Raw genomic sequence first — 288,358 nt, 5'->3', positions numbered from 1 at the left:
GTCACATGAAATACATAAATATTTTCATACTTTTAAATATTTTATTTTACCCAACACCATCCTTTTCTTCAAGGAAAAAAGTGAGAATAGCATCCAATTATGCTCAGATTAATCAGAATTTATTGTTTTTAAATGCAAGATAAATAAAAGCATTTAAAAACTTATAAAGTGATTAATGCTTACAGATCATATATGCATGTGGAAATTCAGACCTAGACAAAGTCACATATAGAACAAATTGTTCTGAACGATAATCCACATGTAGTTAAGTAGTAAAAAACACATAATTAAAAATAAATAAATTTTGAGTCAGTGGCAACATAAATCAATGGAGCTAATATAGTAAGCGTCTCCCCAAGGAACATTTTTTAACTCAGAAAGCTAGAGTTTTCATAAATGTTCATGTTATGAGCCGTACACTGTGCTACGTGCTTACTATGGATTGTTTTATTTAATTCTTCAAAGCCCGCATGGTAATATCCATAATATCTCCATTTTTTTACACAAGTGAAATGAGAAAACTAGTCTTAAACACAGGGTCCCAGTGTTTAAGACTTTACCTCAGCTACCTAACAACATCCGTATTGAAAATCATCCTTATCTATTCTTTCTGATAGCAATAGTCTACCTAGATGAATGTTTTGCTAATAACATTTTAGATATATGAAAATAAGGCATCAATAGGCATCATATTTTTACAGAAAAATTAATTAAATTCAATAAAAAGCATTATCAAAATTTTAATATAGAAGTTATAAAGGAAGAGAGGCAGAACATGGGCTTCTTTCTCTATGTATCTGAAAAGTAATTTGGACTTTCATGGTGGCTGTGGTTCTATGTTGGCTGACTAGAAATGTGACCTGAGGCCTGTATTGAATATATATGACTTTGTCCGTAACTGCTGTGTGTTTTCAAAGATTTTTGCTAATATATACGAGCTATACAAATATTGCAATTATTTTTGTGTTGTTTCTGAGATATTGTTATAATTAGTATAAATATTGTCTAAATAGTTGGATTGTTCCTCAAGTAGAATGTAGTTACAAGAAACCCAGGTTTGTATTTTGTAAAGAAGAAAACATAGTCTTGAAGTGGAATGTCCAGCAGAAAATTAATATATAGTGTATAGGATATAAATACTTCCCCTTTATTGGAATTAAGCAAACTATATTGTGAACCTACTTAGTTGTACTATACACACATTATTAATTAGGAGTTAAAATAACTTTTAAGACAGCATAACCTTGAATATTTCTATAGCAAGGAAACCTCTTGGTATTTTTTGTTTAATTTTACCTTTTTAAAAATGCAATTCTCTGTGGAGGAGCAGCGCTATAACAGAAGAGAAAGTCTTGATCCCACGGCAGTTTACTCTGTCTTCAAAAGCTAAGGAAATTGATCCATCCTGCCTCCAATTAGGATCTAGTTTCCATAGTGTTACTCATCAAACTTACGAGAAAGGGTACTATGTTCTCCAAACTACCTTTGTTTTATTCTAATTGACCAAATTCAGGACCTATACAGCTACTTTAACAAGACACTAAGGGGACTTCCTTTAAATTATGTTTTGCATGTTGCCTTACTAAGCAAAGAAGGAATTTTTGTTAAGTTTTATAGTCCTTGGTGAAAAAAGAAATTAAAATAGAGAAACCAAAAATATCAATATACAAACCAATTTTACTCTGTCAAAATCTATTAATAAAAAAAAAAAACATTTTTTTTGAAATGAGTAGAAAAAAGTTTTACTCTACTGGATGTTTCTCCAAATGTAAGAAACTATCAGGACTGAACAATATTCACATGTGTTTCTTTAAAACAGTCAACATGATTTTTAACTCAATTTATTAAGTTTAAGAACAGTAAATATGTTAAATCAATTGTATTTGAGTCTATTCTGGTTCCCATTAAAAATTATGCCTAGCCACATTGTGTTTATCAGAAGCTTTACAATGTAAGCTATTCCAATAATTAAATTCCAACAATACGATATTACCTCTATACCCCAAAAGAAAGTTTTGTGTCTCCATCTGTGATGGGGAGAAGGTTAAAATCTAAGATTTTAAAGTTTAGAGTTCCAAAGAAAGAAAAATAAAAAATTCTTAAGTTAAAGACCAATTTAATCAGTCTGAAATCAAATACTCTTGATCTTCTTAGTTGTTATAAAACATTGAAGTCTAAAATGCGTTATCCTGAAGGTATTACTGTGTTCAATATTAGCCAGAGGTTTTTTTTTTTTGTCTGGGGAGTCTTGGAGTTTATTCAATAACTATAGCCCAGTCCTGTAATGCCCATATTTATTTTGGAAACATACAATTTGAATGGATATTTCATGTGCCATATTTTGCAGAATTCCTGGAACACTGTAAATTATTATAGCACAACCCACACTGATAAAATTTAGAAAACATGCTAATCTTTACAGGGCTTGTATTGGGAAAATTTATGTTTGCAAAATCCCATTATTTGTGTACCCTAACATAATAGCAGAACTTCAAAGGACTCTAAGGGAATTACAGAAGACAAAGAAAATCTTGGTTTCTGTTTCATCAGGATACCAGACAGTCTGGGGGAATATAGCAGATTGATGACCCTGAAGACAGATTAAAAAAACAGTCTATTTCATATTAGTGCATAAATTTGAATGCCTTAAACTCTATTAAATAATTACTTAAAGTTAGATTGAGGAAATTTACCAATAAATTTTAAAGAATTCTTATTAAGCAAAAACAAAACAAAACAAAACAACAACAACAACAACGACAACCAAAAACTCAGCTATAGTTCTATGGCCAAGGATTAATCTTGGTGGCAGTACTTTTATTCCAATAAATTATATTTTGCTCCTTTTTAACACATTAGAGTGTTTTTCTGTGATAAGCATTTGCTTCTTATTCATACTTTCAGATCATCTTTTATTCTTTAATTGTTTTTAATACACTATGTATTCAGTAGATAATCTTTCCAATAGGAAGCAGCCTAGCATGGTGGTTACAAACAAGAAAGTCAGCATTTGATTACGTAGCTTGTATTTCATATGTGCAAAGAGGCAGTAGTTTAAACTTATCTGTTTCATTTCTCTCATACGGCAAATGGGAATATTGCCAATATCTTTTTGTATTTTTTGAGAATTAAATGTTAGTGCACTTTCAAACTGAGAATACTCTATGATACACAGAGCACACTGATCAAATGAGAGCTATCATATTAATAAATGAAATTTTAGAGGAAGCCTATTTAGGCTGTGTATTCATTTTGCTTTTTCTTGCTTATGGTAGCTTGCTGGGTTTTTGTTTGGTTGATTCAGTTATGTTGTATAGTTGATGATTTTTTTTTTAGTAGAGATCTCAATTAGGCAACACTCTATTGGTGGAAATCATCTGCAGTGTTTTGCATTTCCTTCTGCCATTCACTCCAGTGGAGCCACTTCTCCCCTCAATTACATAGACTATATTTCTTGGCCAATTACATAGACAATATTTCTTGGTTAAATTGTGTAAATTTACATCCCCAACTAGCAGTGTTTGTGTTGATGATTTTCATGTACAACTGTGTGTTTTCCATGTAAAGTTTAGGATAAGACAAAGGTTTCTCATTGTTTTCTCTTGATGAATGACATTTTTATTCTACTCTTCACTTTATTATGAAAGATGGAGTCTTCTTACATTGTGTATTTAAGTGAGTGTTGCAGTTCCAACCATGTGTTTTGTGCAGTCCCAAGATGTGATCTCCCTTCCCACAAGAAATTTAAATGTAAGCTTCTTGGTTATAGGAATAAATCACAAATTGATAAATGCCCTCTGAACAGCTAAGGATCAATGCAAGCTTACTTCTCTAGTTTCATGCTTCTCCTTTATGTTTTTGCCTTTGAATATTTACTTAACTTTCTTAAAATCTCACCTATATATTTTAAAGAAATTTTGCATTTAATTTGTCAAGCATTTTGACATATGTGGTGACAGAACTTTTATATTTATAAACAGATATATTGCAGTTAATAGAAATTATGATCTGATTTTCCCTTTAGAACAATGTTTCAGACTGGTGTACGAAAGTGATGGGGCAGGAGTAATGATAAGGTGACTGTTTTGGAAGCTATTGCAGTAGCATTAATGAAAGAGAATGCTGACTTGGACTGGTCTTCCAATAGGAATAAGAATAATTAAATGTGATCAAATCAGGGATACATTTTGGAAGTAGAACCTATAGGATTCACTGAAAGATTACGTGTTGATTGAGAAATAACAGAAAATAAAAGTAATTTCTAAGATTTCTTTAATGTTAATTTTATTGAGTACATTTAAAATACAATACATGTTGTTATGAGATACATATAAATAGTAAAAAGGTTTCTATACTGAAGCAAATTTACATGTCCATCATCTCACATAGTTACCCATTTTTTTTGTTTTTGTGGCAAGAGCGGCCAAAATACATTCTTTTAGCATGAATTCCATGTAGAGTACAATTTTATTACCTATAGTCCTCATGTTATACATTAGATCTCTAAACTTATCCATTCTACATATCTGCTACTTTGTATTCTCTGACCTATATTTCTTCATTTTCTCCCTCCTGTCTTCCCCACCCTCCACCTTGTAACAATCGCTTTGTTCTCTATCTTTGTATGTTAGTGTTGTTTGGGTTTTTTTTTTTTTTTTTTTTGGATTACATATATAAGCAAAGATAACAAAAGTAGGCCAGGATGTGGAAGAAAAAAGAAAAAAACTTGTACACTGTTGGTGGGAATGTAAATTGGTAACAGCTATTACAGAAAACAGTAGGGAGGTTTATAAAGAAATTAAAAATACAATAACCAATGACACAGCAACCCCTCTTCTGGGCATATACTCAATGGAAATGAAATCACCAACTCATAAAGATATCTGCACTCCCATGTTCACTGCAGCATTATTCATAATAACCAGGACATGGAAACAACTTAAGTGTACAGTGGTAAGCAAATAGATAAAGAAACCACAGTACATGCATACAGTGGAATATTATTCAGCACTAAAAAAGTATTCTATGAGTTTTACCTGAAGAACAGGTTAGAATTAAGTGTCATTGTCATTCAACTATTCTGGTAAAAATGAGTATGTCTCCAAAATCGGTGACAGTGGGATTAGAGATACACTAAAAATTTGCAGTAGAATTGTTCAAAATTGATGACAAAAGGGAGCAGTATATAGGACAGAGAGGAAAGTGATTTATATTTGATGTCCTCAGTTAATGAAGGTACCAATAATTAACATACTTAAAGTAGCAAAAGGAGAAAATCTTCAGAGAATGCTGACACTCAGTTTTAGGCATGCTGAGGTTAAGATGATCATGGGACAATCATGGTGATATTTCCAGGATCAATTTTTTAAAAAAGGATTGCATCCTCAGGGTAAAATGCTTACCTACAGATAATGATTTTGAAGGCATATTTGCAGTAATTATCTAAGTATCCAAAATATAACGATAAATGAATTTTCTGGGACTTATTAGATACACTTTACAAAATCAGTAGCACTTATAAATAAAGTTACAGCACAATGTCCATGAGATTCCAGGTCTATCCTCACATTTGAGGTTTGCTTCACCTGTACTTTTGCTTTATTTATAACTTTTATGCTTTGAAATAATGAATTCCATTAGTATGCATTTGAATTTTAAATCTTCCCTTCAAACATTATTCTCCTGTGGCAAATAAACTGATTAAAATTAAGACCCAGAAAATCCCTTTATTAATCTGTAGTTTAGATGCATACCTTCAATTTCTTGTATTACATAACATTGCTTCCAGGCTGAAATCTGCAAACAACTACAGAACCATAACTGAACTTTGGGCAAAGCACAAGAATTTATTTTAATGATCCCCATATTTTCAAATTCTTCACTTGAAGTATAGGGCACTCTCTAGAGAGCAGAACCAATAAAGCTTGAAGAATGCATATGGAACATTATTTAAACTAGGAGCTGAAGGGAAGCTAGCAGATGCTAAGGAGCACTGAGGGTGAACTGTAGAAATCTGCCAGGGACAACAAGCACATAAATGAAACATGTATCTACAGGATAGTAGCTGTGGTATAATGAGAGGAGTGAGAAGAGAAGGAACAGAGAAACCAGTTACCTGACAGAACAGTAAGGGCTCTATGTCAGTGCATTTCCACAGAAATGGTATTTTTATTCATTCATTTAACGAAATGATTGAGCTATCTGGTACTGTGTTTGCTTCTAGGGATACAGAGTTGAACAAGATTTTAAAAGAACTAATGACCATTGGATGTCATTTACATACTTATAATGGCACTAAGTGGTGCTATGGGAAGCCTAGAAAGAATATTTGATTCAAATCAATGAGTTAAGGAAGGCATCCACCAGGAGCTTAACCCTTCAAGGATATAGTGCATGTTGCAGTTAGCCAGAAATTAGAAAAAAGGAAAAAACAAAACAAAACAAAAGAGAACAAAAAAACGTACAGAGGCATGGAGTCAAAGAACAATAAGTATTCTTGGGGTTTGGCTTCTTGAATGTGTCTACAATATACAGATAAGCAGAACAGCAGAAAGAGATGAGGCTGGAGGGGTTTTTTGAAAAGCTGAGATTATGAATGACTTTATGTGATATGCTAAGAAGTTTCCATCTTAATTTGAAGATGATAGAGAGGCACTAAATTATTGTAAACCAAAGGATGAAATAAGATACACTCTTTGTCAGCAAAGTGAAGGATGTCATAGAGTGAGGCAAAACTCCTCATAAGATTTAATAAAAGACACCAGTATTTAAAAAGCAGTGATGAAAGAGGAAGTCTAGAGAAACTCTGCAAATAAAAAAACAATTAAACATTAAAATCCCTGGATGTTTGGAATTCACTCAAAGGTGTGTTCTATTAAGATGATTTTTCTAAGAAAAATGCATAAAAATTCTTTATAAAAATAAATAGAAAAAATAATAATATAAAAATGGGTACAAGTTTTTGGTTCTTTTTTTCAATGTATAGCTATAACAACAATGTTGCCTGAAAATTTAACTCTCCAGAAAAGATATATATCAAAAACTACTCCTCAGTTAACTGCTTGAAAGAAATGCCAGAATATAAACATGTTTTAGTAACTAAGAGGATTAATACAGACATTGCAAAACCTAACTTTACACATCCAGAAACCTAAAAATTTTTAAAACCACGTGATAATTCACCTTTACTTTTCAGGAAACTGTTAAGAGATGTGGCATGTTCACTAGCTTTTAAACTATCGCCTGATAAAAGTGACTATTACAAAATAGGCAACAGCAGCAAAATAAAGGCAGGAATTTGTTGTTATTATCTTTGTATGTCCAGTAATAGATAAAATTCCCTGTTCTATATTAGCCTCTATATTGATGACCAGAAAGACTTAGAATAAAGTTGAATATTTTATTATTTCATGTATTCAATCATTATATTAATAAATATTTCTTAAGGATTTCAATGATGTGCATTACTAAACTAGAAATCAGGGCTATGAAGATAAGTAATCCAGAGAATCGGGTAGATAATTAGTTAGCTATGAAGAGGTCATACAAACATAAACTTATAATAATATACAGTTAGCGCAACGGTATAATACAAATACACACAAAAACAGAATCATGAAAAGCCTTGTTATCAGGTAGGTGGGATAGCAGTCTTTCTGGCTATGGTTAGTGTATCTGTACTTAACCAAAGTAAAAATATAAATTAAATGATAAAAATTATGTAAAGAGAATATTTCATTGGAATATTTACCCAAATTTATCATGTAGACAGTTGGGACATGTTAGCCTCTTAAAAAGAGCAACTACATGTGTGTTTTACTTTTATCACTCTAATGGCTATGTGAAGAATGGATTTCGCGGTGACAAAGATAAAGTCAGAAAAGTTAAGAGAAGTCTTGTACAAGTCCAGACTAGAGAGAATGATAAGCTCCACTGGAAGAAGTGAAGAGGGCACAGTGGAAAGCTGGTACAGGAATTTGAAGAATCGGATTAGGGGAGTAAAGGAATGAAAGAGCCAGAAACAAAGGAATACACACAGATGGCAATTATGAACAACTACATGCCAATATATTTGAAAATTTGAAGTAGACAAATTTCTAGGAAAATACTATAACAAAAATGATACACGAAGACTCTGAATAGACTTACATGAATTCTAGGATTTGAATCCCTAACTTAAACATCTTTCCACAAATGAAACTTCAAGTATAGTTGGCTTCACCTATGAATTATAATAAATATTTAAGTGATAAATTCTGCCAATCTTACAAAAATCTTTTAGGGAATAAGAACATGGGAACATTGCACTACTCATTTAATGAGCCTCAAATAATATTGATACCAACATTTGATAAGGACATTAAAAGAAAATAAAATTACACACTAATATCACACATGGGCATGGAAACAAATATACTAAACAATGTATTAGCAATTCAAACCCAAGTATATAAAACTGATCTTTTATTAATGATAAAAGTGGTAAGCACAATCATTATTCATTTAAAATATTAAAACAATTTACTTGATAAAATTGAGGATTATTTTTCAGCAACATTCATCATAGAGAGTGAAAATGCAATTTACTCATTTTCAACCCCTATAACCTATAAAATCTAGTATTAAATTTATATAAAGTGTCCATTTAAAGCAATAAAAATATCAACAACCTAAGTTGTTAAGTTGATAAAAAGGCTGATAGCCATAGTCACTTCACACTCAGCATTTCTAAATAGCTTATAAAAATGGAAAGATACTCAACTTTTATCTAATAAAATTACATAGATTTCAAGCTAAACCAGCAATCAGGTACAAATGCATACTCAATAGAACAGACAATATTTTACAAAGAAAGAAAGAAAAGAAACATTCTAACGAAGTTGTGTTGAAGCTTTGGAGCAGTGGGTACTACCATATACTGCATGAATGAATACAAATTGTTAAAACCTTTATTTGAAAGTATTTGGCATTATCTGCTAAAGTTGAATATGCAGAAACTCCGTGAATCAAAAGTCCACTTCTAAGTATATATCCAACTAATATTCATGTGCATGCTCCAATATTCTTACAGCCAAATATTCATTAGAACACTGCAATAGGCCAGAAATCAAAAATAACCCAAATATCCACGAGGACTGGATTGGATAGATTGCTGTCAATGAACACAACAGAATATTATGCAGCAACGCAAACAAAAGGATCATGAGCAGCAGCAGTTCACACATACTTAGTAAGTAAAAGAAGCTTGTCAAGACCAGCCAGTTAGCTCTATTAGAGCACGGTGTTATATAACACCAAGGTCAAGAGTTTGGATCCCCATACCAGCCAGCCACCAAAAAACAAAAAAAGGAAAGGAAAGAAAAGAAAAAAAGAAAAAGCCTTACAGAAAATAATACGTATTTGTGCTGGATGATCACATTTATATAAGTTCCAAAACACAGGTCAGATTAAGCAATAGTGTTTACTATGTATAGTAAGGCATGCAAAATAGTTATTGCCATAAAATTTAGGATAATGTTTATATCCAGGGGAGGGGAGAAAGGAAGTAAAAGTTGAGAGTGAGAATAAAAGTCTTTGGGGGAGCTACAAATATTCTGTATCTTTATCTGGGTTCTGGTTATAAGGATTCACTTTTTGATAAATCATTGAGCTGTACCTTTTTGTTTTGTGTATTTTCTCTGTGCTATATTTCATAATAAAAAATATTAAAATCTATTCTTGACAGATAAATAAATTATTGCTGGTTTAGTTCTATCTTTTTCAAATAACATAATCCTATTCAAAAAATGACTCAAGTGTGGAGTTTTGCAGATCTCTGCTATTATGCAAGAATTTTGAACTCAGTTGTGAGGAAGTGATAACGTTTGTTAGGTGAGTGAAATTCAGGACACTTAATAGAAATTTTAGCAATGCATCTAAAAATTTACCCATAATATTTTGGGGGACTAAAGAGATATTGTATTGGAGGATGAGATAGTTTTTTTTATTTATAAATGGTTGAATGGTAGAACTTAAAAGACTCTATTTCATAGATTGCTGTCTCCCTAAGGAGGTCTTCAGAGGGCATAGGAGGATGTTCTGTGCTCAAACCTTCCTTATATTTATCATGTTTATCAATTTCTTAGAAAAAGGTAGAGTCAGTAGCCTGATCAAATTCCTTCATAAAACAAAATCAATAAAATTACAGACATGATAGATAATAGAGCTAGATTCTCAAATAAACTCTCGAGGCTAGAAAAAGGGCCAGAAATAAAATAATAAATGTTAATAGTGATAAATCTAAAAGCCTATTTTAATACCTTATCGTATGCCCATACTACACTCCAATGCCCCAAGTATGAATGCCCCAAATCTATATACTAAATATGCAATTTAAATACAAGATTGTGGGGAAAATACTTAAGGATATTGTTTATGTTGCATAATAGTTAAAAGATTAATTTGACTGCCAATAAAAGTTCATATGAATTTAGGCTATATAATTAGATGTACGGTGTCCAAAACAAGCTGGAGGATAGTCTAAGTCTTTAGACTAAGGGTGATATTTTAGAAATATAGTGACATCTCAGAGGAAAGTAACACGTGTAGTGAAGGGTCTGGGTGTCATAACTAATAAAGAACTGTTCAGAGAATTGAAAATTGTTAGCATAAAGAAAATAAATTTTAGACATTTTATTGTCTTTAAAAAAAGTGTTTAAGTGTTATTATACATTAAACTTAACTTATTTTGTATGAATTCTAATATTGCATATTTTGGCCAATTGATTGTAATTATAAATAACCCACTGAATTTATAATATTTATACAATAGAAATTGTCTTATGCTTGTAAGAATACTGAAAAGCAAAACAGTTAAAGAGACTCAGCCTAATGTGGGCTTTGCCATCTTCAGTGGGTGACTTCCAGGTTGCCTGTGGGTCCATATTCATCCAGCCAATAAGAAGGGGAAAACATCATGGAGAAGCACAGGTGAGCTGTTTACATTTCTCTGTCTAGCAATTGGTCCCAGGGCCATCCCTAACTGCTAATGAGGCTGGTGAATGTATCCAGATGCATGTCTGGGAAGTAAAGGATAACTAAGATTTGAATCAGAAGTCTTGTATGAAGATTGCTTTGATTTGAGAGAAAAAAAAATTTTTGAAAATTTTACTTAGGGCATTTATATATAGGAAGTTTATTGCCAGTGCTTTAGAACAGGTTACTAATTAGAGCAATAGCCTTATAATTGTTTTTTACATAGGTACTCACCTCTCCTGCCCCCAAGCTCCCCTGTTCCAGACACACCAGGTAGTCTACTGCAGCTTTCTTCAAAGAAAGACCTCTTAGTGTCACCCCTCAGCTTAAAACTTCACTATATATTTATTTTCATTTGAATAAAAAATGCTTAATATTTCCTAAACGTGTGGCATGATGGGATTTTCATGTCTCTCCATTGTCACCTAACTCCACTCTTTGAGTTGAATTCTTCTCACATACATGTGGGATTTCATTTAGTATTCAAATTACATAAACTTCAGAGCCATTGTCTGAAATACTTGCATTCTCTCTCTTTAGTTAGCTAACCCCCTCTTACCCTTATGCCTAGGTTTCTAAACCCTTCCTATTGCATGCTTTTCCAACCATTCTGCCATCCCAATCCTAATTAGATTCCCTTTATATAGGCTCACATAAATCCCCGTTCTTCATTTAAATCATATTGTGTATGAGCATTTTTAATTATTTAAATAATTGATTACAATTATTTTTAAGCATCTGTTTTCCCTAGTAAAAGCCTTAAATGTTATTTGCCAATCTCTAGCACAGTGACCCAAACATCCTAAGCTCTTAATATATATTTGTTAATTAATGGATGATCTTACTGGTTGATATATGTGGGTCTCTCTGTGTTCTTTATTATAGGAATAGTTATTTAAAATGCCTGAGAATGAATAAAGCAACCCAGTGAAAAGTTATTTCAGGAAAATTTTGTAAACCATATAGTAGCAAGCCTTCAGAAACAACACTCCCTGATATTACAAACCTGACCTCCCTTTCTCGTAGTTCCCACTTGTGTCTTAACTGAAGAATGGAAAGGAGAGAGGTGTAATTTGGTTTAGAAACAACAGATTCTAAGTTAGTATTCATTATTTGAGCTCTAAGTTTCTATCTTCATACAACAATTGCAAAAAAGAGCCATGGTGTTTCACTTACCCAGTTGTTATATTAATCATTTATTTTTAATTTTTATTGTATAAATTTAAGGTGTACAACATGTTTAGGTGTATACATAGTGAAATGATTATCACAGGTAAGCATTTGAACATATCTATCATCTTACACAGTTACTTTTTTTGTGTGTGGTAAGACCACCTAAAATCTGCTCTCTTAGAAAATTTCCAATATACAATACAATATTATTAACAATAATATTCTATATACACCATTGCCTTCCCTCACCCACACCATTTAAAAACCAGCAGTACAAGATAAGGACCAATTAATTATTAAAACTAAGAACAAAAAACAGAGTAGAAAATGCATGAAATTTTCAGAGTTTTGATTGGAATATACGGTCCATCTCAAAATTAATATCGTCTTCAATACACAGAACATTCATCAAAAAGGCAGCACTTAATTTAACCTTTTAAAATGTTGCACTTTAGGATGTATCAATTACAAACCATAAAAAGGAAATGCCTAGAATTTGAATGAAATATTATTCAAGTCACTAAGAAATGTTTAAAAAATTTCTTCATGAAAACTTCTAATGGGCTATTGTAAGTGATTTTACTTTATTTCTTTGTATTTAAAAAAAATTATATTTCAAATTTATGATAAAATATAGTAAATGAATAATTTTTCTTAAACAGATCAATTTTTATTTTTAGAGATTTAAGAAGAAAAGATAATATAGACTTTTGAATCATGAACATCTGGGCTTTAATTCCAATTTAATGACAGTATTTGTATGACTTTGGACAAGTAACTTGACTTTTATTGCCACTAATGGGAAAGAGTGTCACTGAGTTCTACTTGATAATTACTTTACAGTTTTATTATATGAAGTAAATGAGAAAATGTTTGCAAAAGAATCTAGGAAATTAAGAAGAAGCTAATTTATACCCTATTTGCAAGCTATTAAGTTAGTTTGTCATGGTTTCACACTTACTGGTAGAAGACATGAAACTTCTGGCACAGAGAGAAAGGACTTTATTACTCAGAGCACAGAAGGTATCATGAACTTCATATTCTCATCAGTTCTTCTTGCCCACTAAGTCCCATGGGAGTGATGTGGAAGCAAAAATTCCATCCACAGGTAAAAAGAGAAATAAATTGTGTTAAATTCATAAAATGGAAAATTACTCTGTGCCAAAAAGGCACTTATTTTGCATACATGTGACAACATAGATGAATCTTAAAAGCATAGTGCTAAGTGACAGAAGCCAGACACAAAATATTTTATAATATATGATTCCATTAACAGGATATGCTAAGATAGGTAAAACTATAGTGAGAAAAACAATTGTGATTCCTAAGTACTGGGGCTGGAGGTGGTGTATTGATTATAAAGTGTCAGGAGTGTTGGGGGTGAAGAAAATATCCCATATCATGAATTTCATGGTGTATACATGAATGTTTTTCTTTGGCAAAAGTTCAATTATAATTTTTATGATTGATGAATTTTTTTGCATTTATCTGTTGTCAGTTGAATTGTGTCCCCTCCCTACCAAATGTTGAAGTTTCAGCCCCTGGTACTTGTGAATGTGACATTATTTAGAAGTAAGGTATTTGCAGCTATAATCAAGTTAAAATTAGATCATACTGGCTTAAGGTATACCCTAAATCTTACGAATGGTGTCTTTATAAGAAGGGTATGGGAAGACACATGGATACAGAGACACCCAGAGAGAATGTCATGTTATAAGAGAGGCAGAGATTGGAGTGTCGCACCTGCAGCCAAGAAGTGCCAACGATTGCTTATGAACACCAGAAGCTAGGAAAGAAACATTAACGCATTTGTCCTCAGAACCTCCAGAGAGAACAAATCTTGCTGATACCTTGATTTGAAATTTCTAGCTTCCAGAAATGTAAGAGAATAAATTTCTTTCGTTAAGCCATGCAGTTGTAGTAATTTGTTACAGCAGTTCTAGGAAACTAACAATATATTATGTCCCAGTAAAGCTGACTTTTGAAAATGTTGTTAGGGCATATTTTGAACAGTATATAAACAGTATATAAACAGCATGGTGAAGTGTCTTGCCACTATAATTAATAAAGAACAGCTTAGACAACTGATCATTATTACCTTAGAAAAAACAAAAATTAGGTAATATGTGACCAACTAACTTCAACTATTTTTAAGTTGTTGTATAAAAATAAACTTATTTTTAAAATTCAACCCAAGGTGGTGTACAGGCATACCTCTGAGATATTAGCACTTCGGTTCCAGATCACTGAAATAAAGTGAATATAGCAATAAAGCAAGTCACACAATTTTTTTTGGTTTCCCAGTGTATATCAAAGTTATGTTTACACTATACTATACGGTTAACTGTTTACACTATTAAGTATGCAATAGTATTATATCTAAAAAACAATGTACATACCTTGATTAAAAAATATTTGATTACTAAAAGGTGCTAATGACTATCTGAGCCTTCAGTGAGTAATCTTTTTGCTTGTGGAGGATCTTGCCTCAATGTTGATGGCTGCTGACTGATCAGAGTAGTGGTTACTGAAGGGTGGGATGGCTGTGGCAGTTTCCTAAAATAAGATAACAATTAAGTTTTCTGTATGGATTGACTCTTTTTCAGAAAAGATTTCTCTATAGCATGCAATGTTGTCTGATAGCACTCTACTCACAGTAGAACTTTTTTTCAAAATTGAAATTAATCCTCTGAAACTCTGCTGCTCCTTTATCACCTATGTTTGTGTAATAGTCTACATTTTTGTTGTCACTTCAACAATATTCACAGTATCTGCACCAGGAATATATTCAATTTCAAGAAAGCAATACCTCATCCACTCAAATTTTATCATGATATTATAACAGTTTAGTCACATCTTCAGGCTCCCCTTCTAATTCTAGTTCTCTTGCTATTTCCACCATGTCTGCCTCACTGTTGTCTTGAGCCCCTCAAATTCATTTATGAGGGTTGGAATCAACTTCTTCCAAACTCCAGATAATGTTGGTATTTGATCTCCTTCCATGAATCACACATGCTCTCAATGACATATAGAATGGTGAATCCTTTCCAGAAGATTTTCAATTTACTATGCCCACATCCATCAGAGGAATCACTATCTATGGCAGCTATAGCCTTACCAAATGTATTTCTTAAATAATAAGACTTGAAAGTCAGAATTACTCCTTGATCCATGGGCTACGAAACAGAAGTTGTGTTAGTAGGCATGAAAACAACATTGATCTCTTTGTACATCTTCATCTGAGCACTTGGGTGACCAGGTGCATTGCCAAAGAGGAGAAATGTTTGGAAAGGAATCTTTTTTTCCTCAGCAACAGTTCTCAACAGTGGGCTTAAAATGTTCAGTAAACCGTGCTGTAACAGAAAGCTTTCATCCAGGCTTTGTTGTTCCATTGATAGAGCATAGGCAGAGTAGATTTAGCATAACTCTTAAGGGCCCTAGGATCTTCAGAATGGTACATGAGCATTGGCTTTCAGTGAAAGTCCTCACCTACATTAGCCACTAACAAGACAGTAAGCCTGTCCTTTGAAGCTTTGAAGCCAGGCATTGACTTTTTCTCTCTAGCTATGAAAGGCCTAGATGGCATCTTCTTTCAATATAAGGCTGTCTTATCTACATTGAAAAATCTTCTGTTTAGTACAGTCACTTTCATCAATTATGTCAACTAGATCTTCTGTATAGCTTGCTGCAGCTTCTACATCAGCACTTGCTGCTTCACTTAGCACTTACATGTTATGGAGATGGCTTTTTTCCTTAAACCTCATGAACCAGCCTCTGCTGGCTTCAAACTTTTCTTCTGCAGCCTTCTTACTTCTCTCAGCCTTCATGGAATTAAAAGAGCTAGGCCCTTGCTCTGGATTATGCTTTGGCTTAAGGGAATATTGTGGCTGGTTTGATCTTCTATCCAGACCATGAAAACTTTCTCCATATCAGCAATAAGGCTGTTTCACTTTCTTATCATTCGTGTGTTTACTGGAGCAGCACAACTAATTTCCTTCAAGAACTTTTCCTTTGTACTCACAACTTGGCTAAGTGCTTGGCACAGGAGGGCCAGATTTCAACCTGTTTTGGCTTTTACCATGCCTTCCCCACTAAGCCTAATGATTTCTAGCTTTTGATTCAAAGTGAGAGATGTATGACTCTTCCTTTCACTTGAACACTTGGATGCCATTGTAGTGCTATTAGTTGGCCTAATTTCAATATTGTTGTGTTTCAGGAAATAGGGAGGCACAAGGAGAGGGAGACAGATAGGCAGAAGGAGAATGGCTGGTTGTGGAGCACTTAGAACACACACGACATTTATCAATTAAGTTTGCCTCAATTAAGTTCACCATCTTATATGTGCACCATTCTTGGCACCCCAGAACAATTACAATAGTAACATCAAAGATAACTAAATACAAATCATCATAACAGATAAAATAATAATAGAAATTTTGAAATACTGTGAGTATTAGCAAAATGTGACAGAGACACCAAGTGAGTACACGCTGTTGGAAAAATGGTGCCAATAGACTTGCTTGACACAGGGTCGCTGCAAACCTTCAACTTATAAAAAATGCAGTATCTGTGAAGCACGATAAAGCAAAGTGCAATAAAATGAGGTGTGCATGTATTTGCATAACTTAACTGATGTAACAAGTAGGCCTGAAATGTGTAACACAGTAGAAAACTTCCTTCTCTCCTCTTGACACTGGATAGGTGAAAAAGTTCCCAGGAATCCAGCCTGATATGGGCTCTGCCATATTCAACAGTCTATTTGCTACATTTCCTGTGGAGAAGCACAGAGCAGCCCAAGTGGGATAGTTCTATGAGCCAAGGCTGGAATAGATGTCAGTCACTTTCCTATGTATTTCACTGGCTAGAGCAGTCACATGGCCATACATAACTGTCAAGGAGTCTGGTAATTTTATTTAGCTGTGCTCTAGCTCTGACTGAAATACTGCTTCAGTTTGAGATGAAGAAAATAGCATGTTTTCAGCTGGGGAATATCTGTGTAAGCTCACTATAGATCCAGCTGTAGTAGCAATATTATAATTGTCTTCACATAGCCCGTCTTTCCCTTCACCCCAATTCAATGTAGACTTCTTAAAACGTACGTCTCATCATGTCACCCCTCGGCTTTATACTCTGCAATAGGTACCCAGTGTTGATTTCAGTGAAAATCCTTAATCAACCCTAAAAATTCTTGTACATCCTGAGCTCCTATATTGCCAAGCTCATCTGGTCCCAGTCCTTCATTTATATTCTCTACTTGAGCCATGTTGGTCTTCCAACAATATCTGCAGCCCATCATGCTGTGCTCCCTTCGGTGTCTAAAACCCGTCGTGCTTTCTCTTACCTCTCAGCGTCCATGTGTCTGAAATTCCTGTCTTCCTTCTCTTTACCTAGTTATAATTCAGTCTAGTTTTGAAAAATATTTCCTTAAGAAACCTTTTATTTTTCAATGATGGTTACACCTCAATACTAAGTCAGTTTTCCTGAATATAGACTTGTACAAAACCCTGTGCATGCTCCTTTAAAGCACATGCATATAAATAATTATTTAATCAATTATTATAATTATGTTTATATATCTGGATTTTCCAGTAGCCATTTTAAGAGCAGCAACTATGGTTTTTTTTTTACCACTTCCTGTTTCAGAGATCATGATATAGTCGATTCTTGAAAAAGTGAATTGATGGAATGGTTTAGTATCTTATGGAAGTGTGCCTAGTTAAATATTTTCCAAAGTGGATATTTACTCGATTTAGAGAGACATAACAAGACAACTAAATAATAGGTAGCATACTGTTCATAATAGCACAGGATAGTGAACACCTAACCCTTACTTACCTCCTCCCCTTTTAATCAAGTGTATGATAAACTGCAGAATGGAAATGAGGGAAGCTAATAATTTGATATATCACCAAGAGATTTTTAAGAGGCTATTAACATTTTAAATTTCTTAATTCATATATTCTCATAAATTTTGCAATAAAGAACAACATGTTTCCCAGATACACAGCTGATTTCAAGCACACTTAAAACACTCCCTGCCTCCTATCACAAAGCAATAGCACCTGGTTAGGACTGAAGGAATAAATAAAACAACAAAAGTTTTAAATGCCCTAAATTACAAAATTGAGTACATTAAAAAAATGTTAACGTGTTAAATGTTCATAAATATAACATAATATATAAAGCAGAATATTTAGTAGGCATTTCTGTAATAGAATTTATTACTTTCAAATCATAATAAAAGTTCAGAATTTGCATGAATATATAATGCTTATCACTGATATAAAAAATAGAACATGAAAAATTCTGCTGAGATAGTAAGAAGGCTCACTATATGTTTTCTCATATTTCTAATTCATAAAAATATATTGAATAAATATTGTTTCAAGCATCTTAATTTATGTTTTTAGAGAGAGATGGGAAGAAAACAAAACTGGGCCTTTTATTACAATAATATTGCTTGAATTCCAAGTTACTCACTTAGTTGTGATATGACTTTGGAAAGTAGCTTGACAGCTCAGAAAGCCAGTTTTTCTTACAATAAAATAGGGCCATTAACAGCTAATTTACAAGATTATTAGAAGTGAATAAGGAAATATTTGTAAGAAGACCTGGAGTACTGTTAGAATAGTGTAGACACTCAGTATAGCTTAGATCCATTCTCTCAGCTCTTGACTTCTCTTTTAATGTTTATGTCTTTATGTTATCATATAAAGTTGAAGTTGTGCTCAATACTTTTACTGTTTTTTACTGGCTTTTGGTATTCAAAATGTCATCAGAAGTATTGCTTTACCTCCAAAAGTTTTCTTCATTCTCCCTTGATTTTCTTATTCCTTTTGTTATTTCAGTGTTGTAGGCAGACGTCCAATTGCATAATAGCAGATACTGAAAAGTAAAGGAATATATTCTACACCATTTCCTTCAAGTCCCTTAGTTCTGAAAGTAATAAATATAAAGCATTAAAGGCATTGGGGAAGAGATTCTAGATAAATTTTGTTTGTTTTTGTTTAATGTAAGAGAGGTTGAAGAATGTGTTATGGACATTTGGGACAGGCCCAGGGAAAAATGAGAAAATAAAAAGTAAAAAAAGTGAATAACCAATAATACAAAGATCAAGAGCAGATACAAAATTATCAGATCAAAATAGAATAGATGGAAGCATGATTTATGCTTTGAGGAAAGAATGGCATTGAGATTGATGGGTAGAAAAGAGAGGTTTAAAAACATGAAGAGAAGTTGTCTTCTGGATCAGATTGTATCCTCAATCTAATAGTAACTAAAATAATTACTTCCATATTATCTTTAGAAATAATCTTCATGAAGACAGAATTTGTTTTCACTTATTTAATTCATTGCTAAATTCCCAGTATTTGGCATGTATTGGCCACTTATGATTAATTAATAAATTAATATTATATACATATGATCTTTAGAAAAACTCAATATTATTTATTATTATTTTTAAGATAATTTATCATACATACATGTAGGGAAGAATGTTGATTTTTTAATAATTGTGTACAATGTGTGAAGGTTAGATCAGAATAGTTGGCTTATTCATCATTATGATACGCCTTGATTCTTTGTGTCCCTTAACCAATTCCTCATTAGTTCCACATGCCCCCTCCCCTCTCCTTTTCCACCTCCAGTAACTTCAGCTCTTTCCTCTCTTAATAAAAGTTCAACATATTACTGTGATGGTTGTTTCTTTCCTTCTGGCTCTTTGTCTCTCTTTATTATTTATTTGTTTATATATGGATTCAGCTCCTAGTTATGAGTAAGAACATGTGGTATTTCTCTTTCTGTACCTGGGTTGTTTCACTTAGGATAATTTTCTCCAGGCTCATCCATGTTGCTCCAAATGGTAGGATTTCATTCTTTTTTATGGCTGAGTAGTATTCCATTGTGTATATACACAACAATTTTCTTATCCAGTCATCCATTGATGAACATTTAGTTTGGTTCCATTGCCTGGCTATTGTAAATAGAGCTGCAATAAGCATGGGAATGCAGGTATCACTCTGACCTGATGATTTCCAGTCCTCTAGATATATCTCCAGTAGTGGGATTGCTGGATCATATGGTAGTTCTATCTGTAGTTATTTGAGGAACCTCCACACTGTTTTCCATAATGGCTGCACTAATTTATAGTCCCACCAACAATGCAGAAGTTTCTTCTTTCTCCACATTCTTGCCAGCATTTGTTACTCTCTGTCTTTTTTATTTTATTGTTTTTTATTTTTTTAAAATTTTTAAAATTTATTTTATTTATTGAATCAAAATCAATTATACATATTTTGGGGGTTGAACATTGAGATAGGTTGTTCAAATCAATATTACTAGCATATATATTGTTACAAATTGTAATTATTCTTTATGCCCCTTGTCCAATCTCTCCCCTTCCCCATTCCCTCCCCCCCCAATTGCCCTAGATTTTTTCTCTCCTTCTGAAAGAATAATGATTACTCTGCTAATTTGTTGTCTAGATGATCTGTCCAATGCTGAGAGGTATGATCAGGTCCCCCAATATTATCATAGAGCAGATGCTTCTTCTGTCATTCTGAAATGGGTTTTGTGGAAACAGACATCCTCTTCTTTTCTTTGTCTCTGCTGGTGACTCTTCTTGTGTGAATGCACTCCAGTTGTTGGCGGACCATCTGTGTGGTGGTCGTGGTGTCTAGCCACTTTTGCAGCAGCCATTGTTATTGTGGTGGCTGTGGTGGGGCACCCATGTGGAGGTGCTGTTTTTGGTATGCTTCTTGGCACTGGCGGTATGCCTGGTTGTGGGGTGTATTTGGTCCCCTTCTCCATGCCTCTGGTCCCTGGGCAGGCCCCAAGGCACTGGCGCCAAGTGCCTATTTGTGGGAGAGGGGTCCAGTCCCTTTCTCCATGTCCCTGGTCCCTGGGCGGGTCCCGAGGTGCTGGCACAGTGTGCCTGGTTGAGGGAGGGTGGTCTGGTCCCCTTCTCCATGCCCCAGGTCTCTGGGCAGGCCCCAAGGCGCTGGTGCCATGTGCCTGGTGTGGTAGGAAGGTCCAGTACCTGGGTCCATACCTCAAGTCACTGGGCGGGCCCCGAGGTGCTGATACATTGTCCCTGGTTGTGGGAGAGAGGTCCAGTCCCCTTCTCCTTGCCTCGGGTCTCTGGGCAGGGCCTGAGGCACTGGCATGGTGTACCTGGTTGTGGGAGAGAAATCCAGTGTCCTTCTCCACACCAAGGTTCCCCAGGTGGGCCCTGAAGCTCTGGTTCACAGTGCCTGGTTGTGGGAGAGAGGTCCGTTCCACTTCTCCTTGCCTTGGGTCCCTGGTCAGGCCCCAAGGTGCTAGAGTGGTGTGCCTGTTTGTGGGAGAGAGGACCATTCCCCTTCTCCTTGCCCCAGGTCCCTGGGTGGGCTCCAAGGTGCTGGCATATTGCGCCTGTTTGTTGGAGGGTGGTCTGGTCCCCAACTCCATATCCCAGGTCCCTGGGTGAGCTCCAAGGCACTGGTTCTGTGTGCCTGGTTGTGGGAGAGAGGTCTGGTCCTCTTCTCCTTGCCTCAGGTCTCTGGGCAGGCCCCAAGGTGCTGGCAAGGTGTGCCTAGTTGTGGGAGGGGGATCCAGTCCCCTTCTCCATGCTTCAGGTCCCCAGGCTGGCCCTGAGGAACTGGTGTGGTTTGCCTGGAAGTGGGAGTGGGGTCCAGTCCCCAGATTCAAGCCTCTGGTTCCCAGGCAGGCCCTAAGGTGCTGGTGGTGTGCCTGGGCCGGAACTAATTTTTTGTCCTTTGCTTCTAACATGGGGGAACTTCCTGTGGGAACCAGAACTTGACCTGTGTGGTTGTTTTAATTGCTACTTTGCTCCTTTTTCCCTAGGGAAGGCTTTTTGTGCAGCTCAGGGTTTAATGGTTGACCTTATAGGTACTTCTGGCTGTCCAGAGACCCGATAGATCTGTGTTCTGTAGAATCTCTGATCTGGGCCTGAGTTTTTTCATCAAACTGCACCCCATGCAATTCTGCATCACCGACCAGTCTCCTCTAAGTGGCCCTGCACTTATTGGGGGGCAGGTTGGCTGTCCTTGCTGTGCCCCAGTGTTCTCCTGGTGGGCACATCTCCCGCATTGCCCGTGCTCCAAACACTTTCCATGGGACGGGCCCTGTGCTGGTCCCTTGCGATGACTCTCTGGCCTCTGAGTGGCTCCCTTTTTTCAGTTGTTCTGGCTTCTCGCTCCTGCGTGGATCCACGTGAACCCTATTAGTGGTCTTGCTGTCCTGCGGGCTGCCAAGGCCCTCTTCTCTCCTACTGCCTCCAAGTAACTCCATCTGAAGGGCACAGCTGTGGCTTCTGCTGGCTCCTGCTCCATGCACTCATCAGCTCGAGTCTTAAACTAGGCCCGAAACGCTTAGAGCAGCTTTTTCTTTCTCTCATCGTAGTTTCTCCTGCCTTCATGAACTCTGTGGATCTCTCCTCCTCTTCCCCTGAGCTTGGCTGATGTTACATTTTTATAGTTGTAAATTTGGTTGATTTGTGGGAGAGAGTGACACTGTGGACCATCTATTCTGCCATCTTGATTTTGTGTCCTCTCTGTCTTTTTTATAATAGCCAGTCTGATTGGGGTGAGGTAATATCTCAAAGTGGTTTTGATTTCTATTTCCCTGATGATTAGTGATATTGAGCATTTTTTTATATACCTGTTGGTCATTTCTGTGTCTTCCCTTGAGAAATGTTTATTCAGCTCCTCTGCCCAGTTTTTAATTGCTTTATTTGGTTTTTTGCTGTAAAATTTTTTGAGCTCTTTATATATTCTGGATATTAATCCTTTAGGATGCGTGGTTTGCCAATATTTTCTCCCATTCTGTAGGTTGTCTTTTCATGCTATTGATGGTTTCCTCTGCTGTGCAGAAGCTTTTTAGTTTGATATAATCTCATTTGTTTATTTTTTCTTTCATTGCTTGTGCTTTTGGGGTGTTATTCATAAAATCTTTGCCAAGTCCTAAATCCTGCAGTGTTTCCATGTTTTTTTCTAGGAGTTTCAGGTCTTCTATTTAAGTATTTAAGCCATTTTTAGTTGATTTTGGTATATGATGGGAGTTATGGATCAAGTTTCATTCTTCTACATATGGATATCCAGTTATCCCAGCACCATTTATTGAAGAGGCAGTCTTTCCCCCAATATATGTTCTTTGTGCTCTTGTCAAAGATCAGTTGACTATAAATACATGGGTTGATTTCTGGGTTCTCTGTTCTGTTCCACTGGCCCATGTGTCTGTTTTTATGCCAGTACCATGCTGTTTTTGTTACTACAGTATTTGTAATAGTTTAAAGTCAGGAAATGTAATGCCTCTCACTTTGCGATTTTTGCTCAGGATTGCTTTGGCTATTCAAGGTCTTTCATTGTTCCAAAGGAATGTTAGGATTGCTTTTTATATTTCTGTAAAGAATGTCATTGGTATTTTTATGGGTATCACATTGAATTTGTAGATGGCATTGGGTAAACATAGTATTGGAAGTACTCACCAGAATAATTAGACAACAGAAAGAAATATAGGCATCCAAATAGGTAAAGATGAAATCAAATTGTCCCCACTCACAGATGACATGATTCTATATATAGCAAACCCAAGAGACTCTACCAAAAATCTCTTAGAGCCAATAAATCAATAAATGTCACTGAGTTCTACTCCTGGTTAAGATGTAAAAGGATAGGGATCCCTTTATTCCTGTTATAGCATCAAAAAAAAATCCCAATAAATTGAAAATCATAATTATTTGTGGCATTCTCTATGAAAAGTACATGGAAGAGATAGGAGAAGAACTAGCGAGAGGAAACCTTTGCATTTGAGGCGTGAGCCACAATAGCTTTTTGGAGACAAATGCCAGGTCTTGGTTAGGCAGGAACTTTGCTGAATTGAGGAAAGGTTAGGCGAGTTATTAGTGAGAGTGGGGCCAATACAGATAGAAATCAATCTACATGATTTCCAAACAAATCAGTAATAGCTCCAATTTAACCATCCCCTTTCCTGTGAACTGTGTTGAGGAAAGGACAATAAAAGCAGAGGTAAAATGCTCATAGAACAATTTCACATTTTTGTAGCTTCTTGAACCTGATGGCTTCATATTACTGCATCCAAAAATGAAAACTACATCGATCTCCCTCCTGGCACAAATACTGATAGAATCAAAGAAATTAGCCACTCAGGGTTGTTGCATATGATTGGGGTTGGGCTAACCAGAGGGAAAAATCAATCTTATTAAGGCACAGTTAAAATTAACTCAAACCTTGATGAAATTTGAGTGATCATTGTCTCAATTAGCTGATGGGTATATGAAAGAATTAGCAGTCTATATTATAAACAAAACAAAATTAAATTTTAAAATTTCACTTTTTTACATAAAAAGTATAAAATGCTTTTTTTAAAAAAAATAAAATACTTTTAAAAATGAAATACCTTAGAAAGTAAATAAATAGGACAAGTTTAAAAAAATCAATGGCAACAGATTTACCTATATATTTGCAACTAACAGAACAACATATAGGGAAAAAAATCATTTTTTCCTATCACTTATAGAAAAGATGCCAGGATGAATGATCTCAATGAGAAATGTAAAATATTTTTAAAAATCAAATAAATGTTTTAGAACTGAAAATAAAATACTGAAAGAAAAAAAATGGGGTGACTAAACAGGAAAATGGGCACTATGAAAGAAATAAACAACAAACTTGAAGAGTAGTAAAAAAAAAATCATTCAACTGAAGAACATAGAGAGGAAAAAAAGATGCTAAAAATAGAACAGATTTGGCAAGAAACAAGTCCTGTGCAATTGCCCTTCACTGGGGGAATCTCTGGCAGGTGTTGCTCCACGTGCTCACTGCTATAGGATTGCCAATCACACTCGCCAGACTGAACTTAAAGGACAGGCTTTTTATTTCAGGGGACAGACTGGGAGACAGAGGGTAAAGTCCCAATTGCCTCCCCTATCAACTGAAGGCTGGGGTTTATATAAGTAAATGTATCAGGGAGACAGGATTTCTTCAAGTGTGATGGACAGCTGCTTTTGACTTTGAGAGATGTATCATATGAGACAGGATGTCTGCTTTTGATACAATCTTAGTTAATCATTAAGGGCTAGCTATAAAGGGAAAACAAAGTTGGTTCTGTAATATATATACAAGTGTGGGGATTTTCTACATTTACAGATTTTTCTACATTTACAGATTTTTCAGTGACCTGTGGGACAGTATTGAATTGTCATATATGTTTTATTGAGAATCCCAGAAAGTAGATGATAATTTGGCAGAAATGAAATATTGTAAAACATAAATCTTTAAATCTTAAAAACTGCTGTTACCACAGCATGATTAATTTTTGTTTAAAAAGCCACAACAAGGACACTAAATGTCATAAAGCCCAAAACCAAAGATCAAAATAAAAATCATAAAACCAGCTAGACAAAAGAAATATTATGCACATATTATAAATATACATAGAGGGACAATAATAAGAACAATAATAAAGTAAGAGTGAGGGCTAATTTCCACGGAGAAACAGTTCTAAGCAAAAGATAATGAATTGTCTTTATAGTGCTGCAATAAAAAATAAACTACAATTCTATAATTCTTTATCCAATGGATATATATATACTTCAGAAATAAAGACAAAATATATTATAAGAAGTACAAAAATGCACAGAAACTGAGCCAGCAGAGAGAACAGTAATATAAATGCTATTTGAAAGAAAGAGATAAATGACTTTTTAACAAAGGTACAAAGTTAATTTAATAGAGAAATTATAAACTTTTTAACAAGTAGTGCCATAACCCTAGATACCTCCAGAAAAATAAGTAAATAAACCTCAATTTATGCCACATACCATACACAAAAATTTAATAATCGATAGCTCATAACTCACAAATCTAAAGATAAAAGTGTTTTAGTTTAAACATCATGCATTTAGCTAAATAAAACTCCCAGAAAAAAATACATGTGAATTACTTTTATCTTATTTCCATATCTAGATAGGTAAAGCTTTTCAGGTAGAAAAAGTACTACCATTTGTTAAAAATGATAAATTATACTTTATCAGTACTGAAACCTTTTTCACCCAATAACGCTAGTAAGAAAATTAAAAAATCAAGCCACTACTCAGAGAAAATATTCATAATTAATATATTTGACTTATACTAAGAATATATAAAAGATTTCTATACCTCTGTAAGGAAAATAAAAACAACCTAAATTGCTATGTAAAAAACCATCCTGAAACAAGGTGGCTTAAGACAGCAACTATGTTATAGATCTCATAACTGTGGGTTGATTGCAGTCAGATAGGCAGTTCTGACAGTGTAACAGCCACAGGGCTGGCAGTCACCATGCAATTCAATTGGACTAGAATGCCAAAAGGAAGAGCTCATGCTCAAGTCTGATGCTTAGTGCTCCTCCAGGTGACTTTTCTCTGCATGTGGAATGTTGACCTCCTGAACTGCCTTGCCAACAGGACAATCAGCCTTTGTAAATAGCAGTTCACATGCTAGAGCATCAAAGCAGAAGATTTCAGGCCTTCTTTCGGTTTAGACCTGGAACTGGTACAGCATTACTTCTACCACGTCCAGTTGGTTAAAATGAGTCACAGGGCCATCCAGGGCTCAGTGTAGGCAATGACTATCAGGGCATCAGGGGATGAATTCTGGGAAGGGTGTTTCATTACGAACAATTTTTTAAAATTTATTGAAATGTAATTGATTGAAATATATTTGTTTATACATACATAAGGGAACAGAGTTAACTATCAGTATTTGTGTGCAATGTGTTATGATTGAATCAATGTTATTAGCATGTTCATCATTACAACTTGTAATCATTCTTTTTGTCCCTTATCCAATTTATCCCTAACTCCTTCCCTCTCCCCCTTTCCCACTTCTAGTAACCATAAGTCTGTTCCCTCCTTGTGAAGGTTCAACGTATTACTCTAGCCTGCCTTCCTTCCTTCCTTCCTTCCTTCCTTCCTTCCTTCCTTCCTTCCTTCCTTCCTTCCTTCCTTCCTTCCTTCCTTCATTCCTTCCTTTGCCCACACTTATGAGGGAGGACATGTGGTGTTTCTCTTTCTGTGCTTGGTTTGTTTAACTTAACATTATTTCCTCTGAGCTTATCCATGTTGCCTGGAATGGCTGAATTTCATTCTTTCTTATGAGTAGTATTCCATTGTGTATATACACCACATTTTCTTTATCCAGTCATCCATCGATGAACTTTAGGTTGGTTCCATATCTTGGCTGTTGTAAATAGAGCTGCAATAAATGTGGGAGTTCAGGTATCCCTTTGACATGATGATCTCCATTCCTTTGGGTATATACCCAGTAGGGGAATTTCTGGATTATATGGTAGTTCTACCTGTAGTTGTTTGAGAAACCTCCATACTGTTTTCCATGACGACTATTTCCATGATGAATTTACAGTCCTACTAAGAGTGTAGAAGCATTCTCCTTTCTCCACATTTTCACCAGCATTTGTAATTCTCAGTGTTTTTGAAAATAGCAAGTCTAGCTGGGGTGAGCTGATATCTCAATGGGCATATCTGCATTTCCCTGAAGGCCTTTAGGCCATTCGTATGCCTTCCTTTGAAAAATGTCTGTTCAGCACCTTTGCCAATTTTTAAATGGGCTAATTTTTTTTTTTTTTTACTGTGTATTTGTTTGAATTACTTGTGTAATCTGGTTATTAATCCCTCAGAAATGTAGTTTGCAAATATTTTCTCCCATTTTGTGGGTTGTCTTCTCACTTTGTTGATTGTTTCCTTTGCTGTACAAAAGCATTTTAGTTAGATATAATCCCATTTATTTTTTCTTTTGTTCGTTGTACTTTTGGGGTCTTATTCATTAAAGTTTTTGCCCAACCCTACATCCTGAAGTGTTTCTTTATGTTTTCCTCTTGAAGTTTTATAGTTTAAGGTCTTAAACTTAAGTCTTTCATCCATTTTTAGTTGATTTTGGTATATGGTGAGAGATGCAGGTCTTCATTCTTCTACACATGTTTATCCAGTTTTCCCAGAACCATTTACTGAAGAGTCTGTCCTTTCCCCAATATATGTTCTTGGTGCCTTTCTCAAAGATCAGTTGGCTATAAGTACCTCCAGAGTAATCAGGAAAGAGAAAGAAATACAGGGTATCCAAATTGGAAAGGACAAAGTCAAATTTTCACTGTCTGCATATGACATGATCCTATATACAGAAAAACCAATAATCTCTACCAAAAAAGTCTGAGAGCTCATAAACAAATTCAGTAAAGTTTCAGAACACAAAATCAATACACAAAAATCAATTGCATTCTTAGACACCCACAACAAACAAGCATAAAAAGAAATTGAGAAAGCAAGCCCATTTACAATAACTAGCAAAAGAATAAAATACCAAAGAATAAATTTAAGCAAAGAGGTGAAAGTTCTCTACAATGAGAATTACAAATCACTGCTTAAAGAAATTAAAGAAGACACAAAAAGATGGAAAGATATTCCATATTCATGGATTGGAAAAATTAACATTATGAAAATGTTCATACTACCCAAAGTGATGTACATATTCTATGCAATCCCCATCAAAATACCAATGGCATTCTTCACAGAAATAATAAAAACAATCCTAAAATTTATATGGAGCAACAAAAGCAGTCCTGAGCAAATAAATAAATAAATAAATAAATAAATAAATAAAGGAATGAATAAAAACACTACTTGACTTCAAATCATACTACAGAGCTATGATAACAAATAGCATGGTACTGGCATAAAAACAGACACATGGATGAAGGGAACCATTTTAGGAAACTAAATGCTACACAATCCAATTCAAAAAAATATGGACAATGACTTAAGCAGGCCCTTTGCCAAAGAATGCATAAGGATGGCCAATATGCATATGAAATGTTGCTCAATATTATGGGTTAAAAACTAAAACCTCCATGAAATGTCATTCACATACACATAATTGGCTGAAACATTACCAGTCATTGGTAAAGATGTGGAGAAACTGGAATATTCATATATAGCTGGCTGGAGTTCAAAAAGGTAAAGACATTTTTAAAACAGTTTTCAATTTTTTATAATAAAGTCCTACATACACCTACCTTATGACCCAGAAATTCCATTTCCAGATATTTACCCATGAAAAATGAACACATTTCTTAATGTAAAGACTTGTAGAAAATATGTTTATTGCACATTTATGTCTAACGGCCAAAACATGAAACAGTTCAAATATCTATCAAGAGGTGAATGGATAAACTGACTGCGATTTACTCAAAACATGGAAAACTACTCAGTGATAAAAAATGAAAAACAACACATAACACACAGCAACATGGATGAGTCTTAAAACGTATTGAACAAATAAGACAAACACAAATAAATACCTACTGTATAGTTTAATTTATAGGAAGTTGTAGAATAGCAACATGCTAGATAGAAAGTGTGTCAGTGGTTTACTGGAGAGAACAGAGTGATGGATTGACAGCATAAGGGCTAAACAGAACTTTCTGGGGTGACTGGGGCATTGGTAACCATTTTCCATATGTTTCAAATCTTGATTAGAGTGATGCATACATTTTTCAGAATTTATCAAACTATTGGCTTAAAATGTGTCCCATTTATTTTATTTATAACATAGAAATAAATTAGATTTAAAATCTCATGGATGCTATAAGCTATGCAATAGATATTTAAATAGAATATGTTGAACTCAGATTATGTTTTTATTTGCAAATGTAACTATTTTCATGACGTCTTTTATTTTAATTCTACATGTCTCTTGCATATATCTTGACCAGACAAACATGACAACTAAAATTGTAATGAAGTCTCACATTTTTAGAAGATAAAACTGTAATACAAGTCTCAGGAAAGACAATGAAAACATAATAGCATATTCTTTTTCCCTTTGACTTAGGAAAAAGTATTTTCTATTTTATAAAGAAAATAATTGAATATACTTTTCAAATCCACTTGGAAAATTAAATGGCAGCAATACAGGATATACTAATCCTATATTAACTTACAGCTGAATATGAAAATACAAGGATTTATTAAAAAGTGGCATACAAAGAAAAGTGTTTCTAGTATCCTCATAGATCTCAGACTGTAAAAAATTCTGAAAATCTGGAATATGTTGTCTCTACCTGTGAAAATTTTTAAATTAATAGTTTATTAAGAATGTGACTGGACAAAAGACACTACTATCAAGCAGATAGAAATGATTACAATTATTTTTGAGATAATTCAAAAGTACATGGTAAACTTCCAGCTGACCCGAACAGCCCTAGCCTCATTATCAGTCTTTCCCTAGGTGTCCTTTCTGGTGGGTGAGCAAATGGCCCAGATTCCTCTTTCCCCTGTCCCCACTGAGAGGAGACGGAGGAAGAGAGCCGTGAAGAGAGGTGAGCACAGCCGCCGGCCCCAACCAGCCGTTAAAGGACACTCAGACGCGGTGGGGGTTCTGTCGAGCAGTTCCGTTTATTATCACACAAGCACTTGCTTTTAAAGGCAAATGGGGAAGGGAGGTTTTTACATCCTCCAATCAGCTTAAAGGTTACGAGAGCACGCATCCTGTCTCAATGCCTAGCTATTGCAATCACGCAGTGTCCATGAGTGGGGAAGTGCGTATTTGGTCAATAAGGGCTAAGGCAAGGTTCCCGTGGATACTCCCACCCTACTTCCTCCCGGCGCAGTCTTAGGCTGCCACATTGATACACTCTTGTGGGCCCATAATGGCGCCGCTTGTAATGTCACTTAAGGTGGCATTATTTTTTAAGGCCTGACACATCAGCAGTGTAAGAAGGATAGAAATATGCTAAGCAGCAGTATGCTAACAGTATAAAATAATATCCTGGGAATTACAAAGAGAGAACCTCAGTGTCCAAATGATCCTGAATCTATTTTAAAGATTTGTTCAGTCGCACTCTTTATCTTGTTTGTAGATATGAAGGCTTGAGTTTTCATGTCCGGATATCTATTTGCATCTTTTGAATTAAAATTTCAGCATCACTGTCAAGATTTTCTTGAAAATTTCCCTTTTGGGTTTTCATAAAAGTAAAAAATTAAAGCTTTGGAATGAATAAACAATAACTCTATGCTGGTAGAGAAACAGATTTTACTTCTGTTTAGAAAAAACTTGGAAAATATCTCTTCCAGACTTGCTTTTTATTTGTGTTTTTACCTAGAGATTTTTATTGTTCTAATACTGAAAGCTTCTAATAACCTTACTTTAAATACATTGTGAATTAATAGATGCCTCATTTGGGATTTTTTAATGTAAATGCTTTTCAATTCAGTTTGTAACATTCCACATTGCTATTGAGGCATGGAAAATGTGCTTGACTATTCTTGTGTTTATGTGTGGGATGTGTTTACACATATATGGCATTATGATGCATAATCAAATAACTTACAAATAGTGTATTTTTATAGATGTTCATTAATAGAACCAATACATTTAACAATTGTGAAGTCTTCAACAATTTTATCCACATATAGCAGATTCCACAACAGTGAAACATGTCATGTCCACACTGAAAGTCCATTCAGTCCAGCTTGACAGTGGACAGTATCTCTGACTGATGTTTTTCTTACAGAAAGATGAAAAGTTAAACATATTTTTATAATCATGAATGGTAAATGAGTAAAGCTAAATTATCAATAATTCAACTTGAAAAGAGAATAAAATATTTATTTAACTGTACTGTATCCAGCAGATAGAAATGATTACAATTGCATCATAGTGGTTTGCTTCATGCTTATTTTTTTTATTGGGTGAATTTATCTACATTGAGTAACATTGTCACAAATTTACCTGTCTCAGTCTTCAATTCATTCCAGCTCTGGAGATACTTAAACTTTTTACATGATTTTCATAGGAAAAGCTTCAAATGACTTTTATAAAAACTACTTAGCAAGATTTAGTTAAACAGGAAAACTTCATATTCACTAGTGCTGTTTTGCCAACTCCCTTCATAGTATACACATTATATAACTTTACTTACTTTATCTTCTCTTTCACACATCTCAGATACTTTGTTCCTGAGAATGAAATCTAAAGGCTCAATGAAGCTCGACATTTTATTTTTCCAAAGGTTACATGAAAATGTTCTATTTAGCCTGTATCCTACTTCCCTTACTTCTCACCAACCATTACTGAAAAAGATAAAATAATAACAACAAAATAACACCCCTTTTGATGAAGTAATATAGTCTAGTGATATTTGGTTAATGTAGAAGTCATGAAGGCTAAACTTTTTGCATCATTAAGGAAAAAATTTAGTAATAGATTGGAATTTGTAAAATGGAAACATCTGGCTCCACATAAATAACTGTGTGAATAAAGTGGGAGAAAAAAAAAACTTACTGGAACCTAGAATGTGGTCTGAAGTTTATAGATGTAACCTGGGGGAAGTTTGACAAGCATAAGAAGACTATCCAGAGAAATAAGCCACCCAAAGTTAGAACCTGGACAGGGATCTCTGATAAGGAAATACAAAATGAAACACTGTGCAGTGAAAATCTCTTCTTGGTAGTTCTTTAGAATGACATGACATGATAAGAAGCTGATCATTTTCTCTCTCTCTCTCTCTCTCTCTCACACACACACACACACACACACACACACACACACACACACACACACACACACACACACACACACACACACAGTTGGTGTGGCTGTGGGAGTTAAAGGAGTTGTGGTGGAAGTTAGGAAAAAAACCAGTATCTCACATTAATACTTTACTTATGGTGGGTAAACAAGAAACACCTAAGCCTAAAACAGTATTCTGGAGTGCTGTGGTTTGAATGTCCGCCAAGCTCATGTTGGGACTTAACCCCCAAGATGGTAGTGGAAGGTTGGGCCTTTAAGAGGTGATTAGATCACGAGAACTATGCCCTCGTGAATGGATTGATCCATTCATGGAGTAAAGAGTTGATGATTTAATGGCTTGGCATATGCATGGTTCTGATGGCTTTATAAGGAGAACAAGTGGGAAGGGTAGCGATCTTGCTCTTGCCATCCTTGCCAATACCTTGCCATACCCTGCATCTCCATGGGACCCTGTAGAAAGTTCCCACCCAGAAGGAACCTCAACAAATGCACTCCCTGGACCATGGATATGAAACTGTAACAAATAAATTTTGTTCTTTTATAAATTACCCAGTTTCAGATATTCTGTTATAAGTGGCGGCAAACAGACTAATACATGGATATAATAAAGGCTTATAAACTTCTAGTAACACATAAGTGCTTCACACAGAAGGATGAAGTGAACTTATGAATATCCCTGATGTCTCAGTAAACAGTAAGGCAGATACTTGAATACCTCTATTTTCCAGGCCTCAGATTCTTGTCTTCTGTTCATAAATAACGCTAGAAAAGTGATCAATTACCTGCCCCCCCCAAAAAAGGCAAGTTTTTCAGTTACGCCCTGGCTTCACCAAAACAAGGTAGCAACAACTCAAAATCATTTCCCTTTCATTGCTTCAGTTTACCATCTGAAAAATCTACAAAAATGAAATGATGACTTAGTCTTGAAAGATTAGAAGTCATTATTATAAATTCCTACACCTCACCTAAGAGCTCAAACGAAGTTCTCTTCTAATTTTAGAAATCCACACATGCCAAGTTTTACTGAAGATAGCTTACTTGGGGACATCTTACAAGAGTAAAGAGATATATTTTAAACTTGTACAATTGGCAAGGACAACATTATGTACTTCACATAAAAATGAAAATTTTGTTTTCCCCATTGTTTAATCTCCTTTTTCCTCTTTCTTGTTGACTTCTCTGATAAGATGAATTCCAGACTTTGATTTGCAGTAGGAAGGGGTCTGAAATAGGAGCGATAACATATATATTGCTTAGCAAAAGCAACATATTGCTTAAAGAAAGAACCCACGGTCTGTGAGACCTGCCAGTGTGTTTCATGAAGTGTAAATAATGAAATGAGCACTCTTATAGCTGAGGTGCTTAATTACAAAAGTGGAAGAGATAGGACAGCTATTAACAACTAGAACTTCTAAACTTCTGAACCAAAGAAACTAGAAGTTTATATGCATTTGCAACAACAATGAAAATAAATAGAAAAAGTTAGAGAGACTAACCAGAGGAAAATTATTTTTGAAGTCAGAACACCATACTGTGCTAAATTATCATTTCTGGTTGCTTTGAAATGAATTTTAAATCAATAGTTCTAGTATATACTTATATATAAAATTTTCAGTAAATGTATTTTACTTTTTAATACTGTGGATAAAGCTGTTGTAGCAGAAAATTGCAAATGATTTAAAAATGGAAAAGAACAGATGAGAAATTCTAAAACACCTGACAAAAATAGGATGGAAGGATTTGGGTAGGGAGGTCTCAAAATAACTTTTGTAAAGAGAAGCATTAATTTTGTGGCATGTGCATTATTTTTGATGGTGGTGTCTGAAGATATTTCTCTCTAAATTTTTGCTTTTTTTCCATTTACCATGTTGTTCTGCATACATTTTTCTCCAGAAAATCCAGATTTATGTAAGATCACTAGAAGTGAGACTCTTCCTCTCAAGATTTTCATTTGTATTCTCCACAAAGTGCTCCACTCTACAAGCTCCGTGGTCTCATAGCTTTTCCTTGCTTCTCTACAAGATTTGCTCTGAGCCTTCTCTTCCTTTCCATTATACTCATGCTACTCAGTGCTTTTCAGTGATGATTGAACAATGAGGAATTATTAAGGAAGAGCAAGGAAAACGCTCTTTTCCTATCTATGAAGCATTGAAGTTTCATACAGTTGTTTATTCTGTCATTTCTTTGCGAGCTGCATGGTATGTGTTTTTATTGCATGTAGGTGTGTGTATGAGTGCACGCATACATTTGTGTGTTCTATGGTTATAACCATATGTTATTAAATTCACAATCGGATGCACAGAAAATCTGCCAAATAAGTTTGCTCTATAATGCCTAGAGACCATATTTCTGTCTCTTGTCAAAGTGATGTCAATCAGTCAAATCAATTTTTATCTTCTCTCTGACCAATTGGCCTGTTGGGGCAGTGAAATTTATTTAAGAGCACTGCTGTTTTATCTCAAAGATCTGGTTAGAGAGTATTTTCTTTTTTTTCCTCTTAAAGCAGGATTAGCTTTCTTTGTCTGGAATCATTATATTTCACAAACACCCACATCCAATTTCCTTCAGTCTATTTATCTTAGAAACTGAGTCTTCAAAGCAGTCAGGTTGATTGATTTCTTCTTGGTTTAACCAGTGAGAACATGTATATGGATCTTTGCTCAAACTGATTCTTTTGTCTCTAGCCATGTCTTTGTATACATAAGAGCCAATTGGGAATAAAGCCTGAAGTTCACTTACAAGTAATATTGTTGCGTGACCACAACTTCAGACAATCTCCTAAATGCAAGATATATGTTGGCAATCATAACCATATGTTGAATATGCATAACTTCCTCATTGAAGATTTTACCAATGTTGGGAATTCAAGACTTGAACATGGCCTTTGAAACCCACAAATGATTTTTCATCAAAAAAAGAAAACCAAGGTTGCCATTTAAAATAGAAGATTAGAGAAAAAGACAAAGAGAGAAATGCATAATGATGAAAATTTTCAAAAAAAATTCATGGAGAGAAGAGATTGGAAAAAGAATAGTGCAAAATTAGAAAGTCTTTTGATTGGAATGTAATACACTGAATAGCTTTTATGTGATCAGCATTGTAGAAACCACTAACTCTAAAGATAATAGATAAGCTTAAGGCACATTTAATAACATTTGAAAAAAGTTTTGATTTTAAAAATTAGACAATCAGTTACAAGACTGTGAACTCAGGGCTAATGTGTGTGGCAAAAATAAGTGCTGTAGAATTTGGGAAATGAGATCAGTGAGGGCTGGTATGGCAGGAAAAAGTTTTTGGCAAATATTGCAGCCAAAATGAATGATTCTTGTGGAACAGATATTATCTGACCATGTTAAGGAGAAATAGGATCAGCTCCTAAGTGAGGGAAAACTGGAACAGTAGTGAGCATGTATATTTATTTCTTGTGGATGCTGTAACAAATCACCAGAAACCTGGTGGCTCAAAACAATAGAAATGTATTCTCTCACAGTTCCTGTGAACAGAGTCCAAAATTAGTACCAGGAGGCCAAAAGGTATCAGCAGGGCTGCCCTCCCTTTGGAGGCTCTAGGGGATAGTCAGTTTCTTGCACTTCCAGCTGTCAGTGCCATTGGCCTTTCTCGGCTTGTGGCTGAATCACTTACAATCTCTCCCTCCATGGTTACACTTGCTTCTCTTTTTCCACTTGTGTCAAATCTCTCTCTGCCCTTCTCTTATATAGACACTTGTGATTGCATTTAGGGCCCACCTTGATAATTCCGTGATAACTTCTCCATCCGGAGATTTTTAATTTAATCATATCTGCAAAGACCTTTTTTTTTTTTATTGTTAGGTAACATTTACAGGTTTCAGGTATTAGAAAACTAATCCCCAGGATTTGGGAGCCATTATTTAGTTTACCACAGTATGACAGCTCTGTGAGATAGCAATAAAGCTGAGCTAAATGGACAACCAAAGGGAGTTTACTGAGGAAAGAGAAGCAAAAAGTTGAAGAATTTGAGATTTTATAAATGACCTTGAAACACAGAATAATTTATACTTGATGACTTAATAGATGATCTCTCAAACTATTTTGTCTTGAAGACCCTTTTATAATAACACATCATTCCACAAATTTCCTTTAGAGATTTTTAACTTAATTTTTGAATGATTTAGTAAAAAAACATTTTGAGTTTTAATGTTCTTGAAAAAGCACATAATCTTATGTTGAAAATAATCCTTCATAAAACATTACATTCAATTGAAATGGTTAGAGTGTACCTAATAATTTATATGAAATTTCCAAATATATGTATCAATGATCAACATGCTTGACTTTAAGTATATCATTACTTCCAGTTTATTGTGTCTTAAGAAATAGTAACATTTAAAAGTTTAAAAATGATTATTTACTGTCTGCTCTCATTGCTAATGTCATAATGAACTGGAAAAAAGAAATATATGTTTCATTCTGACCACATAAATTTCAAGCTGCTTTGACCTTTTTAATTAAAAATTAAAATAAAGATGAATTTAAGAAAAGGAAGAAACTTTTTTTGTTGTTTTACTCCAGTATGACCATTTTTTTTTTCTCCTCTGTTACCAAAGGAGAGACTTAAAATATAACCTTTTATTGCCTCCTCATTTTGTGAATGATGTCTCAGAAAGGCTTGATACTTCCTGCTGACTTTACAACAAGTGATCTGGGAACTGTACTCCTGATTCTCCCGTTGAACTTCATGGTCCATTTATAAAGTTGTGTCTCTAAATAATGCATGTGTTTAGATATAATTAGATTCAATTCAAACTATAGAGCACATCACAGAAGCTCTCAAAATTCATTTTATTATCGTATATGAGTATTACCTGCTCTTTGTAATAAGTAGTTCATGAGAGGCTTTTTTTAATAGTCATCAAAAATTAGCAATATTTGTCACACTGATACACACGTGTAATTTATTTTTAAATATTTGATTTCTTTGTTAATATATATTGAATATTATTTTTTACTTTGTTTTCATGAGTGTTTCTACATTAGTAATTAAAATTAAAAAGACATGTTTTCTATAATACATTTTAGGCAATAAATGTTTCTCAATCCGTCAAAGTTTTGTTGGTGTAACAAAAGTTACTTGACCAATGTTGATAAATCAGAAAAAGTGTATCAAATGATTTTAACAGAAAAGCATTCCAGTTAAAATCATATCCATTCCAAGAGCAAAATTTCTCTATATTAGCAATAGCAACATATAGTTAACAGAAGAAAACTCCAAGCAATTTCAAACAAGACTCAACAATAAAACCTTTCTTATGATATCTTGCTCTAATCAAAGAAAATAATGGGATTAGATTATTTCCAGCAATTTGAAAAACCCTGGTGTTTAGTATCATATTTTACTATCAAAAAATTACATTACATATTGCATTTAAACTCTTTGCCATAAAAATAAAAGCTATTAACTACATAATTCAAGTCAAAAGATATTTTCAGTGAAAATAGTCTGGAGCAAAGAGCATAAGAATCAGCAGCTTGATGCAGTGAAAAAAGTCAGAGGTATTTTAATTCCAGCTGAAACACACACACATTTTGTGCTTTTGAGCAAGTTACTCTTTCAGAGCCCCATATTTGTATATAAAATACAGAGATGATTTGTTTAATTATTGGTTTAAACATTAAGTGTGACCTATTTCATAAGAATAGCTAATGATAATAATCTAACTCTTATTGAGTGACAGACACTATTTTAAAAACTAAGTATCAAATGTGTTTACTTATTTAATGTCACAATAACTCATTGAGTAAAATACTAATATAAAGCCTATTTTACAGAAGAGGCAACTGAGGCAAAAAGAGGCTAAGTAACTTGCCCCATGTCATACACTTATTAGGTGGAAGGGCCAGGATTAAGGTTTAAGTCTTGCTCCAGAGCCCTAGCTATTAAACAGAACAGTGAATTGTCTCCCTAAAAAGTATCTAATATGGTACCTGGAACATGGTATTAAATACTACATACCTCATTAAATAATAGCTAATTTTTTTAAACTTGCGGCTGTCATCCTTAGGGCGTATCTACTCTTGGACAATCAGTAAACTTTCCTAAGCTTCAATTTCCTTGTTAATGTAATTAAATGAATGAATCTCATTGTTTCCTCCTAAATCACAAATTCTGTGTTGCCAGTATACTATGCTTATGTATTTATGTGCAAAGAAGTATGTTTTTCAAGAAATTATTCTTTCTACCCTGTGTTAGAACATGTAATATATACATGCATTTTTATGGGGAATACTAAGACAGGAGTGAAACGCAAAGTAATTACATTGGGTTATTATATAAAATAACATATACTTCCTTAGGGCACACTATTTAGCACACTTAGTATTTGTTTCTGCCTGAGTAACTGTATTTTTCATATATAATTAATTCGGGAAGATGTTTCTACATGATAGAATCTTCACATATGAATAAACTGACATTTGCAAATTTTGTGTCTGAAAAAGTACACTTTGATACATACAATGAATTACATCAGCTTGAACATTGCTCCAAAATTTCGTCAAAACTGTTTGGTGTGATCTTTTTTTGCTGAAGTCTTCCCAATCTAATTATAATTAATTTTAACAAGCATGTTTTGGAATTTGCTCTGTCAGGTACTACAAAAACTATGCAGTAAAAAAATAATAATAATTAGGCCAAACACAGTACCCAGTCTCTAGATTCTCACAACTGCAAATACACATACATCTATCCACATACACATGTACGCATATGCACATACACATATAAGTATAAAGCAGATTGAGCTAAAATAATTATTTCTGTGTGTGAGGGTGTGTGTGTGTGTGTGCATGTGTATTTGGAGGTGTTGATTAGGAAAAGCAAAAAAAACAAAAACAAAAACAACAACAACAAAAGAACAGAGATTATAAATTGCTGACAGGTCCAAATAACTAAAGATGTAATTGAGATCAATGCAGCACATCACACAGAATTTTCACTGACAGCAACCACAGGGGAGTAGAATCATGCCCAATAACCTGGAATAATAGCATTACTTTTAGGAAGTTTTTAAACATTTTTAAAATGGATATTTTTTGAAGGTTCTTTTGACCCTGCTAAAACTTAAGAACATGCTTAAAAGATTAAAGGAGGAGAAAATAAAACAGCAATAAAGAACTCTTCTTTGATCAGAGATTTTGATCAAACTTAAAAAAAAAAAAAAAAACAGTTTTGAGTCAAACCAAAGTCAAGTCTCTGACACAATTACAAGTTTTAAATACACATCAGTGATGGAAAATGTATAACTGATTGGGTTCCATTTGTGTGTAGAGTTTCGACTTTGTAGACTAGAGGTCAATATATTCATCTAAATTTTTCTAAAAGTACAGAATGTATCTATATCTTCGAAAACTGAAAAGGCTTTTTATCTTGGAAAAATGATCTTGTAATACTAAGAATGCAGTAAATTTTTCTTAACCTGAATTTTAAAGTTGCAATAGTTTTCTGAGCCTCCCATACTTAACATCTGCTTGTCTATGGTAGCAGTTGTTTTTATTGAAAGAATGAATGCATTTATTAGAAATTCCACTGGTTTTAATTTTAAAGATATTTTAAATATGCTGCTCTAACAAAGATTCAAAGTAAAAGTGGCTTACATAAAATGCAAGTTTATTTTTCTCTCATGTAGTTGTGTAAGAGTAATCCATCCAAGACCATTGGGCTAGAGTCCTGATGCTGTAGACAAAGGCCCATGTATGTTGTGGTTCTGCCATCCCTATGGCTTGGTCCTCATTTATGTGGTCCCAGATGATTCACTGCTGTGCTTGCTCTCTTATAAGTAAGATGGAGGGCAAAGGGAAAGAATGGAGGGGCTACTCTTTTAGAAGTAAGATCTGAAATTTCCACTCACTGATAACCTGTTATATACCATTGCCCAGCACTTTATGTGGCTACACTTAGTTGGCCGAGGAATGTAGTCTTCATGTGCTTGTGCCATGTGCCAAACTATAATTTATATTTTCTATAGAAAAATGGGGAGACACATACTCTGTGACAACTATTTGTTTCTACCACAATAATTCTTTTCTTGTTGAAGGTGGTCTGTGATACTTAGGATCAGGTCTGTTTTGATTGATAATTAGACGACATCTTGACATTTTGTTAGTGACTCAGAACCAAGCCTTTAGGGAAACATTTAGTGTTCATTTTGCTGAGGGGAAAGGGTGCTGGCATGTGTGAGTTGGAAAGGAAGGGGTGTGAGTTTGATTCTTTTCTATGACTTATACCAGGATAGAGATTCTGAGCCATAGTAATACACAAAATAACTTACAACTCATTTTAGACTCTAATAAGTTTTCTGTCTATGAGTTTATAGAAACAAAACATAAACAAAATGATTTGCACTTGTGGTAATTTTTATAAAGACTTTTCAAATATTTCCTGGTTTCCCTCTCCAGTGTTCCTTAAATATAGGAGACAAAGATAACTCTTTTTCATACAATCAGGGGATTAAAGGCAAGTGTAATAAATGTGATTGTCAAGGGACTCTGGTTCCCTTGGGCTGTGGACTTTCCAAGGGTCTCCCATAACCAAAATCCAGAAAGGTAAGTGTGTTCCCACCTGAGAAGTGATCTGCTATGTGAATATGCAGAAATTGTAGTCCATGAAAATCTAACTAATGTTTCTCATGTTATCCAATTTAAAATCTTAAACTAAAAACCTAATTATAGAAATTAAAATAGAAATGACAAAGTAAATGGGAAAAATAAAATTCGTCAACCTAATCATGCCTGGTGATTTGTATTTTGTGCTATCTGACATGATCCTATGTACAAACCAAAACTAAAATTGATATTGTGATCCTCCTACTTGTAACAGAAGCCAGAGTAATCTTTAAAAACTTAAGTCTTCTCATATCACTTTGCTCAAAGCCTTCCAGTGGATTCCCGTATCCTTCAGTAAAAGCTGAAGTCTTCCCCTTGGCCACCAAGCACCCACATGATCTTGTTCTTTTTCTTCTGATTTCATCTCTTCTCGTTACTAGTTCACTACAGCCACCTGCTCGTCTTCCTGCTGTTCCTGGATCATACCAACTGTTCCTAGAATTCTGCCTCAGAGCCTTTGCAATTGTTTCTCTGCCTGAAATATTCTTCTCCCAGATTTGTATACAACTGACTCCCTCAGTTCAATTTATCTCTGTTCAAAATGTCACCAATTCAGAGAACATCCCCTGACTAGTCTATTTGAAATAATACACTTTTTTTTCACTCTCTGCCCACTTAGGCTGATCTATTTCTTTTATTAGCCACATGCATTTAATTCATTGTTTATTTTTTATTGTCTTCAGTCCCGCTAGGATGTGCTTCCTATGATAGCAGGGACTTCTATGTTCGTGTTCACTCTGAAACTCCAAGGCTTAGAAGAATACCTAATGATTCGTGGGCTCTCAATAAATGTCCATTGAATAAAAGGGTAAAATACATAATGTGACTGGTAGAATTTCTAATGGAAGGAAATAGGCAGTTGTTGGACAAAGCCTCCACTGATACTGAAGCTAACTAATGGATGTGGTGGATTTGTTAGAAATATTCATAACTTTACCCAGTCAACTAAAATTTTCAACTTTAACTTTGCTCCTTTATCCCATAGAAGGCTTCAACTATTATTATCTCAGCCTAACAGTGACACATGCCATCTGTAACAGTACTTTTTTCAAATATGATTTGAAGCTAACTAAATCTTTTCATTTTACACTGATAAAGAAATTTGTATCCAAGACCAGTACACCTACATAAAAATAGGTCAGAGTCATATACAGCTAGGGCAAAGCTATGATAAATGGAGCTCCCACAAGAAGTGGCTAGAACCACAATACATGCAAAAAGTTATCATGTGACAATGTCCCATTGATTAAAGAACAGACCCATTCTCCTGACTCTTCACATTTTAGCCCCATTAAATCTGAGCAGTAATGTGTAACCTTAAGGCATGAGATACAGAAAGCCAGTGCTTCAAGGTGTTAAAACTTTTTTGCAACAATGTATCTTCACTAACAGAGCAAAGGAAAATAGAGCTATTGTTGCAAAAATAGAATTCACAGGAATATCAGTTGCAGTTTCCCTGAGGACACACTAACAGAAAAATGCAAGATATCATTTCAGTAAGGGATAAAAGTAATTCCAGGAAGTTTGGAGAAGCCAGACAACCTTCTAATTCATTTGTCAAAGTGCCTGCAGCTCCCATTTCAAGTCAGGTGGAACAACAATAAATATTTGCAAAGTAAATTAATCCGTACCCAGAGATTTTAAAAAGTAAAAGGTCAAAAGAATACCGTACAGCTCTTTTAGCTCTTGCCAAATTCTGTAAGTGAAATTTGATTGTAATGGAGGAAAAAAATAACATCAAGGAAATAAAAATACACAGAAATGTTGAAAAGAAGCTAGTCTTATTCATTTTATATGCATTTTTAAAATTCAATTTGAATCATAAAATATCCACATAATGTAAATTGTACCAGGTAATTAGTAAGAAAAACATAGGCATGAAGTTTCCATTTTGATTAGTAGTGGAAATAAAAAAGGATTAAAAAATGCTTAAGACCAGAAGAGTTGAATGTTTATTTTACTGAATTGGAGTGGGGAGTTAGAGGAATTTTCAGTTGTAGAAAGAATTCTTCTAGGAGCAAACTAAAATAATTTCTCTATATCTGTGTTTCATCTGCCCCACATTGAACAGAATAAAAACACATTTCCTAAAATTTCACTGAACCATCTAATAATATTTATTCTAAAGTACCATTTGCATATTTTTGCTTTATTTATTTTCATTAAAAATCAAAAGAATTTCTATAATATAAATTAGAATTTGGTACCCATCATACTAACAATAACCGAAAAAAATACAATAGAATGTGCTCAGCCAGAGAAATTGCCTTTGTTGTAGCTCAAATTTTACATTTATAAGTTTAAGGAACCATGAAACAAAACCTGGAATTCTATGAATAGCTAAAAGCAAATATAGCTTCAGGATAGCATCTATTTTTCAAATTTGCACTGGACATCCTCATTTATGCTATATGCAGGAAGCTGGACTCTCCAGCCCATCACATATTAAATTGAATTTGATTCCTGTTGTGTCTTCTTTTTTTACATGATTGATTTTAGTCACTATTACTAAAAGCTTAAAAAAGTTCTTAATTTCTCTTTTTTTAATACCACACCAAAACATTCAAGCAAGTCTGTTTATATTTCTAAAATCTGCTCCCCCCCCCTTTTATCCATATTTAATTCCATTGCACAAATTTAAGTTGCAATCATTTCTCATCTGGACCATTACAGTAGCCCCTAAATATCACTGCCTTTGGTTGTGTAATATATTCAAAACAATTGTCTGTCCTCAGGGCAATGTATAAAAAACGTAAATTCTTCCAATGTCAGAACTTGAGCTCCTTCAGTGGTCTTTTATTACAATGCTTAAAGGTTTTTAGGGTAACGTTTGAGTCACTCTATGCCTTGGGTCTTTACTATCTTGCCTTTAGCCCTATTATCCCTATCTTTGCCCCTTTCACTGAATTTCTTGTGGCTGCATTTACGTACCATGTTGTCTCTTGCCTCCTGGATTTCATTCAAATGTTTTAGGATGTGTGTGCTATGTACTTAATGCATGTCATGTCTGGAATAATAATACCAACAATAAATAATAATAATAATATTAGAAACCACTTCTGAAGTTCTTGTTCTGTACCAAGCCCCGTTCAAAGTAATATGCATATGCAAATTTATTTAAATTTAACAACAAACCTATGAGAGATGTACCATTATTCCCATTTTACACATAGGGAAACCCAGTTAGTGAACTGGGGAACTAAAATATAAACCCGGGCAATCTGGCTCTAGATTTCACATTGTTAAACATTTTTAGTTGGTTATTTTTACTCATTCCTCAAAAACTGAACTAGGATCACTATTTCCAGAATAACCTCCATTATCCATTAGATAAAGTTAGGTGTGTGTTCTCTGTACTATAGCTGTTATATACTGAATTCTGTTTTTTACTGAAATTAGAGTAAGCTTTAAGAATATAGGCTCTATCGAAGAAGGTATCAAATCTGCTAGATCTCTGTAACATAAGTATCTACAAGTTTCCAAACACATAATAAAATTAATAAATATTTATTAAACTAAATATCCTTATTGTTTTATTGTTGTTATGAAAATCTTGAATATATATATACTCTTCTGGGTATACTTTGTAGTTTTATTTGGCTGGGCCAGTTTTCTGGTTAAAAAGTGAGGATGATACCTGCCTCACAACACTGTGTTGAGACAAAATTAGGCAGTGTATGTGTTTATCACAAGGTAAACACTAATAGTTGACTCTGCTTATTTTACCCTTTTCCTAAGCAATTTTTAGTCACTATTATCTATTGTGAATTTAAACCATTTAATTATGAAAATGTTCCAATATCAATTTCACTATATTCAATATATTTTTTTTGTATGTTTAATTTTTTAAAAAAATTCTCATCTTCACTTTCAAAAATGCATCTACCAAATCAATATTTTTAAATCATGGATACTAGTAATTTAGATTTGTCATATTTTAAGCCCTAGAAAAATTGCTAGTGAGTTCGGTTTTGTTTTGTTTTGTTTTCTCATGGTTGATAGCCTAATGTCCCTAATAAGAAAAGTGCAATGGATCCCCTTAAAATGGGGACATACCTAAAAAGAAAAGGCATTATCCTGAGGAGAAATTACTTATACTATTATTTTTTCAGATAAATCAGTTTCAAGCCTACTCCACTCCTGCTGGCAGCTACTCAGCGATTTTCTCCTTTAAGCATTTTATGCCTTCGTATATACTTCATAGCAACTTTGGTTGATTAAAGATTTTGAAAAAAGACTTTTATAAACATGTGCAAATAATTTAATCTTTACAAACACATGGGTACACATACACATACAAATACTTTAACAGCAGCTGTAGAATGAAGAGATGACTTGAACCAGTGTTCTTGGACTGAGTCCTGCTTTTGGCCTTTCCCATCTCTAGCTGTAACACGTCAGTGGCCTGCTCATCTGCTCAGTGCTTCTGGGCAGGTTCGTAGCCAAAGGATTAAACCGTAGACCCCTTTCATGGTATTGACAGCAATTTCCTGGTAAATATCACCTCTTTTCAGGTAATTGAGACTTGCTACTATTCAAAATCCTCGTGTCTACATTGTTTTCTGTTTCCTTAAATCAGAGAACCCATGATTACCAACGCCATCACAGTTGGGTATGTGTTTTGCTTATCTGGCTTGCCAGGTGGAAGAATTGCTCCCTGCTCTCCCCGAGTTTGTCTTGTTCTCTTTTATTCCTTTTGCTGCAGTCTTTTCTGGACCTCTACCAAGTAGACCTTGAACCTCAGACTATGACATCATATTGTATCATGTTATAGTGCCTCTCACATCTGTGCTCTCTCTCTCTGTACACACACAGACACACACACACACACACACACACACACAGTAATATAACAAACATTTAATTTATTTTTTTTTTTGTCTTTTTGTGACCAGTAAGGGGATCGCAACCCTTGGCTTGGTGTCGCCCCCACCGCGCTCAGCCAGTGAGCACACCGGCCATTCCTATATAGGATCCGAACCCGTGGCGGGAAGCCGCTGCTGCACTCCCAAGCGCCGCACTCTCCCGAGTGCGCCACAGGGCCGGCCCCAAACATTTAATTTTTGTTTCATACTATGATAGTCCCCAAATAGGAGGGATTCACAGAATTACATGAGATTACATTGGGTTTTTAATTTATTTTTTCACAGCAAATGTATTGTCATCATTTCTCTTGATATTTACTCATTCACTCAAAGTTTATCTTTCTTATACAATGTGCCTCCTAAAAAAAATTCTGATGTAGCACTCATTTTACATTTTATGTTCTATCTCTTATATATTCTTATGTATCAGAAGGTTTATATTAAGCAAATTATTTGCCTGGGATTCAAAATCTTAGCAGAAAACCAAAATAAAAGGAATGAAAAAATACATGTTATACTACTAATTCAAGGTTTGCCAAAAATTTTAGCACCCATTAAAACAGTCAAATATCCCAATTATGCCATATTTCCTTTTTGAGACATGAGGAGGAATATTTAATATGGTCTATTTGCTATTTCATTTTTCTGTAAAACACATTCATTTTCTATTAGAGAGAATTTTTATTGTTGCAAGAGTCACATTTTCAATGTTAGTATTTGCCACTGAGAAGGATTTTTCAAGTGACAGATATTTCCTTTTTGACAAAATAATAATGTGTGTGAGTGTGTGCAAATAAATCTCTAATTCCTTCACAAGCCATTTTACATTTATATTAAATAAAAATAATTTTTGTAATATTCTTTCAGCTGAAAACATTTCATTTTATTTTATTTATTTACTTATTTATTTACTTATTTATTTATTTATTTATTTATTTATTTATTTATTTATTTTTTGTCCGTTTTGTGACCGGTAAGGGGATCACAACCCTTGGCTTGGTGTCACCTGCACCGCGCTCAGCCAGTGAGCACACCGGCCATTCCTATGTAGGATCCGAACCTGCGCAGCAGGAGTGCCGCTGCACTCCCAGCGCCACACTCTCCCAAGTGCGCCATGCAGTCGTCCTGAAAACATTTTAAAGATAGACTTTCTGGAGACTTCTTCAAATAGACTATTGTACATTTAGGGAAAATGTAAATAGGACTTATATTCACTTAGTCACAAAAATATTTTCCTTTAATATGTAAAAACAAAAAACTTCAATTGAACTGAAAGTTTATGTAATATAGTCACTGTTAGATTGCTGTTATACAAAGGCTACCCCTATTGTTATGATGTGTAGAAACCTTCTAACATATGCTGGTCAGTCTTATTAAAGTGATATAATTTATCACAGATATACCTATGTAAGAACAGGAGTTCATGGTAAAATAGAATTGAAGGATAACACAAAGTTTTTCATGAGATTTTTGAAGTACCCTCACATGTGCATGCTTATGTGTGTGCACCCTTGTTTATTTTTTGATGTTTTGAGTGTTTTATTAAAAGTGACTTCAGTTCTCAATATATATGTAGAATTCATCCATATTCCTGTATATATTTTTAGTTTATTTTCAAATCTGTACAATATTCCATTGTTTGACTTCACAATATTTTATTTATTTTATTTTATTTTTTATCAAAATACTACTTATTGCAAATGGGCTTGTGCTCAAATAATAAGGCAAATATTAACAAAATTTAAGTTTTTGTATTGATTTTGCATATTCATGGGACACAAAGCTGACCATCACCACCTGTGTCTAAGATGGGATGGATCAGATCAATACTATCAGCATGCCCCTTATGATAAATTGCAATTATTCTCCATGTCCCCCACCCACCCACTTCCCAAACTCCTTCCCTTTTCCCAGCTCCACCCCACAACAACCCTAGGTCTTTTCTCTCCCTCTGAAAGTCTAATGCAACACACCACTGTGGTCTTTCTTTCCTTTCTCCTTTTTCTTTCAGCTTCCACTTATGAGTGAGGACATGCAGTATTTTTCCCTCTGTGCCTGGCTTATTTCACTTAACATGATTTTCTCCAATCTTGTCCATGTTGCTGTGAATGCAAAATTTCATTTTTTTCTTTTATGGCTGAGTAGTATTCCATAGTGTATATATACCATTTTCCTTATCCAGTCACCTGTTGATGGACATGTAGGTTGGTTCCATACCTTGGCTATTGTAAACAGAGCTGCAATGAACATGGGAATGCATGTATCTTTTCAACATGATAATTTCTATTCCTTTGGGTATATACCTAGAAGAGGGATTGCTGGATTGTGTGGTAGATCTCTCTGCAGTTATCTGAGAAACCTCCACAGTGTTTTCCATTGTGGCTACACTAATTTACAGTCCGCCAACAGTGTAGGAGATTCCCCGCCTCCTCCAGATCCTTGTCAGCATTTGTTATTCTCAGAATTTTTGATTATAGCCAATCTAACTGGGGTGAGATGATATCTTAATGTGGTTTTAATTTGCATCTCCCTGATGGTAAGTGATGCTGAAGTCAAACTGTCCCTGTTTGCAAAGGACATGATCCTATATAGAGAAAAACCTAAAGACTGAACCAAAAAGCTCTTTGAGCTAATTAATAACTTCGGTATTGTGCAGGATATAAATTTAATGCCCCCAGATCAGCCCCATTTATATTCTCCAATAATAAACTAACAGAAAGAGAAATCAAGAAAGTAAGCTCATTTACAATAGTCACCAAAAAGATAAAATATCTAGGAATCAATTTAACCAAAAAAGTAAAAGATCGCTACAACGAGAACTACAAATTACTACGGAAAGAAATTAAAGAAGACACAAAAAGACAGAAAGACATTCCATGCTCTTGGATTGGAAGAATCAAAATAGTGAAAATGTCCTCCCCTATTTTTGGAGCTAACTGCTGTTTTAGGACTATTCCAGACGTTGCAGGACATACACACGCATACACAAATCAACTATTTCCTCATATCATTGAGATGTGGAAGAAAGCAAGATCAATGAGCAAGGGAGTCTGAGCAGGGGACGGAGCTGTAGGATTGTCAAGATTTGTCTAAGTACAATAGACAGGTTAGAACATAGATCAACCAAGCAATGCATCTTTTGTTATTAAACAAAGTATATGTATCAAGGAGTCAGGTAAAATGAGTGTAGATAGATATGGATGAATAGATTTATTAAGCTTAAACGCTAGAGAAGATTTCAATGTGATAGGCAAATCAATAGTAAAAACACAACACTGAATAACTTTGATATTAACTTGCCAATATTCATGTTGAATAAAGGAATTTAGTTAAATGTTAGTGGTTGTTTTAGAATCCTGGTATCATTGCAATGTCTGTCATGAGCAAAAAGATTTCTACCTGTCCTACATTTCAACTAGATGGAGAAATAGGCCAACATACAAAATGAACATTTCTTTGTAAATGTAGGTTATATTCAGAAACTTTTTTCAGTAAACGCTTATCAAATTACCTTCAAGAAAACATACAAGTGGAAACAAGAAGCTCACCATTGTGCATGTTAGATGAAAGATCACTGAAAAATTATTTGACACATTCTGGGTTACTATATATCATTTATAAACCTTTTTTTCTCAAATCATTTAGTTTTACTATTTATTCCATCTAAGAAGAAATATATACACAGCACAATTATTCTGCCATCTGTAAAGAGCTTTACAGACAGTAATTTTATTTTTCTCAGGTACCGTTTGTACAAGAGAATAATTTTGTAATCTTCTTTTGTATTTCTCTCAATTCAATTATTGGTAAACCTTAAATTAGTAGCTCAAGTGTAACACTTATTTTTCCATTTTTTTATTTTGGTTTTCTGTTAAGATTTGCACTCCCAGGTAATTAATTTGATTAACATAAACTTTCTGATACATAAGAATAGTGAAAATGGCCTTTATTTATGAAAGTTCTTGGGACAAATGATTCTATTTAATAATCAGGTGCATTTCTTTTATAAATGTTGTTACAACAGCGTTTGTGGGAAATATCGAAATATCTTTTGAAATTGTGGGTTAGCTGATCCTGGTTTCTCTACAGACCTATTGGAAATACTTAAATTATTGATAAGCTTCTTATTGCCGACTGGTCTTCTTTCTCCTGAGTATTTTTCCTGTTCTCTCTCTTTCTCTGCTCACTTTATTTTCCCAAATCTTATGTTAAAAGATAAACAATAGTATTAAATTTATTTATGTATATACTCATTTGTTCACATTGGCCAGAGTATTCTTCCTTTATATACCGATTAACTGAGTCAGTTGATATTTTGCTTTTATTTAACAAACACATAGATTCAGAGCAAAAATGCTATAAAAATTATGACAAATAAACACATTCTGTTGAGATACCAAACCAGCTTATGATGAGCGAGAATCTGTGTTGCTCATTGACTCTGCAACAGAAAGGAAAGTATTGGGTCAGGATTAAAACTGTTGGCATCTTCGTTGGATAATACAATTTGGTAAGCAATTACAAAAGTTATCTGGGAAATCTTCAAAATCAGTAATGTAGAACAGCAAGGGCCTCACCTTGTGAATAATCAACTCAATAGTTATTTTATTGATCACAAGAGGAACCATGAAAGAGAATGTGAATAAATTAATTTAAAAATCTCACACTGATAAAAAAAAAAAGATAAACTTCAAAAGTATGACACTAGCTTTAGGCCACAAACTTAGTACTCATTTATAGATGAAAGGACATGTATTACATAACTGAACTATTCTGAAACCCTCAACGTTTGTGATTATCTTCAAGGCATCATTAGGCTTTGTCTCCACATTATTAAGTAATGATGTTAACTTTATAATGGCTTATACTTATTGCTAAATTTTAGCCTAAAGATTATACAAGACTTTTGGATTCAAGTATTTTGGATAATTACCTGTATGTTTATATCCACTCTTAATTTGGGAAACAGTTAAAACAAGTTCATAGGAATTCAATTTTAATGTCAATAATATTATACCAATTTATTTATTTATTTATTTTGACCGGTAAGGGGATCAAAACCCTTGACATGGTGTTGTCAGCACTGCACTCAGCCAGTGAGCGCATCGGCTATCCCTATATAGGATCTGAACGTGCGGCCTTGGCACTCCCAGCACTGCACTCTCCTGAGTGAGCCATGGGGCCGGCCCCCAATTTAAATTTATGCATGCATAATTTTGCCTAAATTAAAATTTTGAAGACTAAGGTATATTACTGAAGCTTGATGTGTGCATGTAATTGTCATTATATGATATTAATGCCTAGATTTTTAGCCACAGCTGAAGTGTAAAAAAGTCAGAAAATAAAAACTTGATTGTGCCTCTATACATAATTATAATTAACCACTAAGTTGGTCATCAATCAAAAGGGTGGTTTATTATCTCTTGGGGGACTTATATGACAGTGTGCAGATCAGTTCATAGCTATTAAAGATATTTCTGGTACTGGCACAGTATGAAATTGGTTATTAAATAAGTTTTCATGCCTCTTAGAATATATACACAATGCAGTAACAACATTATTCTAATAAAGAATTTTTGTGGTTTTCATTTGCTTTTTATTTAGTTGTTGGTTGGTTTATTTTATGTTAGATGCAGATTAGGCCTTAAAAAAAAGTGAAATCTGGCAAAGAAAAGGCTGGATTATTAAAGCTGAATGCTGAATGGACAATCTGAGAAAATAAAATGTGTAAAAAGACAGTAATAATATTAAAATAATTCAAGATTCATTATTGTTTTGACTATACTGATAGCAACAAAACTTACCCGCAGCCAATAATTTGCCAGTGGCTTCAAGAAAAAAAGTACAATTTTTACATTTTTATGGAATTACATCACAAAATCTACAACACATTTCAAAAGCAAGGCGGATAAAGTGTGTGAATCAGTTTTATGGATAAACATTTATGGTTGTAAAGTTTATTTATAAGAAGACTTTTGTTTGTTTTATTTTGCTTTGTTTTTAGTGCTGAGGCATTTGTGCCAGTTATATTGCCACTGAAGACTGCTTTCCATCTCCTTAGGAAAATGCTTACATTAACTTAAAATAAAAACTGTTAAAAATTGCAAGAAAGAAAACAGAAGCAGAAAAAGATAATAGGCTTGATGAAGTTGGCTGCTATATTTTTCTCTTGTGATTTTCAATGTTATTCCAGTTTTTTTAGATCGAAAGAAATTCTTTACTGTAGCTTTCATTAAGAAATAGAAACTTTGTCTAAAGATCTGTAAAGAATTTGAATATTTTAAAAAAATGTATTATAACTACTAAATATGACTTTTTGGATTTTTACGTAGAGCTGTACTACCCAAAATGGTAACCATGAGGTACATGACTATATATATTTATTTAAACTTAATAAATTAGATTCCATTAATGCATTTCCTTAGTCACAGTAGCCATATTTTAAGTGCTATATAGCCACATGTGGCTAGTGGCTACCATATTGGACCAAAGATATTAAAAGTTTCCATCTGGGCAGATCTAGGGAGTGACTTTAAACAACAATGCATTTAATTAAGAATTACTTTCTAGAAGAGTCTCCCATTTCTCATTTTTAAATATACCTGTTTTTTCTTACCACATATACTAGTTGGATAGGAGCACAATATAGGTGCTTTCTAGAGAAGAGATAACGTATACATGTATAATCTATTTATCATTCTTTTTAATTCTTAATGGCAATAATGCCATAAAACCACCTAGAATGATTAGTATACAAAACTCTTCTTTAAAACACTGTGAAATTTGTGAGCATGTTCATACTGATTTACACCTCTCCATGCATTGCTGGCACAGAGTTTTGCTCCCTCTTAAATCTCATTAAAATTATCGTAAAATGATTTCAAAAAGAAAAAACTTAGACCCACTGAAATTCGAAAGAAAATTCAGAGAGGTTGGTTGAAGGAGGAGCTTTACCTTTATTGAAGAGTAAACATATTGAAGCACTGATGAATAAAAAGAGAAATTTTCATTTATCCATTTAAAATTTATCACTGAAGTCCATGCCCTTAAATTTTATCCAGGTAATACGGCAATAATTGTATCACAGCTGTGATGTCCTGATAATACAAATTTATTACTGTTATCTTAAAATAAAAATTCTTCAAAATTAGATGTACTATGTTTCATACAAAAAAGAAAATGTTTCATAGGTAAAAGTAAAGCATTTTTATAAAAACATAATTGTTTATGTTTGGTAGAACAATGACTCCCAAGGATGTTCATCCCTTGATTCCCAGAACCTGTAAATATGTAAGCTTACATATCAAAAGGGATTTTGAAGACATGTTGAAGGGTATGGACCTTGACATGGGGAGATTACCCTGGATTAACTTTTGATACAGCTGAAAGGACAATATTAATTCTATGATTAACTGCATAATTCTGAAAAAGCAGTACTTTGGTAGCATCAAAATTTGATGAAACAGATCAGGAGGGAACCAAGCAAGATGGCTGACTAGAAGGAGACATGGCTTGTTTTTCCCACAAGACAGAGAATGCATCAAATGTGCAGCTACACTTGGACAAGAAAAACGAAAGCAGGGAGCTGGAACACACTGAGGGAATAGCGGAGATGCTGGTCAGTGCAAAAACACAGGATAATTACAAAGAGAACAGAAAATTCTCAGCCAGCACTGCCCCATCACCCACTCCAGAGTCCAGAGTGGTGGAAACTCTGTAGGAGTTTGTGAGGTTGGGAAGGTGAGCAAATATGCTACCCTACACACAGGGGAGTCTGTGTTGCTCCTGTGGTCGTGAACTCTGTGTCAGGAACTGATGGTCACTTGAGCAACTGCATTGGCCTGGAAAGGGACACATGCCCCAATCCCCAGGGCTCCAGACCACTGTGGTGAGTTTGGGACTAGGATTAGCCCTTGGCTTCAGCCCTGCACACTAGGAACAGACGGTTCAGTGCAGGGAGGATGCCATTCTCAGGACAGAGGGGCTTGGTGCATGCTCCCTGCAAGCCCAGAAATCATCGTATCCAGTCCTGGCTGTGGCCAGTGACCCTGCCTAATTTGATGAGATGTGCATACAATATTTATAGCCTCTGCAGCCAGACGCCTGGTGCTGGGAACTCTTGGTAGAACAAGTGACTGAATTGACCCAGGGAGGGTCACACACTAAATTGTCCTTGGTCCCCAGACTTCTGCAGTGTTTGCAGATTTAAGATTGGCCCCCAAACCTGAGACCATATCTTTCTGGCCCCTGCAGAGGTCTCACTCCCTTCTGTCCACAACATTGTGCCAGGTTGCCCAAACTCATGGCCACATATGGTCCTGCTCCTGGAGAACAGGCACCCAGTGCACTGAGGGTGCCACTCTCAGGATGGAGGGGGTCAATGCACAAACCTTGGGAAACTGCCTAATTGGAGCATCTAGCCACTGCTGGAAACTCCAGCTTCACTGGTGAGGTATCCTTGTGTTTCATGCAGCCACAAAGAGGTAGTGGGGGGCTTGTAACCCTCCTTGGGCAAAGACACATCTGCAGCACCAGTGAGCCCACTCTGGGCTGTCCACCCCAACAAAGGAGCTTCAGAAGGATCCAGCATCTCTCTTTGGGCACAGAAGCCCACCCAAAGCCCCAGTGAACCCATGTGGGACAGCATACCCCACCTGAGGAGATCCAGAGTGTCCCAGTAATGTTCTTAAGGTCACAGGGACCTGTCCACTACCACACTCTCCCAGAGTGGCCACTCCAACTGAACAGCTATGGTGGGCCCCAACAATTCTCTTGGGGACTAAGGGTTTCACCCAAAACTGCTAACTGGGTGAATGGGTTAAAAATTATACCCACCGATATGCTGCCTACAAGAAACTCACCTCATCTGTAAGTCACAAAGACTAATAGTGAAGAGATAGAAAAAGATATACCATGCAGAAGAAACCAAAAATAAGCAGGTGTAGTTATTCTTACATTGGATAAAATAGACTTTAAATCAAATCTATAAAAAGAGACCAAGAAAGTCATTGCATAATGATAAAGGAATCTATCCAGGAAGAGGATAAAATAATCATAAATATATACTCACCCAACATTGGAGAACCCAGATATATGAACCAAAAACTCTTTGACCTAAAGAGAGACATAGACCCCAAAATAATAATAGTTGGAGACCTCACCAGCACTCTCTTGACATTGGACAGATTATCTAGGCAACATATCAGCAGAGAAACACAGGATTTACACTATACTTTAGACCAATTGGACAGACATCTACAGAACATTTCATTCAACAGCTACAAAATATATATTCTTCTCATCAGAAGATGGAATGTTCTCTGGGATAGACGACATGTTAGGTCATAAATCAAATCTCAACAAATTAAAAAAAAAATTGAAATCGTTTAAAGTATATTTTCAGACCACAATGGATTAATACTAGAAATCAATAACAAACAAAACTCTGGAAACTATACAAATATATGGAAATGAAATAACATGCTCCTGAATGAACTATGGGTCCAATAAGAAATTAAACTGTAAATCCAAAGATTTCTTGAAACTGATGAAAATAAAGACACATCATGCAAAATTGTGGGATACTGCAGAAGCAGCACTAGGATGGAAGTTTATTGCAATAAACACTTATAGTAAAAGAATAGAAAGATTTCAAATAAACAACCTAACTCAACATCTCAAAGAACTAGAAAAACAAGAAAGATCAAACAACAAAATTAGTAGATGGAAATAAATAATTAAGATCAGAGCACAACTAAATGAAATAGAGACCGAAAAAAACTATACAAAAGGTCAATGAAACAAAAATTTGATTTTCTGAGAAGATAAACAAAATAGACAAACCATTAGTTAGTCTAAATTAAAAAAAAGGGAGACAAAAATAAAAATCAGAAATTAAAAAGGAAATATAACTGATACCACAGAAATTCAAAGACTCATTAGAGACTATTGAAAACCAGGAGGAAGTGGATAAATTTCCGGACACATGAAAACTACCAAGGATGAATCAAGAAGAAATAGAAAACCTGATTGGACCCATAATGAGCAACAAGATTGAAGTGGTAATCAGTAGTCTTCAAACAAAGAAAAGCCCAGGTCCAATAGCTTCACTGCTGAATTCTATCAAACATTTAAGGAAGAATTAATACCAATCATTTTCAAACTATTCCAAAAAAATGAAACAGCAGTCACTCTCCCAAACTCATTCTATAAGGCCAGCATCACCCTGATACCAAAACCAAAGACACATACACACGAAAAAAAAAAATCTACAGGAAAATATCTTTGATCAACATAGACACAAAAATCCTCAACAAAATATTAGCAAGCAGGATACAATGCCACATCAAAAAGATTATACATCATGATCAAGTGGGATTTATCACATGGACACAAGGATGGCTTGAAATGAACAAATCAATAAATGTGATATACCACATCAACAATATCAAGAAGAAAAATCATATGATCATCTCAATTGATGAAGAAAAAGCATTTGGCAGAATTCAACATCCCATCATGATAAAGGCTCTCAACAAATTAGGTATAGAAGGAAAGTACCTCCACACAATAAATGCCATGTAAACAAACCCACTGCCAATATCATCCTGAATGGGGGAAAATTGAAAGATTTTCCTTTAAGAAAAGGAATAAGACAAGGATTCATACTCCCACCACTCCTACTTAACATAATAATAGAAGTACTAGCCAGAGCAATTAGGCAAGAAAAGAAGTAAAGGGCATCCAAATTAGAAAAGACAAAGTCAGTACTTCCAACACTATGTTGAATAGGAGTGGTGAGAGTGGGCATCCTTGTCTAGTTCCTCCTATTCAACATAGTGTTGGAAGTACTAGCCAGAGCAATCAGAGAAGAGAAGGAAATAAAGGGCATCCAGATTGGAAAAGATGAAGTCAAACTGTCCCTGTTTGCAGATGACATGATCCTATATATCGAACAGCCTAAAACCTCTACAAAAAAACTCTTGGAATTGATAAATGATTTCAGCACAGTAGCAGGATACAAAATCAACACACAAAAATCAGTAGCATTTCTTTTCTCCAATAGTGAACATGCAGAAGGAGAAATCAAGAAAGCCTGCCCAATTACAATAGCCGCCAAAAAAATAAAATACTTAGGAATTGAGTTAACCAAGGAGGTGAAAAATCTCTATAATGAGAACTACAAACCACTGCTGAGAGAAATTAGAGAGGATACAAGAAGATGGAAAGATATTCCATGCTCTTGGATTGGAAGAATCAACATAGTGAAAATGTCCATACTACCCAAAGTGACATACAAATTCAATGCAATCCCCATCAAAATTCCAAAGACATTTTTCTCAGAAATGGAAAAAACTATTCAGACATTTATATGGAACAATAAAAGACCACGAATAGCCAAAGCAATGCTCAGCAAAAAAAATAAAGCTGGAGGCATAACACTACCTGACTTTAAGCTATACTACAAAGCTATAATAACCAAAACAGTATGGTACTGGCATAAAAACAGACACACTGACCAATGGAATAGAATAGAGAATCCAGAAATCAACCCACACACTTACTGCCATCTGATCTTTGACAAAGGCACCAAGCCTATTCACTGGGGAAGGGACTGCCTCTTCAGCAAGTGGTGCTGGGATAACTGGATATCGATATGCAGGAGAATGAAACTAGATCCATACCTCTCACCGTATACTAAAATCAACTCAAAATGGATTAAGGATTTAAATATACACCCTGAGACAATAAAACTTCTTAAAGAAAACATAGGAGAAACACTTCAGGAAATAGGACTGGGCACAGACTTCATGAATACGACCCCAAAAGCACGGGCAACCAAAGGAAAAATAAACAAATGGGATTATATCAAAATAAAAAGCTTCTGCACAGCAAAAGAAACAATTAAAAGAGTTAAAAGACAACCAACAGAGTGGGAGAAAATATTTGCAAAATATACATCTGACAAAGGATTAATATCCAGAATATATAAGGAACTCAAACAACTTTACAAGAAGAAAACAAGCAACCCAATTAAAAAATGGGCAAAAGAGCTAAGTAGGCATTTCTCTAAGGAAGATATCCAAATGGCCTACAGACATATGAAAAAATGCTCAACATCACTCAGCATCCGGGAAATGCAAATCAAAACCACATTGAGATACCATCTAACCCCAGTTAGGATGGCTAAAATCCAAAAGACTATGAACGATAAATGCTGGCGAGGCTGCGGAGAAAAAGGAACTCTCATACATTGTTGGTGGGACTGCAAAATGGTGCAGCCTCTATGGAAAATGGTATGGAGGTTCCTTAAACAATTGCAAATAGATCTACCATACGACCCAGCCATCCCACTGTTGGGAATATACCCAGAGGAATGGAAATCATCAAGTCGAAGGTATACCTGTTCCCCAATGTTCATCGCAGCACTCTTTACAATAGCCAAGAGTTGGAACCAGCCCAAATGCCCATCATCAGATGAGTGGATACGGAAAATGTGGTACATCTACACAATGGAATACTACTCAGCTATAAAAACGAATGAAATACTGCCATTTGCAACAACATGGATGGACCTTGAGAGAATTATATTAAGTGAAACAAGTCAGGCACAGAAAGAGAAATACCACATGTTCTCACTTATTGGAGGGAGCTAAAAATTAATATATAAATTCACACACACACATACACACACACACACACACACACAAACCGGGGGGGGGGGGAAGAAGATATAACAACCAGAATTATTTGAAGTTGATACAACAAGCAAACAGAAAGGTCATTGTTGGGGGGGAGGGGGGGAGGGAGAAGGGAGGGAGGTTTTGGTGATGGGGAGCAATAATCAGCTACAATGTATATCGACAAAATAAAATTTAAAAAAAAAATAAAAAAAAAATAAAAAAATAAAAACATTTAAAAAAAAAAAAAGAAAAGACAAAGTCAAATTGTTCTGTTGCAGATTCATAATCCTATATATAGAAAATCCTAAAAATTCTACCAAAAAACTCCTAGAGCTCATAAATGAATTCAGTAAAGTTGCAAGATACAAAGTCAATATACAGAAATCAGTAGCATACATGAATAACAAGCTAGCAGAAAAGAAAAAAAAAAATCAAGAAAGCAAGCCCATTTACAATAGCTAACCCCCACAAAAAAAAAATTGCCTAGAAATAAATTTAACCAAAAAAGTGAAAGATCTCTACAGAGATAACTATAAACCACTGCTGAAAGAAATTAAAGAGGGCACAAAAAGATGGAAAGACAGTCCATGTTCATGGATTGGAAGAATTAACAGTGTGAAAATGTCCATACTGCCCAAAGTGATCTATATAGTCAATGCAATTCCCATCAAAATACCAATGACGTTCTTCACAGAAATACAAAAAAGACAATGCTAACATTCATACAGAACAACAAAAGATACAAAACAGACAAAGAAATCTTGAGAAAAACAAAACAAACAAACAAAAAAAAACTGGATAAAACTGGAGGCATAATACTATCTGACTTCGAATTATACTACACAACTACAGTAACCAAAACAGCATTGTGCTGGCATAGAAACAGACACACAGACCAATGGGACAGAATAGAGAACCCAGAAATCAATGCACTCATTTACAGCCAACTGATCTTCAACAAAGGCACCAAGAACATACACTATGGAAAAGACAGCCTCTTCAATAAATGGTGCTGGGAAAACTGGGTATCCACATGTAGAAGAATGAAATTAGAACATACCTCTCACCATATATACCAAAATCAAGTCAAAATAGATTAAAGACTTTTATATAAAATCTGAAATAATAAAATTCAAAGAAAAGAACATAGGAGAAACACTTCAGGATAAAGGACGAGGCAAAGACTTTATGACTAAGATCTCAAAAGCACAGGTAACAAAAGAAAAAATAAACAAATGGGATTATATCTAACTAAAATGCTTCTGCACAGGAAAGGAAACAATCAACAGAGTTAAAAGACAGCCTATGGAGTGAGAAAAAATATATGCAAACTATACATCCAACAAGAAATTAAAATCCAGAATATACAGGAGTTCAAACAACTTAACAGTAAAAAACCAAATATGTGAGGAGCTGCCCGAAATCGCCATTACAAGATGGCGCTGATTTCCGGTGGAGGGCAGGGCTGCTCGGTAACACGCCTGGGCCGATTAGGCAGCCACCAATAAGGTAGGAGCACGTCCTAGGCGAGGAGCAGTCTCTATATAAAGGGCGCGGGTTCCCTCGCTCGGGGTCTCCATTTTTGGCAAGCTTATGCTCTCCCTCTCAAGATGCATTAAAGCTGATCTGCAGAAGGATCCTTTGTGTGCCGCGTCGTTCTTGCTGGCGAGACGGTAGCGCGGGACATCTGGTGCCGAAACCCGGGAAAACTTGTGTCATCGTCAGCACCTTCGGAGACCCCCTGGTGACAGGGAGGATTCAGAACTGCAGGAGGGTAAGTTCAGAGAGGTGTGTCTGTTCTTGGTCTGGGGTGAATTCGGTTAGATTACAAGGTTTTAGACTCATCCCTTGGTGTGGTCAGACTGACGTAGATAAGCAGCTGCACCAGAGACCTGTGTGAGCTTCTCGTACATAAGGGAGCGGCGTGTCTTACAGCGCCTCCTACGTAGCAGGACGTGCTATGGGCTCCACTCAGTCCATGGTTACGGCGTTAGAGGCCGTGCTGAGACAGCGTGATATAAGGGTAGGGGGCCGAGTACTAAAAAATTTTGTAAAGGAGGTAGATCGTGTGGCGCCATGGTTTGCCTGTTCCGGCTCCCTAACCCTGAGCTCTTGGAACAAACTGGGCAAAGACCTTGACCGCAAGTACGCGGAGGGAGACCTCCGTCAGGGCACCAAGACCATTTGGAAGTTTATTAAAAATTGCTTAGAAGATGAGGGCTGTAAACCGGTAGTGATAGTAGGGCAAAATACATTAGAGGAGGTCCAAGACAGCATGTCAGAAACTGAACGGAGTGAGAGGATGGGTACCCGCAGGAGGAGAGACGTCTCCCATAAGAAAAAGGGCCCTCCCGGTAAGTCTACGGACGAGGGAGAGATTCTAAAACAACAAAGTGACACTCCCGGCACATCTGCCGGTAAAGGAGGGATTTCAAAACCCAGACAAAAGTTGGAAGGGAAAGAAGGAGGCCTCTACCCTATGCAAGAGCTGGGGGCCTTAAAACAAGAATTAGAAGATTTAAATCTGGATGAGTCCGACTCCGATCCCCTCAGCCCTAGTGAGGAATCCGATTTGGAGGAGGAAGCTGCCAGGTACGAGGAGGAGAGATATCATCCCGACAGGCGGCGGAGACCACTCGGGGAGTGGAAATGCCGGCCGCCCCCAGTGGCCCCCGCACGGCCTGCGCCTTCGGCGCCTCCTCCTTACGTGCAGTCTTCTAATCCCTTCTCATTCCTCTCTGATAAAGTGAGGAAAAAGGTTCAAGCTGCCTTCCCAGTTTTTGAGGTTGAGGGCGGAGGGAGAGTTCATGCCCCCGTCGAGTACACCCAAATTAAGGATCTAGCAGAGGCGGTTAGAAAATATGGTGTAAATGCCAATTTTACTGTAGTAATGCTAGAAAGGTTTGCTGGTGTGGCTATGACACCCGCTGACTGGCAAATGTTGGCTAAGGCAGCGCTCCCTACCATGGGTCAATACATGGAATGGAAGGCGCTATGGCATGAGGCTGCACAAGCTCAAGCCAGGGCAAACGCTGCTGCACTGACCCCCGAGCAGCGAGATTGGACCTTTGATATGTTAACAGGCAGTCTATGTTTTTGGATGGTTTCTAATCGGTCCTGGTCTGAGATTCCATGCATAAAGCTTTATAATCAAACCGCGGCGTGGTTTGATAGGCCAGAACATCCAGCTTCGGCCAATGCTTCTTGGCTGTCTGGAGTGTGGCCTGCTTTTGATCCAAAGAACAATACCAGTATTCCCTCTCAGGCAAAATGGGCCCCGTATTGCCTGAGCCCCAGAAGGGAGGGAGATACCCCGCCCTGGACGGGCTGCCAGTCTAAAAAGGCGGGGTGGGCACTAAAAAATTACTTTACCTTTTCGCCTTATATGGGTACCCAGTATAATGCTACCTCTTCAGGCCTAAATTGGACATATCAAAACCCCACGATGGCGATCCGTTCCAACCCATTTGATGTTTGGCTGTTGTGTGGGGTAAATGGCAGCTGCACGGACCTTTCACCGTTTGCCTTTTCAAAAGGCGGTGGTTGGGGAAATGCCTCTTTTGAGTGGAAGGTGACTGAGTCCTTTGAATCCACTGTGTCCATAAAACAGCTTGGAACAAATTACTCTGTCCTGCCAACACCAGTTTGCCTTTATCCTCCTTTCATGTTTATTTTAACTAATATTAGTGATGAGAGGAGTCAGATTGCTTGTGATAACTATACTTGCTTTTATGCACAGTGCTGGAATGCTACGCTGTTCAATTTGGCCATAGTTGCTCGAATGCCTAGATGGATTCCTGTCCCAGTAGAAGCTCCCAATACTATGGTCTTGTTCAGGCAGAGGAGGGATTTTGGTCTCACTGCGGCAATAGTCGCCGCCGTATCCCTGGCGGCGGGTGCAGCCACAGCTGCTGCCGTCTCCTTGACTACCACGGTACAGACTGCCACCACGTTGAATAATTTGTCCTCCGCGGTAACACAGGCCCTAGAAACACAGACTGCGCTAAACGCTCAGCTGAAGGGAGGATTAATGGTGGTTAACCAGTGGGTGGATCTTGTGCAGGAACAAATAGACGTTTTATGGCAAATTGCTCAATTGGGGTGTCAATGGAAATATTCAGGGTTATGTGTCACCAGTATCCAATATAAAAAGTATACCAAAGCTGCAAATTTGTCTAAACAATTATCCCAGCATCTTTCAACAGGTTGGACGAGAGAATTTGACAACCTGATAAACCAGCTGCGCATGGCCATTGTGTCCGTGAATTCAACAAGAGTGGATGTCTCCTTCGCAGCCGGACTGTCCTCATGGATTAAAACGGCCGTGTCCCACTTCAAGGAGTGGGCAGGAGTGATTGGGGTTGGCATGTTCTTATGTGGGGGAACTGTGCTCCTACTATGGTTGGTCTGCAGATTAAAAGCCCAGACCCAGAGAGACAGGGTAGTCATCGCCCAGGCATTTCTAGCCCTGGAACAGGGGGCCAACCCTGACGTTTGGCTGTCCATGCTTAAGGATTAGCCTGCTCTGACTCCCCTTCCCCCTTCCTGTTGGCTGGCCTCCCTGAAGCTTGTTCAGAGGAGTTCGCCCTTGCTCAAACAGGTCTATGTGTAACAACAAGCTCCAGTGTGTCCAGAGACGGGCAACTTCCCCCAGACTTGAACCAACCTAAGACATGGTGCCCGGTGGCGATAGGGTCAACCTATGACGGGTAAGGTCAAAGTCTGTGGAGGGACGACCTAGGACAGGAACGCTGGCTAATTTGTCCGCGACCGCCGAGCTTGTACCAGCCACTTTAAATGATAAAAAAGGGGGAGATGTGAGGAGCTGCCCGAAATCGCCATTACAAGATGGCGCTGATTTCCGGTGGAGGGCAGGGCTGCTCGGTAACACGCCTGGGCCGATTAGGCAGCCACCAATAAGGTAGGAGCACGTCCTAGGCGAGGAGCAGTCTCTATATAAAGGGCGCGGGTTCCCTCGCTCGGGGTCTCCATTTTTGGCAAGCTTATGCTCTCCCTCTCAAGATGCATTAAAGCTGATCTGCAGAAGGATCCTTTGTGTGCCGCGTCGTTCTTGCTGGCGAGACGGTAGCGCGGGACACAAATAATTCAATTAAAAGTATGTAAAGGAGCTGAATAGCCATTTCTAAAAGGAAGAAATACAAATGGACAGCAGGTATATGAAAAAGTGCTCAGCATCACTAATCATCAGGGAAATGCAAATCAAAATCGCATTGAGATATAATCTCACTCCAGCTAGACAGGCTATTATCAAAAATACTGAGAGTAATAAATGCTGGCAAGCATGTGGAGAAAAGGAACTCTTCCATACCATTGGTGGCACTGTAAATTAGTGCAGCAATTGTAGAAAATAGTATGGAGGTTTCTCAAGCAACTACAGATAGAACTACCACATAATCCATCAATCCCACTTCTAGGTATATAGTCAAAGGAATGGAAATCACCATATTGAAGGGATAACTGCACTCCCATGTTTATCACAGCTCTATTTAGACTAGCCAAGATATGGAACCAACCTAAATGTCCATCAACAGATGACTGCATATGGAAAATGTGGTATATGTACACAGTGGAGTACCACTCAGCCATAAAAAAGAATAAAATTCTGCCATTCACAGCAACATGGATGAGATGGGAGAAAATTATGTTAAGTGAAATAAGCCAGGCACAGAGGGAAAAATACTGCATGTCCTCATAAGTGGGAGCCAAGAAAGAAATGAAGAAAGCAAGCTAAGTATTATGCTATTGTTAAATAGCTGGAGATTCAAGATTATTGCTGCTAGGGATAATGTTACTGTTTGAAGGAAGACCTACATTACACAGATCTCAATACTTATTGTAGTTTCTGGGGTTGTGGTTAGCAAAAACTGAATGGAAAGAACCCTGAGATCTGTCTGAAATTTCAGGCAGAATTTTCACTTTTAATTTATCTATTAAAAAAATTATCATTATGTTTCATGCCCTTAAAATTGATCACTTTCCACTTGTTTTAAATACCTGTATCCCACACCAGGCTGTATTTTGATTAAAAATTAAATTTACAAGTCATCATTTTATGACTTGAATTCTTTTTTACAATTGGGGGCTAGACTTGTATAAGATGGGCAGCAGGAATCCTGAAGGTAGGATTAGGACTTTCTAAAGGAAAATAGTTCTGAGTCTGCTCAAGATAGCACCATAGAACATGAAGGAAATCATTTAGACCAGGGAGATAATGCCATCACATATGCATATACATTTTCAAATCTCCTGAGTATAAGACTGAATGTAATTTTCGAGCTCTTTCTGTGTTGTAACCATGTAATTGGATCTAAAGGGATTTAGATTAGTGTCGATTAGAGAACTGGTAGAAGTTATTTAAGATCGCTGGGGAGAAGCAGAATAAACAGTTCCTATCAAATTAGGTATTAGATGTGGTCTAAGACAAATATGCCCATCATGGATTCTGTTTCCTCCATGGTGCTTTCCTTCCATGTAAAAAAGTCACCTTACTATTGACTTCTCAGGCACCATTTCTCTGGTGCTTTTGTGAAGCCAGAAATGTCTTCTTGTTTTAGAATTTGTTCTCCTTACCACTAAAGAAAACTTTCTTCTGGGCCCTATTTCCTTCAAGCCATTGTCTTATTGTTAAGTTGGTGGTCCATTAATTTGACAAATGAAGAAGTCACAAAGCTAACTCAAATTCATTTAAGCTTCTGGGCATCTAAACCAAGTTTATAACAAATCCTATGAGGATTATAAAGAGGAGGTGTGAATCTAATTTTCCAGTGGCTAAACTAACGGGATTGGTGGCCATTCCTTTCTTCTCTCACATTAGATAAAGAAAGAGCCTGGAGGGAATGGTTCTCATTAATGTGATTTTTAAAAGGGGCAAAATATCCCACTGTTTCTTCTCTTAGAGTTCATATAAATAGAGCACTGTAATGTAGTAGTTTGTAGCTCTGCCTTAGGAGTCAGATTGGGCTGGGGCACATAAGTTTTATTTATTAAATACAGCTATTGCTATATAATTTATAGCTTATAGTTTATATATTTAATGCTGTTTTTTTTAAAAATTCCCATTAATGATCACACACAGGCAAACTTTACAATTAAGAAGAAAGATTGACAATTTAAATAATTATATACTATTTATAGTGAGAAATAGCCATTTATAGATTTAAGTAATGATTGGTATTTATGTGTGTATGTGTGTGTTTAAATCCCAATATGTAAAAGTATTCATATACCTAGAATTCTAGTATGAAATAGTCCATAAACTTGACATATGTCTGTCAAATTCCAGTGTATTATCACTTACTAATAGTCACAAATGTGCCTAACGAGGGTGGATTTAATTAAAGTAAATCATTAGCATTGCCATGGCAAATGTAATCATAATTTCTGAATTAATTTATTTATATTGCTTAATTTAGGCATTATCTAGAAATGTCTTTAGACATTTGTATAAAGCCTTTTGAAACAAATCATGTTTTGTAATATTAGTCAGAACAGTCCACCACACTTATCTAGAACTGTTTCTCTAAACTCTCTGTTTATGTGAAGATTTATCAGTGCCATGGTCAGTTTACAAAAAGACAAAACAATGCCTAAGGCAGAACTTTGCTCTAAGGCAGTAAGTTGTAAGCATGCTTCCCTCTTTCCCTTTACGTTATCTATTTTGAAAACCAAACAGTAGCAGTGAAAATATTTAGCCCTGCATCTAAAACTGTAATGAGATGACTAATGTAAAAAATCAACAAATTTATATTTTGAAGTAACATTTTTATGCAATTATCTGATTATTCTCTGATATTCTTTTCAACATTTTAAGTACATGGCAGTCAGTATTAAAAGGAAGAATCAATAATTCAAAGATCTCATGAAGCTGGCAAGAAATAAGCAGTTAAGATTTTGTTATTAAGGACTGACTAAAAATTGACTCAATGGGTCAAATTATCAAAGATAGTCTGGATAATTTGTTACTTCCTAAGTAATTCAAATTGCTAATCAATAGATGAAGTGTCTTTAAGACCTAAAAAATTTTACTTTTCCATGGTTGCCTGTAGCAGACCCTGATCACTGCTGAATTCTGAAATTGCAGATCTTTAAGTATTTCTAGTCAGCAACCTTATTTCTTGTTTCAAAAGGAACAATATGTTCTTGCTGAAATATAATCATTGGGCTACAACACTGCATACTTAATCTTAGAGAAAGTGAATTTTCCTATATTATAAGACCAGGGTGATCGGCAGCAGTTTTCTTTATTCTTTTTCATGTACAGATTGTGCCTCCTGCTTCACTGGAGAGAGGAACTGGGGACAGAATTTTCTATGATGTCAAATGATGCACTGCTTTTTTTCCTCACGCCTGCTAGAGTTAGTAGTACTTTAATTTTATAAGTATATTCAGCTTTTGAATTACTGAAAAACATGGCCCAGAAAGACAGAAATGCACTACCAATGAAATGCCTTCACCACCAACTATTCTACTTCTATTTCTAGTGCTTTTCTAAATAATTTCTTAGTGATTACAGAAATGAAATAAGCCTTTATAATGGGATATTTAAGTGATCCGCCATGCAAAGACAGTTTTGGTTTTGAAGTGGTGGATGAAATTTTTACAGATAGAGAGTAATGTCATGAGCAAATAATTTGTATTCTTTTTGTGTTAAAGTTTTTTTCTCCTGTTATTGAAACTCAATAATGGATTATTGATATTTTTCTTCTTTCATGTGTAAGTCATCTACTGAGAAAAATATATTACAATTGTCCACCTGACTTTTACTGCTTTCTTAAAATCTAATCTCTTTAAAAGCTAAACTTAGAAGAGAGTAAAAAATATACTATCATACTTTTAGAACAATGATGGAAACACATTGCAGCTGTGTGGCAGGAAAAGAAAAGACTCTGTAGTGAGAAAATAAATGTTCTGCTCAGACCTAGTGCTGACGTTAGGGAACAATCACTGAGAAAGCCTCAACCCCCAAACCCAGGAACCCAGTGCCTTACTAAGAGACTTAGAACAACAGAGAGCTTCTTGTAATCTTTCAACTAGGCTGACAAGTGTAAACTAATGAATAAATCACAGAAATTAACTGATGGAAGAAGGGCGAGATCGCAGGGAGAAGTCTTCTCTGATGCACAAAAGAGGTCCTAATGCTGGATGGACAGACACTGAGAAAAGTCTTTGGCCAACCAACTCCTGTCATTAACACAAGATTGCAATAGAGGAATCTAAAGCATGTGATGTTCCATGAGTAACCAAACCCACAACAAACCAGCCCAATTATTGCATATATTGACTGAGGATGTCACACAAAAGACCTAGCAGAAAAAAAGACATGCCCTTTTCTAGGTATAACAACTATTTACCTCAGTTTTTACTGTCCTACACAAGCTAACTATCTTTTCACAAAACAAACAAAAAATGTTAATACATAGAAAGCATGTTGAGAACACAAAATAAAGTATCAAGAGCCAAAGAAATAAATGGAAACAGACATAGAATGACCCAGATGATGGAACTACGAGAAAGAGATAACTATGGTTAGTGATTGATATGTTAAATACTAAAAATGAGGAACAACATGTATGATCAAGTGAATAATTTCAGCAGAGAGAGATGGAAAATATAAACATACATGAAAGATTTCTGTTTTTTAATACTGGAAACATTAGCAAAATAAATTAAAGAAGATCTAAATAAATAGAGAATTCTACTGTTATGGGCTGAATTGGGTCCCCTCAAAAACTATATTTTGAAGTCTTAACTCCTAGTACCTCAGAATGTGACTGCATTTGGACCATCTTTAAGGAGTTAACTAAGTTAAAAGAGGTCATTATAGTGGGCCCTAATCCAGTATGACATTTTCCTCAAAAAAAGAGACAAGGAAACAGAGGAAAGACCATGTAAAAACACAGGGAGAAAATGTCTATTAACAAGCCAAGGAGAGAGGCTTAAGAAAAAACCAACCATGCAGACAACTTCATAAATTAGAAAACTGAATGTTATTAAGATGTAAATTTTCCTAACATAATTTCATAGATTCAACAAAAATTTGATTAATACCCAGCAGAATTTCTTTAGACATTGATAAGCTGATTTTAAAATTTTCACAGAAAATAAGACAACTAAAATATCCAAAATAAATTTGAAAAAGAACAAAGTTAAAGACTTAGCCTGATTTAAAGACTTATTATAAATCAGCATTAATTAGACAGTGTGATATTTGGAAAAGGCGGACCATAAAGATCAACAGAATAAAACAGACAATTCAGAAATAGGCCCATACACATATGGTGAATTAATTTTCACCAAAAATGCCAAAGTATGTCAATGAAGAAATGATAGTCTTTTAAGCAGATGGTATGGAACAATAGAATATCTATATTTTAAAAAAAGGGAATCTAGATGCATAATTCATTTCTGATACAAAAATAAATTCAAAATAATTCATATACCTAAATATAAAATCTAAACATCTAAAAATTTTAGCATAGAATAAATAATCGTGATTTTACATGTTGCACAAATGTCTTACAAAGCATAACAAAGGTATTTTAATAAAATAACAAATTGATAAGTATTTATAAAAAATGTATCAAAATATATCAAATTGGTCAGTTTGTAAAAAAATGTAAGCAGAAAAATTGAGAAGTTCAACTCATTGAAAGGCAATCTGTTTCATATTTATATTTTTATTATTTCTAAGATTAACATAAAATTTACAAGTTCTAATGGAAAATTCTCAGACCAGGTGAACCTCTGGAACCAGTCCCTGGCAACCCTCAACCCACTTTTTGTCTCTACTGACTTACCTATTCTGGACATTTCATATAAATAGAATCATACAGTATATAACCTCTTGTGTCTGGATTATGTTACTTAAAATACTGTTTTGGAGGTTTGTATTAGTCAGGGTTCTCCAGAGAGACAGAATCAATAGGATATGTTATAATTATATGAAAGGGGTTTATTAGGGGAATTAGCTCACGTGGCTATGAAGAAAAGTCCCACAAAGGCCATCTATAAACTGGATGCTGGTAGCGTGGCTCAGTCCAAGTCAAAAGGCCTCAATACCAGGAAAGCTGATGGTGTCCTTGGTGTAAGTCCTGGAACCCAAAAACTGAAGAGTCTCGAGCTCTGATGTCCATGGACAGGAGAGAAGAGTGTATCCCAGCTCCAGCAGATCAAGAGAGAAGAAGACAGACTCTCCTCCTCTTTTTAAAGCCCTGAGAACCCCGCTCCTGACCACCACTTTTAATCCATTCACTACTGCACAGTCCTACAATCCAATCACTTCTTCAAGGATCCACCTTTCAATTATCATAATAGGATTTCCCACCCTCTTTACAGTCACAGTGGAGGCTAAGTTCCTAATACGGGAGACACAATTCAAGCTTCCGTGAGTTTTGGGGGGACATAATTCAATCCACTACAAAGTTCATCTTCATTGTATTATGTATTAGTGCTTAATTCCTTTTTGTGGATGAATAATATTCCAATTTTTCCATTTCACCAACAATTGTTATTTTCTGGTTTTGTTTTCGAATATGGCCATCCTAGTGAGTTTGAAGCAGTATCAAATTGTTGTTCTGACTTGCATTTACCTAAATTACTAATGATGTTGAGCATCTCTTAATGTGCTAATTTGTCATTTGTATATCTCTTTTGAAGAAATGTCTACTCAAGTCTTTTACTTATTCTTAATTGGGTAATTTTTCCTTTTGTTGTTGAGTCGTGTTATATATATGTGTGTGTATATATATGTATGTGTATATATATATATATATATTCTTGATATTAGACCATTATCACATATATGATTTGCAAATTTTTTCCCATTATATATGTTGTCTTTTCATAAGCTTCATTGTGTCCATTGGTACACAGAAGATTTTAATTTTTGAAGTCCAATTCAGCTAATTTTTCTTTTGTTGCTATACTGATTTCATTTCCTTTGGGTATATACTCAGAAGAGGGATTGCTGTGTCATATGGTAGTTCTATTTTCAGTATATTTATAAACCTCCATACCTTTTTCCATGATGGCTATACCAGTGTACATTCCCACAAATGGTGTGCAAGATTTTTCTTTCTCCACACCCTTGCCAACATTTGTTATTTTTTCAGTTTTTAATAATAGCCATCCTAATGGGTGTGAGGTGGTATCTCACAGTGGTTTTGATTTGTGTTTCCCAGTTGATTAATGATGCTGAGCACCTTTTCATATACCTATTGGTCATTTTTTATGTCTTCTTAGGAGAAATGTGTATTCAGGTTCTTTGTCCATTTTTTAATCAGGATATTTGCTTTTTCACTATTGAGTAATATGTGTCCTTTATAAATTTTGGATATTAATCCCTTATCAGACATTTTGCCAATATTTTTTCCCAATCTTTAGGCTGCCATTTCATTTAACTGATTGTTTTCTTTGCTGTTCAGAAGCTTTTTAGTTTGATGTAGTCCCATTTATTTATTTTTGCTTTTGTGGCCTGAACTTTTGGTGTGATATCCAAAAAATCACTACCAACGCCAATGTCCAGAAGCTTTTCACCTATTTTCTCTGGTCTAAGTTTTATAGTTTTTAGTTTTATATTTAGGTTTTTTATCCACCTTGAATTGACTTTTGTGTATGGTGTAAGATTAGGATTCAGTTTCGTTTCTTTGCATATAAAAATCCAGTTTTCCCAGCATTATTTATTGAAAAGACTATCCTTTCCCTGTTATTTCCTCTTGTTGCCATTGTCAAAAATTAGATTTGTTTCTGGGCTCTTTTATTCTGTTCCACTGGTCTATGTGCCTGTTTTAATTCTAGTACCATACTGTATGGATTCCTATAGCTTACTACAGTAATCAAATTATTATTATCATTTTAAATGAGGAACTGTGATGCCTCTAGCATTATTTTTCTTTCTCAGAATTGTTTTGACTTTCAGAGTCTTTTATGATTTTAAACAAATTTTAGGATTGCTTTTTCTACTTCTGTGAAGAACATCATTGGGATTTTGATAGGGATTGCATTGAATCTGTATATTATTTTAGGTAATATGGACATTTTAAGAATATTAATTCTTCCAATTAAAGGGCATGAGAATCTTTTCATTTATTTGTGTCTTCCTCAATTTCTTTCATCAGTGTTTTGAAGTTTTCAGTGTACAGATTTTTTACTTCCTTGGATATATTTATTCCTAAGTAGTCTGTTTTTTTTTTTTTTTTTAATCGTAAATTAGACTGTTTTCTTGATTTTTTTCAGTTAGTTAATTATTTGTGTATAAAAATGCTACTGGTTTTTGTATGCTGATTTTACTTCCTGCAACTTTACTGAGTTTATTATTTTTTTTTTATGGAATCTCCAGGGATTTTTTTCATGTAGGATTGTGATGTAAGCAAAGCGATCATTTTACTTCTTACTTTCAAATTTGGAAGACTTTTATTTCCTTTTCTTGTCTGATTGCTCTACTAGTACTTCTAATACTTTGTTAAATAGAACTGGTGAGAATGGGCAACCTTGCCTTGTACTGGATCTTAGCAGGAAGGCTTTCAGCTTGTCCCCGCTGATTATAATGTTTGCTGTGGGTTTTTCATAAATGGCCTTTATTATGTTAGGAACATTCCTTCTATACCTGAACTGTTGACAGTTTTTTATGAAAAAAGGTGTAGGACTTTATTGAATGATATTTCTACGCCAATTGAGATGATCATGTGGGTTTTTTTTAGTCTTTCATTCTAGTACTGTGAGATATTACATTGATTGATATGCATATGTTAAATCAGTCTTGCATGTCAGGGATAAATTCCAGTTGGTTATAACGTATAATCTTTTTGATGTATTGTTGGATTTGGTTTGCAAATATTTTATTGTGAATTTTACATTAATGTTCATCAGAAAATTTGGCCTGTAGTTATTTTTCTCTTCTGATGTCTTCGTCTGGCTTTGTTAAGGTTTTGCTGGCCTCAGACAATCTGTTTGGAGGTATTCAAGATAGCTCTATTTTTTGGAAGATTTTAAGAAGTATTGCTATTATTCTTTGAATGCTGGATAGAATTCAGCTATGAAGTTATCTGGTCCTGGGCTTTTTTTGAGGGGGAGGTTCTTAATTACTTTTTCAATCTCCTTATTTGTTAAGGGTCTGTTCAAGATTTTTATTTCTTCCTGAAAAAGTCTTGGTAGGTTGGAGGCTGGCTAGTTAGCTCAGTTGGTTAGAACATGGTGCTGATAACACCAAGGTCCAGGGTTTGATCTCTGTACTGCCCACCCGCAAAAAATGGAAAAGAAAAAAATCCTGATAGGTTGCGTTTGTCTAGAAATTTATTCATTTCCTCTAGGTTATCCAATTTGTAGAGTTATAATTGTTCATAATAATCCCTCATAATTCTTTTCATTTCTGAGGCACCTGCTCTCTTTTGGGTTGCAATTTGCATGGAATATCTTCTTCCATCCTTTCATTTTTAGCCTTTGTGTGTCTTGAACATTAAGTGTGTCTCTTGTAGGCAACATATAGTTGGAGATTATATATATATACACATACACATATATAAAATCAGTTAAATTATAGTATGTCTTTTGATTGAAGAATTTAATTCATTTACATTCAAGGTTATTATTGGTAGGAAAGGACACACTACTGACATTTTGTTATTTGTTTTCTGGCTATTTTGTAGCTTTTTGTTTCCTTTTTTCTCTCTTCCTCCCTTGTGATTTGATGATTTTCTGTTGTGCTAAATTTTTATTTGTTTCTCTTTATTAATTCTATATCTACTGTAGTTTTTTGTTTTGTGGTTAACATGAGGCTTATGTAAAACATTGCATAGTTATAATCTACTATCTTAAGCTAATAACTTAAATTCTGTTGCATATAAAAGTTCTAAATTTTTAACCTCCCCCCACAATTTGTTTTTGGTGGCACAATTTACATATTTTTATATTGTGCATTTCTTAGAAACTTATTATAGTTGAGTTATTTTTGATTGATTTGACTTTTAAACTTTATATTAAAAATATGTATGATTTACATACCACCATTACAATATTGAAGTATTTTGTATTTGACTATGTATTTACTTCTACCAGTGACTTTTATACTTTTATATGTATTCATGATAGTAATTATTGTCATTTCATTTCCACTTGAAGAAGTCCCTTAAGTACTTCTTATAAGACAGGTTTAGTGGATATAAATTTCCTCAGGTTTGCTTGCTGTAAAAGATTTTATTTCCCCTTAATTTCTGAAAAACAGCTTTACAAGATACAGTATTCTTGACTGGAAGGTTTCAGTACTTTAAATATATCATCTCGTTCTTTTTTGGTCTTCAAGGATTCTGCTGAGAAATCCACTGAGAGTCTAATGGGGATTCCTTTATATATGAACTTTTCTCTTGCTGCTTTAAAAATTCATTCTTTGTCTTTGACTTTTGACAGTTTGATTATAATGTGCATTGGAGAGAACCTCTTTGAGTGGAATCTGTCTGGGGACCTTTGAGCATCTTGGGTCTGCATATCTGTATCTATCTGAAGACTTAGAAAGTTTTCAGGAGTTATTTTAATAAAAAGCTCTCTGTCCCTTTCTTTGTCTCTACTTCTGGAACTCCCATGTGAAAATGTATTTGCGTATTGGTGTTCCATATGTTTCATAGGCTGTTTTCACCCTTTTCTTCTTTCCTTCATTTCTTTGGGGTCAGTTACTGGAGAATTATTGTGTTCCCTTGATAGTGTCATATTTCCTTGCCTTTTTAATGTTTTTTGGTGTCCTTGTGTTGATGTCTGCATATCTGATGGTGCAGTTACCTCTTCCATACTTTATAAATTGAAAAATTTTATAGGGGAAGACTTTCACCTGCAGATAGGCCTGAGGGTGCCGGTTGGGCAGGGGTGGTGCCTCTAGTTTCATGTGAGCACAGTGGTATAGTCTCTGTGAAGTTTCTTCAGTTGTGACCAACTTTAGTGGTGACTGTGGGTGCTTCAGTGGCCTAGATTGCAGAAGTTTGCAGTAGTGATGATGCCCTTATTAGGGCAAGGGCTTTAAGGCTCCTCCTGTTCTTGTCTTCCTCACAGTGGAGAGACTTAGCTGAAGAGATCCCTCTTGGTGTTGGGTCTCACATAGCCGACAGGTAGCTGCAGTGGTACTTGGATCCAGGGCTGTGCTTGGAGCAGCTGTGGAGCTGCATTTATGTGCTGCTGGTCTTGTGAAACTACTATAGCACCTGGAAAGTGAAGCAGAAGTTTGCCCCCCAAGACACAAATAGATGCAATTCTCCCACTAAGTTGAGGTCTGTTATTCTAAAGCAAATGACCAGTTTGGGCCTAGGTGTCTGGAATATTGCTATGGTTCTGACCCTGTGGGGCAGGTCACAACACTGGTATGGCCCTTGGGAAAAAGAGGTGCTCCAGAGTCTTGGGCCCTGGAAAACAGGGCACAGCTGCAATTTAGGACCCATAACTAGAAGGACACAGTGCAGTGGCAGCTCAGGCTCTGTGATATGAGGTTCCACACAATGGCGACTCTGGCTCCTGGGATGGTGGGATGTGGTAGTAGCACAAGCTCCATGATGCAAGGTACAATAGTATCAATGACCTAGAAATAGCAAGCTGCCACTGTGACTTGGGCCCTAGGGAGTGGGGACAACAGAGCAATTACTCCACTCCCTGGACAGGCTGGATATTGCTGTAGCTCACACTTTGGGAGGCTAATCCAGTTCTAGGTAGGCAGGATGCTGTGGCCATTTGGCCTAGAGAATGGGGAGGCACAGCTCAGCCAAGACTGTCATTCCCCGGGATGTAAGGAAGCATATTTGCTTATCCCCAGGCAATGTGGCCTCACAGGCCAGTGGAGCCTCTGGATATCTGGGAGTTGGATCCATGTCCACTACTGTAGTGGGAGATACAACTGCTCATCCTCTGGTGTGCCAGAGACTTAGAGACCCCAGGGGTTAGGGTGCTGCCTCACTTGTGGCATGAAGTGTAGGGAGTGGGAATTTCTCCAGTGCACAGAAGGCCTGACATCTCCAGGGGTTGAGACACTGAATCTGCTCTGAGGCTAGAGGTGAGACTGTTCCAGAGTCTTGGAAGCCTGAGGTCCTTGAGAGGTTGGATGCTGCCTCTCCTGCTTGCCCTTAAAGCAGGACACTCTTTAGCAGTGGCCCCAGGTCCAAGATGGTGTAGAGCAGTAGCAGCATGAGACACAGCCTCATGTTCCTTCTCTGGGGGTGGACAATGGATAGCCCCTTCATCAGGGCTCAGAGCCTGTGAGGACCACAGGAGTCTTCAGTAGTTAAGAGTGAAGGTGTCTTTGGTGATAATGGGGGCTGCTGGAACCCTCCTTTGTCGTGTCTGCCACTGGCTGACCAGAAGAGCCCTTGCCTTGCTATCAGTCTCTCCCTTGGTGTCCCTTCTGGTGGGTGGGAGGCTTGCCCAGATTCCTCTTTCCCCGGTCCCCGTTGAGAGGAGATGGAGGAAGAGAGCCGTGAAGAGAGGTGAGCACAGCCGCTGGCCCCAACCAGCCCATTTAAGAACACTCAGACGCGGCGGGGGTTCTGTCGAGCAGTTCCATTTATTATCACACAAGCACTTGCTTTTAAAGGCAAATGGGAAGGGAGGTTTTTACATCCTCCAATCAGCTTAAAGGTTACGAGAGCATGCATCCTGTCTCAATACCTAGCTATGGCAATCATGCAGTGTTCATGAGCGCAGAAGCATGTATTTGGCCAATAAGGGCTAAGGCAAAGTTCCCGCAGACACTCCCACACTACTTCCTCTCAGCACCATCTTAGGCTGCCACGTTAGTACACCCTTGTGGGCCCATAATGGTGCCGCTTGTAATGTCACTTAAGGTGGCGTTAGTTTTTAAGGCCTGACACTCCTTCTTACCTTTTCACCATTGGGAAAAAACTGACAGGGAGAAATTCCAAACTAATTCTGACTGTGAGGATGGGTGGCAAAGGCAAGGTATTTCCTTCCCTTCCCTATGTAGCCATCCTGGGTTTCTAGGCACTGTAAGATTTCTGCTGCCTCTGGTGCTCTTCTTTAATTATATTCATCAAAATGCAGTTGTTTATTCATTCTGGGGGGTTTTATGGGGGACAAAAGAGCTAGTACCTTCCATCTTGTGACCTGAAAGACATTCTTAAAAGATATGCAAAAATCTGGAAAAAAATATTTGCAAATCACATATCTGATAAAGGACTTGTTTCTAGATTACATAGAGAATGCTCAAAAATAAATAATAAGAAAACAAACAACCCAATAAACATATTGGCCAAAGAATTCAAGAGATACTTCACAAAAGATGGTTATAAAAAAACAAAAAAAAAGCTACTGAACATCATTAGTCATTAGAGAATTTCATTTGTATGATAATGAGTCATTATTGCATACTTGTTAAAATGATTAGGATAGGGCTGGCCTGTGGCTCACTCAGGAGAGTGCGGTGCTGATAACACCAAAGCCATGGGTTCAGATCCCATATAGGGGATGGCCGGGTTGCTCACTGGGTGAGCGTGGTGCTGACAACACCAAGTCAAGGGTTAAGATCCCTTTACTGGTCATCTTTTAAAAATAAATAAATAAATAAATAAATAAATAAAATAAAATGATTAGGATAAAAAAATAAAAAGTTTGAAATACTAGGTTCTTACAAGGATGCATAGTAACTGTAACTAACAGATTTCTGGTAGGATTGCAAAATATAAACTTATCAAATGACCTACAATCTCACTTCTAGATATTTATCCAATTGAAATGAAAATTGTGATTATTTAAAGCAGTTTCATTTATAATTGCCCATGTCTGGAAAGAGTCCAAATGTTCAACTGGGGAATGGGAAAACACACTGCTGTAAACCTGTACAATGAAATTCTACACAAGAAGAAGAAGGAATAAACCACTGTTACACCCAACAGCGTAGATGAATCTAAAATGCATTATACAGAGTTTAAAACCCAGACTCAAAGGCTGTAGACTATGTGATTTCATTGCTAAGACATTTGTGCAAAAGCAAAATTATTGTGACAGAAAACAGTTCAGTGATTTCTAAGGGCCTGGATTGAAAAGACAGTTGATTACAAAAGGGTGACCAAGAAGGCTGTAACATTCACCTCAGCCTGACTAAATTTTACTAAGGTTTCTTCCTGACTATAGGCCTCTGATCTTCTTTTTCTTAAAGCATTTACTTTAGAAAACTTGTAGGTATACATTTTTTCTCTGTCCCTTTGTGTTTTCTTCTAGCTTCTTGCCAGCTTTACAATATAGGAATATTTTTCTCAAGGACCAGAGAGACACCCTGTTTGAGGTGTAATTATCAAGAAAGCGATCTCCTATTTTCCAAACACTGAAAGGGTAAAAGCTGAATCTGAAAAGCGCCAATTAGCAAACACACATGATTCAATCACATTGACCAACCTCACTGACCAACTTTACCCCTGATGTCCTCTAGCACTTTTTCACTAGCTCACTCAGTTCTTATAGACTTTCTTGCCTTTTGTTGAAATGGAATTGTGTTCAATTTTCTTCCCCTGTTAAAATAGGGTTGACCCCTGTTGCAACAGTCTTGAATAAAGTCTTCCTTTCCTGTTTAACTCTGTCCAATGGAATTTTTCTTATTTTTAACAAGCACAAGGGAAAATATTTTGAGGTGATGAAAACTATTTTTTTTTATCCTGATTGCAATAGTAATTTGAGGACTGTATACATTTGTACTAACCTGCAGAACTGTACTCTAATGAGGGTAAAATTTACTTTATGAAACTTATATCTTATAGGTACCAAGGAAAAGCTTCCCTTCTGCCCTCTATAGGTTTGCTAAAAATGAACTGACAATAGGCAGATTAATAGGAAAAAAAGACATAAAAAATTTACTCAACATATATCAGCATGGGAGAATCACAGCAGAATGACTACCTCATATTCCAGTGAGGTCCAGATGCTTATATACCCTTCTTCAGAGAGGAAGGGGAGATGGGATGTAGCAATTTTGAGAAATAGCGAATTATTTTTAGGAGGAATTAATGGACCTGGGAGACAGATATTAACTTGCAAATTATTCTTTTTGAAATTTGAATGAGGCCAAGAGGCAGACATTACCATTTGAAAAACTTCCTCTAGGTGTGGTTACATTCCTCAGTTTTCTTTTCTACAATTGATAATGAGATTTCAGGGAGCAGATGGAAGGCAATTGTGTTCTCTTTGGTGGGTCCAGTCTTAAGGTAGATAAGGGAGTGTTAGAGAAATTCTTTATCCTATGTTTTGGGAAAGAGGGAAGGTTGAGAGACTGGAGATGGGGTGAGGTTAGAGAGACCTTGAAGCTGCTTTCTTAGTTCTGCATTTCAAAGTGCCCAATTTGGGGGTATTGTTTTCCAGTCCCCAAAAATCTTAATTTGAAAATGTGACAAAGAAAAAAAAACATATGCTCTTAAATACTATACAATATTGATTTAAACCAAAGGACGTAATTTATATCTGCTTTTTGCCCTGAAAAGTCCGTATTGTAAATTAGTTAACATAAAGATAATAGAGAAAGAAGAGAGTAAATAGAGGAAGAATGTGGACAATTTCTGGGAAATGTGATAGCCAAGTGGAGCCCAAACATTAAGTTGAAATAAGCCAGGGGTCAAGAACAGAGAAAAGTATTATAAATACTTTTGAAACTCAAAGAAATACAGTGAGACTTGATGAAAAGAAATACAGTGAGACTTGATGAAAAGAGAGACCTAAGTGACACTCCATTTAAGTGTCAGAATAAGAGAACCCAGAAAACATAATTGCTAGACCTGGAGACTACTAGTCATAAGCCTGAATTAGTGAGAAAGAATACATTTAAAATTAAAATATTCCTAATGTTCTACTTCACTCAAAAATAGTATTTTCTCTGTATTATATAAAACAGGGGATCCCAAGATCTACTTGAGGACATAGGAATAAACTGAGATCAAATCTATAAAACTGATAGCCTATTTTCTTGACCTATCCTTTGATCAGGTAGAAACAGAAGAGAGGAGTGTTACTTTCTTCCTCAATTTATTTTACCCTATCTCTGGCATTTTAAATCAAATTAAAATTGTTTCATAAAAGCCATTATAACTAGCATTAAAAAGTGGGAGAAGAAAAAGGTGTTAAATGAACACAGTTTTTACAAAGACTGGGGCAATCTCTTTTTGTGAATTCTATAATGTTTATGGATGCTAACGGGAGGGAACTTGAATGAAACCAGGAGTTTCTATGCATTTTCATTCAGGTCAACTGTTTGAAATTAAACACAATTTACCTATGTCCTATAATGCTATTAAAGAGACAGAACAACCTACTCAATTAAGGTTGCCTGTGGACAAAAAATGGCCCTACTTGAGTAAGTTTAGCACTACATAGTGGACACATACTTTATTTTGTACACTACTTTAAGACCCACTGTTTTCACAATTAATGTATCATATAGTTATATGTGCATTAGATGTTTAGTGTTCTATTTTCATTATAAGTGATTTATTTGAGTCTTATAATTGAGGAAATGCAGTATTTGTACAAAGTCCTTTGTTAAAATCTGGGGCTCAGTGATAAAAGCAATTTTTGGTCATTTTCTTTGTTATACTTACACTCTAATGGAGAAAAAACCCATTAAACAACAATCTAAATATAACATCATAATAAATTAAATATAATTGTATTAAGTGTCATTCATTAAAAATTTATTATCTGCAATATGCCAAGTTGTATTTTAGGTACTAGGGACAAAATGATGAAAAAGACAGACTACATCTTCTCTCTACTGGAGCTAATATCTAGCAAAGGAAAAAAATAACATTATAAATATATATTTTTTTAAACAATGTAAATCAAGGTAATGACAAATATTATGAAGGACATAAAACAGGATGAGGTAGTAAAAGTAACTGGAGGGACGTGGAAGGTTTAAAGGATAATTTATATTGTCATTTTGTAAAAGCTTCAATAGTGAGTTAAATTTTCACTGAAAAATGGTATAACATTAAGGAGTTAACCACTGAAATGTGTATAACAAATGCAATTATTATATATAGCCTGTGGGCCAAAACTTTTATTAAAACACAGTTTTGCCCATTTGTTTATCTTGACTATAGCTGCTTTAATGCTGAAACTGAAAGGTTGAGTAATTGTGACAAAGACCACAGGGCCCCAAAATTGCAGAATATTTACTATCTGCCATTTATAGGAAAAATTTTATGATTTTTGGTCTATAGCAGTGCTGTTCAATTGAACTATGATAGAAATGTTTTCCACATTATCCTGTTAGGTGCTAATTGCTAGTTGTTAGTTATTAGCTACATGTGGCAATTGGGCATTTGAAATAAGGCTAGTGTGGCGAAGGACCTGAGCTTTTAATTTTGTTTATTTAATTTTTAATAGACTATTTTTAGATCAGTTTTGTTATGGCCAACATTCGAAGGGTAAAAGAAATTTGCCCACGAGAACTGGGTGATAGGAAAAGGAAAAGAGTTTATTTCTGGCAGCCAGGGCTAGGCAGGCCAATCGAGGAGTGCAGCCCCGAGTTGAAACCTCTCGCAGCTTTTATTTTAGCTAGGCGGGAATTTTTCGGGCCTGACACAATCTAGCCAATGCAAGCAAGCCAGCGATACATAAGCTAATTTTGTGGTCAGCCCTGTAGCCCCTCCCCACGCTGGATTCCCCATAGGGACTTTCCAGGCTAAAATGGCAGAGCCGCCTAAAATGGCATTGGCCATGCTACTCTGTTTATTCCCCCATTTGTTTTAGCAAATGATTTGTACAGAAGCAGAATGCATATGTTAAGGTCAGTAGGGGTTGGGGTGTCCCTTAACATTCCCCCCTGTTGTTGTAGCTATAGCAAATCATTGCTATCTTAGGGGTTGAATTTTAAAAAGTATGTTAAAGTCTCTTTAGTCTTATCTTAGTCGGGCGGTCGGTGGTCTGGATGCTCCAGCAGTCGGTGTTGGGGTTTGAGTTCGGTGCCGGTTTGACGTGAGTCCAGTGTATCCAAGCGTCCTTTCCGGCCACCTTTACAGCTGTGGGCATGCTGAGGATCACCAGGCCAGTCCAGCAGGGCTGGAGGGATGAGGCAGTTAACTTCTTTATGTACACCAAGTCCCCGGGTTGCGGGATGGGTCTGGGTGGCTCCTGCTTTTGAAGGGAAGTGTTAGCATTTAGTTTGTTTCTGATTTGTGAACAAATCTGTTGTAGGGTTTGAAGTTCCCCCAAAATAGGGGCAGTCACCTTTTGGGGGTCAGCCTCCATTGGCACCCTGGGTAATAGGGGTGGGGGGCGACTGAAAAGAATTTCATAAGGTGTATATCCCTGTTTATATGGGGAATTTCTTACTCTTAATAGTGCAAAGGGAAGGAGGTCTACCCAGTTTTCGCCAGTTTCTAAGTGAAGCTTAGTCAAGGTTTCTTTTAAAGTTCTCTTCATGTGCTCAACCTGTCCTGAACTTTGAGGGCGGTAGGCGCAATGTAACTTCCATTCTATTCCCAAGCATTGGGCCAACTGTTCGGATATTTGTGCCGTAAAGGCAGGTCCATTGTCTGACCCGAGGATTGTGGGTAGCCCAAACCGGGGTAAAATTTCGTTGATTAATTTTTTTACTACTATAGAGGCTGTTTCAGACTTGGTAGGAAATGCCTCGACCCATCCAGAATATGTGTCTACTAATACAAGCAGGTATTTGTATCCATACTTTCCAGGTGTAACTTCAGTGAAATCAACTTCCCAATGTTCTCCTGAAGTATTAACTGTTTGTCGAACTCCAGACCATCGATGAGTGACCTGTTTAGAGTTTACCTGAGTACATGCAAGGCATCAGTTAGTTAATGATTCAACAATTTTTGATGCATTATTAAAATTAAATTATTATCTAATTAATTCTAATAGCTTTGTTTTCCCTAAATGGGTGGCTTGGTGAATTTCCTGAGGCTAGCGTTAACCCATTTTTTCTAATAGCCATATGGCTTTGTCCTTTGATTCATACCACCCAGTGGTTATGTTTTTATGGTATCTGTCGGGCCTTAAAAACTAACGCCACTTTAAGTGACATTACAAGTGGCACCATTATGGGCCCACAAAGGTGTATTAACGTGGCAGCCTAAGACGGTGCCAGGATAAGTAGGGTGGGAGTGTCTGCAGGAACCTTGCCTTAGCCCTTATTGGCCAAATACACGCTTCTGCGCTCGTGAACACTGTGTGATTGCAATAGCTAGGCATTGAGACAGGATGCATGCCCTTGACCTTTAAGCTGATAAGATTATGTTAAAACCTCCCCTTCCCATCTGCCTATAAAAGCAAGTGCTTGTGTGATAATAAATGGAACTGCTCGACAGAACCCCCGCCATGTCTGAGTGTCCTTTAATGGGCTGGTTGGGGCAGGCGGCTATGCTCACCTCTCTTCACGGCTCTCTTCCCCTGTCTCCTCCCAAAGGGGACCGGAGGGAAAGAGGAATCCGGGCAATTAGCTCGCCCACCAAGGGAGAGACCAATAGTGAGGCTAAGAGCTGTTTGGGTCGGCCGGCGGTGGACCCGACAGAGTGGTGCCCCACGTGAGGAATTTTTTAAAACTCGTGGGTAAAAGGCAAGTGAGTGAGGCCCCCGGCTGCTTGGTCCTGAAAGAAAGTCAACGAAGGGTGATCAACCAGTGGAGTGGCCCCCGCAACCATGGTAGTTGCTGTGAAGTAATCCACCTGCATGTCAAGGTGAGTACCATAACAGAGGAAGTCCCTGCACTTCTCTGCCCTGTTGCTTCCCCTTCTCCCTTCCTTGTGGGGCAACATGGGAGGCGTGTGTGGAAAGAGTGACGAGACAGCCTGCAAGGCTCTAAAGTACATGTTAAAAAGCAGAGGCCTAGAAATATCTGACTCCACGGCCACCAATGCTTGGCGTCATGTGGTGCAGGTAGCCCCTTGGGCACCTTCGTCCAACTTGTTCTCATATGAGACTTGGGACCGGGTTCAGACCCTGGCCAGAAAGAACGAGATTAGTCACGGGCTAGACCCCCCCTTAGGGTTCTACCCAACCATCTCTGCCCTAAAGCTTTGCTTCCGTCCGAGCATCAGGAAGGGGCAGAAAGGGATTGGGCGCAGTTCGATGAGGAGAGAAAAAAGGAAACAAAGCTGTCAATGCAAGGCCCTGAGCCATTGAGTGATACCTATGCCCCTACCCTGTACCCTCCTCTCCTGGCATACTCACCCCGCCAAATTTAGCCTAAGGAGAGAAAGCGGCACCTGAAGAAGTGGAGGAGGCTAGTCCACCTTTAAAAACACCCCCGGCAGAGCCGCAGGATTGTCCTGTCGTGGCTCGCTGGGAGCCCCCAGCCGTCTGCAGCCTGTGGGGGGAAGGGGCCCTCAGGCCTATCCAGTCAATATTGTGAAAGAACTAAAAAAGGCTGTGGCCGAGGCCAGGACTTTATCCTCAGCCTTGCAGGCTCAGACACAAAACTTAACCAAAGCCTTCAAGGCGTTTACCACCCTGATCCCCTCAGGAAACAATACTTACCCACCCTTCAAGGGACAATGTTTTGGTTGCGGAAGACAAGGTCATTTTAAAAGCCAATGTCCCAAGGCTAAAAGCAAAAAACCCCTACCACACCTTGCCCCTGATGTAAAAATGGATTACATTGGAAAAAGGACTGTAGGTCCAAATTTGACAAAGTGCCCGGTGGAAATACGCCAGCCGCTTGGTACCCTTGGGAACCTCATGACCTTAAAGAGCTGAAAAAGGCTGTCACAGAGGATGGGCCCAATTCCCCATGGGCAGAAACCATCCTCCAGGGCTTAGCGCACCAACCTTTCACAACCCAAGATTGGAAAATGCTCTGCAAGGCTGTCCTCCCCCCAAACTTTTTTATCAAGTTCTGCGCCTTCTTTGAAGAAGAGTGCCATGTGCAGGCAGAGATAAACCAAGCAGCCAACCCACCCATCCCTATCAGCTTCGGCATGCTGTCTGGAACAGCAGATCAATTTAGTACTGGAATCCAACAGGCTGCTATCCCAGGCCCCTACCAGGACCAGGTTAGGGCAACAGTGTTAGCCGCATGGAAATAGTTGCCTGCAGGGCCCAGTGAGCCCGCAATGGCCGGGGTCACCCAGCGACCCTCCGAGGACCTGCCTTCTTTCATAGTTCGGGTGGAACAGAGCATACAGAGAAAGTTTCCCCCAGGTCCTCTCTGGTACCAGTTTGTAAAAATGCTAGTGTGGAATGGTATGACTGCCGACCACAAGCTTGCTCAAAGATCGTTCTATGGAAAAGTGGGTCATTGCCAGTAGAGACGTTGGAAGCTACCAACAACAAACCAGGGCCTTAACTTCCGCTCTACAAGCTCAAGCGGAAACCCTTGCAGGTGCTATGACCCAGGCTCTTAGTGTCAGGATCCCTAAGGAGAGCCCCAGCCAACCCTCCCATAGGGGTCAATGTTATGGCTGTGGGGAATAAGGTCATTTCAAAAGGGACTGTCCCAACTGGAAAAATAACAACCTTCCCTCTATGCCGTGCCCTAGGTGTGGTAGGGGGCTTCATTGGAAGCGTGAGTGCCGGTCTAAGTTTGACAAGGACGGAAAGCCTTTAAACTAGAGGAGGGGCAATCCCCAGCCCCGTCACCCCAAGAGGATACAAAGCCAGCACCTCCATGCCATACCAGGCAGCCAGTACCCCAGGCTCATTGGACTATACCCATAGTTCCTAGTTTAAGACCAAAAATGAATCTTAAAATTCAAGGCAAAGAGTTTCAATGCCTTGTTGACACAGGGGTGGATCAAACAGTCCTTAGACGGGAAGAAGTACCTTCAAGCTGGAAGTTAGTTCCAGGCCCCCAAATTTTGGGGGTAGGGGGAGAAACCCCAACGTGGGAAACCCATGAAATACTTCACTGGGAAGATGCTGATGGCACAAAAGGGGAAGTAAAACCTCTCATTGCTGCCGGATTGGCGGCCAACCTGTTAGGCCAAGATGTTCTAGGCCAAGCAGACGCTTTCATTACCACTGACCATAAGGCCCTTTGTGAAGATATCCTAGATGAGGAGGAGTATCAGCAACAGTTTAATCTCCCCTGTTTCCCAAACTATAGTGGGGATTCCACTTTTCGGGACCTAAGAAACCATCTGCCTCTCCCCAGGGCAAGTTCCCAGAAACCCCTCATAAACAGATGGCCGGTCATCCCCAATCCTAGAGGCCGCTGCTCCCCTGGTGCCCCCCATCCATTGGGTAAATGGGCCCCCAGTTTGGGTAGAGCAGTGGCCACTCCCTGATAATAAATTACAGGCCCTACAACAAATTGTTGATGAGCAGCTCCAAGCAGGGCATATTCGCCCATCCACTAGCCCCTGGAATACTCCAGTATTTGTAATTAAAAAGGCCTCTTAGAGAAGGGCTAGAAAAGCGCAAAAAAAGAGTGAGAAGCCAATAGTAATTGGTTCCAAAGCTGGCTTTCAGGTTCCCCGTGGCTCACCACCCTGCTGTCCTCCCTGCCGGGCCCCCTAGCCATTTTCCTTGTCTTAATCATCTTGGGGCCTTATGCTATTCACCAGGTTGTGTCCCTTATAAGGCGCAACACCACTTCTCTCATAATGCTCACTCGGGTGGTAGAGGAGGTGGCCCATAATGAGAGCCCTGACAGCCCTTGTGTCAATATAGCCCTTCAAGAAATCAATGCCAATCTGTAAGGCTCCACCCCGCCCCCGCTTGGCTGGATAGTCAATGACAAGTAAGATTTCCAGAGGGAAACAACCTAAGACAGGCACAGCCACCAGAGGGAATGGAGGCGAGGCTGGGAAGGTTAGCCGCCTCCAGCTGCCTTATTAAAACAAAAAGGGGGAGATGTTGGGCCTTAAAAACTAACACCACCTTAAGTGACATTACAACCAGTACCATTATGGGCCCACAAGGGCGTATTAACGTGGCAGCCTAAGATGGCGCCGGGAGGAAGTAGGGTGGGAGTGTCTGCGGGAACCTTGCCTTAGCCCTTATTGGCCAAATATGCGCTTCTGAGCTCGTGAACACTGTGTGGTTGCAATAGCTAGGCACTGAGACAGGATGCATGCCCTTGACCTTTAAGCTGATAGGATTATGTTAAAACCTCCCCTCCCCATCTGCCTATAAAAGCAAGTGCTTGTGTGATAATAAATGGAACTGCTCGACAGAACCCCCGCTGTGTCTGAGTGTCCTTTAACTGGGCTGGTTGGGGCCAGTGGCTGTGCTCACCTCTCTTCATGGCTCTCTTCCCCCGTCTCCTTCCAAAGGGGACTGGAGGGAAAGAGGAATCTGGGCCATTCACTCGCCCACCAAAAGGAATGAGGCTAGGGCTGTTCGAGTCTGCTGGCGACGGACCCGACAGGTATCCTGATGTTTCAGCTTTTTTCTCGTCTTCTGGAGAGTACTCATGTTTTAGTGGCAAATGAGGTTGTGGTAGCAAAGGTGCTATGATTGATGTTCTGGTTGGTTGGAGTGCCACTGTTTTAACAGTTTTATCAGCGAAGTTATTTCCTTGAGTTTCTATAGTTGTTCCCTTTTGGTGTGCCTTGTAATGAATAACTGCAACCTTGGTTGGAAGCCAAATAGCTTCTAATAGTGCCAGAATTTCAGGAACATTTTTAATTGTCTTTCCTTCTGAAGTGAGTAACCCTCTTTCTTTGTAGAGGTCCCCATGTACATGTACAGTAGCAAAGGCATATCTACTGTCAGTGTAGATATTTACAGTCTTACCTTCGTTAAGCTGAAGGGCCTTTGTGAGAGCGATAAGTTCTGCCCACTGGGCTGTGGTCTGGGACGTGAGAGCTTCTGCCCATAGTACTTGTTCAGGAGTAACCACCACGGCACCTGCATACCTGACTCCGTCAACCATGTAGCTGTTTCCATCTGTGAAAAGAGTTAGCTCCACCTCCTTGAGAGGAGTGTCTTGCAACCCTGGTTGGGTGCTCTGGAAGGCAGCTAAGATTTCAAGGCAATCGTGTGCGACTTCGCAATGGTCAGGGTCACTGTCAGGGAGCAAGGTGGCTGGATTTAGGGCAACCAGGTTGGAGAATGTAATATGTTCGGGTCCAAGCAGTTGGGTCTGGTAATAAGTTAACCTTGCATCTGAAATCTATTTTCCTGGTGGGGTTTTTAGTATAGTCTCTACCCCACGAGAGGTAACAATATTTAGGGGCTGGCCCAAGGTTAACTTATTAGTTTCTTTTACTAGGAGTGCAGTTGCAGCTGTAGCTCGTAAGCATGTGGGCCAGCCGGTGGCCACTGGGTCCAGCTTGCATGACAGGTAAGCCACTGGTCATTTACATGGCCCTAGATCTTCGGTTAGCATACCCCTTTGTGATGCCCTTATTTTCGGCTACAAATAAGGTAAAAGGCTTTTCTAGATTGGGCAGTGCCAGGGCTGGGGCCTGCGTAAGAGCAGCCTTTATGTTGTTGCATGCCAATTGGAGTCTCTCAGTCGAAGTAATTTGATCCCCCTGGTCCCTTAGTAGCCTCATAGCCTCATAGCCTCATAGAGGGGCTGGGCCATTTCAGCAAAGTTGAGAATCCATAAGCGACAGTATCCTGTGGCTCCTAAGAATTCTCGAATTTGCCTTTTAGTCTTTGGCTCTGGTATATTTAGGATGGCTGTTAATGCGGTCAGGGGACAATTTCCTTTCCCCTGCACTTAAGATATATCCCAAATATGTCACCATCAGGGAGCAAAGTTGGGCTTTTTTTTATCAGATACCCAGTATCCTAGGTATTGTAAGGTCTTTAATAAATCTCCTGTGGCTTGTTTACAAATCTCCAGGGTGGGTGCAGCCAATAGCAAGTCATCGACATATTGTAAAAGTGTTATATTTGATCCCCATTTTACCTTGAAATCTTGGAGGTCTCGGCTCAACACTTCATCAAATAGCGTAGGTGAGTTTTTAAATCCTTGGGGCAGTCTAGTCCATGTTAGTTGACCAGAGTAGCTTTCATCTGGGGCTTCCTATTCAAAGGCAAACAGAGGCTGGCTGATTTTGGCCAGGGGCAGACTGAAGAAGGCATCCTTTAAATCCAACACTGTATAAACCTGATGGAGGGGATTAACCAGGCTCAACAACGTATAGGGATTTGGTAGTTGCATGGGTAGTTTCCACCCTCTTATTGACTTCCCGGAGGTCCTGGACAGGCCTGTAGTCATTTGTCCCTGGCTTTTGGACCGGTAACAAGGGAGTATTCCAGCTAGACCTGCAAGGCACTAGTATCCCTTCTTGTTTTAATTTATTGATGTGAGGTTCTATCCCTTGTCGTGCCTTTAACGGAAGAGAGTATTGTTTTACTCTGATGGGGGTGGCAGTTGCCATGAGCTGGACCACTATTGGAGGTTGGTGCCTTGCTAGCCCAGGGGGATTAGACTCAGCCCAGACCTGGGGCACAAGTTTCATGTAATAAGCTAGCAATTCTTGGTGGTTGGAGGTTTTATCCTCCTGCAATTGTTCTGGCAAGAGCTTATATTCTTTGGACAAAGGCAGTGTTACCAAAAGGGTGGCAGGTTGCTCCAAGCTTAGTGGAGCAGCCTGTGACTTAAAAGTGATAGTTGCTCCCAGTTTGTGGAGTAAATTTCTGCCCAGTAAAGGCACTGGGCAGTCAGGCATTAAAATGAGCGAATGAGTGACTGTGTTCTTGCCTAAGTCAGTGAGTCACCCTTCTGTCCATGAACAAAATTTAGGTTTTCCTGTGGCCCCTTGAATGACAATGGGGGCTTATTACTAGGCAATTCTGTTTTTTTCAGTACAGAGTAGGTAGCCCCCATGTCCACCAGAAATGATACTGGTTTGCCCCCTACTTGAAGAGTTAGCCTGTGTTCCTGGGGGTTAAGGGGCATGGAACCCTGACCCCATCAGTCTTCTGTGTCTTCACCTAAATGAAGCACAGTATTAGTCTTTTCAGGCTTTTCCTGTAACCAGGAGCAAGCCTTTTTCCAATGACCTTTTTCCTTACAGTAGGCGCATCGGTCTTTATCCAATGGTGGGCGTATTTTTTTGCTCCAATGTTGACTGCTCCTTTAGGGGCCTGAGGTTTCTTGGGTTGGCCTTGTGTGGCCAGCAGAACCTTAGTTAGTCTTTCAAGCTGCTTATCTTCAGGTGGCTTGTGATTTGTGAAAACCTTTTGGGCTATTTCTACCAACTCTGAAAGAACCTTGCCCTCAAATCCCTCTAATCTCTGCAACTTCCGTTTTATATCAGGTGCAGACTGAGTTACAAAGGCCAAATTAATTTCCCTTCGGTTTTCAGGTGCTTCCAGGTCTATGGGTGTATAGATCCGGTATGCCTGTAGGAGGCGCTCTAAGAATGCACTTGGAGATTCAGCAGGCTGTTGGATTACTTCACTAACCTTAGATAGGTTTGTGGGTTTTCGGGCTGCAGCTCAAACCCCTTGTAACAGGACCCGGCAAAACCAATCGAGAGCCTCCTTTCCTCTATTACTATTTGGGTCCCAATTGGGGTGGTGGGTGGGAAAAACAGCAGCCAATCGCTCAGGGTCATCCGTGGGGAGACTATAGGGGCCCAGGACAGCCCGTTGGGCCTCTCAGTGGATTCCTTCACGTTCCTCAGAAGTGAACAGAGTCTGTAACAATTGCTGGCAATCATCCCAGGTGGACTGGTGGATATAAAAGACAGACTCAAGCAGAGAAATGAGACCATGTGGATCGGTGGAAAAGGAAGGGTTCTGGTTTTCCAGTTGTAAAGATCACTGGTAAAGGGAACATATATCGTAAAAGGGCCATTTACCCCTGCGGCCTCACACAAGGGGAAACATCCAGGAGGGGAACCAGTTGAGGAAGGTGAAGAAGGAGAAGCAGAGGAAGGAGAGGAAACTGGTGGGGTGGGACTTTGGAGACGATAAGAGACCGCAGAGCAGATGTGTGGGGGAGAGATGAGTGGGTTAGACCCTTGGGTGGGGTCCTCTGCGTAAGGTGGAGAGTGGCAGATTAGGTCCGGCTCCTCTGGAGAGGTTGATAAAACTTGCTTAGGGGTAGAATCAGGGTACGGCTTTGTCAGGAGAATGGCGGCAGTCTCTTGGTGGCGAGCATTTTTCTTTAAACCTGGAAAACATCTTTTTAACCAAGGAGGAGGATAAGACAGAATTTCAATCCAAATGAGAAAATAAGGTATCTGATCAGGGTGTCTGGATTTTCTGAAGATGACCCATCTGACAGACTGAGATAAGGGGAGGCTAAGAGAGCCCTCTGATGGCCAGCAACATTGAAGGCCGGCCAATCAATTTCACAAAGGACTCGCAAGACTTCGGGGTCCACAGAGGCCCCAAAGTCTGCAGCTTTCTCTTGGAAGGTGTTAAAGTTCATAAGAAAACATTGGAGGACAGTTGTTCTGGAGGATCCTTGTCCCATGATGTCTTGTGGAGCTGAAATGGCCAAGCTACACTTATAGCAGACAACACAAAATGAAACTAGACGAACAAAAGGACTTAAACACAGACCAAAACTAACAAACAATACGCATATAATAAAAGATTTTAAAATCAAAATGAAAGTCCCAACGACCTAAAAAAGGTCCCAACGGATCAGAACGACATCTCGTTTGATCCGGGGAAAGAGATGTCTACGGCTGTGTCCAGCCTAGCCTTTTTTCCAATCAAAGAGTCGACTCACCAAATTCAATGGCACCTGCCATGGGTTTGTCTCTCTGGGGCTGAAGAACGTCTTTTCAGGAATTCCCCCCTAGAGATCCCAAAAGTCCCAGGGCCAAAAGGACAGTTCTCGAGAGGCTTAAGGGATCCTGGACGAGCCCCCAAATGTTATGGCCAACGTCCGACGGGTAAAAGAAATTTGCCCACCAGAACCGGGTGACAGGAAAAGGAAAAGAGTTTATTTCTGGCAGCCAGGGCTATGCAGGTCAATCGAGGAGCACAGCCCCTAGTTGAAACCTCTTGCAGCTTTTATTTTTAGCTAGGCGGGAATTTTTCACGCCTGACACAATCTAGCCAATGCAAGCAAGCCAGCGATACATAAGCTAATTTTGTGGTTAGCCCTGTAGCCCCTCCCCACCCTGGATTCCCCATAGGGACTTTCCAGGCTAAAAGGCAGAGTCGCCTAAAATGGCATTGGCCATGCTACTCTGTGTATTCCCTCATTTATTTTAGCAAACGATTTGTACAGAAGCAGAATGCATATGTTAAGGTCAGTAGGGGTTGGGGCATCCCTTAACAGTTTTAGGTTTACAGCAAAGTTGAGCTGAAGGTACAGAGATTTACTACATAACCCTTGCCCTTACACATGCATAGCTTCCCCTATTAATCAACATCCCCTCAGAGTGGTTCATTTGTTATAATTGATGAACCTACATTGGAACATCATTATCACCCAATGTCCATAGTTTAAAGTACAGTTCATTCTTGGTGTTGTCCATTCTATGGGTTTATAACGTGTCTCCATCAATTATAGTAACATTCAGAGTAGTTTCACTGATCTAAAAATCCTCTGTGTTCAGCCTTTTCATCCCCTTCTCCCCCAATCACTGATAATCCCTAATTTTTTATTTTATTTTTAAAAATTTTTTTACTTTCTCCACAGTTTTGCCTTTTCCAGAATGTCATATATTTGGAATATACACTTTGGAGCTTTTTCAGATTGGCTTCTTTCATTTAGTACTATACCTTTAAATTTTTTCCATATCTTTTCATGGTTTAATAGCTCATTTCTTTTTAACACTAAATAATATTCTATTGTCTGAATGTGCCACAGTTTATCTTTTCGAGTATGGAAGAACATCTTGATCAATTTCAAGCTTTAGCAATTATGAATAAAGCTGCTATAAATACCCATGAGCAGGTTTTTGTGTGGACAAGGTTTTCCTCTCATTTGAGTAAGCACCAAGAAATGCAATTGCTGGATCTTATAATAAGAGTATGTTTAAGTTTGTAAGAAACTGCCAAACTCTACAACAGAGTGGCTATACTATTTTTCATTCCCAACAGCAATAAATTAGAATTACTGTTGCTCCATATCCTCACCAGCATTTGGCATCATCAGTGTTCTAGGTTTTGGCTATTCTAACAGGTATCTCATTGGTTTTTTAAAATTTGCCCGATTACATATGACATGTAATATCCTTTCATTTCTTACTTGTGGTCTGCATATCTTCCTTCTTTGGTGAGGTGTCTGTTAAGGTTTACGGCAATTTTTTTTTTAATTGGGTTGTTTGTTTCTTTGTTATTGAGCTTCAAGAGGCTTTTTTTGTATATCTTGGCTAAGAGTCCTTTATTAGATATATTTTTTGCAAATATTCTCTCCCAAACTGTAGATTGTCTTTTCATTTTCTTGACAATGTCTTTTGTGGAACAGAAATTAATTTTAATTAAGTCTAACTTCTCAATCGTTTCTTTCATGGATCACGCATTTGTTGCTGTGTCTAAAATGTCATCGCTAAACACAATGTCATCTAGATTTTCTCCTATGTTATGTTCTAAGAGTTTTATAGTTTTGAATTTTATATTTAGATGACCATTTTGAGTTAATTTTTGTGAAGGGTGTATGGTCTGTGTCTATAATCTTTTTCTTTTCATGTGGATGCTATTCATTTAATTTTAATAAATTTAACTTCAAAGTTGAATAGCTGCACCTGGATTAACGGTTACCTTATCACACAGAACAGGTCTAGAGCAAGAACATTTGGACATGGAAAACAGCAATACAAATGTACTGGAATGGGCCTGTCAGATTCCTAGCATGGAAATAATATTAGGGAGACTAAAATTTTTAAAAGTAAGGGCAAAGTGGTAGGTAGATGAGGTCTGAAAGACAGAGACAGAGAACAGATTATAAAATTTTAAAGAAAATGTAAGCCATTTGGATTTTGCTCTAAAAATGATGGGTAGTCACTGCAGACTTTTAGAGGTGGCATGACATAATCTTTTTAACTTTTAAGAACTTCACTAGTGCTTCTGGATGGATATAAAGGGAACTTGAAATTGGCTTTAAAATATAAAATGAGAGCCTTAGTATCATCTTGGATTCAGAGAGTTTTCCCGAATTGAAAATTTTTTGAATTGGAAATTTAACACATGGGTTTTTTTGTTTTGTATTTTTTTGTGTGGGGGGAGGGCTGAACCCTTGACCTTGGTGTTATCAGCACCACACTCTCCCACGTGCCGAGTAGGAAGCAGGAAAAAAAAGGTTGGGAAGATTGTTTCAGGGAACATAAGCAGCATGTGCCATGACAGCCATGTAGTGGGAAGAAGCATGGTGCATTTTAAAGACTGTAAGAGCAAGAGTGTGGATGAAAGGTAGAAAAAGAGACAGAGAGTAACGAGGAACGTATAAGGGAGCCAGTCATAAATGAACATGACAAGCTTCCTCCCACCAGAGGGTGGCTTACTTCATTTTGTGCTACTATAACAGAATATCTGAGACTGGTGATTTATAAAGAACAGAAATTTATTTGCCATGTTATATCATGGCAGAATGTGTCACATAGGTGAGAGAGCATTTGAGAGAAAGAAAAAGAGGGGCTCGAATTCACCTTTATAACAAATCTGCTCTTGCAATAATTACATTAAGTCATTTGTAAAGGCAGAGCTCTCATGACCTAATTCCTCTTAAAGGTTTCAACTCAACACTGTTCCATTGAGGATTAATTTTTCAACACATAAACTTCAGAGAACACTTTCAAACCATAGGACAGGGTTTATCTCAAGAGCAATGAAAAATCATTTTTTGTAAATGTCTCTTTTGCTTTTTTTTTTTTAATGGCTACTCAATGGCACAGATATATCAGCATTTTAACAAAATATAAACCATCATGGGGTAACCACTAACCACCTGTGGCTCATGAGCAATTGAAAAGTAGTCAGTCAGATTTGAGATGTGCTATTAGTGTAAAATAAACACTCAATTTCAATTAAAAAGAAATGTACAATATTTTGTTAAGTTTCATAGTGATCACATGTTGAAGTAATAATATTTCAGATAGGTTAAATACAATATACAGTTAATTTTACTTTTAATTTTTAAAAATGTTGCTACTAGAAATTTTAAAATTACATATGTGGCTTATATTTGAGGCATATGTCAAATTTCTATTAACAGTCCTGATCTAAATTGATTGTAACAATTATCCTATAATGGTGTCAATAGAGTTGAGTAATTAAGAGACTTGCAAATTTGGCTCCTGGATGAAAAGGGAACACATATTAAAATACTTCTGATTCTTAATAATGTGTCAGAGACATTTCATCTGCCATTTCCTAAGGCAAGGAGGTAGTTGCCATTTCCAGACTGGGTTTGTCTTAGCTAAACCATTTGCTAGAGTCAGTACTGCTAAGTGGAAAATAATAATTATTTAAATATGATTCAGTATATTCTACTCTTTACTCACTAGCTTTTAAAATATTAGTTTTCTTTATAAATTTGTGTGTACGTTTCAATGTTTTCTTTTCCAACAATATCCATTCCTTGAAAACAGCTTTACCTTCGTTTGGCTGACAAAAGCCTGCAGTGCAGGTATTGGAGCTATTGCTACATGGTCTTATTCCAAAGATATATATTCCTTGTTTCTGGGGACAATTTAGTCTGATTTTGTAGTCTGACTGTCTCTCCTCTCTTTTGTCACTTCAGGAAGGAGATAGGTATTACCCCATAGTCACAAATTGTATGTTTAGCATTTTCTTTTTAATTGTTTTTATGGGTGTGGGGAGAGGAAAAGCTAGTTCTCAATTTTATGACTTGATTTCTCCATCAAGAATGAAGTGATTTTGGTCCTTCTTCCTGGTTATCACCATGTGTTTGAGGTTTTGAAGTCTAATAAGTCTGATGCTTCAGCCTTCACCATTTTTTTCTTTCCAGTCCTCTCTTGTACGTAAGGAGTTTTATTTTATTTTTCAGTAGTGCTAGTTCATTTGATTTGCTTAATATTCATCATCATATCTCTAGCAACTCCTTTTTTCTTATGTGTAATGTCAAAATTGTACAGAACAACATTCCCATTCCTCCTACAACCAACTTAAAGTACCAGGAGTTCCCAGGCTTTCCAATAAGATAAAATGTATTTACCAAGAAAAGTGTTCTATATTACAACTATGGATCTTCTGACAATTTTCTAATGATGAATTTTTAGTAAGTTCCAAACCTCTTGGGAACTTTCCAGCTTGAGAACTCAATATTAGCAATAATGAGAAATAATGGAATTCTAATAAACCCTGTTCATTTAAAAGACTAATACAGTTATTTTGGTTTTTCACACTCTTGTTCCTTATGTATGCCTGGAAATTTTCCAGATTGAAATATTAAGATGTTTTAATGTCTTTTATTTTCCTCTTTTATCTTTTTATGGTTCATAGACTGTATCTTATTCTTAATATAATTAAACACTTCCAGTTTGATTAAAACCTATAACTTTTGACAATAAGTAGCAATGGCAAATGCAAGATTAAATTACAGATCAATTGAACTAGAACAAAGATAGTTGTATTAGTCCATTTCTGTTGCTTATGACAGAATACCTGAAACTGGTTAATTTATAAAGAAATGATATTTATTGCTTAATTGTTGGAGTCTGGTAAATCCAAAGTCCAGGGAATATATTTGTTGAGGGTCTTCTTGGTGGTGGCTCTACAACAACGCAGGGATTCACATGGTGAATGGCTTGGGCAAGAGAGAGACTAACCTCCCCACTAGCTATCCTTTTAAAGCCATCAGAAATCATGCCTATTACTCCATGAATGGATCAATACATTTACCAGAGCATATTCCTCACAATCTAATTAGCTCCCAAAGGCCCCACCTTTCAATTACCATAGTAATATTTCCCACCCTCTTAACACTGTTACAGTGGGGATTAAGTTTCAGTGAGCTTTGGGAGGACATCCAATCCACAGCAACAAAATATCTTTAACTTAACATCTACATTAGAATTTCTCCTCTAACCTCAGAGTGGCTTCCCATTGCCTATTAAGTAAATTCAAAATTTAAAACAGGCATATGGTGTCTAGAGAATCAGACCATTTTTTGCAGATGACATATTTGTATTGAGCCTTAATTTTTTTTCTAACTATTGTAGATAGTTTGCAGATAAAATATAGGGCTTCCAGTTAAATCTTAATTTCATATAAGCAACAACTAAGATTTTTGCATAAATCTGTCCCATGACATATTTGAGAATTACTTATAATAAAATAATAGTGTTTTTAATTGCTGAGCCTGGGAATTCTAAAGGTTTACGAATAGTTTCCATATGCTATAGATTACTTCTTAATTAGCTAAAGTAACTAGAAGAAAGGGTAATCCAAATCTTCTCCTATGGTCAAATAAAATTGAGCACTGAAACACTTATGCTTTTAAAAAATAAACAAATTAAGACAAAACTAAATACAAAAACAAAAATAGGTATATCAATTAGGTAAAACAATTCACAGAGGAAAGAGGAAAGAGACAGGAATGGAACCCTTACCATTCCTGTCCCTCTACCTAGTTCTTTAGGCACACTCCAGATATCCTTTGTTTGATCAATATAGCTGGCAACGGCTATATATTTTCTTTCTTTCTTCTCTTTTTTTATCATCATAAAATTTACCATTTTAACCGTTTTAAAGAATACAACTTAGTGACATAAATTACATGAACATTGTTATGCAACCATCACCACTATCTCCAGAACTTTTTTATCATCTCATACTGAAAATCTGTACCCATTAAACAATAGCTCCCCATTTCTCTATCACCCCCAGTTTCTGAAATTCACCATTCTACTTTCTGTCTATATGTATTTAACTATTCTAGGTACTTCACATAGGTGGAATCATACAATATTTGTCCTTACACTTTATTTATGACTGGCTTATTTCACTTAGCATAACATTTTTAATATTCATCCATGTCATAGCATATGTCAGAATAGGTAATTAAATAATAAATACATTAATAGCTAATGATAATAAATAAAAGCAAATCCAGATAAAATATAAGTTGGTAAATATGTAAGGACTCAGCTGTAGTGCATTGTCTTTCATTTTATTTATTTAGTTTAGTTTAGTTTTTTAAAATATACATACACGTGGGGTACAACATTGATTTTCAATAATTGTGTACAATGTGTGGTGATTAGATCAGTATAGTTAGCTTATTCATCATTACAATGCGCAATCATTCTTTGTGTCTGTTGACCAATTCTTCACTAGCCCCCCTCCCTCTCTCCTTCCCCTACCTTTTTCCACCTCTAGTTTTCTAAAAGTTCAATGTATTACTGTGATTGTTGTTTCTTTCTTTATTTCCCTCTGTCTCTCTTTATTGTTCATTTGTTCATTTATAGATTCAACTCCCAGTTATGAGTGAGAACATGTGTTTTTTCTCTTTCTGTACCTGGCTTGTTTCACTAAGGATAATTTTCTCCAGGCTCATCCATGTTGTGCACATGGTAGAATTTCATTCTTTCTTATGGCTGAGTAGTATTCCATTGTGTGTGTGTGTGTGTGTGTGTGTGTGTGTGTGTGTGTGTGTGTGTGTACCACAATTTCCTTTCCAGTCATCCATTGATGGATATTTATGTTGTTTCCTTTGCCTAGCGATTGTAAATAGAGCTTCAATAAATATGGAAGTGCAGGTATGCCTTCAACCTGATGTTTTCCAATCCTCTGGATATATCCTCAGTAGTGGGGTTGCTGGATCATATGGAAGCCAAACTGATCTTGACAAAGGCACCAAGAACATGCATGGGAGAAAAGACTGCCTTTTTAACAAATGGTGCTGGGAAAAATGGATATCAATTTGTAAAAGACAGAAACTTGATCCATATCTCTCACCATATACCAAATTCAACTCAAAATGGATTAGAGACCTAAATATAAGGCCTGAAACTTTAAAACTGCTAGAAGAAAATATAGGGGAGATGCTCCAGGATTTGGGACTGTCTTTTGATTTAGTTTATCTAAAGTGAAAACATAAACTAGTTTAGAGTCAAGCTCTAAAATCATTACTTTCTAGGTTAAATTCTTAAATTTCCACTAATGGTTATGTGCTTAGGAGCAAGTTAACTGAGCTCTCTATAACTCAGTTTCCTATTTTTATTTTATTTTATTTATTTTATTTATTTATTTTTTATTTTATTTATTTTTTTAATTTTCCTTTTCTCATTTTATTTTATTTTATTTTATTTATTTATTTTTAATTTTATTTTGTCGATATACATTGTGGCTGATTATTGCTCCCCATCACCAAAACCTCCCTCCCTTCTCCCTCCCCCAACTCCTATTTTTAAAATAATTGGCATAATAATATTTTTCTTACAGGATGGGGTGTAGCTAATTTGATTTATAACTGTAAGTATATAGAATAGAGCCGGGATAATAATACCAGACTCAACAAACATGAATATGATCACAACTACCACTACTATACATTGATCTGGGGAAACATTTATGAACTTGGAGTGTGCTTCATAATGCCTTCTGAGCTTATCCTTCTTTGATCACTCTCCCCTGGAGAGTATTTCATTATATCTTATAAATATTTTTCATTATACTTAATTCTCATTTTAAACTTCCCCTGTTGGATCTACTATGGGAATTCTATCTTCTGATTGGACCAATCAAGACAGCTACAGTTATAATTCCTAGCTATGAGGAAATATATTTTAGTAGTCATGCCAAATTGTGCAGCACATGCTCCTGCAGTATAACAGGTTTGTTGATACACATATGACTCCAGATTTTACCAAAGTAGAGTTATACAACTTATATTTTAATTTTATGTGCAATTATTTCTTCTACATTTGAAAATGCTACCTTATGGCTCACAATTCAAAGATATATGATGAAAGGGTAAGAGAAAAATAAAACATAATAATGAAACCATCTCAAAACAATTCATAATTTTCTAATGGTGAGAAAATCTGAATAAGCATTTCACTCAGAACCTGCCAGGAGACGCTTAAGCTTAGTACAATTATTTTTACTTCACTATTTCTACAAACTAATAAATGTGAATATGAGGTTCATATATTTTTATTCCCCATATGTAAGCTTTGTAGCAAAGAGTGCAGGAAAGGATATTTTGAAATTCAAAAAGGCAGGCTTCCCTAAAGGTAACTGGCTTTTTCACTTAGAAGAGTAATATTTTAACAAGTGAGGTGTAACAGCAGAGAACACACTGTGTGTTTTCTTCAGGGAAAGTTTTCAATTGAACTATAGTGTACAGAATTGTAGGCTGAGAAACAGACTTAGTGCATCATCTCTTCTTTGTGACGGCAGTGACTGGCTTTGTTGCTCACATATTCTTTTGAGTTTTGTTAAGCTATAATTTGAGATAATGAACATTACTGATTTAGGATATTCATGGGCTATTTCCCTTAACTTTCTAAAACATGGGAAACTATGTCAGATTGATAGAATAGTTTACATCTGCCTGAGATTTAGCTGTAATCATAGTGATGTGGAGAACACCTTTGGCTTTTTAACTTGAAAGCTGTATTCAGTTCCAGTTGTACCATATACCAACACTCTTCAATGTCAATGGCAGGTAACTTAAACTATTTGAATATACAGTTGGAGCCATTAGGGTTATAAAAATGAAATGAGATCAAATATTTTGTAAACTACTAATGCCATCTGTATGAGTTATCACAGTCATATTACAATTCCGTGCATTTAATATATATTTTACTCTGATAGTCTTACAATTATAAGAAAAATTTGGAGGAAAAGCACAGAAAAAAGGAAAGCAGCTTTCAAAAGATCCAAAGAAATCCCAGTTGCCATAAGCTACTCACTGGAAAGCTCAGCAAGCCAATTTGAGAACACTACATAAAATGGAAAGGAAGTTTCTCGGGATGCAACAGCACCACAGTAGGAAGTATTTGGGGGCTCTAAGATCTATTAAAATGAATCAACTGAAAATCCCTTTGTTCAGAAAGCCCTAAAGGGAAAAGAAATTGCTGAATATAAAATCTAAATCAAGCACCACAGGAACAAAAGGGACAAAGTAAAGGGACGTAGATAAAAGTTGGGAAGGAGAAGAGGCTAACGTTTTTAACACTTGAAGGAAAAAAAAAATACCTGTAGATGTTGAAAATAAGGAAACTCTTTTGGGCCATCCCCTCTTCCAAGAGTTAAAAAATGTACAAAACTCAAGCATATTGTGAAAACAATACAGTCTCACATAAAATTGCATGCCCAAATATTCATTAGTAGGGGGATCAAGTGAATATATTTCATTATATTCATATAGTGGAGTACTATGAAAATACTACTTCAAATTTATAAAAGGTTAAAAGCCTTCTCTATATACTACTATGCAGTGAGAACCAGAGATTATTACTGTTTTAAAATCCATGTGGAAAAGAGCATGCATAGCTAATGCAATGTAAGAAAGAGAGGGACGTACACATGGTTACTTATATAATTTTAAAAAATGAAACAATAAATCATACCATTGGGGGAAAATTTTTGCCTATAAAAAGGGAGAGACTAATGTGGAGAGGGTGGGCATAGAAACCAGACTTTTCTCAGTATTCTATTTTTATTATTTTATTTTGGAACTATATAAATATTTTACATTAAAAAGGCGATCTTGAAAACTAATAAGTAAACTAAAACAAATCAAGTTAATTTTATTATTTTAAAAACTGTTATTGTAGTAAGGGCACTTAATATGATATCTACTTTTTGAACACACTTTTAAGTGTACATACATTAATATTGACTGTAGGTACAATGCTATATACCAGATCTTTAGAGCTTATTCATCTTGCTTGATTGAGACTATACCTGTTGTTATACCACAGAGAAAAACTCTTCTAAGTCACTTTACAACACAGTAGTCTAACTGCATATCTTATTGTAATGTGAATTAAATACAAAAAGAATTCTAAAAAGTTTAAGATTCAAGGGCCGAGCCTGTGGCGCACTCGGGAGGGTGTGGCGCTGGGAGCGCAGCGACGCTCCCAGCGGCCGTGGGTTCGGATCCTACATAGGAATGGCCGGTGCACTCACTGGCTGAGTGCCGGTCACGAAAAAGAAAAAAAAAAAAAAAAAAGTTTAAGATTCATATCGTTAGTGATAGTTTCATAATTATTATTCTGACAGTTGCATTTTTTGGGAAAATGGTGGCATTATTGAGAACTAGGATTTTTATTAAAAGAAAAAGCAAATAATAGTCATAAGATCAATGAGATTAATAAAAGCTTGATAGTCTTGGATTTGCATTGAAAGTGTTAGAATGTACTTGTCAACCTGAAAAAAAGGACCTGAGGCACTGATATAATATCACAGAATTTATTTGAGCCAAATGTGTTGACCACAGCCCAGGAACATATAAATTTAAGAGGGCTTGAACCATGTATTCCAAATTGCAAGCCAGGTTTCAGTAGTTTTTTTTATAACCACAGAGAAATGAAAGACAAAAAGAAGAGAGGGGACAACCCCTTAATCAGTATATCAGATTTTTCACTGGTCACTTAGTGTCATATAGGCTAATGATTGGTTCTTGTTTACATCCTTTTAATAAGCAAGAGTCACAAGATGCTTTTCTGCCTTCCTGAGTTAATTGATTATTTCCTCTAGTGGCAGCATGCCCAGCTTCTATGTTAAAACAAACTTATGGTAAATATTTTCATGATGTGGAGATGGAGCTGCTTTTCATTCCAGACCTCCCAAGGCATTAAAAATTTAGCTGATCTCAGTCAAAGCAGATTTCTGGTTTATAATTTTTCCCCTTTTGATCAAAAATCTTTTGTCAGAAAGCGTTGATGATTAACTTAGGTGAATGTTTTGATTATTCACTTCTGGGAAGGCTCATTTCCAGAGAAGCTAAACTTTACCTTTGAGGTCTATGTCCAAATTGTTAAGAAACAAGGGGGCTTGAATGTGGTAGCAGCCAGATCCCTTTAATCTTGTGATGATGTTGAATCATTTCTAAGTGTTGAGCTATCATAATTTTAGTCTTAGTTGTAGATTTCAAACAAAGAGTAATCCAAAGCATAATTAATTTAAATGAAAGTATTGTAAGAAATATGCACATAATTATGAGAATAAGAATAATCAACAAATGTAGCCACCAAGAACCTTGGACACCTAACGACTTGGTGAATAATTCCTCAAGGTATGGAAAGGGATTCTCCATGTCATCAGTCTGTCCTGCAACATCTTTTTAACAGGTGGGCCAGATTGGCAGATTTATCTGGTATATATACACACCATTCAGATTTGAGTATGGCACAGGTGCCACCCTGTGCAATGGTAAAAATATCTAAAGCCATGCATTTTTGTAGTACGGCTTTTTGCATTAGAGTCATGCAATTATTTAGCAGTGTTAAGCCCTGTTGGCTGTCATTTAAGGCTTGTCTGGTGAAGTTGGTAAAATCTTCAATGTGTGAAATCACATCTATTATACCCAAAGAGGGGTGAAGATGGCTGCAAGATGATCATATCAGAAAAAGACAGCTCTAGTAAGAGACAGCTCTTGTCCATTTAGCTTTTAACAAGGGTAAGTCACAGTGGTTTTCAGCATAGTAAGGACATGCCCAGGGACAAAGGTAAAACCCAAAGTACAGCTTCCCAACCAACCAGGTGGCAGCCAGGGCCATCAATTTGTTCCACATACCCAATTTGTGCTATTTGGGGGAATCCAGTAAATACAGGGATGTTGTGACCAATCAGTAGTAAACTAGTCAGAGGCCTGAAGCCATAAAGCATGATTACATCGGTTAAGGGGTAACCAACCCATATAATGAATATTGTTTGGTTGATTATATTTAGAATACCAACTGGGAATATTTTACAAGATTAACAAAGAAATAAGACTGACAGTCTGGCAAAGGCCCAATTCTCCAGAGTAAAATTCCAACTATTTCATATTTTGTTACCATGCCAGGTCTGGAGTCTTTAGGAAGCTGTCTATTCAGATGTTGCTTCTCATCCTGGCTGGAAGAGTGAGGTGTTTGTGAGTTAACTTTGGTTGAAGATATTTAGTGATGGAGGAAGCACACTCAGAAGGACTTGCCTTTTTTAAATGAAAAACACGGATCCATGAGTCAACATGCTTAGTTTTAGCTGCACAGGGATTGGTTAATAACAGTACCTGCTATGGTTCCTTCCAATGTGGCTGGAGGGAATCTCTTACTTGATGACATTTTCAACAAAAAAAGTCTCCAAGTGGTAAGTTGTGATGTTTTTGATCTTCATCTCCCTAGCACACACTGTGGAAGAACTCTCTAATTTAATATTTCATTCAAGAAATTTTATCAAGCATTGACAGGAATGTAAAACATCTGCTTTAACATAGCAGGGTTCCATCCTGCTTCTTCTAAATGCTTAAGTCTTTCAGTAGTTATTTCAAAAGGAGAGAATCAATGTTCCCCAAATAAGGTGGAACACAATTTAAGCAATATCAGTGAAAGAGATTTTGGCCAGGGGTGATTAAAGCAAGTTAATTTTGCCAACTGAGTTTTTATTTGCCATTGGTGCATTCTACTAATCCACAAGACTGGGGTACACACAATGGAATGGTTGATAAGCAGGCCAAATATCACAGATGAATTTAAAATTTGTCCAGTGGAGTTCCACGATAACTATAAATTTCACATGGGATTGCCAAGGTGAAAATAATTTCTCCAAAAGTGTTTTTCCTACTGTTAAAGCCATGTCTCTTCTGAATGAAAAAAAAAAAAAATATGCAAACCAAGACAAGTACATATATGTAGCCTTGAGATGAAGGCAGTCGGATAAAATCCATTTGCCATACCTGAAAAATGCCCTAGCGGCAAAGGAAATTGCTCAGGTGGACCAGATACTGGTTTCCGTGGGTTGTGTTTAGGACAGGTGGTGCAACCGAAGTAAGCCTTCTGGGCTACTGTAAGGGAAAGTTTTCAGTAATACTGTTTTTCCCAAGCAATTATTTTCTCTGGACCCTAATGTGTCAATTCAAGAACATATTAAAAAAATGAAACCTGAAGTCCTGTTGGTAGAATAGACTTACCATTAGGTCCATACCATAATTTGGTTTCTGGAGAATATATTCCCCTTTTGTTCTATAAGGGATGTTCACTTTGAGGAGAGGTGCTTCTATTTCAGCTTTCCTTAATAGGGGAGAAGTTACCCTACAAAATTGTAAAGAAAGTTTCTGTATACTTGTTGATTTCTTTAGGGCAATCCTTTTAGCATCAGCATCTGTGAAATGATTGCCTTTACTTTCTGGAGTATGTAGTTTAGAATGTACAAGCCAGTGATTTAGGCTTTTGAATGGCCTCTGTGAGGTCTGAAACTTGTTGTCTATTTCTGATGGATTGCCCATATAGGTAAGAAATCTCTCTTTTTATATAGCATGTCAAAATCTTGAGCTACTCCAAGGGCATATCTGCTATTAGTATAGATATTGGCACTTTGTTTTCAGCCAATTGACAAGCTCTGATCAGGGCAATCAATTCTGCTTGCTGGGCCAAAGTGATTACCAGTAATGGATTATCCTCAATTATCTTAGTTAAAGATACTATTGCATAAGCAGCACAATATTTTCCAGACTTATCATTTAAATATGAGCCATCAATGAACCAAATTAAATCAGCATTATTTCTTGGTGTTTCCTGCAAATCTCGTGTAAGAGATCAGTCACGTTAATGCAGTCATGAGGCATCTAATTTGAAAGGTGAGGAAGAAAAATAGTACAGTTGAAGTTTTGCAACAAGAGATAGTAGCATTGGGTAAAGATAAAATAAGATTTTTATAAGAGGCAAGTCAATTTACAGAATAAGGTTGAGTATGATGAGAGTTCAGAAGAGCCTCTATAGAATATGGCAAATAAATGGTGAGTAGAGAACTCATCACAATTTCTGCAACTGCCTTAAAAAGCAGTGTAGCAGCTGAAATTGCTCTCAGACAAGATGATAGCTACTATGTCTGTCTGTTGGCTCTAACATTCTAAGCATTGATTTTGATCTCCATGTTTTTGAGTTTGAACCCTCAAGGCATTCCTTTATCTTTATGTATGAAAAGGAGGAAAGGCAGATTATAATTGGAATGCCCCAATGCTGGTGATGAATCAATATTTTCTTTTATTGAATATAAAGTTGATAATTCTCCTTCATCTAAGCAAGGAAATCTGGTTGGTCTACTCTAAGAAGAGCATACAAAGTTTGGGTCATCAATGAAATACTGAGTATCCAGTTTCAACAATATCTAGCCAGTTCCCCACATCTTCAGGGTTGTTTCTTAGTAGAGGGTTTTGGGAAGTCTAAGATGCCCTTAATTCTATCTGGGTTTATTAACAGTCCTTTGAATTTGTTCCAAGTATTTTACCTGTGGTTGGCAAAATTGAAACTTTTCTTTGGAAACTTTGTGTTCCCTTAAGGCCAACTGTTTCAGGAGATAAATTCTATCATTCTTAGAGGCTTGGAGACTTATGGAACAAAGGAGAAGGTCATCTACATACTGGATAAGAGTAAAACTTCCTGGGAAGTCCAGGTCAGCTGAAAGGCACAGCTGTGGCTTTTTGCCAGCTCCTGCTCCATGCACTCAGCAGCTCCAGCCTGGAAACAGCCAGAATTTGAAACGGTTGGAGCAGTTTTTTCTTTCTCTCATCATGGCTTCTCCCACCTTCCTGTACTCTGTAGGTCTCTCTTCCTCTTCGACCCTGAGCTCTAGCAGCCCCAGCTTCACTATTGTTGCTTTTTAATAATTGTAAATTAGTTGATTTGTGGGAGAGAGTGACACTGGGGACCATCTATTTCACTATCTTGACTGGAAGTCCACTTTCAACTTTAATAGGAGTAGAGGGGCAATGCTCCCAATAGCAGTTGGAAATTGAGAGCATAAATGGTCAGGCAGAGTTGACAATAGGGAAGATTTCTGAGTAGGTTACTCATAGAGGTTAGTATTGGTATGTGAAAAATTCAATGGTATTTTTGTAATTTGTTTCTGTATCAGGTTGAGTTCATTTTTATTTACATTTACTTGGCTCTGTGCTTGGTCCTTCAGTTCTATTTCCAACTTTAAACATATTTTCCCCATTTTTGAAAAGGAGATATATGTATTATATAGCTCTGAAGAGTCCTTCCCAAGAAGGGAGATAAGGGACAAGCAGGAAAGAGTGCTGTCCATGTAAAGAACTGACCTGGAATTGTAAAGGTCAAGACTTGTATACCATCATCGGTTTATTAAAACCCCCACCAAATGAATGGTTTCTTTACTCCAAGGAAGGGGGTTATGTAGTGTGGTGGGGTTGAGAACAGAAAGTGCAGCTTCAGAGTCAATTAATGCCTGAGTGTGCTCTTCATTAGCTATTATTTCCATTTCTCCTAGCCAACGCTTTAGGAGAAATGAAAAAACTCCCTTTTGTTCCTTGGAGCAGCCATATTCAGTCTGGATGGGCCTTTTTCCTTGCTGCCATTTTAGTTTCTTACAATTTTTTTCTAAAATATCCTGGACTTTTACAGTAGAAACAGACTCCTTTCTAATTCATCTAAGGCACTTGCTTTCTTTTATCATAGGGTTTAGTCTGGCTTGTCAGCTGGTGAAGTTTAAATCTAGTTCCTTCTGCCACCTTTGACTTTTCATTCTTTTGGAGAGTTTTAAATAATTGATCAGTGAGATTAACAAGATCGTGTGTCTGGGTGTTGTCTAATTTACTTTGTGTCTTTTGACTAAAGTTACCATGTCTTTCTCAAACACGTTAAGAGAGCTAGAATTAGAAAAGGAATCATTTTGGCAACACTGAAGGCTGGTATTAGACATCCCAGAATAGTTTTAAACTGCCCAAAATAATTGAGGATGGGGTCATCTGGTTTTTGTTTACATTGTTGGGTCTTACTCCTATCATTTTTAGAAGAAATTTGTGGGATGTCCTTGTGAAGGGCTCTGGCCATTTGGAGAGTTCCATTTTGGTTTTCTTCATTACTTTTATTAAAGTCTTCTAAAGGATTATTCCAATAAGCCTTTTAAAGCCATTTTGTAGCTAGTCCTTCAAGGGCTAACAGGTGAACTAGCTGATGGAGGTCTGAATACCCAGTTTCATAAGTCTGAATATTTAAATAAAATTCTTTAGCAAAACACTATGAGTTCTTTAATTGGGTTCAGAAACTCTTGAACAAGATTTTTAAATTCTGTTTTTGTCCAAGGTGTATATGTTAGGGTTCTTCATACCCTGTTGGTTTAATTTGAAAGGAGAAGCTAGGATGAGGAGAGAGGACAGAGTTTCAGACGACTTAGGAGCTTTATCAAGAGGAGAAGGAGGAAGTGGGTGTGAAGAAGCAGATTAGGCAGCTTTTTTAAATTCTGGAATAGTTTTGAAAAGCCTTTTATTAACTTCTTATAGGGTAGAGAATTTATCATTATTTCTTTTAGAAGAAATATTTTATCAGTGGCTCATTAAAAAAAATATTGAAAATATATTTCCTACTCAACTTGTACAGTTCAGAACTTAGCTTTTTCTAATTGGGCACACAAGTACACCAATTTAGAAATTTCAAAACAAAAAACAAACAAACAAAAAACTAGGCCACTGTTATTTAAAATTAGCTGGAGTTAGATGGTCCTATTTCTCTAAGTATTTATAAGGTAAAACACTGTAGGTGTTATACAGAAAACCAGCTGGTGTGGATAAAGGAAGGGCTATGGAAGAAGGATCCTTCCTGGAAGATGTATTTCCTGTACTTCAAAGTTTCCCTTTTGATAAGATGACCAAGTAGGGCAGTGTTTAGCATTGAGATGTACTGCTTGTGAGCACCATTTCTCAATAAGCTGAGAGTGTCCTCTTTACATGTTTCAGAGACTCTGACTTCTTTTGAGGCATATTGTGCTCATGGGCACTAGGTGACCAGGCTTTATGTGCACCTCTCCACTGAGCAAGACAATTACAAGTTTTCTTATAAAGGGAGATCCATGAGACTGCCGCATGTCATGGGCAATAGCTTCCACACCTTCACTAAGGTTTCTAGTCACTTAGAGAGTCCCATTGGATCAGATGAAGCAAATGTTTCTTTTCTTCAGAGCAATTAAATTATCCTCATACAATTAATCAGGGTATAAATAAATTAGTAATCTATCTAAAGAAAATAAATCCAAATTAACCTTCTCTGGTTAATTCAAAGATGAAAATGTTAGAGCTCTACAGTAGTCTACTCAAGACAAAACCTAAGGATAGAGACAGTAACTCTCATCCTGATAGAGCCAGAAGGACACAGCCCAAGTAAAGTCTTGAACCTCAACCAAAACGGGAAGTCTGAGTTCAGAAGAACTCACCTTTTTGCACCTGGTGGAACCCCCTGATGCCTGGATGAATTTCAGTGGGTTGGTTGCCAGTACCAAGTCCTGGGTTTCCACCAGGTACAAAAAGGAACATTGGGTGGTCAGGATGGGGGTTGCTTTGAACTGCTGCCACACTATGCCGAGTAATATTGACCTGAAGAAAAGAACTAGAGGCACTGATAAAATATCAGATAATTTATGTGAGCCAAATATGTGTGACCACAGCTCTGGGTGACATAGATTCAGGAAGCCTTGAAACATGCTCCAAACTGCAAGCCAGGTTTTGGTATATTTTTATAATCACAGAGAAAGTGAGGGCAGAGGGAAGAGAGGGGATACCTTAATCAGTGCATCATGTTTTTCATTGATTATTTAGTGTCATATAGGCTAATGATGCATACATGGTTGTTCTTTATACTCTTCTCTTTACTTTTGTACGTGCTTGAGATTTTCTAAAATAAAAGTTTGAGCTTATATACATCAAAGTTGACTTCCAAAATGGCCAACTACTTTCCCACAAAAACAACAATACTGCCAAAACAACTAAACTCAGCCATTTCAGAACTCTTGAAATTAGCCAGATCTACAGAATAAACTAAAAGGTATCTATCAAAAGACACCATTGAATCTCAATGAGATATCAGGGTCCATCGCATTCCAAACTTTAGCTATTCCCAGTACTTCTGATTGTAGTTCTTTGTCACAGTGGTCATGAAAATCATCAATCTTGCAACAAAATGACAGGATTTTTTCTTTTGGAGCTCTATTAAAAGCTTCATCCCCAGAGTACAGTAGATATTTTCTCCAACTAGCAACAACCTGAAAAATGTCCATTTCTGAGGTGTTCTGGCTATTTGATTTGACTTAGCTATCACCCATATTGAAAAAGTTCTATTTCTAAGGCAGTGCCAAAAGCGGTAACAAACTGCTGACAAGATCACAGCAACTACAGTAACTAGAATCTGTGTGAGGAAATAAATAGCAGAGCACCAGTAAGGAAACTACATGGGTAAATATAACAGACAGTATACACATATTCTTCTTTGTAAATCTGTCCTTCTATCTGATTTAAAATACAGCTGCATAAACAATAATTATATAAACATGTTGATGAGCTTAATAGTTAATTTTATGACAATAATAGCACAAAGCAGGGGAAAGGGAACAAAGATTTATTGGAGTAAAGTTTCTGCATATTTTCTTTTTTTTTTTTGTCTTAGAACAACAGAAGTTTATTGTCTCACAGTTATAGAGGCTAGAAGTACAAAATCAAAGAGCCAGCAAGGCCATCCGCCCTCTGAAGCCCGTAGGGGAGAATCCTTCTTTATCTCTTCTAGCTTCTGGTGTTTGCATTAGAGTTTCTTGGTTTATAGATGCATCACTCCAATCTCTGCCTTCATTAAATGGCCATCACCCTGTGTGTCTCTGTCTCTGGGTCTCTTCTCTTTTTAGATGGATGTGAGTAATGTTGGATTAAGGACTCAGTGCACCCAGTGTGACCTCATCTTAACTAATTACATATGCAACAGCCCTATTTCCTAAATAAGGATACATTCTCAGGTACTGAGAATTAGAATTTCATATATTTTTTTCTATTTTAATTGTGGTGAAAACATATAACATGAGCTCTATCCTCTTAAATTTTTAAGTATAGAGTACAATATTGTTAACTATAGCCAAAATGTTGTAAAGCAGATCTCTAGACCCTTTTCACTTGCTTAACTGTGAAAAGTTAAAAATTAACTCCCCATTTACTCTTCTTCACAGATCCTGGAAACCACCATTCTACCTCATGCTTCTATGAACTTTAGTTTTTACTATTTTAGATACCTCAGATAAGTGGAATAAGGCAGTATTTGTCCTTCTGTTACTGGCTTACTTTATTTAGCATAATGTCCTCCACACACATTCATAGTGACATATGTCAAGATTTCCTTCCTTTTTAATGATGAATAATGTCCATTGCATGTATATACCATATTTTCTTCATGCATTTATCCATTGATGGACATTTAGGTTGTTTTCACATCTTGGCTATTGTGAATAATGCTGCAATGAAGATGACAATGTATATATCTCTTTGAGATTTGATTTAAATACTTTTGAATAAATATCCAGGAATAAGATTGCTGGATTGCATGGTAGTTCTATTTTTACTTTTGGGGGGAATATTCATACTGTTTCTCATAGGAGCTTGCACCATTTTACACTCTCACCAACAGTGAGAAAGAGTGAGTCACAATGTTTTTACAACCTCACCAGCACTTATTACTGTTTATTTTTTGTTGTTGTTGTTTTGTTTTTTGTGTATGTGAGGTGATATCTCAATGTAGTTTTAATTTGCACTTCCTGATGATTAATGATGTTGAACACTTTTTAACATATTTACTGCCAATTTTTATGTCTTCTTTGGATAAGGGCTCATTCAGGCCCTTTACATATTTCTTAACTAAGTTATTGTTTTTTTGGGTTTTTTTTTTCGTCATTGTTGTTGTTTTGCTACTAAGTTGTAGGAGTTTCTTATCCTTATCAGATATATGGTTTGTAAATATTTTCTGCCATTCCATAGATTGCCTTTTCATTCTGTTGTTTCCTTTCTGTGCAGAAATTTCCAGTTTTGTGTTGCCTGTGCTTTTGGTGTCATATCCAAGAAATCCTTGCCCAGATCGGAGTTATAAAGCATTTCTCCTATGTTTCCTTCTAGGAGTTTTATAGTCTCAGGTATTATGTTTATGTATTTCATCCATTTTGAGTTGATTTTTGTGTATGGTATAAGAAAGATTCCAATTTTATTCCTTTGCATTTGGGTATCCAGTTTTTTCAACACCTTTTATTGAAGAGATTATCTTTTCCCTATTGTGTTTTCTTGGCTCCTTTGTAGAAGATCAGTTAATCATAAGTGTGTGGATTTATTTCTGGATTCTCTAATCTGTTCCATTGGCCTATATGTCTTTTTTCTTTAATGCCAGTACCATGCTCCTTTAATTGCAGTAGCTTTGTAATATATTTTGATATCAGAAAATGTGATAAGATGTTTAATCCATAAGGTAGTTATAACTATGAAATATATATATATAAAATATATGTCCTAATAACATAGGCCCCAAATGAATAAAGCAAAAAATGAATTCAGAATTTGTGTGACAAGCAGGCAATTAATATTTAGAAATACAATATCCCACTTTCAATAATGGATAGAAAATCTAGAAAAAAAATTAACTTGAAAATGAAAACATGGACACAACTATAAATAAACTGCATATATTCAGTTTTCTTCTAGACTGAAAATTATTCAAGTGGATCAATTGCATTCTCTCATGGGGCCCAGGAGTCATCACTTTCTCTTGCTATTACAAAGCCCACCTTCCACAGCCCCTGCCTGTTCACTATTTTTAAGTACAACCCTTGTGTAGCTCTGCATGGTGCAGCATCTGCTTACCCTGAATTCTGTATATATATGATTAAGAGACTGTTGTTGGTCTCATGTCTCCAGTGTCAAGTATCATTTTTCAACCATCTCTATAACCTAAGGGTTAGAATCCCTCTCTCATCAACAAAGTAAAATGGAGGCCAGTAAAACCATAATATTCACAGGTTGCAGGGATGAGAAACTAGATATCTTTGTGGACCAGTATTCAGCCTACCACATAAGAAAATACTATAAACAACTCTATGTCAATAACCTAGATAACTTAAATGAAATGGGTAAATTCTTAGAAAGACATGAGCTACCAGAACTTACCCAAGGTAAAAAAAAAATAAAAAATAGATAGAGTAAATAGTCCTATAATAAATATAGAGATTAAATTACCCATCAAAAAATTTTCCACAAAGAAAAGTCCATGACAAGATAGATGACTTCACTAGTGAATTCTACCATATGCTTAAACAATCAATATGAATTCTTTACAAATACTTCCAAAATATTGCAAAGAAGGGAACACTTCCCAAATGATTAATTGAGGCCAGTATTACCCTGGTAACAAAAGACAAAGACATCAAAAGAAAAAAATATGTATATCTTATGAATACAGATACAAAAATATTTTCAATTAAATACTAGCAAACCAAATCCATCTTGACAAAGTGGGATATATCCCAGAAATGTAAGTTTGGTTTAACATCTGAGCAAAAACTATACAGTCCTCTCAATATATGTAGACAGACCATTTAATAAAATCCAACACACTTTTATGATAAAAACACACAACAAACTAGAAATAGAAAGCAACTTCTTCACCCTTATAAAGGCATCTCGGAACAACTGACAGCTATCATCATTATTAATAGTGAAAATATGCTCATTCCCTGTGACTGGATAGAAGACAGGAATGTCCACTCATGCCACTTCTGTTCACTATTGTACTATAGATTCTAGCCAAAGCAATTAGTCATAGTTCCAAACTGGAAAGAAATAACTAAACTATCCTTATTTGCAGATGACAAAATCTTATATAGAGAAAATTCTAAAGAATCCACAAAAACACTATTAGAACTAATGATCCAGGGCCGAGCCCGTGGTGCACTTAGGAGAGTGCGGCGCGGGGAGCGCGGCGACGCTCCCGCCACGGGTTCGGATCCTATTTGGGAATGGCCGGTGCTCTCACTGGCTGAGTGCCGGTCACGAAAAAGACAAAAAAATAAAATAAAAAAATTTTAAAAAAAAGAACTAATGATTCAGTTCAAAAGTTTTGCAAGATACAAAGTTGAAAAGCAAAATTAATTGTATTTCTCAACAGTGGCAGTAACCTATATGAAAATGTGAGGTTAAAAAAAAAAGATTCAATTTACAATAGTATCAAAAGAATAAAATACTTAGTTTCTTTTTTATTAAGTACAAGACATGTACACCAAAAATTACAAAACATCGTTGAAAGAAATGAATTACCTAAATAATACAGTGAATCCCATGTCCGTGGACCAGACCAGAAGACTTAATATTAAGGTGTTATCCTCATATAAATCTACAGAATTTACATAACCCCTATCAAAATTCCAGCAACCTTTGACAAAAATTAACAAACTGATGCTAAAATTCATATGGATATCTAAGGGGCCCAGCATAACCAAAACAATCTTGGACAAGAAAAATATTGAGGGTTCACATTTCCTGTTTACAAAACTACTGCACAATTGCAGTAATCAAGACTATATGGTATTGGCACAAAGATGGAAAGATAAATCAGTGGAATAAAACTTTAAATCCAGAAATAGGCTCTTACATTTATGTCAATTGATTTTCAACAGGGCTGTCAAGATAATTCAATGGGGAAAGAATAACTTTAAAAAAAAATTGTCCTTGACAACTGGATATCCATATGCAAAATAACGAATTTCAATACCTACCTCATAGCATATTACAAAAATTAATTCAAAATGAATAATAGACATAAATGTAAGAGCTGAATCTGCAAAGTACCTTGGAGAAATTATAGGAGCAAATCATTATTCGGGATTTGGGAGTAGTTTCTTAGATAGGATGCCACAAGTACAATTGAAAAAATAAAAAAAAAATACATTGGTTTTCACCAAAAAAAAAAAAAATTCTTGCTTCAAAAGATACCTTTAAGAAAGAAACAAGTTGACACAGATAGAAAAAAATATTTGCCAATGATATATGTAATAAGAAACTTGTATTCAGAGTTTATAAATAATTCTTATAACTCTACTACATAAAGACAAATAACCCAATTAAAATTGTGTGGAGAATACTAACATTAATAAAACAAATCTATTTCACAGGACCTAACTTTTTAAAATTACACATAGAAATGTTAAGCTTGCAAAAGACAGAAAACTTTCCCCAGGCTAAAGTCTCTGTTGTAGATAAGAAATTGTAACACAGCAAAATTGCAGGCTCAAAGGGCAGATATCCTTGGAGCAGGTTAACCTACTGATTGATATGTGGAGTAAGTTACTTGATTGTTATGTAAATATACTGAAGAAATTGCTATAGGAAAAGAAAGTGTTTGCTAAGAACAAGCTTTTGTTGGTGGATCACTTAACTTTTTACAAATTAATGAGTGTTGCCATGACAATCATCTTACTGTTCTTTTTGTAACCACCTATGTTCCTTTTCTGTAACTTTCTGCCCTGGAAAATAAATACTGGGAGAAGACCCCAGTCTAGTGTTGTTTATCCAAGGAGGAATGCCTCTCTCTTGAGGATTCCTGGAAAATTAACCCCTTCAGGGCTTCTCACTGCTTAGAAGAAATGGGTTTTGAGTAATCCTTTACATCTCCATCACCCTGGGGGAGAGGTGACAAAATTGGGCAGAATTATTTTCCAAATAAGATACATAAATGGCCAATAAGCACATGAAAAGATGCTCAATATCTTTGGCAATTAGGGAAAGAAATACTAAGCAAACCATAATGAGATATTATTTTACACCCATTAGGATGGCTGTAATGAAAAAGACAGATAATAGTGTTGATGAGAATATTGAAGAATTGGAACCCTCTTAAATTATTGGTGGGAATGTAAAATTGTGCAGCTGCTTTGGAAAACAGTTTGTCAATCCTTCAAGAAGTTAAACACTGAGTTACCGTTTAGCCCAGCAATTTCATATTTATGTACATATACAAAAGAATGAAAGTATATGTCCACACAAAAATTACACACAAATGTTCATTGCAACATTATTAATAATAGCCCCAAATTGGAAAAAGTCCCAATGTCCTTCAACTGATTAATAGAAAAACAGAATTATATTTATTCAAACAATGAGTATTATTCATATTCTTCAGCAGTAGAAAGTTACAAAGTACTAATACATGCTACAATATGAATGAACCCTGAAAATCATGCTGTTAAAGCCAGTCAGAAAAGATGCATATTAAATGATTATTATTTTTTTAAATATTTAACTTTTATTAAATGTCACATGTTTAAAAATGTATGATTATAATTTAGATAAAATAAGAAGCATAGTCATATCTATAGAGACAGAAAGGAGATTAGTTGTTTCTTACGGCCTGGATAGAATTGGATGGGAGGGAATGTTAATGAGTATAACGTTTCATTTTGGGGTGATGTAACTTTCAGCAAATTATACTGTGGTGAAGCTTGTATGATTATATGAATATACAAAAAACAACTGAATTCTGGACTTTTAATTGAAAAATTTTATGCCATGTGAATTGTATGTGAATATATATAGTAAAAATATATATAATACTATTCTAATAAAATTGATGCCACTAAAATAGCTATATTATTTCCCATTTTGGTGGAACACACTGGCTTACTGTGCCAAATATTTTGTGAACTATTATTAATTAACATAAATCTAACACTATGAATACACTTTCAATTTTCTATGTGAGAAATTACTGTCTAATTTTTAAGTAAATAATTTGGTTTGAGTAAATAATAATCATAGTATTGGATAAAATTTAAAATACTTTATTGTGTTCCAAGTGCATCACAGATAATGCAGATAATAATTAATGTTTAAAAGCTGAACATTTCTTGAAACAAACCCTGCATACTTAAGAACATAATTTTTTATAATAAATTACACACAGCAACATATTTCTACTTACCATCTATTTTATTCTCTAAATTATTAATATGTATTTTCACAATTAATATATTTTCTTAGTTATATCTCTGTATTAGGTACTCCTCCCAAATACTGAATATTTTTCAAAACTTTTTCTGAACTTTTGGCCTCAGCATATCATATCTAAGCACCACGTAACATTAGTAGTGTGTTATGCAGCCACATTCCCAGGGTTTGAATAGTACTTCTGCCACACCTTGGCTGTGTGAATTTAAGCAAGTTATTTAATTGCATTTTGATATCATCTTTTTTTTGTTTAAAAAGAAGATAAAGATAGCCTACCTCACTGATTTGCGGAAACACAAATGCGTTAATATATAAAAAGCACCTGATAATGTTGCACATTAAATAAGAATCACCTGTTGCTACTTCTACTTATAGTTTGCTTCTTGGGTCCCCTTGATACTCCCTTGTTACTCAAAATCCACCTAACAAATATCTCAGTACATTTTTCATTACCGATGACTACATGGTATAATACTAATCCCTAAATGCCCTTTACCTAATCTCCCTTTATCTTTCTTCAAGTACTTATTAAACAAGTATAATAATAACAATATCAAATAATTATTATCTGACATACGTTATTTTTCTCTATCCCTCCTCCCAGGTATCTCTATATCTAATTATCTCTGACAATCTTTAAATTCACACCTTCTATACCTAAAATTGTTGAACAAAAAAAATTATACTAAACTAGTCTATCACACACTGGACTTTAGGGAAACTACATTGGAGAGACATTATGTTCTACTTTGATAAACTTGGGATGATGATCAAAACACAATAAAACAAATTACAAAATGCTTGTAAACCATAATTTTTTAGCCAACTTACTCAATGGCTACGTAACATATATTTATGAGGTAAGCAATGCTACTTTATATTGCATTTCCAGTATATTTTACGCACATTTGTTGTATATATTAGTTTAAATAGTTGAAGCTTTATCCTTTACTTTTTATAAAAGATGATAATGTTTGAACAAGTCTGACATTGATCCTGTCACAATGGTACTTGCTAACCACTTGGGATAATTTGCCTTCAACAATAATTATACATGTTTCATACTGAGTTTGCACTAAGGATTAGATCGTCAGCTCAGACATACACGATTCAGAGATCTCAGCAGGTATCAAAACTTATTAATAACTTCAAGGGTACAGGCAATTAGGTGGAACAGACAAAGCAAGAAGAGATCTTTCCTGCTTTAGACATAAACTGTCTACCTCGGAATAAAAGAAGTTTCTAAGTGACATTTATTTTATAAAATCTGTTTATTTATAGCTCCAAAGTTACATGACATTTTCCAGGGAACTGTACCCATAAATTCACAGCTTCTGGGTTTATTTCCTATTAGCAATTTTTAATAAGTCCATCCTGTTAAGAATAGTCAATTGATAAGTACCCTCTCTCTAGCAGAAATAGTCTATTTAGCCAGAAGTGCAATTACCATACTGACAAAGAGATTGAACCAGCTAATGCACCTTCTTTCCTTTTGCTAGAGGTGTCCCCCTGATGCAAGGAGTGAATGGATCAGACCATCTTTTTTAACTCTGTTTTCCCCTTTTATGTTTCCATTTGGTATGAGAAAAAAAGGACTGTATAAGAAAGGAGTATTCTGCAAGATTCCTTGTCTGTGAAAAGGAGAATGTGTATGGGTGCTACAGTGACTTTGTATTAGAAATGTGTATATACATTCCTGCCGTACTGTGTTGCACATCATTTATTCATTTTTCAGTGTATCCTTTTTCTCTCTTTGGCTCATTCTATGACTGTGGAGGGACTAGTATATCATTTTGGTCAAATGCATTCTAAGCAGTATTTGCTAAAAAGAAAACTTAAAACTTACAACAGAAATAAGTTCTCAAAAATTTTGCTGACCTAAAGTGTTGGTAAATTAGGCATCAAGAGTACAATACTTTTTATGCTGTTATATTTTTGCTGTGTATTGTTTTATTGCAGAATATTTTATTGTAATAACACTCATTTCTGAGAACACACTTACTTTTATGACTTCCATGTGATTGGAATGCACCACATAAGTAAAACTTGACTTATTACTTGAAATAGATGTGTGCTTTAGTATTCCTAAATGTTGCTTTACTAGAAGTCTATATTTTATATAATTTACAGGAATGGATCCCTAAAGACAAATCTCATGAACTTTCATTCGATCAAATCTTCTTTTTCAACTGAAAATATAGTAAGACGTCATGTCTTTGCAGACAACACATTGCTAAAATGTGGGAACAAGGCGTAGCTAAAGATGAACAAATCAGAAAGCAAAAGCACATATGCAAGTAAAGTTAGCAAGTGGAATATAAATGAGAAAATAGCTAAATCATGGATTCTCAAAGTTACTAAATGAATAATTGTGGTTTTTCTTTTACTTATTTTAGGTAGATGTTAGATGCATTATGATGATAGACAGATAGAATGCCATTCTATGTTTACGATTTTAATTTCTCTTACTAACATTTGACATCAGGGAATAATGCCTGAAAAATCCATACAATATCACATACTTTAGGAGATTAAAAAAAGATTTAAGTGAACAAATGCTTGTTTATTAGAAACAGTTCCTTTCCTTGTTTTTCCACTTTCTAAATTAGATATAATTTAAAAACCATAAAAATGACCACTTTAAAAAGTTCAATTCAGTGGTTTTTTAGTACTCACAGATTGTGCAAATATTGACACTGATTCCAGAATATTTTCACCATCCCCCAAAGGAGTATCTATTAGCAGTCACTTTCTTCTTCCCTTTCCCTGTCTCCTGGAAAACATTCATCTACATTTTATATTTATGGAATTGCCTGTTTTGTACAATCCATATAAATGGAATCATACACTATGTGACCTTTGTGTCTGGCCTCTTTCGTTAAGCATAATATTTTCAAGGTTCATATATATTTTCACATATAAAAGTATTTTATTCCTTTTTATTTCCCTCCTCAAAAAACTCTTTAAAAGATTACCTGCAAAAGGCTGGTTAAGAAATAGTTTTACCAACAATTCACAGCAGTAGAGGAGCATAACATTAAAACAGAAAAAGCAAATTCAAATTAAAACGAGAAATTCCTTTGCCAAAACACCACTAGCTTATTCACATTATAGGCCACTTACATCCACACTATCTCTTTGCACCACTATTCTTGCTGAGTCCCTTTTTGTTCTTTCTACTCTACATTCCTTTAAAAATATTATGCAGAGAGTTTAACTATTCCTTTCTTTCACTGTCTGTTTCCAAAGATGTTCTGGGAGGCTCCCTTTGCTATATGAGCAGCACCTGGAAATACTGAGGGATGGTTGGAGAGGAGGCAAGATGTTAAGGGGGCTGGTGGTAAGGTCAGACAATAAGACTTTGAACCAGCAGTCAACAACCTACAGCCCACGGGGAAAGTATGTCCTGCTTTTGTATAGTCCCTCAGCTACTAATAATTATTATAGTTTTAGAGGGTTTAAAACAAAAATGGAAGAAGACGTGGCTTAGACCATATGTGGCACTCATACAAAGCCTAAAATACGAGTATATACTGTCTGGTTCCTTACAGAAAAAGTGTGTCAACCCCTGGTTTAGACATAGGAAAAGCTAGCAGTGGAAACTTAAACTTCACCATAAATCTAAGACTCTAGAATGCTTCTAACTTCAGGAAACTGTTGGAAGAAATCAAGCAATTCAAAAGCACATGGAGGCTATGAGTAAGCTTGCCTATTTTGGCCTGAGTGCTGGAAGAATAAAAGAAGTCTTTTTGAGAACTCATAACTACAGGCCTGCCTTCAGTTTATCTTTGGGGCTCAAATGTAAACTACGTGTCTATTTTTTCTTTCAGTAAGGATGCAGTAACAGCGGGTAAATTTAATGTCCTGCCTGAAACGGTTAAATAACTGAAGGAAATAAATACCTTGGATATCAGGTGACAAAGGACAGTGACTGCTGAGAGACACGAAGCAAATAAGGTGGTCTCAATGATTGCTCTAATTTGATTACTGGAGAGGGTTTCTTATCCAAGAACAGGGAAGAGAAACTCAAGCAGAGCATAGTGTTCTCACTGAGTAGTAGAGAGAGAGGTCAGGGATCTGAAAATAGCACCAAATATGGGAGAGCTGAAAGCTGCACAGAGAGAAAACATGAGAGATCTGCAGAGGGTTCCCCTGAAGTCTTCATCAGGGGGGACACCAGTGACGAGACCACCAGTGGCCAGGAAAGAACCAAAACACAAAAGAAGCCAGAGGAGCAATGTTAGGAATTCACATAGGGCCAGGAATTGCTCTTGCTCCACTATTCGAAAATGGAAAACCTCACAATTAATGGGTCATTAACGTACTTAGAAGGATTTTGCCTGAGTAGTGGAGAATTATGACTAGACAAAACACAGCTCAGGTCCTGTGTAACAAAGTTTTATAGCAAAAACTGAAAGGATCAAAACATTTCCAAGTAAGTTAACTGCATTCCAGATCAAAGTTCAAGAATATTCATAGGAAAAAACCAAAATATCCAGTATCGAGGTAAAATAAAATTCACAATGTCTGGCACCTAATAAAAATTACTAGGCATAAAAAGATTTAGGAAAATACAGCTCATGATGAGGAAAATAATCAAAAATCAAGACTAACACAGAAAAGACATAAATGAAATAATTAGAAGTTAGAATTAGAAAAGAATATTAAAATAGTTATCATAACTATGTTAACTATATTCCATGTGTTCAATATGCTGGAGGGAAATTGAGCATGCTAATTAGAGAGAGGAAACAGGGGGGAGAGAGAGAGAGAGAGAGAGATCAAACACCTGGAGATATCTAAATGTCTAAACTACATGTCTTAAATGAAAAAGTCCACTGGATGTGATTCCCAGAAAGTTAGATACTGCCAAGGTAAAGATTAGAGCACTTGATGACATAGCAGTAGAACCTATCTAAAATAAAACATTCAGAGAAAGAAAAAAGACTGAAAAACAAGTGAACTAAGGGGAAGTAGAGACTTTTTCAGACATAGAAATGCTGAAAGAAGTGATCACCGGCAAATCTTACTTCAAATAATTTCAAAAGAAGTCTTCAGCCATGAGGGAAATAATACCATATAGAAATCTGATTCTATGTGAAGTAATAACGAACATAGGGAAGAATATATTTTTTTCTTATTTAAAGCTCTATAAATGATGATAGACTATTTAAAACAAATATTTCAATGCATTGTGGAGTTAAACATATGCAAAAGCAAAATATATCAAAATTAGCAGAAAGGCAGGGAGAAGAGAAATAAAAGTATACAGCTTGGCAGTAATGTTATATTTATTTGGTTTCTTGAGGAATTTAATTGCCCAAGAACCAACAAGAAATGAACATCCAAAATTCCATGATGAAATCATTTTTGCTAAATATAGTGCTGGATTGTTGTCTTGGAGGTTCAAGAGCTATGATACACATAAACATATCAGTGTCTCTGAGAAGTTCTTATATAAAAATTTAACATGCTTTAATCCATCATTCCCAAATCATTTGGCCATTGAACCATTTTATCATCATGTTAGAAGCTATTAGTATCCCAAACAATACACTAAGGGAAGCTTTAATCTATGATGTTTTATCACTTATTTAGCGATTGGATTTTTATGGCTATCCCCTCCCATTAAAAACACATCTGAAACAACATGGGCTTTAGTTTTTAGAAGTCTGGACATACCAGTTACAGGCTGTGTAAATTTGGCAAGGTAATTAATATCTCTGAAATTCATTTTCTTCTTCTGTATATTAGATAGAAAACTAAATCTTCAGAGAATTATTGTACAGATTAAGTGTACCTTCATGTGCAATGTTATAACGAAAAAAATTCGTAGTAGAATGTATTATTTATTAAAATATTTAATTTAGGGAAATAAACAAAATAAATGAGTAAACTAGGCTATCAGAAAAATAGTCTGAAATTACTAAATTCCATTTTGTGTGTGTATAAAAATGGTATAATTTATTTACCACAAGTTTGATCTGTAAAATGAATATTACATGAGTGGTAAAGAAAGCTAATGAAAACTAAAGCCAGTTACTATTTTTTTTGGTTAAGGGAGAATATGTTTTTACTGGAGGATATATTCAGCTGAATCCAGATAAAATAGAGTACTGTGTCTGTTTCTAAGTTAAATAGTAAGGTAGTAACCAGGAAGGTAAAAAGCCTGTAAATGTAATAAGCTGACGTTTTTAAAGTAGATATGTTTTGTCACCAATAAACAACATTGGTGCACTTGTGATAAGCCCTCATAGAAATTTGTTATGCTGACATGTAGAAAGGGATTAAAGTTATCATGTACTATGTGAGACTAAAGAAAATAGTATAAACTTTTTTTTACCAATCCTTTCTTTGAAATTTTTAAACCGTAAGTTTCCTGGATGTGGTACCCTAAATTTGGTAGACAACTTTCATCCATAATTATCTATACGGGTAAGTCTTAGGTACGATTATGTGGTTAATTTGAAATATTGTTATAGACTGTTAAATAAAATAATATGGTTATTCTATCTAACATTTATTTCCCTCTTCTTCTTTAGTTTAGATGTAGAGGGCTGATGTCCACCTCTGTCCTGTATACTTCCAAAACATGAAACCATACCCCAAGCTCAACAGGTTAAGTTTAGTGGGTTAAATCTAACTTCTCTACTAGTAGGTTAAATACATTTCCCTTGATTATAACTAATTAAGAAACAGCTGACCCAATTCTGACTCTCTCAAATATGTGGGCATTCTGCTTCGTGTTGGCAGGTGGGGGGACATGTTCATAGTTTCCTTTACTCCTTTTTATGCCTGTAGACATAGTTGTGTCTGTACAAGTTCTGCTCCAGCCTTCATGAGTCTGGATTCACATAGGATGCTAGACATGAGAGATGCAAGGAACTTCATGTTTGATGTTATTAGTGAACCACTAAATCAACCAGTCCTCAAATCTGACCTTGCTTTGAAGGTCCTATTATGTGAGATATATGAAATAATGTGTTTCCATCATGATTAGTCATTTGAGTAGGATTGTTGTGTGGCTGTTCCTTTCAGTTGAAGGAGTACTAACTGGGGGAAGCAAACAGCAACAGGGACAACTTAAAACATTCCTCCACTCAACATACAAGTAATTTTAGAGATAATATAATGTTTTCCTTTTTCCAAGTTATGAAGATAGTCACAGATACAGTTACATTGATTACATGTTCATCTGCCAAAAATTGTGAGATCAAACTTACCAAGTTAGTCATAATCCAAAATAATTTGTTTCTAAATTATATTTGGTGTAAATATGGACATAACTCAAAAAAGTAAATAAAGCCAAAGATATTAAGAAACGCTAATGTAAAATGATCACAAATTGCTAGCAATATAAAGTAAACAAACTGGGATTTTTGATAAGGTAAAACTATATGTGGGAGAGTACTTGTTTATTCATTTTTTGTTTATTAGAATTAATATCATCTTTATTTTCTCTCTTATAATCTCAAGGTCTGTATTTTTCTTCTTCCTAGAAAATGTTTCCTTTAAAGTTCTTCAAAATTCTCCAAAAAGAGAGGGTGGGAAGATCCAAACAGATAATTGGGTCTCATGGTTTTTTCTCTACATTTTATTTTTTAAAATGCTATAAAATATTCATTATAAGAAGAGGATTATTCAGCAAACATTCAACTGGCAAAATTATATAAGTTTTTACTAGTGCAGCTAGAACATATTACTGAGAGTAAAATTCATCAAACTGATAAAGAACCTGAAAAAAAATCTACAGTCATATAAATACTTACTTATAACTTAGATTCACAGCATTCTTATAGGGAGCAGGATCTTATAGCACCTTAATCCTGCTTCATATGTATCAGACCTCAGAAAAGTTATCACAGAGAAAATAGTAGAAATAATAATTGGAAAGTTCAAGCAATTTAAGTTAAGCAATATAGAAAGGAATTGCTTAAAGGAGTATATGTAGAGGATTCCTGACAAGTGGATAAAAACAATATTCATGCATAATAACATGCTTTCATATTTGAGTTGCAATAAGTTTTTAAAAATATTTCCACACAATAAATTTGATTCTGTAACTATGAACCATATTCAAAAGTAGTTTGTTAGATCATTTAAAAAACTCTCCCATATGAAAAAATATTACTAGGGGCAGGAATATTCATGATTGTTTTAGTATTTTTCCCTTAACATATAGTATCTGTTTACTAAGTCAGAACCTTTGCCTGGGCTTTATTAAAAACAAAGTAAAATGAATTTTAATTTATGAAGGACTTATGCAATTCATTTGTTTTCCTTTAGCACTTAGCTATCATTTCAAAGGAAAATAGGAGAAGCTTTTAAAAAAAAATATGTAAAATTTTATTTTATGTACTATTATGTAAAAATTTATTTCACATCATAGCAAAGGATATTTATTTTTCATACCAAGGAGGTTGAAAGAATGGTTATTCAAGCTTTGTTATACTCAAGTGCATATTAATTTTTATCTAAATCAAAAATATGTGAACAAAATAATTATTTTGAAGGTATCTACAAAATGGGAGGCTATTTTGGTAGTATGAAGTGATTGATTAGTCCTGAAAAATTTGCCACTAAAATACGGTCTATAGATATAAAAAATAAATAAATAGTTTTTTGCAATACAACTTATTTTTTGTCTCATATTGAATATGAAGGAATACGAGTATACCTACTTAAGTTTTCACAAATAAGGGAATCTTCCATCTATGTAAGCTGCTTTTTTATTTAACTTGCACTTAGAAATCTGCTCTTGTAAATTATATATTTTAAAAACAACCCTCAGATATTTCTATTTCATATTTCAAGAAAAACAAACATGCTGCTTCACTTATTTGGGAATGGTTGCTGAAGTGAAATAACATTAAAAAAAATGATGCTAATAGTAAAGTGGAGAAAAAAATAATAATTGTTTCTGAATTTGTTTTTTGATTACCTAGCTATAGCCAAGCCTTTAAAACATTTATATTAGGAATTACTAACTGGTTAGAACAGGAGGCCACCCATTCTTATATCTAATATAGTATCTAGAAACTATACTATATTGTTTCTGCAGCATGTTTCAGGAGAACCATTGTAGATATTGTTTGTTTGGGGGGGGGAAAGACTCAAATTCTGGTCATAACCAAGGACTGACAGCAATATATCACCAAAGGAGACATGGAGATCCTCCACCCCACCCTGCCACATAGATGGGCAATTTAAAAAAAATGCTTCTTTAAAAAGTACAGTCACTATTTGGTAAAAACAAAGAAGAAATTTTTTAAAATTAAAACTAATTTCCATAACTAGTAAAGACTTCAAAGCTATTTTTAGGAATTATGAAATTCTTATGAGATGATTTAAATTAATTCATTGCTCTAGGTTACAACGTCATTTATTACTATCACTGCTTAAACTGCTGGGGGGGAGGGGGTTTCGCCAAGGTCTAAGTAGCTAAAAGTTTTAAATCATCCTGAATAATTTTTTTACAATTGAAAGATTCTTGCGGCACATGGTGAACTTGCAGCTGTGGTTTCTGATCTCTTGAGCTTTAAATGATTTTATAGTACAAATATCTTATAGATACATATATTTTCTCTAGGTGTTCGGAAGAAGCCATTAACTTTATGCTTTATATTTTTTCTGAGAGGAAGCATTAAGTTACATTTTTAAACTCACTAAATTCCTTCCAAAAAGCATGTCCTAGGTGAGCAAGAAAGGTCCATAAGGAGCTGCATCTAGAAGTGTCCTGGGTTCACATGCTTGTCTGTGCTTTCTTTCTCTTGCTGTATCTCTTAATTTTTAAAAGACTTATGTAAGTATATACTGATGTCTAGAGAATCTTTTCAAATATCCAACCCAGCGTAATCAATGCAACACTGATTTTTATTGCAGTGTTATTTAAGCTTAAACTCATAAAAACAGTTGCATTTTTTTTATTGGAAAAATCTCAGATGAATACACGTGATTTTTAGTCCACATCTGATTCCCATTTTGTTATACTATTATATTTATTGTTTATACTGATTCTAAGCATTACTTAGGTTTAAAACTAGATATAACAGTTCAAGAACTATTAGGTCTACAAACTTTCCTAAGAGATAGACAATATTTTCATCCTTGCTAGCCATACTACTAGTTAGTTTTAACTACTAAACTCTGCTTTTATACTGAAAACAGCCAAAGAAAATATGTAAATAAATGAAAGTGCCTGCCTTCCAATAAACTTTATTTACAAAAACAGGCTGGATTGTGTTGAAATGTCTATTCTCGCCACAGAGTCAAACGTTATTCAAAAGTAAAATGTCAGTCATTGGCTTCATAATTATTCATATTTAAAGCACACATGATTGTAGACAGAATTCATAGCTTTGTAGCTTTAGAATTCATGTCAGCTTGCCTTTCCTAGACAAGCAGAAGAACATCTCTCTGACCTCTAGAATTTCACCTGATGAAGTCATGTCCATCCAACATAATCTCCATTTCAATTCACTTAATATCTACTGGTTAAGGACCTTAATTATATATGCAAAATCCCTTCACCTTTGATGTACAGCAAAACATAACTATGGTAGTGATATCCCATCATATTCACAGGTCCCAAACATATTCAAGGGAAGAGAATTACACACAGGTGAAAGTCATTAATGTAACCTAACAATTTTGTCTGCCATTGAATAATCTTAAAAAAAGAAAGAAAATGCAAATTGCCAAAATCATTAAAGAAAATTTTAACATAATTGCAGATCTTAGAAATCAAAAAGTATAATTGGCGAATATTGCAAACAAATAAAGAGAATGTTAAAAACAGCAAAAGAAAAGTGTTAAGCCACATATAAGGAAGTCCCCATAAGACTAACAGAGGATTTCTCAGCAGAAACATGTAGGCCAGTAGAGAAAAGGATGATACAATCAAAGTACTAAAAGAAAAAACTGCCAGCAAACAACACTATACACAGCAATACTCTCCTTCAGAAATGAAAGTAAAATAGAATATCTCCCAGAGAAACAAAAACCGTGGAAGTTCACAACCACAAGTGCAGCCCTACAAGTAATCCTCAAGGGAGTCCTGTATCTGGAATCCAAAAGATGATAATCAGCATCATGAATACATGAGAAAGAACAAAACCCACTCATAGAGCAGATATGCAAATGATAAAGAGAAAGAAACTATCTTATGACTTCAAAAAATGAACAAACTCCAAAGATAAACAATAAAAGGGAAAGAAAGGAACACAAAGTATTTAAAACAACCATTCAAAAGTCAATAAAACACCAGGAATAAGACAATACATTTCAACAACATCCTAAATGTAAATTGATTGAATTCCCTAATCAAAACCCAGACTGGCTGAATGGATTAAAATTCTATGCTCAACTATATGCAACCTGCAAGAAACTAACTTCATCTGTAAAGACACATAGAATTGATAGTGAAGGGATAGAAAAAGATATACAATGTAAATGGAAATCAAAAATGAGCAGGTGTATCTATGCTTGTATCAGATAAAAATAGACTTTAAACCAAAAAAAAAAAAAAAAAACCATAAAAAGAAACCAAGAAGGTCATTAGATAAAGGTAAAGATCTATCCAGCAAGGAGATACAATAATCTAAATATACATGCACCCAGCATCAGAGCACCCAGATATACAAAGCAAATACTGTTAGACCTACAGGAAGAGACAGACCCCAATACAGTAATAGTTAGAACCTGAATACCCCTCTCTCAGCATTGGACGGATCATCTAGGCAACAAATCAACAGAGAAACACAGGATTTAAAGTACACTTTAGACCAATTAGACTTAGCAGACATCCACAGAAGATTTTATCAAACAATTACAGAATATATATTCTTCTCATCAGCACATAGACATTCTCTAGGATAGAACACATGTTAGGTCACAAAAAATGTCTCAACAGATTTAAAAAATGAAATGATTACAAATAACTTATCAGCCCACAACAGATTAAAACTAGAAGTCAATAATAAGCAAAACTCTGGAAACTGTACAAATACATGGAAATTAAACAGCATACTCTTGAACAACCTATGGATCCAAGAAGAAATTAAACAGAAAAACAACAAACAAAAAAATCTTGAAACTAATGAACTAAAGACATCTTATACCAAAACCTGTGGAATACTACAAAAGGATTACTGAGAGGGAAATTTATTGCAGTAAGAATAGAAAGATTTTAAATAACCTAACACTGCATCTCAAAGAACTAGAAAAAGAAAAATGATCCAATTCCAAAATTAGTAAATGGAAAAAAAAATTAGATCAGAGTAGAACTAAATGAAATAGAGACAAAAAAATCTATGCAAAAGGTCAACAAAATGAAAAGTTGGTTCTTTGAGAACATAAACAAAATAGACAAATAACTATAATAAGAAGAGACAATACCCAAATAACAAAAATCAGAAATGAAAAAAGAGATATTACAACAGATACCTCAGAAACATAGAGAATCATTAAAGACTATTATGAACAACTACACACCAACAAATTTGAAAACCTGGAGGACACGGATCAATTTCTAGACACTTACAAACTACCAAGACTGAACCAAGAATACATAGAAAACCTGAGCAGACCAATAACAAGCAATGAGACTGAAGCGGTAATCAGCAGTCTCCCATCAAAGGAAAGTGCAGGACTGGATGGCTTCACTGCTGAATTATACCAAACTTTGAAAGAAGAATTAACACCTTTTTCTTCTCAAAGTATTTTTTTTCTCAAAGAAATTGCCATCGTTTTCTTTAACTCATTCTATGAGGTCAGCATCAATCTAATACCCAAATCAGACAAAATATGACAAAAATAAAACTACAGGCCCATATCTTTAATGAACTTAGTTGCACAAATCCTGAACAATATATCAGCAAACAGAATACAACAGCATATCAAGAAAATTATAGATTGTAATGAAGTAGGATTCATCCCACGGATGCAAGGAAGGTTCATAGATTTACACATCTATATTCATATGCAAATCAATTAATGTGATACGCCACATCAATAAAACCAAGGATAAAAACCATATGATCATCTCAATAGATAGAGGGAAAGCATTTGACAAAATTCAACATCACTTTATGATAAAGATGCTCAGCAAATTAGGTATAGAAGGAAAGAACCTCAATGCAATAACAGCCATGTTGACAAGCCTACCTCTAGTAGAATTCTGAATTCAGAAAAGCTGAAAGTTTTTCCTTAAGAACAGGAAAAAGACAAGGATGCCCACTCTCACCCCTCCTATTTAATACAGTATTGGAAGTACTAGCCAGAGTAATCAGGCAAGAGAAAGAAAAAAACGGCACCCAAACTGGAAAAGATGAAGTCAAATTGTCCCTGTTTACAGATGACACAATCCTATGTAAGTTTATAGATAACATAATCCTATATATAGAAAAACCCAGAGACTCTACTAAAAAAAATACTTAGAGATGATTAAAAAAAAACTCAATAAAGTTTCAGGATATTAAATCATTTTACAAAAATTAAGAGCAACAATGAACTAGAAAAAAAAAATCAAGAAAGCAGCATATTTACAATAGCTACCTAGGAATAAATTTAACCAAGGAGGTGAAAGATCTCTACAATGAGAACTACAAATCACTCTTGAAAGAAATTAAAAAGGACACCAAAAAATGAAAAGACATCCCAAGCTCATGGATTGGAAGAATTAACATTGTGAAAATATCCATACTATCCAAAGTTATCTACAGGTTCAATGTAATCTCCATCAAAATATCAATGACATTCCTCACAGAAATAGAAAAAAAAAATCCTAACATTCATATGAAACAGCAAAAGACCCCAAGTAGCCAAAGTGATCCTGAGTAAAAATAAATAAATAAATAAAGCCAGAGGGATTACACTACCTGACTTCAAATTATACCACAAAGCTATACTAACGAAAACAGCATGGCACTGGCCTAAAAGCAGGCACATAGATCAATGGAACAGAATAGAGAACCCAGAAATCAATCCATTTACTTACAGACATCTGATCTTCAGCAAAAGCACCAAGAACATACATGGGGGAAAGGACAGCCACTACAATAAATGGTGCTGAGAAAACTGCATATCCATGCGTAAAAGAAAAATCAGACCATACCTCTCATCATATTACAAAATCAACTCAAAATGGATTAAAGACTTAAATATAGAACTGTAAAGTATAAAACTCCTAGAAGAAAAGCTGGGGGAAACATTTCAGGATGTCAGAATATGGAAACATTTTATGAATAAGACCTCAAAAGCACAGGCAATGAAATAAAAAAAAAATAAACAAATGGGATTATATGAAACAAAAAAAACTTCTGCACAGCAAAGGAAACAATCAACAGAGTGAAAGATAACATACAGATTAGGAGAAAATATTTTCAAACCATCCAACAAGGGAGTAATATTCAGAATATGCAAGGATCTCAAATAATTTAACAGTAAAGAAACAAATAATCTTATTAAAAATAAGCAAAGGAGCCAAAATGACATTTCTCAAAGGAAGACATACCAATGGCCAACAGGTGCATAAAAAAATGCTCAACATCACTAATTACTGGGAAAGTGCCAATCAAAACTACATTGAGATATTATTCCATCCCAGTTAGACTGGCTCTAACCAAAAGGACTGAAAATAACAAATGTTGGCAAGGATGCAGCAAAAGGGGAACTCTTCTATACGGTGGTACTGTAAATTAGTACAGCCATTATGGAAAACAATATGGAACTTGCTCAAACAACTATAGGTAGAACTGCCGTACAATCCAACAATCTCAGTAAACAAAGGAATGGCAGTCATCATGTCAAAGGGATACCTGCACTCCCATGTTTATCACAGCTATTTACTATAGCCAATACATGGAACCAACCTAAATGTCCATCGATGGATGACTGGATGATGGAAATGTGGTATACATACACAATTGAATACTACTCAGCCATAAAAAAACAAAATGCTTTCATTTGAAGCAACATGAATGATCTCAGAGAAAATTTTGTCAAGTGAAATAAGCCAGGCACAGTAAAGGAAATACTGCATATCTTCACTTATAATTGGGAGCTAAAAAATTAATTAATTAATTTAAAAGAAAAAAAAGAAACAACCTTTGCAATAATACATTGAATTTTCAGAAGGAGAGAACAGAACTGTTGTTACTAGAGGTGGGAAAAGTGTGTGTGGTGGGGGGAGTTTAGCAAATGATTGGTTAATGGCTACAAAGTATGATTACATTTTGTAATGATGAATATCCTGATTTATCATCATACATTGTACACAGTTATTGATATTCAAATCTGTACCCCGCAATGTACAATCAGTTAAGCTTCAATAAAAAAAGAATTAAAAAGAAATGAATTATTAATGTACTTGGGCAAATTTAGGAGATGTTTACATAAATTTAGAGTAGGGTAAGATTATAATGGAAGCCTGATATTTTAAAATGACATCAAAGCTATCAACCATGGAGTATGATACTAAATGATAAATAATACATTAAAATAAAGCATAAACATAACAGAAAGAAATGAACAATTTGGAAAAATTTCACTTACAAGATAAAATGTTAATATTTCCTTAAATAAAACTTATGTCAGTAACATGAGTACCCTGAGAAATAATTGCGCAAAGATCAATTCAGAATTTTTTTTTTTTAAACTCTGAGTTCGAGCACAGAGTGATAGTGAATAAGGCAGTACCAAGAACCAGAACAGCAATTTGGGACTGCTCCGCGGTCAGGTAACAATTATAGACTGAGAAAGGAAAGTGACTTAGAGAAAATGAAAGTGAGGTACAGAAGCAGCTGAATTGGCTACAGCTTGGAATTTGCCTCATTGAAATATGGTTTGAATAGCTGCCTGCCTAGTATAGGCAGAGACTGGGCTACTTGTTACCAGTGTAGGTAACAGTCTATCTACACATCACATTAGATTATAGTTCAGTATGTCCAAAGAAAGAAAAGGAAAATTTTGTAAAAATATCAAAAACTACTCAAATATCTAAGGAATAAAAGTAATGCATTTTTAAATAGCAATGAGATATTTTGATTTCTCAGACTGGCAAAGATTAAAATAAATAGCAATGCTAATTTTCTTGAAAATGCGGGATCAAATACTGTCAAACGCTACTAGTTACATGAACATTAGGAATGTATGTATGGAAAAAATGTCCAAACACTTTAAAAATATATATTAATTTTGGTTCAGGACTTTTTCTTAATGAAATGATCAGACACATACTCAAATATTTATTTTTGAAACTAATTCATTAGTCAGTACCACCACACTCTCTTTCATTTATAAAGGTCATACTCTCTGCCAGGCACTGTTGTTGGTGTTAGTGTGATAAAGATCTATGTCTAATACAATATGTTGCTACATTATTGATGATATTGAAACAATGGAAGCAATCTGAATGTTAATACACGTAAAGTGATTATAACACATCTGTATAAGAGTGTTATATAACCGCTAAAATAATGATACATGTGTATACTTATAAGAATAGAATAAAATTAAGTAATGCTGAATAAAAATGATGTGAATAGTTTGAGCTCTTATTTTGTTAAAAAGTGTGTGTGAGATGTGTGTACAGAAGTTACTTTTGATATTGTTTCTCATTAATTATGTAATTTATACAATAATGGCCATGGTTCACTTACATAATTAAGAGAAAACATCCTAAAACATGTAAAATGCAATTCTTGACTCACAGCATATTAAGGTTTTTTAAATTTTTAAATTTTTATTGAATCATAATTGATTATACATATTTTTGAGATTCAATGTTGACATATGTTGATCAAATCAATATTACTAGTATGTATTGTTACAAATTGTGCTTACTCTTTATTTGCCTCGTCCAATCTCTCCCTATCCTCCACTCCCTCCCCGCTCCCATCTCTGATAACCCTAGATTTCTTCTCTCCTTCTGAAAGAGTAATGGTTACTCTGTTGATTTGTTTCCTAGATGATCTGTCCAATGCTGAGAGGTGTGATCAGGTCCCTCAATATTATAATAGAGCAGATGCTTCTTCTGTCACTCTGGAATGGGCTATGTGGAGAGAGAAGTCCTCTTCTTTTCTTCATTTCTGCTGGTGACTTGCCTTGTGTCAATGTACTTCAGTGGCTGGCGGACCATCTAGGTGGTGGTTGTGATGTCTAGCTCCTTTTGTGGCAGCTGTGGTTACTGTGGTGGCTGTGGTGGGCCACCCACATGGAGGTGATGTTTTGGGCATGCTCCTCAGTGCTGGTGGTGTGCCTGGATGTGGGGTGTGTCCAGTCCCTAGCTTCTTGCCTCAGGTCCCCCGGCAGACTGGGCCAGAACTAATTTTTTGTCCTTTGCTTACTTCTAAAATGGGGGAACTTCCTGTGGGAACCAGTACTTGAGCTGTGTTGCGGAGCTAAATTGCTGCTTTGCTACTGTTTCCCTAGGGAAGGCTTTTTGTGCAGCTCGGGGTTTAACGGTTGACCTTATAACCCCGGCTCTCCAGAGACCTGTTGCACCTGGGTTGTGTAGACACTCTGATCTGGGCCTGAGTCTTTTCGTCAAACTGCACCCCATGCAATTCTGTATTCCCAACCAGTCTCCTCTGAGTGGTCCTGCGCTGATTGGGGTGTGGACTAGCTGTCTTTGCTGTGTCTCAGTGTTCTCCCAGGGGCCCGTCTCCCCCACCGCCCATGCTCCAAACACTTCCCATGGGATGGGCCCTGCACTGGTCCCTTGCAATGACTCACTGGCCTCTGTGTGGCTCCCCTTTTTCAGCCGTTCTGGCTCTCCACTCTGCATGGGTCTAGGGGAACCCTATTAGTGGTCTTGCTGTCCTGGGGGCCACCAAGGCCCTCTTCTCCCCTACCGCCTCCAAGTAACTCCATCCATATGGCACAGCTGCTGCTTCTGCCAGCTCCTGCTCCATGTGCTCAGCAGTTCCTATATTTGGTTTTTTTAATATTCTTAGTCATAATACTTGAATGGCTTTCAAAGTAGCCTGTATTATTATTATTATTTTAATAAAGGTGCTAGGATTTGGTCTCAAACTAAATTATAATTTTAGCCTAAGCACACTACACATATATTTTTGAAAATCTGTTTCTGCAATTCTAATGTGCACTTCTAAATAAGAAACACTTAATTAATAATGGCCTTAGGCAACGATGCTGCCTTTTTACTACTACCTATTGTCAGGCTTTTGGGAATACAAAAATACTTTTAATGTGGGCATTGTTCTCACTAAGTTTACTTCTTAATGGTGGGAGGAGCGTGACAAATTTGCATAAATTAGGAGACACAACAGAAGCATTAAATTGTGTAGGAAATTGCTTCCAAAGGGAGTTTTTAGAAGACTTTGTGGAAATCATGTGGTAGAGACAATATAATACTTTAATCAAAGGAGTTGGTATGTACAAAGCTCAAATGAGGAAAAAGTGGGGAAATTAACAGAATGGAGTGGTTCTGTTTAGATTAATGAAGCACGGGACTCTGGAAGGTGAAAGGAGTCAGTAGCGTTTAGAAAGCCAGACTAGGGTCACAACACAGAATCTTGGGATGCCCAAATAATTAATTGAAATTTCACTCTGTAGGCAGTGGGGATTTAATGACAATTTGGAATAGAAAATTGATATGAAGAGAAATTTATTTGAAAAATATATGAAAAGAGTACATTTAAATAATTAGAGCAGGAGGAATTGGAGACGAACAAAATACTGTTGAGTTTGGCCAGACTTTTAATATGCAATTCAAAGAGCATTCTAACTTTTTCAGTTTAGTCTATCAGCATTTAATTCTCCATAACAACTCATATAAGAAAAGCCATCCAAAAATATAATCAGTCCATATGAACTTCGGATAATGATAAAAAACATTTAAATCTATCTGTTGATTCCATTGAATTTGAGGGATTGAATCCAGATGGATTTCAAAACTTTCTGTGTTAGACACAGAAGAAGCATACAAATCACAGTCAGTCTAGCACTGGGTTAAGAGGGAGAACACCAACTCTGATGACTTGGGGAAGATAAAGGCAAGTGTACATTTCAGAATTCTAAAAATGATTTAAAATAATGCATTAATTAAAGGCAGAAATCCAGAGAAAGTAATAGATTTTAAAATAATTGTTTTACATATCTTTGTATATATCTCTGGGAACCTGAATCTTAACAGATACAATCAAACATATAAAACTATTTAAGCCGGTCTTAGTTTAAAGACTGTTTCCTTCCAGGGTTTTGTTTTATTATCAATAAAATAGAAATAATATGAGTTAATGCAAGTAAGATACTATAGGGTAAATGCTGGACATAGGTCTATCCCCCCTCCCCATGCATACCAGAGTTCCCCCTCCCTGCTGAGATACTACCCCTGGCCAAGGTAGTTACCCAAGGAAGGCATGACATGTCCCTTTTAAGACAGACAGTGGGCTGGAGGAGGCAGGGACCCTAAGTAAATGAACTAGCACTCTGGCACCAGGAGAGTACGTGAGTAGATTAATTTATCTGCTCAGCCAGATCCTGCATGCTCTGAGTTATGTAAGCTGGGTGAGGTTCTGCACATAATTAAAAATGATTTCACCCCTACTCTGATCTGTTCACTATATAGCTGTTTTATGTTCCCCGTGGCAGAGTGAATATTCTTACCGACAGCTGCCTCAGTACCTCATGTAAGTCTAATAAACCATAAACTGATGTCTCTACCCATTGGGCAATTGGGTGAGTTCTTCGGAATAGGCAAGCACTACACAAGTACCCTCTCAGATTTGGTGCTCCCGCATTACAGACAGTTAGAACAATGCTTAGAATATGGTTAAGTGTTCAGTAAATGTTAGTTACATGTCAGTTTATAATAGGATTCACACAACCACACTTATTTTCAGAATGTTGAACCTGTATGTGTTCTACATGGGCTTTATAAAACAGATGAAAAAATGACAAACACGACAGTCAGAATGGCGACACTATACACACATACTACGAAAAAGAACAGTAGGTCCTGAAATCAATTCTGCTCACCTTTTCTTAAGTAAATGATAGTAATGTACAACAAGAGGGAATAAGAAAATCATTCTTATCCAAAGCACAGTTTTTTTTCCCAGACCTTACAAGTTCTCTTTTTCTTTTGGTAGACATTGCAAGAAACTACCCAAAGCCAGGGAAAAGAACTACATAAAAGATGTCAGGGCCAAAATATCTAGAGTTCACACAGGGTAGGGAATAATTCCTGTTTCCATCAGCCACATTGAAAAAATCATAATCTTCAGGGTATGATGAGGAGTATTTAACAGGGATTTACCTCTGTATTGGAACAAAATTAGCCCTAGAGTTAAGCTGCTCTGGTCCTGCCTAACCAAGGTTAAAAGCAATACCCATACATATTAAGTTATTGATACGTACCTTAACTGCAACCCATCATAAAGCTCAAGAATACTTATAGGAACACAAAAATATCCATTATGCAGCAAAGTAAAATTTGCAATACCAGAGTATTCATTCAAAAATCATTAGGCATGCAAAAAAGCAGTGAAATATAATATAATGAGGAGAAAAAAATAATGATTTTAAACCAACCCAGAAATGGCATGGATGATAAGAATTAGTAGACAAGGATTTCAAATATTCAAAAAACTAGAAGAAAAATTTAGCATGTTAAGTAGAAATCTAGAAGGTATACAAGGGTACTTTGAAAGTTAGTGGAAGAACAGAATTAAAAGATAATGTGTTTTTCCACAAACTTTTTGAAGATCCCTAATATAAATGAACACAAAATCAGTTTCTAGAGATGCAAATACAATTTCCGTGGTAAAAGAAAATGTACTGTATGGGATAAACAGACTATTAGACTAGACATTGCAGAAGAAAAGACTAATAAACTGGAAGACATGGTTGCTGAACAATGGCCCTGAAAGATGAACTTGGCTTAAATTCTGGAACCTGTGAATATGTTATCTTATGTAACAAAAGGGTCTTTGTCAATGTGATTACGTTAAATTCATTATGAGGTGGAGAGATTATCCTGAATTATCCAGGTGGGCTTAATGTAATAACAAAAGTGTTTATGAGAGGGAGACAGGAGAGTAAGAGTCAGAGAGAGAGAGAGAGGAAGAAAAAAGATATTACAGCATTCTTTAGTATACATGAAAAAACAAAAAAAGCTGATCATAAAATTATACTAATGAAGGGCTTTATTTAGAAAACATCATTTCTAAATAAATTTAAATTCTTTCCTTTATTTATAAGCATCTACCACTTGTGATCTCTGTGACAAGTACTGTATGTGACCTAGTAGTAGTGACCAAGAGAGACAGGAGCTGATTCTTCCTCAATGGCTAATAACAGCACTGGCTCTCCAAAAGGTACATATATTTAAATACAAATAGTGTAACCACAGAAATCACTAAGGCAAGAGGTGACCCAAGACAATATTGGACATAAAATAAGCAGTAAAGATTGTAAACAAAATAATATATACTCTGAATTGAAAAAGACATAGATTAGAGTGCCTTGAAGCAGTAAAAAAATGTCATAGAAAAGTAGGACTGTTTTAGAGATGTTTAAAAATGGAACCAATAAAACACCTACCTCTGGATTTTCCAGGCTAAGCAACCACACAAGTCACTGTGATAAAATTAGAGTAATTAATTTTTCTTTTTTTTTTTACTTTTTATTTTATCATTATACAATGTAAACATTTTTTCTGTCCCCTTATAAACTACAGTAATTTCTATAAAACAACTTTTAATAAAGCACTTTGTGACCTGTGGAAGCTGATGAACTGTATCTCAGGGTAAGTAATAATTTTACCAAACCAGATGGACAATACTGGATTGAACAAGGGTACTAAAGGGGTTGAGCTTAAGGGTTTTCCTTTTTCACAGACCCTGAGTGATGTATTTCTTAAAGATGAAAGGCACATCAAGTAACATTCAAATTTTCTACTTATGGGACAGACATTTTCAATTTTTTGACTAGTTCTTAGAGCAAACTGGTACTTCTTAAATTGAACTTAAATAGGATTATAAAATGAAACCAATTTTAACCACAATCTAGATATCTGACACTGTTCATACCTTCACTTCCCACTCCTCTCACATGAAGAGTTAAAATATTTAGATGTTTAGATATTCTTAGTTTAGAATAAGTTACTTTTCACTTAAATTATTTAAGTATAACCAAATTTAAGTAGCCACCCATAAGATGTTTTCTTTTGTACTCAAATTTCTATTGCCACACTGATAGAAGATAAACATTGTCATATTGGAAGTAACTAATAATCTAAAAAAGGAGGTTTTTAGAACACCATTCTAATGATCTAGTTTCAGCATTTCTTGTGTGTGGAGTTGGCTGGGGGTTGTGGGGGTCAGCTTTTGACAGAATTAAAGCTATCTTTTATTCCTCATAAAATTGAACAAAATAGCGATAAAGCAAAAACTAAAGCAGGATGATAGAAAGATATGTTCATGAGATATGACACTTCCCCAACCCCAAATCTTCAGGAAAATTTAAGTTTACAAAATGTTTACAGAGAAGCTGTGTCTGAAATCAAGCCCTGAAGTGTCCCAAGGCAAGAAAGCTCAGCCTTCAATCTGTGTTACATAAAGCCCTTTAATGCAGCAGATGCGTACAAGGCCTAAGTATGTGAATGACCCTGTGAAAAGATTTTGCACCTTCGGAGAGAGTTTGTATTAGTCAAGTTCTAACTTGTACCTTTATGATTCTAACATCTTTCTACTTCTAATAAAAAAACATATTTGGTTTGGTTGGTTACACGTTTTTAAGGATCTTGAGGAGAGTCAGAGATCAATAAAGATGTTTAATTTTGAATAATAAAGTCTGTCATGGAGGCAGTAGAATGTATTAGAGAGAAGACTGATCTATGTATTAGTTGTTGTGAATGCCAATTCCAAAAGAGTCCTCATTGGCAAATCAACTACTTTCATTGTGCTAAGAAAAAAGAGAAAAATTTTGACATCAAAAAAACAGGAGTAAGCCGAATAACTTAGCCAAAGTACATATTTTTGCAATGCAGTATTAAGAAAGACAAAATTGAGCCAAGGTGTTGTCATCAAGGTATTTGGTCTGCTTTCCTCCTTCTTAAGAAATGGGAAACTAAGATATGTGCATTGGGGATGTAAGGTGGGGAAGGGGTGTTATGCTGAGGGAGTTCCCTTAGTGTTTTGTTAGGCTCTCTGTGCTTTGACTTAGAAATACCATGGTTTGGAGGTGAAAATTATATTGCTACACATTTTGATGGAAGTCCTACAGAGGTGCTACTTTAGCAATGCTAAATTAAGAAGGTTGAGAAAAATTAAATCTATTTCCTCAAAGAAATATCCAAGTTGTTGTAATCCCTGTAGTCTTAGGCCTCCTCCAGGAATTTGGAGCTAATATGTTCGTTTACCAGTGCCTGGAGCTCATCTGAGCTGGGAGAGTGTTCTGAGCTGCCAGGTGTCAGACTAGCTGATTGAAGCATAAGCTACAAATGAAGGAGTTCATCACTTCCTGTGATGGTACAAGCATAGTCTAAAACCGGAAGAGGCACTAACTTCCCCTGTTCTACTTTTCTCCCATGACACTGGAGGGTCAGCTGGATCAGTGTAGACTTGGGGAGTCCTCTCACTTGAGGGATCCCCGAACAAGAAATTCCAGCAGTTTTATGGTCTTCGTGGTGGGAGAAGGGAAAGGAAAAGATCTAGGATTGAAAAATACCAGATACTGAGTCAGAATGGGGAAAAAGCATCTTGAAGATTTCCCCCTCGGCACCCTGTCACCACCGCTATAAGTGGATTTTAAGTAGGTATTGGCAGAAATTTCTGAAGAGGACTTTGGCCAAAAGCACCAGATACAGAGACCTAGGAATGAAGGTGCTTGGCTAGGAGTGTAAACATGCTTAAAGAATGACCAGCAGGTCAAGGTCTTGGTGGCAACTCCCTTCAGAGACTGCAGGGTATTAGCAGTGCTCAAGTCCGTTGTGGAGGGTAGCTTTCCAGTCAAGGAGGCCTACCATGTAACTGCCTGTGGCTGGGCCTGAAAAATCATACTAAGGTTTTTATCTAGGAGCTGAACTACTCAAACAGTTTTATTACCTGAAAAATAAATGTTTGGTTGAAATTGCTTTACCCTATCTCACAAGACTATTGAAAGATTTCTGTGAGATACTACATATTCAATTGTGAGATCAGATAATGAGTAGTAACTATTATTAAAGCTTTTGAAAAGACACAGTCATAATAAAAGAGACCATAATAAAATTAAAAACTGGTAAGAACATTTTTGGTTTCACCTCCTATTGGATTTTTTAGTTTTAGAAGATTAAGAGTCCACAAAGAATGTCAAATATAAATTAATCGGCAGTTATGGATAAATCCAACCAATCTCTGATGTATTCAGTGCTATAAAAATGAAAAAGATAATCAATAAAATAGAAAGCAATGTGTTAGAACAATTTTAGCTTTTTAATAACCATCCAGTAACCAGAGAATCATTTAAACTGTTTGACCAGTTTTCACGGAGTCTGTGAACATAAGATGAATTTATTTTCTGAGTATGTACAAGTTGAAGGAAAGTCTATATGATTGAAAACAGTATTACAAGCTTTCAACAAAACACACCAAATTATAATTGCCTATTTCATTCCTCTACCCCTGGAAAGCTTCAATAAACAGATAAGAAAACACATGGAAAATAAACAAGAAAACTAACTAAATATAGTTAGTATGTGTGTTTATGTATGTATATGTTTATACCAGAGTACTTCAAAAAGGTCATGGAAAGATTTATGTTATTTTTCAATTCTACTTTTTCTATGAACTTTATGAAGTACCTTCATATATCTTCTAGTATATAAGAGAAAAAGTCATTTCTTTTTTACTTCTGGATTTCCCAGTAAAAACCCATCTTCTATATCCCTGCTGCCAAAGAAAAATACCTGAGATCTTATACAGAGACATGCCTTACTGCATAGCTTGAAACCAGAGAAAGCTTGAAACCAGAAAAAGGAAAGCCTTCTGAGAATATTCTCCAAAATATGTCTAATGGACTATGTTACCCTCAGGAAATAGAATCGGGCTCAAACTATTTTACAGAGGAAATATTTTACCTAACATTTCTGAGAGTAAAAGTTAAATTAATCCAGTTCCACAAAAAAGATAAACAACTTTCCTTCCTGCCATAGCTTCATGAATTCTTCCTTAATTCTCTTAAAATAACACTAAGATTTGAATCTTACCAAATATGATGATAGTGTTTAGATTTTAATGAATTAAACAACTTAATACTAGGAAAAATAAATAATATCAAGGGAAATATTTTGGATCAAACAGTAAAAAAGGAAAAGAGACAGAGGGAAGATAATATTATAATATCTCTCTATTGACTATTGCTTAGTTGAGGAAGAAAGAAAGGTTTGATGCCATAGTTGGTAAATGAGGTGATGCTATTTGGCAATGCTTTGTATCTTAGGAACAAATTTATCAAGTTCTGGAAGCAAAGGCTTACATTAGATGTCATGGACAGAAATCAAGTTTAATTTGTGTTAAAGCAATAGTGTCAGAAGTGTACATTATATAATGGTACTACTGTTATGTTAGAAATGAAGATTTAGGTAACAGGAATCATTCAACTTTTATTTTGTTAATTTAAATAATGTTTAAAATATGACACTTACAAGTTTGTTCTAAGACCCTAAGAAATGGTGGTAAAGATATATAAGGGTACTACAAAAAGTTTATAGAAAGATTGGTAATCTTTTAATTCTATTTTTCTACCAACTTTTTGAAGGACCTCTTATATGTTCTAAAGAAAACTACACTTTATTTATTTTTGCCTCTAAATTATTACAAGCAACTTCCTTTAAAAGACCCACTGTGCCTTAGAATATTTCTGTTATTATAAATCAATTATTTGGTAAAGAGCTATTTAAAAAAAAAATTAACCCAATTTACTATTTTCTTCATTGGGAAAAAATATATGTGTCAGATATTATTAACATGGAGATAAGTGTTATACTCAGGGGTATCTACTACTTAAATTCTGCAAGAAAATCTCCACATGTCAACCCAATAGTGAGAAATACGACTAGAGAATTTCCTATTAATTAAACTCCTTTTTCAGCAACTCATAATATCCTTAGCAGCCATCATATTTTGTTGTTTATGGTCTATTCGTGCAACTGATAATTAAATTCTACTTTGGCTGATGAATATTGAAAGTCATCAAGTAAAACTTTGTTTATCCCAGGCTGTATCTCTATTTGTCTCTGTATTCTCTCTCTCTCTGTACATATATATATATATATATATATATATATATATATATATATATATATATATATATATATACACAAACACACAATTATCCCAGTGAAAGGATAAATAAATTTTTTTTAATTTATAAAATATATACAAAAATTGGTCCAAAGGATAAATTAAAATATGCATACATGTATTTACATATAAAAACTCTACAGGAGGGTCTTCTTAAAAATCCATGAACTCGTTCAGAAAGTATTTATTGCTCACTTACCTAGTACATTAGGCACTGAGAAAACAGCATGAACAGGATATAATTTCTACCTTCTAAGAAAATGAGTATTGTCTTTGGATTTACCTCTTACACTTTGCTTTCCATCTTCTTAATTCTTCTCAAAACAACTTCTGTTCTCTACCAACATTTAGTACTTGTCCAATATTTGCCTTCTGCCTTTTTCATAGTAAAATTTTCTCTCTATAACTATCCTCTATAAATTCTTATTCATTTCTTTCACTTCAGTCATGATTGATAATGCTAGACCAGACATCGTTCCTACAATCTAGAGTAACTTCATAATCAAACCATAAATACAAAATAACCATTTCCAGTCCCAGGCACCTCTGCAGAGGTAATTATCTTTAACAGTTGGATGTGTATTTTTCTGAATATTTTCTGTGTGCACATGTGTGTAGAGAGAGAGAGAGAGAAATAAAGAATATATTTAGAATATATAGAATATATCTTATAGAATAATCTATTACAGGCTATTTTACTACACATTATATCTTAGACAATAGAGCAATCCAAACCGTACACTTTTAAGAAAATTAGTCTTAAAGTTATTAACATTTAGAAGTATTTATTGGCCAAAAAATTGGTTTTGCTATAGTGATAGACCTATACAATACCTTATTCTAAATATTTTTTTAATGTCAATATTTTCTTAAAAATAAAATATGGAATGTACTTTGAAGCAATATCAAAAAGAGTACAATCATGTGTCATTACATTGGGGATTGTCTAGCTCTTAATCCTGTTCGTGATGCCAATTGCAAAGCTAGGCAACCACGCTAGTTGTCGGGCTCTTTTACCTGCCAGTAATCCTGCACTGACTGGGCCAATTGCCGAGCTAAGGGCTGGGTCTGGATCTCACAGACCCCTTAAGCCTGTTCACTGACTGGGTCACAAACCCTTCACATGCCAGGCTGGGTCCCCAGACACCTCACATGCTGGGCTGGGTCACCAGACCCCTTACACGCAGGTCTATGAACAAGGTAACCAACCAAAAGGTCCTTGGAGCCATAGGTTGGAAAGCATGACCACACAGGGTGGACGCTCAAGGCAGACACCAGCCTGCCTGCTTCACTAAAACTCCTTTGTACTTCTCACTCTCTCAAGAAAACAAGAATAGCAACAAAACTAAAAAGATACATTGGTGCACATGTGCACTAACTACACACACACACACACACACACACACACACACACACACACACACACACACACACACACACACACACACACACACACACAATTTGCTTACAATGGATGTGCTAAACCACACCCAATGGGACTCGGGACCCAAGGCAAGGGCCCTGACCAAACTATTTTGTTTTCCCAACAGGGATACATTCTGAAATTTTTTTTTATATGATTTTGTCCTTGTGCAAACATCATAGAATGTACTTACACTAACCTAGATGGCACAGCCTACTACACCCCTAAGCTATTTGGTATAACTTATTGCTCCTAAGTTACAAAATTGTATAGTATGTTACTGTAGTAAATACTGTAGGCAATTGTAACAATGGTAAGTACTGTGGGTTGATTGAATTGTGTCCCCCAAAGTCCATATTTTAGAGGCTTAATTCCCACTGTAACTGTTGAGGGTGGAAAAGGCTATTATGGTAATTGAAAGGTGGAGCCTTGAAGAGGTAATGTTGTAATGAATGGATTAAAAATGGTGGTCAGGGGCATGTTCTGAGGACTTTAAAGGAAGAGAGAGGAGTCTGTTTCTCTCTGCTTCACCATTTTTGCAGTGTGATACTCTGCCATCATTGTCACCACCACCAAGCCTCTCACCAGACTTGTTCCCTGGACTTCGGATTTCCCAGTCTCAGAACCTGTAAGCAATAAATTTTGTTTTCTTTATAAATCACCCAGTTTCAAGTGTTTTCTTATAAGCAACAGAAATGCAATAATACAGTAAGTATTTGTATATTTAAACATATCTAAACATAGAAAAGCTATAATAAAAATACAGTACAAAAGATAAAATTAGTACACTTGTGCCGGGTGCTTACCATAAATGGAGCTTGCAGGGCTGGAAGTTGCTCTGGGTGAGTCAGTGAGTGAGTGGGGACTGACTGTGAAAGTCTAGGACATTACTGTGCACTAATGTTAACTTTATAAACACTGTACACTTATGCTATACTAAATTAATTTTTTTTCTTTCTTCAATAATAGAGTATCCTTAGCTGACCATAAATCTTGTACTTTATAAACTTTGATTTTTTTTTAACTTTTTGACTCCTTTGTAATAACACTTAGCTTAAAACACAAAGACATTGCACAGCAGTACACAGATATTGGTTTTCCTTATATCATTATTCTATAAGCTTTTCTTCTTCTTCTTAACAATTTTTGTCATTTTTTACTTTTTAAACTTTTTTTGTTAAAAACTAAGACACGAACATATACATTAGCCTAGACCTACACAGGTTCATCAATATCACTGTCTTCCACCTCCACAACTTGTCCCACTGGGAAGTCTTCAGGGGCAGTAACACACATGCAGCTGTCATTTCTTATAATAAGAATGCATTCTGAAACACCTCGTGAAGGAACTGCTTGATCTTCTTTTAGAGCAGATGTCACTCTTTTTAGAGATATGTCCATGATTACTTGTTTGGTTTGTTTCTTTTTTTCATCATAAGTTTGCTTGTAAGCAGATAATGCACCATAAACATTTTTCCTTATTAATGAAAATCTTTTAGTATTTGGGTCCATGTTTTCCAACTTTTTAAGGAGCTTGTTGATATCTCAAAAGCTCCTGCTAAATCCTTCACATTGAATTTTTTGGAGGCTCTTCTTCTTTTTCTTCTCCTGCAGTTTTATTTTCTCCTGCCTCTTCAGCTATGCGTTCCAGTTCCAACAGCTTCTCATTAGTCAGTTCCTCAGGAACCACCTCTAGGAGCACCTCAATGTCATCCTTGGCCACACCCAGATTAAACTTGTTTGCCATATTAACCACAGCCTCGTTGATTTTGATATCATTTGAGGTCATGGGCAAACTTCTCGAGTGTCTTCTTCCAAATGCCATTCATATGCTCTTTGGTGACATTACCCCATGCCCTAGCAAGATTATTGGTGCAGTCATAGATGTTGTAATCCTTTCAGAATTGTGTTAGTGTCTTCTCAGTGTCTTCCTCAGTTGCAGCAATAAATAGCATGGGCAAAAGTCCTTCTCAGGCAATATGCCTTAAAAACTGCTATGCCTCCCTCATGCCTTGGTCGAATCAAAGAGGTAGTGTCTGGAGGGAGAAACGCCACTTTGATGTTGGGATGAAGATCCCAATAAAAGGAGGATGTGAGACTTATTTGTGGGAAGAATAAAAATTGAAAAATAAATACACAAACAAATGGAGGTGGGGGAAAGAGACACAATAATCACAACAATTCCTTGAACTTGTTAAGACGAGTGAACAGATATGATGTTGATGGGGGGAGGGGGGAAAGGGAGTGGGGAGAGAGGAATTGGTAAAGGAACACAAAAATCAACTACATTGTATATTGATAAATTAAAATAATATATAAAAAAAGGAGGATGTGAGAAAACATTATCAATAATAAGAAAAATCTTGAAAGGTTGTTATCTCCAAACAGCACTTCTACATTTCTCTGGCATAGCAATTCAGCACAGCATCTTGGAAGAGAAGCTGGGTCATCTGTGGCTTCTTATTGCCCGTGTAGTGCACTGGCAGTGCATGCTTACTGATATGCTTGAAGGCGCCCGGGTTCTCACCTTGCTAGATCATAAATGGCTTACATTTGTAGCCTGTGACATTGCCCCCAAGCAAGACTGCTAATTATCCTGTTCTTAAAAGCCTTGAACCCTGGCATTGACTTGTTATTTTTACAGATGTGTCTTTTCAGGCATCCATTTCCAGAAGAGGAAGATTTTATCCATGTAAAAATTTTCTTTGGCAAGTAATTTACCTACACAATCAGTATATCTAGAGCTGATTGTGGAGGCAATTTCCAAAAGTACTTGAAGACTCTCCATTCACTTTCACATTATGTACTGAATAACAATTCTTGCATCATTTAAACCACCCAGAGCAAGCAGTAAATTCAACATTGCAGTCGAGTCCAGCCTTTTCTTTCAACATTGCAAATTAACTTTTTGCTTTGGCTGTGATTGTCTTGGTGCTGAGAGGGATAAGCTTCTGTGTCTGGTCTTCAGTTGAGACCATTAGAAGTCTCTCTCTCCATATCTGATATGGGTCCTTCTTGAATTTTTTTGGTCTCATTGCCTTCAGTGAAGCAGATTCTTTAACATTTCTGTCACTTTTTTCTTGTTCTTCAGGATTTTAGCCATGGTGGAATGGGACATGCCTGACTGGCAAGCAATAGCCGTAGCTGATTTTCTACCTCCGTAGTCCTTAATCATTTCTAATTGTGATTCCACATCTCTTACGGGCAACATTAACAGTGGATTTTGTATGCTTAGGGGGCATAATGAACAAAACAGCACAAGACTAAATCAAGTTCAAGAGATGCAGTAAACAGGAGATGTACAAGGTTGCTGCCTGCACAAATGGTGTTCTGTTTTACAGTATAGTATATTTATTTTCATAAGTAGAAGGAGTACACTCTAAAATAATGATAAAAAGTATAGTATAGTAAATACATAGACCATAGTAACATAGTCGTTTATTATCATTATCAAGTATCATGCACTGTACATAATTGTATGTGCTATACTTTTATGACTTGCAGTGCAGTAGGTTTGTTTACACCAGCATCACCACAAACACATGAGTAATGTGTTAAACCACAACCTCACAATGGCTACAATGTTTAGTATCTTTGTGCATGTTGCAGGTGGTGACCTTCACCAAGGCAAAAACAGCTGATATACTCAGTATCTGACAGAACAGCAACATCAAATATTTCTGCCACTACCTGAGACATGACAGTGTCACCATCTTCATCATCTACTAGAAAAGCAATCTGTTTTTTGGCTTCATATACTTCCTTGAAAGGAAGATGTTGGTCTGGACAGGACTGAAAAAAATGATGGATTATTGCTGGTCATATAAATTATATTTTACCTCATTAAAGCAAGAACAGTACTCATTGAACATGTTTATTACACACTGCTAGTTGAGACCATGCTAAAAACTGAAAGAGTGAAATATAGACCTACCAACCTTATGTCAGCTTACTTTAAAATAGCTGTTAATAATACCATGTTAACAGTGAAATATTTGGGAGAGATTCCAAACTTAACAGGCTACCAGTACAGCAGGTATAAGACAGAAATGTCCCAGGCAAGTAAAATTGAATGACCAATCACCTTACTTACATATTTATTTCTCTCAGATAATACCAAGATCTATATCATCCCTTTTAAATACATCTTTTTATTCCATCAAATACATGCATAAGGAAAATAAAAACAGTTTAAACTAGAACAGCTTAGTCAGACTCACTCACCTCCTATTTGTTACAAATGGGCATGATTCAGCATGGTTGTTAGAAACAAGTTATATAAGAGTAATGTATTTGCACATGTGTGCCCATTTACTGATTCAGCATGTTTGTTGTAGTTACTTATGCACTTGGCTTGTAGCCACTATTGTGTACAGAGAATATAAAGGCAACTGCTCTGAACTGCTGGTTGGTAGAGCCTGGAGGGTCAGCAGGGCAGACAGAGCCTGAGCTTGTCCTGGGGAATAAAGCATGTCTGTGAAGCTTGCATTTGAAGAATAACGTATATCTACCTTGCATAAAGCTGCCAGAATCTTCTTTAAATTACCTGATGCACGACCCACACAGGAAGGGGCAGAAGGATCTGAGATCCAGCTCAACAACATGTATCCCTGTTTTCTTTATTTTCCCACTGACTGGCACTTAGACTCCAAGTGTAGCAATTAAAAAGAATTATTGTACATTTTTCCTTTGAATATACATTTTTCTAGGAATGTTACTGAGAACTGAAATAGCTGAAGTCCAAATTGGTTGTGTATTTTTAATTTTAATAATATAAAATTGGTATGTGGTCATAGGCCAGTTTACAGAACCATCACCAGAGTGAGAGCGTACCCTCTTCAGCACTGACAGCATCTAGGTGAATTTTTCCAATGTGGTGATGGTAATGACTTCTCATTTTTGTTTAAATCTGCATTTCTCATCTCTTCTTAGTGAGCTTGAATACATTTTCTTTGTTTAAAATGTTTGCATTATCTATACAGTGACCTTTTTACTCTTCTCAAAATCTTGCTTCCCTGTATTCCTTTATTGTCTTTTGACAATAAAGTTGCCCTTGTGAATAAACTGCAAATTTTTCTTAGGTCTTTCACACATCTTTATTCTCATATGCAGTGAATATGTATATCCTGTTTTCATCTGTCTCTATCTTATTTGTTCTTCTCCAAGCCCAGTGCAAATATTCAAGTCTGGGCCTACAAGTTTTATTGATAATTTCCCTCCCTACCTTATATTCTCCTATGCCTTGTTTCTAATCCATTCCTTCTCTTTTGAGGAATGTACTTTTTTTTACTTGACCACCTGGAAATTCTCTCTGAATTGTCTGAACCCACCCTCTGCTAGCTGGGTCCAACTGCCTATTGGTCTAGACTAGCACTATAAGAACCAGAGCAGACACCAGACCAAAAGAACTAGGTCTGATAAGCTGGCTTCCAGGGAATGCAGTGAGGGCTAAAATCAAATATGAGGATACTTCAGAAAGTTTGTGGAAAAATAGAATTAAAAGGTAATAAAAATCTTTTCATGAACTTTTTGAAATACCCTTGTACAGGATAAATAGGAAAAAAGCTTAATCAGTGATTGAAGCTTACTAGCTATTGGTTTGTTGTTGTTTGGTTCAATAAGATAGAAAGATAGAAATAAAGAGATAGGAGAGAGAGAGAGAGAGAGAGAGAGAGAGAGAGAGAGAGAGATATCATCACTTATGATAGGATACTGAAAAAATATCAGAGAAAAAAAATTAGAAAGACATTCAATCAGCTCCCAATGACTAGTACAACCTTTTAGAGTCTGATGGTTCAAAACTCTGCCTGCTGTTTATTCATAATACTAATCAGCCATGGAGGAAATAGATTATGTCCTGGTTCAAGTTAAAAATTTGTTGGTAGTCTATATGATATGTCTGTGGCAAAGAACTATGTCTAAAACTGTAGGTTAGCAAATTAAAAAGAAAATTATTTAAAGGTATATGATAATGATGAATACTATAAAAATTAAATAAGAGCCAGTAAAAGTTAAAAATACAAGAAAACCCAATAAAGAAAACATTTAAAAATGCCAAAAAATTTCTAATTTAAAATGAGATAAAAATAAATATAAGTAGAATTTAAACTGTGAGATTCAACATTATTTGTGTCCATAAGTCATAAAAACAAAAAGGATATAAATATTTTAAATAATATGTAAATTTTTGGTTAAGATAATTTTGTAAGAAGACAGTAATGGATTTCAAATATTAATGAGAACAACTAAATAGTAAAACAAACAAATCCCAGGAATTTGATTAATAAGATTTTTAATAACCCCAAATAAGAGAAAAGTATAATGATGACTAATAAATTACAGATGTGGTAAATGATTTAAAAATAGAGCAACATAGTGTCAATACATGCAAAAATACCAAAAGATTTGGAGATACCATTGCACTCCCAGAAAGTACACTCCCAGAATGGAAGAAATTTTGATAGAACAAACTAATGACAGGGATTTTTAACTACCTGACACAAAGCACTTTCATGGAACAATTATACATTATACAGAACACAATAATAAAGAGCGAGCTATATTGTTTGACTTTTATTTTCCCTAACCCCCCAAGCCAAAGGTTGGAGTTTTGAAATTTTGTTTTACAACTCTCTCAATACTGAGGTTCCAAAGTTTCCATATGGCTTACACTTAGGGACAGAGATTTTGCTATAAGTGAGAAATTGAGAAATAATACCGTAGATGTGTTTACCTACGATTTTACTTAAAATTCAGCTAATGTAAATTTTCAAAAAGAAAAATAAAATGGAGACTCCACCACCTCCTTGCTCCCATTCCCCCAGACCTTATCTGAGTTCTACCACTGCCATTGAAATATCCCTCCATGTAAAGAAGGCTTGCCCTTCAGAAAGCAGGGACCAGAGGCAGTTGATGTTCCTCAGGCATCATGGCTAAAGGCAGATAAATATTTCAAGTCAACAAAAATAACATGCTTTTAGTACAACTTACAAAAGATATGTGTGAGTATGCAACTTTAAGAAATGTTTGCAAATTTGTATGAAACCATTTAATCAAATCCTGATTTTATATCTAGTTTGTAATAAAATGTTCACATATAAAAAACCTTAACTTTTAATTTGTTTGAAAGCCTAAGGTTTTCTAGCACATCCTAGCCAGAGGAATTTATTTCAGCCTCTTGGGGCACATTCTTACTCTACTTTTCCAGAGTCCCTTGATGTTAGGTGGGCCACTTGATTGAGTTCTGGGGCAAAATTGCTGATGCGTACCACTTCCAAATCTGGCCCATGTTCTTACATGCTCTTTTTTCCTTTCACAGATACCTAAGAGTTCACAGGTTGAATGTATCTAGCAAGGAGACTGGATTCTAGAAAAGTGCCCCAAGAGTCATCTCTTGAAGGAGAGTTGCTCTGCCAGGAAAATCCACCGTGAACTTGACTATCCACATCCACTTTGTGAAATCACTGAAGTTTGGAATTACTTGTCACCGCAGTTAGTTAGTTAGTAATCCAAACTTGTTTGGATTGGTTGTGGCCCAAATTCTGTCCCCACCTTATTGTTGCTACTTTCTTCGCCACTCATAGCTTTAATTCCATCCTTGTTATATTAACACCATGTTTAAAAAATTTTCATGGAGGGCAAAAATAGGAGTAAAAGAAACTAAATAGCGAATTATATTTTAATGGAAATATCTCACCTCTTCTTATAATCATAATTTGTTTTCTATTTTGTTCTATATATTTTGTCTTTGAAAATTATCTTTTCCACCGGCAAATGTCCAACTTGATTTATATGTAATAGGAATTTACATACTCATCTACCATTATTAGTAATGGCTTCAAATAAAGATTATTTTATTAGCCATTTACAAAGAAATCTCTCTCATAAAAAGGATAAGTATAACTTAAAATAGAAAGTAAGTGTTATGACAAATATCAAATAGTGGTTAATTAGTGTCATTTGTAAATTCAACACACATGTATTGACTACATTCTATGTTACATGCTCTATGTTATATATTAGAAATGCAACACTAAAAATAATATGGATGCTGATTTTAGTGGGAAAAAAAGCATTGTTATGTAGGAAAAATACAGCATGACCAGAGGGCAAATAGTAGGGATTCTAATGAGATATTGAGAAATGAGAAGTTGAAAAATGGGAAGTTGAGGAGATTTCCTTGGAGGTGAGGTTTAAGCTGGAATCTAAGGTCTGAATTTTCTACATAGTCAAGAGAGAAGATGGTGGGAAAGTTCTATAGCAGAGAGAAATCCTTTATGAAGTTCCTAAAACAAGAAGGAATTTAGTAATTATAGGAACAGATGGTATATGAATAAAAAGTGATGAGAAATAAGGTAGGGTCCAGATCATCAGGGATTAACCAGCCATAAAAGATTTTGGAATATATCCCAAGAGCAAAGTCAAGCCATTGAATGATTTTAAGCATGATAGTGGCATCATTAAATTTGCATTAAAAGTTAGTGCATGAATTGATTTAAAAAGCAAGCGTAGATCTTAGAGGAATGGTTAGGAGATAGTTGCCATAATCCAGGGATGATGTAATGACATCTTATGATCACTTTAGTTTCTTTTGCCTTTTAACACTATATTTTATTTTATTTTATTTTATTTATTTATTTATTTTAAAAGATGACCGGTAAGGGGATCTTAACCCTTGACTTGGTGTTGTCAGCACCACACTCTCCCAATTGAGCCACAGGCCAGCCCTAACACTATATTTTAAAAAGCTATTTTATTCTCTTATTATATTCTTCTAATTTACTTCTTTTCAGGCATTTAATCTTTTAGATATTTACCTTAAGTAGACTTAAAATAAAAAGCCAACACATCTGTCATTTATTAATCTGTTTTAAGCCTCATGTTTCCACCAATTTGAATTTATGGAGAAAATTAGTTCATTTTAACTCTGGTCTAGGGAAATGAGTGACTTTGAAGGATATAAAAAATAAAATGAAGCAATTAATTAATAAATAAGCTACTGGTGAACTTCTGCCAGCAGTGTGATTTGAAAGAGAATGATGACTCCATTTAACAATCAATCCACTACCATGTATCTGAATTCAGCACATAAAATAGAAAACAAGCATATGGGGAGCTAAAATGTTTTACGCATAAAACAGATAAGTGCCACGACATTTTATTTATTTTTATATTTCAGCTCATGTATAATATCTACATTTCTATTCTTAAATGCCTATTTTTTCCATACTGAGTTCTGACTATATCTCCCTCTTTTTCCTTTATTCTCAAAGCATAGCTATCACTTAATGTTATGTTTCATAAATTAATGGTAATAGAATAAATATTTTTTATGTGCTAGATATGTGTTAGATATGTTCATAGAACTATCTAATGAGTTATACACATAGCCAGTGTAAGAATGTGTTTCTTATTCTTAGTCTCCCAATATGTAGTTCTAATAGAATATAGAAATTTGTTTGGATCTTTTTTTTTGCAAAGAAAGAAAACCTCTTTGATTTAATGCAAAAATCTACCATTAAGAGGCACTAAATATTTTTCTCTAACCTTTAGAATTTAAGTTTATTAATACATATTTATAAAGACATTTTTTAAAAATTCCCCTTAACATTAGTCATGGATGTCTATTTTTTCATAGTTCTTTGCCTGTAGAAAATGATATATCCAGTGCTAAACAGATCTTCAGTACAACACTTCAAATTCTTTGAGTTTTAAATTATTTTTTAAGTAATACTACCAGCCTTACACATTATATATAGAAAAATATAATCATCAAATTATTTCAGAAGAATTATAGAAAACCTAATATGTTTTTTCTTCACATCTTATTTTTTCCCTAATTTTGAGACCTTCTCTCAATCTTCCCCCTCCCAGACTCTGATGTGTGATCTATATGAATATGCCCATGTTGTTTTTAGTTTTCTGAAAGTGGATTTTTTTTTTCCTGGAGTAAAAATGTGTTTTATGCATTAGTAGTCTAAAGAATTTGATTGTCTTACGTATTAAGTGTCTAATAGCATTGCAGAAATAATTGTAAAGGTTTTTTTTCAGTTTTCAACCATATTTGGAAGACAAAAGAACTGTATAAAATAGTGTATACCCAAATAACAGTACTTTAAGTATCAGGTGTATAGAAAAATAATGCAGCTATAATAGTTTCAGGGAGGAGGTTTGAATTGTTCTTTCAAAAAGAAAGTGGGTATTTTCACATGAAGGGGAATGAGTCGATTCTGTGTAATTAGACCAGCCTGAGCAGAGCTGTAAAGGCAACTTTGAATGTGAGGAATGTAGAGCATCAATTGTAGCTGGTGTCACTGGAGCAGACCTTATATCTTAAGAGATAATGTGCAATAACTTAGTGTGTCTCAAACAGAACAATTAAAATTTGACTGAGTAATTTGAGACCTGGTTAAACAACCTCTATGAAGCTCTTGTTTCTATGTCTGGTTCTGGAACTAGTAGTCCTCAGAGCAGGTATGTGGGAAAAGAAGATACAAAGAAGCTGGGGAGAGCAGGGATACTCTGGGCTTCACAAGGCTGAGTTAGAACCAATGAAGATGGCCAGGAACCTGCATTGGTCCTTTGGTCCTTCAATACCTCTAAATATTGTGGAAGAAGCTGGCACCCTCTGTTAGGGAGTTAACATTCATAGGGCTTAGCTGTGGAAGAAGCTGAAGGGGACTGGAAGAGCTGTGCTTCCAACTGCTACTCCGACTGCTGCCTCATACCAACCAGGAAGGCAGCAAATAGTAACAATATGCATGAAAGACTGAAGCTTTCCTGCAAGCTTCCAAATTATCCACAAAATATCTTTTGTTACCCTAGTTGACTTGGGACCACCAAATGAAGAGAATTCTGGACACGTTTTTAGCCTACATAAGTGGACATAATACAAATCCATAAACAATTTATATTATAGAAGAATTTAAAAGCTAAGTGGAGGAATTTGGCCTTGATAAAACCGACAACATTAAGCCCTTGTCAAATCCTGTCTTAAATGAAAAAAGTAAATGAAAGACCTACAATTTCTTGGTATATTTATACATATATATATATGAAGAGAGGGAGACAGATTCTTTGCATATTATATATTGTATATTACAGTAAACTAAATGACAAAGATTTATGGGAGCAGACATTTTTTGTTATATAAGATGAAGAAATTTCAAAGTGAGAGGTAAATTTACAAACTTAACTTTTGTTTATATCTACCACCTTCATGAACTATTTGTTGGGTTTGTTTAACAAGATTGGAAACTTTTAGAAAGTCACACAAAATTTTCATTTATTTTTAAGATTTGCTGAATTATAATTGATAACCAATAAACTGCATATACTAAAGTATATAAGTGATTAAATGTTGAAATCTGTATTCACTCATGAAACCACCACCACAATCAAGATAGAGAGCATAACCAGCATAGAGAACACACTCCAAAGTTTCCTCATATCTTTTTATAATTCTTTCTCTCCCATCCTCATCCCCCTTATCCAGGCAGCCACTGATCTACTTTCCTTAACTGTACAATTGTTGCAATTGCTAGAATTTATATAAATGGAATTATATAGTAAGTACTTTTTTGGCCTGGCTTTTTTCAGTCTGCATAATTATTTTGAGATTCATCCATGCTGGTGTACACTCGCATATCATGAATTCATTCAACTTTATTGTTGACAGTATTCCATCATACGAATATGTCAAAATGTATTTATCCATCTCCATGTTGATGGACAGCTGGGTTATTTCCAGTTCTTTTCCATTAAAAATAGAACTTCTATGAACATTCACATACATTTCTTTGTATGAACATCTACTTTCATTCTTCCTGAGAAAATAACTCAGGGTAGAATGGTTGGATCATATGATAGATATGTATTTAATGTTTAAGAAACTTCTAAATTATTTTCCAAAGTTATTTTATCATTTTATATTCCCTCTAGTTTATCAGAGTCCCAGTTCCTGTTTATCCTCCTCAACACTTGCTAAGGTCAATCTTTTTAAATTTTAGCCATTCGAATAAGAATGTATTGATATCATATTGTGGTTTTATACTTATGGTGTTATGCATCTTTTCCAGTGTTTATTTGCCATGCTTTCCTGACATGTCTCTTCAAAAATTTTTTTGGGGTGTTTGCTTATCATTTTATTTTGAGTGCTCCTCACATAATTAGTCTACAAGTACTGTCTCGGATAAGTGATTTGAATATGTTTCTCTAGTTTGATTTTGCATTTTAACAACACTGTCATTCAAAGGGCATAAATTTTTAATTTTGATGAAGTCCAATTTATAAGTTATGTTTTATGGGTTGTGCTTTCTAAGAACTCTTACTCTAACCCAATTTTACAAATGTCCTTAGTTTTATTTTAGTTTGACATTTTACATTTAAGTTCTATGATGTATTTTGAGTTAATGTTTGCATATGGTGCAAGTTATGGATCGGTGTTTATTTATTTGCATTTGGATATTCATTTTTTTCAGTATCATTTATTGAAAAAATTCTTCTCCACTGAATTGCTTTTCCATTTTAGTCGAAATCAATTGTCCATATGTGTGTTGGTCTATTAATGAAGTTTCTACTCTGTTCAATGGTCTACATGTCTTTCATGATGTCCATATCACACAATCTTCATTATTGTAATTTTACAATAAATATGTGAAAAACATAATGCTAGTCCTCCAAATTTGTTCTTATATTTCAAAATTCTTTGGGCTATTTTAAATTCTTTGCATGTCTTTATAGATTTTAGAATCAGTTTGTTGATTTCTATTTTTTAAAAAAGCCTGTTAGGATGTTTATGAGATTCTGATTAGGTTTGCTTGATCTATACATCAATTTGAGGAGTGTTGAAATATAACAGTACTGAGTTTTCAAATTTGTGAGCATAATACACCCCTCCATTTACTTCGGTCTTGTATAATTTCTCCAAGTAATATTCTGTAGTTTTCTGTTTACAAGTCTTACCCATCTCTCTTCAGTTTTGTGCTATATATTTAATACATTTTTTTGCAAGTGAAAATGGTGCTTTTTTAAGTATTCATTTCTAATCATTTGTTGCTAGTATAAACAGGCACAGCTTATTTTTTATGTTGATCTTATATTTTGCAACATTGCTGAACTCACTTCTATGTTCTATCTGGTTTTTTGTACATTCGGATTTTCTACATAAGTGATCATGTCATCCAGGAATGGGGACAGTTTTACTCTCTTCCTACTTGTCTGAATTCATTATTTTTTTTTTTCTAGAGTTACTACAATGGCTGGGACCTGAAGTACAATATCAGTAGAAGCGATGAGAGTAAAGCTCCTTGCCTCTTCTCTGAGATTACAGGGAAAACAAATGAATATTTCACTATTCAGTATGATGTTATTTACAGATATTTTATAGATGCCCTTTATCAAGCTAAGAAATTTTGATTCCTTGTTTGCCGAGAGTTTATTTATCTAGAATGGATATTAGATTGGCAAAATTGGAGTTTTCAGGGTCTACTGTAGTGTTTATACGTTTTTTCTTCTCTTTTAGTTTTTTACTACAGTTAATTAGAGTGATTGAGCTAAAAATGTTAAATAACCTTGTGGAGGCTTAAGGGGGAATCATTGTTTTTGCCTTTTCTAATTTCAGAGGCTGCATGCATTCCTTGGCATAGAGCTAGGGCTGGGTCTTTGGTGCTCACAGACCCCTCAAGCCCATTCACAAACCCTTCACAGGCAGGCCTATGCGCTTGGAACCTTGGTTGAAGTAGGAGTAGTCTTTATTCAGCACACACAACACTATGAGCTAGGCAGTACAAAGGAGAAACTCAGAAACTCAACTGCTACTGGCAAAGTCCAAAGAAAAACTGAAACTGAGAAGCTGCCAGTGGAGTAACCATGCTCTATTATTAGAGGGGAGCTCTCTGGGGGCCAGCATGCTTCAAATTGCAGAACACACAAAAGCAATTAACTAGAAAGATACCTGGGTGCACATGCACAAGAGCACCACCCACACACAACTTGTTTACAAGAAATGTGCTGCTCCACCCCCCAGCCATACCTGAGTGAGGGAGCCTGACTAAATTATCCTATTTTCCCCATACTTGGCTCTTGGCTTCATTCTGCATCTTTAGTGCCAGCAATGTGACACATTTCAGTTCTCTCTCTCTGCCTTTCTCTCTGCCTCTTTCTCTTTTTTGCTCACTCTGACTCTTACTTTTTTGTCTCCCTCTTCTAAGCATCCTTCTTATTACATTGAGGCCACTTGGATAATCCAAGATGATCTCTCCCCATCATGGCCCTTAACTTAATCACATTTACAAAGATCCTTTGGTTATATAAGGTAGCATATTCACAGGTTTTAGGATTTAAATATGAACATTTTGGGGGGGTCAGTGTCCAGTCTACCACACTGCCTTCTAGTTTATTCACCTATTCTCTGAATAATATTTTGTTTTATCTCATACAGTATATTTTCCATCAGAGAAATTGTAGTTAACATCTTTAGAAATTTTGTGTTCTTTCATATATACCTTTGTTATTTCTACTATCGCACTCAATCTTTCTTGTAGTTTCTTGAACATATTGTGCAGTTATAAGGCATTTGATATACTTGTCTACCAGTATTGTCAAAGTTGGCTAATATACCCTCTGCCAGAAAAGTAAAATTGTGTTCAAGACCAAAATACACAAAATGGCACCTGAGAAAGATTCCCACAAAACCCCCAAGCTGCCACTTCACCTTCCCACATGGGCAATTTTGCCTGCCTATGCGAAGGTCCCAGCTCAGCTTAAATCCTGCTCGCTTCCCTCCCCTTCCTTCTTAGCTAATAGGAACAGTCCAGCTCAGCCTAACTGGATATAAAAGGCCCACCCCGACTCTCCCTGCTGCTGCTCACATTTTTGAGAGGGCAGCCTGCTTGTTCATTTTGCCTTCCTAATACACTTTGGTTCAGTCCCTGTTTCCTGGAGTGTCTTATTTTGCACTCGGGCTGGAGTTTTTCTTGTCATTGGTGTCATGACTCAGATGGGTTTCCCCACCCCTAGTGGGACCCCATCCGTTTCTCTGCCCATGGCCCAGAGCCCACACCAGTGATGACACTCAGCCCAGCCCTTCTTCCTGATCGCCACCAGCACATCCAACACCGGCCTTCTAATCGGTGAGTCTTTGGATTACCGCTTTCATTTCTCTCTCTCTCTCCCTCTTTCTCTCTTCGGGACTTGGCCGGGGTAAGCAGGGTCTGCCCTTTCTCTGCCCTCTCATTCACTGTGGGGTTTCTCATTTATGCCCCTCCAGGCACTCGCAAGTCCCAGTGCTGGGCACCCCAAAGCTCTATGACCCTTAGGGTCCCTAAACTGCCAGAAACTGGTGAACGCTTTCGGTGATTTGAGACCTCTCGATACTCCAGCCAAAGTGGGGACTCCCCTTCGGGTCCAGTACTTCCTCCTCCATTCTCATGGGGGGTGCCTCGTATCTCCCAGCAGACTCCCCTCTAAAATGTCTCCTGACTAATCTTCACATTTTGGGTCTGACTCCAGATATTAAGCCAAACAAACTTGTTAGGTTTTCCACCTAAGAATGGCCCAACTATGGTTTAGATAATCAAAGCAGGTGGCCTCCCTTTGGGTCCCTCAACCCCGACATTCTAAGGGACTTATATAACTTCTGTGAACAATTGGGAAAACGGGCTGAAATTCCCTATGTCCAGGCTTTTTCTTACCTCCATTCTAACCCTGCTTTATGTACCACCTGTGCCCCCAAACAGGTCTTATTAGCTTCTAAGCCTTCTCTGCCCACCCCCTCCTCCCCTTCCCCTGACTTGGACCCAGCAGATGAGCCCCCCCCCATATTGGAGACACACTCCTCCCCTACTCCAACTGCCATCAGCTCTTCCTGCCCCTTCTGCCCCTCCTGCACCACCACATCCTTCCAGCTCCCCTCATACATGATCCTGAGCCCATGAAACCCAGCCCACTCTTCTGGCCCAACCTCCGCTTTTAGCTCCTCTCTGAGAGGTGGCAGTAGTGGAGGGTATCCTTAGAGTCTATGCCCCTTTTTCCATGACTGATCTTTCCCAAATCGAGAAACGCTTGGGTTCCTATACAAATAAACTAGTTGTCTACACAAGGGAATTCCAGTACCTTTGCCAGTCCTATAGCATAACTTTCCTTGATGCCCACACTATCCTCACAAATTCTTTATTGCCAGAAGAACGTAGACAAGCCTGGCTAGAGGGAAGGGCATACGGAGATGAAGGCCATCAAATCATGCCCGCTCACCCAATCGGGGCACAAGCTGTCCCAGAAACCGACCCTCACTGGGATTATATCCGCCCCCTCCCCCCGCATTGGCCTTCTCTGATCAGATTCTTACTTGTATAGTGGCGGGGCTTAAACGGGCTGCACAAAAACCAGTTAATTGTGAAAAAAATCCAAGAAATACTACAAGATAAAAATGAAAATCCTTCTCTTTCTTAGATCGCCTCACTAAGGCTGTTTTACAATATACTAACATAGACCCAGAGACCCCAGAGGGAAGACAACTTCTCATGACCTATTTCTTTAGCTAGAGTTCCCCTGACATAAAGGGTAAATTAAAGAAACTGGAAAGGGGGCCCCTCACTCCTCAAAATGAAGTACTGGCTGCCACATTCAAGGTTTACAATGGCCGAGACAATAAGGCCAAACGCCAAAAGTACCAACAACTGGCACAGGCCTTAAAGGGGCCCATGCCCTCACCACCAACTGCCTTTACAAGGGGCCCAACCACACCAAAGGGACCCCCGGGTCCCTGCTTCAAGTGTGGTAGGGAAGGACATTGGGCACGATCATGCCCCAACCCCAGGCCCCCACCAAGGCCATGTCCGAAATGCCACACTCCGGGTCACTGGGGAGTGGATTGCCACAGCCTCCGTAGGGAGACTGGACCTATCTCAAACCCCACACCCAGCCATCTAGGACTGGCATTGGATGACTGATGGGGCCCGGGGCACCCTCTACCTACGACAGCCCTCACCACCATCAGGGAGCACAGGGTATATCTCACAATTGAGGGCTGCCACATTTCTTTCCTCCTTGATACCAGTGCCACTTTGTCAGTATTAACAGAGTTTTGGGGACCTACCTCCACTTCCACACTGCCCATTGTTGGGGTAGGAGGCAAAACCATTTTTCCACTAAAAACTCCCTGGATAACTTGCCGCTTCGGGGACCTTTCCTTTGCTCATCAGTTTCTTGTGATACCACAATGCCAACCCCCTTGTAGGTCGAGACATACTGGCCAGGTTCCAGGCCTACCTCTCTTTCCACCATACCCCTTCATTGCTCTTATTGGTCGCTGGAGTGGCCCATCCTCCAGATGAACCAAATCTCCCCCCGCCACTATCCAAAGTTAATCCCCAAGTTTGGGATACTTCAACTCCCTCTTTTGCCCATTGCCAACCAGTTCGAATCTCCCTCAGAGACTCCCAATATTTCCCTCGCCAGGCCCAGTACCCTCTTCCTACCAGTAGCCTGCTAGGGTTACAACCAATTTTCAATGAGCTATTAAGGAAGGGTTTCATTCGGCTCACAAACTCTCCCTACAATACTCCCATCCTGGCAGTTAAAGAAACTCCCAACACTTACCAGTTAGTCCAAGACTTGCGCTCTGCCTACCTGTTGCACTGGTCCCTCAACTTACTGGTTACAGCTAAGCAGAAATTATTGCCCTAATTAACCCCCCAGAAAACCAAAAGCATGCAGTCTTTCTCCCCTTAGTCATTGGGGTCTCCCCAGCCTCCTCTCTAGTGGCCATGGGACTAGGCACAGGGGCTCTTATCCATTCTGTAGACTCCACTAGAGCTCTATCCCAAAAACTCCAGGCAGCCGTCGAGGCTTCAGCAGAGGCCCTGAACTCCCTACAATGCCAAGTCACCTCAATAGCCCAGGTAGCTCTCCGCATTGCAGAGAAAGGTGGCACCTGCATGTTTCTCGATGAAGAATGCCTACCTTTGGCTCTAAGGAACATTCCTCACCTTCTCAACAGAAGAAATTACCATCTTCAGCGCCTGGGTTTATGGTCTCTCATCTCTCGTATTAGACTAAGCAAACCTTCCTCCCTCAACTCCCAAGTCTCCCTTCCCTCTTCTTCACCTCTTCTCAGCAGGAAGTAGCCAGAGATGATCTGGACGCCCTTCTCCCAATCAAAGACCAAAGAGGGAGGAATGTTGGCTAATATACCCTCCGCCAGAAAAGTAAAATGGCATTAAAGACCAAGATACACAAAATGGCACCTGAGATAGTTTCCCAGAAAACCCCCACCCAGAAAAATCCCCAAGCTGCCATGTCACCTTCCCACCTGGGCAAATTTGCCTGCTTATGAGAAAGTCCCAGCTCAGCTTAAACCCTGCTCACTTCCCTCCCCTTCCTTCTTAGCCAATAGGAACAGTCCAGCTCAGCCTAACTGGATATAAAAGGCCCACCCCGACTCTCCCTGCTGCTGCTCCCACTTTCGAGAGCGCAGCCTGCTTGTTCATTTTGCCTGCCTAATACAGTTTGGTTGAGTCCCTGTCTCCTGGTGTGTCTTATTTTGTGCTCGGGCAGGTGTTTTTCCTTTCAGTCATCATTGCCATTTGTTTTCAATTGTTTTTATTATTGTTGCTGCTGTTATGATAGTTTGCATTTTACTGCTTCTTTACATGCCTAATGATTTTTTTTTTATTTTTTATTTTTTATTTTTTTTTTAATTTTATTTTGTCGATATACATTGTGGCTGATTATTGCTCCCCATCACCAAAACCTCCCTCCCTTCTCCCTCCCCCCTCCCCCCCAACAATGTCCTTTCTGTTTGCTTGTCGTATCAACTTCAAATAATTGTGGTTGTTATATCTTCTTCCCCCCCCCCCCCCGGTTTGTGTGTGTGTGTGTGTGTGTGTGTGAATTTATATATTAATTTTTAGCTCCCACCAATAAGTGAGAACATGTGGTATTTCTCTTTCTGTGCCTGACTTGTTTCACTTAATATAATTCTCTCAAGGTCCATCCATGTTGTTGCAAATGGCAGTATTTCATTCGTTTTTATAGCTGAGTAGTATTCCATTGTGTAGATGTACCACATTTTCCATATCCACTCATCCGATGATGGGCATTTGGGCTGGTTCCAACCCTTGGCTATTGTAAAGAGTGCTGCGATAAACATTGGGAAACAGGTATACCTTCGACTTGATGATTTCCATTCCTCTGGGTATATACTCAATGATTTTTGAATGAATACCAGACATAGTAAATTTTACCTCGCTGCATGGTGGATATTTTTTGTACTTTTATAAATATTCTTGAGTTATATCATGAAATGCAGTTAAGTTACATATAAATGGTTTAATATTTTAAGATCTTGCTTTTAACTTTTATTAGGCAGGACCAGAGCAGCATTAACTCTAGGGCTAATTTTGCCCCAATACTGATATAAATCCCTTTTAAATACTCTTCATCAAGCCCTGTGAACTTTGAAGTTTTTATTTTACCTGATGGGAACAGGAAATATCTCCTGCCCTTTGTGAGCTCTGAGTATTTTACCACCCAAATATTTCAGATAGTCTTTTCCCTGGCTCTGGGTACCTTCTTTACACAATTAGATCGATAGGTCCTCAGTTGAAGAATTGAGGGGATTATCTTTAAGTCTCTAGAGCTCCCTTCTATCAGCTTTCAGCTTTCCATTTAGTCTGCCCAGTAAACTGCAGCTGCCTTGGCCTCCAGAGACTCCTAGCTGCATCTCTTCAAATCAGGGGGACTTCTGGACCTTTCTGGATTCTCCTTTATTTTGATATTGTCTAGAAACTTATCCTAGGCAGTCATCTCTGCTATTTTAGGTTTCGCCCCATTGGATCCCATTTTTCAGGGATCTCTGTCTTTTGTTGGCTGATAAAAAATATGTTGAAAACTGTTTTTTTTCCCATATATTATCTATGTGTTTTATTTTTTTCCAGCTGGAAGGCTAAATCTTGTTACCCTTACTCCATCTTGTCCAGAAGTGAAATTTATTATAATTTCATTTGAATACCATAACATCATAGATTGTTGGGAATCAAAAAGGACCTTATAGAAGTCAACAGGTTTGTACCCTAGCGTATATATCAGAGTCACTTAGGGCAATTTTTCAAAGTCCCTCCCACTTCAAATTAATTCAAATAATCTCTACAAATATGTGGGAGACAAGGGAGAGGGGCCATTTTAAAAAACTTTATTAGTGATTTGATATTTATTCCTAGGTAAACATAGCCAATTTACTTCAAATCAGAAATTTCAAAAATGGAAAATTTGAGATGCTTAAAGGTGACATGTAGAAAGTTCAACACATTAGTGAGCAGCCAAGCGGAGACTAGAAACCTGACTGAAGTTCTTTCACTATGACAAAATTATACACACACACACACACACACACACACACACACCATTATATAAAATTACAAACACACACACACACACACACACACACACACCATTATATAAAATGTACAATTTATTTTTGCTTCGGTAGGTCGTTTAGCCCTACCAAAACTTGAAACTAGGAAGACCAAGAGAAATAAAAACAGAGAAGCTACAATTTATCCCAGATTTTTCAGGGATATAATTCAAGCCCATATACTCCAATCTCAGTAATCTCAGTGCCCTTTCCACTAGAATGCCTCATTTCACATTAGGGCCATTTATGGAAAAAGCAATAAGTCAGCAATGAAGCTAAGCATTTTCTTCAGAATTTTTGGCTATCAAATACTACATTACTCCAATTCCAGGCACATTCTGTGTTGCCTTTATGCCTAGTTCAGTTCCTTTTACTTATTAGAATTTCAATGAATATTTGTGAAGAGACAGATCCATTTCCTAATTAAAAACTTGCTTCCTTTGTCTTTTCTTGTTTTTTTTTCTCTGTTTTTCAAACTGCCTTTTTTGTGTTCTTCTTCATGAGATACTAAAACCATAGCATTATTAGGAATATTTGTAGTACTTTTTCTCACAAGTTTAAAATAGTGCTTAAGTAGTATTTTGAGTATTCTTCCTTCTTCCTCATATTTGATTTCTTACCATAGGACAAATAGCCAACATGGGTTAAATATGATTTCAATTGTGAATATTGTTTGTATTTTCCAGGGGAAACATGCAATTTTGTTCTTCTGTGTTTTTAAATGATCAATCTGCATTTTGTCAGATAATATTTTTACTATGAAAAGCTCTGTCTTAACTGTGAATCAATTGGCCTATATGAGAGTTATTAAAATCAAAGAGAATGTCCTCACCTCAAAATAAAGAACTGCTTTCACAAGAAACATTCAAATGAGTTTACTTGAGCAATATTTTCAGGTTTTCTTGTTAAAGTGTTTAAAAATAGTTTTGTCTGTATTATAACTCAGTTTTTATTAAATAATGAGGCAGAGAAATGTGGACAAAAGATAAGTATCTCATTGTAAGTCAAGGAAACATAAAATAATGTTAACATACATAAAATTAAATTAAAATCAGATAGTATTTTTAAAGAAATCAATTTAAAGCAAGTTTTAAGCTTTCTCATGAGCTCTACAGTTTTTACTCTCTTCTCGAATATCTTAAATATTCAGAGAATTAGAGGAGTAAGTAATTTCATTATCCTAAGAAGAGCTGCTTGTGGAATCTGCATTTAAAGTAAAACAAGATAATAGAATATTTTCATTAACAAAGGTCAGTGTTATTTAACCTGAAAAAACAAAACAAATAAAAAAACTGAAAAATATTTATAGAAGAAAATTATAATGATTATCCCAAGAAGAAATTTAGATAAGAGAAATACATAGTTGATAACCTGACACATTATTTAGACCTAAATTAACATCTAGTTCTGTTATTAGTAATATGAATATATTCTTGATGTAGATATTTTAAAATAATTGTTATAAACAATTAAATTTAGTACATAAAACTTCTATAATAGCTCAGCCAACCGTACTTCTGTATTTTATGCATGACATCTAAGTGGGAAGTCAGGGAGGAGGTATTCAGAAATGTCTTTTATCCTGAACAGAGTATGAGCTTTACAGTCAGAGAAGCAGGGTCTAATTCTGCCTGTGGAATACAGCAGCTTAGTTGTTGAGGCCATGAACTCTGGAGTCAGAAACACATGAGATTATATTAATATTAGCTGAGAAAATGCAAGTAAAAATACTTAGCACGATTCCAAAAATATATTAATTGTTCAAAATGTTACTTATTTTTTCATTAGCTGTAGTAGAATCATATTAGCTATATTACCATGGGTATCAAATTCCTATAGGTTTGCACCTGTATGTGTTTGTATTTTAATCTATATGTAAGGGATACAGTGTCTACATTAGACACTTTTGAGAGTTGTTAATCTATAATATATGTAAAATACATGATATTATTTTGTGTTTTTATAAATGGGGGAAAGTAGCTCTTATTTATTTAATTTGTGCCAATTGTTAGTAATTTTGTCAGCCTTCAAAATCCATTATTTTGAAAGTCACTGTGTATAAGTGGGATAATCAAGGTATTTGAAAGTAATTGAAATACAGTGCTTTAATGTTAATGCTGAGAGCTAAGAGTTATATCTATTTATCTATATTTATGTTTTAATGCCAGTTAAGGGCATTTCAAAAGTTTATCTATGAAAGTTCCTTTCAAAACAGAACAAAACATACTAACAAAACTTACCTTTGTTGACCTGATGAATGACGTATCACTTCAGTCATCTAAAACTGGAGTCTTATAGACTCAGACCATTCAGAGAAACAAACAAATTAACTGAAAGTGGGGTAGTAGTTGGGAGGGAGTGAACTCCAACTTCTCTTCACCTGTATTTATACACTTGAAGATTATGAAGACCACAAGTACACAATTCCTATTGTAATACCAGGAATAACAGCTAACATATAAAGTTCTTATTTAGGGCTAAGCTGTGTTATAAACCAAACATTTTTACTAGTATCAACAGCTGTATGGTATACTTACAACTATTATGAGACAGAAGGATATTAAACAATTTATCAATTTTCTCAGAGTTGAAACATAGCAGAATGTCGGATCAGCCACTGGCCGACCCAAACAGCCCTAGCCTCCTTTATCAGTCGCACCCTTGGTTGGCAAGCTAATTGCCCAGATTCCTCTTTCCCTCTGGTCCCTGTTGGGAGGAGACGGGGGAAGAGAGCCATGAAGAGAGGTGAGCACAGCCACCAGCCCCAACCAGCCCATTAAAGGACACTCAGACGCGGCAGGGGGTTCTGTTGAGCAGTTCCGTTTATTATCACACAAGCACTTGCTTTTAAAGACAAATAGGGAAGGGAGGTTTTTACATCCTCCAATCAGCTTAAAGTTTACAAGAGCATGCATCCTATCTCAGTGCCTAGCTATTGCAATCACGCAGTATTCACGAGCTGTGGAAGCGTGTATTTTGGCCAATAAGGGCTAAGGCAAGGTTGCCACAGACACTCCCCCCCTACTTCCTCCCAGCGCCATCTTAGGCTGCCACATTAATACACCCTTTGTGGGCCCATAATGGTGCCGCTTGTAATGTCACTTAAGGTGGCGTTAGTTTTTAAGGCCCGACAGCAGAACTGATTATTAACTAGTATGATGGACTGAGAGTCACATTTCAGACCATGAGGATGTAAGGTCATATAATATAATTTTATATGAATTTTGGTCTATTTCTGAATTTACACGTCTTCGATGCACTATTAATCAATTTCCTTCAAATGATTCCAGTGTCCCATAACTTTCAGTCTTTCACTTAAAATACAAATACAAACATTATTAGTGATTTCATCCACTTTTGATGTTGTTGTTGTTCTCTTCATAATATTCTAGAGATTCTCCCATGTGACTGGAATGTAATTTTACAAAAGATATGGCTGTGTCTTCCTATTTTAATTTTTGTTTTTGTTTTTGTTTTTGTTGCTGCACTTTCATTATCATATATTTCCTTTATTGTATTCTTTTTTTTTTTAGTCGCACTTTTGGTTTATGATTCTTACCTGAAATGGGAATTTTATTACTTTATGGTACTCCCAAATTTTGCTGGACAGAGAAATTTGTAAATTAATAAATATAATAACACTGACTTATTAAAGAAGAATGGTACAAATAAATAAAGAAAATAAATTATATTAATTTGTAAATTAATTAATATAAGCCAACTGCCTTATTAAAGAAGAAAGAACTTATCAAAGTTGTACCTTTTTATTTATTTATTTATTTATATTTTGATTTTTTTTCGTTTTTTCATTTTTTTATTTTATCAACATACAATGTAGTTGATTTTTGTGTGCCTTTACTGATTCCTCCCTACCCCGCTCTCACCCCTGTCCTACCTGTCAACATCATGTCTGTTCACTTCTCTTCACAAGTTCCATCCATGTTGGTGTGAATGGTAATATTTCATTCTTTTTTATACCAGAGTAGAGTTCCATTGTGCAGATACACCACATTTTCCATATCCACTCACCTGATGATGGACATTTGGGCTGGTTCCAACTCTTGGCTATTGTAAATAGTGCTGCAATAAACACTGTAGTACAGGTATCCCTTTGAAATGATGATTTCCATTCCTCTGAGTATATTCCCAACAGTGGAATAGCTGGGTCATATGATAGATCTATCTGTAATTGTCTGAGGAACCTCCAAACCATTTTCCAAAAAGGCTGCACCATTTTGCAGTCTCACAAACAGATATTTCATTTGCAAATATTTTCTCCCACACTGTTGATTGTCTTTTAAATCTGTTAATTGTTTCTTTTGCTGTGCAGAAGCTTTTCAGTTTGATATAATCACATGTTTTTATTTTTCCTTTGGTTGCCTGTGCTTTTGGGGTCAGATTCATGAAGTCTGTACCCACCCCTACTTCCTGGAGTATTTCCCCTATGTTTTCTTCAAGGAGTTTTATTGTTTCAGAATGTATATTTAATTCTTTAATCCATTTTGAGTTGATTTTGGTATATGATGAGAGGTATGGGTCTAGTTTCATTCTCCTGCATATGGATATCCAGTTATCCCAGCACCATTTGCTGAAGAGGCAGTCCCTTCCCCAGTATGTAGACTTGGTGCCTTTGTTGTCAAAGATCAGGTGGCTGTAGGTGTGTGGGTTGATTTCTGGATTCTCTATTGTATTCCATTGATCCATGTGTCTGTTTTTATGCCAGTACCATGCTGTTTTCATTATTATAGCTTTGTAGTATAGTTTAAAGGTAGGAGGTGTTATGCCTCCAGCTCTTTTTTTTTTTCTTGTGCATAATTGCTTTAGCTATTTTTGGTCTTTTGTTTTTCCAAATAAATGTTAGGATAGTTTTTTCCATTTCAGAGAAAAATGTCATTGGAATTTTGATGGGGATTGCATTTAATTTGTAGATCACTTTGGGTAGTATGGACATTTTCTCAACGTTTATTCTTCCTATCCAAGAGTAGGGGATATGTTTCCATCTTCTTGTGTTCTCTCTCATTTCTCTCAACAGTGGTTTGCAGTTCTCCTTGTAGAGATTTTTCACATCCTTGTTTAACTTTATTCCTATGCATTTTATTTTTTTAGTGGCTATTGTAAATGGTCTAGTTTTTCTGATTTCTTTTTCTGCATGTTCACTGTTGGAGTATAGAAACACTACTAACATTTGTGTGTTGATTTTGTATCCTGAAACTTTGCTGAAATCATTTATCAACTCTAAGAGTTTTTTTTGTTGTTGAGGGCTTTAGGCTGTTCAATATAGGATCATATCATCCACAAACAGGGACAGTTTGACTTCATTTTTTTTCAACCCGGATGCCCTTTATTTCCTTCTCTTCTCTGATTGCTCTGGCTAGTACTTCCAACACTATGTTTAATAGGAGTAATGAGAGTGGGCATCCTTGTCTAGTTCCTCTAGTTTAGGATGATATTGGCAGTGTGTTTATCATATATGGCTTTAATTATGTTGAGATATTTTCCATCTATACCTAATTTGTAGAAAGTCTTTATCATGAATGAATTTTGAATTTTGTCAAATGCTTTTTCAGCATCTATAGAGATAATCGTATGGTCTTTTTCTTTGTTTTTATTGATGTGGTGTGTCACATTTATTGATTTGCATTTGTTCATCCAACCTTGCATCCCTGGGATGAATTCCACTTGATTATGTTGTATAATTTTGTGTATGTGTTGCTGAAATCTGTTAGCTAGTATTTTAGTGAGGATTTTTGCATCTATGTTCATTAAGGATATTGGCATATAGTTTTCTTTTTTTGTTGTATCTTTGTCTGGTTTTGGTATCAGGGTGATGTTTGCTTCATAGAATGAGTTTGGGAGAATGGCTATTTCAATCTTGTGGAATAGTTTGTAGAGAAATGGTATCAATTCCTCTTTGACAGTTTGGTAGATTTCTGCAGTGAACACATCTGGTCCTGGGCTTTTCTTTGTTGGGAGCCTTCTGATATCAGCTTCAATCTCTTTTATTCTTATTTGTCTGTTCACATTTTCTACAACTTTATGGCTTAGTTTTCGTAGTTTGTGCATGTCTAGAAGTTTATCCATTTCCTCCAGATTTTAAAATTTGTTGGCCTATAGTTGATTATAGTAGTCTCTAATGATTCCTTGTATTTCTGTGGTGCCAGTTTCATTTCTAATTTTTGTTATTTGGGTCTTCTCTTTATGTTTTTTAGTTAGCATGTCTAGTGGTTTGTCAATTTTATTTATCTTTTCAAAAAAACCAAATTTTTGATTCATTGATCTTTTGTATTATTTTTTGGAGGGTGGTTCTGTTTCATTAAGTTATGCTCTCATCTTAATTATTTCTTTCCATGTGCTAACTTTGGGTTTGGATTGTTCTTGTTTTTCTAGTTCTTTAAGGTGAAGTGTTAGTTTGTTTACTTGCCATCTTTCCATTCTTCTGAAGTAAACATTTAATGTGATAAATTTCCCCTTAGTACTGCTTTTGCAGTATCCCACAGGTTTTGGTATGATGTATGATTACTTTTATTAGCTTCAAGAAATTTTGATTTCCTTTTTAATTTCTTCTTGGACCAATATGTTATTAAGTAGAATGCTTTTTAATTTCCATGTGTTTGTATAGTTTTCAGAGTTTCATTGGTTATTGATTTCTAATTCTCATCCATTGTGATCTGAAAAAATATATGGAATAATTCCAATTTTTTTGAATTTGTTGACACATGATTTGTGACCTAACATGTGATCTATCCTGGAGAATGTTCTATGTGCTGATGAGAAGAATGAATATTCTGAGGTTTTTGGATGGAATGTTCTGTTGATATCCGCCAAGATCAATGGGTCTAAAGTTTTATTTAGATCTTGTGTTTCTCTGTGATTCCCTGCCTTGATGATCTGTCCAATGTTGAGAGTGGGGTGTTTAGGTCCCCTGCTAGTATGGTATTAGAGTCTATCTCTTTCTTTAGGTCTAGTAGTGTTTGCTTTATAAATCTGCCTGCTCCAACATTGGGTGTGTAGATATTTATGATTATTATATCTTTTTGATGGAAAAATCATTTTATCATTATATAGTGGCCTCCTTTATCTCTTTATGGTTTTTGGTATAAAGTATATTTTATTAGATATAAGAATAGCTACTCCAGCTCATGTTTTGTTTCTATTTGCATGGTATATCTTTTTCCATCCTTTCACTCTTAGTCTATGTTTGCCTTTACAGGTGAGGTGAATCTGTTGAAGGCAGCATATAGTTGTGTCCACCTTTTTAATCCAGTCAGTCAGTCAGTCTGTGACCTTTGAGTGGGGAATTTAACACTTTTACATTAGTATTTGTTATTTAAAGGTGTTGATTTACTTCTAGAATTTTATTGATTTTTGTTTGGATGACTTACCTGTCTTTTGTTCCTTTCTTTATGATTTACTGTTTGTCTTCTGTATTTATTGGTTTCTTGGGGTGGTAGATATACTTTTTTTCCCCTTTATTTCTTTCCTTTTTTTTACTAGTTTTTTTCCCCTTGAGTATTTATGTCAGTGGTGGTTGTTTTTCAGGTACCAAACTCAGTATTTCCTTGAGAATTTCTTGTAAGGCTGGCTGTGTGGTAGTGAACTCCTGCAGTTTTTGTTTATCTGGGAAATATCCTATTTATCTTTCAGTTTGGAAGGATATCCTTGCTGGGTAAAGTATTCTTGGCTGGCGATCTTTGTCTTTTAGTATTTTTAATATGTCATCTCATTCTTTTCTGTCTATTAGAGTTTGTGATAAAAAGTCTGATGTTAATCTGACTGGGGCTTCCTTGTAGGTGACTTGGTGCTTCTCTCTTGAAGCTTTTAAGATTCTCTCTTTGTCTTTGAGTTTTGCCAGTTTGACCAAAACATGTGTTGGAGAGGATCTTTTGGGGTTGAATATGTTTGGTATATTTGGGCCTCCTGAATCTGAAGATCTGTGTCTTTCCCTGTACCTGGGAAGTTTTCTGCCATTATTTCATTAAATATGTTTTCAGTGCCATTTCCTTTTTCCTCCCCTTCTGGAATACCCATGATTCAGATATTAGAGCGCTTAAGGCTGTCTGTTATCTCTCTTAGCTTTTCTTCAATGTTTTAAATTCTTTTTTTCTTTTTCTTTCTTTATTTCTTCTTCTTCTTCTTCTTTTTTTTGGTCCTCCTGTGTTATTTCAAACAGCCTGTCTTCAAGGTCAGAAATTCTCTCTTCTGCTTGTTCTAGCCTCCTGGCTAAACTCTCTGTTGTGTTTTTTATTTAATTGAATGAATTCTTCACCTCCACAAGTTCTGCTATATTCTTTTTAATCGCATTGATTTTTTTTGTACATTTCTTCTTTCAGGTCCTGTATACTTTTTCTCATTTCATTGTGTTGTCTGAGTTTTCCTGTATCTCATTTAGTTTCCTCAAAATTGTTGCTTGAAATTCCTTGTCAGTCATTTCAAGGACTTCCTGTTCTATAGGATCTAGAGCTTGAAATTTACTTTTACCCTTTTGTGGTGTACTTTCTTGGTTTTTCACATTTCTGGTTTCTTTCCTTTGGTGTTTAGTCATTGTGGCAGAGGATTTCACCATCCACTTGTTTGACCCTAATGTCTGGCTAGGATCTTGCAGGGATTGTCAATTTGGCTTGGCTACCTCAATGCCTGTGGGCAGGATGCTTGGGCCTCTCTGGACCATGGGGACTGGCTTGTGCTGGGAGTTCTGCAGCAGTGCCTATGTGTTCTGATGTGGGTGGCTCAGGGCCTTGTGGGCCTTGTGGCTTTAGGGCCTCTCTGGGCAGTGTACACTGGCCTGGACTGGGAGTCCTGTGGCGGTGCCTACCTGTTCTGGCATGGGTGCCTCAGTGTTCATGGGCCCGGCAGCTCTTGAGCCTCTCTGGGTCCCTCTGTACCTTTTCATTTAATGGCAACCAATTTCTAGATCATAAAGAAGTCTAGTTATTTGTGTTTCTGCTATTTAATAAATACTTTAAGAACACGATGCTAATTTAAAACCACACTAACTGCTCAAATAATTTCTTTGTTTTCCCATGAAAATCAAATTAACTAACCTAAGAGTTATTATAGTAAAAATAGTTCACATTTTAGGAATATATTTTTTAAAATAATTTGAACATCAAAATAATAGACACAAAGCAAATAAAATTGGAATTTAAAAAATTTTAAGCCAAATGTGTTCAATTAGTTTTCCAGAAACAGAAATATAAATATTTGAAGGAAACAATATTTGATTACAATAACAAGGACATTATTTCTAGGTCTAAAAAAAACATAAGAAATAAAAACATAATTAAGCTTAGAGAAGGATGGATGAATGTACTCACACACACAAACACAGTTAACAGAATCTTTGCAAAACTGTAGACTACAAACAATTTTTACTAACTTTTTGTGTAAACTTTTGCATCCATACAGATAAAATATTTTATTGAATAAAGAAATTAATAGAGAAAACCTTAATCATGTTAGAAACTGTGAAAATTTATTGGAAAAATTTAGCAGCCATTTCTAAGTTTAAACATGTAAAAATATATAAAAACAAGGAAATTTTTAAAAATATGATAAAAAGTATTTATGAAAAAGTAATAGGAAGTCATTATAAGACGTTAAGTAATCTTATTTTAAACCAGAAACACATAAGAATGCTTTATCATTATTTTTCAAGTATGTTCTCAAGTAGCAATTACATTGTTTTTCTAATAATTTAATATTCAGAACATTCGAAAATTCTAGATAAATATGACAGCAATTACTAGGAGAATCTGGTAAGGTGGTTGAACATAATATACATATACAAAACTGCTGATTTTTCTTGATTATGATAATAAGCATCCCGAGAAGTTAAAAAAAAAATCAGAACAGTAATGTTAGTTATAAAATATCCAGAAATAAATTTTACAAGCAATTTTGGCAATTATGGGTCAAGAGTTAAAATTTTAGTAGCAGACACACAAAAAAAATGAGAGGAAAACACCAACAAAAGTGCATTAAAACATGAATAGTTAAACTCAACATTATGAAAGCAAGTTGTGAACATGTGGCTTATAATATTCTTGCAATTTGATATAAGTAAAACAATAAGCTGTTGTGTGTCTATTTAGATTCTTGTGCAAATATCTATGAATAAACAGAAAGATACAGCAGTACAAGGCAGGAACCACACAAAGCAGACCAAATGGACCACTTCGTATTATGGAAGGCAGCTGGTGGTGATGAGGAAAATAATAGCATTGTACATTTTTAAGTGTACAATACAGTGTTGTTAAGTATAGGCAGAATGTTGTATAGCAGATCTCTAAAATGTATTTATCTTGGATAATTGATACTTTAGACCCATCAACATAATTTCCCATTTCCCCCACTCCCCAGCCCCTAGTATATACCATTCTAACTCTCTGATTTTGAGTTTAACTATTTTAGATATCTCATGTAAGAAGATAAGCATGTTTTACTGTTGTAATCTGAAAAAAAATTTACAAGATTTGCTTATTTATGGAAAACTGATATTTAAATAATCTTGCTGAGACTATAAACAGATATGTCACAAAACACATCTAAAGTAATTTTGTAATAAATTTGTGAAGTGTATTTCCTGATGTTAACAAAATGGTGGCAATGATTAAAGAGGATCCGTGATTTCTTCTGGGTTCTTCTCTGTTTGGTGCCCCTTGCTGTGAGAGGAAAGGAACTCTTGAGAGGAAATGGATTTTCTGTTATGTCAAAGATGAATGTGTACGTAGTGGGGAAAAAGAGAAAATACTTGAGAGCAAGAAAGGGGGGACTTTTTTTCCCCTGTTTTGATTATTTAAGAAGTATGGTATGCTCTAAATTCTCTGAGTTAAACTGAAAAAATAACTACATAGATTTTCTGAGATAGACACTATCACTAACCTTAAATGTTGACCTTTTTCTTTTTTTTTTTTCTTTCTTTTTTGGAGGCTGGCTTGTACCAGTATCTAACCCTGCACCATAGTCTTATGAGCAGCACACTCTAACCGTCTGAGATAACAGGCCAGCCCTTTACCTTAATTTCAACGACATATATACAGTAATACTATTACAAAGTACAATCCATTGTGCATTTATTTCTACATGCATTAGTCATTTCCTTTTTAAAGCAATCTTGCAAACTTTGCATTATTGTTTGCAATGCCTATTGCATACAGTGAATAACACTGACAGTTATTGAGATTAAAAAACAGTTAAAGTACATACATGAAAAATTATAAAGCTAGGATTTGAAGTTAAATCTATCGGCCTCAAAATTTGCTAATGTTTTGAAGTCTATTAATTATTTTATTAAACAAAAATTTGTTGAAAATATGCAATTGCCAACATACAACTAAGGCCTGAGTTTAGAATACAGAAGAGTAAAGATTTTTCCACTTATTGTTCAAAAAACAAAATATTTTCTCATTACAAGGTCAAAATTCATATTTCTAAATCTCACAAGCAAGTTTAACACAGGGTACTGACAATTCTTCTGGAATATTTTTACCACTGATATTTTATCATAGTTGAATCAGGTGCACAAAAATAAAGATATAAAATAATCATTGGATAGCTTAGAAAGAAGACATGACTTTATGATAAATATACATATCAAATAAGATTAAAGTGTTTGAAGTATATTTTACTTTTTAAATGTGTGATATGTACAATGACTAAGAATAACCACAATCAGAATAAATGGAAGTAGTATCACTTAAATTATGTATATATTTCCACTCTTAATTGTAGATAATTTCTTCATTATTTGGAATTCTTTTCTCCAGAATTATAAATTCTACTGAATAGTTTTTTTTTCCAGAATCTTCTGTATTTAGTTTTATCATTCAGCAATGAAAACTTTGTTTTATTTGCAGCTCTGACTGTTTAAAATGTGTCATTTCTTCAGAAAGCAAAATTCACCTAAATAGAATTTACCATACAAGTGTCAAAATATGATCTCATTCATAATTACTGACATATCAAGATTTGTGTAAATATATATTTTATTTTTTTCCAAAATAATATATGAGAATATGACAGAATATGAGGGAAACTTAAAGAAGAATGCATCCATATACTTCATATCAATACAATTCTAAAAATTCTCTCTCCATAGATACATATATATACACACACACACACACCAACACACACTACATTTATGAATGCTATTTATAAGCATGCTATGAATTAATGCAAGAGGACTTGGAACATCCAGAAAACTTATATAGGTCAGATACACGATGTAAGCTTTTAAAAATAGTAACTAAACCATTCATTATTGAAAAAAAAAACCTATCAAATTTCAGATTTTTTTTTTTTTTGCAGTAATGAGTAATCAATTAATCTACAAAATTGACTGGAGCATTTGAGAGTAAAATCTAATTATGAACTGAATGAGAATTACATGAATAAAAAAATGACTCATACTAAAAATAGTGTCAGCCTGATGATTTTAAATACTCCACGTTGGTTGTTATAAGCTGTCAAATATTTCTGAATGAGTAAAAAAAAATAATTTAGTATAAACTTGACAAAATATAATTGCTTCAAAATATAATTCCATATTGTGAGCATTTTTACAAAAATAATCTCAATTTTATGTAACAGTATATGTGTGTTGTAAATCTGTCAAATTGCGTCAGCAGTTTGACTAAATAATTGCAATCTTAAATTAATTGAAAATTTTGCTTGACTAGAATATAAATATGGACTAAACCACTCAAAACTTAATTTTTCAAGTATACAATTTTTAAAAGTTCTTTCTCTATATATATCTTTAAATCTGTGTATCTAAATTTCTAATTGAATTGACAAATTATTTGATTATCTCAAAAATCAAGCTTAGAATGCACATTATCTGTGCTTTGCTTATATGGTGAACCTTTGGATTCTCTTCATCCTTTTCAAATCATAACTGTATATTGTCATACTTGCATTTCTTTTAATTATATAAGATAAACTGAGTTTCCTTTTATATTAAACTAATGTTCTATATTTAAGAGACTAGTTAACCAAAGTGAAGAAAAAGTAAGTTTTCTTCCTTAACATTAGACAACAGGTTATGATAAAAAGTTATTGGTTTCTGATTTCCCCCCAATCCCTCTTTTTATATATATATATATATATATATATATATATATATATATATATATATATATATATATATATTTTAATTTAAGTATAATTGCTTATACATGTTTCTGGAGTACAATGTTGACTACCATCACCTGTGTACAACATATGTTGATCAAATCAATATTATTAGCATGTTCATTATTACAAATCATAATTATTCTTTATGCCCCTTACCCAGTCTCTCCCCAACCCCCTCTGCATTCGCCATTCTAATAACCATAGGTCTGTTCTTTTCTTCTAAAAGATCAACATATTTTTGTGGTCTCCTTCCTTCCTTCCTTCCTTCCTTCCTTCCTTCCTTCCTTCCTTCCTTCCTTCCTTCCTTCCTTCCTTCCCTCCCTCCCTCCCTTCCTTCCTTCCTTCTTCCCTCCCTCCCTCCCTCCCTCCCTCTCTCCCTCCCTCTCTCCCTCCCTCTCTCCCTCCCTCTCTCCCTCCCTCCCTTCCTTCATAGCACCCACTTGTGAGTGAGGACATGCAGTATTTCTCTTTCTGTGCCAAGCTCATTTCACTTAACATAATATTTTCCAAGCTTTTCATGTTGCTAGTAATGGCAGAATTTCATTCTTTCTTTATGGCAGAGTGTCGGGCCTTAAAAACTAACACCACCTTAAGTGACATTACAAGTGGCGCCATTATGGGCCTACAAGGGTGTATTAATGTGGCAGCCTAAGAGGGCGCCGGGAGGAAGTAGGGTGGGGGTGTCTCCGGGAACCTTGCCTTAGCCCTTATTGGCCAAATACGTGCTTCTGCACTCGTGAACACTGCGTGGTTGCAATGGCTAGGCATTGAGACAGGATGCATGCCCTTGACCTTTAAGCTGATTGGATTATGTTAAAACCTCCCCTCCCTATTTGCCTTTAAAAGCAAGTGCTCATGTGGTAATAAATAGAACTGCTCTACAGAACCCCCACTGCATCTGAGTGTCCTTTAACTGGGCTGGTTTGGGGCCGGCGGTGTGCTCACCTCTCTTCACAGCTCTCTTCCCCCGTCTCCTTCCAAAGGGGGCAGGAGGGAAAGAGGAATCCTGGGCCATTTGCTTGCCCACTGAAAGCAACAAGGCTAGGGTAGTATTCCTTTGTGTATATGTACTACAATCTCCTTATCTAATCATCTGTTGATGGACATTTAGGTTGGTTCCATATCTTGGACGTTGTAAATAGAGCTGTGATGAACATGGGAGTGCAGGTATCCCTTCAATATGACAATTTCCATTTCTTTGGGTATATACTCAGAAGTGGGATTGCTGGAACATGTGGGTAGTTCTACCTGTAATTGCTTGAGAAGCCTCTATACAGTTTTTGTAATGGCTGTACTCTTTTATAGTCCCACCAACACTGAAGAAGTGTTCTCCTTTCTCTACATCCTTTCCTATATTTGTTATTCTCAGTCTTTTTAATACTGGCCAGTCTAATTGGGGTGAGATGATTATCTCAATATTGTTTTGATTTGCATTTCCCTGATGATTACTGATGTGGAGCATTTCTTCATGTACCCATTGACCATTTGTATATCTTCCTTTGAAAAATGTCTATTCATGTCTTTGCCCTTTTTTAATTGGATCATTTCTTTTTTTACGATGAAGTTTTTTGAGTTACTTATATAGTCTGGATATTAACCCCTTGTTGGATGTAGTTTGCAAATATTTTCTCCCATTCCATAGGTTGTCTTTTCTGCTTTGCTTCCTTTGCTGTGTAAAGCTTTTTAGTTTTATATAATCCAATTTGTTTATATTTTCTTTCATTGTCTGTGTTTTTGGGGGTCTTATTCATAAAGTCTTTGCCCAGTTCAAATTCTTGAAGTGTTTCACCTATATTTTCCTTCAGTAACTTTATGATTTCATGTCTTACACTTAAATCTTTAATCCATTTTGAGTTGATTTTGGCATATAGCAAGAGGTACAGGTCTAGTTTCATTCTTCTGCATACAGATGTCTAATTTTCCCAGCACCCTTATTGAAGAGGCAATCTTTTCTCCAATGTATGTTCTTGGCGACTTTGTTGAATATCAGTTGGCTGTAAGTATGTACATTGATTTCTGGGTTCTCTGTTCTGTTCCATTGACACGAGTGTCTGTTTTTATGCCAGTACCACACTGTTTTGGTTACAGTAGCTTTGTAGTATAATTTGAAACAGGGTGGTGTTATGCCTCTGGCTTTATTTATTTATTTATTTATTTATTATTCTGGATTGCTTGTCTATTTGTGGTCTTTTGTTGTTCCATATGAATGATAGGATTGCTTTTTTCTATTTCTGTGAAGAATGTCCTTGGTATTTTGATGGGATTGCATTGAATCTGTAGATTGTTTTGGGTAGTATGGACATTTTTGCAATGCTAATTCTTCCAATCCAAGAGCATGGAATGTCTTTCCACCTTTTTGTGTCCTGTTTAATTTCTTTCAGTACTGTTTTATAGTTATCTTGTAGAGTTCTTTCACCTCCATGGTTAATTTGATTCCTAGGTATTTTTTTGTTTTGTTTTTTGTTGACTATTGTAAATGGGCTTGCTTTAATGATTTCTTTTTCTGCTAGTTTGTTGTTTGAGTATAAAAATGCTGCTGATTTGGGGGTGTTCATTTGTATGCTACAACATTACTGAAATTATTCATCATCTCTAAGAGTTTTTTATAGAGTCTTTAGGTATTTCTATATACAGGATCATGTCATCTGCAAACAGAGACAGTTTCACTTTATCCTTTCCCATCTGGAGGCTCTTATTTCTTTTTCTCGCCTGATTGCTCTGCCAATACTTCCAATACTATGTTAAATAGGAGTGATGAAAGTGGGCATCCTTGTCTTGTTACTGTTCTAATGGAAAAGCTTTCAGTTTTCCCTCATTCAATATGGTATTGGGATTTCTGTCCTTATTATTTTCATACTCATTTTATTTGGCAGGCTATTTATATTTATTTATATTTACATTTGTTTAATACTTATTTATTTTCTTTAATTCTGAAAGAATTAAAACATAACCATCATCCCCAATGCTTTTCAAAAAACACAATATGTGGTTTAGAGTATCTCTGTCTTTTAGTGCTTGAAAGTACATACTGACACATTTTGGTACAGTTCTGAGATTTTCTGGGCCTAATAATTATGTACACCCAGGGAAACTTTTCAGTTCATTTTGAATCTCCATTAAGTGGATGGGATGATGAAACACAAGAATTCTCTCAAAACACAAGCAAAAATAGAAAGAGATAAAAATTCAAAGCAAAAAAATAAATGAATAAAATAATAAGAATGAAAGAAATGAAAATAAAAAGAAAATGAATAGCAAAAGACATTTTTTATAAGCTACAAAGAGAATTGATCCTATGTATTGAAAGGTCTTACTGAGTTTACAGATAGAAAATGCCTAGACATATTCTTGCAGAGTTCTCGAATTCTAAGGTAAAGAGAATACCACATAGCATGCCAAAAATAAAAATAAAATAAAATAAAATAAACTCTTCTCAAGAAAAGAAAGATCACACTTCTACCTGTCTTTCCAAAGCATCACTATAATCTGGAAAGTGAAGGTGAGGAAAGAAAAACAATAGATTATTAAAAGTAAGAGAAAAGGATCAAAACAAACAAACAAAAAACCAATCACACTGGATTCAGCTTGTAAAAAAACAAGAACACTGGAAAATAAAGAAGAAAATTAAAGATTCATTAAGAAAATGAAAAGAAAGGAATTGGAAATTGCATTATTAATGGCAGGTAAGTTGAAATTTAATATTATAATTGTAAAGCAATATCAACAGTGAAATCTTAAATAAGAGGCTCGCTTTTGCAAATAAATAAACATCATAGCCACAAAATATGCAGAATAAAAATTAGTAGAAATACAGTGATAACTCACTGAACATGTAATTATAGAAGGAGAGTTAAATATCTCTCACTTAGAAATGGGCCAATTCAACAGAGAAAATTAAGTAATAGTATTGGATTGAATAATTATCTATCTGCTTATCTATCAATCAATCTATCCATCTATCTATCATCTTTCCATCTATGCCACATTTATTTGGATATCTGTGGGAGAAAATTCACAACATTAATACTGTTTTGGCAGATAAAAAGAAAAATAGCTAAACTTCCCCAAGACAGATATTTTACAGATTATTTTCAGTGATCTGAATACAAGTGCAAATGTTACCAATGTATCGATAGAATTTGTGAGATTAATAAATACATTGCCAGATAACATTTTGTGTGCCAAAGGGAAACATATACAAAACTAAGATTATCTAGAAAACAATAATAGGAGACTAATTCACTAAAAAATATTCATTAAAAACTGGATTCAAAGAGAAATATTTATCTTTATATGACTTCACACTTTGATTTTAGGACATTAGAGAAAATATATAAATATAAATAAAAATAAAAGATAGAATTAACAATATAGAAAGCAAGCTCAAATTTGAAATTTGAAAAGATTGCTAAAATAAATAATTCTGGGCATATTTTGAATAAGAAGAATGAGGCAGACATTTACAAGATTAAGAACAAAAAAAAAACACAACTAGAAATACATTTAAATTAAAAATAATGAAGATATTATTATACATAGCACTATGGAAAATTATTGAAAACCTAGAAGAAAGAGAATTTTTTTTAGTAAAATTTTAAGTATCTATAATTGACCAAAGAATTAGTTTAAAATGCAAATAGTCCAGTTACTAGAATAGGATTAGAGGGTTATTTATGAGTTACCATTGTAAAGAGGACCCAAACTAGAATGTTAAGTCCGATTATAACCATAATACTTTAAAAAAATGATAATTTTGAGTTAATTTAAGTTGTTTAAGACCAAAGAAATGTAATAAAGTTCATCAATTCATCCTATAAGACAATGCAGTTTTCATACTAAATGCCTAAAAGGTAGTACAAAAATCAAAATCATTCTCCTAGCTGAAAAAATGTTTTTACAAAAAATATTTAAGTTGATCCTGCCAAATCACAGGGACATAAGATAGTGGATCAAGCCAGCTTTATTCAAATTATAAAAAACTAATCACTTTTAGAAAAATTCTCAACAAAATTCATGAAATCAACAACATGGAGAAAATAATTGATTCTATCAAGACATTTTATAAGTATATAGCAGACATTTCTTTAGATAGAAGTTATACTCAATTTATGAATAAATGGAAAGAAATAAGCTTATTTTCTCTTCTTAATCTAGTAATAAGTGCCAGCAAATGGAAACAGATAAAATATTACTTGTACCATAGGAAAAATTATAAAATAACTAAGAATAAAATAAGGAAGGAAATTAAACTGGACAAAGGAAACTACAGCATCTTATTAAGTAACTTGAGATATATGATCAAATACAACTATATGCGGCTATTGTAATGGGAAGATACAATATCATAAAAATAATTTTCTCAAATTGTATACAATATTTATTTGGATTTAGAATCTCTTTGGAAAATTTTTATTTCAAATAAATTACCTCAATGTTTATATTGGAAAAAGAATGTTGTCCTTTGCTTCTAGATTATGCATATTATCTTCAACACTTAAAAAACTGTCAAAATAAGTATGAAAAACAAATATTAATTATGAGAAAGAACAGTAAAGAAAGACATCACAAAGACATAATACAAACATATTACAAAGCTACTGTCATAAAATTAATATGATTTTGTTGTGTAAATTGATATGTAGATCCGAGACAGAAGCAGTTCAGGAATAGATCTCAGTATAAATAAAATATTAATATTTTAAATGTAAAAAGTAAAACTCAATGGAGTAAAAATAGATTATTTAAAATGGTTCTCATACAAATAGCCATGCATCTGTAAAAAAATAAAATAATGTTCTTTCTTGCATCATATGCAAGAATATATTTCTGATGGTTTAAAAATGTGTATGTGAACCAAGAGCTAATATTCTTTTGTAAGGAAATCTAGAAGAAGCTGTGTATAATGTAGGAGCAGGGAAGTGTTGGGTGTCTCTGGCAGCTGGACAGGACACCAACAGGTTTTTCCTTTCCCTAGAGGGTTGGGGCCAAAGGGATTGCCCTTTTCTCCCCCCAAGGACGTGCGGCAAAAAGAGATTCCAAGAGATGGATGAGCACGTCACTGTTCTCCCAGATAGGGAACAAACACATACACACGCAGTGGGGGTTCTGCCAGGCAGTTCCATTTATTGTAACACAAAAAATCATATTTATATGCTTAGTAGGTGGGGATTTCCAAGCTTAGGCCAATCCTTGAAAAGGTCAAATGTGCACGTGCCTTGCCTCTCTATGCTTAGCCCTCCCCCTTAACTTCCTTTGGGTGCCACCTTTTATCCGTTTAGGCCATCTGTTGTTTTTGCTTAGAATAAGGGCATGGTCCCATAGTGAAGAAATTCTTGTCCAAGAGTATTAATTTAGACAACATTTAGAGAGACTGAGAAGGTGATATATACATAGATAGATAGATAGATAGATAGATAGATAGATAGATAGATAGATAGATAGATAGATAGATAAAACACACACACACACACACACACACACACACACACACACACACACACACACACACACACACATTCCAAACTCTCAAAATTTAACTCATTCTAAAGCAAAAGACACCATAATTAACATCAATATACAGTGAATAGATTTTGCAAAATAATACCAATGCACAAAATAAGTGTATAGGATATGTAGTGAGCTTTTACAAAATATTAAGAAACAATCTAATAAAAATTGTAAACTATTTTAGTAGGAGATTTGTTTTTTAAAAAAGATCAAACCCAAGTAACAAATTATATTTAAAAACTGCACACATTGACAGTAGTTAGTGAAAGGCAACCCGAGTAAAAATTATTCATTACATCAAACATCAAACTGTGAAGAAAAGAAAAAAAAGGAAAAGAATCTCTGGCTTTCACTACTTGTTTGGAATGTGAACAAAAACTAATCATACACTGTTGGTGAAAAGCAAACCAGTAATATCTCTACAGATTAAAAATGGCTATATATTTGAATCCAATAATTCCACTACTTAAAAATATATCTCCTAAGCATTAAAATAAGAAAAGTTAGTAAAATGTGTACAAGATGTTATTGTAGTATTTGTTTTTAGGGTGGCAATAAACTGTAAACTAAGTGAATACCACCAAAGGAAAATGGTGGATTACATAATTTATGGTATGGGCTTCCATACCATAAAATATGTGGCAGACATAAATTTAATATATATCATTGAACCTGCTATTTTGTATGATTTTCAGAGATTGTCAGGTGAGGAAAAACAAGATACAGAAAATAAACAAAAAATGTAGGTTTAATTGTATATGTATGTCTCAGAATTATTTTAATATGAATATATGAAAATGGAAAATATGGAAATATTCATTAGAAGTTGTTAACATGAGCAACTTGAGTTGGAGGGCAGTGCATGGTAAGGTTGGAGGAAGAAAAGGAGGCAGAGAGAAAACACCAAAAAAAGCCAAAAATTGTGTGTGTGTGTGTATATATATATATATATGTATATATATATATACACATGTATAAACTATAAAAATAAATAAGATATAAACACATATACGTATCACATTATATTCATGACATTGCTTTGTAAAATTATGGAATTATGCATGTGCATCATGAAATTACCAAATAAATATTGGAAAAAAGAGGCAAACTTTCTAAAAAGAATAAATCTTTTGGTCTGGATTATCAAATTTAATTGAAACCAGTGCAATTATACTCTTTCAGCTGTGTGACCCTAGTCCTTATTTTGGCTTCATTCTTTCCTCCTTCATTATTAAAATACATTTAATCAGCTAACAGAAAATCAAACACCCATGCTTTCCTAGGATGGACAAAGTGATTTCAACTTCTGAGCCTTCATGCAGTTCTACCTCCATAATTTCTAAAGATTTTTATCTATGCTATTTATAGGTTGATATACAATATTGTACATCCTGATGATTTGGCCAGAAAAGCATTGCCTAGACTATGAAATAATTAAGTAATACACATTTGAAGGATATCCAGCAGACATGCACAAATAGAATACATTTATTGGAATTAAAAGGCTTACTAAAGACATGTATAAATTTATTTACAGTAAATCATGACTGCTTTAATATGCTAGTAAAAACTGTCAAATTTAATAAAGTGTCTGGATTCAACTAAAGCCAATAACTGTATTTTTTCATTTCTATTGATGAATATTTGAATTGGATTATTAATTAGGCTATTGCATTTCTTTTTTTTTTTACTTTTATGATTGATATGTTGGCTATTTATTAATTCATTCATTCACTGAAATTCACTTAAATATTCTTAGATGCACCTTCAAAGTCCTTTATTTTATGACTGGAATAACTTCATGACCTTGAGCTACTCTATTTGCATATAGGACAAATTCACATTCTATGTAGATTGTGCAGATGCAAACTGAAGGTTCTTTGGGATGTTTTATAAATAAAAAAACCTAATGGACGATATGATATGGAATAAAAATTATAGTTAGATTTTATTGCATAATATTTATAAAAATATTTAAGAATTTTAGGTACTATGATTTTTTACTGAATTATTTAAAAAATATGAAGAAACAACTTGAAAATTTTATGAAAATTGTTTTAAATAAATCAGCATGCTTACTTAATTTTTAAAAGTTCAGGTATTTTTATAAAGCTGGTGAATTAGTCCCCCGAGATTTTGGTTAGCTATCCAGCACATTCAATCTGGTTAATCTCTCTATAAATTTAAGTATATATATTTTTCCCTCAAAATAAAATTTTATTTAGCCACTTTCAGTTGAAATATACTGCAGGAATTGTTTCAACCTCTGGACACTTAAATTTAGGTTCTGGCTCTATATCTTTTAAAAATACATATAAATTTATACATCCTATAAAATCTAATATGAATGAATATTTAGACAAATTAACCTCAAATAATATTGACTGAGGTGACTGAAGACTTGGTCAGCAAAATGTAAATAATTATTCTACTACCTTGTGGTAACATTTTAACAAGTGAAAACAAATCAAATCTTTGTATAAGGATTGCTATAATTCTATGTGGACAGCAAGATCTGGGATTTAAACATATCTTAAAGAGACCGGCCATAGGTACATGCATTAAACAGACAGGTAGAATTTTAATGTTTAATAACTCTGTAATGAAACAAGTCACTCTTGACCAATCATAATAAATTTCTTTTACCTGAGCCCTTCAGTTCTAATGAAAAATCTGACAGAGTGTGTAGAGAAGCTACCTTTTCCCATTAGTTCCCAGGAAAGAGGAATAATCTGTACGTCTCAAAAATGTCAGTATGTTCTTTCTGATCCCAGAAGGTGAGACAGACAGAGCTCTGTGAAATACTGGGTTTGAGGTTTTCCTCAAAGGAGGAGTTTGGAGATGTTGAAAGGTGGAGGTAGGAAACTTGAAGTTCATTTCCATAGCTGTTTTCCAAAGGGTCAGAAAATATAATTTGTCTATATGAAATATTGGAGTTTGATGGGAGGTTGAAATGTCTTCCCCCTCAAGTCACTTGCCTGGCTGCAGTGCCATCAAGACCAGGCTATGATTTTCTAATTTTCAGACTTAACTTTTCAACCCTTTTAGCCTTTAGAAATTGGTTCATGCTACTCAAAATTACAAGATTCTGACTTAAAAGATAAAAATGTAAGTTAACAATTTATGATGGTATCTATCTATCTATCTATCTATCTATCTATCTATCTATCTATCTATCTATCTATCTATCTATCTATCTATATGGGTTTTTTTGTTTGTTTGTTTTTTATTTAAACAGCTGGTCAGTACCGGGATCTGAATCACTGACCTTGGTGTTGTAGTACTGCCCTCTCAATATTTTAAATACTAGCATACTCCCTTCTCAGTATTCAGATATTTGGAAAACCGAGTTGTTATAAGAAGGTTGATTAATGAGCAAAAAATAAAGAAAAAGAAATAGGGTGATTTTGCGAATTCTTTCCCTGTACTGAAGGTACATTTGATTACTTATTATTCAAAAAAAAACTCTATTAAGTCCTTTTTATGGGTCCAAGTTAGATAATTATTTCCTTTGTTCAATGCTAGTTCATTGTGAGATGTTGTTTTGTCTACCGCGCCTCAGTTTGTGTTTTTCAATTCATGACCATTCCTAATTATAGTAATTTGTCTGAAATTAGAGAGAACTTTGTTCATATTATATTTTGACCTTCTAAATTCATGGTCACACACAAGGGTGTGAGCACACAAATGTAACTTTCTTAATTCTGTTAGGAGTAGCTCCCTCAAGGGTATGATGTATGACTCCACTTATTCAAAACTTCTTTCATATCACTTCATAAACTTTTATAGCACTCTTTGCAGAGGACATGTTTCTTGGTCATTTATCCTAAGGCACTTTATATTATCTGTAGCCAAACTGTTTACTACTGCTTACTGTTGGGATTCTTCCTGCTACATGGTAATATCTCAGAACTGGCCTTTTCTCTCACTGGTCTTCTAGTCTGTCCTGTCATTGAATGAATCCTCATATTGACTAACTTCATTAATCTTGAGATCTCCATTTTTCAAGATTCAGCATTCTCAATGAAAAACAGAACCAAATATAGCAAAAAAAAGAAAAATAATCCTATTTTCATGGTATTGTGGCTTTGAGAATATGTTCATCAGGTTCTCAGCTAGATAAATTCTTTATATAAAACAATTTAATTTGACATGCTTTTCTATCCCATTTCAATTTATGAAGATTCTACCCTACAAGACATATCTTAAATATTCTTTATGTTAGGTATTCTGTATTAACCCTTCCAAAGACCCTTAACATTTCCTTGTTGAAACTCATACAGAATCTATATGTGAAACTTTTTATTTTAGACATTTCAATGTGTAAATTTTCCCTTCTAGTTGGCAAAATACTAGGCCATTCAATAAATAAATGAATAATTGAGTTAATATGTGAAAAATGAATACATTATCTGCAGAAAATTATTTATAACTATTCTGCAAATATTTTCTTAGTGAGTGCCACAAAGAGGAAATTTTGGCTGCAGTGGTAGTTATAGATGAGCTCCATAAAACCACTGAAGAAAATCCACTGAAGAAAATACTCAATTTATACAAGTTAGTAATAACTACTCCTATGTATGATCTATACTATACATTTTTTGTAAATATTTTACATATATTTATGTACTTAATCCTCATAACAAGCAAAGAGCAAGATTTTGATTTTTTAATTGTAGTCATTTTACAGATAAAGGGACTGAAAAAAGAGACTTTAAGTAACTTATTTAAGGGAAAATAGCTTCTCAGAGCCAAAACGTGGATGAGAACCCATAGTCTAGTTCCACAATTTTTCCTTTTGTACACCAGCCTCTAATATACTTCTTTAAAATATCTTACTATAAGCACAATACGGTGCTTATTCCTATCTATATGGTAACATCTATAATAATTGGTCTTTAAAATGTTAATTATTTTGCTAACTCCTCTTCAAAAGCGTTCAGCTGTTCCTTGTTAATAAATCTGTGATTGCTGAATCTACAGTATATTATGAGGCTATGTGTTTTTCTTCATTGCTGACTAGATTTTTAAGTCTTGTTGAAGGACATTATTTCAAACATAAACAAAAATGGCAAGATACTACAAGAAAATGCTCTACGTGCTTTTTCCAGATTGAAAAATTGTTTACATTTCATTTAAATTGTTTTGCCCTATCAAACTCTCTTCTTTCAAAATATTTGAGAGAAAAATGACAATCCTGTATTTATTTATCCCTAAATATTTTATCATGCATTTCTTGGAACAAAGACATCCTCTTTCATGATCAAAGTAAAATTATCAAAATTAGGAAATTTATCTCTGACATTTTACTTTTTACAAATCTCCTGTCTCTATTCAAATTTAATCAATTTTCCCAAAATTGTCATTTTGTGAGAAATAAATTTTAGGAAACACTGCTCTATCAGTTTGTTTTTGATAAATAACATTTTAAGTTAGAGAAAAAATAGGAAACTGAACTAAGACATGGTATACTGACTCACATAGTCACTAGCAACTGCTTTTAAACTATTGCATAATTAGATTTATGTTGCATTCCTTTTCATGTACTTCCTGTTTGAATTCTTAATCTACTTCAATTTATTCTACTAAGAGGGTTAGCAAAAGTAACAAGATATTAAAATCAATCCTATCCCTATGAACAATATTTTATTTTTAATGTGAATTTCAGTCTCTAATGTTTAAGCTTTGCTAAGAGAAGTGACATTATTTAAAAACTATTTCAAAGTAATGCTTTATTTTTATTCAAGTTAAGAAATCCAGCCAATTTTTTATTTTTCGTAGTCATAAGGAACCAATCTAACAACCATGTATATCAAAGAAAATCTGAAAAAAAATTCCATTTATAAGCAAATATGTAATTTTAACCAAAACATAATTTAAAGTAATTTTATTATGTAAAACATTTTAATGTAGATATTATGATGGTATGTGTTATATTATATATGCTATTTATATAATAAATTTTTATATAAAGAAGATATATGTCATAATCCATCATATTATCACTCCATCACAGAGGCTTTAATCAATCTATTTTACATAAAATAGTGTTTTTTATTTTTCTCATAATGGTCTTTATATTCAGCAACTTTTGTCTGGGCCTGACAACCTTTTGCTGAATGCAAATTTAACTTGGATGGCAAAGATCTTTTTTTTTTTTTTTTTTTTTTTAAATATGACCGGTAAGGGGATCTTAACCCTTGACTTGGTGTTGTCAGCACCACGCTCAGCCAGTGAGCGAACCGGCCATCCGTATATGGGATCCGAACCCGGGGCCTTGGTGTTATCAGCACCGCACTCTCCCGAGTGAGCCACGGGCCGGCCCAGATGGCAAAGATCTTAAAGTTACTTCATGTATATAATTAGTCTGTAGGCTAATAATACATAGGCAAAATGATTAAGGACTTAAAATAGTTCAATTAGGCAATTTATAGTTATAAATGTTCTTTAATATCAAATAAAGATAATTACACATTTAGTCCAAAAGAAAGTATAAATAAGTTAATGAGCACCTCAAAAATTATTATATGAAATAATTTACAGTTTTATAAGTTGTCTCTCATTATCCATGGGGGTTGTTTCCGGGACCCCCATAAATACCAAAATCTGCAGATACTCAATTCTCTTATATAAAATGATACAGTATTTGCATATAACCTCTGCACATATACATTTAAATCATCTCGAGATTACTTATAATTATTACCTAATACAATATAAATGTTATGTAAATAGTTTCTATATCGTTTTATATTTGTATTATTTTTATTGCTGTATTATTAATTTTTTTCTAATATTTTTGATCCCTGGTTGTTTGAATACTCAGATGTGGAAAGTACAGATAGGGAGGACTGACTGTGATCATTTTTGATATATTAAGAAATATTAGAAATATAATGGATGATTATTTTCATAATTTTATGCTCTTTATTCTTAATTTCATGTCTGAACAAACTAAAATACAAAATAATAACAATACATAAGCATAACATAAAGCTTTTACAGAAGTTGTTACATGAAATATTTGAAAGAAAATATAGAATAAAGAATCTTTGTTCTTGCTCTAAAAGCTGAGTAATTGGGCATGTGAGCTGGAATAAATGCTTACTGAGATATTTTTTGCATACTTTTGAATTTTGAAACTTGATATTGGCAAAAATTTCACAATGCTTAAAATAGTTTCACTAGAGTAATAGAGGCCCTCTTCTATTTAGAATCTCTTTAATTAGATATCACATAATCTTTAATGTATCATGTCTGGTAATCTCAGATAAAGAAATTTTTATCCATGCAACATGCAGACTTCAGTTGAATGATCTCTTAGCATGAGTTCCAACATAGGCTTTGAAATGATTCGAGTCTGTACATGTCTTACAAAAGGCTGACATCAAAAATTTTACTTCTATAACTTAAAAATCACAAGATATTTATTATAATACACTGTGATGCAAATATATCAAATACTTTAATTCTTTATGATGTTTTGAAAATGCTTTATTAAAAAAGGTAGAGGGAAGGTGGTTGTTCTATGTACTCTATGCACCCTGTCCAAGGTGACTTATTTTGTAACCCAGCTATTTCTGGATACACACACACACACACACACACACACACACACACACACACACATACATAGCAACATAAACACAGTGATTATAGCTAAATTACTTTAGGTGATTTTAACCTTATGCCTTGAGAAAAAAAACTCTCCAAGTTTCTACAATAAATATATAGAAATTATAATAAAATCATTAGAAACTGATTTCTTAAATAAGAATAAGTCCTTCTCTTCAGTTTCAGTGATAAAGGAAATTTTGAGATTGCTTAAACAAGAAGACTACAAAGAAAGCAAGCACAGAAGCAATAATTTCCATGACTGTTTATATAAAAATACTGACAGATAGTTAACTTCTGTGGATTAAATTGTGTCCCCCAAAGTCCATGTATTAGAACTGCGACAATGTTAAGAAGTTGGGAAATCCTATTATGGTAATCGAAAGGTGGGGCCTTGAAGAGGTAGTCAGATTGTGAGGACCATGCCCTAGTAAGTGGATTAATGAATTGACAGGCATGGTTCCAAGGGCTTTAAAAAGACAGCCAGTGAGATGATCTCTCTTTGCTCTGCTCTGCTCTGCCATATTTACCGTGTGATACCCTTAGTCGCTATAGTCACCACCAGCAAGGCTGTCATCAGATGTGTTTCTTGGACTTTGGACTTCTCAGCCACTGAAACTGTAAGTAATAAATATTGTTTTGTTAAAAATTACCCAGTATCAGGTATTTCCATTATAAGCAACAGAAATGGATTAATACAGTAATTAATGTCAATCTGTGTTTTCTAGAATCCAATACTCTCTCAAATTATGATACTATGTTTATTTTCTTTGTTATTCCTAAATTTAGTAAAAGATTACTTAAAAGATTTCTTAAAAGAAAATTTAGAAATATATAGACCTCTGTAAAAGTATTAGCTGTGTAGCTTACTACTTGTGATATTTGAAAAGTTAATTCTTCTAAACTTCACTTTTCTGCTGTGTGAAGGGAGAAATAATTGATTCCTTCAAATATTGTAATAAGGTTAAATGAGAAATGTTTAGACAGATTATAGAAATAATAATAATAGAAATAGATACAAAGAAGTATTACAGAAATAATTCCTGGGACATAGTAGCTGTTCAAGAAATTGTAGATAAAATTATAAAGTTGCCTTTTACATTCTTTATTGGTTGATCATTTCGATGTCTTCTAAAACTTTAAAATTCTATAAATATTTATATTAATACTTCCCAAATAGTCTTACACATACACTCACATAGATATGAAAATGCCATCCCAAAGAAATATAAAAATGTGAACTCATCATTCTATTGAAGAATTCAAAGTCTGTAAATTTTCTCTTTAATCAAAAACGCACTTAGGTGTCCTAAGCTAATGCCATGCTTATTGTAAAGTCAAGTTGTATGTTCCTCTAGTATTATCTAATTTACTGTTTTACATAATAAAGCAATACTAACTAATATAGAGAAGTTGTTTGGAATTTTGAAGAAGCTGGTTTATTAATTATTTCATTTCCCCTTCAATTTGTTAGTGCCCAAAACTGATTTGCAAAACCTTTGTGAAGGTTAATTCTAGATGTCAACTTGGTTAGATGAAGGAATGCTGAGAAACCTGGTAAAGCCATCTTTTCAGGTGTGTCCATGAGGGTTGTTTCCAGCAGGGATTAATATGAGAGTCTGAGTGGCCTGCGTGTGAAAGACCCACCCTCAGTGTGGGTGGGAACCATCCAATCCACTGGGGGACAGAGGAAAGAAGTGAATCTTTCTCTTGATCCGCTGGAGCTGGGATACACTCTTCTCTCCTGTCCGTGGACATCAGAGCTTGAGACTCTTCAGCTTTTGGGTTCCAGAACTTACACCAAGGACACCATTAGCTTCCCTTGTTCTGAGGCCTTTGGACTTGGACTGAGCCACGCTACTAGAATCCAGTTTATAGATTGTCTATTGTGGGACTTTTCTTCATAGCCACGTGAGCTAATTCCCCTAATAAATTCCTCTCTTATAACATATCCTATTGATTCTGTCTCTCTGGAGAACCCTGATTAATACAACCTTTAATAGCATAAAGTGAAAGGAGTAAATGTTTTAAAAATAGTAATCTCTCAACCCAGAAATTGTAAGAAAAGAATGTCAGATTTTTTTGCTAATAAACCCCCCAAACCAAACTGCATTTCAACATAGCCCTCCCATACCCACAAGTTTATGATTATTCATTTAATTTTTTTTTAAAGTATCTAAAAGTTAAATTTCTTTAATTTACTTGTCAAGGTTCCCTCACTTGGCTCAGGTATACTTTCTCTTAATTTTAGTGACATTATATCCTCATACCTAGATTCTCATAGGAACCTTAGTTTTTACCTATTGTTTTAAAATGCCAATGTAAGCAAAATTTTTCGATTTGAGAAAGTCAGATAAGTCCAAATCCAATCAGACTTTATATCTATGTATTGCAAATTATAGCAGGAATTTAAAAATATGTTAGTGGAAATATTTTCTCCAGAATCTGTTAGATAGCAATATATTAACTTTGGATTAATTAATACTTCCTCTTCAGTGTAAGAATAGGACTTCTTCTTGTGATTTAGCTTGTGTTTAGATTCACTGGTTTCAAGCAGAGATGGCATTCCTCTCATAAAGGGAATTTGGAAAAGAATGGAAATATTTTGGATGTTTCAATTACAACAGTATTCAAATAAAATGCTGTGGGCAGGGTCAGGGATAATAATTCTTTTATAAGGACAGGGACATTCCCATATTAAAGAATTGTCTCATCCAAAATGCCAAATTTTTTCTATTGAGAAACACGAATTAATAATTTCTTTTTATTTAACAATATTGTGTCAAGCAAATGACAGTAGCCGGAATAAAATATAAAAATCTCCATGGAGCTATAAAACACGAAAAACTGTCATAGTATGTAGAAGTAATGGGGAAGAATTGCAATTTCTACATTAATAGTAGAAGCTATGTGATGTGAGACTGCTTGGAAAGTAAAATAAAAGAAAGTTGAAGACCCATGACTTGTCTTAAAAGGCGACTGGTTTCTCCTGCAGTGTAGAAACATCTAGTGACTCTGTGGACTGTAATACTTTACAAATGACGATCCCTTAATAATCATGTCTTAAAGAAAATAATGATTATGGTTACAATAGAAGAGTTTTATCATCTGAAAGACAATCTGAAGTAATATAATCTATACTCATAAGTTATATAAAAAATGCTTCTTGGACCCTTACATTTGCATGGTAACTTGAAAAGTCTCTATTTAAGGACTAGCTGCATTCTTCAAGCTCATCGAATTTGACTATTAAGATTTCCTGAAAAGAAATGAAATCTATATATCAAAGAGCCATCTGCTCTCCCACATTCATTATAACACTATTCACAATAGCCAAGAGAAGGAATCAATCTAAATGTCCATCAGTGGATGAATGGATTAAAAAGCAAACAGAAAAACCACAACTCTGGTATATATACATAATGGAATGCCATTTAGCTACTAAAAAAATGAATGAAATCCTATCATTTGCAGCTACATGGATGGAACTGGAAACTATCATGGTAAGTGAAGCAAGCCAGGCACAGAAAGACAAATACTGCATGAGCTCACTCATATGTGGAATACAAAGAAAAAAAAAAAAAAGTGGTTCTCATAGAAGTAGAGAGTACAGTAACAATTACCACAGTTACCAGAGGATGGGGGTTGGGGGTAGGCAGGTAGATAGAGAAGAAATGGTCGACTGATGGGTACACAATTATGCTGTCTACCCTAAGTGAATCATTGTTCAATATATGCATGATGTATTGAAACAACACACTGTACCCCACAGATATGTACAAGTAAATATTAAAATTAAAAAAAAATTCTGAAAAGAAAATAACCTAGTTTTCTTATACTTAAAATGAGAAGAAATGTATTAGCTTTAACAACTATAGTAGAGAATACAAGTAGAGTGAGAAAACTGATGTTATTAATCAAGGGCTTTTTGGTTGGTTATCTTGGACTTTTCTACACTTTTCTTATCTGCTGCTACTGCATAGTCACTCATGAGTTCGGATTTATTCAATCTCCTGGAGAACAACCCGATAAGGATCTTAAACCAAATCTCTGCTTGTTGGAAAACAAGATGATCTATTTACCAACTTAGTGAAGCTTTTTATCAGGAACACTTTTAAAGTTTTACAGAACTGGAGACTGACATTCAAGTAAACCAGTGTTCCTTAGCCACCAAACTACTTTAATGCTTTAATACTATGGTTAGAGGTTTCTTTTCTAATCACTGGAGAGCATGTCAGGGTTGAATAGGTTAATAACTTACATCTTTGAAAATATCAGAAAAGAATAACATTTTTTATAATCTTGAAGACAAAATAAATAGAACAACTTGTTTACATCACAATCAAGCTAGAGGATGTTCAACTAGCTAGGGGGGTGCAGAGATAAAAGATGATATTCAACATACACCTTTCACTTATCTTAAACAAAAACATCCATCTATCTATGATGCTGAATTTCCAAAGAAGGTATATTTACTAGTGATAAAGTTTAACAGGGCTAATAAATAAAATTCTCTTTTTGAAAACAAATTAAGAAATAAAGATTTTTGACTAGTTCTGCTTTGACATTAAGGGAGAAGAATGTTTTTATAAACCACTGTAGTTGACTGTCTGGGCCAAATCAATTTCTAAGAAAAGAACATTGGTTTTTAATTTACGAGGCTGACAAATTTGGGGTTGAAACCATTTGTTTGGGTTTTTTTCAATCTTAACTCACAAGGACAGCATATTCTTTTTATAATATGATACATTAATAAGAAAGTTAATTACTTTTCTATTGGGGAAGTCACTCTGTCTCTGTGACCCAGTAATGGTCACAGGTAGGATTTAGTGTGCTAAGGACAGGCATATAATTCAGATAATTAATTCTTTCACTGTTTCCTCCCTAATTTTATTTTAAAATATCATATACATGAACAGAATTTTAAGCAGTTATTCTAACACTGCTTACCTTTGCCTGTCAAAGAAACACACAACTGAATGCTCTGCAGGCCATGTGAGACTTCACTGCCTTTGCAGGTTAAAATCCCATACTGACAATTTGTATGAGGAAAATAATGTAACAAAACAAAGAAACCAAAAAGCAAAAACAAAAACAAAGACTTTTGCTTTTTCAATACTTCCCAGAAACCCTATATGTACAATCCTTTCTTAATTTGAGGTGAAATTTAACTACTAATAAAATACTCTTCTTTCCTTATCAGACAATCTTTGCCTCAGTCACAATTGCTTTTTAAATGTCATATATGTATCTATAAATTCAGGCTAAGCCAGAGGGGCTTACCAGAGTTGTTCTTTCTAGGCTGACAGATTTGATCCATAGCAGTGAAAATCTCCTCTCAATATAAATTGCTACAAACCATTGAGATAAAAATACAAGACTCAAATTTACAAACATGCTAAATATTAAAGCTGTACACTTGGTTATGCACAACATGCTATTTTACATGGAAATTCCAGTCCCTATCTATTTCTCAATGGGTTTCAATTTTCAGAGGTCAACATTTAGCATACATCTTCCCCTTCAAAATTTAAAACCAATTGATGGATAGACAAAAGTTGTCAAACAAGTACTGATAAAATTATTAGTTTTAGAATTGATGAATGAAGATTAGAGGACTTGATTTACTTACATTTTGGCCACAACATACTTCCTCATAACTCCAAATTAATTATTAATTGTAAATAAAAATGATCACTTTGAACTTCAGGCCTGTCCCTTGCAAAGAGAAGAATATAGTACTTATTAGCTTGCACTGTAGTGGAAGAGCATGTATTTATCTCCTGCTTTCTATGGCAATACGAAAGAATGGAAAAAGTGCCCACCATGAACTAGGTGGAGATGACATTTGTTATGGTTATAAGAGAGACCTTAATTGCAAATAATTGAAAATGCCACATTGGACCATAGAGTAAAACATATTAATTTATATGAAATATTTACTGGGCTCCAGTTATGTACCAGCCACTGTTTTACATGCAAAAGAAGAAGTAGTAAACCGGACAGACAGAAAAAATCTTTACACTCATTCACTTTATTTTCTAATTATGTAACGAAGCATTAAATAAGTAAAATAAATAGGCCCCTATCTGGTAAAGATGGCAGAGTAGATGGTTCCTAGCATTGCTCTCTCCCACAAATCAATCAATTTGCAACTATTAAAAAGCAACAACAGGAAGCCCAAGAGCAGGACAGGCAGGAGCCGCGCCCGTAGGACCAAATGCCCAGGCTAGTGACTGCCACCCAGAGAGGCCTCTGAGCCACCTGACCCACATGCCCTGAGTCAGCCATGCTGGAACAGGAGGGAACTGTGGGACCTCCAGCCCAGGTCAGTCCCTGTTGCCTAGAGAGGCCTGAGAGCTGCCAGGCCCACATGCCCCAAGTCAGCCACACTGGAACAGGCAGGAACCATGGGACCCCCAGCCCAGGCTAGTACCCACCTCCCAGGGAGGCCTGAGAGCCACTGGGCCCACATGCCCCAAGTCAGCTGCACAAGAAGAGGCAGGAGCTGGTCAGTCCGGCCCAGGTCAGTCCCCACTGCTTAGAGAGGCCAGAGAACCACTGAGACCACACACCCAAGTCAGCCATGCTGGAACAGGCAGGCACAATGGGACCCCCAGCCAAGGCCAGTGCCTATTGCCCAGAGAGGCCTGAGAGCCACCGGACTCACATGCCCTGAGTCAGCCATGCCAGAACAGGCAGGCACCATGGGACTCCTAGCCCAGGCCAGTCCCTAAAACCCAGGGAGGCCCAAGAACTGCTGGGCCCACACATCCCAAGTCAACTTTGCTGGAACAGGCTGGCACCCTGGGACCCCCAGCCCTGGCTAGTCCCTGCTGCCTATAGAGGCCCAAGAACCACTGGGCCCACATGCCCTGAGTCAGCTCTGCCAGAACAGGGAGGTTATATGGGACCCCCCAACTGTGGCTAGTCCCTGCTGCCCAGAATTGGCAGTCCCTTCAGGATCCAGGCCAGACATCAAGATGGAACAAGTGGACCATGATACTCCTGTCGCAATGACTAAATCCCAATAGAAAGATACTAGAAATATGAAAAACCAAGAAAGTACATCACCACCAAAGGAAAATAGTAACTCTCAAGCTCTAGAGCCTATAGAACAGAAAGTCCTTGAAATGACTGACAAGGAATTTCGAGCAACAATTCTAAGGAGACTAAATGAGATACAAGAAAATTCAGACAGACAACACAATGAGAAAAAATATACAGGACCTGAAAGAAGAAATGTACAAAGAAATCAATGTCCTGAAAAGAATCTAGCAGATCTTGTGGAGCTAAAGGATTCATTAAATGAGATAAAAAACAGAACAGAGTCTACCCAGCAGTCTAGAACAAGCAGAAGACAGAATTTCTGACCACGAAGACAGGCTGTTTGAATTAACACAGGCAGAACAGAAAAAAGAAAAAGAATTTAAAAAATTCAAGAAAATCTAAGAGAGATAACAGACAACCTTAAGAACTCAAATAACTGAATCATGGGTATTCCAGAACAGGGGGAAAAAGGAAATGGCATTGAAAATATTTTCAACAAGATAATAGCAGGAAAATTCCCAGGTATAGGGAGAGTCACAGATTTTCTGATTCAGGAGGCCCAAAGATCCCCAAACATGTTCAACCCAAAAAGGTCCTCTGCAACACAAGTTACAGTCAAACTGGCAAAACTCAAAGACAAAGAGAGAATCTTAAAAGCTTCAAGAGAGAAGCACCAAGTCACCTACAAGGAAGCCCCAGTCAGACTAACATCAGACTTTTCATTAGAAACTGTAAAAGCCAGAAAAGAATGGGAAGATATGTTCAAAATGTTAAAAGACAAAAATTGCCAGCCATGAATACTTTGCCCAGCAAGGCTATCTTTCTGAAATGCAGGACAAATAGTATATTTCTCAGGTAAGCAAAACCTGCAGGAGTTCACTACCACACGACCAGCCTTAAAAGAAATTCTCAAGGGAGTACTGGGTTTGATATCTGAAAAACAATCATCATTACCATGAATACTCCAGAAAGAACAAAACCCTATCAGTAAAACAAAAATGCTAAAAATAAAGAGAAAAAATAGTTTATCTGCCACCCCAGCAAACCAACAGACATAGAATACAAACAGAAAATCATGAAGAAAAAAAGGAAAAGATACTTAAGACATCTAAACAAAAATCAGTAAAATCCTAGAAGGAAATCAACACCTTTCAATAATAACTCAAAATGTGAAGAGATTAAATTCCCCACTCAAAAGACACAGACTGACTGACTGGATTAAAAAGGTGAACCCAACAATATGCTGGCTTCAAGAGACTCACCTCACCTGTAAAGACACACATAGACTAAAAGTGAAAGGATGGAAAAAGATAGACCAGGCAAACAGAAATGAAAAATGAGCTGGAGAAGCTATTCTTATATCAGATAAAATAGACTTTAAACCAAAAACCATAAAAAGAGATAAAGAAGGCCACTATATAATGATAAAAGGATCTATCCAATAAGAAGAAATAGCAATCATAAATATATACACACCCAGCATTGGAGCAGCCCGATTTATATAGAAAACACTATTAGATCTAAAGAATGAGATAGACACTAACACCATAATAGCAGGGGACCTGAACACCCCACTCTCAACGCTGGACAGATCATCTAGGCAAAAAGTCAATAGAGAAACACAAGACCTAAACAGTACTTTAGAACAATTGGACTTGGCAGATATCTACAGAACATACCATCCAACAACCTCAGAATATCCATTCTTCTCATAAGCACATGGAACATTTTCCAGGATAGACCACATGTTAGGTCACAAAGCAAGTCTCAACAAACTCAAAAACTTGGAATTATTCCATGTAATTTTTCAGATCACAATGGAGTAAAATTAGAAATCAATAACAAATGAAACTGTGGAAACCATGCAAACACATGGAAATTAAACAACATTCTACTTAGTGACATATGGGTCCATGAAGAAATGAAACAGGAAATCAAAAAATTTCTTGAAACTAATGAAAATAATGGTACATCATTACCAAAACATGTGGGATGCTGCAAAGCAATATGAAGGGGGAAATTTATTGCATTAAATGCTTACTTCAGAAGAATTGAAAGATGACATATAAGCAACCTAATACTTCACCTTAAAGAACTAGAAAAACAAGAACAATCCAAACCCATATTTAGTAGATGGAAAGAAATAAGTAAGATCAGAGCAGAATAAAATGAAATAGAGACCCCAAAAATGGTACGAAAAAATCAATGAAACATAAAGTTCTTTTTTTGAAAAGATAAAATTGACAAACCTTTAGAAAGGCTAACTAAGAAGAGAGAAGATCCAAATAACATAAATTAGAAATGAAAAAGGTGATATTACAACTGATACCTCAGAAATACAAGAAATCATTAGAGACTACTATAATCAACTATATGCCAACAAATTTGAAAATCTGGAGGAAATGGATACATTTCTGGACACATACAAACTACCAAAACTGAGCCAAGAAGATATAGAAAATCTGAACAGACCAATAACAATAAAAAAGATTGAAGCTGTTATCAGAAGGCTCCCAACAAAGAAAAGTGCAGGACCGGGTGGGTTCACCACAGAGTTCTACCAAACCTTCACAGAGGAATTGATACCAATTCTCTACAAACTATTCCAAAACATTGAAACAGAGGCCATTCTCCCAAACTCATTCTACGAGGCAAACATCACCCTGATACCAAAACCAGACAAAGATACATCAAAAATAGAAAACTACAGGCCATATCCTTGTTGAATATAGATGCCAAAGTCATCAATAAAATTCTAGCTAACAGAATTCAGCAACACGTACACAAAATTATACACCATGATCAAGTGGGATTTATCCCAGGTATTCAATGTTGGTTCAACATATGCAAATTAATTAATGTGATACAGCACCTCAATAAAATCAAAGACATAAGCCCTATGATCATCTCTATAGAGGCTGAAAAAGTATTTGATAAAATTCAACACTCATTCATGATAAAGACTCTCTACAATTGAGGTGTAGATGGAAAGTATCTCAAAACAATTAAAGCCATATATGATAAGCACACTGCCAATATCATCCTGAATGGGGAAAAACTGAAAGCTTTTCCCTTAAGAACAGGAACTAGATTAGGATGCCCACTCTTACCACTCCTATTCAACATAATGATGGAAATATTGGCTAGAGCAATCAGAGAAGAGAAGGAAATAAGGGCATCCAGATTGGAAAAGATGAGGCCAAACTGTCCCTGTTTGTGGATGATATGATCCTATATTGAACTGCCTAAAGCCCTCAACAAAAAAACTCTTAGAGTTGATAAATGATTTCAGCAAAGTTGCAGAATGCAAAATCAACACACAAAAATCAGTAGCATTTCTATACTCCAATAGTGAACATGCAGAAAAAGAAATCAAGAAAGCTAGTCCAATTACAATAGCCACTGAAAAATAAAATACTTAAAAATAAAGTTAAACAATGATGTGAAAAATCTCTATGAAAAGTACAAACTGCTGTTGAGAGAAATTAAGAGGACATAAGAAGATGGAACAATATCTCATGCTCTTGGATCAGAAGAATTAAGATTGTGCAAATGTCCTTTTTCCCCCAAGTGATCTGCAGATTCAATGCAGTCCCCATCAAAATTCCAATGACATTTTTCTCAGAAATGGGAAAAATTATCCAGACATTTCTGTGGAATAACAAAAGACCATGCATAGCCAAAGTAATCCTAAGCAAAATAAAATAAAATAAAATAATAAAATAAAATAAAATAAAATAAAATAAAATAAAATAAAATAAAGCTGGAGGCATAACACTACCTGACTTTAAACAATATCACAAAGCTATAATAACCAAGACATCATGGTATTGGTGTAAAAACAGACACATGGATCGATGGAACAGAGTAGAGAACCCAAAAATCAACCCATACACCTACAGCCATCTGATCTTTAACAAAGGCACTAGGCCTACACACTGGGGAAGAGACTGCCTCTTCAGCAATTGGTGCTGAGAAAACTGGATATTCATATGTAGGAGAATGAAACTAGACCCATACCTCTCACCATATACCAAAATCAACTCAAAATGTATTAAAGAATTAAATATACATTCTGAAACAATAAAACTCATTAAAGAAAAGATAGGGGAAACACTCCAGGAAGCAGGAGTGGGTACAGACTTCATGAATACGACCCCAAAAGCACAGGCAACAAAAGGAAAAAAAAAAAAGAACCAAAACCAAAGAACAAATGGGATTATATCAAACTAAAAAGCTTCTGCACAGCAAAAGAAACAATTCACAGAGTTAAAAGACAACAAACAGAATGGGAGAAAATATTTGCAAAATATTCATCTGATAAAGGAGTAGTATGCAGAATATACAAGAAACTCAGACAACTTTACAGCAAAAAACAAATAACTCAATTAAAAAATGGGCAAAGGAGCTGAATAGGCATTTCTCAAAGGAAAATATATGAATGGCCAACAGACACACGAACATTACTCAGCATTTGGCAAATAGAAACCATTTTGACATGCCATCTCATTCCAGTTAGGAAGGCCAATATCCCCAAAACTGGTGGGGTTGCAGAGAAAAAGGAACTCTCATACACTGTTGGTGGGACTGCGAAATGGTGCAGCCTTTATGGAAAATGATATGGAGGTTCCTTCAAACAATTAGAGATAGAACTGCCCTATGACCCAGCTATTCCACTGCTGGGAATATACCCAGCGGAATGGAAATCATCATGCAAATAGGATACCTGCACTCCCATGTTTATTGCAGCACTATTTACAATAGCCAAGAGTTGGAACCAGCCCAAATGTCCATCATCAGATGAGTGGATAAGCAAACTGTGGTATATCTATACTACTCTGCTATAAAAAATAATGAAATACTACCATTTGCAGCAACGTGGATGAACATAGAGAAAATTATATCAAGTGAAATAAGCCAGGCACAGAAAGAGAAATAACACATGTTCTCACTTATTTGTTGGAGCAAAGAATAAATATATAAATAAGAAAATATACAAACAAATAGAGGGTGGGGGGGGGAAGAAGACACAACAATCAGAACAATTCCTTGAACTTGTTAAGAGAAATAGGGGGAGGGGAGAGAAGGAGGTGGAAAAGAAGAATTAGTAAAGGGACATGAAAATCAACTCCAATGTATACTGAGAAGTTAAAATAAAAATAAATTAATTAATTAATTAAAAATCCAAGCATGGCAAGTGGCAAGGAGAAAAACATGAGATGTGGTATTAGATATATGATGTCTCCAATGAGAGAATAAAATTTTTGTTATGAGAGCTATTGAAGCTCTTACTGATAGCATGATATTTAAGTTAAAGTATTTAAGAAAGTGAGGGACTAACCTCTGTTGAGATTTGGAAATAGGAAATAGAAAGGCTCTGAAGAGGGAGTGAACATACTTTCAGAATTTAGAAAGAGGCAAGTGTGGATGGAATAATGTGAAAGTATAGAGAAGTAGGAGATGAGGCTGGAGCAGCAATGGAAACTAAGTCATGCAGTGTCTTAGAGGACAAAATGGAATTTGAATTTTCTCTGAATAAGAAAGGAAACAAAGAGTTGTGAACAGGGAAGTAATATGATCTAACTTACATTTTAATAAAATCATTATATATGCTATTGACAGTAGACTAAAGAAGCATGGGATTGGAAGCAGGGAGACAGCAAAGAGTCTACTGAAGAAAAACATAAGTGATATATTGGTGACTTTGAACAGAATGGTAACAATATAGATTGTGAAAAGTAGGCATTTAAAAAAAAAGACTAAAAACTTCCAAATTTGGTGAAAAACATTATTCTACACATCTAAAAATCTCATTGTACTAGGAATTGGATACACTCAAAGAGATCCCCCCTAAACACATTCTGATCAAACTGTCCAATGCCAGGACATAGAGAAAATCGGGAAAGCCTAGAAATATGACTCAGAACATTGAAGGAATCTTCAATAAGATTAACAATTTTTCATCAGAAATTATGGAAACTACAGGCAGTGGGACAATATATTCAGTGTTGAAATAAAGAAAAAAAGACTGTCAACCAAGAATTTCATATACAGTAAAACTACTTTTAATATTCAGGGAGGAATTAAAAGACATGCAGATAAATAAAAACTGAGAGAATTACTCACTATTAAACCTTTTATGTAACATAATATAAAGGGAACCCTTTAAGCTAAAACAAAAGAATTCTAGACAATATGCCAAAATGACTTGAAGAAATAAAGATGCTAGTAAAAATAACTACATAGGTAAATATAAATGATAAGACAACCAAATATTTTTGTTGTTGTTCATAATTCTTTTTTCTCCTATCTAAAAGACAATTGCATAACATGATAATTAGAAGTGTGTGTTTGTGGGAACAAAATTTATAAAGATTCAAAATGCATGAAAATAAAGACACAAAGCAGAGGAGCTGGAATGGAGCTTATTGCAATGTTTTTTATACTATTGAAATCTAGTTGCTATTAATATGAATGACATTGTGATAATGTAAGTATAAGAAATGACAGTGGTGTTAAAATAGTATGCTAGAAAATATGTGTTTAACAAAAGGGACAGTACTGGAGGATTAGAGAAAAAAAAAATATATAAAAGCAAATAAATTGCAGACATAAATTTTGCCCTGGTCCTATTGCTGTGGATTGAATGTCCCCTCCCTCCCCAGCCCCCAACCTCACTGAAGCTTAATTCCCTCTGTAACTGTTAAGAGGGTGGGAAATCCTATTATTGTAATTGAAAGATGGGGCCTTGAAGACGTAATTAGATTGTAGGACCATGCAGTAGTGAATGGATTAATAATGGTGGTCGGGGGCGTGGCTCTGAGGGCTTTAAAAGGAGAGCATGTGACAGTTTCTCTCTCTCTCTGTTTCTGCCTTCTCTCATTGTGATACCCTGTATCCCTGAAGCCATCACCAAGGAAGACCTTCACTATATGTGTTCCCTGAACTTTGGACTTTCCAGTCTTTGAAACTGTGAGCAATAAATATTGTTTCTTTATAAATTACCCAGTTCCAAGTATTTTGTTATGAGCAACGGAAATGGACTAATACACCTGTGAATGGATTAAACAATGGAATTAAAAGGCAGAGATTGGCAAAGCACCCAACAACAGCAGAATACATATTCCTCTCATGAACACTTGGAACTCTTTTCAGAACGCACCATATGTTAGGCCATAACACAAACTCAATAAATTTTTAAGCATGTAAATCATATAAAGTGTGTTCTTTGACCACAATGATATGAAAATAAAAAGCTAAAAAAAGAAAATTTGGGAAACTCAATAGAACTCAAAGAAGAACTCAAAGAAGATATCAGAAGAAAAATTAGAAAATAGTTAGAGATGAATTAAAACAAAAGCACAACTTATCAAAATTTATGAGAAACAGTTAAACCACTTACAGGAAAATTTATGGTTGTAAATATCTATATCTTTTTTTTAAAAAAGAGAATGATTTCAAATGAATAACCTGCATTAAGAAACTAGAAAAATGAAAAGAGCAATCTATACTCCAGAAATAGAAGAAAGAAAGTCATAAATATTAGAGAAATTAATGAATTAGAGAACAGGAATAACAATGAAGAATAGCAACAAAATGAAAAGCTATTTCTCAGAAAAGATCAACAATTTTGACAAAATTGGCAAACCAAGAAAAAAAAGAGAGAAAACATAATTTCCTTAACTTAGAAATGAGAGAGAGCACATTACAGAAATAAGATTCACCATGCAGAAATATAAGAGGATTTTAGGGAATACTGTGAATAATTATATACGAACAAATTAGATAAGCTAAATTAATTGGACAAATTCTTATAAAAACATAAACCACCAAAACTGATTCAAAAGAACTAGAAGATGTTAATAGAACCACCAAAAAAGTACAGAGATTGAATGAGTAGTCAAAATACTTCCTATGAAGAAAAATCCAAAGAACAGATATCTTCTCTAGTGAATTCTATGAAACATTTAATAATAAGTAATAACAAAGTTTCATGAACTCTTCAAAAAAATAAAGAGGAGGAAACACATTCCATGATGTCAATATTATATTATTACTAAAACCAGATAAAGACATTACAAGAAAGGAAAAATACAGACCAATATCTTAGGAATATAAATCCCCAGATCCTCAAACTAGCAAACCAAATACATGACATATTAAAGTGTTATGCAACATGAGCTACAGGGATTTATCCCAGGATTTCAAGGACAGTTCAATAAATTAAAAAAAAAATCAACATAATATACCATATTAATAGAATAAATGACAAAAACTTCATGATCATCTCAATAGATAAATAAAAAGCATTTGACAAATTCCAACACTGTTTGATGATAACACATATCAAACTAACTGTATAAGGGAACATCCTCAACCTGTTAGGCCATCCACAAAGCAAGGCAAAACAAATAAAACAAAACAACAACATCATAATTAATGATGGAAGACTGAAAGCTTTCCTTCTTCTTTCTTTTTCTTTTTTTTTTTTTGTCTTTTTGTGACCGGCAGTACCGCGCTCAGCCAGTGAGCGCACGGGCCATCCTTATATAGGATCCGAACCCACAGCGGGAGCACTGCTGTGCTCCCAGCACCGCGCTCTCCTGAGTGCGCCACGGGGTCGGCCCAAAGCTTTCCTTCTAAAATCAGGAACAAGGTAAAATGTTTGCCCTCATTACTTCTATTCAATACTGTACTGAAGAATCTAGTCAGGAAAATTCAGAAGTAAAAGAAAAAAGGCATTTGTTAGAAAGGAGGAAGTAAAACTTTTCTATTTGTAGATCACATGATCTTGTGTATTGAAATTCCTAAGATTTCCACACACAAACATGCAAATGCACAGACGTGCATGCACCCATACCCCCAAACAGACAGAGCATTTGAACTGGTAAATGAGTTATGCAAGGTTAAAGGACATATGATAAATATATAAAGATGTGATTAGATTGTAGGACGATGCCAGTGGTGAATGGATTAATAATGGTGGTTAGGGGCGTGGCTCTGAGAGTTTTAAAAGGAGAGCATGTGAGAGTCTCTCTCTCTCTCTGCTTCTCCCATCTCACATTTTGATACCCTGTGTCCCTGAAGCCATCGCCAAAGAAGACCATCACTAAAATTAGTTTTAGTTCTGTACACTAGCAATAAACAATCTGAAAATAGAGTTAAGAAAAAAATTCTATTTACAATAGCATCAAAAACAGTAATATACTTAGGAATAAATTTAGCAAAATACTATGAGGCTTGTATTACAAAACAACATTGAAGAAAATGAAAGAAGACCCAAATAAATGGGAAAAAAATCCTATGTTTATTGATTGAAAGATTAAGTATTGTTGAGGGTAACACTTTCTAAATCAATCCATAGATTCAAAGCAATTTCTGTCTGAATTTCAGCTGGCCCCTTTGTAAAAAATGACAAGGTGATCCAAAACTTATACAAAAATGCAAGAAACCAACACTAGCTAAACAAACTTGAAAAAAATAACAAAGTTGTAGGTCTAAAAATTCCTTATTTCAAAACTTACTACAAAGCCATAATAATGAAGATTTTGTTGCACTGGAATAAAGACGTACATATGAGTTTAATTCAACACAATAGAATTGATAATCTAGAAATAAAATTATGCATCTATAGGCAATTGATTTGCAACAAGGGGCCAGGACATTTCAATGTGTAAACAATTGGTGCTGGGAGAACTGGATATCCACACACAAAGAGTTAAGTTTGTACTACTAAACATTATGTACAAATTTTAACTCAAATGGATGAAAGACTAAAATACAAAAGTTAAACTTAGAAAACCCTTAGAAGAAAACATAGGTATAAATCTGTGAAGCAGTGGTTTCTCAGACATTACACAGACAGTACAAGCAAACAAATAAAAATAGGTAAATTAGACTTTTGTGCTCCAAAAGAAACTGAAGAAAGTAAAAAGACAATATGCAAAATTGAAGAAAAATTTGGAAACTACATATCTAATAAGTCTATTATTCAGAATATTTAAAGAACACTTAGAATCCAGTAATAAAAAGACAGATAACCTAATTTCTAAATGCACAGTGTATTTATATGTTGCTCCAAGTAATATGTACAAATTGCCAATAAGCAGATGAAAAGATGCTCAACATCATTAGTCATTAGGGAAATGCAAATCAAAACCACAGAGATACACCACTTTACACCCACTGGAATGGTTATAATAAAAAAGATGGGCCATAACAAATATTGGCTAGGATACAGAGTAAATGAAAACTCTTATGCATTACTGATCAAAATATTAAAAGTTGAAGCTCCTTTGGAAAACACTGTTGCTATTCCTCAAATATTTAAACACAGAGTTCTCATGATCCAACTATTGTGTTCTTAAGTACAAGCGATTGTGTTCTTAAGTCTGAAAGATATGTCCAAGAGATTGAAAACATGTGTCTATGCAAAATCTTGTGTACTAATGTTTATAACAGCATTGTTTATAATAACCAAAAGTGGAGATAACCCAAATGTCCATCAACTGATGAATGGGTAAACAATATGTGGTATATTCATATGAGAAATTATTCATTATTCAGCCATAAAAAGGAATGAAATACTAACACATAATACAACATGAATGAGCTCTGAAAACATTATACTAAGTGAAAGTAGCCAGACAAACAAGGTTATGCATTGCATGATTTAATTTACATTAAGTGTCCAGAATAGGTAAATCCATAGAGACAGAATATATATATATATATATATAGATAGATAGATAGATAGATAGATAGATAGATAGATAAAGATATAGTTATAGATTAATGTAGATGTAGATATAGATATGGATTTAGATAGATATAATATATATAGATGTCTTAGTGGTTTCTAGTATAATAACACTTGACTGTCCTAATGGAAAAAATAAATAAATAAAAGAGAGATTGAGATCAGGGATTAAAATTTATGCACCAAAATTATTGTTATAACATTACTTTTATTAGTGAAAACTGGAAGTACCCTGAATATCACTGAAGTGGGAGTGTTAATTAAGTTATGTCATATGCATGTGAAAAAAATATTAAAACCTATTATAATCATACATATTTTTGGTGAAAATATTTTTATTCTTATGTTTACAATATAATATTAAATTGAAAACAAGTTAAGTATGATTCAAATAATATTATAGTTTACATTCACATATAAAACAATTATATATACATTTATGTGATAAAGAGGGAATACATTAAAATGTTAATGTAATAACGGTGATTTTATTTTATTTTTTATCCTTCCAGTATTTGAATCACTTATTAATCTATGCATTTATTCAGAAAAGGGATGGAGCCGTAACTATCCTGCACTGAACAAAATAGTTTATTTATTTTCACAAGTTAAAACATAACTTGTTTCTTATGTTTCCCTGTATGTGTAAGTTTCCTATAATAAATGTCTGGTAATTTTATAATTTGTATAAAATAAAAATTTAGAAAATAATAGTTGCGAAACTAGATACCCTTCTGTTTCTATTGCAATGTTTGGTAAATATTACTTGCCCACTGAAGTTGCAGAAATTTACAACACACTTATTTTCTGGGAATTTTTTGGATCTGGGATGGCTTGAGAGCTAATGGTCTCTGGTAATGATGGAGAAATAAGGTTGGTTTGTGAAAATTAGTTTTTCACCTTTTCCATTTTAACAATCATCATAAGCAGGATGAGAGAAAGACAAAAGAGGATCTGGAACAATAGTACATCCTTTGTTGTGAGGGACTGAATAATGTGTTAAGAAAGTGAGGGGAGGGCTGAGCCCGTGACGCACTCGGGAGAGTGCAGCGCTGGGAGCGCAGCAACGCTCCCGCCACGGGTCGTGGGTTTGGATCCTATATGGGACTGGCCGCTGCACTCACTGGCTGAGTGCCGGTCACGAAAAAGACAAAAAAAAAAAAGAAAGTGAGGGGAATGATTGGAAATATTTGTTGCAAACAATGAAAATACATTTTTCTTTGCTAAGTTTACTCTGTTACTGAAAGCACAAGTGAATATCTCTTTTTAAATTTTTAATCTCATAGCAAATGTTAGCCTGCCTAATTCCCTCACCTCTCCTTATCTTCTTATAACAAACCCTAGAGGATTATTTCCCTTTTTACTAATTCTACCTACCCCATACCTGTTTCCCCATGAGACTAAAATTTACATATAGTCTCATCAATTTTCTCTACCTTGCTTCCCCAAAGTTTCTAAAATAGAATATTAGTGAGCACTATGAAGAATTATGGAAACGTATAAAGCTAACAAATTTACCATTCTAGAAACTACTGGAAATCTCCATCACTTTAATGAACTCAATAGCCCTGATATCACTCTGTAATGGCAAACACTTGTTCTGTTATTTTTGGTGGTGGGTGTTGGCCACACTCCCCCACACTTTAATTCCTGACCACTTGAAAAGGTTATTATACTCAGCTCTTTCTTGGTGAAGACACTATTAGGAGCCTGAGGAGATCTTTAGTAGGTTAGTAAGAAACCACTTGTCTCTGGTGGATAATGGGCCTGGAAAGAAATCCCACCCAATACCTGGGAGCACCTTCTAATAATGTATGAACCAACACATTCTACAATGTTAAACTGTGCTAGAATTAATCTTAAATGTAATTCAATGGGCCTATAATCTCATTTATAAATAATACTTAATATAAATAAGCACTTTCAAACCTTATTTTTAAGTGATTACTTTCTTGTGTTATCCATTTAATAAAAATTCTGTGGGGGAAAAAGAGTGTTTTTAAATATATTTTTCATAATGTCTCCCAAATTATGGATAAGTGATAAATTTTAAATAATATCAATAACAAGCATAGTTAATATTTACAAGGTTAAAAATTAAATGAAATTGTTCTGATGATGGTGTTCCCAGTTGTCACTTTTACAAAAATTTAGGAATTGTTAAAATTCAACAGAGTGAATAAAATAAACCATATGATGCTGCTACCCATACAACACACTTTCTCTGTTGGATTTTCAATTTTATTTTTCGTGTGAATGGTGTTAATAGGGATTTTCAAACATTTTTGACAACTACAATTGGTCCTTAAACTCTTGTCATCAAACTGTCACTAATACTCAAATTTGCATATAAATTCCTGTTCTCCATCATATACCATATGAATAAAGAAAATAACTGTTTGCTTTTCCAGTCCGGCAAAAAGGACTTGAGGCAAACCGGGTGTGTTTATGTTGATAGCAAGCTACAGAAGACAGCTGCTGGAGATGATCAGCAGAAAAGCACCTCTGGGAAGGATTAGAAGATGCATTTTCAAGTGTGACTGTTCCCTGTAGCTGAGACACCACCAGCTATGGTAAGATCCATGCATTCCAGTAAGCAGACTTCTAAATTACCTCTTTACTGCATGCCTCTGCCATTAGCACAGGCACCTCCTTGTCATTCGTAACAATGTAATGATCATTTCTGAAGTGTTTACACCCTGAGCCTGGCTGGCTGGTTGCCCCTTACTCTGTGGCAAGATTATTGATTGCAGATGCTTATTAAGCAAGTGTGAGGCAATAAGCCATGAGAGCTGTTGATATTTCAAAAGGCAAAGCTGGTAATTATATAGGGATCAAGAAGATTATTACATACGTGGCCTTGGTAAATATGACTGATTGCTATTGCAGTGCCGTGATGACTATTTGAATTTAAATGTATTGTTATTGATTTTTTTCTTTTTATTGCATTTTAAATTGACAGATTTTTAATGCAAATCGCCCATTCTACCCAACTGCCAGATCCTGCTACTGTAACTTGATGATTTATGGACATGTGCAGCCATTAGGGTTTCTACTGCTCAGTCCAAGGCAAAGCTACTATCTTACTTCTCCAAATGTGATTTGCTTTTATTACTTTCTGAATGTAAAACACACTGTACTTCAGAATTCGGGGACATTTTGCTTTTTGTTCTATTGGTGCTGTTGTACTGCTTGTAAAGATGCTGGTTAAAATTATTAAATAATATTGAAGTCTCTTCCAGAATGAACTCAGATACCACGATGTCTTCCTGTTGTTTTCTTTTGTAAGTTAAACCTGTCAAGAAGACATTTTAAAAGGCAATATGTGATAAAATTTCAAGGAAATCAGGATAGTGTCAATAGCCTGAAATTTAAACTCAGTACAATGAAAATACGCAGTAATTTATTATTTTAAATGGTCAATATTGTGATTCCCTGAGGCATTTTAAAATGGAGAGAGAGAAATGCTATTTTTCTAAAATAGTGATTAAATATGTGAAGAAAAGTATTTGTTTTATTATATGTTCACTTATAGAATAATTTTAATTCATTTGAAATGTATGTTAGAAAGTGAACTCATATCCAGAATCATTGTTTGCTAGTTCTAAAAACAGAGATTAAAACTTCCAACTTCTCCATGAAGCAGATGAAAACAGATGCCAGAAAATCTAAGAAACTTGGCTAAGAATACCCATCACATCAGAGTTAAAACTCTGAAATGACAGTAATTACTATTATTATTTTTATTATGGCTAACATTTATTGACTAAATGCCATACACAAGCTGCATATCATTCTAATATTAAATAACTTCATGAAATGTTTTTACAATTATTTATACATAGGAGGAAATTGAGGCTAGCCTTTTGCCTGAGGTCAGATTACTCATAAAAACCAGATCCAATAAAATTAACATCCAGCTATAAACTTCTTGCCTTTAATCTCAGCACCGTTGGCCTATGGTTCTAGTATTGTGATTCTTCTTTTAACAACACATTTATTCATTCATTCAAGAAATATCAAATGATCACTATCAGTTAACAATATTCTAGGCTCTGTGGACACAGTGGCAATAAAGATGGGTAAGATCACTTACTCATGTTTTTTTGTATTATAATCAAGACACATACCAAAAAATCATAATCCCATAAATAGAATACAAAATAATAGACCAATAGTACTATAAAGTTTTAATAATGTAGAGTAAGCAGATAAAAAGTGACAATGGCAAATTTTATGTAGGACAGTGAGAAGAAACCAATTTGGTGAGTGGACACAAAAAATCAAGGGTCTTGTGTCCAGTGGATATTAAATTTGAAATTCTTATAGCATATCCAAGAGAAGACATAAATTTGGTAGTTGGTTATGTATGTCTCGACTGCACTGTCCAATTTGGTTAACCACTATCTATTTAAATTTAAATTAGTTTTAATTAAGTAAAATTAAAAAATCAGTTCCTCATTTACACTAGCTGTGTTTAAAGTAAACAGGCAAGTGGGTTTATTGGCTACGATATCAGACAATGCAGATATAGAACATATCCACCACTGCATAAGTTATAATTGGAAAATGCTGGTTTATTTTTTTTTTAAATTTATTTTTATTTTTTTTAAATTTTATTTTGTCGATATACATTGTGGCTGATTATTGCTCCCCATCACCAAAACCTCCCTCCCTTCTCCCTCCCCCCCCCCAACAATGTCCTTTCTGTTTGCTTGTCGTATCAACTTCAAATAATTGTAGTTGTTATATCTTCTTCCCCCCCCGTTTGTGTGTGTGTGTGTGTGTGTGTGTGTGTGAATTTATATATTAATTTTTAGCTCCCACCAATAAGTGAGAACATGTGGTATTTCTCTTTCTGTGCCTGACTTGTTTCACTTAATATAATTCTCTCAAAGTCCATCCATGTTGTTGCAAATGGCAGTATTTCATTCGTTTTTATAGCTGAGTAGTATTCCATTGTGTAGATGTACCACATTTTCCATATCCACTCATCCGATGATGGGCATTTGGGCTGGTTCCAACTCTTGGCTATTGTAAAGAGTGCTGCGATAAACATTGGGAAACAGGTATACCTTCGACTTGATGATTTCCATTCCTCTGGGTATATTCCCAACAGTGGGATAGATGGGTCGTATGGTAGATCTATCTGCAATTGTTTGAGGAACCTCCATACCATTTTCCATAGAGGCTGCACCATTTTGCAGTCCCACCAAAATGCTGGTTTAGAATTCAGAAAAAAAGATCAGATTTGGAGATGTAAATTTGGGAATCAAAAAATGACTCAGTAATAGATTTTTTACTTGTGCAACTGGTTAGATGGTGACACCAGTTTCTGAAATGAGTAAATCAGAGAAAGAAATAGGGGTAGATTGGGGGTTGAAAGTTTTTCATCTAAAAATATAAATTTGAATAATATATTAAAATATTTTAAATAGGATGAAATATCTTACAATGAAGAGTAGGTAGAAATTTGTAATTAAGAATGTCAATCTCCTTTACAAGGAAAAATCCCTTCAGTCCTGAAGTGCGGACATACATCATACACACACACACACACACACACACACACACACACACACACACACACACACACACACACACACACACACACACACACACACACACACACACACACACACGAGTGCTGTATCTTATGTCAAGATTTGTTTTCCTTCTTCGACCCAAATCTCAAATCCCTGCTATTAGCAAGTGCCAGAGTGAGATTCCAAGATCATAGCATGCTTTACATATACTTCTATATTTCTTCTGAGGTGAATTATTAAAAATATAAAAAGTAAACAAATAGAAATCAATATTCTACTCCTACCATAAAATAAGCTTTAGCTCTATTTTCCCTTTCCTATTTCTTCTTACTTACTTCTAATTTCCTCTACTTAATTTTGATTGGAAAAGTGCATCCACTGTTATTACTATAATAATAAAGATGTCTCAAAATAGTTATGGCTCACTTTCTAAAAGATCATTCTCTAAAGGTGAGAGCTATCACGTGCATGTGTGTGTGTCTCTCTGTGTGTGTTTAATCCCTAAGCAACTAAAGACAGTGCAAACAACACATGGCAAGGAACCAAAGGTTATCTAAACAGATGAAAACAGGTCAGAAAAAGACTTGACAGACTCATACAGAGTATGAAATAAGCATGAGCAAAATCTATTTGTAAATAAAAATATTTAGTAATTTTGTTTTATTAGTATTATTTTTTCAACTGATAAATGTATTTTAATATAGGGTTTTTCTTACTCAGAACATTCTTCATTATTCATAAATATTGATATATCATAATTCAATCATTATTGTGAATTATATAATAAGCTCTATAGCGTTTCCTATGATAGAGCATCCAGTAAATCCCATTCAGTTTGCAGATGGATGAAACAAATTAATAATTTCTCTGTTATATGTTCTACAGGCATGTCAAATTCAAGGCGACTTTCAATCCAACACAATACAGATGTTTATGTCTAGAGCAGATCATTGATGTTAATTATTAATGAATTTTATAATTATTCTTCCTGAATATTAGTGAGAAAGATGAGATAAAACGAACAAATGCAACTTTAATTCCCAGCTTTATTCATGAATAATCACTTTGATCAAAACAATCCATGCATTTCAAGGTCACCCAGCATACACTTCATATTTTCTGACTAAGTGGTACAACAAGCATACATGTTCCAAAGCCTTTGGTGCCTTTGAATGCAGCCAGGTTGCCAGCATATGCTTCACTTCACCTTTGGTATAAGATCTGAGGTACGCTTAAATCTTTCTTTGTGAGTTCTAGGTATGTTATCATATTTTTCCATGAAGCACTGAAGAATTCAGGCTTTTTTAGATATTTTCATGTTTGGGTCATTTGCACTTTCTTGTTTTGAATAAATCAGCCTGATAACCAAAATTATATAAACTTACATATTAACAGTGAGAAATGCAGAACTTTAAGACAAAAGGAGTACAAGTTTTAATAAAATGTCTCATTTAAGTAGAGATGTGTTGAACACATATTTTAGGAAAATGCTGAGTGTTTGTGGGTTCTAGTCAAGATACATTAGTGCAATTATATCAACAGTGTTGATTGAATTAGTAATATACAAAAATAAGTCTAATATTTTATCTGAGATAATTATTTCAACGATTTTATTACTAAAGCTTTGATAGACATATTTTTTTAAAAAGTTAAACTTTTTGCATGGGAACAATAATTTTCAGCACAGGTATCTGCTAGATTCTTTGAATGATCACTCTACTACATGTTTGTGCTCCTGAACAGTTGTTGATATTAATTTGCTGTTAATAAAAGAGCAAGGCATAGTTTGGCTCACTTTATTATGTAAAGGATAGTGTTGAAAGTGATCCTGTTAACAATTTGTTATGCTAATCTTCTTCACTAATAGATGTTGACTAAGATAAGGACTACTCTCTTCTTCAATCCCTGGACTTGGACTTGAAAATTTGTTGATGATAATGATGATGAAAATGACTCAAGTTCATTGAAACACAAATTGAAGAGCATTGCAATGCTAAGAGAATATACATTTGACTACTTCCAAAGTAGACCAAGACTTTCATCCTCATTCAGGTTTTTATAACATTTTTGCATATAGTCATTTCTTTACATATTAAATTGAGGAATCAATATCTCCTTTGTCTTGTATCTAAAACTGTAGCAATGGAGCAATTCAATTAATATTCAAAATAACAAAATAATGTCTGAAATCCTATCTGCATCTTGGCTTTTGCTGCATGCACATAAATTTCAGGATCTTCCAGTAGGAGAATGACAAAGGGATTTTTATACCAGATAGCAAGTAAGAATTCAAGCATTCTTTTACGTGTTTATTAGTTGCTACTCCATCATCTTTGAATAACTTGTAAATGTACAAGTCAGGGCACTTCAAAACTGGTTGAAGAAAAACAGTGAAGGTGGCCCAACTATTTTTTGCCTACAGTCAGTAATTTTATTCTATTACAATGTGCTATATGCCATTCTGAATATTTAATTAGAGTGTGTTTGAAAAAAGTATACTTATGATTCCTAAGTAATTTTTGATCTTCACCATATCTGTTTCATTGCTACTGACACGAACATTTTCTTTACAGATTTTCCTTTCTATAAATATGTCTTCAATTATATTCATCATGATTTTGCTGTTATCCCCAGATATTTGGTGGCAAGAATGTAAAATAGAAACAATGAGTCAACACGCTGTCATACTTCAAATAGAATTCTGATGGTTTCTATATGTCTAGATATCTGATGAAGAAAGAAAAAAATGAGACATTTAATGGTATCACTAACCCATTGGGGCATAACTATTTGCAATTAAAGGATATATTCAGGTAACATGTTTTCTAAGAGGAACTTCCCTAGGCCCATAATTTAGGTGAATCTCAAAAATTCTTCTTCAATTACTGAAAATGAGTGGAAATCTCTAGAACATTATTTGACAATTTTTGTTTAAATTTTGACCTTCCAAAATTTCAAAATTGTAAAGAAATATTTTTACAGATATCTTATAAAGTCTGTTTGAAATTTAATTAGTGAGAATAAAATGTGTTTTGGAAACTCATTTCCTTATAACACTTCTTCATATTATTATTATTTTAATATGCATGATTGGTATTAGAGAAGATATTGGAGATGTTTAATTGTATAGAACATCAACCTTCTTATAAGATGTGAAGAGTTCAAAAATAGATTTTCCTTTAAATAACTATAGTTCACATGGAAATATGTAATGTAAAGAATTGTTTATAAGACTTATTTTGATACTATGAATGCTAATATGCCAACAAATTATACAAAATTAAATTTATACTATATTATAATCAATTTTACCTTGTCTGGTATTCATAATTCAAAATCAAAGATATTTATGAACTCAAGGATATTTTTCTTATAAGTATATATAGCTAATATACTGCTTAATAATAGTTTTATCAACTTATTTCTCTTTTAAAAGTATTTAAAATTTCTATATTGGCTTATGTATAAAATCAAGAACTTTCACAATTAACAGTAATTATCTATACCCAGTTTTACATATATTTGTTTTATATATATGTCAACTGATGATAGAATTTGAAAATATAAAAAATATAAAGAGATTTTTTAATATCTCCAATGTGAATATATGTTTTAAAACTAATATTCAGGTATTTACTGTAAGTCCAAATGAAATGTCTTCTTCATAACACTGAGATTGCATTGACTAAATAGCATTTACCTCATGTGGTCACGTGATAATTGACGACAGACAAAATTACCATAAATGAGATTGACAATACTCATTTGTCTTTTTACAATTTCAAAGGGCAAAAGTTAATCCAACACTAAATAGACTAAATACCAAAGATGAAGCTCACCTCTGGTGTGACACCAAATTATCAAGTGCAGAATAAAAACGTACTTTTCTTAATCCTAGAGAAGTTGTAGATGCTTAAGACGAAAGCCCAGTTTACTACCCCAATTGCAATATACACTGTATATATGTGTATACACACACATATATAAAATTCACAGTTTATTGAATGCATATTACTGATTATACTGGTTAGACACTGTCTTATTCCATTTGGGTTGTTATAATACCATAAGCTGGGTAGCATATAAACAACAAAAATTTATTTCTCATAGTTCTGTAGGTTGAAAAGTCCAGTATCAAGGCAAATTTGGTGTCTCGTGAGGGCCTATCTTCTCTCTGTAACCTCATAGTGGAAGAGCAAGGTGTCTTTCTGGGGCATCTTTTATTAGGGCACTAATCTCATTCATGTGGGCTCTGCCTTATGGCCTAAATACCTCCAAAAGTCCCCATCTTCTAATACTATCACCATGGGCACTAGGATTTCAACATATGAGTGTGGATAAAGGGAACACCAACATTCAGACCATAGAAGACATTAAATTAGAAACTTTATTGTTTTTGCTTTTTATAACAGTCCTAAAAACTGAACATTATGATGCTAATTATAAATATGAGAAAAATTTATGCTTTGATTAAATTAACAGATTTGTCCAGGATCACCTGGCTAATCAGTAGCCAAGCCAGGACTGTTACACAAATTAATGTCTACAATATCCCTGTTCTTATTTATGATAGTATAATGTCTATATTACAATTTATATAATGAATAAATATATGACTAGCTAAGTATATGTATATGATAAATGCATAACAAGAAAAATCCCTGCATTAGTGATCTAAATGTGATCAGTAATTCAGAAAACCTTGAAGAAGCCCATGAAGCAAATAATCATAATATCACTATTTTGTGAATGGCCAAAATTGTATCTCACTTAAGTAAAAAAAGCAGCCAGCATGAGAAACCTGACTTGATCTGTTGAATCATCAATTACCAAATCATTTTAATGAACTTGCAAATAGCCTTGTGTGTGTAACTGACAGAAGATTTGAAAAGAGACATATTTTTCTATATCAGAAAAAAGGAAGCATAAATACAAAAAACATATAACAATTTTAAATACAGATTACAAGTTTAGTGAAATGGTAATTTATCAAATACAGATAAATCCTCAAATCTGTTACTGAAGATAAACTTTACAGACCATCATAAATGATCATTCACAAAACTCATGCTGTGGAGTTAAGAATTCCCTGGACAGCATAGACCACATTCTTGATACTCTGAGTATGACAGTGGGCCATGAACTTTGTGTTTGGAATCTCAGCTCTTGCTGATAAAACTTGCTTTGATTTTATTTCTATCAACAGCCCTGCTGCCCCCTAGTGATTGGCATACCCACCATAATTTGCATAAGAACACTTAACAGGAACAAAGCTACTTTGTGGTGAATACAAAAATCCCTGGAGGTTAAGACTAAAGCATACATGTCTTTTCATGGGCTCGTGCTGCTCCTTGGTTTCATAATTTGCCTGGATCTGTACCACTGGGGTTCTCATTACACATAGCTGGGTTTTCCTACATATATATATATATATTTTTTTCCAATTTAGAAAATCCAGAGGCATGTAGACATTCTTTGATGTTTAGTTGACTCAGAACCAAGTCAAAATTGATGTTTTCAGCTCAAATAAATTGGCTCATCTGTAACATATAGGTGTCTGTCCTGTTCTTGGCACAAAGATTATACCTGCTACCATAGCAACTGGATCCTTCTATTGATTGGAGTCTAAATCATTGTAGTCATAATCTATCCAATTTTTGATTCCATCATCACCAACTCCCTGGTTGGTCCCCTTCTCTTGCTTCTCTTCCTCTTCTTTCTTCTAATAATAACAATAACCTCTAATAAACATTTTATATGTTCTAGGCATTGTTTTAATTGCATCATATATATCATTTTATTTTATATCATGTCATTATGAAGTATTAATTTTAATTTGCAGATTTAAGAGAAAAGTAACAACCTATCAAGCATTGCAGTGACAGAAATTGTCAACGCTGCATATTTTGTACTCAAGAAACTATACTGACAAAACTTCTAGACAATTAGAACTTTATTATATACTGCCACTTGCTGGAAGACCTAAACTTGTAAGATTTTTTTGATGTATACTGAAGACCTGCCTCGATCTTTGCACTTAGCTTGTTCCCAGCTCTTCATATTTACGTTCTGGAAATCTTCTGGGTTTTCACCCATTTATACCTCTGAGATCAAAGGGTCAGCAAGATCCCAATTTTTATCTTCCCAGCCCTGTGCTATAAATACCATAGCTCTTACACTCCAGATTAAATTTCTCCCCAAACCAGTATCTGGGCCTGCACTTATTCATTCTCCATTAAATAAGGAACTTTCAAGCCCTTAATTTGAGAAAAGCAGTGTCTCAAGAACTGCAAACATGATAATAAACAATATAGCATACTTGCCATCCTATCTCATTTTAATAGTTCTACCTAATTTCTAAGGGCAATTAACTACCTTTCGAGGATTTGCTCATCCAGCTACCTGAAGCACACAATTCTAAACTCACATTTTTTCATTCTCATGACCTATAGGTACGGGAATATATATATATAAAAAAAATTCAAATCCATTCAACATTTTTACACCTATGTAACTGTAATCCAGTTTAGTTTCCGTTGTTAAGTCCTCTTGTACAGTTATTCATCAAGGAACAAGAGTTGCATCTGATCAAATTTATTATATAGGGCCCATGAACTTTTTATTTATTCATACAAGCTGCAAGTAGAAAATATAGCACTCTGTATGAAAAATGTATCCTTATAGTTCATATATATCAAATTACAAAAGATTAACACTTAAAAGCTTGGCCAATAAATACAAGATAACTGCCAAAACTGAGGCTTTTTTTTTTTTCCTGGCATAGGTGTGCTATATATGGTCCAATAATCTAAAGCATTCCTTTCTAAAGTCATAAAAGTCAGATTCTTAATTACTCTCTTCATCTAAGTCAAAAGGATGGTTGACTACAAGATTGCCCCATACACTATAAGACATGCAGGAAAGAAATGAGTAAAGAAATTGTGTGCTATTGTTTGTAATCCAGAGCATGGTATCTAGCTCAGTCTGTAGAGGAAACACCACTATCTACGTGATAGTGCTAACATGCAAGCTTCATATTTCTGTGGGGAAATTTCACTACTTCTCCAGGTCTGATGTTTGGGCCGTAAAGAAATTCCTGGACACAAACTTCTGGTAGTTCTTCATTTGGTATTTAAACTCTGCTGTGGAGTGCCAGTCTGATTTACAATAAAAATACATAGAATGTTCCAGATCTTTAGTGACCACCAGGTCTCTCAACTTGATTACTGTCAGAGCCAACTGTCCCTTTGCTCTGGTATTTGATTTCTGTACTATCTCTTCCAGGGAATTAGCCATCCACAATTTAGTCTTTATAAGATATTAATGGATACAATGTTGGCTTTTGAAATGTTAAAGAAATAAGTGGGAAATGGCATATTAAGACACCATAACAAATAGTTTTATCTATGTGTATCCTTGTAGATTCACAGTAGCCCACTGTGTTTAAATAGAAATGTTTTTGTTAAACCTAAAAATTTCCAGAAATTTATTATTTTCATGAGAATTTATATTTTATTTCTGGTAGTTTTACTTGCTTATGCTCTTTTTTGCATTATTAAATAAAAACAATTTCTTGCATGCTACCCCCAAGGGGGAAAATATTTCATGAATTTAAGCACTTTTTAGCTATTGTTTCCATCTTCAGTCTACCCCAGCATCTGGAGTATAAAACTAATACATTTTATTACAGCAATGGAGAATCTTGTTCCCACTTGGCTTAAATCTAGTCATTTTCTTTTTTGTACATCTTCTTGCAGAAATTGATTACAACTAATTTCAACTTTATCACCAAGAACAAAATATATTCTAGGTACTAAACTCCACTCCCTTATAAATTTGAATCAATGACTGACTGTATTTATAATAGCACACACTTTTAGTAGAAGGTAGGCAAAATGGTCTTTGTTTTTTCTTTGTATTATTGATGCATCGTGGGCTTCAAAACAAGTAGGTTAAAGTTTTGTCTTAGAATTACAAGTACCCAATTCACCAAAATTCCTGCTTCCAAAGGACTTCAAATAAGCAGAACAAAACAGAACCTTTTATAACTCCATCGTAAAATGGATTCAGCCCTCTTCTTTAGCAAATTCAGACTGACTTCAACCTTGTACATAGTCACCACTGCTTCCTTCCACCTAGAGAGTGAAGGTGGAATACTTATTTCATACTTAAAGTGTAGCATTTGAAAATCTACAACCAAGCAACACGTTTCTACCTCCTAATGATGGCTCTCTCTGGTCAAGTTACAGGCTTACCTAAAGAAGTCATGGACTTTGATAGCCACAGTTTTACAGTATGATGATACATGTGTGACATATGATTAATATATGCATAATAAACATGGAGATGAGAAGTCCATACATCTACAACAAATAATGGGAGGACATTGTGCTAACTGATATCCTAAGGCACAACCGGGAGATAGACAAAGACTAACAAAGAAACTGTGGTTCAGAGGACTAATGCACTTTTCTTGAAATATAGCCTTTGCTCTGGTATCTCCTATGAGAAATAATTGGCCTTATGTCTTCTTATGGATGCATGCTTCACCTTATTTCTGATAGCAGATTGCTTTTTTCCTGTTTCACATTTTTTGCCCTTTGAAATTCTAATCCCTAACGACTATGCTTCAGTTCGACTTTCTTGGCATCTCCCTTCACATGAATATAAACATGCTCTTTACTTGGCAAAATATTATCACATAGCTCTTATGGAGTTTATTCCCAAGTATACCTTTTATCTTAAATACTTCCAACTATATATATTTCAATTCTGTTGAGTCAAATCTCTACTGGCAAATACTTTACTCTTTTCAGCAATTTCAGATTTTTGTTTTCCTTTTTTTGCTTTGTTTTATTTTTATAAATGTAAAAAGTATCAGAGAAAGCCTACTTCATTTCTTAGCTGCTAAATATTTATAACACACATTTACCTTCTCAGTACAGCAGAGTACCACTAAAATTACATGCATATTGTGATTAAGTGATGTTGGCAAAATGTCTAGACTCAAATAATAATACAAGTTTGAATTAGTTTGTCCATATAATTCTTGAAATCTTGTAAAAGGAGACACTGAGTTCCCATAGAAAGGCAGATTATGAGCCTTAGTATTAAAAAGAGCATAATATGAGCAATTATTAACCATTTATTAGTTTGGGCCAAGTAAATCAAATTAAAGATACTTAATGAGAGATCATTGAAAATATCTATTAATTTATATGTTTTTAAATACAAAATATTAAATTATTCAGAAAGAGATCTCATTTGTAATAATTTGATTGTATTTTTTCAAAGTACTTTCTTTATCAAAATTTTATCTGTCAAAATTGCTCAATATTTTTAAAAAGTACTATTCAGCATTTGATTCCTAAAACTGTTTTTCATTTGTCTTAATTTGAGGGGTTCTTATTTGTAGAACTCATATTTGTGAGATGGGGATTGAGTTGTAAACATGCTACAAAAATGCATTATTCTTATTTTTGTAAATATGTATTTGTCTCTCTTTCAATTTAATTTACAGTCTCTGGGATCTTTCCCAATGCTAAATATACCAGTGGTTGCTACAAAATAACAAAAGATAAATTGTCTGCTTTGAATCTCTAATTAAGATCCTGAAAGCTAGAAGTTCAAGGTACTCTCAGATGACATATAAATATGAAACTCTGTTTTGACATTTTATGCAACACTGAATTGTTTATTATGTGTATATTTTTTCATGCTCTCCAAATGCAAGAAGCCCCGTGCTAATAGATGTTCCCTTGCTAGAGCATCTGTGAGGGTCCAATTATAATTTAACACATGAATATTTGTCAAATTCTAGTGTTACTTTAGATTGTTTAATTGAGAAGAGAATATAGTTTTTCATTTAAATAAATCAGGTTTACCTCTTATTCTCTTCTTAAATATTGCAGTTAGTAAAAAAACATTGAAGACCTAACAGGAAAGAAACCTTTACTATGCAGTCATACTGTTGTTGTCATGGAGAAATAGCTACAAACCCAGGAACCTCATTAGATTATTTTGGCCAGCCACTTGTCTTAATAGAACACATTTAGCCCCATTTTACAGATGCCCAGATGTGATTGCATGACTAACTGGTGAGATTAAGTACTTGGGAATACAGGCAGAAACCTCCATTAACAAGAACAGTTTTGTTTTTTTTATCTGTTTGATGGACACATGATTACACAGATAGCTTCAACTGGAATGGATGTTGATGTTTCCAGTTCTAAACCAGTAAATTTCCAATCCATCCAAAGTACTAAAAAGGAAATATTTGCTTATATAATATATAACACTCAATTCTCATAATAAAGATACCCCATAACAGACAAAATACCATTAAAAAAAAGTTTCATTTCAGCTCTTCCAATTTGGTTGCTTTACCATCATCTTAAATTCACTTTGTTTAAATTCAGTTTCACATCATACCCCATCCACACAAACCTACCATTCATACATTCTTTTATTTAATACTTTAATACTTTCTAAGACTGGGAGACATCATTCAAAATCAGTTTTTGTATTTTTTCTTGGTTACCTGATAAATGAATGCTGCTAAAAGAACATGTTTTATTTCTGGTGCCTACAATTCATATTGCACTTACAAACTGGTGATAAGGTGACATTTCTTTTTCTTTAAAAAAGTTCTATAATCAAACCTTACTACACTGTTTCACATGCAGGCTGTGCTCAATACATAGTTACGAAATAAATGAACAAACACTAGAATAGAAAAACAAAACAGGATTTGGCTTGTCACTGAGACCTGAGCATTACTGGAAATAAAATTTGAGACTTCTTAGCAATTGCATGTAAAAGGTGTAATAGATCTGGCTTAGGGACATTTAAAAATATTCTGATTTGTGCTATCATTCCAAAAGTATGATATGGGTTACGGTAATACCATTAGGCATTTATTCTATCTATCGTGATTTTATTTCTTTTGGATAATTAAGAGTGTGCATCACCTTATATTGAAATTTATTTTACAATAATTTTTTTTCTTATATTTTGTGTTTTACTTATCAAGCCATCTTGATACTAGGTAAATTTATAAGTAAAATAAATCAATAATAGGAAAGCTAATTATACTGTGATTAGTGATCAAACCTGACCAAAGAACAATACAAATCTGCTTTTATCAATCAATTAAGTGTGGGACAAGATGATTAATTTCTTCTTTTGAACACTTATAGTTGCTTAACATAAATACTGCCAGGAAGCGTTCTGTGATTTTTATCCTACTCAGTAATGATAATTTAAGAATATGTAATTAGCACATGCCTTTTATCATAAATATTTAATTCCAAGAGAGGAAGTGGAAAATTTCTAGTTAGTAGTTATGCAAATATATATTTATAAACACATGAAACATATCCCTTTTAAGTTTTTCTTTGTTTCTTGATTTGTTTTATTAATTATTTTTCTTCTCATAGGATAGTTAGAAAGCATGTAATGAGGTGTTTTATTTGAAAAACAACCTCTAAACAGCTAATGCTTCTATTATGACTATTAATCATAGTCCTGGCTTATAAAAAGCTTAATCACTTTATCAATGAAGAGGTCATAGTTCAAATATTAAATAAAAATTTGCTTCCCAAGTTCTACAAACATAAATGTGACTATTGTACCAACTCCTTGCAGTATATCTGTCCAGAGGCTTTAGTTTTTTATTTGCTAATGTGCTACCTAAAATACTAAAGTGAAAATTATTGATTGGCAAAGGAATCCCAAATAAAAACTTGTTAAAATAAAATGCTGGAGGGTAGAGAAGTCCTGTACAACTCATTTATCAAGCTGGCACATAACTATCAGTACCAGTATATTATTTTAAAATAAACACCATATCTACCCAGGCACTACAGTGGTGTAATACGAAATGCAACTATTTGCCTTCACACTTGACAATTATTTTTGTTCGTTTGTTTTTACTTTCAAGTCATGGGAGTATGATTTTGAGAATGAAGTTTATCTAAAGGAACCTTAGGGTTAAAAAGAAAAGGGAGACCTAGATTGAGACAACCTTGGAAAATAAAACAAGCAAAAATTTTAGAGCTTTGAAAACCATTATGTATATACATGAAAATTAAAATGGACTAAAACACTAATTCTCATTTTATCCTTATTAACATTTTTAAATGGAAAAATATGAGATTAAAAGATGTCAAGCTGTTTCTGAAGCAGATCAAAAGATAAAGTCTAGTCTTTATAAATTTGACCACCACAAACTGCTTCTTGAGTATTGTGCATGTGAGTATATTTTATTGTATTCTATTTATTTAAAATGATTTTATGTTCATTATATGATGTTTGTTATCACATATATTGCAAACAACACCCCACAAACACACACATACACACATGTGCACATACATTTCTTTTAATTATTAATTTAATTTGCTTTTAGTAATTTAGGGACTTAGTAATACTTAGAAGCATTACTGTTGTATTTAGTTCATAGCATCATTCTTGCTATTTTGACTAATGGTAATTAATTTAAAACCTTAGTACCTCTCTCAAATGTAGGACAGTCACAAATCTTTAAGGTAGAGTGCAACATTCAGCCATATCAAACTTTCTCTGTTTTTTTACATACATTATTTCCTTCATTCCCCTAGAAATAAACTTCCTAGTTCCAAAATCTCACTAGCATAAAATCTGTATAAGACATAAGAATTTCTTCGTATCTCTTGTATTGTCTATACTTCAAAAAGTCAATGCTATGACCTGATGGTTGACTTGTTATCCGGAAAAGACAAAAATCTGAAAAATAAAATTAAACAATGCTATTGGAATATCTTTCATTTATATTCTTCATTGATGTGTAAGTGTATGTCCTTGTGTGTCTGATTTATCCAGCTTATGTGGTGCTATGCCACATAATAATGATGCCATCTCTCAAAGTTTTTCTCATCAAATGGTTATTAAACTATTATTTGGGTAAATTGACTTTTGTTCCTTTTTAGCAAGATCCAGACTTAAATTTGCTAGTCTGAGGCCTAATCGATAGTGTGCTAACTGCTCCATTAATCCTCTCTCACCGCTTTTCTCTCTCATATTTTCAGAAAGCAGGCTCACTGTTGCTGCCTCACAGTAGATAATTGATTTTCTAAGGTAATAACTTTAGAAGCTTATCACTGATTTTTTCCTTTCCCTCAACTGCAGAACCCAATCAAGTTTTGACACATAGCATTCATTTCTGATTATCTAAAATGGATCGATCTGTAGTCCGACTTAATGAACAAAGAAACACAAAAAGAAAAAGAAAAGAAGAAAAAAGGATTGGACACCACAGTTTCCAACTAGGAATAATTAACAAGGTTTACATTTATATTTGGCCTCATTAATTGAGCAATTCTGGGATTTCTGAACATGAAAGCCCTCCGAAGAAATTTAAATAGTTCTCTTGGTGTATGTCTACACCAAACGTATTCAAAATTACAGTTATAGACAACAGTTTTATAGGCTAAGGTTTTTGTATTATTGTATGAAAATTCCAGAATCTTAAAATGCTGGCTATTATTAGGAGTCTAAGTTTTACCTTTAGTTCTGCCTTGAGATTTATATGTGCAAAATGACAACTTACTTCTAATGCTTTCCATATAGGTAGGAAGGGCCCGCTATTGATTGCTTGTTTCATTCATATCTAGTTTCTAATGAGGTTTTAAATATTAGTTCTTTAAAAATTATGTGCTTCTTTGCACTTACCTATTTTATTTTATTTTTTTAAACAAATACCCCTCATATGACCTATAATACACTGTAATAATGACAATGTGGCTTATGAATATAAAAGTTCCCATTTATTTGACATTTTCAAAATACCAATTCTGTGCATTGGTAGGAGAATACAAATTATACTTAAAAGAAGAAGGTATGAAAAGTCTGAATTCTATGCATAATTCATCTGCTCAGGTCTTATCCCAATACAGCCTAGAGACTTAAAGGGTACACTGGGGTCTACAAAAACAAACAAACAAACAAACAAACAAACAAAAAGGCACAAAAAAAGAGTGAAAAAATAAAATTCTCAGTGCATTCACGGCACTGAGCAATTCTGCAGTAAGTTCTTGTTCTCACCTTTATTAAGGGGCACAGAGACCTCCTCAGTTAGTGACCACCAGGCTCCTACTTGCTCAACTGAAGAGACAAAGGAAGGGAACAAGCAGTGCACTGGTAAGCTAGCTCTTGGGGAAAAAACAAAATAAAAAAAAATCTCGATTTATAGTAGCTGCTGATTTCTGTGAGGTAAATTGGCCTCCACCATGGCCAATTTCAAGCTACTGAAAGTCTCTATGTATAGTGATTGCTGATTTCTGTGGTATAAATGACCCCACCATGGCCAATTTTAACAACTGGCTCATAAATTCATGAAAATTTACCAATCAGATATGGTGAGCCAGTTAAAGCCAGTTCTAGCACATCATGAAATAGGGGATCACACATTGTCAACATTCTTTAAAATGTAAACATGAATTAGATTCTTTAGTTAAACATTACTTTTAATAATGTATTTTTTCATAGATCCTTTGTGGTGTCTACACACGTGTGCACACGCACACACACACAGACACTTTAACTTGTTGCCCTGATTGATTCTCTTCAGCTGTATTGCTACAGCAGCAAACTCTACAATCTTCCTGTATACTCTCTCTCTAGCCTAAGGAAAGATCAAATACATAATAACTGTCTACCAGTTCTTTCTGAAGCTATCAGCAAAGAAGTAAAAGTGTGTTTCCCTGGTTCATCATTCTTGCTCATATATACATACCAGATGGCTTCTTAGCAGCACTTAAGTTTCTGATAATCCTTTTTTATATAGGTTAAATTATAGTAGTAACTAATGAAACAATATTGTAGGTTTTAAAATATTAGGAGATTGAGTATATTAATGATTATACATATTGTCAATTATCACCAATCAATATGATAAGCAATTCAATCAATAACAGACAATCTGGATACATTTTAAAGATTTGTCACTTCTTAATTAATTTCAATTCTAGCATTTTATTTTATGTGACTGGGGAACTATTCTTTTATGGAGGACACTGCCATTAGCCATTCTCAAAAGTTCTCAAAACACCAAGTTGAGAAGGAAAGACCTTCATAACTATTTGTAATCTTGGCTGGAAAGCCACAGGTGTGAGAAAAATCAATGTATTTCCAAATGCACATGTGGATTGTTTTGAAATCACAAAATATAGAAAAAAATTGAACAAGTAGCTATCTAATCCAATGAGGACTTTAAAAAGTGACAGAGCCTTTTTCCAGTCCATACCACAATACTGTCACCTCTCCTCCACACTGGTGGATATAGATGTATAAATAAACAATCCTTTGTGCCATAAGTAATACTTTCAAGTATAATTAATACAATGATGTTAAAATTTAGAGCTTCCGAAATTGAAAAAATAATGGGTCAAAACTTAACTTTTAAAAGTAGACTTTTACACATTTACAATTGAAACAAATATTATTGCAGTCTGTTGATTTTTGAAGGATTTAATAGCTGAACAGTAACAATCCTTAACCAGACACACTGGTTTCTTGATTGTAAGACCTGTAATTTATGCATTTTTATATCTTCAGTTCTTGGTGTAGTGTTCACAGAGTGAGATATATATTCTGTTTATCTGGAGAATCCTGACTAATACACAGTAATAAACAGTAACCATGCATACAACAGTTTTTCCAGGTCCTGAAAGTGCTTCAAGTAAATAATAAAGGCTGAGATGGGCTTATAGATCCCATCAAAGACTCTAATGAAAAAAATTAGACAACATACAAAATAAGATACAAGGAAGGAACAAAGGAATTTCTAGAAATAAAAATAAAGTAACAAATGAAGAATGTCTTTGACAAGCTTATCAGTAGACTTGATGCAGATGAGGAAAGAATCAGTGAACTTGACGAAAGGCCAATAGAAACTTCCCAAATTGAAATACAAAGAGAAAAAAAAATTAAATATCGAAGAGTACACAGCACATGAAATTCAGGACAATATCACAAGTTGGAAAATTTGCATAATCAGAATACCAGAAATGGAAGAAAAAGAGACATATTTGAAGAAATTAATGAACAGGTGCAATTGAGTTTTCAATGATGGAACAGACAAAATCTTCGAAGATACTTATAGTTTGGAAATAACATAAAAAGTAACACCAATATTCTCACTTCTAAAGAAGTGTGAAGGACATGCATATAATTGGATATGACTGCCTGTCATATGTGTTTGTGTATATGAAACTAACTTCTACACAAAAAATGTTTTTAAAAAGTGCTTAGAAACTTTCTTTCATATGTTCTCATACATACTACCCTCTATGCAAATTATCTTATAATTTGTAAATGTAACAAATTCAATTTATATTAAAATTAGGACATGAGCTACCCTGAGAGTACAAAACAAAAACAGAGAATAAGTTGTCTACAAGCAGACACTGATTTCTTGATTGTAAGATCTGTAATTTATATATTTTAATATCTTCATTGCTTGGTGCAGAGTTCACAGAGCGATTTAAAAATTCATATGGATTAGGGAAGATAAATAGTGACATATCTTTTTAAATCAAAGAGTTCAGAGGAAATTAAAGTTTTAGATTTTAGGAGCATGCTTCTAGTTCCACTACTTTTCAAGTTATTTATCTTACCCATAAATATGCAGATAAATTGTAGGTGTTAATATAATGACATGTTTTGCCTGAGTTGTTTCATATGACGAGAATTTGGTGACACAGCCACAATTTGGTACATATTAGTAAATTATTTTTAAAAAATTTCTTTCTGCTCTAAAGTAATATTGTCCCTGTGTTTAGTAGAACTCAGAAATCAAAAAAGAGCAACATGACCTCGGGGTTAGATAACCTTTCTATAGTAAAAGCATAATAATCTAGGTTCAAATATTATTAACTTATATGTCACTAACAATAACCTAATATAACAATTCTTTCTGGTATTTTGGTTTTATATTGCTTAGATAGATGGGATTTCAGGGTCTGACTATATAATTCTAGGCCATAATAAAATTTATTTTAAGAGTGAATATACTGGGAGAGTATGAGTAAGCAGTAGGCACAGAAAAGATGGCTTGTTAGAGACAATTGAAGAAGGGATAGATATTCAAAAGGAAGAGGAGAGACATACATGGAGCTGAAAAGAAAATATGGAACTGGGTGACAGAAAGGTTTAATGACTATTGACCTATGTAGCCATGAACATGAAGTATTAAAGTCCCCAAATATTATTGTGTTGGAGTCTCTCTCTCCTGATAGGTTCAACAGTAATTGCTTTATATAACTGGGTGCTCTGGAGTTGGTTGTATATATATTTAGAATTGCTATATCTACTTGTTGAATTGATCCTGTTATCGTTACATAATGACCTTCCTTATCTTTTTTTTTACTTTCCTTGGCTTGAAGTCTATTTTATCTAAGTATAGCTACTCCTGCTCTTTTTTGGTTTCCATTTTGCATGAAATAGCGTGAGAATGTATTTTTTACTCTTTAAAATAGTACCATACAATGTAAAACATGAAGAGTGTGCAATAACTTTCCAGGTACTATATCCTAAACCATAGTGTGTAAACACTAACAACACAGGCTGAGAACAATTTTGGGTTAATCTGCACAGCTCAAAAATCATCAGGACATTTAATAGATTAGGACAAAAATTCAGTGAGTGTGTGTGTGTGTTATTCTTATATATAAATGGGTGTGTGTTTAAATATGTAGTGGATTTTTATAACTACAGTACTTTATTGGTGGTGGTGGTGGCTGGCTGGTACAGGGATCAAACCCTCAACCTTGGTGTTATCAGCAACATGCTCTAAACAACTGAGCTATGGCCACCCTGAAATTTGTAGTGGATTTTTAAAATAATATGAGCATCTATAAATTAGGAACATATATAAAAGTTGTATGCCTGTGTGTGTACATATACATACATACACACACACACACAGAGCTTTGTCTTACTTTTTCACTTGACACTACAGTATTTTATTTCATTAAAATTATTTTAAATCTTCACTTTCCAAATTTCTCTTATAGTTCATCATACAGATGTATACTAATAGATTTAACCATTTCTTACTTTGGAATATTTATTTTCATTTCCTCCTGTCTTTTATTAAAAATTATGCAACAAACATCATTGTATACAATAAAACGTATTTTTCCTTCTTCTTAGTAAAAACTTCTAGAAATAGAAATACTGGTTCAGATGTATAACTCTATAACATATATAACCCATCATATATAATGAAAAGTTTCTTTCTAAATGTATTGCTATTTATGGAATGGTGTTTTAAACCAAATGGTCTGTACTACAGATAAAAAGCATAGTGCAATGTTTTCTAAAATAATAGGTTTCAGGGCCAGATAAAGGTAATGTCACAAACAAGAGTCAGTAGTTCTTTTCAGTCTGCCTCACAGGTGCTTAAGAGCAGGACAATCATACAACCTGCTATTTGGATAGTGAAGACAAGAGAATAATTCTTTCCATTTTACTCAGTTTTGAGGTTTTCAGCTTTCTTCATAAAACCTTCTTTGAGTTTTACACACATCATTACAAACGTGTATCAAGTCATATAGTGTATGTGATTTTCTCCATGTTTTCCCCCTATATATTATTCTGCATTTTTCTATTGCTTCTATTCTGCATTAATGCTGTTGTAATATGAATTTCTTTCTAAATCTTATAGGGAAATAATTTCACTCATTGAAAATAATTCAAAAGGAACCTACATTTTGAAAACAGAGTGTCTTCAAACAATTATATATAATAAATTTATAAATTCAGCATAAAACGTATGGTTTCTGAATATTTGAATTGCCCTTCATTTTATTTAGGTATTTGTATTATCCAGTTATGAATAGAATTTAGCAAAATGAAACTTCTGCAAACATTTTGTATTGCTTATATGTAAAAAGGAGTCCCACCACATATGTGATTTATTCAAGTAATATTTTTTATTGGGTGCTACAGCATTTGTTTGAATATGCCCTCTCTTGATGGGATACTTGCAAGTGGAATACTCGAAAAGAGATCACTGAATCCAAATATCTATTCTCTTTGTCCCCATTATAATATTCTTTAATAAACTTTCCACATTGTAGCTAGAATAATCTATTAAAAATTACATTTTATTATGTGATACTTTTAATTAAAATCCTTACATAGCTTTCCAAAGAACATAGGCAAAGGATAAACATGTTAATATGGCTTACAAAGCCTGAGCAACCAGGATTGTTCTTCTTATCCAAGCTTCTTTCTCATTTTCAGGTTTCCTTTACCCCTACCCATACAACCCACTCAACCACTGTGTTATTTCTGATCCAGAAATAACTACTCATTTTTGTGAGACACTTGATTTCTAGTTTTCTCAAGTTATTTGTTTATAATACAGTTTTCAGCAAGAAATTTAGGTAAATAGTGCTCACTTTATCTTCATTTAGCTTTATCTTCGTTTAACTAAAGTTGAATAACTCAACTTTTAGGGTTTACCTTAGGTGTCAATTCTACTGGGAAGAATAAGTTGACCCTACACATTTGGAATAAAACACTTTCCTATTAGGGCATAACTCTATATTCCATTCTAGTACTGATCACACCATATTGAATTTTCACTTTATAATGTACAAACCCTTAGACTATAAAGTCTGTTACTGGTAGAGGCAGCATATGTAACTATTCACTATTTTACCCGATGTCCCAACACTGTTTGGCATTATTATTAGCATTCTAAAAATATTTTTTTAATAAACAAATGAAGCAATGAGGAAAGGAATGTTTGTGCTCTTTAATTTGAAAATTTATAAGAGGAAATTGTTGAGACTGACAAATTCAAAATACGATATCAGTAAAAAATTACTCATTTTAGTGTACAGTTCACATTGGCATAAAATGTAAGAAGTGGAATTCTAATATAAATGATATTTTTATTTTTTTCTTACTGGGGAAGTGATGAAAGAGCTTAGTCAGTTTTCTGTAAAGAGAATTGGTTCTATTCTTCTCAGCTCACATTTTTTTTCGTTTTTATTTTCCAAATCCTACTGCTTCTCCTGTTTTTGTCCCAACTTATTATTTTTTAAAATTAATTAGTTGATTAATTAATTATTTGAAATGTTTTGTTCTGTTTTTATTGGCTATGACTATTCATAGCCATGACTATTCATGGGGTACAAAGCAAATGGTTACCACTCGTGCCTAAGATGTGATGGCCAGATCCATACTGGCAACATGTCCATCACCACAAATTATACCAACTTATTCTTGATGTCTCTGTATGCACATGGGTTTCTTGTGTCCAGGCACTACCAGACTGTGATGTGAGATGAAAATGGACATCAGGTGGAGCAGAAACATAGAAGCTGTGCAGTTTACTGCTCAAATGGTGTTCTTATTACTCACTTTTACACGGTATTATTTTGGCAATGCTATGATTTTTCTGTCTCCATTATGAGAACAGTTTTCAATAGCAATGCAGTAGAATAACAAAATCTTATTGAAAGTACTTCCCAGTCAACTGACTTTTTTTTTCTTCCCTTGCATCTATCTTTAAGATACTGTGGAATTCTCAAATGTACAGAATGTATAAAATGACTGAGTGAAATTGGTGAGTGATCGAAACATAGGTAGGATTGTTTCAATGCTCTATCTCAACCCACTATTATTACGTTAATTCATTTATTTATAAATAAATGTATTCATTCAATATTGAGCTCCTTTTCAGTATTAAATACTGTAATGGATGCTAATCCCCTTGATATATATTCAAAATAATAACAATGACATAATTCATCAATTCACTTTCAGCATTTCCTCCATAATCAATTCTCCATGCAGAATCATAGTAATCTTTTAAAATGAATTGCCTCTAGTTCCTACAGTACCTAAAATCATTTAGCGGCTTCCTGCTACTTTTAAAGAAACAGGCAATATATTTATAATACTGTATAATACCCTCAGTGCTTTGATGTCTGCAAATTTCTCCGACGTGTTCACTTTCTATTCTATTCCTCGCCCAGTGATCTCTAGCAACATTGTCCTCCTTTCTGTTTCTTAAAGAAGACCACTGTTTCCTCCATCTTGGCCATTATTTGTGCTTTTTAGATTACCCAGAATAATTTGCCTCAGTTCTTTGAATGGTTGGCCACTTTTTATTCTTCACATTTTTTTTCCTAAAATTGTACCTCTTAGAGTAAGCCATTCATGACGACCCAAACTAGAAATTCTCACCTCAATTTATTACCCATCTTATTGCCCAGGCATATTCTTCGTGGCATTTATCTATACTTCTAATTATTTTGCTTCTTTATGGACTACTTAATCTATCTGACTCTAAACTGTGTATGTTCTACAATGGCAGGGTACTTGTCTCTCCGTATTGCCAGAGACTAGAATAGTGCTGAATACACTAATAAATAAATAAGTAGAATGGAAAGATTATACCCTGTTCTTCTTTACCAACTGTCTCCTCAGAAATGTCCTTTGCATGGGCTTGCACTGGGACTTTTTCAAACTAAGACAGACTCTTCACCTGCTCTATTTCGATGTCATGATGTAAACCAAAAAAACACGCCGGCCTTCAAAGCGGTGTGACTAAAGTCAAGACCATTTGCATAGTCCTATTTATCCGATACCCCTTTCTTCCTACATATCTTTAAAGATTATAAGAAACAAAAAGAACTCATACATAACTCATATAACCACAACTTTCAGGTTATGTTTTCATCTTTGTATTTTCTTTAGTTCCGTCTCTAACCTCATAGTACGTTGAATGATTACTCTATTTCCATGAAATGATTTTGTTCATTTGCCCTGAAAAGATCTAAAAAATAAATGTTGAAAATCAGAATTTCTACTCACCAACAAATTTCCCCCTAAGAAAACCCAAATCCAAAATATCACAGTTGGTACAAAAATCTATTCTGCTGGTGACAGGGCTAGCCTTTGAGTATTCCATTCATCACTTCTTTAGCACAAAACTTTTAAGCACTGGAGCCTTTTTTCTTCCATGGCGACAAAATAGATGTTGCTGGAGTCTATGGAAAATTGGGTCAGTAAATCAGGAAACACTGATCTGTTTTAAACAAAGATTAAGTTTTGAGTTCTTTTGGTCCTTTTTAATCCTCAGGCCAAAATATGTGAATCATAGCTGAGGAGAAATCTGACACTTTTTTTCTTCTCACTTTGATACTATTATGCCCTCCTAACTTTTTATTAAATATATCATCTAATGAACTACTTACCAAGTCCAAAAAGGAGAACTTTTTATCAAATATTATTATTCACTGACTGAAAGTGTATCAGTCAAGGTTCTCCAGAGAAACAGAGGTCTATCTCTAAGATACAGATTATACAGATATAGATATGGATATGGATATAATACCCTCAATGCTCTGATGTCCAGAAACAAGGATATAAACATAGATATAGATACGGAGATAATACTATCAATGCTCTGATGTCTGCAAATATGGATATAGATATAGGTACAGATATAGATGTAATACCCTCAATGTTCTGATGTGTCTGTGTGTATATGTGTGTGTGTGTATATATGGAGAGAGAGAGAGAGAGAGAGAGAATGCACTTTATTATAAGGAATTACCTTAGGTGAATATGGAGGCTGAGAAGTCTCAAGATTTGCAGGCAGTAAGCTGGAGACCCAGGAAAACGAGTGGTGTAGTTTCAGTCACAGTCTAAAGGGCTGAAAAGTAGGAGAGCTGAAGGTGTATGTTATAGTCAAAGACAGGAGAAGACCAACATCCCAGCTCAAAGACACTCAGGCAGAGAGAATGAATTCTTTCTTCCCCAGCCTTTTTGTTCTGTTCAGGCCTTCAACAGATTGGATGTGGCCCACCCACATTGAGGAGGGCAGTCTGCTTTGTTCAGTAATCAAGACAAATGTTAATCTTATCCAGAAACGCCCACACAGACAAACCCAGAATAATGATTAATGAAGTATCTGGACTCCCATGGCTCAGTCAAGTCGACACACAAAATTAATCATCATGGAAAGGATTTGAAAAATGGATTTGAACAGAATGACCTATTGTATGTGATATGACATAGTCTGTGTTAATAGAAAATTTGTAAAGAGAAGGAACAGAGATGGGGCTCCCTAGAAAAGCACATCCTGGTTTCAACTAGTTATTTGGAATAGAAACATAAGGATGTTGGGATTAAAATGAATGAATGTAGTAGGAAAAGGATAAAGAGTTTCAGTTAATAGAAATGATGGTTGACTTTAGCAAGACTTTTTATTTTCCACTAGTCATAGCAAGAAAGGTTATTGTCTCAGATTTAGCAGGCTTTCTAATTTTCCTTTGTTTAAAGCCTACAGTCAAGCCAGTGTGGTAGTGCACCACTAAGATCTTACCATTAGGAGATATCCTGCTGTAAGGAGCACAATTGGCTCACAGTCTCCAGCTGTCTCAATTTCAGGATCCACTCAGCATTCAAATCAAAAACATGCTTACCTGGGCTGCTTCCAGGCAATGACTGAACAGAGAGGAGTTATAAAGCAGGAATAATCCTACCCAACATAAGATTCCTCCAACATCAGTCCTTGCACTGTGGATTCTCATGGTTCTAACCAAAACTTTGTTAGAGAGCACTGCAGTTTGAGGCTCTTCCTACCAGTTCTTCTTTCCATGTTTCCTTTCACAGGTTTTAGATCAGCATCACAGACTAACACAGCCCACCCTTGCTCCCTCTCCCCTTTATTCGTCATTGCATTTCCACCAATAATTTTTTTTGTACTTTGAATTCTCTTTTGGTATCTGCTCGCTAGAATACCCAAATTGACATATTTATTAACTCATTATTAACAACTTATGTTATTAACTCATTCAATAATATAATGTTGGAGAGTATCTAATAACTACTAGAATTTTTAAGTACTTATGAGCCTAAATATATTTAAAAGTATCTTCAACATCTGTAATATGCCCAGAAAAATATCTGTAAATTCTACTGTTGGCAAAATTCCAGGCACTGGTAGGTTACATGCCAGGTACATTATACTACCTTATACACTCATACATAATTGAAGGAAATGCTAAATTTTAGTACAAGGACAGCAAAAATGTAACTTTTTTTTTCATGTAGTTTCATAGCTATGCTGCATACTATTTAGGAAAATTCAAGGACCCTAGAAAAAGAAACTCTCTGCTAAGCAAGGGGCCCAGAACTTCTGTAAGAAGTAATAGTTATTCTTATGTCAAGGTTATTTCACCTGAATTGCAGGACACAAAATATTGCCCTACAGAAATACTGCAAAAATCTGTTTCTGTCATTTTCTACTTCATTTTACTTATTTATGCCAATTTCTTTTTCTTGGGGGGGGGGGTTGTGTGTGTATGTGATAAAATAGACACTAACCTAGAACTAGCTACTATTTTTAGAATAAATACTACCATACATATGGAATTTATTAATATAATATTTTACAAATAATAATTTACAAATTATATATAGAGTAAGGTGGTGAAATATTTTATTACTCTAATCTTGTACTTAAATTCAACCCTGCTGTTTACTCTCCTAAGAAATACACATATGCACATACATATATACACACAGCACATTTTTTGTTATTTCCTTAATTTCAGGAGTTCTATTCACTGTTATCACTTTTTAGATATGAACCTAAAGTTTAGTATATATTCAATAATTTCCCAGAGAACAGTCACAACTATAACCTTTTGTTTTAAAAAGCATCGAAACCACATATTCCAGGTTAGTAGCATCTATATATTTTTTGAGGATTGCTGTCACATCCTCACTTCACAGTTACTTTTGACACCTTAAAATCAAATAAGCTTTATCTCCATTTTCATTTAGTTTCTCACAAAGTTGTACCATGTATTCAGTCACCAAGGAAGTGGCTTATGCTGAAATCATCAGCTTTCGAACAGTCCTTTCTGACCACAGAATCTTCTTTTATCTTCATGAATCTTTGTCTCATATTGAAACTAAATCCATTCTCGTGTTGAGCTTCAGTCCCTGGTCTTTATCCTCACCTTTTAATCAATCTCTTTCTCCTGACTTCTCTTCTCACTCCAATCTACTCATGTTTTAATTATTTCCTCTCTAGAACTCTTAACTCTGTTGCACAGCTCATTAAACTTTTCTTTTTTATGTTCCCTCAGGTAGAGTCAAATTTGTTCATATCATTAAACACAAACATGCTGCTGTACAAATTGTGTAAGAATCATGCTACCTCATATTCGCTAAGATAGCACTGCTGCAGGTGCATTGACTGATGAACTGAGGACTTCTAAATATCCTTGGCAAACAATGGGGATCAGTAATACTTCTGAACAGGATAAAGATGTAATAGAAGCAATATCTTTGCCATATGTACGTGTAGTCAAAACTGAAAGAAAGGGTGTTAAAGGAATCAATTTGGCATCTGTTGTAAGAGTCCAGAAATTATTACCATTTCCTTTAATTATAGTCTAGGTGATACAGAGTACAATATATTTATGCTTACATTTTCTAGAGAAGATTTTGTTAGTTGTCCCAGAAGTTCAAGATTCTGGAATGTTGGGGCCCTAAATCTCAGAGCAGAAACATTCACTGAGTTATACTAATAGGGACAAAAAATCTGTTGGAAGGAAGGCATGAAAGGACTAAATATTCCACTGGATGCTTAACTGAAATAGGAAGAAGGAAAAGATGACAGAACATCAGCCAGTACTCTAAGAGGTCTGGCTTAATCCGGTAAAAATGCAGTTATATTTCTCAGTTAATTTCCACCTAAAATCTCAGTCTGTAATCTTGACAAGAATGTCAGATAGTGTGAAACAATCTGCTTATCAGGAAATCTGTTGAGCCTTACAGTAGTAGTTCATGATGAAAATTCCTCCCATTAACACAACATACAGATTTCACCCCCAAAAGAAGGAAGAATGGAGGAAAGCCTTTTCTGATGTAGCAGACATTGAAAAAACTTTGTTAAAGGTGAAAGCAAACTTCCTAGAATCACAGCATGGCACTGATTTTTGGTACCTCAGAAAAAATGTAGTTAGAGATTTTTGATATACATATAATCAAGTTTATATTTAAAGCCTGAACTTTGGAAAATTACAGCTTTAATATTTCCCATAACTATTCTAAAAACTTGGTTGATGAAATGACCCCTTTCAACTCAAGTGGACAATGAACATGGGGCAGTGTATTTCCTTCACAAGAGTCAGCAGGTAACAAAAATGCCACAATACATAATGATTCAAATGTGGAACTGGAAAAACCATTTAACTATTACATGGCTGAATGAAGAAATCTCCTGATGAGAAATGCTAGAATTATTTCTATCTATATATCTTTTTCATTTTGCTATATACTCCAAAACATTAGATTTTGTGTTTGTTTTGTCTTTAAAAATTGTATTTTAATTAGTATCTTATGGTATGTTTATTGTATTTCTCTAGCACTTTTAAAGTATTCTTACAGCAGCTAAAAACAGATAGTCAAATGGGCTGAACACTAAGACATAAAGTCAAGAGTGCAAACTTTGAAGCTGAGTTTATAAACACTCTTGCTATACCATGACATTTATCTTTTTAATGGCACTTTAAGGTTGCTTACTTAAAGAAACCATATTTTATGTGCATGTGTGTTATGTATTTAAAACAAATACATAAAGTTCATGATCAGAGTGCTTTACCTAATGACTACTTCCGCTTTGGCATGCCATGTTTAAAATACTTTTCATATCCATACAAAAGACACAGTGTGCTTTTATTAAAAAACACACTGTGATAAATGTGATAAACAGAACAATACAAAATTTAGCTATTAGACAATGTATGTGTTGCATTTTACATATTCAATAATGTAGGATATATATTCATCAACAAAATAAAAATACTCTTGACTCCCCACTTTAATTTGGATATGGTCATGTTAATCACTTGGGCAAAAAATATTTCAATGGTTAAGAACAGCAGAAGAATGATTTTTATGTGTGAAGTCTTTTTGTTTCATGGACACAGTTACTAAGTATCATTAAATGACTTTTTATAATTAATGGTGCCATTAGTTTGAGATGGTCAGCATTTGACTATAAATAGTTATAATCACATACAGATAAATTCATCAACAAGAAGGTGTAAGCAACTTTTGATAGTCTTGTTTCTAGCAATTAGCAATAAAAAATTTTATTGTTCATTAACAGTTTCCCTTAATTAGTGATCAAATTATTATCCTATTTAACTCATTAGGTGAATTCCAGTTACATAACAATGCAGCTATTAATCAAGTTTCCTGTAATCCCGAAAAAGGAAAAAAAATAATTTATTGGTTATCAAAAGAAAAAGAGGGTTATGATTTAGGAGCTAAATTGAGATATATGTAGTAAAGTCTAAAAAATTCTGCAAACTCAAGATACAGTCTTCCACCTGGCCCAACAGAAAACAGGAATTTATCCTCCCACAATATATGGTGGCATGGGAAGAAACTTGTATGATTTTACGATACTATAACTTGGCTTTTCATCTTATTTTTATTTATTGTACTACCGGAAAATTTTGTTCATTGTAAAAATTAGAAATCTCTCTGTTTTTAATTTGATCTTTGATTTCCAACGTGCTTGGAGATATGATTACTGTTAGTTTGTCTCTTCTTCCGTGAATTAAGAGAATTAAACTAGATGCCAAGTAAAAATTTTGATTTAATTCTGTTGTTTTGGGAGTGTGGACAAGTCCTAGACACTATCCCATTTGAAGCAAAGTTGTCCCAGATTTAGAACACTATGGGCTGAAAGATAATACTTAGCTTTAATGCTTGGGCTTGAGGAAGAACTAGTTTGAATAAATTCATTCCAAAGAAATAAAGATTAAAAAAAATATATGCGGAGTTACTTACATATGCATATTTCTAACTATTTGATTGGGGGATAAGGCTGAAGAAGACCTGACAGACACAGAATAGGACCTGTCCCTACTTCCTCCTATGGGCAAGGTATTTATGGACTACAGTGGCATGGTCTGTTATTTAATTTACTCCCCTGTCCTTGGCTCTTTTCCTATCTGCTACCATGTTTGCCACAAGTCCTAGTGGTTCATACAGATCCCCCCCTTTTTTTTTCGTGACTGGTAAGAGGATTGCAACCCTCGGCTTGGTGTCGCCTGCACCAGGCTCAGCCAGTGAGCGCAGCAGCCATCCCTATATAGGATCCGAACTCTCGATGGGAGTGCCGCTGCACTCCCAAGAGCTGCTCTCTCCCGAGTGCGCCACGGGGCCGGCCCCTGATATGAAGTTTTTAGAAAAAGTATCTGAGAAAGAGTTGTGTAGCTGTGGCATGGCTTACGATCTGGGGCCATGCCTAACTGATTCTTGCTTATCCTTCCAGCCACATCTAAGTCTTCTCACCCCATGTCTTTCAACATTCCACCTGCATTGAATTTCTATCAGCATCTCTGAACTTCCAAGGCTTTTTCCATCTCAGAAAACCGTTTGTTCTTTGCGATTCTACACTCTTCCTCCAAACATGTTCTTTCATCTGGATGATTTATCCTTAGACCTCAGGTGAACACACTTTTCTTAGAGAGATCTTCTTTGATGTCCCATCTAAATAAAATATCCTTTATCATTATATCTCATAATACAGTGGTATTTTTCAGTCTTTAAAAATATTATTGGAGTCAAAACTATATTCATGTATGTTAATGTATTATTGACTGTCTCTTCCAACTTCACAGAAAGTTTATGGGTAAGGCAATGTGACTATTTTTTTCCTAATTACTATCTAGTGCCTAACAAAGTGTCTTACTAATTCAAAAGACCAGAAGTGAGATCTGTGTGTATATGAAATCTCTAGCTTCAAATAAGTTTACTCTTTTTTAGAGCACATATATACCTTTAGTTTTCCTGGTCTTGTGCTACAAGGTCTTCCCTGAATTGTATCTGTTTATAAGGATATTTGAAAATAGTTGCTTTGATCAGCCCTTGCTTGACTATTCAACATCTAGCTGCAGGCTGATAAGAGGATCTGAACACTCATTGGACATTTCAGTGACTTTCCATATCACATTTCTTTTTCCATTCTAGCTCCTACTAACCTGCATGGTATAACTTCCATAAAATGTTTTAGCTTATTATTCCTGATGAAAAATTTTCCTAATATCTGAAGCATTTTAAGCTTATCTTTAAGAACTGAGTCAGCTTTTCCTATATCTGGGGTTTGTCTCAGCCCCAATCCAATTTTTTCTTTTACCTATAGCATTTATCAGTACCATCTTGTAGTCTATGCATTGTCTACGTAGTCACTTGATAAATCAACTGATCAGTAAATTATTTCAATAAATAGATAATAAATACTCATTTGGAGCCAGACACTTTTGCTACATATTTGGCATTTTAAAAAAGGACATATTCTTGTTGCCCCAAATACAGGTGTGAAGGGCATGCAAACAAATAAGTCCTGTGGAAAATTAAGTCTAATCAAAAAGGTAGGAAGAAACTCAGAATGGAATACATGCTCGATCTGAGAATTAACGAATGAATTAAATTTTTTCAGGGGTCAAGGCTTATAGGGAATTTATAGAAAGAAGAGGTAAAAACCACAAGTAAGGGCACAGAGAGCGAGAAGACCAAATCAAGAAACTAAAGTGTTTACCCATAAAGTAAAAATCATGGGTGAACAATGAGCAGATGGCAATACATCATTTCCAGGTGATGAAACATTATTGAAGAATTTTACTCAGGGGATAATATAAACAGATCTCTATACTGGAAACATCAAATTAGCAAAATCATTGTGGGGAGTTATATGTTGGGCTGGAAAGGAGACTTCAGCAAAAGAGACAAGTACAATGGCAATAGGACAGATGGAAATGTCCAGGTTTTGAGATATGGTAGTGGGTGTGGGAATGAACAAAAGGGTACGTACGCAGAAGTACAAAGGGCATTTCATCAGGAAAGCTAGGTGGACATGGAGAATGGCAGGAGTAGGATGAGAACAGAACAGGTCTCAGTTTTCTCATATGGAAAAAAGATGGGTTATAGCAATGCCAATGAAAAAATAAGGGAAAAAAAGATTGGAAGATTTTACTTGTTCCAATATTTCAGGTTTTTTCTTTAAATATGTGGAATTCGAGGTGGTATAAAATAATCAGGCAGATAGGTCCCATAGCCAATTAGAGCTACACATCTGTGTTCTGAGTATGAATGTGAATCTGAAGTCATTGGATTCCAGGAACAGGACATAAACACCACTAAAGCTCATTCAGGGAAAGCCTACAAATGAAATATCAAAATAATGATAAAAACCAAACATTTGGAAAACCTGCTTTAAGAGCCTCACATAGAAAGAACATCTACTAGAGTTGAAATGGTCTACAACGTATAAGGGCACCAGAAAGGTCTAGGAATCCGCTGCAGGAGTTCTAAGAAGGAGTCTTTAACTCAGGCCTAAAACAGAATAGTATACAAAAAACTACCCATTCTTAAGAATGTCAAGCTCAAATTTTATTTTTCTATAGAAAACCTTTATATATCAAAGAGTGAAATGTTGCTTCTGTTCTCCAAGCTCCAAGGCTCCAACTATGTCACCTTAATCTTTACTTTAAAAAATGTGTAAAAGTTTATATGTATATTTTATATTTCGCAAATTAGATAATAAAAATACTGGCAGCAGGAGCATATTAGTTCATTTCTGTTGCTTATAACAAAATACCTGGAACTGGGTAATTTAGAAAGTAAACAAAATGAATTTCTTACAGTTTCTGAGACTGGGAAGCCCAAAGCCCATTTGGTGGTGGCAACAGTGACCCAGGGGTCTCACATCGCAAGATGGTGGAAGCAGAGAGAGCAGAGAGAGGCTGTTCCTCATGCACTCTCCTTTTAAAGTGCTCGGAACCATGCACATGACCACCATTTTTAACCCATTCACTACAGCATGGTCCTATAATCAAATTACTTCTTCAAGGCCCCACCTTTCAATTACCATAATAGGATTTCCCACCCTCAGCATTTAAAGTGAGGACTAAGCTTCCATGAGTTTGGGGGGCATCCAGTCTACAGCAAGGGTCTATGTTCCTTTTGTACATATAATATTATCAAATATAGATATCTTCTTATACTTAGTCTTTCATAAATGTTTATTTATGTTTTGATTTTGGAACTCAATTTTTATCAGAAGTGTGGAAACAAAATTGATTATTTTTGTTAAAAGAATTGGGCTAAATATGTATATATGTATGTACAGTGGAGTATTCCTTTTTGGTAATATCAATGTGCATTCTTTACTAATAGGCACATTATATATACATTCTTTGCTAATTATTCTACTTAACAAAAGTGCATTAGAAAGGCAGTGTTTAATTTAGACTTCTGCAATTGTGCAATATCTTTGTGAGATAGTCTCTGTCTAGAGAATGAGTGTTTTTTCATGAACAGTTGGATTTCTCTGAGAACAGGGAAAAGGTTAGTTTGTAAAAGATTTCTAATTTCTTCAAGTAGATCCAAGGCTAGTCCCAAATCTGTTTCACCACCCAAACTTCACAGTATAAGCAGCAGTATAATGGGAAATTAGGAAATACCTAGAACCATGTTATAAATTTGTTATACAAATAATAATTTCTTAGATCTGCTTAAAAATTATTTTGATGATAGTGTACAAATACTTTCTCCTCCAAAATCTGATCAATTATAGGTCTAGGATTTCTGACTTTTGCTTGAGGAATACTTAATGACATAAGCAAGTTGTCTGTATTAAAAGTAAACTACAGTCATTCGTGATCTAAATATGTAAAATTGATTTGTGATATTTCACCAAAAGAATAAGAAAATAATTCTACCACTGAGCAATGACAGAAATTGGAATGAAAATCATGGAAGGGGAAAGGTGAAAGGAGAGGGATGCGAAACTGTAAAGAAGCAGTTTATTTCAATTAATCATTACATAAATTTAAAAGACATCCTTTAAAGATAAGATTATTTGAGATTAAAACTTTAATTAGGTTTTATCCTTAATAAAGATAGTACTTAAACCTTTAATCCTAGGATCTCCAAACCAATTAACGAATAAATCTTCAATTTTCTTATGAAAGAATGTATACACATTTGCTACCTCATTTACAGTTAGAGCCACTGTGGTGCAGAGAGATCCATTCTAAATATATCCTCAAACGTAAGGAAACTGTCAGCAGGACACATGATCCTTCAATCTTATGTCAGTTGCACAGAAATGTTTTATTAGCCCAACTATTAAAATAGAATATCTTTATTAAGAATAAAAATAAATCATGCTAAATAATTAGAATTTTTACACTGATCTTAACTTTCAGCTTCGGAAATTATATGATATGGGATCTTTGGCCAGTTATTCAACCTAAAACTTCAGTTCCTTCATATGAAAATAGAGATCATAACAATATCTTCTTCAAAGAGCTGTTTTGAGTATTTAATGCATTTAAATGTTTAGCATCAAGCTAGAATATATTAGGCAATCATTAAATATTATGTGTTATAATATTACTAATAAATATTACAAGACAGAAGATATAACAGCTGAAAATAAAGATGAAATTTTAAATATAAGCATACATTTGCATATATATTCTACCTATATATGTATATCTATGTATATACATCTATATCTCTATTAACATTTCTATATCTAGAGAAGTTGATATAGATTTAGATGTAAGTATAGATACACTTATATTCATTGTTAGGCTGTAGCAAATGTACAGAATCTGCTGAGAATTTTAAATAAATGAAATTATAATTTCTGCTGATAGAAAGTGTTAAACAAACCTAAACACTTACGGTTTCTGCTGAGCTCTGGGTACTTGCTTTAGACAGGGAAGCAACAGATATAGCCAAGGTCTACTAAAGCCAGAATATGTTAAGCGTCCCTCACATAATGATGGGAACTCAAACAGTTACATAGATACAATAGGGGATGCTGTGGATTGATTTCCCCCCAAAACTTAGTCCCCACTGTGACTGTGTAAAGAGAGTAGGAAATCCTATTATGGCAATTGAAAGGTGGAGGGCCTTAAACAGGTGATTGGACTGTAGGCCCATGTCACAGTGAGTGGCTTAATCATGGTGGCCAGGGGCACGGTTTTGAGGGCTTTAAAAGGAGAGCACATGAGAGCCTCTCTCTCTTTCTGCTTCCACCATCTCATGATGTGATATTCTGTGTCACTGAAGTCACCACCAAGGAAGACCTTCACTAGATGTGTTACCCAGTCTTTGGACTTTTCGGCCTCAGGAATTGTAAGCAATAGATTTTGTGTTCTTATAAATCACCCAGTACCATGTATTTCTGTTATAAGCAACAAAAACAGAATAATACAGGGGGTATAAGAAATTAATCCCACTTCCCCCAGGAGGACAGCAAATAAATTTGCTTATATAAACTTGTTATTGTGTTAAGGCAAAGAAAATGTCCCCTTGTGAATTTACAACCACAATTATTCACTGTCACATATGCATTTTTAATCAGTGTTTCTCTTGTAATTTAAATAAATCTTAGATATAGAATTGAATTTAAAACTATTTGAGTCACAGTCATCTTCAGGTTACTTTCAGAAGTTTCATAAGCCCCCAGCAGAACTTCAAAACATGCTTCAAAGTATTATTCTCAGACAAAATTCCAAAAAACACATGAAGCTTACAGTCAACAATCAGAACATAAACAGACTTGTGAAAAATCAATATAATGAAATTATCTAACACAGAATTTAAAACTATGCATATAATATGTGTAAAGAATTAAATGAATATGTCAAATGTGAGCAGGTGACAGGTTAAAGTGAAAAAGAAGCAAACATATCTTCTAGTTATGAAAAATACAATTGTAAAAAATACAAATTCAACATGTGGATCAACTAGGTGTCTAAACAGAGTTGAAGAGATGAGTGAACTGCAGTAGTACATCAGAAGCAATCATCTGTGGAGTCACATCAACAAGATGGTGGAATAGGAGTTTCCAGTGCTTGTCTCCCCACAAAAACATCAGTTTGAACAACCATCCACATGCAAAACCACCTTCACAAAAGCTAAGGAATGCAAGTGACAGATTATAGCACCTGGTGGAGCACAGAAATAACAAAAGATGTATTGAAGAGGGAAAGAAAAATAGTTTCACATCGTCTGTGTCCCCCCTCCATCCCAAGCACAGAGAGAGATACCCTCTGCCTGAGGGAAGGAGAGTGAAGTGAGCACCCAGCTTTGCCACTGAAGCACCAGGCCCACCCCAGGGAACATCAGTCCCAGGCCAGCACCCAGGCCCTAGGCCGGTCTCTGCAGTCAAAAATGTGAGGTATACATTTATAATAATCGAATATCATTTAGCCTTAAAGAAGAAGGAAATTCTGAAATTTGTGACAACACAGATGAACCTGGAGGACATTATGCTATGTGCAATAATCTGTATTAAGAACGACAAATACTGCATAATCTCTCTTCTACATGAAATCTAAAAAAGTCAAATTCATAGAAGCAGAGTTGAATGGTGGTCGTCAGGGGCTGCGGAGTGGGAGAAATGGGGAGAGGTGGTCAAAATATATATAGTTTTAATTATGCAACATGAACAACTTCTGAAGATTTAATGTACAAAATGGCGACTATAGGTAATAATGCTGTATAGCGTACTTGAAATTTACTAACAGTGTAGATCTTAAATGTTCTCACCACACACAAGAAAGGTAACTATGTGAGGTCATGAATATGTTAATTAGCATAACTTTGGTAATCATTTCATAATGTATATGTATATCAAAACCCATTACATTGTACACCTTAAACATATACAATATTTACTTGTCAATTATACTTCAATAAAGATGAAAATAACATAAAGTTAAATTAAATAAATATTCACAATTGTTAGAATGTCCTAATAAACACCTAAGAAAAGACTGATTGTTCTATAATCATGGTATCAAGCAAATTCCAGAATTAATTTTGAACATCTCAAATTGATCAATGTCAACTTGTTTCAGCAATTATCCTTATGAAAGTTAACTAATCAATGACAGTCACACACGTTAAAGGTCAGCAAATCTATGAGGGACTCAATTCAATAAGCATGTGTGTAAGCTAATGGCAACCCACTCCCATCTATGTAACCAACACAGCTTCCCTCAAATCCTTCCCTAAACCCCAGCACTTTGCTTTCTTCATTGAGACTGTTGTCCAGTGTATGCCTTGCTAACTTAAAAAAATAATAAATTCAGCTACTGGTTTTTGGATATTGATTGGGTGTTGCTATCTTCAACATTCAGAATGAAGTCTAGAGAGGCAAAAAAAAAAAAAAAGGCAAAAACAAGACAGAAAAAGGGATGCAAAAGATGGAGTAAGGATATTAACTATTGAAATCAAGAATCTAGAAATAAATGAGGCAGAAGAGTCAATAATCAAAGAGATTATGACTGATAATTTTTTAGGACACTAATCTTGAGATGCAAGTATTCTAACAAATCTCAAGCAAGAATTATTTTAAGGAGTTCTGCACCAAAATGTATCTAGAGGAAATATATACAACCAAACACAAAAAGAATATTTTAGAGCCAAACCAAGAGAAAACAGATCACCTACAAGAGAATGGCAACTATATAGTACAAAAATGAATGAAACCATATCCCCAAGAGAATATCTTTCCAAGAGATATCCTTCCTAGAGACAATAATTTTCATTGCCTAATTGTATAAAGCAAATCCATTATTCCTTAAAGACAAAATGTTAAATTCCCTGGGAAGATATAATAATTATCACATTTACTGCAATGTACAGTCTCAAAATATATAAAACAAGCATTAATTGGTTAAGCATGAGAATTGTTTTAAAAACCTGACTACTATAGTGTGAGATTTTAAAACTACTCCTTTGGTAATTGATGATTAAAGAGATGAAATAAACCCAGAAAGCCCATAATGACAGAAGAAAGTAAAAGCGTATAAATAAGTGTGATCTTATGGACACATATGTAATATAATACTGAATACATATGGAAAAAAATTTTCCCCAAACATGTATTTAGCATTTAAGAAAATTGACTACGTAATAGGCCAGAAAACTAGATCAAAATTTTTTTCCTCCAAATCGGTAATATTTAGGCCACATTCTCTGACCTTGAGTCATTAAAATTTGAATTCATTTATAAAAGATTCTTAGGAAAAACACATATATTTGAACATTGGAAAACAAATTTCTAAATACCAATAGAGGCAGAGTAGACATCAACACTGAAAAAATGAGAATTGTTGAAGAAGTATCGAACCTAACGTGCCAATTCCTTTTTCTGTGTATTTCTTACTCCATGGAAAATACATTTTTTTTCCCCAAAACAAGCTGAGATGTTTTCTTTATTTTTTTCTCTGAAATTACATTCACATCTTATATTTGAATTGCTTATTTCTTTCCTTAGTGTGCATAAAATTTCATGTTTTAGTAGGTTTACCTTGCTGTTTTCCCTTTCAAATATATACTTGGTAGACACAGGCAATAATACATTTGTAATTCAGAAATCTGATGATGTTTTGATATTATGTGAATACCATTAAACACTACTTATCATTCAATGTATCCAAAAATGCAGGGGAAAAAAAAAGAGATCATGAACCTGTATCTGAACAGAAAATCAGTACAAAGAAAAAAGAGCTATAAAAGTGGAAATCACAATGTTGTACAAAAATCAAATCATGTTACAGATTGTAAACAAAAAGGTAAACAAAAAGCCCTTGAAGAATAGAACAGAAACAGATGAAACAGAAATAAAACCTAAATTATGTCACTTCTTCACAAATCAAAGTATTGGAATCTGGAAGCTACGTACAGCACATAAGATCAATTCTCCATTGACTATATTCACGAATTACGTATTTACTTTGGAGAAATATTATTAGTTAATCCAAGAAAAGGAAAGGTAATTTTACTGAACAGACTACTTTTGCTGTACGTACAAAAGAGCGATTTTGTCTAAATTTTCAGTGTTAAGACAGTTAATCCTAAAAGATAAAAGTGAAATGTACAAGTAAGCAAAGGCGTCTTGTCATTTATGTTAAAACAGTGCAATCATGGCCCCAGAATATGTTTTTGGGTTTTCTCCTTTCTCCCTCCTTCTCAAATTCAAGTTACATATGACACAGAAGATAACTTCTGAAAAATCTTTAGAATACTCTCTACATTTTAAAAATAGAGCTTATATTCATTTCTTGTGAATAAATAACTTCCTAAGAGAAACTCAATTGTTATTATGTGCTCTTGAGAGTTCTAATGAATGACCCAGATAAGACTTAATGCTTTGTTTTAAAAAATGGCTCTAGAAATCTTTACATTAATTCAATTGTATGAATACAGTGAAGCTTTATTTATTTATTTATTTATTTATTTATTTATTTATTTATTGCTCAGTTCTTCCTTTGCAGAGTTTCATACAAAGAACAAAACTAAATGCCTATCAACAGATGACTGGATAAGTAAAATGTGGTGTGTATATACAAAACAGAATACTACTCAACCATAAAAAAGAATGAAATTCTGCTATTCACAACAACATGGATGTGCTTGGAGAAAGTTATGTTAAGTTAAATAAGCCAGGCACAGAAAGAGAAATGCTGCATGTCCTCACTCATACGTGGGAGTAAAGAAAGGAAAGAAGGAAATAAGGAAGGGAAAAACAATCAACCAACCAAGTAGCCACAATAATACATTGAACTTTCAGAAGGAGAGAAGAGATCTATGGTCACTAGAAGTAGTAAAGTGGGAGGAGGGTGTTTGGAAGAAATTGTGAAATGGGCACAAAGAATAATTATAATTTGTAATTATGAACATCATAATAATACTGATTGATCATCACATATTGCACACAAATACTGATAGTCAACACTGTACCCCATAAATATATATAACCAATTATGGTTCAAGTGTAAAAAATAAGTAAATAAAAATAAAACAAGAACAACATGTGAGCACCTGAAAGAAGCTTCTGGAATAGGTAACTGATCCTTGGAATTTAATTTAACAGTTTAGATACCATTAAAATTTATTAAAAGTATTTCTTGTCCTGCAAAGAGAAATGAAAGTGTGTGATTGTTTAAGATGCTGATATATCTTTATAACTATTTTATACTGTTCCATTTTTATGCAATAACAAATGAACATCTAAAAATCACATATTTCCCTGAGGACTGAGATGTAGTATGAAATACATTTCATTAAAAAAATAGCCTTTCATCTGCATTACTGTGTTTCCTTTTAATATAAACATTCACTGATTTAATTCTAGAAAAAAAAATCAATACTGCTTTACACATTAGTGATACTAAGTTGAATGTAACATCCAGACATGGCCACATATGCTTTTCAAATCCAATTATGACACAAACTTGAATAAATAACTGTGAAAAAATCTGAATCACAAAGCTATAAAACAGGATGGAATAAAAACTGTAACTAAAATAAATAAAATTAGAATACCTATGGAATCCTATTTTGGTTTGAAAACAGTTATGCTTTGAAAAAGGATGAGGCCATCTTCCTTAATAGCTATTCATATGCAAGTACACACATGCATTATATATATAATATATGTATAATATATCTCTGTGTATGTATATGAGTATATGCTCATATATGTGTATATACATATACATATGATATGGGTTGAATGCATCCCCCAAAGTTTCATGTATTAGAAACATAATTCATACTGTAACAGTGTTGAGGGTGGGAAATCCTGTTCTGGTAGGTGGGGTCTTGAAGAGGTGATTAGATTGTGAAGATTATGCGCTAGTGAATGGATTGATCCATTCATGGAGTAATGGGTATGGTTCTGATGGATTTAAAAGGAAAGAAAATAAGGAGGATACACTTTCTTGCCCAAACCTTTCTTGCCATGTGACAACCTGCATGGCTATATAGAGTCACCACCACCAAGGCCTTCACCAGATATGTTCCCTGTACTTTTGACTTCCCAGACTCCAAAACTGTAAGAAATAAATTCTATTTCTTTATATCTTACCCAATTTTAGGTATTTTATTATAAGTCATAGAGATGGACTAATACACACACTTATAAAAAACTGTATCAACAATGTATTGTGACAACCAAAATTCTAATGAAATCATATCTTATATCAACAAGAATAGATTCTTCAGTATAGAGAAGTACTGATTTCATATTATCTTACGTAAGTTCAAAAAGAACAACAGTGGGGTGTTCATCTGGCTTGCATTTCATTATAAGAAGACAGTAGCAAAACTGGAGTATTTCAGCCATTATACAAATACACGCTGAGCATCAACTGGAAGGCAGAAAGAACAATACATGATGGGTGTGACACACACACAAAATAAATAAATAAAATAAAACATACTTTTTGTCTTCAAAGAGAGTTCACCATAGACTGGATACAGGGTATGGCAAACACGCTGATATGGGATAATGACTCCATTAATTAATTCTATCACTCACCCATTGAATTAATACTACTGTGTGGGACTGCCTATTATATATACACTATATTATGGAGAGGCAAAGGTAAAACATAGAGTTAGCTAATGTGGGAAATAAGTCACATGCACAAACAATTTATAACCATATTAACAGTGGTCAGTAATGGTGAAGTACAGATGGAACAGGTGAGTGCATTGGAAAGAGAAATGGATATGTGTATTAAGTAGCTGTTGTGTAAGATAGAATTTAGAAGTAGACCTTGATGAAAGCAAATGATTTGGCTATGATGAAAGGAAGAGAAAGAAATTCTAGAAAAGGAAATTTAAAAAAACAAACAAGGAATTTGGGGATGTGCAAAACAGGACAAAGGGAAATATGAGGAGAGTCAAACTGACTTTTGGCTGAAGGATCTTTTGTATTTGTCTAATGAATCTCAGCATTTTATTAAAGCAGAAGAGTAGAAGGATCAGAATTTTGCTGCAATAAAATTAGTGTATTTATTGGTATAGATATTTATCTGACATGATGGAGTTTGCCAGAAGAAGAGTTTAGAGACCAGGTGGGTAGTCTGTTGAGCAGAGAAATTAGAAAACAGGATGGAGGGGCAAATTTGAGGATTGAAATCATAGCATTTAGACGTTACCTAAAGGTGAAACATAATGAGAAAAAGGAGTCAAATTATGGTAAATTGGACCTTTGCGATTGGGGCGATGTTGGTAAAAGTAACAACTCATAGAAGAAGGAAGATGTGGATAAAATAATTAAATTACTTAATTTTGCAGGTATAGGGAGGTTATGCCAAAGCGTGTAGAGGGCTAAAAATCTTGATTCTCCTTTGATTTTTAGACAGGGCTCTTTAGCTAAAAAACTTATGGGACAAAAGGTCTTAGCTAGGAGGCAACAGCCTATAGCTAGAGGGGCAAAAAGCTCATCTAATCAGTTCTAATCAAGTATGTGTTGATTCTCAGTTGAATTTTAGTATAGAGTTTTTAGGTAATGCATGTATGGGACAAAGGTCTGTATCTAGGAGGCAATGGCCTTCAGCTAGCTGGACAAAAGCCCATCTAATCAATTTTCTAATCACTATTTAGGGATGGGATCATGTACTTTGATTATTTAACATACTGATTGCTGTCAAAAGACGTTGAAGGAATTGCTGTAGGGAAAAATGTGAAAAAATGTTTGCTAAGGGCAAGCTGTTTGATGGTGGAAACGTTAGAGACAATTATACTTAGATTTAATCATAAGAAGGTAAATTTTGCTTGAATCATTTAAGGAGAGGTTATATTTTAGATTAGACAATGATCACAGTTTGATCAACTTAGCTTTTCACAAATTCTACTTTGGAATGTCACGTTGTTAATTTAAATGATGTTACTAGTTTCTCTTGTTTAAGCTATACTTAGCCTTAGATAAATTTTGTCACATTGCGCGTGTCTTTGTGTCCTTTTAAAATGATTGAATCAACTGATTTTTCTTGTGAAACTTCCTTGTTTTTACAATAAAAGCAGAAGCTAACTTTGAATTGGGACTGTACTTAGTCTCTCCTTCTAACAGAGGAGTTGCTGAAGTGCAGTGCCTTAAGGCTTCATTGCATTCATGTTTCTTTGAGTCATTTTTTTTGAGTCTCTGATACACAGCAAGAAGTGTAACAAAAGTGGATGTGCTATGCAGTGATTTGGGCATGTGATGCTATGGTAATAGAGGGCCTCAAAACAGAAGGTGTTAATTTGCAAGTCTCAAATTTGTCAAAGGGTAATGTAGGAGAAATAGATTTTGACTACAATCTTGGACCAAACCAAGCTTTGTTATAATTCAGAAGAAAAAGAAAAAGTATCAGATCAGAATCAGAGATGGAACTTCAGAGAAATAGGAACTTCATCAAAACATTTCCTTTACAGGAAGGGCATAGATTTAAATTTTTTCTAGAAATTTTATACAAAACCGAGTATAGAGACAGTAGCTTACGTAGGATATTTTCTCAAGTTTGGCAGAACTATTCCTACTCAGAGACTGTAACCGGTAGCTCTATACCCTTTTAAAAATATTAACACATCAATAAAAATATATGTGCTTTTTAAGATGATGTGCTTTGTCTGCTCTTGTTCTATGTATATACCTACCTTCTGTTAAATTTATATGTTCGTAGCAAAATAAGTGGGGATCTGTGTCTTATGTGTGATATTTTACTACCAAACTATAAGCAAGTTGAAGTACTGCATGGCAAGGATAAACACATCAGTGGCCAAAAAATTAAAGCAGAACATTTTTCTGCTTTAAACATTTTTCTGTTATTAAAATTCCTGGGTTAAATAGAAAAAAAGAATCAGAAGAGAATATAGAAAAGGTGAGTTACATTCTGCATAATGGCTGGTAGATTACGCATGTTTGCATATCTCCATATTTACATTACCAGGAATAGTAAACTTTATAAAATGTTTCAGAGAAGAAAAAAATATTATTAGAAATTCATTAAAATTCTAAGAGGCGGTTATGAAAATGGAAAGAACTGTTCTGTTGCTGAGCAGAGTAGAAGCAATTTTTAACCATACATGCATATGTGAATTCATCTGAGGAAAAAATTTCCCAGGCAATGCATCTGCTCTTGAGAGTCACTTCTTTTGGTAAATGAAGAACTATTTATTGCTGCTTGCTCATTTGCAAAAATAACCACAATAGTTTTCAGTTTACTTCCCATTGAGGAATGGAATCTATTGTCCTATGCCTTGAATCTTGGCTAGTCTCAGAAATTCCTTGTGACATTGTACAAGTTTCAAGCCCAGCCCTCAAGAGGTCCTGCAGCTTCCCGTCTTCCTACTATTGGGCCTCCAGGACCATCATGTAGAAAAGTCTACTGGATGACAACATGCAAGAATCAAGTCATCCCTGTTTTTGGCCAACAGTCTCCTTACTAACCACAACATTGGTGACTGATGATGCATGAATGATCCCAATGGAGATTTGCTAAGTTGCCTAGATCAGAGGAACCATGCAGCCAACCCGCTGAACAATGAACTAAATAAAATGTTATCAGCTTAAGCCACTAAATTTTGGGGTGATTTGTTAGGCAGCAAAACCTAACTGAAACAAATGAACGTAAGTGCCTTCCAATATTTAGAAAATATTTTAGTATTCATCAGTATGTGTCTTCATTTCTGGAAATTCACAAGACATAATTTTTATTTCATATGATACTGTTTCACATGTTTGATGATAGCTATTGTACATCTAAGTTTTTCTTATGCAAACAGCATGAGTTGAATGATAAGCATAACTGTAACAATTAAAATAATCAAACAATGAAAGTAATGATATTCTGAGGAAATGAATTATTTTTGCTGAAAAAAAAATTTTTTTTTGGCATATTCTAGGAAGGAATAATGAAATAGGTGAGAGGATGAAATAAATTGGGTCTCAAATGGGAATGGTTATGCAGGTCAGAAAGGTAACAGAAATGAATGTGTATCATGAGAAAGTGACAAGAGTCAACAAGAAAAAGCAGTCAGGACTCGGCATGAAAAAACTAATGCCATGCTAAAATGTGAGCTGTGAGTAACCAGATTTCATACTGTTTTGAGACAAGATGAAATCTAAATTTTATGCAAAATCAACTGTTTTAAATGTTAGTATTTAAATCAGTTTAAAAATTGCATTGAGAGTTCCAATAGTAGAATTTTGTACAATTGAGCCAAAAATTTGAATGTTAAGTGTGTATATGTGTGTGTATAAAAACAGAATAGTCTGCTTTGTAATTTAAAAATGCTTGAATTCTATAAAGCACCACCAAAACAAATAGGGTTCTTTGGCAAAAATGTTCTAAAATGGAATGCATTAGGTATTATGAGTCTAGTAGATCATGCATTTAACTGCATTTGTGTCATTAGCAATGTTTCACAACCACTTCTTTTATGCAGGAAGGAGAAAAATAGTAATAATAAAGCTATATAAAATATTGAAGCTTAGAAAACAGGATGCTTGTTTTGTTTATAATTTACTAGAATAATGAGTAAAAGGCCACTCAATAAACACTATATGTTTAATGTGGATAACATAAATTTAACTCCATTCAATGAAATCCATTTTCAGTGTTTAATGTATTTCAGATAATTTTAAATATATACACATACATAAACAAAAATCTCTATAGCTAAGCTAAAGAATTAGAAGATTTGAGAAGTGGTCCATTGTAGCTGGGGATAGACAAGAAGGAACCTGAAATTTTATGAGACTAATGAAGAAAGAGGAGGATGTAATATGATTTCTAATCAATTTCAACATTTTCCTCATGATAAAACTCAAGGTGATGACAAGGTCCTATATTATCTGGTTCCCGCTTATCTCTCCAGTCTCACATCTTGCTAAACTAACAGTCAAATATTATCTATTATCAATTAATTGCTTCCTCCTTTAAAAAAAAGTGCCACTACACCTGTTTTTTTACTTCTGGAACTTTGTACTTGAAGGTTCTTCAGCTACAACTCTCTGCAGAAGTGTGCATTATTGCTCACAAATATTCTCTGTCCCTGTGTGGGAGAAGATTATATATATATGAGTCTGCTCCATTAATTTCAAGCTTAGACATATGATTTACTTTGGCCAATGGAATATGTGTAAAACTGACTATGTGAGTAAAAGTTGTATCTGTCACCTCCATGTTTTCTTTTCACTGTATCTTTGATTGTGGAAGTACATGTGAAGATGGAATTTCTATCTGCTTTGGCCTCACGGTGGCAATCATAAGTACAGCCCCTTTGGCAGCCCTCTATAAACATACGGTGTAAGCAAAAAAGTAATTGTGTTGTTTTAAACCACTGAGATTTGTAGACTATATATTCGTTTGTTATTTACTACAGCAAAACACAGCCTATCCTGACTGATACTCTCTCTCCATCTACATATTATGCTCGCATTTGTCTAATTGCTGCTCACTCTTCGAGTCAACATTTATACAATGTCTTCTTGAGGAAGACTTCTGAGACTCCTCTTTCATCCTAAAAGCTATATTTATCCAAATGATCTTGTTTATAATTAGGTCTAAAATGTCTGACAGAGTGCCTGTTAATGTATATACTACAGTCAAAAAGCGAATAGACTGTATTACTGAAGACAATTTAAATGAGGAACAATTTTGAACATTTTCTATGACCAAATTTCATTGCTCCAAGCCCATAGTATAGTCAGTGAAATGGGAAAAGAGACATTGAGTTAAGGAGTTATGACATTATCTATGCCTATTCCATTTTTTTAATTGTCTTTTCCTTTCCAGGCATTTGCCGCCAAGTTAATAGCAACAAATTTGTGTGTGTGTGTGTGTGTGTGTGTGTATACATATACATATACATATATATATACATATACATATATATAAATGATTTCCCTCAAAACTTATGGGTTCTCAGAAATAAGAAATAGGCCTCCAAATTCTTGACGTTTGCCTTTACTTGAACATTTATTGCATAAGTGGGAGAAGGAGGAAGAACAGGAAATAGAACATTTTGAACTGAGGGCACTGAATATCAGAAAGATAGGATATGCACACTCTGGAGGAAAAAAAGAGTCACATGTTTCATGAGTACAAGCAACCTCACTTCAGATTCTACTCTGGATTCTTTTTTCCTTTTCAAATGTGCAAATGGCAAAAGGATTTACAGTGACATTTTCCTGCATTCATAATTGATCTCTTTGCCATCTGTGACATGACAGGGGACTTTTTTGTTAGCAATGCCTAGGTTGTTGATATTTGGGCATTAACAGTGGAACATGTAGATCAAGGTACACAGAATAATGAAAGGATTTGGGGGGTATTCTGTCACGCTGGGAGAGATAGGCAGCCATAAGGTAAGTCAGTATTTGTCATATTTATAATTGTATTTACCTACTACAAACAATTCATAATTAGCCAAAGGATGATCATATTGCCCAATAACAGAGCACCAAGTGTGCACATCTTTTTCAGTTATTGATGTCAGAATATCATTTCAGAAACCAAGCCCAGTAAAAATTGAAAATCGAGGCCAGTAAAAATAAATTTTAATAAAACAGATCTGGATTTCAGGGAAATCTTAGCAAAATGTCCCTGAATATATCCATCCTTAAGTATTTTTTTTTTCCTTAAGAATAATGCATAATGAACAAAATCAAGTTAACTTTTAAAAATCCAGTTTTAACTTTTGAAATGAAAGCAAACACCATGTTCTATGCCACATTTTGGATTTTAAAGGTAGGAAAATTTTCAGCTAGCTGAAGAGTCTTGAGATTTGACTGGATAGACAAGAAACCTTTATTAATTTTGCCTCTCTCAAAAATCAATAATTGGAATTTCAATCTTCTTCAAAAGAATCTGAATTCTTTTTTCTTTCTATCCAAAGAAATAAACTTCCAGTAGCCTCTGTCATATGATTTACAGGTTGTTGGTCTGAGACATAGGGGCAGTAAGTCAATAATCTCTTCTGAAAATCCTGCTGAGAGTGGGGATCAGCTAATACAAGGCATGCAATCAGAATCAATTCACTATTTAGGAGCAATGTTTCTTTCCCTTCCCAGAGACCCCACCTGGGATAATTTCCCTAGAGCTTCTGATGGTTTGTCATCAGGACTCACTAGACGATAAGGAATAAAAGACTTTAAGCCTGTGAGGAATGGCTGCTATATGATGTCTCAATTGTCTGTTTTAGCACAAGAAAAAAAGGTGAGTACGATGCCTGTGCTGCATGGAGGCTAAGAAGAAATGGAGTGAATCATAAATAGATAACAACTTATGCTTTATAAGCACACTCCCATCTTAACAGAGTCTTCCTTTTTAAAGTTGCTAATGTTATTATTTTTACATTTCACCTATGGGACAACCCCATCAGCTAAATATAGACAAGGACTGATGAAAAATAAACAAGCGAAAACAAAAAACAAAACAAAACAAAAATAACCTAACATATTGAGTTAAAATTAAAGGTCTCTAAGCAATGTATGTGCTAGATTCACTAAAATAATTTGCAGAAATTCTTGCTCTGATCTTTGTTATTTTAGATATACTTACAAAGAAATGGGTTTTGGCTTCTCTTTTTATAAGAGAGTATACGAGGAAAAATTTTGAAGTATGCTAGACAGAATTCTAAAGAAATAAATTAGGAAGGACATTGCTTTTGTTCTGTTCACTGCAATAGCTCTAGGAAATTACTGTGTCATGTTGTTGATACCTATGTAATTGTTTACACTTATCAAAATGACCATGTATCACAAAGAAAAAAAAATTATTTCAAAATGCGTTTTTATCAACATGGTTTAAAAATAGAAAATATTATGCTTAAATATTTAAGTTCATGTTATATGGAAAATTCACAAAAATGAATTTTGGAACAAAAATTAAATACAGCCAAGTATAATTATTATTCACAAAAATGAATTTTGGGAAAAAAATTAAATATAGACAAGTATAATCAAGGTTATAGCCTTCAAAGAAACATATAGGATTGTAAAAGCTTGACTCAACATCTAAACATTAACTTTTAAAAAATCTTGTGAACACTTATAATTCTCTGTTGTTTTAACAAATGAGACTTTCTTGAGGATACCCTTGAAAGTATGCAACTTAAATATTTCCATTGGAAGTCATTCTTATTCATAGAACTGATATCATGCTCAACCTCTACAAGATATTTTCAGAGTTTACTCAATTTTAATAGTATTTATATTTAATAAAGATTGCTGTTAAATACTCAAAAAAATATATATCTAGTAAACAAGAAATCTAAAAGTAATTCTTTAGGTAAAATGAATTTTTTAAAAATTAGATACCACATAATGTATCTTTTTGGAAAATTAAATTATCTTTAACATGTTATTAAAGCAAAATTGAAAAGGAGACTGGGTCTAAAAAATTCCTGAGCAAACAAAACCAGATAGACCTTAAACATAGACATAACCTTGCTTAAATTGCAAACATAAGTGAAACTCAGCTTGGGTCATTTCTGGTAAATACTTATGTTAGAGTGAAACAATACTTAACCTCAGCCAATCATAATTAGCCAACTAACACGATTATGTGACTAGGAACTTTCCAACAAAGAAGGCAATTTTGTAAACACACCAGTCAAAGTCAGTTCCTTTTCTTTATTCTCTTCTACCTGATCATTCTGAATCCACTATCCCATTTTTCAGTCTTTTTGCCGTGAACATATTAATCCTTTTGCTCAATCACCCTTCCACACTAAGGATGATGAACAATGGAAAGTTCACCCAATGTCATGCAATGTTAGGTTATCAGAGTGTCCTAGTCTGGCTCCAATACCTACTTTTACTTGGTCAAAACCTGAATCCATAGCCATAGCAAAAGATTTTCAAACCCTAGAGAAAAACCACAAAAATTTGCTGAGGAATTTAGAATTTTTTTTTTTTTTTTTTTTTTGTCTTTTTCGTGACCGGTACTCAGCCAGTGAGTGCACCGGCCATTCCTATATAGGATCCGAACCAGCGGCGGCGGGACGCCGCACTCTCCCGAGTGGGCCACGGGCTCGGCCCAGGAATTTAGAATTTTAACAGGAGCTTATGACCCTGGACTTCCTTATTTGTGTCAGTTTATACATATGGTATTAGAATCCAGAGAAGCAAGGCAACGGGTTACTACAGCAGGATGAGAAAAGCCTGAGGAAAGTATTGCCAACCCTTCAATAGCTATTTCTAGGAATGGCCTGAAAGATCCTAGAAAAACAGCTGAAAACTTTTATAAGAAATCCCCATTGTCTTTCCACAAGAGATTGAATGGCCCATTATCAAATCATGTAAACAACAGAGAAAAGATGAATCAGTTTATGATCACAGGGATAGATTGAAAATTTCATTTGTTAAACATTCTCGTGTTAAAATACAGCAGGAGTACTTCCTGCTGAAACTGAAAGTGCTTTATGGTCTTCTTCGTTTATTGCCTCCAACCACAACTTGGAGACCCGATTAAGAAAACATAAGATTGGATGGGAAGTCACTGAAATGGCTGAATTTGTCACCATAGCTGAACTTTTAGAGAGAATATTAGAACAAGAAAAAAATAAAATGCTGAACGAAAAGAATCAAAAGGATAATAAGCTCCGGCCTTTACAACTACAGCAGCTAAAGGGCCAAAGACCAAGACAATCTCTTGGGCATATTATAATTTGAAATTGAGGGGTCCTAAACAAAGATACCCTGTAGCTAGAGATGGTTGACTCCATTGCAAACAGTCGGGCCACTGGGAAAAATATCGATCACTCTTGAACCAGTCCTCCAACCGTTGACCTTCCCCTTTTGGCTCAGTTTGTTTTCCTATTACAGGAAATCCCCAAGGGCTTGATTCTGGAGTCAATACTCAATACTGATGGGTCTCTGAGGGGTTCCCCAGTAAATTATTTCTTGGAATATCCTTAAATAAACATGGAGAAACTAAGATCAAGGTTAATGATAAGTTATGTAAAATGTTGGTGGATACCACAGCCACGTTATCAATTTTAAACTCCACTGTAATAAATTAACAAATCTCTCAGAGTAAGGAAAATATTTCTGTGCTGGAGGTTTCAAATCCATTTCAGAGAATCCCTGTGTCTGAACCAGTCTAAAGAACACTTGGACTATTTTCAGAAGAGCATACCTTCCTACTATGTGATGCTGTTCCAGTAAATTTATTGGGACAAGATTTGCTTTTTAAATTGGGAGGACACATGCATTCTCTTCAGAAAGATAAATAATCCTAGAATTCCCTGACCCTCCTGAACCTGAACTGCTCTGCTCCCTACAAGTAGAAATTGATAATATGGAAAGCTAAACTCACCTGAACCCTGACCTTTATAAGTACCCAAATATTTGTGGTCTTATTTATCAACTGACATAAGGAAAATTAAAGGCGCTGAACCTATAAAAATCCAAATAGACTATTTCAGCCATTGCCTAAGTTGCTCCAGTATCCTCTTAAATCAGAGGAAATATGGAGATTATCACTGATTGTAGAATATTTAATGAAACAAGGATTTATAACTTCTTTTACTAGTCCCTGTAGCACTACAATCCTACCAGTTAAAAATTCTGATGAATGAAGTTAAAGATTTGTTCAAGACTAATGTGCAATAAATAAAATTGTACTTCTTAGGTTTCTTGTGGTTTCAAACCTAACACTTTGTTATCTAATTTGCCTATATGTTAAAAATGGTTCACAGTGTTAGATTTTTTGCTTTGCCTTCTTTAGTATTTCAGTTATTATAAAGAGCCAATACTTGTTTGCTTTCACTTGGAAAAAATAGCAATTCACCCTGGACAATAATACCAAAGGGATTCACTGAAACACGATATTATTTATTTCAGATATTACACCAAGACCTATCAGCCTTACAATTCCCTAGAAATTCCACTTTTATTCTATATGTACATGATCTGCCGTTATATTCTCCTACCAAAGAAGACTGAAATAGATTACATCACCTCAAACACTGTAATCTGTTTAACTCTGCTACTTTGCTGCCTCTGCCTGAAGACAGAGAAGAGTATGGTATCGCAACTATTGACTCCTAGCATTGATTTATGGGAAACTCAATTAGATAATCCTGAATTGTGCCAAAAATAGAGAAGGAAAATACAAAGCTGTGTATGCTGTAACTACTCAATATGAACTAATAGAAAAGAGAATTCTTTCACAATTTAAGTAGTTATCACAACCTGCGGAATTATATGCTCTTACTAGAGATTGTTGTATAGCCAAAGACAATTCAGTTAATATTTATACAGATAGTAGAGATGCCTTTGGATTGGTCCATGACTTTGGAAACAGAGAGGGTTTCACACTTCTAATGGAACCCCCATCAAAAATGTACCCCAGGTGGATGAACTTCTATTTTGCTGCCTTCATGGGTTGCTATTATAAAAATGAAGCTCATACTTTTAAAACTGAACCTGGCTATCAAGGAAATGCATCAGCAGAACTTCATGCCAACTCAACCAGCACTGAAAATGTTAAAATATGCAAATTTAATAAATAACACAAAGTTGATCCAAATAAAATTAGTTATGATAGTCTGTTCAATAAACAATGCTGTATACCTGATTTGGAACAAGAAAAATGGTATGTAAAAGGATGCAAATTTAATGCTGAATGAAGACTTACTGAGGGCCTGCTGAGCCATCTGGCCCATCCTGGCTCACTAAATTGCCATTGTTAAAGGCACTACACTCCACAACCCATCATGGGATAGACAAAATGGTTCAAATGATGAAAAAGTACTGGTGGGGTGATCATTCTAAAGTAGCAAAATGGTTTATAACCACTGTCTGGCTTATCAAACTCATAATCGTGAAAGGACACTTAAGGTTTCAAGTGGCATATTTTTACCACTTGCTGAACCATTTAAACACCTGCAGACAAATTTCATTCAACTGCCACCCTCAATGGGATATCAATATATTCTTATGATATTGTGACTATTTTCAGGATGGATTGATATTTTTCCTTGTAGAAAGGCTGATGCCACAATGGTAGCAAAATAAGTATTAGGAAATATGTTTGCTTTGTGAGGCATCCTGGAGAAAGTTCCAGCAATAAGGGAACTTACTTTACTGGATAGGATATCAAATAATTAAATAAGATTTTATAAACCCAGTTACACTACCTTTGCCCTTATCATCCTCAATGTCCTTGAAAGGTTGAACAAACAAATGGTATTTTGAAACTAAAATTGGCCATACTAACAGAATTAACTGGATTACTTTGAAGTTTTATCACTGGCATTAATGGCAGTTAGATCAACTCCTATGGGAAAACACAGTCTGACCCCATATAAAATAAGTCCTAGGAGACATATGTCTTTGATAATAGAACCCCATGTTAGCTTTGATACAACTTGCTACTGCAAGTCCCCGATGCATTGTGTCAATGTAAATTTCCACCAGGTGAAGAAGACTTTCCATTATTCACCTACCACCGATAATCAGACCTTCCATGACCTGGAGCTTGTTAACTGGGTCTTTTGGAAATGATAGTAGAGAAAAACTGCCTGTGAGCCTCGTTGGAATGGAGGATACCAGGTTCTTCTTAGTACTCACACTCAAAACTCTGAGTCTTGAACCTTGGGTCCATGTCTCTCAGCTAAAGAGAGCTCCCTTAGAGTTTTGAACCTATCAACATACAGTTGACTTAAAATTAAGGATATCCAAAGGAAAGCCTAACAAAGAAGCAGACTACATTATGAAGTACACAACTTTCCCAGGACTACAGAACAAGAATCCATTGACTCCTTTTCAATAACTAAAACTTGTTTTTGTTTGGTATTAAAACAAAATGTTAAAACTTATACTTTTATTTTTGTTAAGTGCTTTCACTACTCAATCTGAATCTCCTCTAAGTTCCACTGTTTTAAGTATAGCCACTCTCACTAACCAAACAATTGTTTGCTATGTAGTCATTTAGATGTATGGGAACAATCACAACTAATATTAGTATTGGTTCCCATACACACTTGGGTAAATAATTCTGGAAACTGTATTTATAAAAAAGTTTGGTATTCTCTTGGCAGGTCAGTTGATATTCGTGACTGGCCAACTTGGCACTGGGACAAAGCAATAGAAGAAAGAGATGGACTGTACTACTGACTCCATTACTGGTAACCTATCTCAGTGCATAGAAAACCTTAACGGAACAAGGCCTAATCTAGGCAGTGTTCCATACTTCCTCTGTGATCAACTCTAGTTTGACACAGATTATGAAGACTGCACTCCTGTATATAATGACACAGAGATAAAATCAGAATATGACCATAGCATTAGAAAACACACTGAAACTAGACATTGATTCAGTGAAAACTAAAGGCAAATGAAATATTTCTAATATAAAATTAATTAAGTTTTGGATACGTTAATATTCAGGACATGTTTGGAGAGGAAATCAGTCATCCTTAATTGGTGATGGCAATGGCATGCATTATACTTTATCAAATACATACAAATTTTGTTGCTGTTGTTGTTCCTACTCCAATTTAAACCATAGCCATTCAACCTGGCAGACTGCTAAGGCAGATATGACAAAGAATAACTATGACATTCATATCATTCCCAGCTGGGGAGTAATGAGATCCACTTTGATGCTTCTTTCAATAATACTGGATTATTCATTTTGTGTATAAAAATATATAAAGGTCTTCCACCTAAAAGATTGGGATGCTGTGGTTTGGACTATCATCTATCTAAAATGACCAGATATGACTCTTTAAGTGCTAGTAAAATATTTAACTTAGGGTTATACATACATCAAGTGACTCCTCACCAAAAAAACCTCCTGTGATCTCCCAAATCCAATCATATGAAGGGATTTAGGATTTCATTCCTTTGTAAGAAACCCTTTTCTTCACCTGGGAGTCTCTGAATTGAAAAAAAAAAAAATGCTTACAGGTAGAGTACAACCAGTCTGAAAATCTGCAATCTTAAATGCTTCAGAATCCTAAACTGTTTTAGTACTGGCATGGTGCTCAAAGAAAATGCTCCAATGAGCACTTGGGATTTCGGATTAGAGATGCTCAACTGGTAAGTATAATTTCACAATCTGAAAAAATATAATATCCGAAACACTTCTAGTCCCAAGCATTTCAGATAAGGGATACTCAACCTGTATTAATATTTCAGCAACTCTTGAAAAATGGTTTAATGATACTTTGAATGCTCTCCAAGCATTACAATCTGAGATGAATAATTTGGCCTCAATAGTTCTCCAAAATAAAAGAGTTCTTTATACTTAAGCTGCTCAACAAGGAGGAGCTTGTGCCCAGATTGGTAAAAAGTGTTGTTTTTATGTAAATAAATCAGGCATTGTTGCCCCAAATTTAAAAGACCTTAAAAACTAAATTTGAGTTTTTGATCATATAAATACTGCCTTCTTCACTGATTTATTTGGTTGATTAAAACTTGGCTCCTGGGAATCTTTGCTCAGAGAGATTTTTCAGTCCTTGGCTGTTAATCTTCTTACAGTTATTGTATGTTTCTGTCCCTCCTCTCTATTGTTCTAAATGCTTTCCAGCAACCACTCACATGTCAGATGATTGCCATCAGGCTCAGTAAACCTGAAACCAACGCTGACTATCTCATTCTTGATGGCAACTGCGTGACTCTAAATGCCAGTGTACCTATTGATGATGATAACAACACCTACTTGATTTTTCATCCCAACAACTGTGTCAATAGTGTAATTGAGAATAACACTATGCCATTTGGTCACACTATCAGCTTGCTGAAAGGATAATCAAAAGGCGGGGGGGGAGGGGATTGTTAAAGCAAAATCATAATGAAGATCAGCCTTAAATATTCTTGAAAAAACAAAGCAACTTGTCCTTAAAAATAGACTTACCCTTGCTTAAACTTCAAACATAAGCAAAACTTAACTTGCGTCATTTTGGTAAATGCTTATATTAGACAGAAAGAAAACTTAAGCTCAGCCAATCAAAAGAAGCTAACTAACATATAATTATGTGACTAAGGGCTTTCCAACAAAAAAGGCACTTTTGTAACTGCAACCAATCAAATAATTTCTTCATTTTGTTTTCCCATTTACCCCATAAATACTTGCCCCTGACAATTTGTCATCAGAGTACTAAACCTCTTTTGGTACGATGTTCCCCAATTCATGAATTGCTTCTTACTCAGATAAAGACTCTAAAATTTTATTGTGCCTCAGACCAATAAAGATCAAAAAAGACCTGAATCAAATCTCTTGAGAGTCAATCACTCAGACCCCATGATAGTCACATTAAAATATATTATTTTTATTATAATAGAGGCTAAGAATGCCTGCTTTCAGATTTCCTGAGTACCTGGATTAAAATCTTGTTTCTTGAACTTACTAGCTCACTGGTTCTCAGACTTTAGGATGCCTTAGTACCAGCTGGGGTATTTATTGAATATTCACACTCTTGAATTCACATTCTTAGAGACTTCTGGGCAGCAGGTCAGTGATGGGTACTAATATATCAGCAATTTAAACTATATTCACAGGAAATCTGATGCAAATGTCAATAATTTGAGAAAAGTCATTCTAGCTGTGTCACTTTGGTGAAGTTAAACAGCCACACAGTGCCAAATTTTTATCATTTATTTATTTTTTTTTTCACTTATTTTATTTTATTTTATTTTTTTATTTTTATTTTTTTTATGATCTTTTTTTTTTTTTTAAATTTTATTTTGTCGATATACATTGTAGCTGATTAATGCTCCCCATCACCAAAACCTCCCTCCCTTCTCCCTCCCCCCCTCCCCCCAACAATGTCCTTTCTGTTTGTTTGTTGTATCAACTTCAAATAATTGTGGTTGTTATATCTTCTTCCTCCCCCCCCCCCAGGTTTGTGTGTGTATGTGTGTATGTGTGTGTGTGAATATATATTAATTTTTAGCTCCCTCCAATAAGTGAGAACATGTGGTATTTCTCTTTCTGTGCCTGACTTGTTTCACTTAATATAATTCTCTCAAGGTCCATCCATGTTGTTGCAAATGGCAGTATTTCATTCATTTTTATAGCTGAGTAGTATTCCATTGTGTAGATGTACCACATTTTCCGTATCCACTCATCTGATGATGGGCATTTGGGCTGGTTCCAACTCTTGGCTATTGTAAAGAGTGCTGCGATGAACATTGGGGAACAGGTATACCTTCGACTTGATGATTTCCATTCCTCTGGGTATATTCCCAACAGTGGGATGGCTGGGTCGTATGGTAGATCTATTTGCAATTGTTTAAGGAACCTCCATACCATTTTCCATAGAGGCTGCACCATTTTGCAGACCCACCAACAATGTATGAGAGTTCCTTTTTCTCCGCAGCCTCGCCAGCATTTATCATTCATAGTCTTTTGGATTTTAGCCATCCTAACTGGGGTTAGATGGTATCTCAATGTGGTTTTGATTTGCATTTCCCGGATGCTGAGTGATGTTGAGCATTTTTTCATATGTCTGTTGGCCATTTGGATATCTTCCTTAGAGAAATGCCTACTTAGCTCTTTTGCCCATTTTTTAATTGGGTTGCTTGTTTTCTTCTTGTAAAGTTGTTTGAGTTCCTTATATATTCTGGATATTAATCCTTTGTCAGATGTATATTTTGCAAATATTTTCTCCCACTCTGTTGGTTGTCTTTTAACTCTTTTAATTGTTTCTTTTGCTGTGCAGAAGCTTTTTAGTTTGATATAATCCCATTTGTTTATTTTTCCTTTGGTTGCCCGTGCTTTTGGGGTCATATCCATGAAGTCTGTGCCCAGTCCTATTTCCTGAAGTGTTTCCCCTATGTTTTCTGTAAGAAGTTTTATTGTCTCAGGGTGTATATTTAAATCCTTAATCCATTTTGAGTTGATTTTAGTATACGGTGAGAGGTATGGATCTAGTTTCATTCTCCTGCATATCGATATCCAGTTATCCCAGCACCACTTGCTGAAGAGGCAGTCCCTTCCCCAGTGAATAGGCTTGGTGCCTTTGTCAAAGATCAGATGGCAGTAAGTGTGTGGGTTGATTTCTGGATTCTCTATTCTATTCCATTGGTCAGTGTGTCTGTTTTTATGCCAGTACCATACTGTTTTGGTTATTATAGCTTTGTAGTATAGCTTAAAGTCAGGTAGTGTTATGCCTCCAGCTTTATTTTTTTTGCTGAGCATTGCTTTGGCTATTCGTGGTCTTTTATTGTTCCATATAAATGTCTGAATAGTTTTTTCCATTTCTGAGAAAAATGTCTTTGGAATTTTGATGGGGATTGCATTGAATTTGTATATCACTTTGGGTAGTATGGACATTTTCACTATGTTGATTCTTCCAATCCAAGAGCATGGAATATCTTTCCATCTTCTTGTATCCTCTCTAATTTCTCTCAGCAGTGGTTTGTAGTTCTCATTATAGAGATTTTTCACCTCCTTGGTTAACTCAATTCCTAAGTATTTTATTTTTTTGGTGGCTATTGTAAATGGGCAGGCTTTCTTGATTTCTCCTTCTGCATGTTCACTATTGGAGAAAATAAATGCTACTGATTTTTGTGTGTTGATTTTGTATCCTGCTACTGTGCTGAAATCATTTATCAATTCCAACAGTTTTTTTGTAGAGGTTTTAGGCTGTTCGATATATAGGATCATGTCATCTGCAAACAGGGACAGTTTGACTTCATCTTTTCCAATCTGGATGCCCTTTATTTCCTTCTCTTCTCTGATTGCTCTGGCTAGTACTTCCAACACTATGTTGAATAGGAGTGGTGAGAGTGGGCATCCTTGTCTAGTGCCTGTTCTTAAAGGAAAAGCTTTCAGCTTTTCCCCATTCAGGATGATATTGGCAGTGGGTTTGGCATATATGGCTTTAATTATGTTGAGATACTTTCCCTCTATACCTAACTTATAGAGGGTCTTTGTCGTGAATGAGTGCTGAACTTTATCAAATGCTTTTTCAGCATCTATAGAGATGATCATATGGTCCTTGTGTTTGAGTTTATTAATATGGTGTATCACATTTATTGATTTGCGTATGTTGAACCAACCTTGCATCCCTGGGATGAATCCCACTTGATCGTGATGAATAATTTTTCGTATGTGTTGCTGTATTCTGTTTGCTAGTATTTTAGTGAGGATTTTTGCATCTATATTCATCAAGGATATCGGCCTGTAGTTTTCTTTTTTGGTTATATCTTTACCTGGTTTTGGTATCAGGATGATGTTTGCTTCATAGAATGAGTTTGGGAGATTTGCGTCCGTTTCAATCTTTTGGAATAGTTTGTAAAGAATCGGTGTCAATTCCTCTTTGAATGTTTGGTAAAATTCTGCTGTGAATCCATCTGGTCCTGGGCTTTTCTTTGTTGGGAGCCTTCTGATAACAGCTTCAATCTCCTTTATTGTTATTGGTCTGTTCAGATTTTCTACGTCTTCACGGTTCAGTTTTGGGAGCTTGTGTGTGTCCAGAAATTTATCCATTTCCTCCAGATTTTCAAATTTGTTGTCTTATAGTTGTTTACAGTAGTCTCGAATGATTCCTTGTATTTCAGATGAATCAGTTGTAATATCGCCTTTTTCATTTCTAATTTTTGTTATTTGAGTCTTCTCTCTTCTTTTTTTTGTTAGCCATGCTAATGGTTTGTCAATTTTATTTATCTTTTCAAAAAACCAACTTTTTGATTCGTTGATCTTTTGAATTGTTTTTTGGTTTTCAATTTCATTCAGTTCTGCTCTGATCTTAATGATTTCTTTCCGCCTGCTAACTTTAGGATTGGATTGTTCTTGTTTTTCTAGTTCTTTAAGGTGAAGTGTTAGGTTGTTCACTTGCCATCTTTCCATTCTTCTGAAGTGAGCATTTAATGCAATAAATTTTCCCCTCAATACTGCTTTTGCAGTATCCCACAGGTTTTGGTATGATGTATCATTGTTTTCATTAGTTTCAATAAACTTTTTGATTTCCTGCTTGATTTCTTCTTGGACCCATATGTCATTAAGTAGAATGCTGTTTAATTTCCATGTGTTTGTATAGTTTCCAGAGTTTTGTTTGTTATTAATTTCTAGTTTTAATCCATTGTGGTCTGAGAAGATACATGGGATAATTCCAATTTTTTTGAATTTATTGAGACTTGATTTGTGACCTAATATGTGATCTATCCTGGAGAATGATCCATGTGCTGATGAGAAGAATGAATATTCTGAGGTTGTTGGGTGGAATGTTCTGTAGATATCTGCCAATTCCAATTGGTCTAGAGTCTTGTTTAGATCTTGTGTTTCTCTACTGATTCTTTGCCTAGATGATCTGTCTAATATTGACAGTGGAGTGTTCAGGTCCCCTGCTATTATGGTATTAGTGTCTATTTCCTTCTTTAGGTCTAATAGAGTTTGTTTTATAAATCTGGCTGCTCCAACATTGGGTGCGTACATATTTATGATTGTTATGTCTTCTTGATGGATCAGTCCTTTTATCATTAAGTAGTGTCCCTCATTGTCTCTTTTTATGGTTTTTAGTTTAAAGTCTATTTTGTCAGATATAAGAATAGCCACTCCAGCTCGTTTTTCTTTTCTGTTTGCATGGTAAATCTTTTTCCATCCTTTCACTCTTAGTCTGTGTGAATCTTTATGGGTGAGGTGGGTCTCTTGTAGGCAGCATATAGTTGGGTCCTGCTTTTTGATCCAGTCAGCCAGTCTGTGTCTTTTAATTGGGGAATTTAAGCCTTTAACATTAAGAGTTGTTATTGAAAGGTGTTGATTTATTCCTAGCATTTTATTGGTTGTTTGGTTGTCTTAGGTGTCTTTTGTTCCTTGCTTTCTGATTTACTGTTTGGTTTCTTTGTTTGTTGGTTCCTTAGGTTGTAGATAGTGTTTTTGTTAGCTTGTTTTCTCTTCATGAATGCCATTTTTATTGTACTCGCGGGTTTAGATTTTTCTTAGGTTTTTATGGCAGTGGTAGTTATTTTTCAGGAACCAAACCCAGTACTCCCTTGAGGATTTCTTGTAAGCGTGGTCTTGTGGTAGTGAACTCCCGCAGTTTTTGTTTGTCTGAGAAATATACTATTTGCCCCTCATTTCGGAAGGATAGCCTTGCAGGGTAGAGTATTCTTGGCTGGCAATCTTTGTCTTTTAGTATTTTGAAAATATCATCCCATTCCTTTCTAGCTTTTAGGGTTTGTGATGAAAAGTCTGATGTTAACCTGATTGGGGCTCCCTTATAGGTGATTTGACGCTTCTCTCTTGCAGCTTTTAAGATTCTCTCTTTGTCTCTGAGTTTTGCCAATTTGACTATGACATGTCTTGGAGAAGGCCTTTTTGGGTTGAATACGTTTGGAGATCGTTGAGCTTCCTGGATCTGAAGATCTGTGATTTTTCCTATACCTGGGAAGTTTTCTGCCACTATTTTTTTGAATATGTTTTCAATGGAATCTCCATTTTCCTCCCCTTCTGGAATACCCATGACTCGGATATTTGATCGCTTATGGTTTTCTGATATCTCTCTCAGATTTTCTTCAATGTCCTTGATTCTTTTTTCTTTCTTTTTTTCTGCTTGTGTTATTTCAAACAGCCCATCTTCAAGTTCAGAGGTTCTCTCTTCAACTTCGACAAGCCTGCTGGTTAAACTCTCCATTGTGTTTTTTATTTCGCTGAATAACTTCTTCAGTTCAGCAAGTTCTGCTATATTTTTTTTCAGGACATTGATTTCCTTGTATATTTCCTCTTTCAGATCCTGTATACTTTTCCTCATTTCATCATGATGTCTAGCTGAGTTTTCTTGTATCTCATTCAGTTTCCTTAGAATTATCACTCGAAATTCCTTGTCAGTTATTTCAAGGGCTTCTTGTTCTATAGGATCTAGAGTATGAGATTTATTAACTTTTGGTGGTGTACTTTCTTGATTTTTTGTATTTCTGGTGTCTTTTTTTTGGTGTTTATTCATTGTTGCAGGGGGTTTCACAGTCCACCGGTTTAAGACTAATGACTAACTAGGATGTTGCTGTGGTTGCCAATTTGGTATGGCTCACGCCGTGACTGCTCAGTTGGCCTCTAGTGTCTTGTGTGTGTGGTTGCCTCGGGTCTTGGGCTTCTCCGGGGATCCACCTTTCTGGTCAGCTTGTACTCTGCTGGGCTGGTGGATCACGTACCACAGGGTGTGTGATCTCTGTTGAGCTTTCACTTTCTGTACAGGACTTCTCCCCGTTCCGTGTGCTCTGGCCCAGGCTGTTAGATCGTGCAGTGGCGACCCCACCGGGTGTGTGGTTTCTGTCGAGTCTCCGCCTCCCTGGCCGCACGTCTCCCCCCTCTGTGCACACTGTGCTGGGCTGGGGCGTGTCTTCTGCACCCCTCGTCTATCAGCTGGGCCTTCAAGACCCTGCTCAGCACCGCCTCGCCCAGGAAGTCTACCAGGTTTCTGCTAGGCACAGACGACCGGTCTCTCTGGGTGCCTTTGTAGCACTGTGTAGATCTTTCTCGGGTCTTGTTCACCTTTGTATCCCCCCGGTATAAACCGAGTCTAGTGCCCGCCTGCAGCCTGCTCTCCGGCAGGTTCAAGCGGACCTGGGAACTCTCCTACCACACTATTCCCAACCAGAAATTCGTTAGGCTTTTTTCCAAACTGGTGGTCGCAGAGATGGTATCTGCCTCCCAGTAACAGGAAGTTTACCGGGGCCGGAGTCCCGGGTGTGGTGGAGTGACAGTCGGCCCGCCCGTACTTCCTAGCCCTCCCAAAACTGGTCAGGACGCCCCACACCCCCAGCCCTGCCAGAGAACCGCGGAGGGAGTGGGAGAGGAGGTCGGCCCGCAGGGTCCAGAAAGCCCCGCGCCAGGCCAAGCAAATGGGCTCAGTGATGGCCGAGCAGGGCAGAGCTGCCCGCACCTGGGAAAATGGAGGCAGCACCGTGGCAGTGAGTGGCCTGGTGGTGCAGGCAGGAGCCGCGTGGGCATTCACCCCCCGAACAGAGCTGTGCCAGGGATCACTCACAGTGCTGTGCCAGGTCGGGCGCTCGCTCTGTCTCTGGTTTGTTGCCTTCCGTGTTCTCGGCGCTGCCGCCTCAGGCTGTTCAGTTGCGGCGCCGCTCGGGCGCTCCCAGGAATCTTCTTTAATGCCGGCCTGAAACCTCGAATCCTGAATAGGGCAGCTGGCCGCCTTCAGTGCGGCCCCAGCCTCCGGTATCCTGGCTGCATCCACAGCAGCCCTGGCGCCGTGTTCCCTGTTTCAAGACTCGCTTTTGCAGCTAAGAATCAGTTCTTTTCCTGCTCCACACTTCAAAGCTGTTGCCTGTAAATGAGGCAGCCTCTCCTGCCGGGGGCAAAGTGGCGTTGAGCCCCCACGACCGGCCAGCAGCAGCAGTCCTCCCTTAAGAGATGGCCAGAGGAAGGTCCACAAGTTTCCCGGCTGCCTGAGGCCCAGTGGCCACCTTTTCCACCTCAGCTACTCCGCGCCAGCCGCCGCAGCCGCCGCCATCTTGAAACCCCCCAAATTTTTATCATTTATAAAATACAAATAGAACTAGAGTCCATGTCAAGAATTGCTTTTAGCATTAACTGAGATATACATGAAATGGATATAGAACAGTGCCAGGAAAAATGAACACACTCCATCATAGTTTTCCATTGGTTCTCTAGTCATAGTAAATTTTGATTGATATTTGGTGGTATAAGTAATAGATAGAGTTCCCCTTTTTCTTTTTAGAGAAAGTTCAACATCCATGTGAAAGGGCTTTAAGGAAAGCTGTATCCCCAGGGCAGAACCAGGTTTTTGTTGGGGCAAGCAGATGGAGGAAACATTAAGGGACATGTTTGGGGAAAAAAAATTTTAAAAAGACTGTTAAACCGTTAATGCTATTATAGAAGATTATTATAGAAGATTTCAATAGCTTAATAAAATTTTGGAGGTGGGAGCAGTAGGTGTATGAATTAATACAGAAGAATCACTGAAAAATGTGTTTGGTCTACCATAGTCTCTCATTCTTTTGCTAATACCTCTAACTCAATTTTATTATAGTCCTTCAGTCTTATCTGCACCTGCCAAAATTTGAATATAAGATCAATCCAAATGTTTGTCATCTAAATGTCTATATAAGCACTTCTGGAGAAAAGTAATATAATTGCATAATATTGACTCTGCTGTAAGAGTAACTATGTAAATATACTTGTTAGAAATCTGAGCAGCTATTGACTCCAAAAATGAAAATGAACTTGATGGTGAGGAATGATTTATTTAAAGATTTCCAAGTCAAAAAGATCGATAAAAGAATAAGATGCTCTGGCAATCCCGTGGATCATCTCTCTGATGTCTTTTTTTATTTACTTATGTGGGGAACATGGCCACTGACAGGTCTGGGGCAAATATTTAAACTGCATGACCAGAGATGTAAAAAACAATTTTCTTTATTTTAACTCCAATTAGAAATATCTCGGGAAAGAAATGTGATTGCTTCAACTTGTTTTATATAACCATCCATATAGTGATTCGATGACTGTTATTACTATTATAATAAATAAAGGCTTGACATTCCTAAAACTGTATCATATTCACTGATTCATTTTTTTTTTAATATTTAATATACTGTAAACTCTACCAGGAAATTCTCATTCACCATTGGCCCTCCCAAACCTAGAATGCTGAAAAATAGTATGTGCTCCATAACCATGTAGTGAATGAATGGGTTAAGGATTTCAAAACTTTCTGCAGTTATGATTCCGATAAATTTCTATTTCTGATGATGATTAATTTATATTTTAAATAAATGTATGTTATTTCATGAGAACCTATAACCTCAAAACTGACTAGGTATATTTTTATTTCTTATATTTTTCCTCCTTCACATAATTTAACAATTTCTTTATATGTTGAGATTACAGGAACCTTAAAACTGTAACCTCATTATCCATGTAAATGCTTCTCAAAACTAAGCATATGCATTATTATCATAAAGAGCTGCCTATGGGTCTGAGGAAGCATTTGTTAAGTAAAAGGATATATGCACATGGAATAAAATGACTCAAGCATAATGCTAATGTGGGAGCAAAACATAATTTGACCTATGCTTTTTTCAAGTTCTTCAAAACCAGATGAGATCAAGATATTCCATTTGACATTTCTCTTCCATTTTCCATTAGGATTTCTTTACAAGGTTATTAGAAGAAAATGGCATATGAGAGAAAACACAGGTATGTAATAAGGATATGTCAGTTGCTAGTTGAAATTATGCTGCTTCTTTAATTTCTTATCAGGAAGTAAAACATGTTCTCTGAGACAAGAATTTCTAATAACTTTAGAATAGAATTAACTAATTAGAATGTAAACTGCAAAGAAAGGAGTCTCAGTTTCCAAATTAAATGAATAAATTCTAAATTCAAGATAAAGAGAAAATGTTGTTTTATTGTACTATGGGGGAAAAAAAAACTAAGATTTTATTTTGAGAGTTAACAACACTATCAATGACGAATTTGTGTCCATACATTCTAAACAATACAAAACAAACAAAAAACATATTTACTGTATGTATGAACGGACATGCTTTTATCCTATTTGTGCTTATGTGATATTTGTAAGAACTCATATTTGCTTTAAAAAAAGTGGGATAACTATGGTTAACAGTTAAGTTTTCTATACTTAACAGCTAAAGGAGAGGCTTTTGAATGTTATTACCACAAAAAATGATAAATGTACGAGGTAATGGTTATATTAACTACCCTGACCCGATCATTATATAATCTATACATGTATCAAAACATCAGATTGTACCCCATAAATATGTATAATTACAATGTGTCAATTAAAATAAATTTAAATAAAGAAAAAACATATGAAAAAAGCAAAAAAAATATTATAAACTATTACTACTTTTACAGAAATTAAAAAGTATGTGCTCATATGAAAGCTATAAGCATGTGTGCATTTGAATAATACTGATGCTGATCCTAGACCTAATCTTACCCACTGATTTTTAAACTTTTTTATCAAGAAATGAAAGTAACACTTTTTAAAGATAATATGAGAAGCATTTAATTACTTTTTGTCTTTTTTTATTTGACAGCAAAATATAAGTTGTAATTTCCTCTTTGCTGCAGTAGTGTATTACACTCATCCACAATCATACGTTCATTCTGCTGTAATTGTCAACGTTGATCGAGTGGCTACCAAAATAACTGATCCGTAATAAGTCAGGATAATAATGATTTAAACAATTCCAAAATGTGAAAGCTAAAACATTTGGTCTTTATACAGAGCAGTTTATTCTTCTTGAGACTTTTGTAAAATCATCCTGAATGTATTTAACAGCATCTTACTTTCCCTATACTCATCAATTTAATTCGTTCAAAGTTAGTCTATCTTTCATAATCCAGAAGAAGTCATTGGTCTTCAGACAATATTCGTGGATTTGTACAGTTTGATCAATCTCTTTACTTTGATATTCTGGAATTAGCAATGAGTTTGATTTCTCCTAATCAATGATCTATGGCAGCTACAAAGGTGAGTGATCAAATCTTCAATGAGAGATCCAAAGGGAACTTAACCTGTCATTCATTCAATGTCTAGCCAAAGGTACATCTTAATCACTGACCTCATAAGACTGAGAAGTTTAATTTGAGGTGCTATGGGAATTCCACAAATTGTGCAATTTCTCAGTTCTGAATTATTATTGAAGTAGTCTATTTTTATTTAAAAAGGAGTTTGAATAATATTATACTTACATGTATGTGTATATAAAACTATAATATTAGACTTTTTAAGGCTTAATGATGTTAAAAGTGATGTGGGAAGCACTGCAGAATTTGAGACTATGCCAGTGGCCATTTTGTTTCTTTAAGAAAATGTGTTGTTTATCAATGTTAGAGAGTATACAACTTTAGAAACATTAGGTGTCTTAAACCTAAAGAACCTTTTTGAATATAACACAGAGATCTAATGTTGAATGATTATCAGATTAAAGGGGATTGTGATCTATATCACCTGTAAGATACCATGAGCTGAAAGAGAACAGATACAAGCGGAGCCTATGCTGTTTCCTGTGGTGTGGTAGTAGTTAGTGTTACAAAAAGGTTACTGCCATTCATTTAAACAAAATGGGCATTTTATGTACCTTCACTGTCAGACAAGATGCAGTTGAGCAATGCTTTTGTCGAACATTATAAAGGGCATGAGTGATGAGGGTGGGGTTATAAGGCAAGGAAAGAGAAAAAAGCTGTTTCATCTATTGATAGCCAACCCAAGAGAAAAACAGTTCTTTCTCTAACATAGTATCAAGCGACTTTTTAAATGACCCCAGCACTTTCTTCTCAAAGAAAATCTTTCTAGGTGGGCAATTCAAACATTTATTATCCTCTCAATGGGGAACTAAAAGAAAAAAAACTTTAAGACTTCCTTTCAGTATGCTGTTTTGCTATCCTCAGCACAAAAGGGGTTGGAATTCCTAATGTTTACTAAGTAGGGCCCCTGTTTGGGAGGTATAACTATTTCCAGTAACTTGTGAATAATGAATACTTTTGAACTAGCTTCCTAGCATGACCTAAAGATTTAAATAAATCTTGAGCTTCTTCTCTAACTTTTCTTTGTAATTGTAAAAGAATATGTTGTTGGAAATAGCTCATTGGTTTATATTTTGAACCAATAATTATAATCATTAACCGCTATCATACCCTAGATTTTGAGTAATTACCTTATATAGAATGGGAGATTTGTCAAAGAGTTTGCACTTACCACCTCATTTTATTCTCACAGCTGCCCAGTAAATACTGTTATTACTATTTACACTTTAAAGAATGAAAACTAAAACTTAGAGTAGTTAATTTCTTAAGGACAAAAAACTAGGGAATATGATTACTGCCCAATTCTGATAAGAATAAATAGAAGAACAGCAAAATTTCTTAACATTATTTGAGCTTGTGCAATATTTTTAAAATAAACTTTTCATTCTCATAAGCAACAAAACAGTTTTTGAGTAAGGTTTAATCATATTGTGTGCAAAATTATCCTTAGGAACAGAAGAAATTTGAGCGATATAGTAGAGTCTGTGCATTACCACCTGGAAACGCATAAAACTTTTACAGATGATCTCTGACTTAAGATGGCCTGACTTACAATGTTACAGTGTTTCGAATTCACAATGGGTTTATCAGGATGTCACTCCATCTTAAGTCGAGGAGCATCTGTATTTGTGAATAGCAGACAGATGTGGACAAATGATAATTTTTGTTCTGGTTTCTAAATAGGAGACTTGTGGGCTCCAGTAGAAGAACGCAAATGCCTCATCACATGCTTTTCTGATTTTCAAAAGTCAACTTAAAATCTATTTTTATAATACCACACCTAAACTTTCTGCACTAGGCTCATATGGGAGACTGAAGTTGCTGAAATATAACCCCTATCATCAAGTTTTAAACTAGTGATAAAAACAAACGTATTTTTCTTATATTTACTTTACTTTATTCAATGAATAAAATACTATTTCAGAATATTTGGTAAAATTTTGATGTAGATATATAGAAAATGAATTCTAAACTATTAATCTCGTCTCTTAGGAAATAGAAGGTGACAAGGTCAGTGGCTCCCTTAGCTAGATCTGAGTCTTAATGACAAGAATATCTCACTTGGTGATGTCACAGTCTTGCCTACATAAAAGTTTATTTCTGAGTGAGATAGAATTGCAAGGACAATTGAGCCCTCAGGTGCAAGGTCCTTGGGGCTGAGAAACCTAGGAGTTAAATGCATTAATTAATGCATTTAATAATTTTGTTATAAAACAACTGATACTCTATATAAATCACTTCTCACAATATTTGACACAGTATCAATAAATTTTGCTATTATTACTGATAAAAATAAGACATATAAATCATACTCAGAAAATTTGATGTTACTTAGAAATGGGCAACATGATGGAAACATGAGAATAATGGAAAAGTTGAGTAGATGTGAAGTCAGGAGACCCCCCCCCCCGCCCAAAAAAAAGAATGATGAAGTAGGAGTAGATTAAGAAACTTTAGAGCTAGTTTGGAAGAGAGTAACTTATGCACCTTGATGTCAAGTTCATCCTATGAGTCTAAGCACAGCTCCATAAATGAACTAAGCTGGGCTTCACAGAAAAGGAGGAAATGATAGTACCATGAGAAGCAAATATCATTGCTTCTATATCTAACATTGGCCACGGAGGAAGTTGCTGACCATCATCTCCTGGGTACCATAAACTCGACAAGGAAGAATTTAAAGATTTTATAGAAATGATGTGTGGCCTTATGGCTTGGAATTCTCAACATAAATGATCAAATGATATTATTAAAAATGATCCTCAGTGATGATGAAATGTATGTGTCTAAAGAGATAAACATGACTTTTAATAAAGTTCTAATGTAAGCTCAGATTTTAAAGGGGCATTAACAAATTGAAGGAGAACCACATATAAAAAAAGCAAACATGTAAGCATGCCATGAGCCTTTAAGAGTGTCAACTATAAGAACTTCTCAAATGTTTTTTGCTTAAGAAAAATATTCAGAAATGTGAAAGAGTCAGATAGAGAACAATATTAAAAACACACAATGGCTTGAGAAAATCAAAATAATAAAGGAAGAGGAGAGATAATACAGGGTGACTACTATAAGTTAAGAGGGGCTTCCTGTCTTGATGAATTATAACTTAGGTATACATATAAGTTACATATGAGACCATAGAGGGATAAATAACATTTCACTTTTGTATAAGAGTTAGAAGTTAAATGTCTCAAATAATAATCTGGTAATGGTATAATAGAGCCAATGAACAAATAATGTACAGGTGTATAGGCCAGTTATATTAAAATTCACTGTGGACTTTGGTTGATGTAGCTTAAAAAGAGCTCAAATAAAAGAAAAAAAAAAGATTAATAGTTGGAGCATGGTGAGGGATGTTATGTACTTATATAAGACACATAAGGTATGCATGTGAAAAAAAAAAAAAATTAAGTTCAGAGAATAGGAAACACCTGCAGGAAACTAGGGCAAAGAAGCATTGTTATGACATCAAAGAATATTGATAGAAATCTTTGGAAAACAATTTAATTTCAAAGAAGCTGTATTTGGGTCTAAAAAGGAGTCTAAAGTGAATTCTGACACCAGGGCTGTGATTTTCCAACACTAGAATTGTTCAAGATGGAGGACTGATGGTTTTCTTAGGAGAGAGATTATGATATGGACTCAGAAGTAGGATGGGTTTAATTTGGGCATCAAAGATCATCATAAACTGTCCATAAATCCCATTTAACTCACACACACACACACACACACACACACACACACACGTATGTATGTATGTTATGTATTTGTATTTAGGACCACAGTTTCATCATCCTTCACATTAAATCCAGACTTACTTATTTTCATTTATATTTATTTAATTTTTAGTAACAGTTTCATAGAAATATAATTTGCATCCATTAAAATTCACCTATTTAAAGAGTACAATTCCAAGGTTCTAATATATTCACAGTTGTACAATTACTGCAGTCAATTTTAGGACATCTTTATTACTCCAAAGGCTGAATCTGTACCATTTAGCTATTATCTCTAGATCCCACCATGATCTCCACCATAATGCAATTAATTGCCAACCTTATGTCTCTATAGAATTGCCTAGTATAGTCATTTCCTTTAAATGTAATTATACAATGTGTGGCCTTTAGATCTGGCTTTTTTCATTTAGCACAATGTTTTAATTTTTCATACAAAGTGTGGCATGTATCAGTAGTTTTTTTTTTTTTTAATTTTATGGCTGAATAATATTTCATTGCATGGACATGCCCAATTTTATCGGTTAATAAGTTGATGGACACCTGTGTTGCTTCCACATTTGGGCTTTTACAAATAATGCTTCTATGAACATTTGCATATAAATTTGTGTGTGGACATATGTTCATTTCTTTGGGTATATGCCTAGGAATAGAATTGCTGGGTCAAAAGGTAATTATTTATTTAATTTTTTGAAGAGCTGCTAGAATGTTTTCCAAAGTGGTTGTACCAATTTACATTCCTATAAGCAATACATGATGTTCCATTTCTCCTACCCTTGCCAACACTAGTTACCTGTTTTTAATTATAGCCATCCTAGTGTACGTAAAGTGATATTTTATAGTGGTTTTGATTTCCACTTCCTGATAACTAATGATTTTTTTATATCTTTTCACGTGTTTATTTGCTATTTATGCATCTTCCTTGAAGAAATATCTATTCAGATCCTTTGACAAATTTTTTTTTTCCTTTGACAAATTTTAATTGGATTTTATGACTTTTTATTATTGAATTGTAAGAGTTTTTTTATATATTTAGGTACCAATCCTTTTTCAGATATATGATTTGAAAATGTTTTCTCCTATTCTGTGAGCTCTCTCTCCATTTTCTTGGTGCTGTCTGTTAAAGCAAAAATATTTAAAATTTTATGAAGTTCAATTTACCTATTTTTCATTTGGTGATTGTGTTTTGGTGTTATGTACAAATGTCCATTGCTAAGTTGAAGGTCAAGAAAACTTAGTCTCATATTTGATTTTATGAGTTTTGTACTTTTAGCAATTACATTTATGTTTATGATCCTACTTAAGTAAAATATCTTGAAGAAAAATCCAATTCATTTTGAGTTTTTTTGCATGTGGTTATCCAGTGTTCTCACCAATATTAATTTCTTTAACAATATTTTACTATATATGTTTTGAGTTGTTTTCTTAGTTGTTTTAAGGCTTATCATATAAATCTTACTTTTTCAGAATCTTCTTCATATTTATACTGTTAATTCCATTGAGATATAGAAATGTTAAACTTGTATAGCTCTATTCACTTTCCTCTCTTTTTGTGAAATTATCCTTCTACATATTATATTTATATATGTTACAAACCCAGCAATCCTTTGTTGTAATTATTACTTTATAAAATTTTGTGCTATTAAAGAAGCTTGGAGAATAAAGAAAGAACAAGTATGTAATCACAGTTTTTATTATATTAGCTTTCTTATTTTTCAATTCTGTTTCTCTTCTTTTGTCCCTGTGGACTCAAGTTACAGTATTGTGTAACTTTCTTATCCCAAAATATCTTGATTCCCACCCACCTCCTTTGCGTTGTTGTTGACAAATAAATTACATTCAATAGGTTATAGGCCCAACAATTCAATTATATTAATATTTTTAATAAAATTTCTTTTAAAGTAAGTTAAAAGAAGGAAGTATGAATTTATAATTGCATAATTACCCTTAGCTGTGCTATTCTTTATTTTTCCTGGGTGTATTCAAATTACTGTCTACTTTCACTTGCTTTCACCTTGAAAACTTTCTTTAGTATTTCCTGTAAGGTGTTACAATGGGAAAAATTTGTCTCAGTTATTATTTATCAAGTAATATCTTTATTTCACCTTCGTTTTTGAGAGATGGCTTTGCTGAATATAGGATTTTATTTTATTTTTCTCTGAGCACTTTTAATATGTTATACCATTGCCTCCTGGTCTCCATTTTTACTGATGAAATGTCAGCTGTTAATCTTTTGGATCTCCTTACAAGTAACAAATCATTTTGTTATTGTTGTTATTGCTTTCAGAATTGTCTCCTCATCTTTGGCTTTCAGCAGTTTCACTCTGATGTTCCTATTTGTGAAGCTATTTGCATTTTTCCTCATTAAAATTCACTGAGTTCCTTGCATATGTAGATTAATGCTTTTCATTAAATTTGGGAAGCTGTATTTCTTTAAAAATTTTTTCTGCACATTCCTCTCATCTCCTTCTGGAATTCCCATTATCCATGTTTTTCTTCTTAATGATGTCCTACATTTCTCTCATGCTCTATTAATTTGTCTTTATTTTTTTCTCTTTTTCAGATTGCATAATATCTATCAATCTATTTCAAGTTTTCTAATTCCTTCTTCTGCTAGTTTGAATCTATTGTTGAGCCCCTCTAGTGACATTTTTCATTTCAATCATTGTAATTTTAAACTATGGAATTTCAATTTGGTTCTTTTAAAAATAATTAAAAGGCTTTATTTTTAACACAGTTTTAGATTTGGATAAATTGGGTAGATAATACAGAGAGTTCCATATACCTTCACCATATCTACCCCCTATCCTAGAGAAAAAGTTTCTTTTTGATTAACTTCTTGCGTTAGTGTAGTGCATTTACTACAATTAATGAACAAATACTGATACATTATTATTAACTAAAGTTTATAGTTTACATTAAGGTTAACTATGTGTTGTATGGTTTTGGGGTTTTGGCAGACTCATAATGACATATGTGTACCAATATAGTGTTGCTGTAGATTGACTGAATTGTGTCCCCAAAGTTCATATATTAGAAGCTTAATTCCCACTGTAACTGTTGAGGGTGGGAAATCCTATTATGGTAATTGAAAGATGTGGCCTTGAAGAGATGATTAGATTGTAGGACCATGCTTTAGTGAATGAATTAATAATGGTGGTCAGAGGTATGATTCTGAGGGCTTTAAAAGAAAAGCATATGAGGGGTTAGTCTCTATCTGCTCTGCCATTTTCTGCCATGTGAGACCCCTGGTTCACTGTTTCCACCACCAAGGACTTGATCAAATCTGCTCCCTGGACTTTGGACTTCCCAGCCTCTGAAACAGTTAAGCAACAAATTTCCTTTTCTTATAAATTAACCAGTTCCAGGAATTTTGATATAAGCAAAAGAAATGGACTAATACAAGTGTGATACAGAATAAATTAACCATGCTAAAGCTTCCCTATTCTTTAGTTATTCCTTCATCCTCTCCCTCCTCCCACATCCTTGACAACCACCTATTTTTTATCATCTCTATAGTTTTGCCTTCTCCTGGGTAAACACCTAGGAATGAGATGCTAGACTGTATGTGAATATTAAGTGTAGATTTATAAAGGACTGCCAAACTTTCCTCCAAAATGATTATGCCATTTTGTATTCCCACAAGCAGTGAAAAAAACATTTTCTTTTAGCATTTGGTGTTGTCAATATTTTTGGAATTTAGCTCTTCTAATAGATGTGTAGTGGTATCTCCTAGCTACTTTAATTTTCAATTCCCTAATGACATACAATGTTGAGCATCTTTTATATACTTACTTGCCATCTGTATATCTTCATTGATGATGTGTCTGTTTACATTTTTGCCCATTTTTAAAATGGATTGTTCTTGGTGTTGACTTTTAAAAGTTCTTTGTATATTTTGGAAATCAGTCCTTTATCATATATGTATATTGAAAATATTTTTATAATCTGTAGCATGCCTTTATAGTCCAGAAACATTGTCTCTTGTAGAACAGAAGTGTTTAATATTAAAATCCAATATTTTGTTTATTTTTTTTCTTTCATAAATTATGCTTTTGGTTCAACTTCTAAGAAATCATTGTCAAACCCAATGTCATCTAGATTTTCTCCTGTTCTCTTCTAAAATTTGTTTGTTGCTAGTTTGTTTTGCATTTTGCATTTAGGTCCAAATTTGTTTATGCTATTTTTTTATAAAAAGTATAAGGTCTGTATTTAGATTTGTGTTTTTGTTTGTGTGTTTTGTATGTAGATGTTTAGAACGTTCCAAGACCATCATTTCTTCAATGAATTGCCTTTGCTCCTTTTTCAAAAATCAGTTGACTATATTCATGTGAGTTTGTTTTGGGGCTCTCTCTTATGTGCCATTGATCTCTTTGTCTACTCTTTTGACAACACCACACTGTCTTGATCATTGTAGTTTGATAGTTAAGCCTTTTAAAATATAGTAGTAGAAGTTTTCTGACTTCCTTTTTCTTCTTCAATGTTATGTTGACTATTCTGAATCTTTCACCTTTCCATATAAACCTTAGAATGAGCATTTCAATATTTGCAAAATAACTTGCTGGGATTTTGACTGTGATTGTGTTGAACCTAATGATTAGGTTGAAAAAAATTGACATCTGAGAAATATTAAGTATTCCTATCCCTGGATTTGGACTATTTCTTTACTTATTAAGATTTTTACTTATTTATATATGTATTCAAAACCTCATTGCTATTTCACTCAATGGCATAGCCCCCTTTTTGTGCAGTAT

The sequence above is a fragment of the Cynocephalus volans genome, chromosome 9 (genome assembly GCF_027409185.1).
Source record: "Cynocephalus volans isolate mCynVol1 chromosome 9, mCynVol1.pri, whole genome shotgun sequence".
Taxonomy (NCBI): Eukaryota; Metazoa; Chordata; class Mammalia; order Dermoptera; family Cynocephalidae; genus Cynocephalus; species Cynocephalus volans.
This window is presented reverse-complemented; position numbering follows the sequence as displayed.